Raw genomic sequence first — 232,249 nt, 5'->3', positions numbered from 1 at the left:
ATACCAAGATGTAAGTCTTCTTTCCTCTTTCCCTCATACCAGGCCAGCAAGGATATGTCTTAGGAGGTTTCCTTTGTTGCTTTGTGCATCCTTTGGTAAGGCAACAGGAAACTTGGAAGTTTATGGGGACCAGAGTGGATCCACATTTGGAGGAGACTGCAGCTTGGACAATTTGGAGATGGGATCCTCTTAAAATTATGCAGAAATAGCTTAATTTTTACAAAAACATATGACCACGTGCATTCATTGTCAGGCCGCCCTCAGGGTCATGGAAAGGGCCTGGGCAAGGGATGAGTCGTGAAGCTTGGGCCTTATCAGCTGCATGGTAAATCCTTTTGTCGTTGGAACTCTAGGTCTGTAGTCACACACCTTGCACTTGCTAGTCCAAAACATAAAGCTGACTTGAGATGGAGTCTTAGAAACAACGCAGCCCCGGGGTCCTGCGTTTGTGAGCTTGGTTTAAGAGCACAGCTTGTAAAGTCCCGGAGCTCCCTTGGCGAATGAGAAGGGGTGTTTTGGTTTGGGGGTAGTGAGCAGACAATGGCTACAATGGAAGAACTGCAAGTGGGGAGGAGACTCCTCACTCAGCCTCCCCTCAGCAGCAGAGAGCTCAGGGCCACAGAAACTAAACGAGTCCTTTTAATTCACAGGTACTTGGTGGCAGAGCCAGCCTCAGGAGGGACTCAAGTTTTCTAACTCTGACCGAGGTCTTTTCCCGTATCTCATGCTGCCCCATTTCTGTGACTTTGGTTTTGACCGTCAACCAACCAAACTCATAATTTTCCTCTTTGCATACAAGAAAATTGAAGTCCCTATAGATTACTCGAACGTATATCAACTTTTTTTCCTCAATGCTTCATAGTTAATGTTCTACCACTCATTTTTAAATTAACCGTATCCTTGGTGTGCTTATTGCATTTTTCTGTATTTTTATATTGTTTTTATTTGTTTATGCCATTGCCTCTCAATGCAAATTGCAAGCTCAGTGTGAGGACAAAATACCTTCTTTGTCTCTCACAGCATAGTTTAGCTTTTTGCATATGGTGCATTCATAATGAGTAGTTTTTGATCCTTAAAAACTCTCTATTTATGAATTTTCTAATAATTCTGTCACTTTATTGGCCAGAATATTGTGTTTAACTAGAATTGTGGTTAACTCTAGGTTAACATACTCCAACCAAATGATATCTCCCTCTGGTTATTTCAACCTTTTCTACAAAACCCCTACAGAATTCGACACACCTTCCTGTTTTCCCAAAGCACTTTGATTTCATTATTCGAAAGCCTTTTCATGTTAGATCACAGTTAGTTATGCATGTGTCTGCACCCCGAACAAGTGCGTTAGCTGTTTTGTGTCTTTGTTTCCTCAGCCCCTAAAACAATGCCTGTAAATTTGTACTGAACTGATTTAGTTTGAAGTATCCTGACTTCAAATGTAGACTGCGTTAACTAGGGCATCCTGAATATACCATGAGAAGACAACGTCTGGAAACCAGGCTCTGTGCTTTCCTTCCTTTTAATTACTCTGAACACACAGCAGGCAAAGTCAGCTGCACAGCCCAGAGTTGTGATGAATGGCCTCGGCTGTGTCCGCAGCTTCCCAATCCTCGAGGTACTTCTCTGAGTGTCTCGTATGTGGTAGGTGTTTAACAAATATTTGGGGGTTAAATGAGTTAATGCAGACAGTGGATATGATGATGATAATCAGTCACTTTATTTTCAGTCAATTGATTTCTGAATTTCTACTAACTGTACAGGATCCCACCAGCATGGTCGTACCATCCTCTCTAAGAGTCTGAGATTTACTGTCACCAGAAGCAATTTGGCAATGTGTCCTGTAAGGCTAATACCCTCTCTGGATTCTTGCAGCACCACTCAGTGGGAAAAGTCTATTTGACATTAAGTTTGGTTCAAATGGAAGGTGTATTCTACAGTGTAGCTGATTTCCAAGAGTGGCTATTCAAGATTCAACAAGTGATCCTTAGTTGCACTGAAAGAGCTGTGTATATCATCAGTTAGAGCTACCTAATTGCTGCAGCTATGCCTGTTTCAGTCTGAGAGGGGAAAAATAAGGAAAGAAAAAAAAGGACTTTCCAGGTGCTTGGAAAATTGTTCAATAAGTACGCTTGTCACGACTCTTCCTCTGTGACATACCACCCCTCACCCATCGCCGTTAGGGCTGGCACATTGAATCTGAGTAAGCGATTCTTACCATATGGTGAACTTGAACCACTACACCAGGCCGGCCCCGTTTCTTTTTTTTTTTAGGATTTGTTTTGGTAATTCAATCATTTTCACCCTTCACTTTTTACTAATATAAAAACATAAAGCTTAACATTTTCTTCTGATTATAACTTTAATTAGAGCCAATAATGTCTGATATGTAGTGCTGAATTCGTTTTTCAGAAATTCTTCAAATTAATTCCCTATTTCCTCTCTCTCCAATAAATGAGTAGTTTTGGGTTTTTGGTTGTTTTTCTTTTTTCACTTTTTATTACGATTATGATAGTTTACAATTTGTGAAATTTCAGTTGTACATTATTCTTTGTTAGCCATGTTGTAGGTGCACCCGTTCACACTTTGTGCCCACCCACCCAACCCCCTTTCCCCTGGTAAACACTAATCTGTTCTCTTTGTCTACATGTTTAACTTCCACATATGAGTGGAGTCATACAGAGATTGTCTTTCTATATCTGGCTTATTTTACTTAACATAGTACCCTGGAGGTCCATCCATGCTGTGGTGAATGGGATGATTTTATCCTTTTTTATGGCTGAGTAGTATTCCATTGTATATATATTTACCACATCTTCTTTATCCAATCATCAGTTGATGGGCACTTAGGTTGCTTCCACGTCTTGCCTATTGTAAATAACGCTGCAATGAATATAGGGGTGCATGGGACTTTTGGAATTGCTGATTTCAAGTTCTTTGGATAGATACCCAGTAGTGGGATGCTGGGTCATAAGGTATTTCTATTTTTAATTTTTTGAGAAATCTCCAAACTGTTTCCATAGTGGTTGCAGCAGTTTGCATTCCCACCAGCAGTGTATGAGGGTTCCTTTTTCTCCACACCTCTCCAACATTTCTCACTTTTTGTTTCGCTTATTTTTGCCATTCTAACAGGTGTAAGGTGATATCTTAGTGCAGTTTTGATCTGCATTTCCCTGATGATTAGTGATGATGAGCATCTTTTCATGTGTCTATTGGCCATCTGTATGTCTTCTTTGGAGGAATGTCTGTTCACATCTCCTGCCCATTTTTTGATCAGGTTGTTTGATTTTTTGTTGTTGAGTTGTGAGAGTTCTTTATATATTATGGATATTAAGCCTTTGTCAGATAGAGGACTTGCAAATATTTTTTCCCAGTTAGTAGCTTGTTCTTTCGTTTCAATCCTGTTTTCATTTGCCTTGAAGAAGCTCTTTAGTCTGATGAAGTCCCATTTGTTTATTCCTTCTATTGTTTCCCTTGTCTGAGAAGACATGGTGTCCGAAAAGATCCTTTTAATACTGATGTCAAAGAGTGTACTGCCTATGTTTTCTTCTAGAAGCCTTATGGTTTCAGGTCTCACCTTTAGGTCTTTGATCCATTTTGAGGTTATTTTGGTGAATGGTGAAAAACAATGGTCACTTTTCATTCTTTTACATATGGCTTTCCAGTTTCCCCAGCACCATTTGTTGAAAAGACGTTCTTTTCTCCATTGTATGCCCTTGGCTCCTTTGTTGAAGATAAGCTGTCCATAGATGTGTGGTTTTATTTCTGGGCTTTCAATTCTGTTCCGTTGATCTGTGCACCTGTTTTTGTACCCGTACCATGCTGTTTTGATTACTGTTGCTTTGTAGTATGTTTTGAAGTCAGGGATTGTGATGCCTCTCGTTTTGTTCTTTTTTCTCGGTATTGCTTTAGCAATTTGGGGTCTTTTGTTGCCCCATATGAATTTGAGGATTCTCTCTTCTAATTCTGTAAAGAATGTCATTGGGATTCTGATTGGGATAGCGTTGAATGTGTAGATTGCTTTGGGTAGAACGGACATTTTAACTATGTTTCTTCTTCCAATCTATGTACATGGAATGTCTTTCCATCTCCTTATGTTGTCGTCCGATTCTCTCAGAAAGGCCTTGTAATTTTCATTCTATAGGTCCTTCACTTCCGTAGTTAAATTTACCCCAAGGGATGTTATTCTTTTTTTGTGATTGTGAATGGTATTGTTTTCTTGAGTTCTTTTTCTGTTCATTATTAGAATATAAAGATGCTACTGATTTGTGTAGCCGCCCCTGATGCAGGAAGGGTTAATAATCACTGGAAAAAGCTTGCCAACAAACTGTGACCCAGTGGTGATAAGGCTGGTTAGGCAATGACGGGTAAGACCTCCATGGGGAGGCAACCAGGACAGGCATCGGTCGCCCAGGGGCACAGATGGAGAAACGATATCGATATCAGGAGCAGGAGGGGCCGTTGCCTAAGAAACCTTGCCTGCTCTGATATAAAAATATAGGAGCACAGCAATAACATGAAAATATCAAAACAGACGCCGAGGGAGGGCTCCTTGAGAAATCACTAAGAATTCTTGGCATTCGCTAATTATTTCATCCAGAACATCTGTGTATGTTTAACAGATGTAAGCTATGTGTATATTGAAACACTGGTTATAATAAACTCAGAGTGGCCATCAGCCCTCTCCGCATCTATCCTGGTGTGTACATTGGATCGTGACACCGACAATTTATGCAGGTTGATTTTATATCCTGCAACTTGGCTGTAGTTGTTGATTACTGCTAAGAGTTTTCTGATGGATTCTTTGGGGTTTTCTAGATATAAGATCATGTCGTCTGCAAACAGCAAGAGTTTCACTTCTTCCCTCCCTATTTGGATTCCTTTTATTCCTTTTTCTTGCCTGATTGCTCTGGCCAGGACCTCCAGTACTATGTTAAATAAGAGTGGTGATAGAGGGCATCCTTGTCTCGTACCTGTTTTCAGGGGGATGGCGCTCAGTTTTTGTCCATTGAATATGATGTTGGCTGTGGGTTTGTCATATATGGCCTTTGTTATGTTGAGGTAGTTCCCTTCTATGCCAATTTTGTTCAGAGTTTTTATCATTATTGGCTGTTGGATCTTGTCAAATGCTTTCTCTGCATCTATTGAGATGATCATGTGGTTTTTATTCCTCAGTTTGTTGATGTGGTGTATCACGTTGATTGATTTGCGGATGATGAACCATCCCTGTGCCCCTGGTATGAATCCCACCTGATCATGATGTATGATCCTTTTGATGAATTGCTGAATTCTCATTGCCAAAATTTTGTTGAAGATTTTTGCATCTATGTTCATCAGTGATATTGGCCTGTAGTTCTCTTTTTTCGTGGTGTCCTTGTCAGGCTTTGGTATCAGCGTGATGTTGGCCTCATAGAATGTGTTAGGAAGTGTTCCATCCTCCCTAATTTTTTGGAATAGCTTGGAAAGGATAGGTATTAAATCCTCTCTGAAAGTTTGGTAGAATTCCCCAGGAAAGCCATCTGGTCCTGGGGTTTTATTCTTTGGGATGTTTTTTTTTTTTTTAAGATTTTATTTTTCCTTTTTCTCCCCAAAGCCCCCCGGTACACAGTTGTATATTCTTCGTTGCGGGTCCTTCTAGTTGTGGCATGTGGGATGCCGCCTCAGCGTGGTTTGATGAGCAGTGCCATGTCCGTGCCCAGGATTCGAACCAACGAAACACTGGGCCACCTGCAGCAGAGCGCACGAACTTGACCACTCGGCCACGGGGCCAGCCCCTGGGATGTTTTTGATTGCTGTTTCAATCTCTTTCCTTGTGATTGGTCTGTTCAAATTGTCTGCTTCTTCTTGAGTGAGCTTTGGGAGATTGTAGGAGTCCAAGAATTTATCCATTTCCTCTAGGTTATCCATTCTGTTGGCATATAGCTTTTTGTAGTATTTTCTTACAATCTGTTGTATTTCTGCAGAGTCTGTTGTTATTGCTCCTCTTTCATTTCTGATTTTGTTTATTTGAGCTTTATCCCTTCTTTCCTATGTAAGTCTGGCTAGGGGTTTGTCAATTTTATTTATCTTCTCAAAAAACCAGCTCTTTGTTTCATTGAACCTTTCTACCGCCTTTTTCGTTTCAATAGTATTTATTTCTGCTCTGATTTTTATTATTTCTCTCCTTCTGCTGACTTTGGGCTTTATTTGTTCTTTCTCTAGTTCAGTTAGGTGTAGTTTAAGATTGCTTATTTGGGATTTTTCTTGTTTGTTAAGATGTGCCTGTATTGCGATGAATTTCCCTCTTAATACAGCTTTTTCTGTATCCCATATGAGTTAGTATGGCATGTTATCATTTTCATTAGTTTACAGGTATTTTTTGATTTCTTCTTTAATTTCTTCAGTGATCCATTGCTTGTTCAGTAGTGTGTTGTTTAGTCTCCACATCTTTGTGCCTTTCTCAGCTTTTTTCTTGTAATTAATTTCTAGCCTTACAGCATTATGATCAGAGAAGATGCTTGTTATTATTTCAATTTTTTTAAATTTGTAGACGCTTGCCTTGTTTCCCAACATATGGTCTATCCTCGAGAATGTTCCATGTGCACTTGAGAAGAACATGTATTCAGCTCTTTCAGGGTGAAGTGATCTATATATGTCTATTAAGTCCAACTGTTTTAGTTTTTTGTTTAGCTCCACTATTTCCTTGTTGATTTTCTGTCTGGATGATTTGTCCATTGATGTGAGTGGGGTGTTGAGGTCCCCTACTATTATTGTGTTGTTTTTAACATCTTCCTTTAGGTCTGTTAATAGTTGCTTTATGAACCTGGGGGCTCCTATGTTGGGTGCACAGATATTTATAAGCGTTATTTCTTCTTGATGAAGTGTCCCTTTGATCATTATATATTGTCCCTCTGTGTCTCTATTTACCTGTCTTATTTTGTAACCTGCTTTGTCTGATATAAGAATTGCAACACCTGCTTTTTTTTTGCTTGCTATTAGCTTGAAATATTGTCCTCCACCCCTTCATTCTGAGCCTGTGTTTGTCCTTGGGGCTGAGGTGTGTTTCCTGGAGGCAACAAATTGTTGGATCTTGTACTTTAATCCATTTTGCCACTCTGTATCTTTTTATTGGAGAGTTCAACCTGTTTACATTGAGAGTGATTACTGATGCATGTGGACTTAATGCTGTCAATCTGTCACTCATTATCTGGATTTCCTGCTTTTCTTTTCCTGTGTGCTTTAGCCTACCCATTTAATACTGCAATTTCTTATGCTGGGTTTCTTAGATTTTTCTTTATTTATGTTTTGTGGCTCTGTTCTGTTTTTCAGTTTAGTGGCTACCCTGAAGTTTGTGTTTAGAATCTCGTGTATAATATAGTCTATTCTCCGGTGGTCTCTTACTTACTTGACCTAGACTGATTTAGTCCCTTTGCTCTTCCCCTCCTAAATTATTATTTTCATTTCTTATTCCAACTCGTGTTATGAGTTTGTAGTTAGAGTGATAAGATCGTCTTTGCTTTGGTAGTTTCCTTCCCTTTATCCTAATGCTATAGTCGAAGATTTGCTATCCTATTCTGGTTCTATCTATCTGGTTCCCTACTCTGTGGTTTGTCACCCCTTTTTCCCTTTTTTCTTTTTTCAGGTATGAGAGCCTTCTTGAGGATTTCTTGTAGTGGAGGACTTTTGGTTACAAATTCCCTTAACTTTTGTTTGTCTGGAAAAGATTTAATTTCTCCCTCATATCTGAAGGATATTCTTGCTGGATAGAGTATTCTTGGCTGAAGATTTTTATCGTTTAAAGTTTTGAATATGTCACTCCATTCTCTCCTAGCTTGTAAGGTTTCTGTAGAGAAATCCACTGAAAGTCTGATAGGAGTTCCTTTGTAGGTTATTTTCTTCTGTCTTACTGCCCTGAATATTCTTTCTTTGTCTTTCATTTTTGCCATTTGTACTACTATACGCCTTGCAGTAGGTCTTTTTACATTGACAAATCTAGGAGATCTGAAAGCTTCCTCTACACACATTTCTCCCTCAATCCCTAGATTTGGGAAGTTCTCTTCTATAATTTCATTAAGCACACTTTCTGCTCCATTTTCCTTTTCCATGTCCTAGGGAATTCCTATGATCCTTAAATTCTTTCTCCTCATTGAATCCGCTATCTCTCAGAGATTTTCCTCATTCTTTTTAATTCTTAGTTCTCTTTCTTCCTCTGTCTGGAGCCATTCAGCCTGTCTATCTTTGATTATGCTAATTTGCTCTTCTATGGTGTCTACATGGGCATTCAGGGAATCCGTAGTCTGTTTTATCTCGTCCATTGTGTTTTTCATCTCTAGTAATTCTGTTTGATTCTTCTTTATGATTTCAATCTCTTTTGTGAAGTAAATCCATAACTCGTTGGCTTGTTTCTCTATCTTTCTCTCTACCTCATTGAGTTTTTTGATTATAGCTACTTTGAACACATTTGCACTTAGTTTACCTATTTCCAAGTCCTCAAGACTTAATTCTGTGTTTTTATTGTTTTCCTTCTGGTCTGGAGCTTTTATAAATTGCTGGATGGTAGAAGGGCGGTTTTTTGCATGGTGGTAGAATTCGGTTGCAGTTACAGCCTGTTGCCAATAGATAGGGGTCCAGAGCTGCACGTTCTGAGCTCTCCGCTGTCAGGCAAGATGGCGGCGCCCAGTGCGGTTTGCCAGGGGGAGGGGCAGTTTCTCTCACGCGCTGATCTGGATTCAGATCAGTTCGGTTCTCTGGCCTCCTGGGGCCCTGGGTTTATGGGGTCCCCATGCATGGAAGCTTTCCCCTGTCCACGGGTTTCCACTGTACAGGCAGCGGGAGTCCTGGATGATCTCCCGGTCACACGGCCCCTCCCTTGCTCCTTCCCGCACCCCCAACAGCAATCCCGGTCTCTAGGGGAGGGAGTGACGTTCTCTCCTCCCCTGTTCCAGCTCCTCTGAGGCCTGCCGCAAGGTCTCCGTCCTCCGTCTTTTTGGTACTGTAGGTCTCTGACATCTTGGCATTAGGTTTATTTGCTGAAATTCAGTTTTTCCAATCCTTTGTTGTACTTTGGAGGGGAGAGAGTCCTGGGTCAGCTCACCCCACCATTTTGCTCCGCCCACCTCTATATCGATTGGAAAATTTTATTGAAACGATGTGAGTAAATCATTTCTGCTCTAAGATTACGTCCATTAAAATATGATCATGAGGGGCTGGCCCAGTGACAGAGCGGTTAAGTTCGCACACTCTGCTTCAGTGGCCTGGAGTTCATGGGTTCGGATCCCAGGTGTGGACCTACACACTGCTCATCAAGCCATGCTGTGGTGGCATCCCACATACAAAATAGAGGAAGATTGGCACAGACGTTAGCTCATAGCTCAGGGCCAATCTTCCTCACCAAAACAAACAAACGAACAAAAATATATATATACATATATATATATGTCTACGATCATGAAAACAGGTCGGTCAGTAAAGAGCAAATTTGCAAACGGTCTCATATGTCAGGCCCAATATTAACATGGACTACCTCAATATCAATAAAAGACACTTTTAAATAAGAAAAGAAGTAAATCAAGTGGCCCAAATACATATATACTTTCGTTTCTGTGATTAACTACATGGGCATCTGCATTAGGATTGTTAGAATTCCAATAATCTCAGGAGTGTTAGAAGCAGCATGTGGAGGAAGAAATAAGGCACAAGACCTAGAAAAATTGCTCATAAGAAAAGGAGCAAAGCTAAGATTGCCTTTCAGAGAGTGGCCAGTCCTTCCTCCTGCTGGGGCAGGCCAAAGGGAGGACCAGTGTGCGCCTGGTCCTCACTGCATCCCACGAAGTGTACCTTGGGCTCCAGTGGGCAGAACAAATACCTGATACTCTGCTGGGTGTCTCTAGCACAAGTTTGATATGACAGCATCTGGAGAATATCTAACTCCTATTTTATTTTACCAATCTTTTTCTCATGGGCACACACACATGCACACATACACAGTCTTAGAGATAATTCTGAAAGGAAGGAAAAAAGACAATTATAGTTCATAGTTTACCACAAATGCACATCATCCAGCTCAATAGAAACCCATGTGCTCCGAAATGCACAGAAGGTCCACAACGTTTTAGAGTGTGTCATCCTTAGCTCTGGTCATCTGTTTTGTGAATGGTGACCCTAATGTGCTTTTCCAGTTCCAGTAACTTTTGGTAAAATTTTTCAGCAGTGTCTTCATCTAGGTCCATCTGGAAAAGAAGCAAAGATAGGGATGACCAGAAAGGAAAAATCAAATGAATAGTGTTTGTATAAAAGGAAGGCATTCAACACATGTAAGAAAACTGAAAAAAAAGAAAATGGCCAGTTGGAAAGGGCAGCAGTGGCAGCCACATGGGGAGTATTAGGAAACTCTGAGATCCTGAGGACCTATAATTCTCAGTCTAGACTCCCACAGTCACCAAACCTACTGATGCTTCCCTTAAATAGCAAGACAGAAAGATCTGTGTTTTGCTGTCTCCCCTAACTCCTATGTACCCAGTAATAGAAGACACCAACCAACTGTGATATAAGACAGGACAAAAGAGGAAAATCAAGGATTCTTTTTTTTTTTATTCCAACTGCTACCCAGCTCCTTCTTTAGTAAAAGAGCCCTGACTTTAGCTGGGCTCACTGCCTTCCAGATGAAAGACTACATGTCCAGCCTCCACTGAAGCTCGTGGGCACCATGTAACTATGTTCTGGCCAATGAGATCTAAGTGAAGTGTTGTGGGTACCACCCAGGAGTCTCTTTAAAAGGAATGGGGCATTCCCTTCTTTCTCCCTTATTCCATACTCCGCTCTTGAGCTGTAAGGATGAGGGCCACCCCTAGGGATGGCAGAGGGTGACGGAAGAAACCAGGGTAGCTGACAATTTGAGGAGCTGCCAAGCCAGCCCACGCCTGCCTCTCTCCAAACTGTTTTTACACGTGAGAAATCTAAGCTCCTATCTTGTTTAACCCACTGTTATTTAACAATCTTCTATTTTGTGTAGAAAATCTGACTTTAACTGATACACTGTATATAAAAGCAAATTTTCAGCCCCTATAGAATAAAGTGATATCTCTTTTCAAGTCATCACAGAGCCAAAACTTCAGAAAAAGGCTCGCTCTTCACAAAGCTAAAAGGCTAAAAATTAAAGAAAACTTCATAAACATTTTGGAAATTACATTTACAGTCATTCAATCACATTAGAGTCTTTCTATATTGGAACTGGAGGGGCTCTCTCTTTTCTATATTGGAACTGGATCTCCCCAGCATGAGAGATCTATTTAGTTCAACCCAACCTTTTAACAGAGGAGAAGCTGACTTCCCCAAATTAATCCAAGGTCAAAACACTTTCTTCAATGCATTTCCATAAAATGCGAATAAAATGCTTTGGCTACAGAATTAAACATTTTCTCCCCTTGGTAAACGAATCATTCCCTGGAGATTAACAGTAAGTTCAAACAAACTCTGAGGGCCTAAAAGCAAGCTTATTAATTACAATAGAGCTCCCAAAGTGTGTTCTTTGGGATGTTATTGTTATGTAAAACCTGAAGTTAAAAGAAAATGTCACATAGTCAAGAACAGTTTGGAACCACCAGGATGAAACATTTCACACGTACTTCTTAACTGTACCAACTTCTCAAAAAAGCGCTTACTGGGCTAACGTGCATTATACGCGTCTCTGAAAGAGGGGTATACCTAATATGAAGCACTTCTCAAATTTACTTGACTGACAGACTGCTTTTTGCAAATCTCCTCAAGGAACTAGTATCCCACAGAACATATTTTGAAAAACACTGGAGGGTACACAGGTTTGCTTCTAGTAAACAGACACCACAGGAAGCAGGGAGCATGGGTGCCCTCAGACCTCAAGCTACTGACATATAGACAAGAACACTGCCCATTATTTCACTTCCCTGAGATAACTTACTTGCCTCAATCTAGTTTTATTTTATGCCAATGACTCTTCACAATAAGCTAGGTAGTGAAAAATGGGAGGCTGAAATAAACCTTACTCATGACAAAAATACAACAAAATTAACTCATATAGGTTCAAAATAAATTCCTCATTTTCTAATATGTAACTCTATGATTGATATCTTCTTATAAGATTATACAGTCTAAAACACACAGCACTGATTTTTTTCCCATACCCCATCTCCTGCCTCTTTAAAACACCAATCTCTTAAAGCTAATAACGGTCACAAGTGGAACTGAATACTCAAAGGGAAGTTAGCTTCACTCAGAAAGACACTTTATATTTCATCCAATTTGCAATAGATTTATTTGGTACCTACCACGTGCAAGGCAACATGCTAGGAAAGAGGGGTACAATCCTCCTCCGCACAGAGCTTATATTTGGACAAGGGAGCCAGATGTTGACTGAATACTGCACACAACAGGTATAAGATGCTAAGGAAGCCAACAACGGAGGCATCTGACCCAGTCTAACGGGCCAGAGAATGCTGAGATACAAGCTGAGGTCTTAAGAATAAATAGTAGAAATCAATCAGTTGAAAGAAGAAAGGTAAGAGCAGTTCAGGTGGAGAGAAGACATGCAAAGGCTCAGAGGCAGAAGAACGCAGACAAAGATGAAAACAGGCCAGTGTGTTCCCAGCACACAGAGAGGGAAGACCCAGGAAAGAGACACCAGGAAGCTGGTGGGGCTGGTCAGGCACCAGGGGACTAGTTCATCATCCTAGCAGTAAACCTTTTCGATGTAACAATGTAAACAGATTTACCTTTTGGGTCATTACATAATTCCTTCCAAAGCCAGTGGTACTACTCAGGTATTTGGCCAAAGGATCAAGAGACTCTGGCTTTTGATGGAAAAGCCATACCTGGAAAGGAAGAGGGTGACAATGATTTTTTTGTTCTGCCCAAGGTGAGTGAGGCTGGTAGGGATTTACAATTAGTGCTTAACAGACCTACAAACAAATTCTAAAAATCCTCTTGAATATCATCAGCTAATTTTGATGTCTTCACAAACCACTACTGTAATTTGAAGGAAGAAAGTAAGGCAGCCTGCTTATTAGTACCCTTTGAGAATTTATGTAAAGCAAAATAACCCTCATATATTAGCTGTCTCTTCCCTTAATCCCAAAATTAAAGTTTACGGCATATAGACGAGCTTATTCTGAGTTGATACTAACCTGCCCAGTAAAGTGCAAGTCATTTATATAATATTTCATTCTATTACTAGATAAGCATGCATATGTACAACATTCAAAAGATATACGTGATAAAAAGTTAGTCCTCCTCTCTTCCCAATTGTCCAGCCACCTAGTTCTCTCTGGAAGCAAGCACTCTTACTAATACCTTAGGTATTCTTCCAAAGAAAAGCATTTGCTTAAAAACATACATATCCTTTTCTCATACTCAAATGGAAGCATATGTACTATTCGACACTTTGCATTTTTCACTTGAACAATAGGCTCTGGAGATATTTTCTAATCAGCATATGTAGGGCTGTTTCATCCTAAGCAGCACCGTATTCCATTTCATGGATGTACCATAATTTATACAATCAGTTTCCAATTGATGGACATATAGGTTGTTTACCATCTTTGCTATTACAAACCACACCGTGACAGATGATGAATACACCATTTCATATAAATTTGAGTACATCTATACGATAACTGCCAAAGATGGAATTTCTGGGTTAAGGGTATATGTATTTATTATTTTGAATGATCTTGCCAAAGAGTCCTTGATAGAGGCTATATAGATCTACTCTCCCCCAGGATTTATAAGAGTTCTCATTTCCCTATATCCTTGCCAATCAACGTACTATCAAACTTTCTAATCTTTGCTAATCAAGTTGAAAAACAATTTTTCATTGTTGTTTTAACTTGCATTTCTCTTAGTAGAAATACGTTTGGGCAGCTTTTCATACGACTAAAACAGTTTAAAAAGTGTTCATGTCCTTTGCCCCTTGTTCCAATAGGTTATTGTTTTCCTTGATTTGTTGAAGCTCCTAAACTATTAAGAAAACGAACTCTTTATTTACGATATGAATGGCAGGTACTTTTCTTCCACTTTGTGGTTAGTCTTTGTAGTACATTTATAGTGAGGATTTTAGTCATGCAAGCATCTTTACTTTTATTTAATCACAATTTTCAGTCTATTCTTTTATGGTAACTTGGAATAGCTAAGCCTCCACACTCAAACGATTTAAAAATTTCCCAATATTTCCTTCTAGTAATTATATATTTTAACTTTAATGTGTAAATCTCTTTTTTCTGTGTTTTAAAGATTGGCACCTGAGCTAACATCTGTTGCCAATCTTCTTTTTATTTTTTTTTCCTTCTTCTTCTCCCCGAAGCCCCCCAGTACATAGTTGTATATTCTAGTTGTGAGTGCCTCTGGTTGTACTTTGAGCTATGTGGGATGCTGTCTCAGAATGGCTTGATGAGCAGTGCTAGGTCCCTGCCCAGGATCGGAACCAGCGAAACCCTGGGCCACCGAAGTGGAGCACATGAACTTAACCACTCGGCCACGGCGTCGGCCCCTATAAATCTTTTAATTTACCTAGAATTTTATTTGAGTGTAAGGTAAAAGAAAAGAAGTTATTCGACTGTTTGGCAACATTTGTGGAATAACCCGTCTTTTCCCCACTGATTTGGAATGCTATCATTATCATACACTAAATCCCCGAATGCTATGGGTCTAGTCTAAACTTTCTACTCTATTCCACTCTTCTGTCAATTCGCAGGCCAGAACTTTACTGTTTTCATTAAGATAGTCTTCTTTAAAATCTTAAATACTGAAATATCCTGACTCCTTTACAAGAAGCCTTCTCTCATTTACTTCTAAAATTCCTATTTTACAGATAATAAAAGGCTTAGATGAGTGAAAAAATGTGCCCCAGGGTTCACAGGCAGGAACTGGAGAACTGGGATTCTAGCAGAATTCTAGAGCCCACACTCTTAACCACTGTGCTTTAGGCCGCTCAGGCTCAGCCAATTTAAGGAGATAAAACTGATCCAAAGATTGAAGAGACTTGTACACAAGTGGTATGCTCAAATCCTCATCCATAGGCACCAGCATCTACAACCATCACTAGGTGGCAATGAGAGGGATATTCTCCTACCCACCCACATTTTAGGAAATTACATCAGGGGCACAACAAAGTTTTTAAACAGAGACATGGGGTCATGCTGTCTGTCCTATCCAAATCCCACCCACCCTTTGGGGCTCCGATCAAGCCCTACCTAGTCAGCAACGTCTGCTCCATCCAACGGGGCCAGCCCCCCCTGGTCCCCCTTTCTAGTTGTTCCTAGAGGACTCACCATCTGATGACAGGATGCTTTATTTCTTGCCCATTTTCTGTATTCATTCTTTTTTCTAAACATGACTCTGAGATCCTTAATAACTGGAGATTTTTCTTCTAACTACTCCCCATACCACTGACACTCAATATATACGTGACCTCTATGCTTGATTTTCAGTGTTATAGATGTGCAGAATGAGTAATTCTGAAAGGAGTATTCATTATTTCTAATGGTTTGGCAAATATATCAAGAACTAATTAAAATTAGTTTAAAAGCACTTGCTTCTACAATCAACTTGTGTCCCTACAATAAATGCATTTATTTCTGCAATGTTTACCAAAACAGGAGTGTCAAGGTAATTTCCTCAATATTTTCCTTAGTTAATTTCAGTTCAGCCAAAATTTAAGAATCTACTAAATATAAACACTACAGTACTAGGCTCTCAAGTTTCCAAGATGGACAGCAAAAATCCTGAAGGAGCTAAATGGAGTGAGGAAGACAAACACACAAAGAACTGACTCTAATACAATGGGATCTCGACCAGATGGTGTAAAGAACAGAGGACGAATGAGTTCCATCTTGAATAACAATTCTAACCCATTAGTAGAGGATGCCTTTGGGGTCTTGGGTTGGAAATAGTCAAAGACATCATTTGTGTATAATAGCAAAGAGTACTATGATCCATTAGTAATATCTGCCGGTGATGAGGAAACACACAATCCACTTGCCATGTGATTCAAGGAAATGCAGTGGTTTTCTAATAAAATAACAACTTGATCCTCTAATATTGACAGAGGAAAGGGAATTTCCATATAAGGAAATGCAGCTGGACTTAATTGCCTCTACTCTTGACCCACAAGATGCACTTTCTCCATGGGAAATCTCACAGTGATTGCCCAGCCACCATCTTGTTTTGCCAGTAGTATTCCACTGCTCTACACTCCTCTAGCTGCTAGTGGATCTTGCTTCTAGAAAACTGCTATCCCTTCCACTATGGTATCCAGTGCCATGGTCGATATAAACTCTCAAACTTCACTCCGAATGCTCTGCTCTCAGCCTTATGGTCCACCTTAGTCTTAAATAGGACCCTGATTATTCACAGAGCTTGTTTTCTTATCTTTTTTGTTGAGATTGTTCCTACTACCAGTGAACTTACAATTTACACCTGTAAGTGATTGTACAAGCCATTGAAACTCTAGTAACATACCATGGCTTCTGTTCCATTGTACGGTGTTAAAGTGAAAGCACTTGCAAAAAAGCGAAGCTGAGGAGAAGAAAACAATAGTCATTTTCTGGGGGTTCAAGCATCACATCAAGAATAGAGTCACAAAAGCATTATTCATTTACATTTTTAAAAAAATAACCTGAATTTCTTATCATAGAACATTTTTTTTAAGTATCAAAAAATAAAGAAGTCTCAAAAAGAAGCATCGCTTAGGGGCCGGCTCCGTGGCCGAGTGGTTAAGTTCGCGCGCTCCGCTGCGGCGGCCCAGGGTTCGGATCCTGGGCACGGACATGGCACTGCTCGTCAGGCCACGTTGAGGCAGCGTCCTACATCCCACAACTAAAAGGACCTGCAACTAAGATATACAGCTATGTACCGGGGGGTTGGGAAATAAAGCAGAAAAAAAAAAAAAAAGAAGCATCACTTAATCTCCATCACTCCAAGTCAACCACTTTTAACATGAAGGCATATTTCCCTCTCATCTTTTTTCAACACCTGCCATAATGAAAGGACATTTTTTCCTGAACTCTAAAAGGGAGGGAGATTTCCTAACGTGTGCTGGAGGAACACTGGTCCTGCAAGATGCTCAAAACACAAAACCAAAATAAACAGGCAAAAACCTGGTTCTAGGGTCAGACAGTGCACAATCATCTCCTTCTTGGGAATTTCTGAAGCACATGACCACATTGAAAGCTCAGAGAAATCCAGTTTAATATCACTTAACACAGGTTTCCCAAAATTATATAATCAGAGAACTCTTGGGATCTATGGTGCATGATCAAAGAAACATTCCCTTAAAGAGAAGTGGACACTCGGGTGGTGGAGTGGTGGGCACATCAAGTAGGACGAAACAGAGGTTACATATTAACTAACTTCAAAAACCTTAAGTGAAATGGAATTCTGCCATGTTCAGGTTCAATTTCTTAAATCACTTCCCAACTCTTAAACACATCTTTCTGGTCTCAAATCGAACAGTGTAACTAAACTAAGACAAGAAGTGTTCTTCACTTACCAGCAATATGAACGGCATCAGCAGCGTCCATATAAAGGGAGGTAGAATTCCATACGTCAAATTGGTCAACATTGTACCTGGGCACAACACACTGGAATACAGACCCTGGGAACACAGAGAGGGGTAGCAATAAGATTTTAATGCAATGTATGTTGACTCAGTCCACCCATATGCTAGTCAATAAAGGAGATACACAAATAAGCAAGGGAGCATGAAGGATTTACACTCTGAGCTGTCCTTGAAGCTGGGTAGACCATTTCAGTTTAAGAATCACGTACTGAGAACTCACTATGAGAAGCCTTCAGGGTATAAAAATTAGTAAGACAAAGGCTTTATTCTGAAGAAACTTATAGTACAAAGAATAACCAAGCTTGAAGCTAGAGGAGAAAAGTAGGCCCTGGTTACCTGAGTTTTCCATGTGATTGGCTTAACTGAAGACCAGTTTATCAGCCATAATAAACACAAGATAAAAAAGACATATATGGTACAGTCTTTGCCTTTAGGAACTTTCTGATCTAGTAAATACAGACAGCTAAAGTATGTGTCTGCTGGGGCTGGCCTAGTTGCCTTGTGGTTAAGCTCGGCGCACTCTGCCTCTTCAGCAGCCTGGGTTTAGTTCCTGGGCACGGACCCTCACCACTCATCAGTGGTCATGCTGTGGCAGTGACCCACATACAAAATAGAGGAAGACTGGCAACAGATGCTAGCTCAGGGCAAATCTTCCTCAGCCAAAAAATAAACAAATGAATAAATAAAATAAAGTATGTATCCATTGCCCTGCAGGTACATAAGACCCATACCTCCAGCTCCTGGCAACAGAGAGGAACGAAAGGCTGTGTGTGGTTCCACAAACAGCCTCCAACTGAAGATCTCTAAAGCAAGGTCTTAGCCTAGGACTCATCATGTCAGAAAGATCTGTCTTATAAAGAGAGCCCCAATTACCACAGAGCGTATGTTAATAGAAATGGCCCTGCGTAGTCTTCAGTAATCCTCAGAGCACCAAGATTTGTTTTACAAGTTGATTTAGTTTAATTTTCACTGTATTTTACCTTGTTTTGATATTGACTATTTTAACTCATATTTTTATTACTTTTAATCTTCTTTTTTCTTTTAAATGAAAAATAAGAAGTGTCAGTGTAACACAGGCAGTTCAGCGGACAGACAGCACCCTGAGCAGAAGCTAGAAACTCTTCCTCCTTGACTCAGGGCTGCAGAGGCGTGGCGGCACCTGACACACATAATCCAGTCCTTGGGAGTCCCCTCGATTTACCGACAGGCCTCTGTTGGTCCTCTGACCAAATGTCAAGAGCCTGGACTCCTCATCCTGATAGACCAAAACTTCTTCCCAAGAAAGTAACATTTTGCTCCAAAGATAGCTAAGGAAAGTTTCTTATTCTGGTACCTAGCTAGGAACACTTGGAGACTATTCAGCCTTCAATGAAGACACCTGTGAACTAAAATCCAGGGTTTCCAACAGAATGACTTTCGGACATTGAGCAACAAAAGAAACAAACAAGGAGGCAGTCTTATCCAAGACTGCGGTTCCTGCACGCCCTCAATTACAGGGAATGAAGTGTGACCACCCTGAGGATTTCTGTATGACTTGTGGGAAGGGTCATGAGTGGATGGTTAAACTCTGTCAGGCAGCCTGTATGGACCTGACAACATTTCCAGCAATACAAGTCCTCAGAATGCTGTAGTTCCTTCTCAGCTGCTCTCTCTTCATAAAAGCCCAGGAGGAAAAGTCGTGGGCTGAGAACCAATCATACAGAGGTTCGGGGGCAGTAGCACTAGCTAAATCTCCCTTTTTTGTAAAAGAGGAAATCCCAAACCTTACCTGACAATTGAGACTTAAGTAAAATCCAGAACTTTTCATGAAAAAAAGAAGCTAATCCACTGTAACCTTGCCCCTAAAAGGGAGTGTCCAGGGGACAAGCAGTTGTGACAAGTTTTTAAATATCTCAAGAAACCTCAGAAGGAGGCTCACCACTGGACCAACACACTAAGGTCAAATATAATAATAATAATAATAATAACAACAACAGCCAACACACACACAAGCATGTGCACACACATGTACAGACCTCATGCCCACATGCACAAGCAGACATGCATATGCATACACACCACATATACAATCACATTCATACAGGCGCACACACCCACAAAACCCATATACGTGCATGGGGATGCACACCCACACATGGATGCATGCACACAAGCACATATGCCCCCACTCATTCATACCGCATGTACACACGTGTGCAGACACATGCACAAACACACACACATTCTGAACACAAAGCACTGCTGTGACTGCTTCATTCCAATCCCCTCATTTAATTCTCCCAACAAATCCGTGAGTTAGGCACTATTATTATCCCTATTTTACAGATGAGGAAACCAAGGCACAGGGAGATCAAACAATTTGTTCAAGGTTACAAAGCCAGTGACAAAGCCAGGATTCAAATCCAGTTCTAGAGAGTATGCTCTTAGCATCTTCTTATATACCGTCCTCTTCATGAAGAGGCATGATTCGAAGAGCCAGAACACACAAGTGAGAATTCCATCTGATAAAGAAAGGTCTCCATTCCAGAATAAATCATGTTGTTCAGACCATCACACAAGGCTTAGACTGCTGCGTCTAATGTATGATCAAAGAAGCTCCTTAAGGGCAGATACTTTTTGAGTCATCTTGTCATTTCTCCTTCCTCCTCACACCTAAGGCTGACTTACTGCCCTAAACATGATAGGTCTTCTTGTAAATATTAGTGGAATTAAATTTCTCCACAGTCCCACACTCAACCAACAGTCCAAGAAAACAAAGAAAAATGCCCATGGGACAGAATGGAGATTTTCAGTTAAGATTTTAGACCCAGGCAAGAGAGACATACAGAGAAGCAGTAAATTCCAGACCATGGAGGCCACAGGGAGCCGGCATGACTGAGAGGGGTTGCCCACTCTAAAGAAACAGCCTCTAAACCCAGGGTCCTCGCAGAGATAGCTCTCTGGAGTCTCACCAAAGATCACCACTATCCAGAGAGCTTTATAGGTACTGACCATCCTATAGCATCTGATATTGATAAACACTGGGAGGCAGAATAGTTTTGTGGGAAAAGTCCCAGCTATAAAGTCAGACAGCCTTGGGCTCAACTCTGAGCTTTATCATTTACTAGTTGTGTGTCTTCTGGGTAAATGACTTAACTTCCCAAACTTCAGTGTCCTCACATGGAAATGGGAATATTCAGACCCACCTCACTGTAATGGGAAAGGTATTAAATGACACACCCAGATACAGAGTACAGCACCTAAAACACAGCAAGGGCTTAACAGTAGGTATTAGTTTTGGAAGTAGTGTCATTCTGTTACAGAAGTTATAGCTCTTGAAGAACTACAAAATGGTGAATGAGCCCCCAGACACCTAAAAAGTCAGCAGCTAATTATCTCTGCCCTAAAACTTTCATATACACCAACTATCAATCTTATTCATGCCTGGTCTTGTCCTCACAGCAATCCTGATCAAGAAGCTATACTGCATGTTATAAACTACAATGGTTAATAGAGAGTCAACCATGTTACTAGGAAAGGAACTGTAGTTCAGAAACCACTGCCCTGCCACTTCCGTATCACTAAGATAGGCCTCACCCGCTGGTTGAAGTTCCTGTTCAAAGCTAGACTCAGAAGGTCAATAGCATATTTGGAAGAGCTGTAGGGCTCCTGGCCTTTGCTGTGCTGGAAGTCCTCAAGGCTGAAATTAGATTTCTTTGCATTGCGAGATGACGTCCAGATGAGCCGAGATGGACTGTCACTGTGACAGAGGAGAGGTTCCAGTTCCTCAATCTGAATGAGGAAAAAAAGAAACAAAAAATGTATCAAAATATACTGGGGGAATACAGGATAACAATTTTGAAACTACTATAAACGAATACTGGAATTGAACAGGTTTGTCACTGTTAGAGTGGGATATTACAGATAAACAAGGGAGGAGGCTGGAATGATCCATGTGATAATGGATTAGAGTTAGAGACATCAGTATGAGCTCATGTTTAGCTTAATAAAGACACAAATGATTACATATAAAAATATTTATAGATATTTATACATACTTGGATCAGTGTCCACATATATATCTCCTTGCTCGGCTAGCTGAGAGCGATTCAAAGCAATCGCTATCTCAACAGCAATGAGCACCCAGATCTTGGTTTCTAACACCATTTTCCAATCAAAGGAATCAGATCTCCTTAAAGAACGGCTGATTCTAGGACTGGAGCATGAAACACACAAGATGATCCTGAAGTATCTTGAAACATCAGAAAGGACGTGATCAAAACAGAAAACCATCGTGATGAGGGTTTGTTAAAGATATACAAGATCTGACTGAAAGAGCTCCCAATGGCCAAAACTGAAATAATCTGAGCAAAAAGATGAAGTAGTATTTATAAGACAAAGTAGAAAATATATATCCATAGTCCACAAGGATATAATAAAAGATTTTTTCAGCTTTATTGAGATATAATTGATCAATAAATAAATGATTGAATAAAAAATTAAATGGAGGAGAATACAAAAATCTCCCTTGCAGAAAAATTCCAAACAATTTATGTAGCTAATCCGCATTAAGGAGATTGAGCCTCCCTTAAGTGTGGGCTCTAATAGTAACTCCCTTCTAAAGAGTACAGTATGCAAAGGGAGAAAGAAAAAGAGTAACTTTACAATGGAAAAACCTGACAAACACCACTTGAAGCCAAGTGATCAAAGATAACATCAACATTGAGAAGTCACATTGATAGTATACACACTTGACATGATGTGATGAGAAAGGCACTTCACCTCTGCGGTCTTCCTCCCAAAAGCACATTACTCAAGTCTAACCCTGAGAAAAACATCAGACAAATCCCCATTGAGGGACTGTCTCCAAAGTACCTGAGCATTAATCCTCAAAACTGTCAAGGTCGTCAAAAACAAGGAAAGTCTGAGAAATTGTCACAACCAAGAGGAGACTTGACTACTAAATGTAATGTGGTATCCTAGCTGGGATACTAGACCTGAAAAAGGACATCAGACAAAAATTGAAGAAATCTGAATAAAGTGTGGACCTTCATTAATAATAATGTATCAATATTGGTTCACTAATTGTATACCATACCCATGTAAGATGTTAATAATAGAGGAAACTGGGTGTAGGGTATACAGGAACTCTCTGTACTATCTTGGCAATAATTTTGTAAATTTAAAACAAAAAGTTTATTAAACAAAAATCGAGGAAAGCTTCCGATGTGCTCCATATTTGCAATGAACAAATAAGTCAAATGCAATCAAAAGAAATCATAAACATGAGATTAAACCAGGTCATTGGTTCCTCAACTGTAATACCACACTATGCCTGGAACTTTACAGAAATTATCTCCACTCTTTATAACAACCCTAAAAGTCTGGTCATTTTATATATAATCAAACTGGGCGTGGATCCCTTTGTACAAAGCATTTATCCCGGAACCTAGAATCCTAGTATGTGTTTCATAAAAAGCGGTAAGATTCTTAAATTTAATTTGAAGAGCATGGAAGGCATTATAAGCCTTTCTATTATTTTATTTGATAAATCAGTTCCAAAACCCCTGCTGACATGCCTACCTCTACAAGGACACACAAGAATAAGTCATATCACCAGGACCCTGTAATAACTGTGCCTATGGTCACAACTCTCCTCTGCCACTCCCCCTACCCAGATTACCCAAATACTTGATTTTCTTAATTTAATTTTCTAAACACTAGATCTATCAAAAAATTAACACACTATTAATAACTTATCCTCTATCATTACCAATTAATTTAATAATTCAAAAAGAGGGCAAAGAAAGGGGAAAGGATTATTTAAAAAGATAAAGGAAATGTCAGACAATGGATCCCTGTAAAGTTATAAAAGAAATGACCAGATAAGAATTCAATCCCCTCCTGACTCTATATTTAAATTAACTTTTGTCATTGAAAAACTAATACCACATATCATTAAAAAAAATAGTACTAAAGGATATAGAATGAAACATGAATCTCCACTCATCTCCAATAGTCTGCCACCCTGGTTCATCAAAGGCAACCAGTGTTCCCAATTTCATTTGTATTATTCTAGAAATATTATATACATGTATAAATAATATGTAAAGAGAGATCTTTTTCTGTGTTTATACAAATGAGATCACACTATGCATACTGCACCCTGCTATTTCTTCTTAATAATAAAATACTGGAAGCCATCCCATATAAATGCAAAATATTTATCTCATTTCTTTCAATGGTTCCATGATATTCCAATGTTTGTATAGATCTTAATTTATTGCAAATATAGGCCAGTCCTCAAGGAGGTCCAATGTGGAAGGAAATTAGGCTTAAGATGAGAAAAGTGATCATGAATATAAAAGTGTCAGAGATACAGGATCTGTCCCAGCATCATAAGCAGTCTTTTCAGCACCCAGGAATTATAAGCATCTGGCAATAGAGTCAGGCATTACTTAATTGAGATATTAAAGCTCAACTATGAGATTAAACTTGAGGCAAGAACAGAGAACAGGCAAGACTTCTGCTTAACTTTATATGCATGCCTGGAATTGTAACACACAAGCACAGACGCTTCAAGAAAGAAATCAAGATAACGCAAGACTGACTATGAATTATTATTTAATAATGGCATGCCTACTACCCCAGCCTCTCTGATGCCAAGCTCAGTTTCAAAGACCATTTAGAACAGGACTGGTGCACTTTTTCTCAGTTCTGTACATTGTTTCTGAAAGCACTTGTGTTTTTCTTTCTCACTTTCTCTCTACTCTCTAGAGCTGATGTCAAAAGAAAAAATAGGGGGCCGGCTCCGTGGAGGAGTGGTTAAGTTCATGAACTCTGCTGCGGCAGCCCAGGGTTCAGATCCGGGGCGCGGACATGGCACCGCTCGTCAGGCCACGTTGAGGCAGTGTCCCACATCCCACAATTAGAAGGACCTGCAACTAAGATATACAACTATGTATGGGGGGAGGGGTTTGGGAAATAAAGCAGAAAAAAAAAAAAAGAAGATTGGCAACAGTTGTTAGCCTAGGTGTCAATCCTAAAAAAAGAAAAAATAATATATTGATAGGCTGCTTTAGGGAAGCAATGTTTCCAAAGAGTAGAGTGACCATCCTACTTAAATAGTAGATATTTAATGCTGGCTATAAACTAATGAGCTTAACAAAAGCACACTGTGATGCATCCATGCAAGCCTTTAGGATCACAGCACTAAACGTCGGCTTATTAAGCCCAAAGTCTTCTTACCAAGATAAAGTGGCCAAAGACGTTGGTTTCAAACACCTCCTGGAGCCCGTCGGCAGTGACCTTGTCATCCTGGGTCAGCAGTCCTTCAGCTGTGGAGAACATATGAATCACTTTTCTGAAACAGAAGACAATTGTATGATTCTTTTTTTTTAAAGATTTTATTTTTTCCTTTTTCTCCCCAAAGCCCCCCGGTACATAGCTGTATATTCTTCATTGTGGGTCCTTCCAGCTGTGGCATATGGGACGCCACCTCAGTGTGGCTCGATGAGCAGCGCCCTGTCCGTGCCCAGGATTCGAACCAATGAAACACTGGGCCGCCGGCAGCGGAGCGCGCAAACTTAACCACTTGGCCACGGGGCCAGCCCCAACAAGTGTATGATTTTTAAAAGCTTCTTTAATTGAGGATACTTAAGAGACACTCACGCTGCCCTTCGCTGTCCCCAAACCACATTTTCCTTGATTCTATAATAACAGGAATAAAAATACCTATTGCTCAGACTGGCTTATTGTATTAAACAAAGATGCAAAAATGCTTCCTTTCCCCCAATTCACGGAAGTACTTATATCCTTATAGCTCATACTACCAACAGGAACCCAAGTCTCTCTCAAAAACCTGCTACTAAAACTCTCTTCACTTCTTTCCAAATCGGGTTACAAGTAAAGTTCTCTGGGAGAATAATAGCTATGCCAAGGAGAAAAAGTCCTCCCCTGCACAAACGGATGTTTAACAAAGCTAAACAGGTGGTTTTCTTACTGGGAATTCTTGGAGCATTGAACATATTAATACAGTGATTTGCCGTGAGATCAGTTTCGTAGGTCAAGACCAGGGTGGGACTGCGTGTGGGTTTAATGGAAGGGAAGTAAAACGAAAGCAGCAGTGCCGCAAGTAGCATGCAGTCGGAGTAAGACCATCTGTTTACAAACAAGTACACCAGGCCATAAAAGAAGATCTATTTCTTACTGTAGGTTGCCGTCACACATTTTTGGAAGCCACTATTCTAACATGTATTGAGACTCTCCCAGGAAGGTACTTCGTTCTGTGCATTTCTCCAGCCTACTGATCAGAGCACCTGACATACATCTGGGAAATGCTTCCAGAGTGGCTTTCCTGGGTATTGGAGTCTCACTGACAACTCTGCCTGATTCTGAAATGTTCTTCCTAATAGACACGCTCAGGCAGACCAAAAATTGACCTTCCGAAACATCCAACCACTTGGAATGTCCTGGAGACCTAGAACCCCATCAGAATCATGACTTGAAGCACTCCCCACAAAAGATGAATGCTTTTCTTTCATAATGTGGTTGCCACACTTCCTTTCTGTCTTCATTCTTCTCAATACCTTCTCATCCCCCAACTTAACACACTGAGGGCAAAACTAGGCAGAAAAATAAACACCTTCTTTCTAACCAGTTCATTGAGAAAATGAAAATTACCTTGAAAAGAGGCCAGAGAAAAGTGCTTTGATATTCAGCTGTGGATTAGGCATGATCCCAGCATTTAGATATACATAGTCTAATCTCGGAAACCTGCAAGTAAAACATCAAGACAAGATTGTTAGTTACCCCTAGAGCAACTGGAATAAAGAAGGTCTAGGAAGGACAGAAAATACTCTCTGAACCAAAAAGGTGGCCACAGCAAGCTGAAAGGAATGTATGACACATCAGCGTTACACTACTTTCTTCTCTTTTTCTTTAGCCACAGTAAATATGTGTGTTCTTTTTCTGATGGGGGCTTCAGACAGAATTTGGGGAGCCATAACGGGCTTTGAAGTTAAAATTTCTCTGATCAATGCTCTTTCCAGGTTAGTCCTCCCAATTACGCACTGCAGCAACCCTCTGTCTATTAAAACCACTCCCCTTCTGGTCTTAGAAAGTTTTTTGCTTTTTTCTTTTAAGATTCACATCTTCCCTATTGATAAGTAAAAGTTATATAATAATCATATTCACCTAATCTGATCCATCCGTGCTGGAATCTGAATGCCAAGATATCTACCAAAGCAGAAGATCCATGTGGAAATCGTTCTTTGTTCATAGCCAGGTGCTCTCTATTGTAAAATGATGAAAGCTCACAAGAATACACTGAGATTATGGAAGCCGAATGGGAGCGAGGCACTCCTGGTGGGCTCTCTCCAGGACGCTTGTCATAGAGAGAATTTTGAAATGCTGACTTGAGAAAGCTTTCTCATTTTTAAACCTACATAAGCCTTAATCTAAGTACATTCCTTTTCAACCAGGTTCAAGACAAGCAGAGCCTGCTCTCATGATTCTCACAGACACCATGAACACTCAGAACATCTCCTAGAATTCTACGCACCACACTGATTCTGTGTCCTCCGTACAGCCCAGGGCAACGTGTGGCATAGCTACTAAAGCTAGGACCTTAACATACATACTGAATACTAATATTGATCACACACAAACATTTCTGGATCATCCTATAAGTAACTGACAGCCAAATGACTCTAATTGTTAAACTGACTTTAAAACGCTGATATTGATACCATCAAGTCATCCAGCTTACTGCTACAAAGACAGGGAGCGTCCATCTATTGCTGGTGGTTCCACTGTCTAATTTGCAAACTTTCATCTAAGTATATTAGCCAATTTTACTGGGAATGAAAAGGAAATGCTTAGAAAAGAGTATAAATTGCACCAGAACACCGAATTAAGGTCAGCTTCAGTAAAGTGGCATACTTACTACTTTCAAAGATTAAATGACACCATTGCTTTATTCTGGATAAAAGAGAGCCACTATCCCTTATTAGTTTTCATCTGCGTATATCTAATAGAAAAGAGGATTACAGATGCAAAGACCAGGGGTCAGGAGTGGTGCTGCTTTAGCCAACTGGAAGAGATCCTTCTCAAGCTCTCTTCGGTTCTAACTTACTTCAGATCTATAATCAAAGATAACCATTTGGGCCATTAAGTGCAGGAGATCCTTGACATAAGCAAGAGATCCATCTGGACACTGTCACATATTCCCAAATCTGTGAATATCACTACAACCATCATTTTCTAAATCCGGATGTATTGGAATGAGCTGTAACTAAGTTAGGATGAAGGTTCATTTCTGCTAAATAAGGAAATGAACTAAATCTATACAAAATACATAAGACAATCAGTTGGCTATGAAAGTTTGGGGAAAGAAGGCCTGCAAACATGATTTGAAACTCATAACTTCTGTCCTGACTCCAGGGTTTTTAACTCAGGAAGAACCTTTACTGTGCAGTTTTACAGATTTGGAGACTCTAAGTTATGGAGGAGTAGGGGATGTGGAACCAAGAAAACCTCCTCAGCTTTTTAGAAAGATGATATGGCAGAAAATCCTAGGAGCTCAGCAATAGAGGAGAGAGAAACCACATTCATAAAGGGCTAAGGCTGCACCGAGAAGAGCTGGGGTGAAGACAACTGGCTTTTGCTTTGTAACTCGTGCATCTGGAGCAGGGAAATGCAAATGGCTATCAATAAACATAAAGAAAATGCCAAGTTTTATTCTTCAGTAAATGCCTTTACCAAGAAGGCATTTTTTCTTTCTATTGCACTTCCTTTTACCGTCCAAGGAAATAAAGCAACTCTTGTTTCTTAAGGGCCTCAATTACAAAAATTTAAGCTATCCCTGGGGCTCAGCATGGACTAGTGCAGGGTTCTTGACTTTTTGATCATAAATTGCCCTTAGAATTAAAAAAACAAGCATGCCCTCTCTCTCCAGAAAAATGCATTGTGCACCTATATGTAATTTTTCGTATACTTTCTAGGGAGTTATATATCCAAGGACTCTATTCCTTCATATACTAAATATTTATCAAATGCCTATGACATGCCAATTACTGTGTAGGTGTGAACAAATCTTTACTGGCCTAGGGAAAAAAAAATACCTGAGGAAGCAGGGCAGAGACCTGGGTTCTAGGACCAAGCCAACCAATGTAAATATTACTCTTATTTCTGTCTCCGTTTCTCCACTTATTAAATGTCAGCACCTGCCCGATCTACTTAATGAAACTGTTTTGTGAAGGAAAGATACAAAAAATGCATTCAAATACCAAAGGAGTGATATTAATGGAAGGTATTACAATCAATCACATGTCAAGGTGTACTTAAAAATTAACCTTAGGGCCAGCCCAGTAGCATAGTGGTTATGCTCACATGCTCTGCTTCATCAGCCTGGGGTTTGCAGGCTGAGATCCTGGGCACAGACCTAGCACAGCTTGTCAAGCCACGCTGTGACGGCATCTCACATAAAAGAGAGGAAGACTGGCACAGATGTTAGCTCAGGGCCAATCTTCCTCACACAAAAAAAGAAAAATTAATCTTCATGAAGTAATCATGATTATGATTGAGAATGCAAAGGTGGTACTGAAACAACGGGTCACCCCATACAGATTTCCTCAGCATAGCTGCTTCTTACACTCACCTGTTTCTTTTAAGGTTTTCCTAGCCTTTCTTATTTTATTTTCTCTTCTGTTGAGCAACCACATGAGAGAAAGCCCGTCAACAAGAGGTTTACCTTTGCTTGAGCTCCTTGGAGGCCTGGAACACCGATGGCAGGTTGCTGACATCCACCTGCACGGTGGTGACCTCGGCGGTGGGGTAAGAGGCCAGCAGAGCAGTGCGAACAGCGTCAGCTTTGCTCATGTTCCTGCACGCCAAACACAGGTGAAGCCCATTGTCCTCCTCCAGTAACCGCTTGCAGAGGGCTAGGCCAACGCCACTGAAGGGGCAATTCAGACAGAGAATACGCAGGAATTGAGATGGTGCCAAATAGAGGCATTTCTCTCTGGTTAAGGAAACTGATTCTGCTCACTTGAGCTCCAATCAGGGGCCCAGGTGGACAGAAAAGACTCAAAAATTATTTAAAGAAGGGGGAACCCCCCAGTCTAATAGTCACTTGCTCAGGTCGCTGTCCGGTTTGTGTCTCTGCCAAAGCTCAATGACACAAATAACTGGACTGCAGATGAGAGCCGTCCTTCAGTATTTCTTCTAATACAGAGTTTATCCTGCCAGGGGTTTCATTTTGTACTTATTGTGCCACTCAGGAAAGGGAGTCAAAACATCACCAGCAGGTATTGAAAAGAGCATCTTATTAGTTGTCTCCTGTGCCCATGTTTTACTTTGCTGTCCAAGTTCCTCAAGGCAAGGGCTCTACTATCTGTTGGTATCATTGTCACTGTCGGAGGCACCAGAAATTCCTGATAAGGAATGGATGAATCTCTCAGGAAGAGGCATCAGTAACACAGCAGGAGGTACCAGCTGCACTCAACTACTATGATCAGATAACCAATAGGAAGAGAAAGAACTCAACATGATTAAGCAGGAGGTAGGAAGAAGAAATATAAGATGGGCACCGGGAAAGAGAAGCAGGGATGAACACACAATTCAAAGACAGATAAACTACTCCAAAAAGAGCATTGGGAAACTGCACAGTAGATGGAGACAGGAGTCAGACCAGTTTGGCTGATAGCAATGAAACCCTAGGTAAGTCAGTCCTCCTCCAAGACTTAAGCTGATTCCAGGCAAAGAATCGGAACACCAAAAAGTGCCTACCACCATCAGTAATGTTGGCCCTGCCAACAGAACATCAAGTATATTTATGTTAATTCATCCTCACTGAGAACAGTAGGCCTTTACTATAAATATACAATTGCACATATCACAATATATGTAAAAGAAACAAACATACAAAATCAATTCTGACTTAAGAAACTTCAACATAGGAGCACCAGATCAGTTGTTAAAGTCACTCAGGAGAGGACACTCCAAAAACCTACCAGTCACAGACACCTACCGAGCTGGCTTAGTTAATATGGATGTGGCTAGATAACTGGACTAATTTTAAATGACATTTCACATATCCTCTGTCTTAATCCCTCAAAAACTCCAAATGCAACCAGTAGAAAAATGGTTTGATTAGTTGCATCCTCCACACATTCTTCAGGGAAGTGCAAATAAGAGGCAAAACAGGCAACAGAAGAGGCTGAGTCGAAACCAGCAGCCCGGGAATAATTACGAAGTGGCAGTAATGGTTATTTGCACTCCACCCACGCCTTAACAGGAAAAGGTTACCTTTCTCCGAGTTTCTGAAGAGTGTATGGTAGGTGCATACGCACTGTGGTAGACGGAATGAAATTTTTTTCTCCCACTGTTCTAATGCTCATGGATGTTGAAATTTATAAGGGGGTGAAAGTCTTGCACAGATAAAACACCTGGAGTACAAGACATGGCCACATGGTCACGATTAAACTGCCAGGCATGGACGGTAAAAACTGGAGAAGGTCAAAGGTGAGAGGGAGAGCGGTCCGCGTGGCAAGCGCCCTTTTCTGGATATCAACAGGATCATCACTACTATTCTCCTCACTTACTGGGACTCTAGTTTTTCTTTCCATTGTCAGGTTTAATTCAAAACACCAGTTACCGAGTGAGTACCTCAAGGACCCGGCACGCCCGGTATCTCGCGCAGTGGGGGACCCAGGGAACAGCGCGACGGGGTCTGGCCCGAGTCCCCACCGAGGCAAAGTCACGGGCAGGCGTCTTGGGGGTCTGTCCGTGGCAAGTCGTCTTGGCCTTATTCTTCCTGCTCCCTCGGACCCCCGATCCGCCGCTGCCACGATCACGAGAGGTCTCACCTGCTCGCCCCAGTGATCAAAACCACCTTCCGCGCCATCGCTCACCTCCAAGCCGCGCTGTAGAGCGGGCACACGCTACAGCTTTCAGAATCCCTAAAAGCCGGACCCTCCCTCCGGCCGCGCCCACGAGCCCGCCCTCCAATCACGGCCCAGCGGGGCCCCGCCTCCCCTTGCGTCATCGACTCCGCGTCGGGCCCTCCAATCGCAGCCCGCCGTCCGGTCAACCCCGCCGGAGCCGGGGTGGGGTGAGATAGGCCGAGGGGCGGAGCCGCGTGACGCAGAGGCCCCAGCCAATCCGGGCTCTCCCCGCCCCCTCCGCGGCGCAAGTGTTGCGCCGGCTGAAGGACAGGCTGCCCTGGCGGCAGCCGTGTGGGCTGGTGGGGGTGTGCTAGTGGCCGAGTGCAGGGATCTGGGATAAGTGGCACAGGCAAGATGCAGGCCCAGGCGCCTCAGGTTGGCGCTTCATTGCAGGAAGGCATCGGGATATTTGCACCAGAGCTCTTTATTTTAGAGGATAGGTTTGGGTCTAGGAGCTGAAGTTTGGGGATTCTTTTCTACTTTGTTTTCCACTCCTTTTTGGATGCGTGGATCCAGGCGCTGCACTTTACAGACCAGCTTCTGGTCCCGGACTTCCTCGTCATCTAAAAGATCATCTTTGGGAAAATGAACATTGGTTTATTAAGAATTTTATATAGCATCATGCAGGAATTACCAACTTTGAGAAGTTAGAATAGTTTAGAATGGGAATGTGGAATCAGAGAATCTTAGAACTTCATAGGACGGAATGGGTCTTGTACTGTAACCTTGTACTTTTTACCACAAACTCTTTGTGGTAAAGGACCCGTTTTGTTATTTCCAAGCCCTCCCAGATGGGTATTTTTGGAAAATACAATAAAGATGAATTACTAGAAAAATGAAACAAAAAGCAAAAGGCATACAAAATGCAAGGCCCAATTGTTTATTATTAGATTCAACACATGTAACAGTGCTCTGCCAAACTTCTATAGAAGTTTCTAAGGCTTACTCTAGGTTTCTGTATTTATTGTGAACTGGTAACAATGCAACCATCACCAGTCCAAGTCCACACTAAGGAACCTATGCATCATGTATCAAACTCTACAGAACATACTTTACTTCATGGCCTCTTTCAAAATCTTAGTTTCTTGTGAAAGGCTATGAGACTGAGATAACCTATGTTGGCTTTTGAATATCCTAGAGGCTTTGATTAATTTGATACCAACTAGTTTATTAATCATTTGTGTTGTACCAGTAAAATTAGATCAGAAGAATAAATATGATTATTTGAACATTAAACTCCTAAATAATGAAAATATCTTGATTATTATTTGGGTGGAAATCAGCTTCTGCCCTTATCCCACCTTCAACTATTCTTAAGAGACCACAGTTTAACAATATTTTCTAGAAGTCCTGGAGTAAAGTTAACCCCAGTCTTTAGAGTTTAGACCCAAAGGCTCCTTTTAAAGTATCCTAGAGCTCAGAGGTGACGTGTAAAATGAATAAGAGAGGGGACATGGAGTTGTGTGGATATCCTATGAAAAACTCATTTCTGCAAAGAACAGGGAAAGTCCAGACTGGAGACCAAGCATCACCACAATCTTGGGATGACAGTCAGTGTAGGACTGACTGTGAGTTAAGCGAAGGGCAGAAGACTTCAGGGCAAGACCAGGAGTCTCTCCTTCCATCATGATGTCTATCCAAGCCCAGTGCAGAAACCTTGGTCTCCTCTTCCTTCTTTCAACTAAAGTTGCTGCTTTCAAGGTTCTGCAGCCTTCAAAGATGAGCTGAACTGTTAGAGGTGACAGAGAGACCAGGAGAATAGAACTCTCTTGACACAGATGTCATTTAATTTTGTGTTTTAAAAATATTTTATCACATGTAGGACACTGCTCAATAACAGTCATAACATTTTCATTGATAGGTGAGTGATTGAGTATGGCTTTTATCATCCCAAACGAGTCATCTTGAGTTTTTATTGCTCATGGGCTATATTCCTGGAAACCAGAAGAAAAACATGGTAAGCAATGAACTGATTTATCCCTGACAAACCTTGGCTGAACCTTTGACTATTTACTGCTTCGTATAATAAATTTGCCTCTACCCTAAACCCTGAAAACAGTCTCTGGTTCCCTTTATAGTGCCTGAAACAGCCCTTAGGTAGAAGAGTAAGAGTATCTTTACCCTCCATAACAGAGCTCTAGTCTGGATCCTAATAAACCTCTCCAGAACTTACTTGCCTCTGATTTGCAAACAGGGGCAAAAGAACAGCTGCCAATGAGGCCATGTAGCTTTCCTCGTGCGTATCTTTCATCCATCTTCTCTTCAAATCACTATACATCCAGCTTGGCCCAAAACTACCTTGAGAGTAGGATTTTACCCATTTCCTTAGATAGTAAGAGGTCATATGTTGCCCACGCAAGAAGTTATTGTTCTGTAGGACCTAAGGACCAGAAGATATTATAATTGTGTACACTTCTTTTTTGAATACAAAATAAAATTATAAATGGAGATAAATCAGTTTGTGAGTCCTCAACACTTAACAAAATATAGAGTCCTCCAAGTTGTTAGGTAAAACATAAAAGAGGAGACATAATCTCTGTCCTTATTAACAAATTATATATTCAGATATTTGCATAATATATACGTCTATGCTGTATCACCCATGGACACATCTATATCACTCATACCTACCTTTAAACCTTGGCAATAGGTGTTGACAGTGGAGTTGTACTTGTTGGAGCATCTCTGCTGTCCTTGTTTCTGTTTTTTTCTCCTTCATCCCCAACCCCACTCCCACCACACACTTACTTGAATCCCTGCACTTTGGTCCTGGAATCAAACCAGACCCTCTGGGGGACAGAGTGTGCATTCATGAGTGCACATTCATGAATGATTTAGATCCATTCCCTTATCTAACATGACCTCCAATGAAAAAATACGTTCATATTACTCAGAAAATTAAAAGTATAATGTATTCTTCAGGGGAAGTAAGAAACATGTTGTTTTGGATGGCATCATCCTAATCTCTATTATCAAGGCTGAGTCTGTATTCTGGTTGTTCATAGTGGGTTTTTTTGCTTTTTGAATGTGTGGGCAGTCTTGAGACAGGCCGTATTTTGATTTAGAAGAGATTTTTGTGTATCAAACAAGACAACTTTGTAACAACCACAATAAAGGATCCCCATTTAATTTTGGACTGGATTCCCTAGCACTGGACTAATGTGACTGAGAAAATCTCAATCTCTAGTGTGTTTGGTATGCTGGAGACCATGATGCTTTTCTTCCAATAAATAGTCAACTAATATGTGCGTGGCCCATGTAAATAACCCTTTGCTGGATATCCTCAACAAACTGGTGTCCATACCACACACCCTCAGCTCTGTCCCCACACCCCACCGCTTCTCTAAAAAGGATATAAGAGTGTAAGGAGTGAGGGTAACAAGTCCAGAACTGTGCTGTTTACACAGAAAGAAGGATCCATCAGTAGCATATTTCTTTAATCATTGTTATTTACAATTTATCATCTGACAGACTTACAGAGAATAAATAAAGAAAAGAAAATATACAATTGGTATCTCATTTCTTTTTCTAATACAGAGAACTTTTACGCATTCTATTTTGGAATGACTATGATAGTTTTAAGCAGAAATTAAATCAGTTTGCTATTTACCCCTTGACAAGACACATCATCCTCCCAAGCCTGCAGAATGAGGCCCAGATGTTTCCTCCTCATAGGAAGAATGCATCACATTGCTTCAGAAATCCAGTCCTCAGAAAGTTACCAGACAACAGGGCAGAAGAATAGCAATATCAATGAATAGCAAAGGACATAAAATGAATAGGCTAGATTACAAACTGTTGGTGTGTTTGCAGGAATTCTCCCATCTTTCAATTATTTCTAAGCCTCTTTTCAAGAGAACAATTTTTTATTCAAAGTGATTGCTTTATCCCATTGTGCTTTCCCTTGAGTCTCTCTGCAAATTCTTCCTTTACATGCAATTGTGGATGTGGGTAAGCATAGGATAGTCTGGGACTCCGATCCTCCTCCTCTAGAGGCCTGTGAACTTGTTGATAAGGTGTCCGGAGGAGAAACTAAAAAGCTTATTTCAAATGGGCTGGGTTTGAGGCCAGAGTCTGGTGCCTATTCTTGATGGGGTAGCCTTTAGAAAACTGCCTTGCATTGCTGTCCACATACCCCAAAGAATAAGGTATTTCCATAGCTCAATTTCACCCTCAGAAAATATATGAATGAAGGATGTACTTCCCAGGTACAAGCCTGGACACCTTTTCTCTTTCCTCATTCAAAAATAAACCTCCTCTACCTCACAGCAAAGCAATTTTCCCTAAATTCACCCCAGTTCTGGTGGAGGACAAGTTTCTGTGTCCATCTTTTATTCATCCAAAAAAGAACATTCAGCAAATATTTATTGAGTGCTCACTCTGTGCTAGGATATGGGGTATACAGTGTGAACACAGTTATAATCTTATGACCCTTAAGTAGGGCAGCTTAAAAATGCCATCACAAAACTCTAAATCGTGATTCAAGAAACCAGACTTTCTACTTCCCCCCAGGTTGCTGCTATGTTTGCATTGAATTTGGTCCCATGTGGTTGTTATTCCATTTAAGAACAGACATTTAGGCAAATGAAATTTCTCTACTATTCTGAAAATAGTGTTTTATCACACATTAGGGGTCTATGCCATGATACTCTATTCCTTCCACAAACTATCTTTGCTGCCATTAACTAAGTGCCACCTAGCTGTTGACCAAAATACTAGTTTTCCCTAAAGTCCTCTCCTTGCCATCATTACAAATCCTACTCATTTATAGGGACTCCAGGAATCATCTAGAATATCCTTCTATACCTGATTCTCTAGCCAGCAAGCTATGGGCAGGTCTTACTATCTTTTGTGTTGCTGAACACTTCTAAGCTGTTCTTGGCTTGTTCTAGATGCTAAGCAGCCAAACTAGTCAGGAAATGTGGATGCACTCTAGGCAGGATATTGTATATTGATAAAAGAACAGATTAATTTGTTATATTCTCTTTAGAATTTTGTAGTATTGTATCCAGATAGTGTCTTTCCCGCTGCGTCCAAGTAAGAACGGGTTACAAATCAGCATGGGTTCAAAGTATTCAGAAATGAAATAAATACGTGTGAACAACTGGTGAAATCTGAGTAAGGGCTGTAGTGTAGTTAATAGTATTAGACCAATGTCAATTTTCTGTTTTTGAAAACGGACACTGGTTATATAAGATATCAATGGGGAAAGCTCTGTGTTAGGGTAAGTCCATTCTGTACTGTTTTTGCAACTTCCTGTGAGTCTTAAACTGTTTCTAAATAACAAGTTTAAAAAAAAGGATAAGCCACTAAACAATGAGCCACCACATGTCTGCCGCCAAGCAATGCAGCTAATTGTAGCAGAGAACTCAAATGCCAGAAATCGAATCACCATTCCAGTCTCTTTCCCTAACAATTCAGCATTCCAAGACATTTACCAAGTGGAAAAGACATTAATCTGCCTCTATAAAAATGTTAAATTTCAATTCGGAAGGATTTCCTAGTGTAGATCGAGCTCTGCAACTTCCAGAAACATTTAGGGACCTACCATATGCACTGCCAGAGGTCAGAGGTCTTACTAAAAAGACAAAGATGGCAGTTCTATAAATTCAATTTAGGATCAAAGACTTAATAGCCATATATTGGGAGTAATCTAAGTATTAACTGTAATTTTCTTCATTTTTTGTAGTTTTGGGCAAAACAGATGCGGTTCTGTTTTAGAATATTTCCTTGGAACATCTTCATCTCTTTCCCTCTTTCAGACACTCCCCTTCTTGTCTCCTTTTACTCAAAACACATGGCTTAGCCCCACATCATGGCTTTCTTGTGGGAAGCCTGGATGAGACTAGAAAAACACATGGTTCCAACATGGCACATACCTCTTTGTGCAGATATCAAACAAGGTTTAGTCTAGTCTAACTTAAGCCTATTGTTTCAAAGTTTCCCTGTGGCCTTTCTGGGCACAGCAACGATGAGCATTATTTTAAATGGATTTCATTAACAGAAGCAAAAGACAGAAACACAGAGATCCGTGAACTACCATAAATTCCCCATCTCTAGGTCTTTATTTCCAAAGCAGCTCTTTGGAGTTTCCAAAAGCAGTTCAGGCAAAGAGTTGCTTTCTTCTGACCAGCATTAAACCCCAGCACTTGAAGTGGCCTATCTAGAATCCACAGGTGCTCGAACTGCCGCCGACCCTCACTCCCTCTGAAATGAAAAGGTCATTCCCTGATGGTTGCTGGTGTGTTTTTATGTTCATCATGGACATCCCTGTTCTTTAAACCCTGAAAAGCTCCTTTCCATTTCATACACTGCACCTGACTTTTCATTTTTTAATAAATATTTTTATAATCTCTATTACCTAGAATGCCTTCTTTCTCCATACATATTTATCTTTTATCTTCAAGACACTTACTTTTTCTGCCTTCTCTCAGATCTCTCTTCAGAGAGATTTGCTTTCATGCTTAGAATGTATTCTCTGCAGCACACCTGTTTCTACGTTGCTTGCCCTGACCTTCCCCCATCCCTTCTGGAGCATTCTCCATTACCTCTTTTATGTAGCCTTCTTTCGAGCCCCCAGTGGCCTCCCCGTTCAGTCACATGCACATTCGTTTATTCATTTTTGACTCCACTTCCATACAGTGCTTTTTGTTATACTGTCTTGTACACTTGCAAGGATTCTTTCCACAGCATTAAAATCACATTTCTCCCTCGGGTGCCTCTTTCCCCTCCAAATCTTTTTGAGTACATATGTGTCTGGACAGCACATCAAGATTTGGACCTAGCTATCAACACATTAACTAGCAAGAGTATAAATTCAGATCTGACAATGCAAAACCACAATCTGGATATAAAATATTTCACATACATCATGGAGGGGATAACTTACTACAGAGGTAACAAGGCCCCACAGTTTCTCATCCCTTTTCCTATCTCCTTTCCTAAGTAATTCCTAGCTTCATTCTTCTCATTTAGATTCGAGCTACTTTTAAATTCTATGTGCTAAACCTTCACCATGGACTCTGTCGCATCTCTTAGGTTTATGCTGCTAAGCTCTGTGGGTATGACAAGGCTGGAAGTTAAACCTGTGTCTGATATAAGTCTCAGTGCCAGAAAACAGAGCCTTCCTCATCCCAGAAAAGGATAACTCTACGTGATAATACAAATTTGCCAGCCACCTGAAACAGATTACTTCTCTGACTGAAGGCCAGGAAAATCCAGACACACTAAGTCAATTTTAAATATGACTTTTTTATATGGGATCATGAAATGCAACGAATTGAGGACAGAATTGTAGAAAGAAGTAAGTGCAGAGATGTTAGGCAAAGGAAAGGGAAATGATATTAATTTCTCTTGCCACATAAGAAGTCACAGCATGGTCTGGAAGGATCCCTACCAGAGACATGTGGATAAAGGGGAATAGGCTGCAGGCCCTGATTTCAAGTCCCTTTAGTTCTATTGAAGTGTGATGATTAATTTCCTGTGTCAACCTGACTGGGGTACAGAAGGCCCAGATTAAACATTATTTCTGGATGTGTTTATGAGGGGGGTTTTGGATGAAATTAGCATTTGAGTCAGTGGACTGATGAAAGCAGATTGGCCTCCAATGTGGGTGGGCATCATCAAATCCACTGAGGTCCTGAATAGAAGGAAAAAACAGAGGAAGGGGGAATTCGCTCTCTCTGCATGACTGCTTGAGCTAGAACATCAGTCTTCTCTTGCCCTTGACTGGGACATATGCCACTGGCCTCCGGTTCTCAGAACTGCACCGCCACCAGCTGTCCTGGACCTCCAGCTTGCAAATGGCAGATCGTGGGACTTCTTAGCTTCCGTAATTGTGTGAGCCAATTCCTTATAATAAATTATATGTATATATATGTATATATATATATAATAGGAGATATATATGTATCCTATTAGTTCTGTTTCTCTAGAGAACTTTGAATAATACATAAAGTTAGCACTGATTCTGAAAGCAGAGTGTGACACGTCCCAAGGCATAAGACAACATGTCTGGCTCTGCACCTACCTAATAGATAATGGATGTGGAAACTTGTGGTAAACTTTAAAGAACTGTACGATTAGCAGGTGTTACTGTTACTACTATTATAGTAACTTCCCCTCATGATCCCTTTTGCTGACCACAATTTTCAGGGCAGGAGATGACCAGGTAACGGAGTTCATGTCAATTGTACATCAAATTATCCAGGGAGCACTGAACATATCAGAACTGGAAGAGACTTCCAGACATCTAATCCAATTTCCTCATTTTACAGATAAGGAAACACAAGTACAGAGAGGCAAAGTGACTTGTCCAAGATGACACACTTGGCTTGGGGCAGGAATAAGATCAAAGCTCCCAAAACAATGCTCTCCTGACTCCCAAACCAACCATCCCTCCAAAGTTCGTCCTGGAAGAGACAAGACACCAGAGTCACAGAACAATGATGGGGAAAGGGTATTTGCTAGGAGAAGGAAGATGACCTGCAAAATGAATCTTGGGGATTTGGGATTTACGCTTCTGCTGTGGCCTGGAGCCGTGCTGAAGGCTGAAGCGGGGGAACACTCCAGTTCCTGAGGGACTGCGTAGAAGGTGGGCTGGGGGAGGGCAACAGAGCAGACCCAAGGGGCTAAGACTATTTCTTCTAAGCTTGGGAAGCTTACTCTGTAATCTGGTCTTGATTCTCCTCAGTGGGAATTGAGGATTCCCTTTTCCTTCTTCCCACTATATCTGAGCATTTGTGGAGTGTGAAAGCTCAGAATCTGCTCTGAGGGAACTCTTAGTTGACTGAGTATCAGTTTCCGTGAATTCTGAAACCAGAGCCTCGTGCCTTCTTTTCTGCTGGTCATACTACGTCCAAGGCAAGAGTGTGTATGCTAAGCAGTAGCACCTGATGACTTCTCGTTCATGCTCACCCTGCGCCTCTCAAGGACTTGGGGTAGAAGGACATGAAATATCATCTCACACAACCATTTATCTTGTGTTTGAAAGCCTACATGTTTCTTGCCTAGTTCTTCAGCCTAGATCTGAACCTCTTCAGTGACAAAGGACTCCCCACCTCTGGAGGCAGCCCACTCCTCCTTGTATGTTCTGCCTCTGGCTGTGTTTTCCCTAATGAGTGGAAATAATCTGCCTGTAACTTCCCCTCATTGGTCCTAGGTCAACCCTTCAGGAACACTCAGGACAGATCTATTCCTTATTGTACACAGCCTTCAGATATTAATGCCTGAGAAATTCAACCCCCAGCCCACAGGTCCCGTAGGTGATTCATCCATTAAAAGAGCTGGAAGATGTCTGAACAATGTCTGAACAAGATAAAGAGGAGGACCCACTGCAGAAAAGAATAGCACACTGGATACCTGTCCTCCATAGGCCTCTTTTCCCGTGCCCATTCTCTCTTCAAGAATCCTTCTGTTCATGAGGTACTTTTTCTTTGCAAATGACAATTCCCCTTCATACTGCCTTGCCGTAGACTTTCTTTCCTATGCACATCCTCCGTATTTCCCATGCATGTAGACCTCAACCCTGACCCCTGCCCATGAATGAACAAAACATCCATTCCGAGAAGCTGGGGTTTTCCAAGCATGGATCATCTCCTTTGACAGGAGAGGGAAATGCAGAGTATGGGACATGTCCAGAAGCCAAACTAAGAAACTAACCCATCTGTGATTAGTTACTCAATACCATTTCATCAGATTCTCCACACTTACCAAGGGTTTTCCCTAAGCCTAATCTCATGTTTCCCAAGAAAATAGTATTCTTCAAGTTTTTCTTTCTGAAAATATTTTTTAAAAGGTGACACAGAAAAAAAATATTGTAGAATCTGCACATTTATAAACACAAGCATATTTAACCTTTATAAATTATCTAAATTATCTAGCCTTCGTTATCCAACAATTTGGTATATCAAGTAAGATTCCTTTACTAGATTTTATCTGCCCTAGGCTTTTTTTTTTCTTTTTTAGTTCTTTAATGTAAAAAAAAAATGTATATATGGGTTGAGGGTAGACAGTGAGGGAGTGGAGTGGAGGGAGACAAGGGTCAGAGAGAGGGAAAAGCAAACAAGCCTCTCTCTCTCAGGCCCATTCAACGTCCAGATGGAGTGGCTTAGGCATGCATGAGTGGTAGGTCTTGCAAGGAGGACCTGGGCCATCAGAATGTCGCCAGGCATTGACAGCATCATTCATCCACTTGTTGAAGGAGCAGAAGGTGGATTTCCTGGAACGAGGGACGGTGCTTGGTGTCCCTTCTCCAGCAGCTGAGCATCAGCTTATACACAGAGTCAGGGCAGATGGCAGGCTGGGGGAGGTAAGTCTTTGGAAACAAAAATGAACAAAAAAAGAGAATATTAAGAAGAAGGAGAGAAAAGGAAGAGTATTTGCCCCACACTTTGACTGCCCACTCCCCAGTTTCTTGAACTTGATAACTGAAATGGGCATGGTGTCTATTCTTCCTACTCATGAGAATTCTAAATCAGATTGGTCCCCTGCCCATTTCCTTTGTCTTTTCCAGTTCTCTGGAGGAGGATTTCCTGATGGGCCATTCCATGGTGCCCACCATCATGTAAAAGATGAAACTGAAGCAAAATGATATCTCAGACTGGAAAGGACGTGGTTAGAACACAGATCCTCCATTCATGGCCCACTCATGTGGAGGTTTATCTTGGTTGAGCCAGCCACAGCAGGGGCAGAAAGTATGTTAGTTGCCTCAGCTTTTCCATTGGAGTAAAATCTTAGCCAGAAGAAGAAACTGGAATGTAGGGTGCATCCATGTAGCTCCTAACCATAATGTCCTCTGTGCTGACTCTCCCCTGTATTGGCCCCAGGTAGAGAAGATTGGATTTCTTCTTTACATTGTTCACCAACACCTGTGCATTTACCCTCTCTACAGCCCTGCATTCCACCCTATGGCTGTATTTGGCACTATTCCCAAAGCATCAGTTACTGACTACTTCCACCTGCAAGACGCCACTCTATTGACCCCCAGGCCATCTTCTGCTTGCCTGTAATCTATTGCTATCATCTCCTTACCTATGTTTTTGAATATCCTGGTATATTGACACATTCCTTAACCATACCTAAATTTCCCAAGCTCTTTGAACCATAGGTCCGTCTGCAGCTGGTTAATCATTAACCACTTCCTCCTGCCCTGCCTTCTCCCATATTATCCCAGCCTATATCATACATCACAGGAGCTCTTCTTTACCCAGAGTCTACTTATTCCCTCTGCCTATCAACTATTTTTTTTGTTGAAATATAATTGACATATAACATCATGTTAGTTTCAAGTGTGTAACACAATGATTTATTTGTATACATTGTGAAATGATCACCACAATAAGTCTAGTTAAAAGTCATAACCACACAAAAAAATTACAGAATTTTTTTCTTGTGATGAGAACTTTTAAGATGTACTCTCTTAGCACCTTTTAAACATACAAGATAGCATTATTAACTACAGTCAGCGTGTTGTACATTAGATCCCCTGGACTTACTTATTTTATAATTAGAAATTTGTACCTTTTGACCACCTTCACCCACTTTGCCCACTCCCCCACCCCCCACCCCACCTCTGGCAACCATTAACCTGTTCTATCTATGAGTTCTTTTCTTTTCAGATTCCACATATAAGTCAGATCATATGGTATTCGTCTTTCTCTATCTGACTTATTTCACTTAGCATAATGCCCTCAAGTTCCATCCATGCTGTCACAAATGGCAAGATTTCTTCCTTTATTATGGATGAATAATATTTCACTGTATATATGTGTATATATATATACACCACATTTATATGTATAATACATATATTATTTTTATATATATACCACTATATATATATATATATATATACACATACACATATCCACCACATTTTCTTTATCTATTCATCCACTGATGGACACTTAGGTTGCTTCCATGCCTTGGCTATTGTAAATAATGCTGCAATGAACACAGGGTGCATATATCTTTTTAAGTTAGTGTTTTCATTTCCTTCGGACAAATACCCAGGAGTAGAATTGCTGGATCATAGAGTAGTTCTATTTTTAAATTTTTTAAGGACCTTCATACTGTTTTCCATATTAGCTGCACCAATTTACGTTCCCACCAACAGTGCACAAGGGTTCCCTTTTCTCCACATCCTTACCAACACTTGTGATTTCTTGTCTTTTTGATAATAACCATTCTAATAGATGCGAAGTGATATCTCATTGCAGTTTTGATTTGTATTTCTCTAATGATTAGTGATATTGAGCACTTTTTGATGTACTTACTGCCATTTTAATTGGAAAAATGTCTATTCAGGTTCTCTGCACATTTTTAAATTGGATTATTTAGTTTTTTGCTATTGATTTTGTGAGTCCCTTATCAGATATATGATTTGCAAATATTTTCTCTCATTTGGTAGGTTGCCTTTTCATTTTGATGATGGTTTCCTTTGCTGTTTTAGTTTGATGTAGTCCCATTTGTTTCTTTTTGCTTTGGTTGCCTTTCCTTTTGGTCTCAAATCCAGAAAATCATCACCAAGACCAATGTCAAGGAGCTTTCTGCCATCGGCTCTTAATTAACAAATAAAAAGGCAAATAACTGCGACTCCTATTGGAATATTGGATGAGATCTGACAAGCCTAACTCAGTATGTTACAAATGACTATGGCTATAAAATCCCAAGCATTAAAAAATATATATCACTAATATTAATAAGGATACAGGATAACAGGCACTCTCATATACTACTGGTGAAACTTAAAACTGTTAAGCCTTTTCTGGGGTGTTAACACCCTAGAAAAGTTATTTTTCTAAATAACTTTAGAAAAAACATTATATCTGTTTTGAGCCAACAAATGTTAATAAAAATGACATAATAAATAATTTAAATTCTTAGGGTTTCCCTTTTCAAAATTGTATAAACTTAGCAAACAATCAAAGTTATGTTTCATAATAATTATCATATGTGTGAAATTTCATTACCTTTCTTAACATTCAAAACATAGACTTTTAAAACTGTATTTAACTTTTAATTATTTAATTCCATCTAGACCATGAACTTTGAAGAAAAGTACTATCTGGGAATTCTTCACAGTTTATAAAGATAAGTTGAAAACAAAAATGTCAACTATATTTTTTAATTATTGAAATTATTGTTATAGACTTCCAAGCACCAGTTTTAATTGGCCATAGGACTTCCCGTAGGTCCACCTGGTGCCCATGATGTATTAGTCCAGGAGAAAAAAATGACATTTTTCCTTGGTCCACTCATTTATCTCATGCACACAGGAGTAAGTTTGCCTTTTGCCATGGTAGAAAGCAATTACCTCACAACCAAGATAATTTAGATACCCTGATACCAAAATATCTACAGAGTATCCAGATAAAATTAAATTCCAGAACCCCTCCCTCTTGTTTTCAAACTGCGTATTGCATTATCCTTAGTCATTCCCTTATCTTTTGCTTGCTTGGATCTATTTAAGCCACAGAAGATCCACTTTTTACTTTCTGCAACAGCCTTCGCCCTCTCCCCAACTTTTATTTTCCTGCTTGAGATACCACACTCCCAGGATGTGCTGCAGCCAGGCCACTTTGCAGAAGTTCACTGCTCCAGCCACATCAGCAAGCCTCAAATCCCACATCTCAAAGGAACTTTAAAAACTGAGCCAGGGGCCGGCTCCGTGGCTGAGTGGTTAAGTTCGCCCACTCCGCTGCGGCAGCCCAGGGTTCAGATCCTGGGCGCGGACATGGCACCACTCGTCAGGCCACGTTGAGGCGGCGTCCCACATCCCACAACTAGAAGGACCTGCAACTAAGATATACAACTGTGTACGGGGGTTTGGGGAGATAAAACAGAAAACAAAAAAAGAAGATTGGCAACAGTTGTTAGCCTAGGTGCCAATCTTTAAAAAAAAAAAACAAACAAAAAAAACTGAGCCAGACAAAAAAATCTTAGAGTATCCTGGCTAGAAACTGGTGCCTTTGTCAGCTTGGAAATCCAGGTTTGCCTGAGCTCTGAGGGGCCACAACAGCTGGGCCCAGAGGTGCCTTCCAGGAGCAGTAAGTCCAGGATGCACCTGATCATCTCTGGGCATATAACTCTAGAAACATTGCTAAATTTTTAACCAATGCTAATAAATCTCTTATTCACTTTTAAACTTACGTTTTTGTTCTTATGTTTTTCAACCCAGACAACCCACACAGCCTAGATTAAGAAATGGATCAAACATGAGAGATAGGATTTTATTTCCTGGTATCTTTGAGTTGGTATCTGTGACGTGACCCCCTCATGCCCTCCAATGATCAGTGGGTTGACACATGGATAAAGCAGAGTATATGATGCCCGAGGAGGACCTTGGCCTTTCACATTATCTGGATAGTTAGCAACCAAAGACTCATCCAGGTAACCAATCTTCCAGCTCAGGCCTATCCTGCTAAGTCAAAACCTTCCTTTCTCTCTCCTCCAAAGGCATCCAAGTCCACATCCATCCATCCCCAACAGGTCTCACCTGCCTCCCTTGGTCTCGGAAGAACTCTCCAGTATTCTCGATGACCTGTTCATCTGACAGCTGGGAATAAGGCTGCTCCTGGCAAAAGGTGAAAGTCTCCCACAGAGTCACCCCAAAGGCCCAAACATCACTTGCTGTAGTGAATTTGCCCTGTTTAAGTAAGGAAAAGAAGAGAAAATCAGTATAACCTGTGCACAACAAGAGCAGGTTAGATTTTTTTTTTCTCCTTCTTCTGTCCAAAATCCCCCAGTACATAGCTGTATATTCTAGTTGCAGGTCCTTCCAGTTCTGCTATGTGGGATGCTACCTCAGCATGGCCTGATGAGCGATGCTAGGCCCGCACCCAGGATCCGAACCGGCAATACCCTGGGCTGAGGATGTGCAGCGTGCGAACTCAAGCACTCAGCCATGGGAACAGCCCCCAGGTTAGATTTTTATAATCTAGAGTTATCCCCATTCCCCTACACAGGGCAAGGAATGCTGACCCTACGTACCACGCACCCCTGCCTACATGTCAGTTGCTAGGGTAGGGCTTACAAACGCTGGGAACTCACCAGTAAGATGCTCTCCCAAGACATCCAGCGGATAGGGAGCACTGCCCGGCCCTGGATCCGGTAGTAGTCACCACTGTACAGGTTTCTGCTCATTCCGAAGTCAGCTATCTTGATGGTATAGTTCTTACCCACTAGGCAGTTTCGTGTAGCCAGGTCTCGGTGGACAAAATTAAGAGAGGAAAGGTACTTCATGCCAGAGGCAATCTGGGTAGCCATAAACTTCAGGTTGGCATAACTGAGGAAATATGAAACAAGAGGGAAAGTAACCTATGGAAAAAGGAAGCCATGAAAGGTACACATCTGAAGTTGATGCTAACGAACTGGGGTTTAAATCTCAACATCCCTTCTCTATTCTTCATGAATCCCTTTGTTTTCCCTCAAAGTGCAGTCACTCCATTATTCCCTGCACGCTATCCTCGCCCACCATCCCAGAACATTGATGAACCTTAAGCTTCACCACTCCCCATCTTCATCCCCCAGGTTAATCTCATGAACACAAGGAAGAGAAGGAACACCTGGCTTATTTACCTGACTGTGGGTACATTGCTGGAGGAAGAACTGGGAGGCTCATGGCGGGAAAGAAACTGATTGAGATCTCCATTCTCCATGTACTCAGTGATCATGCACAGAGGATCATCAGTGATGCACACAGCTAGAAGACGGATGATGTTTGGGTCCTTGAGCCGGGACATGATCTTTATCTCCTTAAGAAAATCATTCCTTTGGAGGACACAGACGTAGATAAACCCAGAGGTTGCAAGAATTAGAATCAAGAGGAGGAAGAAGACACAGCAAAGTCTAGTCCTACCCATGACACCAAGTCTTGTTTCCCTTTGGACAGGCTTTGAGAGGGTAGAGAATTGGCACTTGGAAACTGTCTCATTCTAGTCATCCTGGAATATGATGCACCCTTACTCAACTGCAATCTTTGAGAACGTGAACCATGGCTTATTCACGTTTGTATCCCTAGTATCCAGCAAAAGACCTGCCACATAGAAAATGATGACTATTTGCTGAATCAAATATATGCTGCTGAAAAGTACTCTGTGGAATGAAACTTTTCATTCTGGAAATCACACCTTAAGTGTGCTGGGGTATTTAACTTTTTAAAAAGCTGTGGAGTGATTCTCTTAAGAAAGTGAAGAAACTTTTGAGAAAGTGAATAATCACCCTCTGGTTTATTTGATAATTCTTTATTTTCTCATACTGGCTTTTTCTTTATACAGGGTACACCAGCAGCCAGTTGCAACATACATTTAGTAGCCTGTTCAAAGCAGAGCAGTTTAAAGGTCTTGGTGTCAGTGGGGGGTTATTTCAAAAGATGTACTCACTTGACCAAGACTAGTATCTGTTTGAGTAAATGGTGACAGGCACCCTTGAGTCACAAAGTGGGCTGTAACCTTCCCAGTAACATTATTTGAATTAGTGAGACCAGTAGCCCACATTCTCACAACTGTTGGAGCAGATCAGTTATAAGTCTTCTGTGAGCTTTCTAGGAATCCTGGACTGCAAGTCATAGCATGTCAATATAAAACCCTTGAAATCAGTGTAGTCCTGAGGCAACACCTCCCCTCTTTCATTCTCCCTTCTATCCCAAACCGGAGGTTTCCATGGCTTGGCAGGGCCCAGAGTCTAGGCCACCCACAACTGTTAAATGGAGTGGGCACAGGTGGAGGGACACCAAACCTCACCAACCAAAACAATGGGTAAAGACTCTGTCATATCCTGTGGTTCTTCTTTCTCCTTACCACTTTCTCCAATCATGTGCTAAAATCAATATTAGGAATACTCCAGCTCTCTAGGGGAACCAGAGGATGTCACTTTTCATTCATACTAGTATCCTTAAGATCGAAATTCTCAGTTAAAATTCCAAAACCTCCACAGTTCCATTCCCTTGTATTTCTGTCTTCTTCATTCCACATCCTGCCAGTTGCAAGACTTTTAATGGAACCCTACGACATTTCTTGAAATTTACAATAATTTCGGGAATAGGGATAACAAACTTTCTCTCACTTTGAATATCAATGAGACAAATCAGGCCAACACAAATGGGAACATGCATTTGTTACCCAGATGTGCAGATTTCTCTGAGACACATCCACCAGCTTGCAATCAGCATGCCTCTCTGGGTGAGGATTAACTCACCATTACTGTAATGAAAGGCTGTCAGACAACGAAGTATGGCTGGAAACTGCAATTTATGCAATTAGCCAGTTTGGAAAACTGCTAAAGGACTGTGGATCCTTTTGCTTTGAGGTCCATGGATACTTTTCCGAGTAGAGGTAGCTTCTCATTTTGGGGCTTGCTGGACACAGAAGAAAAGAAGCATAAAAGAGAAAAAAAGGGATGAGAAAGTAAACAGAAATGGGAAAAAAAGAAGAATGGAGGAGACTTAGCAAGAAAGATGTGCATGATTTTCAAAAGTTTGCCAAGAGGAGGTAATGACATTCAGGAGTATGTCTGTACATAATGATTGAAGTACACATTCAGACTGTTGTGTATGTTGGAAAGTACAGTGCTGTGAAAAGTGGGGTAGGAAGTAAATATGTAGCAAATACAGTGGGAAATGTACATTTGTGTTTGAGAAAGATGGAGAACAAAGATGACCCATCAGAAAAATAAAGCATAACAATGAAAATGCGAGGCAGCTCACAGACCTTCCGATCTCAAAAGAAAAAATTGCTCAGAAGTTTCCAGGAGTGTTCCTGATCCTGAGGATGAAATACATAAAGGAAAATTCAAAATGCAGACCACAGACCTGGCATTCTTGTTGGCATCTGCTCGGAGCATTTTCACGGCCACCAGGACAGGCTGGTTGGCACTGACATCTAGGGCAAAATCTTTGTCTTTGAATTTTTCCATTCCCTCCACTTCACAGAGATGAACCTAGACAAAAGTCATCTATCTCAGCATCATCATTGCTCCTGAAGATGTCTCAGTACTCTTGTTGGGCATTTCCTGGAGATAAACTAACTCTTACAACTCAAGAAAAATCATCAAAAGATCAGTAAGAAGATATGTGTAACATATCTTTGATTCAAATAATTGATTAGAAAACAATGGTAAAGTATCCAGCTAATATGATATGTTACTGCTTTATAAAAGAAATATACATTGACTGGCACATTAAATATGTGAATGAATGAATCTATTACATAATATTTTATTACAGCATGGCCCACTATAAAATGCCATTCAGTATAAATGTTGGAACTCTGATTCAAGGAAGTTTAGTTATTGGATCATACAACCCTAGGGGAATTTCCTTTCTAAGGTAATCCCTTGGTATAGGATGAGCATTAGAAGTAACCCCTATGTATTATAACAGTATAACGAGTTTGTGTTCTCAACCCTGGGGACAGAAGGAGTGCATAAAACACCACAACAGATACCACAGACCCTTCAACTCCACCAGCGCCAAACCTCCCCAAGGGTAAAGCATGCCACCCACCCTGAAAACCAATAAATCATTCTTATTAAACTTAAATCATTGCTTTGAGTTCTCAGAAGGTTCATGTAACTGACATAAGAGTGAAAAGTCCAATATTACATGCATCACTCTGAGGGCAATTAAGAAGCGTGCTCCTCCTTATCTTAGTTGGTGACTCAGTCCCTAGTGGCTGGTTCTGGGACCAAAGGCAGGAAGGAGGTTGTTTTTGACCATTTTACATGAAACTCCCATTAAAAAGAAAAAAACAAAGTGGCTATCAAATAGCAGGGTGTTCTTGGACAGTTTATAAAAGATGATCACATCTTTATGGGTCTCCACCCTCTGTAACCTATTGTAAAAATTTTTGAAAATATTGACTATTTTTCAGGATAACTGAAGTCTAGTGACTTGTCTGCTTTAAAAACTCCTATACAACAATCAGAAGACCCAGAAATTCCACAGCTATTTGAGAAAGATGAGGTTGATCCAATTCTAGTCTTCTAGAGGACAATGCAAGGAAAGACAAGTGGAGGAGACATTCAGGTGTGAATCCACTTTGAAAGGGACACTTTGCTCTACCAACCATTTTTATTCAGTCACTTCCTTTGAGCTACCAAGAACTGGAGGGCCCACTCAAAGATTCAACTCACCTCCCCAAACTGGCCTTCTCCCAGCTTCTCCTTGAAAGTTAAGAGTTTCCTGGGGAACTCTTCCACAGCCACGTCTTTTCCTGAGAGCAGGTCCATGGTAACAGCAGGCACTGAGTAGGTGTTGCCTCCAGTCACCCCCTGGAGGTTTACAATGTCAGCTTCTGCATAATGGGGCACCCCCTCAGGCCCATTGGGCTGGACAGGCTTCACAACGCCACTGCAGCCTGGGAAGACAATGGCAATGAGTCTCATTCCAAGGGGCATCTTTGGAGATATCTTCAAGGAAGAAAATCTGAGAGGAGGGCTAGAACATGCCCTTAAGACAGCTTAATCTACTCCATGACATTCTTATTTAGAGAATGGTTCCTCTAGACACCCTTGGGGCCTTCAGAATGCAGGGCATCAGTTTATCTTCTTATTCTCCTCATATTACATGGTCATTAACAATCTCCTTGACTAATCTTGCAGAGCTGTGGTGAAGCGATGAAAAGGTTCACGATATATAAGAGTGGGAATATTAAAAGTTGAAGATTTAATAGCATATTTTCTTAATTTTAAGACACTCTCACTGATTTAATAGCCTATTTTAGGGATTAAAAAACTTTCTGATTAAATTTATATGATCTAGTTTAACACGCATCTGACTTAAAATATGAGGGGAGAGGGATATTTTAGACTTCAGAAACTAGGCACATTACTTCAGTTCAGCCTAGGAAATAAATTAGTTTATATTTTTTTCTTGCTGTCTCTGTAAAATTTCCTGAGTTCAATCTCTTTCAAAGTTTGCTATCCATTGAGTGATGAATCCGTGTCAGTTTCCTTTCTTTCTTCAGAAAGACTCCTTGGAAAGTCTATGCTTTCACATTTAGTCCTGTCTCCTTCTCCACCTAACTCTCTCCTGAACACCACAAGTCTTCTTCTATTGACTTGGGCCACTTTCAGTTGCTAATCTCATGGAAAAGCTGATCTGAGCCTCAGTGATGACCCTAGAGTCCCTTCTGATGTCACTCTGCTCCACTTTTTAAAAACATTGGGATGTGAATCAATTGGCACTGTTTTACCAAAGCAATGCTTTTATGGAAAAGGCAAGAAATACCTACTCTCGTAACAAAATCTTGTGTTATTCCAATAAATTTTCACCAAAGAGAAATCAACAAAAATTAGATAATTCAATTATCCAGATGGCTAAGAAACTGGGAATCGCTGGATGTCTTTAGCTTCATTTATTATTATTTTTTCCAAGTGAAATTCTAGTCCTGAATTTACCCCAAATGATGTTTGGTATTGGGTGCATACTCTCTGGGGGCCTTCTCAATTTACTCTTACGTAAAAGGAGGAGACTGAACTAGTTGGGCTGTTTATGTTCTTCCGGTGTTAACACCTTAGTAACTCTTTTTATTTTCTTCCTCTTTTGACTGTGGGTCCTTCCAAACATCTGCTATTTACAGTAGCAAAGGAGAAGCCCTCAGATTAGGCTATGAGCAGCAGCAGACCAAGTCTAGAAAGAGAGGGTGAACTTCTCAGGAGAATGTAGACTTCTCTAGACTGAAACTAGATTTGGTTGAGTAGGAGCAATAGTGTCACACCTTCATAATGCTTATCAAAGCTTCTCCCTCAATTCTCTGCCCACTGTTTCATCCTCACCTGACTCTTCCTCCCCTGGAGCAAATTCCGGAAGTTTTCGTATCAGCCTGGATGGCTCCTGGTAGTCAGGGCGAAGGGGAAAGATGCGATCATAAGTGGAGTTGGATTCCTGCTCACTTGGTGATGAGGAACGGTTATTGTTGAACATGCTGGACTCGCTTGGCAGGGAAAGGCTGACTGTCATTTCATCATCCAGCATCCTCCGGGAAGCCTGAAGGAGAAGGATAAGGAGAAAGGCATGTTAGTACAAAGGGGATCATCACGTCCTCTTCTTAAACTCAGCTCTTCCACTCAGATGAAATAACTCATTAATACTCAAACTGCAGAAGCACTGAAAGTGACAGGAACGCCATCTGTTCTACAAATGCCTATGTTGTAGAAACTTAGAATAATCCTTCATTTCTTCAAGACAGAATTTGACCTCCAAATTTCTACACTGCCAACATTCATTAACTTTCATTGAAGCATTCATAAGCAGTATTTCCACGATGTTATAACAACCTATCAGGAGCCAATCAAAGGACTTCTCAATCTTACAGAGTTTTCAATGTCCTATTAAACAATGGATTTTGCTGACTTATCCTACAACTGCTTTGATTTTGTGTAGACATAAATTACTGATTTATTACTGATCACTCTGGCACTGTAGGTTAAGGTAATACCCCCTCGACCCTGCAGTTTTATGAACCAAAAGTAAAATGGCTACAAAATAGGAAAGGAAAGCCCTAAGCGTCTGGAAATATCAAGGTGAATTACACCTAATATAAGAATAAGAAGAATAAAACAGCTAATTGTTTCGGCATTCTATCTAATGTGACCTGCCTGCCTTCGAAAGGAAAATTCCAGAATCTGAATATATATAACTATTTGGATTTAACCATATCAAATGCTCCACTCCAGCAAATACACTTTAGATGCTCAATGAAGAAACTTAGATGTCTGCCTCATCCCCTAGACCGAAAGATTCTTTGTTACAGTAATATCCCCAACACTGAGCATGGAGCCCAGCACATAGAAGGTATTCAATAAATATGGGTAGAGTTTCTCAAAGAAAGAATGCTGAGGACACCATCAAAATTATCCTACAAATAATGCTATAATATAAAGCTGTTTGGAGGAATGTTTCTTGGAATTTATGTATATGCTTGAGGGTTTTCCACAGAAAATTCTGGCCCCAGGAAGAAATCCTTTGTCATTTCAGAGCATCTTGAGTTATCTTACTCAGGATGTACAGCTGTAGAAAGAATTTCTTGAAGGGCCAAGTTAAATATTCAAGGGCCAAATTTTTGCTTTCCCTTTTACCCAGAGAGTCTCCAATTGAACATTCCTCTTCAGCCCATGAATATATTCCAATGGGACCCAGAAGAAAAATCCAGACAGGTATGGTAAGTTCTGGCTCAAAGAGAAAAACAGCTCATAGAGTAGAGTACACAGACCCTCCCCCCTAACTAAAATTCAGTCATAACAGACTGTTCAATATGGACATACACCAGCTTCAAGCTTTCCAATGAACCTTCAGATCACCAGCTCCCAACGCTACCACTCTTAACTATTCCTCACCTTGGAATTTAGATACCCAGAGTGTTCCAGAATTCTGGAAAGGTTTTGATAAAAGAAGAAAGAAGAAAAGTTTGATACTGCCTCATCATGCCAGTGGTAAGCTCTCTATGGATTCGGCTTTTCAGTCTTCAGTCTCTGTTAATGGACTGAAAGCTTTGTATTAGGTAAAGTGTTTACGGACTGATGATAAGGTCCTTGTGGGAAGCAAAAAGACCCTCTCTTCTGTGAAATATTCCTGTCCAAAAGCCTTAAAATAAACCTCAACCATCTCCACTGAATGTGGAACAGATTAGAAGGAATTTCAGGCTACTTGCCTGGATCTTTCCCTCACTTCTCTGATTTGAGCCCCTTCCTTCCTTTCCTACACTCAAAGAGTTCTGGAGATTCATGTCCATCGTCATGGTGCTCTTGCCCCTCTTCTGGCATGTACTCCACATAGGCTCTACCCTCCCCCCTGTTCCCTACCTGTGATGGGCAGTTCAAAGCCTCACAGCCCAGAGTTTCTATGGCCTCTCACAGTCCAGGTCTATTTGAAGTCATTGAACAGGGAAGGGATCCATGGCCAAAGGTATAAACACTTAATCAGCAGCAGAACCCAAGAGCATCACATACTTAGTAACAGTGCCCAGAGAGCTGCTATTTGGCCTAAGAAACCAAGAAAAGTCATAGATATTCCTTCTTTGGTGGAATGCACATATTTTGGAAAAAAAGAAGTCAACATATTTCAATATTGACAATTGGAATGAGCATAGAAAACAGGATATTAGCTGAAGGACTTTGAGCATATCACATTTTCTCATCAGAAAAACAGTTAAATATAACTGCTATGCCTAACTCACCATTATTCAATGAGATTCGAGTAAAATGATACATGCGAAAAAAAGTCTTCGTAGATTGTAAAGTGTTAAACAAATGTAATAAAAATTTATTCAGATAATTTGGCCTGGATAAAAAGAATCTGAGGAGGGACTCAGGTGTGCATAGTCATAACTTTCAAGTACACAAAGAAGTAGGAATAGAATTGTGAGAAACTTGGCTTGGATATTAATGAGACTGGCTGTTTTTCTACATACACACACACACACACATACACATACTCAAACCAAACAAGCAAACAGAAAAGGAAGACAAGGAACAGCATTATCAGAAATTTTAGCTAGGTATTGGTTGTGCATCAGAATTACTTGTTAATTTTTTAAAAAATACAGATGCCTGCACTCTCTCCCAAATTCAGTGAATCTAAATCTTCAAGGGGGATGCCCAAGTTGAAATTCAATGTTTTGGGAAGAGTTTTCTGATCTAGCTAGGGAGGTTCCAAGATCTCCATTCTAAAAATAAGAAAATGGACTTAGCTTATTCTTTTCTGCCTACTCTCAGGAACAAGCTTCTCCATTCCTGTGCTTCTTGGTAGCCTCAGTTAACTCTGAGCATTGACAAATTTTTGTAATTTGCCAGTTACTCCCAGGATAACAGTGGCTTAGGAAAGGGAAGAGCAGCTTCCTAACCCATGATTGTTCTGCACCTCCTCACCTTCTCCAGCATTTTCTGCCAGAACTGCCTCCAGAGGATGATGACAATGATGGCCAGGAGGATAAATATAATGGCCACCAGGCAGCCAATCAGGATCCGAGTGTTGCTGTCATCAACTTTAAGCATTGGATCTGTGACCAGGAAGAAAAAGATGGAGAATATTATCATTTCATGGGACAAGGAAAAGTATGAGGGATTGGACCGGATACAAGGAGGTAAAACCTTTTCCTTCAGGATAATTCCACAAAATGCACTGTAACATTTCTGCTTCCTCTTGGTCTTGCTACTTTTGTATTACTTTGCTCCTATATCCTACAGACCTCCTCTATGGGACAGTAGCCTCTTCATCCTCATGTATCAGACTGGATAATGGAGAGGTTTTCCATTTGTCCCAAAATTTTGCTCCTTTATTATCACAGCCTAGGTCTACTGACTCCTAATCACACCTCGTGAAAAACAGATGAAGAACCAGTTTCACAATTTGCATTCTTTGAGACAAGCCAAGGTTCCTGAGTCCCCTTTGGAGACACTCGATCATACGTGTTTCCCAGATTGCTGCCTCATATGGCCAGTGACTGTCTGAAGCAATGGATATACTTTTTAAAAATTATTTTATTGAGGTCATATTGGCTTATAACATTGTGCAAATTTCAGGTGTACACAATAGCCAAGACGTGGAAACAACCCAAGTGCCCATCAACAGATGAAGTGATAAAGAGGATATGGTATATAGGTATATACATATATATATATATATATATAATGAAATACTACTCAGCCATAAAAAAGACAAAATCATCCCATTTGCCACAACATGGATGGACCTTGAGGGTATTATGTTAAGTGAAATAAGGCAGACAAAGACAAACACCATATGATTTCACTCATGTGTGGATATACTTTTGCATATGTCTCTCCAATTAGTGAGACTAGAATTTTGTTTCACAGACTTCCACTCTTTCATTGAGATCCCCACTATGAGTCTTACCTAGAAATGTCCCTTTCCCTGTTCTTGCCTCAAGCTTCCCAAACTTTCATGGAACAATTGGAACAATGCTAGACTCTGCCTGGGCTGAAGAATCACATGAACCAGCAGGAAAGAGAGTAAGTTTAGGCCCTTAACTTTGGAGGTGAACTGCCCTATCTTTCCAGGGCTACTCTTCACACAAACCTGCCTGGGACCGAGCCTCCTACACAGACAGTCAGGCCTTTGCAAATCTCCACCCTTCTCCATCCTCCAGGAGATCACTTCCACTTAGTTTTTATAACTAGGAATCACACGTACCGTAGGTGGTGGGTGCCACAGGCAAGGTGGGCAGGGCTCCAGAGTTGTTGTACATTGCAGCATCTGTTACAAAACAAGGGTAAGTCAGAGCTGGGAGAAGACAGCTATGCAGTGGTTTTTCTGAAGGCAGACTGTGAGCAAGCACATTGTGAAATCAGCTTAGTGGGTTGCCACTAGCCTTTCTTAAAAATGAAATCACGTAATATAGTAAATTAAAAAATACCACCATTCATCTATGTGGTAAGGGAAACTTTTCTTTTGTAAAATTTTTGTTTAACTTATCACGTACTAGGTGTCATGGTACAAAAAGTTTAAGAAACAGTGGTTGAGAAGAGTGTGACCACACATTATAATAAAGTGTGCATAGGAAATGAGACTCAAATTCAGCAAAACACAGAGAAAATACAGTGGCTAAGTGGGCATGGAATAGACATAGTGCTAAGATGCTCTTTCCTTCAAGGAAATTAAATTGTTTATAAAAGGGTTTTCACTATGCTTTATTGCCCTAGCCCTTTAATTTATAAATTAAGGCTTCATCCTTATAGATTATTGATATTACAATGCCCTTTGCTGTGATGTTGCAGCTTCTTAGACCCCAAAAGCGTATTTGCCAGATTGATGTTGGCAACTCATTTTGCCCTCTGATTTGTCTAATCAAGGAGGCCAAGAATTAGAATATGTATTTCCCTTCCAAGAAACATTTTCTCCAGAAATCCTAATTTTTCTTCTTCTCAGCACTATTATATAAATAGGGAGGTATTTGGCATCTACATGAATGGGTCCTCTGGCTCCACAGAAAATTAATATTGTCACGACATTGGATTTAAAGTTTAGGAGATTCCAGAAGCCAAAAACTATCATCCAAAGCTATAATTAGCTACGATAAGATAAGTGTACCAATTACTCTGCTGAGAGAATCCTTGAGCATGGATGGAAATCTATTGTCCCCCAGTTAACACTTACGATGTAAATGACACTGCCTTTGAACATCTAAATTTCTGCTCTTAATAAAAACTTCACATAAAATAATCAGTCATTTACTCTTAGATTAAATCATTATAACAGAAGGCATTGAGGCACCAAACCTGTTTTTCTAAGCATATGTTCTATATCCTTATCAGTACATCTTAATGAGCAAACCATCTCACAATTTTCTTCTTTTAAAAATCTAATCAGGAAGTATGCGATCTTCTGGCTTATCTTTAAATTAGTCTCTCCTCCTCTCTTCTGTTATTTTTTGCTTATATGTGCTTTTCTTCCACTCTTTTGACACTGTGCGTTACAAATTACTCTCTAGTGGCCTTTCTCCTTCTGACCACTTATCGTTGGTGCCACTTTGAGCATCTTTTGAAAAGTCATTGTATAGAGTTTGTATCCCCATCTAAATTATGGTGGTATAGACAATTTCCTAAATGCCTTTTAACTTTTCAAGACTAAGCACAGTCCCTATTGCCCAGTTTGTGGTCTCTAAATACCATTCCCCACTCAAAGGAACCAACACTGCTTGAGGAAGTAGTTGATTTCACATCTAGGGCAGTAAATGTTCAAAATGAGCTTGGGGCATCTTGCTATTTCAGAAACTAAGATAGTTATGAAAAGCTTATAGGGTCCAATCCAAAGAACACGGAGCCAGCTTAAAGGTGTGTGCACTGGTCAAACATAGGACAATTTGAGCATCAAAAAGAAGGATAATAGCAATTGACTAAACATATTGAATTTATAAAAAGAAATGAATGCATAATGATGCTGAAAAAAAACAAGGATGAAAATCAAAACTCAGTAGACACCATGGAAGGTTGCTAGGGCATCAACTCATTACTCAAAATTGATGAGGAGAAATAATTAATCATGTAATACTGCCCTTCCAAGGTGAACTGTACCTCAGGGTGAACAAGTACCTGAGGAATAGTTCTTCTATTCAGAAGAAATTCAGCTAATAAATGCAGAAGGAATAACAGAATTAGGAAATCACCATTTGGCAATCCCCAGTGAAATAAGTAATTCGAGCAGTGGTCATCAGTGGAGGGTAAAACCTAAGGTAGAAGTTTGTGGGGAAATTTCCCCTGAAGAGGTAACCACCTGAGCATCACTAATATCTCAGCGTCACTAAAAGTCAGAGAATCTAGCATCGCATCCCAGTGATGGGGCTCAACACCAAGTACACAGCACTATCTACGAAAAATCCTTGATAAAAATAAATACTGAGCTTGATTCAAATTAGCCTGTAGATATAATCTCCAGTCTACTGGATGACAGAAGGTAGAGGCTACAAATCAATGTTATTTATTTATAAATTTTCATTTAAACATTTTAGTAGTGCTCATTAGGTGTGCTTCCCCTTAACTGACTTAATTTATACAAAGTTTTTAACACATTGGACTCATTATTTTAAATCCTTTATCTTACACCTCTTTTAGGCAAATACGTGAGAGCCAAGTAAATATTCTGTCCACTTCCAGTCTCATCTCTGCCCTTCCACACTTAAAACTAGTTGCACAAAAGATTCCCTCTATCCACCAAGGAGAAGCCACCTGTACGAGCCTCCTCCTCCCAGAGACCTGCCCATGAGAAGCTCCAGACATGTGCCTGCCTCCCTCACTACCCTGCTCCCACTTCCCCTAGGGCCCCTGAGCTCCCAACCTGACTGGAAGGTGATCTCACTGAACATCATCCAGGTGTCAGCAAAATGGTATTGGCACTTGATGGCACTGGCCATGCGGTGATGGAGAGGCACAGTGACGAAGCGAGCACTGGGGTTGACGTCATCCAGGACAAGGGGAAAGGAGACCGCATTAGGTTCCCATTCATTGGCCTCAGAGCGGAAGTAGCACTGTACCTCCTTAAAGATCTTCACACCTTTAGCAAACATGTTGTTGCAGTGGACCTGGCAGAGAAAGAGGCATGTGAGTGACAGCTGACACTGCTAGGTGGCATGGGGACACAGTGCAAGCTAACCCAGTAACATACTAAACAGTTTCTGTAAGTACCACCCTTGGTGAAGAGTTGGTACTCTGCGTCTTTTGGATTTTCCCTTCCAGGAACTTCACAATGCCAGTGATACATTGGTCTAGCCTTATAAAGCCTGGGTGGCTATCTCAGTCCCTTCTAGGCAACTGTGTGCCTCTGGCCACCTCATTTCGTGTTGCTGGGTGTACTTTCCTCATCTGTTAAATGAGGTCTGGACCAACATGTTCCCAGGTACTTCCCTGCCCTTAACACTCTCAAGCCTATAAATCCTCTCAAACACAGTTGCCGTCTACCAGAATCAAGCTATTCTGAACTAGGGTAAGAGGAAGACCTCCATTGTCCTTCCTCCTACATATATTCCAAAGCCAGTCCATTCCTTCCAACAAGTTTAGTTGGGAAACCTGAAATAATACACAATCCAAAACAATTTCATCTTTCCCTTTAGAAATCTCTTTTCAAGTGCTGTGTATTAGCATTTTTCAGCCAGAGACACAAAACTTAATTCTCTCTCACTTAAATTCAGTTTAGGTAAAGCCCTTCTGACGAGGGCACCAAATCCTCCTCATAGATATTTCCTGAGATGAGAAAAGGTCTTTGGGAAGGTAGCTTGCGTCCTCTCGCCTGCTGTCATGACTCTCTCACCCAGATCTTTGTATGGCTTTTAAGGGTCATAAGGAAAAAAGATTTTGCAACACTTCCTCTGTAGCAGCTTGCTGTGTTTCATACCCTCAAAAACAGAACGTGCATATTTGTAACTAAGTCAAGTCTCTCACAGTAGTTCAGTAACATTTCCGCTGCCTCAGTCTTACATGGAAAATGGAGCTTTGCTGGTCACTATCACCTGAATTTAAAGACTTCATAGGTTGGCAAAGCATCATTGTCATTCTTGAAATAGATCTGCTGTTCCATTTTAATGTCTTGCTTAGGTCCTGAATTGTAATTTTTTAACTATCTTCAATATCTTCCTCTAGTCTCTAGATAGTCAATACAGGATTGCCATTCAGAATTTATTTAGCAGCAATGATTATAGAAATTCAATGACCAAAGAAACAGATCAGAGATTCTCTGAAAGAATAGAATCAGAGCATATTAGAGCAACCGGAAACTTTAAAAGTCATGTAGTCCAACTCTCTATTTACTAGTGAGGAAACTGGCGCTCAGAGAAGTTTGACTTGCCTGTGGTCAGTCAACAACAGAACTGAGGCTATAACCTTAGTCCAGTGCTCATTCCACACGCCATGCCACACGGAAAGGGAGCAAATTGCCTTAATTTTTTTCCATTTGGATTTTCCTCTAAATGTTTTGATGTTGAAAACATGTGTTAATACTTTACTTGGGATCAATTAGTCCCAGTTTATGGAACGCAAGTCAACGGAGCAAGGCTAAGAACAAAATCAAAGAAATACCATCTACAGCTTCAATAGAATTTTCAGATGTTTTGAAATCTGCAAAGTGTTGGATAAGTAGCCTGTGGGGAAGGGAATAATCTCTCCTACAGATGTTTTGGGAATTCTCCTGGAATGCAAATAAATAACATAGGATTTCATTCCCTTGTGGATTTACATATTTATTTAATAAATAGAATACATTTTTTGCGACTGGCCCCATGGCCACGTGGTTAAGTTCATGTGCTCTGCTTCAGCGGCCCAGGGTTTCGCCGGTTCAGATCCTGGGCGCCAACATGGCATAGCTCATCAGGCCATGCTGAGGTGGCGTCCCACATAGCACAACCAGAGGCACTCACAACTAGAATCTACAACTAGGTACTGAGGGGCTTTGGGGAGAAGAATGAAAAAAAAGAAGATGATTGGCAACAGTTGTTAGTTCAGGTGCCAATCTTAAAAAAAATAAAGAATACTTTTTCTAACATATTAATATATTTTAATGGTATATTTTAAGTATATTTCAGGGAGTGTGTTAAACGGGCAGTAATTTGCCTAGGAAAGAAAAACTACTCCTAGAAGACATCAGTGACATGAAAGTCATCTTTTACTTTTTATTTGTCTCAGAAAAATTAAAATGTGCTAGAAATGTGTTTGACCTTGAGAGGTTCTGGCATCTTCTCATTGCAGAATATGCTTTTGTTTTTTTTTAAAGATTTTATTTTCCTTCTTCTCCCCAAAGCCCCCTAGTACATAGTTGTGTATTTTTAGCTGTGGGTCCTTCTAGTTGTGGCATGTGGGATGCCGCCTCAGCATGGCCCGATGAGCAATGCCATGTCCATGCCCAGGATCCGAACTGGCAAAACCCTGGGCCACTGAAGCAGAGCGCGCGAACTTAACCACTCGAGCATGGGGCCGGCCCCCCTCAGAATATGCTTTTGAATAATTTTGACCTGTCATAAACTACTTAAACAGGAGCTGCTGGGGACTCAGGAAGATCAAAGCCTATAAACTAAATATTATACTTTTATGGAGAGTTTAAAATACATTTTATTATTTGTGGGGCTAGACATTCTCCCAATGGCATATAATAAATTGATACACATATTAATAGGTACATACGGATTTACACATTATTCAGAAATACAATAAATTTTCTCTTGAAGTATAGTTTTGTTACTATTCATATTTCCCTTCTCCTCCACAACAAATCTATGAAGGATAATATGTTACACACAATTGCACACACTTATGTTTTACAACTGCCAGAGAGCCATTCTTGAACAATATACTGGCAGACTGGGCATGCGTTGATCTTTCTGTTCTCATCTTACATATTTATTCATTAAACTAATAGCTATTAATTCTATTAGGAGATGTTATCATATTAACAAGTGGGAGTAATATTATAGACATGGATTTTCTTTTTGACTCTAAGTCTGTGCCAAGAATAACAACTTTTTGTCTACCAGGAATCCTTGATGATAAAGAGTTTTTCCTCTTCTAGGTCCCCATATCATCCTACATCCTACATATCTCCTTTTGAAAAATAAATAGTGTCTTCTCCCACTGAACTGGAAATTTTCGCAAGGTAGGGGCTACTTCTCATTCAACCGTTTACCCCCAGAACCTAGCCCAGCACTAGACACACTCCAAAGACTGTTGCTAAATTAGTAACAAAGATAGATAGAAGAATAAATGAATTTAGGAAACAAATACTGAAGCTGAGGGCTGCGTGTAAATAAAGGCAGAGTCAACAATTTGTTCGCCGTTAAAATTCTGTACCCAACTATTGATGGGGAAAAATAACAGATAAACAGAGATCCACATGTGAGGTCAAATTCACTTGCCCACCCTCTTTCTTGGGGCTTATACTGGAGTCCTCTCATGCTCCTGCAGAAATCTGTAAGTGTTACATGTGAACCACAAAAGCTCCTTGGGTCTCTTTCTCACATTCAGCAAAAGGACTTTCCTCTCTAACCTTAAGTCTCAGTGTTCCTCAAGCTTAGAACTCAGGTTTAGCACCCAATCTGGTCACTTTCTGTCAGGACTTTTCCTCTCTTCCATTCCTTCCTCTCTGAAACATACTTGGGATTGAGTAAGAGAAAAGGAAAATAGTCATTTGAGCTAAGTATCAGAAAACTCATCATTTTATTAAAAGAGATGTCCTCAACCCTTACAACAAAGTTGAGCTCTCCTGGGAGGGCCCACCTCAGAGAAAATGGAACTCCAGCCTTAAAGGCCCAGGCTCTTCTCAGTGTCTGCAGGTACCATGTTCCAGCACACACCCAGTCTGCACCTTCCCCAAGACTTCTGGCTTCTATCCAACCACTCAACAAAATTTACCTACTCTCTCGCAGCTGCTCTATGATAATAAATTGATAAAATAACTTCTACTTTGCACTTAAGACATTAATTATTTAACATCTTACTCTCCCCCAGGTGAAATACTTACATTATAATACAGACTTTTAGGTGATGGTATTTTAGCCACACCCATAAAAAAATCTAATAATTTACATTTTAGGCCTTACAGCAGACTTAGGCTAAACCCACCCTACCCTACTCTCAGCCTTGAGTCTCACCTATTGGGTACCAACTCCTCTAACTGCACAAAGAGTCACAGAGATCCCACAGAGAAGACAGACCCGAGTCCAGGGCCTGAGGTCTTGAATCCTGATGTTGGCCCGGCCAGGAGTAACAGCGAGTCCGCCTCCCTACCCTCAGCCTCGCCTTGAAGTTTCTGTTTACAGTTAAGAAAATACTATTTGCCAGTGTCCTATTCCTGTTCATCATTTCTCCTCTGCCTTCTACCCAAAGTGGCAGAGATATTTATAACGATAAGTGGTTAGAGTAGGCAATAAAGGATATCATTTGTTCCCTCACAAATGTTCCTTGAGCCAGCATATTTTCAACCACTCAAGTACAGAGATCAGAAAGCAGAGTCAAAGTCCTCCTACCTTAGAGGAGCTTGAAGTCTAGTAAGAGACTAGATACATACACAGACAAATGACAATCGATGTGCTGTTGCAATAGATACGGAAACAAAGAACTCTGGGAACAGAAGAGTATGGAATCTTCTAACACGATTTCTCAGTGCTGCAGTGGTAGAGGAAACTCTAGGGATGGGCAGAGGTTCAAAATACAGAGTCCCTTCATCTCCCACTGAGAATCAGAGTTGCAATGAGCTGCCTTTACTGAGAAGAGTAGGTCCTCTCCCTGGGGAATGTAGCGCAGGGCCATATAATGACTTCCTTGGGCCCTAGTCACTTTGCCTTTGTGGGGCCCTCCCTCCATAAAATATGTTAAAAATTATATTTTACAACTGTGTTGTTAAACAGATGAAAATAATTTTTGACCCTAAAAGTTCATTTTTCTTCTGACGTTAAAAGAAGTTAAAACATTTTCATGGGCCCTAGACACTGCCCTCTGTGCCTAATGTATACATCCACTCTGGTGCTGGAACAAGAAAAACAAACATGGAGAACCAGTGACCTAGTCTAACCCCCTTATTTACAAAGGAAGAAACAAACCCAGAAAGTGAAGTTACTTGTGAAACGCATGTAGCTAGTTAGTTACAGATTATGTATTTGAAGTCAGTTCTGCTGGTATTGCCGCAGGGTTCTCTCTCGCATGCCTTTTTTCTGCCACACCATGATTTTGGCCTCTTTGAAGTTCCACCACACCTCACTCCACTGACCTTCATAGTAGTGAAATTCCTGATGCGGTCAAATTCAAACATGATCTCGATGTAACCATTGGTGGCACTCTCGTTCCTCCAGCCCACGTAGTCATAGCCGGGCCACACATGGTACTCATGGGTCTGGGTGAAATCGTCCAGGCCAGACACCCCATCTGTCAACTGACCCAGCCCTTCAGTCATGCTGCTCAGACCAGGAGAGGAGAAGGCAAAGGGAGAGAGGAACCTGGAGTTAATTACACGTTCACAGAAAAGCTTTTACCCAGCTTCTTCTCCCCGGATTTTGTAAGGGCTGATAATCTTGGAAGTTGAAGGATTACCAAAAATCCAATATATTTTATAGTATCGACTCATTTATCCTGCATCAGTGGAGAGCTAAGAATTTCATATAAATGGATTTTACAGAATATTTGATGCTTACTCATTTAGTAGCAAAACTTTTAAACAGTATTTTATCATTTTATATGAAAAGCTTTCTATAATTCATTGTATCCTTGTCTATTCTTATATACAGAATATAATAATAACTCAGTATTATCAAATGCATTTGTTTAATTAGTCCACTAATGAGTAAATGAATGAATGAATGAATGAACACATAGAATGAACACTGGTAGCTAGTAGCACTTGCCCATCACTAAATAAAGGGTCCCGGAGCTCGTCGGAAATTTTCTGACTCTCCTTTGCTTGTTGTCTTTGTTCAGTGAATCAACTTCAGAGAAGTCAGGCATACCCTCTTTTATCCCACATCTCCAACAACCCAATCTGATAGCAAATTAATGTGCAAAAAAAATAAATAAGTAATCTTTGCCCAATTTAAATACTAATTTATATTTAATTTTAATTACATTTATAGAATACTGGACTCATGGAGTAAAATGCGTGGATTACATGAGGGTCAGAGGCATTGGCTTTCGTTTTGTTTTCTAGCTTGGCAGGCTTTCCACCTTGGAGTGTAAGCCTCTGTTTTGTGGCTGAGTTGGCCGGATTCCTGCCTGCTGGATGAGATGTACGCGTATTTATGTTAATTTGCCTGTTTGAAGAACAGAAAGAGGTCTTCCTTCTTTTTATGGAGGGACGGAGCAAGAACCTATCATGTGGAACTTCCCTCTCAAGCTCTGCATCTCAAGCTCTGGAAGATATGTCAGGAGTCTCCCAAATAAAGAGATGGGGCTACTCACCCTCAAGCAATAATGCATGTGACCCGTGAGGTTACAGCCAGACCAGTGATATAGAAAATTTGTGAATTACAAAAATGATTAAGAGTGATTATGCCAGCCTTACAGACACATTCTTAAATATATTTGTTCACTGAAAAATGTTTGGCAAATTATAAAATTTGACTGGCCTTATCCACAGTGACCAGAGCCTGGATCCCCCTTCCAAGGTTTTGTCATCTTTTCTTCTCTCTACAGATCAGAAGGCTAGGAGAACATAAGTTTACTTGCAATAAATATATTTCCCATTGTTCCCAGAAAAATTAAGCCCCATGAAAGTCTTATGAAAAGTAACACAAATTAAAAGGAATTTAATTTATTTTCTCCTTAATTTCAGAGAATTTCAGTTTTTCCGTAAGCAAAATTAAATCAAGGGGAAGGGATAAGGAAAGAAAATTTCTCTGTTACTTCATACACTTTAGAATTGTTAGAATTACTGCAACAAGCGGATATGACATTTGGAATTTTTTTAATTAAAAAAAATCGCTTTTGCTACTATGACTATTTCCTGAGACTCTGAATTAGGTAGCTTGTACCTCATCACTCAGCCACACCCCAACTCAATATTTCATTACCTCAATTATTGCATGGAAGCTGATTGCGTCTAAATCTCTCTAATTATTTTTTATCAGTCCTCTGGGGTTCAGAGCCATATTTCTAGCACCTGTCTTATTTCTCCATTTGAATGTCCTGTCAGTCCCTTAAACTTATATCCCAGGCTAGATCCATCATCATCTTTTTCTAAACTAAATCTTTCACCTGGATTTCCCATTTCTGTCAATTGCACTTCTCTTTCGTATTCACTGAAAGTACCTAGTGCACAGTAAGCAGTCAAAATATATTTGTTGAATGAATAAATGTCATCTCCACTGTTTCAGTCACCTAAACTATCATGTTTCATCTAGCCCCTACATCCAATCAGATTGCAAATGTTCCCTAAATGAATGTCTCCTTGTTCCCATTCCCCAGTCCCCACTATGGCCTTGGTCCTTAATTTGTTTCATCTGACAGAATTTGGAATTAGAAAATGTCCCTCATTACCTCCTCCTTCCACTCAAATCTAACCTTTACATGCTGCTTGATTAATCGGTCAAAAGCACAGTTCCAGTCACGTCCTTCCCCAGCTTTAAAACTCTTCAATGACTCATTATGTTGATGATTATGTTGATGAACAACAGCTCCTCCTCCTCCATCCCGTCCTTCTCCACTTCTTCCTGACCCTGACATTCAACTGCCTCCAAAATATGACATAATCTGCCTTGTGATGCCTCTCAACTAGTGCTTTGCTACATAAATATGGCCCATGGTTAGCTAAACTGTTGATCTCTCCTGGACATTCCTCTAAACTTTACAGTGTGATTCTTTTGTCCTCATGCTAGTGCCTCTGCCTAAAATGCCATCTCAAGATTCTTTGCCTGTGAAAGGTCTACCCATTCTTTGGGGTCCATTTCTGATTTCATCTATTTCATCACGTCTTACTGGTCCTCCAATTAGATCATAACTTACATGTATATAACATCTTACCTTTACAAAATGCTTTTCTTATGCATTTTATCACCTAAGTCACATGGCAAACAGAAGCAACTTTTATTACGTGAATCCAGCTGTTTCCACCCCCAATGCTGTGCTTTCCTACTGTGGCTTTCTCTTTCTTTGGAACCCCAGAGCACGCATATGATATCTCTTACTTGATGCTTATGTCACAGCAAATTATATCCTATTTTAGCCCCCACTGCTTAATCATAAGATCAATAATTTCATTCTATTTGAATACCTACCATGTCTAGCCAAATTCCTTGCACACAGTATAGCTAATTAGCAAAGATTTATCCACTCAACCTCTGATTTCCTCTATTCCTTGAGTATATGCCAGTTGGGGCGTGGCTGAGTGAAATAATGCCAAGACAGTTTAAGCAAATGGGGAAGAAGAGTGACTAAGGAGATGGAGAGGAAGTGACTAGGGATAGAATACTGGATGAGTCAGGTCATCACCAGGCGATGGCAGCTGGGGGGCAGTAGTTTGCTCTTCACACCTGAGCCCTTGCAAGTACTGTAATTCCACACTCCTATTCCTGAGACTCACTAATCTCTCTATCTCAACCACTAGCAACCTCCATCATCTAGTCTGGATTTCACTATGGTCTGACCTCTCTGCCAGGCTCAATCTTTGCAGACAAAGACCAAGCTAAGAGAGAGAAAAGTGTTGAAGTGGGTAGAAGAATGGCATGGCTTGGGGTAAAGTGGGATAAGTGGGAATATCTCTTATCCAATCCTAAATTCCTCCTGTATCTGAACATACTTCTCCATCATGGCCCTCCATTGGTCCATTTCAGGACTATCCATTGGTCCTTCTGCTGCTCCCAGCCCTACCTTCTTCTATAGTCAGGTCGTTCTTGTTCTCAGTCCTGCTTCCTTTCCTCTATTCCCTTCTACCTATCTCCTTTGCTCCAATTGTCATCTCATCCTAGAAACTTTCCTTGTCTATTATAAGCCTTACTAGTCTCATTTTCACAGTTTCTACAGCATTTATATTTATGGGGTTCATTCTTCCTGAACTTCTTGATCTGTCCAATTTATTATACTTATAACTTCAATTCTCTGGCCGTTTGTCTCCATAAGTAGGCCATTATTCGTGTCAGATGACATGTCCTGTTTTGAGGGCCAAAAAATATGGCTACCATACTTAGGTCCATAACATAAAGCTTAACCTTTGCTTTGCGTAATTTAGTGTTTTCCTTGTGATTACTTTGTCTTCCAAAACCAGCCTCTAAGTTTCTTGCAAATAAAGACTACATATTTTACTTTATTAAATTATCTCACAATGCATAGTAAAGGGTCTAAGTAATCACTAGTTGGTTGATTGATTGTTTACTGATCCCAAGCCATGATAAAATATTATTCTGTTCTAGTGGCCATTTCCCATTCTGATGACCAAAGTTTCCCAGAATTTACCTGTACCCAACGGCTCCATCATAGACAGAATCATTCAGATAAATGATGGAGCCTCCAGGGAGTACGAACTGCTGTCCAGCTGGAGCATTGTAAGACACCAAGCCATCTGTCAAAGGAAACACACATGTGTCAGCACCTTTGAGAAGGAGATGCGCCTGCTGCTCGGACCAACTATCCCAGAGAGCTACCTGAGGCTTCAGGGATGACACTTCATGCACTATGTCCACACGGGACTCAATCTGGGCACACAGGGAGCACTGCTGAGGAGCACTCCTCAGTGACAGTCTGCAGAGTGTCACTGAATGCATTATTCCAGGTACTGGGTGGATGAACAATATTGCTTTCTTTACTCTAACCAAGAGGGAATCCCTTCTTGGTGATCAGTAATCCCATCCCTTTCTGATTTGATTGCCTTTATTTCCCAGGGGTTGGAGTTTTTAATAAGCTCTATAAGTTCTCTCTCTTGAGACCTACCGAGCCAGACACAACCATAAAGCTCCACTCTCATGCACACATTCATGGAGTGGTCGGTGACCGGAATGAAGCGGACAAATCTGGCCACAATGGGTGGCTCCAAGTCCTTTAGGAAAATGTCATAAGGGTTACTATTTCCATCCAGCACCTGAGGAGAGAGAAGAGAGAGTGAGGAGATGCTATGGAGTCATGTTGACTCTTCTTCAACCCCTAAGTCATCACCCCTTTGATGGACCCTCTCTTTTTCATTCAAAGAGCAGAATACATCTACTCAGCTTTCTCGGCAGCCTTGATATTCCTCTCTATGCTCCCTCCCCACCCCCTCATCTTGGGTCACATATTTATAAGTTCATGCCAGGACTGTGGATATATGTATACCTTTTCTAGCCTAAGTCAAAATACAGTCCTGGACATCCCAGGGTCTGGATGTCTCTTCTGCCTACCTGTTTCCCATGCCGGTTCCGCCAAGAGATCCAGCGAGTGCCATCCCGACTGTAATTGATCTTGTACATGGGGGCAAACTCAATGCCATGGCCCCCTGCATGGCGCCCCTGGGTCCCCACCAGAGTGATAAAGTGCAGGGTGTGCAAGTCAATCTGCAGAAACTCTTTCAGGTCATCAGGTTCCACTGGAATCTCAGGACACCAGGCTCCATCCCCTTCTTCTGAATCCAGCCTTAAAAGATGAAGGTTGGGGAGAGAGGGAGCAATCATGAAACCACAGAGTTATTTACCAGTCCACAGCCAGCAGTTACCCTGACCTGAGGGGAGAGAGCAGGCTGGGAGTTCAGACCAGATGGACTCTTGGGGTTTTTTTCCACCAGTCTGACTGACACCACAGTACCCACTTGTGGTCAGTTCCCTCTCCCTGGAGCACTACGAAACCCAGAAAGACAGTCACCACCAGGGAGCTAGAGGCCTTCAGATGATATGTAGCCTTCATTTCCCATCCTAATTTTGAGATCTCAAGGGAGGTCCCACACAATGAAACCCTTTCTACCCTCTACTCCCACACTGAGTCATTTTACCATGCCCCTCCCACTTTCAATCTCAGTATGACAAGGTTAGCCACTCCTTGCCTGGATATCAAGTTATAGGAGTAGGGAGGGAGGTATAAGAAGATCTCCAGTGTGGGTTATGTAACATAGTGAATTTTAACCAGCAGGATGGGCATGGGAACCCAGCAAAAAGTTGCGGAAACCCATGGTGAGAGTGAGGGGTAAGAGTGTGTCAGGGGAATAGTAAATAATCCAGTTTCATTTTATTACCTCCAGGCTGAGCCACCAGTGAGGAAAATTGTGAAATCAGTATAAAATTTCTTTGACGAACCTCTTACCACTTTCCCTGTTCCCTGGAATGTGTCTTTTCTCACAGATGTCACCTACTAATTGCTGCTCCCTTCAAACCCCACCAACCATCACTCTAATCTTTTACACACTGAGATAGAAATTATGGAGGTTTACCAGGGTTGTTTTTCTTAAGGGTGATTCCATTTTAACAGAAATCAATACTTTATACTGAAAGAATTAGATTCCAGGAGGAGGATTAGGCCCTAACAAGCAGAGTAGTTTTTGACAAAGATATTTATTGCTTTAGGGGACCCCTTGTATTAGACCACAAGGAACCCACCATACTCTGTTTATGGATGAAGTTGGCCCTTTTGCGGGAGATATCCTTGAGAGAAGGGAAGAACTTGCTGGAGGCCTCAATGTCTGTTTAAGTCCTTGATGCTTTGCACTATGAGTGATGTTTCACAGACACTCACCGAGAAGAAGACCGAGTCTCCAACTCCCAGTGTCCTACACAATCCACCCCTTCTCATGCTACCACTGTAGTCCCCTTCCTGCAGCAGCTGACAGTGAGAAAGTGAAGTAAAGCAAATTCACTGCATATCAAAGAACCCATATGCTGTGAGTGGTGTAGTTCTAGGGCCTCTGTGGTTGGAATGAGGTTACTAGGCCACCACATGCTGCCGGACCCTGAAAACAGGCCCACTTGATGTCCTTGCATCATTCCCACAGGTGCCCACCAAGTACCCTTCTTTCCTAACCCCTTAAGTCAGGAAAACTGTTCAACACAGAACTCAGGCTTTCTTGGGGTAGCCATCCTTACCTTCCATATTTGGCAGCTGTGGATTCTGACCACTGACTGGAAGCTGTGATGTCCTCATCTGGAATATGGCCCCCTGACATTCCCAGAGGATAGCGGCATATGGCTAGACCAAGAGAAACCAATGAGTAAAGAGAGGAAATGCTTTTATTTTTATTTCCAGAGACCACCATGGAGAATGTAACTGATTATTGGTAGGAAAGAAGCGGCCTGAACCTTTCTAAGTCCCTCTATGACCCCAGTTTGATTAACCTCACTCTCTTTGCCTTTTCTTTCTATTTTTTGAGGAAGATTAGCCCTGAGCTAACTACTGCCAGTCCTCCTCTTTTTGCTGAGAAAGCCTGGCCCTGAGCTAACATCCATGCCCATCTTCCTCTACTTTATATGTGGGACGCCTACCACAGCATGGCATGCCAAGTAGTGCCATGTCCGCACCCGGGATCGAGGCGAGCGAACCCCGGGCCGCCGAGAAGTGGAATGTGCGCATTTAACCGCTGCACCACCAGGCCAGCCCCTTTGCCTTTTCTTCCTGGCCCTGTCTTCAAACTTATTACCAATCAATCATCCAAGCATTGATCCTCAGCCAAATCTATCTTTTGGACCAAATTCTGACACGTAATATAACATAATGTAAGGTGCTGATTTATCCTTTTATTTGGTAATAACCCCATGGCCCATCCCCATTCCCTTATTAGCAGGCACACACTTCTAATCAGTTTCCCAACAGTAGTCAGTCATCCTCATTATCAGCAGGTGCCCTCTATGATGTATAGCATTCTTTTCTTCTAGATAGCTGATTGCACAAAACTATGGAGAAAAGCCAGTAAAGTCTCCTACAAAGGAGTTGAACACAGCTTTGGCCCCCAAAAGCACCATGTTTTGGCCTCCAGCTAACAATAATAACCTCTGGAGATGGACTTCCACTTCCAACCAAGATAGAGTAATAGGGACTAACAGGGAACAGATTTACTCTCCTTGGTAAAACAACCAAAAAATGGACAAAGTACATGAAAAACTGAGTTTCAATAGAATGAATATCAGACAACAAAGGACAGCAATCCTTGAGAGAGGAAACAGAGAAGATGAGCCCTACAATGGTATCAGCTTACTGCCATGAGAGAGTATTCAGGCTGCAGTACAGTAAGTGAGAACTTAGGCAGAAGCTGGAGGATGCCCTGAGTTGAAGAGCCAAAGAGAAGGGTCTGGAGAGATCAAGGGGACTAGAGCTCTCAGGACATAGGGTTATCAGATAAAATACAGGATTCCTAGCTAAATTTAAATTTCAGATAAATACTGAATAATTTTTTCGTAGAAATATGTCCCACGCATTAAAAAAAAAAATGCTGGGCATGTAGACAAGCAGGGGAATAGAACCTACAATGAGAAAAAAATACCAATCAATTGAAACTGATTCTGAATTAATATAGAAGTTAGAACCGGAAAAAGAGAACATTAAAACAGTTATAACTGTATTACATGTGTTCAGAAATACAAGGAGAGCTATAGACAATGTAGAAAAGATGTAAATCAAATTTCTAAAGATAAAACTTGAACATGTGAGATAAAATACATTGGATGGAATCAAAGCAGGTTATACATTGAAGAAAAGATTCATGAACTTAAAGACAGCAGTAGAAATAATCTTTAATGAAACAATGACAGAAAAGAGAATCAATCAATTAATCAATCAATTAACAAAAAGCAGAACATCAGGAAGTTGTGAACAATTTCAAGCATCCTAATATATATGGAAATGGATTCTTTGAAGAAGAGGAGGGAGGAAGACAAAAAGTCATTTGAATAAAAAATGATGGAAATTTTTTCAAATTGGTGAAAACTGTAAACCCAAGTAGCTCAATGAACTGAAGCACAAAAAGCTTGGAGAAAACTATACTGCAGCATATCATAATCCAATTTTTTAAAGCAGGCGATAAAGAGAAAATTTTAAAAGCAGTCAGAGAAAAAGGACATACTATGAACAGAGGACCAAAGATAGAGATGAGAGCAAATTTCCCATTCAAAATGGCAATTACAAAGTAAATATATGTCGATTTTTCATGCTATTTCTGTCTCTTTAAGTGGTAATGGACTCTTTAAAGAAAAATAATAACAACATATTGTGGGGTTTACAATATATACGAAAGTAAAATGAATGACAACAATAGCATAAAGATTTGAAGGGAAACAAAGAAAGTTATCTTGTTGAAAGGTTGTTATACTCTATGTGAAGTGATACAATATCACTTGAAGATAGACTTTAGTTAAAGATGTACACTATAAATCCTAAAGCAAGCACTAAAATAATATTTTTTAAAAGACTTAATGCCAGTAATTCAAGAAGAGATAAAATGGAATCATAAAAAATTCAATCAATTGAAAAAAATGTCAGAAAAAAGGAAATAAAAAAGATAGGATAAACAGAAAACAAATGGCAAAAATATAGATTTTTTGATTAGCCATATAAATACTCCCATTAAATATAAATGGTCTAAATAGTCTAATTAGAAAGTAGAGATTGTCAGATTGGATTTTTTTTAAGTTTAAACTATATATTACCTATGAGAAACATGCTTTAAATATAAAAACCCACATAAGTTACAAGTAAAAGAATGGAAAAAGATATACCATGAAAACTTAATCCAAAGAAAGCAAGAGTGGTTATATCAGCACCAGACACAAAAGATTTCAAGACAAAGAACGAAGATGGTATTTCACAATGATGAAAAGTTTGGTAGGGAAACACAAATCAAAACCATGATGAGATAGCACCTCACACCTGTTAAAATGGCTATTATGAAAAAGACAAGAAATAAAAAGTGTTGGTAAGGATGTGGACAAAAGGGAATCCTTGTGCACTATTGGTGGGAAAGTAAATTGATGCAGCCACTATGGAAAACAGTATGGAGTGTCCTCAAAAAACTAAAAATAGACTGCCATGTGATCTTGCAATTCTACTTCTTGGATTTCTCCAAGGAAACAAAAACGCTAACTCAAAAAGATATATATACCTCCATGTTCATTGCAGCATTATTTACAACAGCCAAGATATGGAAACAATCTAAGTGTCCATCGATGGATGAATGGATAAAGAAAATGTCACACACATACACACACACACACATACACAGACACACACAGAGAGGAATATCATTTGGCCATAAAAAAGAATGAAATCTTGCCATTTGCGACAACATGGATGAACCTTGAGGGCATCATGCTAAGTGAAATAAGTCAGACAGAGAAAGATGAATACTGCATGATCTAACTTATATGTGGAATCTAAAAAACAGAAAAACCTAAATTTGTAGATACAGAGAACAGATTGATGGTTGTCAGAGGCAGGGGGTGGGGAATAGGTGAAATGCGTGAAGGGAGACAAAAGATATAAACTTCCAGTTATACAATAAATAAGTCATGAGGATGTAATGTACAACATGGTGATTATAGTTAATAATACGCTATTGCATATTTGAAAGCTGCTAAGAGAGTAGATCTTAAAGTTCTCATCACAAGAAAAAAAATCTTTTTCACTACGTATGGTGACAGATGTTAATTAGACTTATTATGGTGATCATTTAGCGATACATACAAATAAAGAATCATTATGTTGTAAACCTGAACCTAGTATAATATTATATGTCAATTATACCTCAATAAAAAAACCATTATATTACAACTTCCAGATAGAGCAATAAGGCAAGGGGAAAAAAAATAATAAAAAGCACCCATATTGGAAAGAAGTAAACTGTTTTTAATTGCAGATAATAAGATCAGTTATAGTAAAAAATCAGAGAGAATCTACAAAAAAGCTACTACCATAGCTAATAAATGAGTTAGTAATACACAACAATCGGTTGCATTTCCATATACTAGTAGTGAACAAATACAAGTTAGAGTAGCATCAAAAATTATAAAATACTTAGGGATAAACATGACAAAAGATGTGAAAGACTTATACAATGAAAACTACCCAACATTGTTGAGAGAAATTAAAGATCTAAATAAATGGAGATATATACAATGTTCAAGGGTCAAAAACTCAATACTATTAAGATGTCTATTCTACCCAAAGTCTTAACAGGCATTTTTGTTTAAATAAACAAAATGATTCTAATATTCACATAGAAATGCAAAGACCCAGAATAGCCAAAGCAATTTTGAAAAAGAAGATCAAAGAGGGAAGACTGACAATAGATTTTAAGGTTATTATAAAGCTACAGTTATCAAGACAGTGTGATATTGGTGTAAAGATAGACAAATATATCAATGAAAGAGGAAAAATCCAGAAATAGAACCACACATACATATACCTATCATATTATGTAGCCACTCCACTCCTAGGTATTTACCCAAGAGAAATAAAAGTGTCTGTCTATACAAAGACTCATGAGTATTTATAACAACTTTCTTCATAATAGACAACCCAAATTAGGAAACAATCATATGTCTATGAACAGGTAAATGGATAAACAAATTATGTAATATCCACACAATGGAATACTACGGAGCAGGACTGGGATTAGAAGGAAGCAAGTGAGGAACCTAGAGTGAAAAATGTAAGGAGGCGCTCACTCCCAGGGTCATGGAAATGCCAGCGCTGCCTTTGCAGGGTCCTGAGAGTGAGTGCCTCCTTGCATTTTGCACCCTAGGCTCCTCACTCCCATCTCTGTTACTCAGCGACAAAAAAGAATAATCTATTGATGCATGCTACAACACAGATAGATTTCAAAACAGTTACACTGAGTGAAAGAAGTTAGACAAAAAGAGTACATACTGTATGCTTCCATTTATATGTAACTCTAGAAAATGAAAACAAGTCAATCTATAGTGACAGAAAGCAGATCAGTGGTTTCCTGGGGAAGGGAGGAGTGGGCGGGAGGAATTACAAAGGGGCACAAAGAAAGTTTTGCTGGTGGTGGATATGGTCATTATCTTGATTAGAGTGATGATTTCACGGGTTTATACATATGTCAAAACAGACCAAATTGTGCAGTTTTAATGTGTGCAGTTTACTGTATGTCAATTACACATCAAATCATACTTTTTCAGAAAGTAACCTCTGAGGCAGAATAATATGTTGAGATTTTTATTTGTATGTCTTCACTCTCCTTTTCAAAGCAGGAAGCAAGGCCTTCATGTTACTTCACCCCATGGGAGGTTTATGTTTACCAGGCAGAAATAAGAAACTGCTTGACGACAAACGGCTTCCTGGAAAGCCCACCCTCGTTAAGAGACGGTAGGATGGAGTAGAGGTGGCAGGAAGAAAGGTGACTTCCCTAGGCTTGGAAGGGGACAGAGGTAGTCAAGTTAACAGCACTAACAGGACCAAGCCCCATTTCCAGAAGTGCCCTACGGAGGCAGCAAAACATCAAAGGGAAAATGGTTTCCTGTGAGCATAGTGCCCAAGCTTGGCACAGGAGCCCCAGAACTTCTGTCCTTAAGGCACGTCATGGACTTGGAGAATGAGGTTATCCACTGGCACTGTGACGAACTGAAGGCAAGAGGCCCTTCTGCCTGTATCATACCAAGAAAAGCTCCTGGATTCTTGTCTGACCCTAGGAAAGAGGATGGTCTGGGCCGAGGACCAGTGATACTTCCAGAAGCAGTGTGATTAAGCAAAACCATGTCCAGGCTGCTTTGGCAAGAAACGTGGCCATATACCCAACTAAAACACTTCTGTATTCCTGTCCACTACCTTTTCCAAGTCAGATTTGAATCAAGAGTTGGACGTGGGTATTTAGTATCATTTTGCTTAGTCTTGTCAAATGCACAATTTCTCCATCTGAGGTGATAGGTTTTGCAGATAATCATTATGCTTATATTTTAAGTGCAAATCTGGACTGTTCAGGAATGAAGCATCAAATTCTTAAATTCTAAACTCTCTGGAATGTGAAATGGAAGGGAGGAGTAAGGATGAGGACATAATAATATTGGTTGCCAATGAGGCCAAAATTACCAATGAGTGAGGTCAATGTACATTTCAAAAGTCATACACTGGGCGTGGCCCTCTCTTCTGCTCCATCTCATTATGCAGCGGAGGCCAAACCCTGACTGAAGGTCTGCTCTGGCCCCTCTCTCAGTGTTTATCCTACCTGTGGTTGGATGTGCTAAGTGTTTCAGTCTTCAGTACCAGTGACGTAATGGGCAAAGAGAGGTTCCTGGAGGCACTTAACCCACAATGCTACATGCCCCAGTCTGGTTTACCAGAGCACTTGTGTTGGCATTTGGGACACAAGCCAAGCTACTAATAAAGTAGAACTTTGCTTTCCCTTTGCAACTGTCCTCTATGTGTATATCTTCCTCAGGGACCTCCTGGGGATGGGGCCTGGCTGGCCAAGGCAGTCAATCCTGGTTTCTTTGGCTTTCATCCATGTCAGAGTGCCCCCATGTGCCGTCTTGATGCCTAAAATACAGCTGTTCATAATTCACAAAGTGCTGTCCCATTGCCTACCTTTTTTCATCTTTACAATAACCCTGTGTGGCAGGCAGGGCATGTACTCTTACTCACAAATTATATACGAGGAAACCAGTGGAAGTCCCACAGCTATTTAAATGGTAGGGGTTTGACTTAGCCCGCATTTCTGAGTCCTGATTCAAAGCTCATCCCAATATACCAGACTGCCCCTCCTCTGCTTGAACCAAAAGAGTGACCTGAGGCGGCTGTTTCTCCCAAGATTCCAGGCTGCTGACAGAACTGCCACAGGTTAGTAAGAGAGCTGCACTCTGGCACCTTCCCTCCTTTCTGAAACCAAAGCTTTTTTGATGAATCCAGTCCTGTCTCCAACCTCAGCCCAGCATGACAATTTACTTGTTTGCTTATTGCTTTCCAAATCCACGGACTTTTTAAATTCTTATTTTTATTAATTCATTCACTCAACGATTTTTTGAGCACTGCGAGGATACAGCAGTAAACAAAACAGACAAAGTGGCTTTTGTCACGAAGTTTATAATCTAGTGTGAGGAAAGAGATAATAAAGAAATAAATATATAATATAGGAGAAGATGGCAAATGCTGTGGAAAAAAATTAAATATGGGAAGGGAATAGGTGCACTTTTATGTAAAGCAATCAGGAAGGCCTTTCAGATAAAATGGCTTTGAGCAGAGGTCTGAGTGAAGGAAGATAGGAAGCCAAGTGACTGTCTGAGGGGAAGATGCTTCACATAAAGGGATAGTATCAATTCCAATAAATTTCTTGTTCCTCTGATTTCCAACATTTGTATTCTCTCTCTTGTAGCATTGGATACATACTGCTTTGTAATAGTTTTGTAATATAGCTATTTGTGTGTGTGAGTCCTATCTCCCTTACAGATGGCAAACCTTTTGAAAAAAAAGAGGGGGAGACTGTATCTCGTTCATTTTTATTTCTCAGTGCACATCTGGGGAGAGAATAGGTGCTCAAAAATATTTATTGAAAATAAATTTACTGAAAAAAGAAGGTAAATCTTAGAGATAGATATAGATTAGTTGTAACAATAAAGTTGATTAAAATATAGTCTCCCTCTAAATCTTATCCTCTAGTCTTTCCCACTTCAGCCAACTCCATTCTTCCAATCACTGAAGCCAAAAATCTTGAGGCTATCCTCGACTCCCGCAATATTTTATATCCAACCCATCGGCTGATAGAAAATCCTCTAAAAATATTCCAATATCCCACCAACTTCTCCCCACCTAGTCTGTTACCATTCTAGGCCAATTCACTGTCTTCTATCACCAGGACTAGAACAGTAATCTCCTAACTGGTCTCCCTTGGTCCACCTTGCTCCATGTATCTATTAAAATGTAAGTCAGATCATGTAACTCTTCCGCTCATAGACATCCAATAACTTCCCATCTCACTCATAATACAATTCCAAATCCTTACATGGTCTCCAGGGCCCCTCATAACATATTCCCGGGGGGTCTTGGACCTCATCTCCATCCCACTCTCCCCTCAGCCACACTGGCCTCCTTGCTGCTCCTCAAGCACACTAAGTATGCTTCTTTTTCAGGAATTTGCATTTACTTTAGTTTAAGTATTTAATTTAGTAATGTAACAATCTTCATAGGGTCAAGGAAAGAAAAGTGGAATACAGATGGTCCCCAACTTAATGATGGCTCGACTTCATGATGGTGCAAAAGCGATACGCATTCAGTAGAAACCACACTTCGAATTTTGGATTTTGATCTTTTCCTGGGCTAACTATATGTGGTATGGTACTTTCTCATCATGCTGGGCAGCAGCAGCGAGCCACAGCTCCCAGTCAGCCACAGGATCACAAGGGTAAACACTTACAACCATTCTGTACCCATACGACCATTCTGTTTTCCACTTTCAGTACACTGTTCAATAAGCTACCTGAGAAATTCAACACCTTATTATAAGATAGGCTTTGTGTAAGATGATTTTGTCCAACTGTAGGCTAACATAGTGTTCCGAGCACATTTAAGACAGGCTAGGCTCAGCTATGATGTTTGGTAGGTGCATTTTCAACTTACCATGGGTTTATTAGGACATAACTCCACTGTAAGTCAAGGAAGGTCTGTACTGTATTTCCCACTTTTTTTTCACACATTAAAGTATCTGAAATCTGATTGCATCTTACAAGCAAAGAGTGAGTCATAGTTTAACTGTTTTTTTCCTTAAAGTTACCTAAAGTCACGATACATCTTAGAGACAGCAGTTTCTTAAATTTGATGAAATAAATTTGATGCTTCATTTTGAAGCATTTAGCAAGTGTCAGGCAATGTGATAGGTATTTTCTTATTCATTATTTCATGGTTTCTACTAATCACCCATTCTCCAGAGTTTAAATGACTGCCCAAGGCCATTCATTGGGTAAATAATGACTCAGTTTAGAATCTGACTCTAAAGTCTGTGACCTCTCTAAGCTACACAACCTCTGAAAATCAGGAGATTTCAAATCCACTCCTGGCTCTAGCACTTATACCATGTGCCATCTGAGCAAACTCCACACTGTCTTTGGGTCTCAGTTTCCTCATGTGGAAAGCAAGAGAGCTGGATTTGACATTTTCAAAGACAGCGGTTCCCAAAAGCCAGTCCTTGGACCAATTGCTTTAGATTTTCTTGGGAAGGTTCTAGAATACACATTTATGAGCCCTCTCTTGGGAGAATTTTCTTTGATATATCTGAAGCTGAGCCCAGGAACCTGCATATTTTTAAAGTTTCCCAGGTGATTGTGCTATGCAGCCAGGCTTGGGAACCACTGCTCTCACGTCCCTTTAAGTCTAGACATGTGATGAATCTCTGGGGCCATGATGGACAGCCAGAGACATCCACACACACCGTCCCACAAGGCTTTCATTCCTGGCTATCATGCCTCTCTAGTCACTGGGCCATGAATGTAATGAGAACTTCTGCTTCTCGGAACATCTAAAGTAAACCAGAAATGGGGAAGGAGGGTCGCACAGGGTGAGTCATGATATTGTTGCAAATAACTTCCCCACCAAGGCACTGCTTATCCTGGGAACAGCAACCAAGACATTTTAACAGAGCTGCTGCAGCTGCAGCTGCCTTTATGAAACATTTCAGTTCAACTATATTTCCTGGGCTCAAGAATCCTTTCAATTTTGTGTTCTAACTAAACCCATACAGGAACTTTCCATAGTTAAGAGAGAGAGCAAGAGAGGAGAGAAAGACAGACATCTACCTAGAATACTCTGTTTGGTGTCAAAGGCTCTTTGCTCTCCTTGGCTGCCATTATGTTAGAGCGGCCATCCTCAAAGTGTCTTCCCAGGACCAGCAGCATCACCATTACCAGGGAAGTTGTTAGAAATGCAAACCCTCAGTCCCCACCCCAGACCTACTGAATCAGACTCTCTTGGGGTGGGGCCCAGCAAACAATGTTTTCACCAGCCCTCCAGGTGACTTTGATGCCCACTCAAGTTTGATAACTAGAGGAGCTGGAGGATGAGACGAGGCTTCAGTTCTCCACGTGACGAAAATGCTAAATGTGTGACAGCTCGCCTCCTGCTCATCCCCTCCAGTTCTTCCATTACACAAAAGGGTTTAAGCCAACTGTGTGTGGACAAAAGAGTGGCAACAACATTGATGAGGACTGGAGGAATCTCCCTGAGTCAAGATGGGTGGCTCTGAACATCTGCTTGGAGACCAATAAGGAAGTCTTGGAGAAGAGGAGTTCAGGAATGATAGGTGACATGTTATTCCTGCTAGGAGGCAATCAAGGGGTGAGAAATAAATCTGGCCTTTGAGAATCATTCAGTTCTTCAGCAAATGCTACAAATGCCATCTCCTGCAAATTTCTTGAGTCCAACTCTTTGTCTTCTCTACTCTTCCCATACAGGGCCCACCCTCCGCCACCTCCCATCTGGACCACTATGCCTTCAAGCTCTTCCTCTTGGTTCCTCCATCATCCCTTCTCCATACAGCAGCCCAAATGTGATTCCTAAAACATTGTTCTGACATGAACCTTCATGTTCATGAAGCTGTCCATTCTTCTTAGGACAATGTCAGGCCTCAGCTGACCTCTCCAGCCTCACCTTGGGCTATCCCCAGATCTTTGCAATCCATATCCCAGCACAGTGGTCTTACTTCAACTTCATAAATGCACAAAGTACCTTCCAGCCTCAGGGTCTCTCTGTATGTGATGCTCCCTTTACGGAAGTGTTCTTCCTCCCCTCTCCTTTACCTGCTGACTCTCACTCATCTTCCAGCTCTCGGACTAGCCCTCCCTCAGGGAATTCCTCTGAGCCCTTGGGTAAATTAGGAATCTCTGTTATATGCTTTTACAATGCATTGGTTTTCCTATATAGGCTTTTCCCACTTGTAATATAGATAATGTTTGTTTCATTTCAGTCTTTACAGTAAGCCTCATGAGGGCAGGAAATGTCTATCTTTCTCTCCGTTGTCTCCCCAGTTTCTAATCTGGCATTAACTGAGTGCTCAATAAACATCTGTTGGAAAAGTGAGAGAAGAAGAGTTTTCTGTTGTTCATTATTACAGGGCTCAAAACAAAGACCTGGGAAGTCAGTAAAGGGCAGCCCCTGTTAATGACGTTTAACCAGATACATGAGACTTTCTTGTAAGTCTGGGTTGTTACATAATTGATTGCGACCTATCTTTTTGTTCATGAATTTATTTAACAAATAAGTTCCTGCTACGTGTCAGGTACTACTCTCAGGACACAGTAGAGAACAAGACAGACAAAATGATTTATCTCATGGACCTTACATTCTGGTAGGGGAGACAGACAAAAGACAATAGATTTTCAATAATCAAATATGCAATCAAATTGTTTATTCAACAATAGCTACTACTAGCTATTACTATTTAAGGTAATGTGAGAAAACTATGGGAAACACTAAAACATGGTATGGGGACAAAAGTGACAGTGGGGGGTTCTTTTAGGTAACAACCTTCACCAGAGATGTTCCATTTCACCTGTGCTTGTTTACCTCCTTATTGAAATGGTAAGCAATTTTGAGAATAGTAATCATGTCAGATTCTTCCTTTCCCCCCTCAGCGACTACCAACACATAGCACGTATTAGATGCTCAACACACATTTAGCAAATAAGTAAACAAAAAGGTAGAGAGATGGGTAGATGGACGGATGAATGCAAGGATGCATGCATGGAGGCTGTGGACTTCACCATGTGTTGAACTCTTCAGGGCAGGTGTTGTAGATTCATTTCTCTGCTCAGAACCTCCAAAAGTGCCTGGCCATGGCAGATACTCGGCACATATTTGCTGAAGACATACCTTGCTCAACTGCACATCAGCAAGCAGTGCTCTCCCCAATAATGGTCAAGGTTTGTCAGCATGGGCACCATCTGGTTCCCAGTTCACGACCATCTCCAGAGGACAATGAGGAGTGGGGATGCTCTTTAAGAGCTTTGTGGGTATTTGCATGAAAGGAAGAGAAGTCCCGGCATGAATGTTAGTCAATGGACACTGGATAACTATCCAACAAGTTGTACTAAGGAGGGATCCCCAGCCTTTGGTGAGGAGAAGCACAGAGGAGAGAAAAAAGAGAAAACACAGGAAGCTCTGTGCCTTGATGAGGATCCCCAGCTCAATGCAAGAGGAAGGCCCTGGGCCACAAGTATTGCAAACCCCCTTCAGACAATGGGAGTGTGTCTGGAGGTCTAGAAGTGGGACCAAGAAATACAAGGGTAAAGATATGGAATTCAGAGATAAGAGCCAGCAAAGCAGCCATTATGCAAAGTTTCTTGGTGAATCAGTATTCCCAGGGGCCTCAGAGAAAGAGCACAGGAAATTAGACAAGCTGATCTTGGATGGCCTTTCTCATCCTAGTGGGTCTTTGGAACCAGGATAAGCCTTGGCCCAGGACAACCAACGTGGCACATCTCAGCAGTACCAGTGTGGTTTTTCTATTGAATATGCCTATTTTTGGTAAACTTCTTCTGTGGAAGGGATCCCAGCCAATAGCAAAGACTCAGAACTGCCAAATAGGCCCAAGTCCTAAATGTCAGGCCCCCTTGCTTTCCCCAAGCCCACTACATTGTTTATCGGATCCCACCAATCTGTCTTTGAATGCTGCATTATGAAATATAAAGAAGCATGGAAAGGCGGAGAACAGCAAAGGAAGCAAGAGACCCAGCAGCAAAGTATCTCCTGATTTTGCCTGCTGAGTTGTCTTGGTGGTTTCTTGACGATTCCGCTACCCACCAATCTCCTGGACAGAGAAGCCAATTCACTTTCCAGTTTCCCAGAGTGGAAAACTACCAGCACTGGCTGCTGCATGCCCAGCCCGGAGCTCAATCTGTCCCAAGCTCTGGTAGGGCCTGGCAGGGAGGCTAAGAGAAGCAGCTGCCACCAGGCCCCAGCTTCCCAAGAATTATTTTCATATTATGCTGCCAAGGTTGAGAGCCTGAAGGGCTGCTTGTTCCATGATGTTTACCATCTCACTGCTCGCTCCAGACCACAGGCTTACTCGTCAATGAATGTCCTATATGCAGCTTCCAGGAAAACACACACCTGGCACACGTGAGGCCTGAGGCACAGAGAGCTGACACCTGGGACTCTCTGGGCACAAGGAAGACAAGACTGACCAGGATGGGGATTATTGGGGTCAACCAGGGGACCCAAGATGGTCTATGGTCTAAAAGAACATCTGCAATCAAAAAACTTCAGAGCCAGGAAGGGACTTTAGGAAACCAACCCCTCCAATGGCTCCATGTTAAATATCAGAACCTCTGAGGCTCAGAAAGGTGAAGCGACTTACTCAAGGATGCACAGCTGACTAGTGTAACCAGGACTGGAATTCTGGTCTCCTGATCTTTGGTTCCTCTTTCTTTGACCCCAGGCTACCATAATCTAGCTCTTCCAGTTCCAGAAATGACAAGGTGGTCCAATTAAAGAAGCTGTCACATGGGCCCTTGCTCCCTACAAGCCCCACATTGCAGGCTAATTCAGAATGATTCGCTGTTTGGGTGAATGTCCACATGACGGGGCCCTGCTAGGGGCCAGGAAGATTGTTTGGATTCCTCTAGGTACAATGAGGCCATTTTACCAAGATCTCTTTTGCCCAAATTGAAATTCTCCTTAGAAGTAGCCTTTTAGAATTGTAGTTTTCCTAGAAGCCCAAAGTACTTTCCAGAAAGAATTATTGCAGAGTTCCAGAAGAGGGGTCCTCAAACTGTGTTGGATTTCAGGGTACTGAGGTGAGGGTCAGACAAGATACATTCTTTTTCCCGGTTAACCAAGTCAGTGAAGGCCTCATAGACAGTATGTCCTTTCCTCCAACAGGGAGGTAAGTTGAAGAGACAGCTGGTAGCCATGAAGGTCAGGAGTTGAGAAGAAAAGTGGGGCATGGTTTAGGATCATAATAAATCTATGCTTAAAACTTGATTCTCCCACTTCGAAATTATGAGACCCCAAGACAAGTTACTAAACCTCTCTGAACCTCAATTTCCTCATCTTCAATAGTCCTGCCAAGCAGGGTTGTTGTAGAGACTTAATATAATGTATACAAAGAACTTTGCGCTCTTCATGGAATGTAATAGGCCTCGATAAATGACGTCTAGGAGGAAGAGAGGGCATTCTTTGTTTTCAACATTACATTCACTCTTTCGCAAGCAGCTCAGAGGTTTGACAGCCTTGGGAAGGCTACTTAAGTTTACCCCCTCTCAGTTTAACCGTAATAATGGTGCTTGTTTACAGGAATGCTGTAAGGAAAGATGAGTCAATATATGTCAAGTATTTAGAGCAGCAATGTTTAATAAAGGTTAGGCTTTTAAAAATTGTTTTTACTCTGACTCAGTCTAAAAAAAAAAGATTGAAGTTGGCTTCCAAAGTTATATAAGATACAAAAATAAATAAATACTTGAAGAAATAATGGGTTAAGGGGAAAGAAAATAGGGACAATCCAATAAGCTAGAGCTAAGGTTGATATCCAAAACACATTACATTTGGTTCTATACCCTTTGTGAGTGACGGGCCTCAAATTTGGCTCTGAGCCAATTCAAAAGGTAAAACATAATCAGTTAACAGGAATCACAATGGCAAAGGGTAAAGTTAACTTTTTATTCCTATTTCCAGGTGGGATGGAGTAGCTTGCAGTAATCGGTGTTCCACCTGAGGATAACTAGAAGAGCTAGATAAAATTCATAAATTTTCTATTTGAAGGCATCTGACCGCTGCTGAGGAAGCGAGAACAGGGGAGCTAAAGCTTCAGAGAAGGGTGAATCTGAGAGATAAGATAACTTCTGCAGCCACTTTTAACCATTTGTCAGTGTGAGGCAGAGGCAAGAGGCTGACTTGGGGCTTTGCACTGTGGAGGGTCAGCACAGGACAAAGTCCCAGAGCTTTTGAAGGAGACCTGGGATCCCTCTAGCAGGCAGCATTTTTCTTGCTCAGTACACTTACCAAATATCGGGGCTGTATAAAAGGGGGATGTGTAAACCTAAGGAGAAATCCGAGCTGAGTCTTTGAGAGTCTGTTAAGACAAAGATTAAAGTTCAGGACCCAACAGGGAGAGAGGCTCCAGAGAACACACAGGAGTTTTTGAAAAGCACTGAATGACCAAGATTTCAAGCTTATACTCCACCAACTACCCTGAGTGTGGATATTCTACTCCAGCAACTAAAGGCAGATCCGCCTGTGATAACTGTTGGCCAGTCTGGGACTTTGTCCTGTGCTGACCCTCCACAGTGCAAAGCCCCAAGTCAGCCTCTTGCCTCTGCCTCACACTGACAAATGGTTAAAAGTGGCTGCAGAAGTTATCTTATCTCTCAGATTCACCCTTCTCTGAAGCTTTAGCTCCTCTGTTCTTGCTTCCTCAGCAGCAGTCAGATGCCTTCAAATAGAAGATTTATGAATTTTATCTAGCTCTTCTTTGGGTTCACATTCTCTTAAGAAAGCCGAAGATCCAAACATATTTCTAAAGAGAAGACCTCCCTAGATTCACAGGGAAGTGAGCCAAGCTAGTTTCTGCCCACAGGCAGGGCATTTTATGACTATAAATAAGGGAAAACGTGCTTAAATTTACCCAAATACGTGTAAAGCTCTTACTCTTAGCATTTCAAGGGAAGAATTCAGATTCCATTTTCAGGTGCTGTGGCCCATATTCAAGCTATAAGTTCTAACAGCAAAGCGTACCTTCGGTGGATCTGCAATGCTGACTTCAGAAACACTTCATCCTCTCAAGAGAAATTAGAGATCAATTTTATTTAATCAAGAAACACAGCCAGTAACCAAAGATATATCATGTTGTTGTTTTTATTATAATAGTAAGAGTAGTGGTAGTACAGCTATCCATCACTATTGAGCAAGTTTTTCAATAAGAAAAGCCATAACAAAGTCCTAAATATTGGTCTAACTTAAGAAAGACAAACAAACAAATTGAAATTATAACTTCCCCAAGGAGGACTTGCCCCATCTTCACAGCCAGGGCTCCTGCTATGCCAGGACGAATCATTTCTTAAGTTAGCAACGCTTGTATGTAGAAGATACACTTCATCGCTAGATCTTCTATCTTGACAGTAGGTTATAGCACCCAAAGATTGAATCTGAATTCCTCCCTTGAAATGCCAAGAGTAAGAGCTTGACACATATTTGGGTAAAATTAAGCACATTTTCCTTTATTCATAGCTACTAAAATGCTCTGTCAATAAGCCAAAGCAGGGAGACCTTAGATGTTTATGAATAAGCACAGACACTGCTCTCCCTCTGCAGGAAGAATGCTCTCCCGGCTCTTGGACACCAGAAGGCTGGAGCTCCAGTACTGCACGTTGGTAGCTGCAGTTCAGGAGACTTCAGTCTGTCCTCCACCTTCTGGTTTACTCACTCTGTACTTAGCATCCCCAGTGTTTAAAGGGATGCTATGCTTACATGCTCCTTCGCAACTTCCTACCATCTTTGTGAGATCAAGTGTCATATGGTGTAATTTAGATCCTTTTTTGCAGAAAAATACAGAGATGCCTGGGAGCTCCTTGACCTCCACCCTTCCTGCCTTCTCCTTATTCCTCAAACACTTAGTGATTATGTGTATAAGCCAAGCACCGTGCTAGGTGTCAGCCATGAGTGCATAAGAGATCATCACTGCACCAAATAAGACAAAGATTCAAGTCATAAACATCTGTGAATCAGGAAAAAAAAAGTTGCATATTTTTTTAACAACTCTTCACCTCCTACTTAAGCCAAAAAAAAAAACCCTCACTGTTTTGAATGTCTTAACTTTTACTTTACTTTACTGTGTATGTCTCCAAACCACTGAAAAATTCTGGGAGGCCTATCTTGCCACATTCATGCTCTTCAGAGGCCCGCTGGCTAAGATCAAGAGCTAAGTCAACAATCATAGTATTCTCCCCTGAGAAAATACAGTGTTATGGATATGCTCAGCCTGGGCACAGGACCCTGTGTCCCTTGGAGTTAGGATGGCCAGAGTTCATGGTTGTTCAAAGCCCCATTACCCAAAGGTAACTTGAGTCTCTCTTGGAGACCACAAGGGACCATAATGGTCACTAGTGAACTCTTTTTCTCTTTCCTCTTCCATCATCTGCTTGATAGGAACTATTGTCTTATGGAGTTTGGGTTATTTTAATTTTCTTCTCTTCCAAAAGTAACAAATCACAACCTTTAATGTTTGCGTATAACTTTCCAAAGCCCATTGCCTTCCACTATCTCATTTTGTCTCCCCACAGTAACCCTATGAAGTACAGAGAGCGGAGCTGATTCTTCCCATTTTATAAGTGAGCAAAGAGAGGTACAGAGATTTACCTAAAGTCACAAAGCCAGATAGTGACAGGGCTGGAACTAGAATCTAGATCTCTTGATTTCCATTGCCCTACCATACATGATTCACCACCCCATGTTGTCATCATACTCCACTGTCAGCACACACTCTCCACACTGTCCATAGTATGACCTTAAGATCAAGAAGAATCACCAGTTTGGGAAACAATCTGGAAAGAGGGCTCAGGAGGCTTATTGCCTGTCTAAATCTTGGAAGGTCCTGGTCCCAGATTTGTTGAAATCTTATAGCAAAAGGAACCTGCATACTGGGAGGGAGGACATGGCATAGCATCTTGTTATCACTGGGTGAAGACAAAGCCTTTGATCAGAAAGCACTTGTCACATACTGAGGATCCCAAAACTATGTGGTTCCTATTTTTGCTGCAACCCTAACCACACCTTTGCCCTCAGGACCCCTCAATGATGACAGTCTCCACTCTCTTGTTTTCTATTTGTGCCTCTGTGCCTTTTCTGAAGCTCAAATGCTCTCCCTTCCTCTTTTCACCTAGCCTGGCAAATCCTTCATCTCTAGCTCACTCTCATACCTTCAGTATCTTGGCCAACAGAGACTTGACCTGATTGGGCAGCACATGAACATTCTGTGTGTTTATTAACACTCCAGGAGGCAATAGCACAGTGGTCAAGAATGTGCTGGCTGGAGATGGATCGCATCCCAGCACGGTCACTTGGCTAGGTCTGTAACCTTGAGTGAGTGACCTAATGATGACCTGGGCCTCAATTTCTCCTTTCTGAAACAGGAATAGTAATACTACCTACTTCACAAGATCATCATGAAGGTTAAGTTTGTTGATATCACTTAGAATGGTAGCAGGAATATACTAAGCATTCATTGACTATTCGTTGGTACACTTCTTTAAACTCTGCATTCTCTTTTCCCCTATTTGGCACAACCTAGGGTGCTTAAGGGGCAGATGAGTTTCTGTTGTCCCCAGAGGAAGATCCATTTCCTGGCAGGAAGGATAGCAGAGGCCACCCTCAGGCCAGACTCAACAAACACACAAGCAAGACAGAGCCAATTCGAGCATCATGTAGCATTGCTCACTTAAGAGAAATTCACACAGGGAGGTCTCTTCCCAGCTTTTTTATCTCCCTCCTCAGGCCCTGCTCAGGCCATATAAAACAGGTACACACACACATACACAGCACTAGCACCTCAGGCCTGGTTTCAGAAACCACATTCTCATTAACAGATGAGGCTCCATGAACCCTATCCGCACATCTCTGGGGACATGAGTGACGAAAATTCAGGGAAACGAAAACGATTTTCCACTTTGGAGATGTATGAAGATAAAGCAACGTGTATCAGCCTTGGTGGGAGACAAGGGGGTGTGGAGAAGGGGATAACTCTATGCAGAAGGGACTGGAGTGTCTCTAGTGCTTCAGTGTCTGTCATGGTGGGTTGGTCCCAAAAGGCTTGTAGCTCTAGCCTTGCCTGCTGAGCATACTAACAGGACCAAGTTTCCAAGTGTGAGTTCCACATCATCCTGATAGTCTTGCTCCCAGTCCTTGGCCTGAGGCTGTCCCTCAAACCCCAATTACCTCTTGCTCCCATAAATGTACATTGGAAGTCCCAGAAAGGAAACCATGAGGCTGCACAGCTATACATGATTAATATGGAAAGCTCATTTCCTCAAATGGCTCCCTGAAGGGGCAGGTGGTCTCCTGGCATGAACTTGAGGCTGGGAGACAGGAGCCATGGGTTCTTGCTTTACTATTAGCCAGATGTATGATCATGGACAAATCACTCATCTCCTTTGACGCCCAGTTCCTTTATCTGTAAAATGAGGAAGAGGGACTTAGATATCTCTAAGGTTCATTGCAACATGAATAGCCTACGATTCTGGTTGCCTAAATCCTAAGAACTCCCTGGAATGTAGAATTGATGCTGGAAGGGACAAAACCACCATGATGAACCCAAAACACATTTGGAGCCAGTTAGGAAAGAAGAGCTCCTGTCAGAATCCCAAACCCCTAATGTCTTTGTCCTTCTTTTCAAAGTGGGAACATTCTAGACACCAAAGGAGGACACCTCCATCCCAGGACTCTGAATTGCCAGGAAGCTGACTGCTTTCTATGAAGTGAAAATTCGAAATGGAAATGGGAAGTCCCAGCACTGTCCCGCCCTGGCTCTGTACAATGGATCCTAAATGTCTTGGTTGCCTGCTGGGGAGAAGAGGTGTTTCTCCCTTTTCCAAGCACAAGCAGTTGTCACAGGCCAAGTCAGGAGAATAAGGCAAACTGCCCCTGTGCTCTTCACACACAGCAGTTATCTAGTTGGCTGGGGGAGTCCTCAGGACTTCAGACTCCCAGGCTAGGTTTTCAGGATAGTCAGGTTACTTCTAAGCATCCTCCTACTTGGAAATCCATAAGGTTCTGGGTCCCCACTGGCCATTGAAACACTGGTGGTATGCCTTCTTGAGGAGCCTGACCCTGGTGGCTGATCAAACAACTACTATCGCCCGGAGCATTCTTGTACTTCATTGTGGAGTCTAAAGACTTCCCCTTCTCATGGAGGTACTCTCATCTCTACTATTAAGTCCAGTAGCCCCAGTCCAAGTTGAGAAAGAGGGGACACTTGACCCAAACCCTACAGGAGGATGGAAAAGCTGCCCCCTTTGGGTCCCTCACTCATCACCCTCCAGCAGGGAGCACCACTGTATTTCTCCCTCTCTCCCAGCCACTGCATATGCTATTTCTCCTGCCTGAAATGCTCCTTCTTGGACCCATCTCTAGAGAGAAAGATGCCCTAGATCATGGTGGCTTCTAGTACCACGAATCTTCTTCAGGTTAGGCTAAACCAGATTTCTGTACCCAACCTGCCACTAGGGCATTTCAGGGTTTAAATTTTTAAAATATTTATCAGCCATCTCCTATGTGCTTAGCCTCATAGGAACTTCTCCCGAAGTTCAGAGTTCAGATCCCTGAGCCTGGAAAGTGGCAGGGAGTTGGGGACAAATGGTCTTTCTTACAACAAACAGCCATACAAGTTCAGGGACCCCGCTCCCAAGCCCAAAGCCCACCAATATCCTACAATGTGGACAGTAAAGCTCCCACACCATAAAATCATAGTAAGTTTGTGACAGAAGGAGTCTCATAAATTATCTAATCCAACATCATCTTACTATAGGTTAAAGGATTAAGGAAGTACAAAAAGGAATAAACAACTTGCCAATGTCACACAGCTAATTTAAGACCAAGCCAGGATTATAACTAGGGGTTGTTCTTCAAAATAATTTTCTAAATGACTTAAACATTATTTTCCAAATGAATTGTAAATCATTCATCAGCATGTTCTAATAACGTCCAAATCATTTACTGATTTGTAGAAATGCTTTCCAGAAATTGTTGGGATGATTTTTTGATGCAGATGCTAATAGATAAATGATACTCCTGAGCCACAATTGTGACAGAGGTAACTACCTCAAACTTTTCTAGTGATTTCCTCCATCAAATTGACAGTCAGGAGGTCCCAACCTCTGGTGCACTATTGCAGCTGGAAGATGGCTAGTAGACCTGCATAGCCTCCACTGCAACCCCCTGTGACAATGCCACCTTCAACACTGCCATTACTGGAAATGCCACTAACACCACCTGCCCCACCTGCTTTGCTGCCACTGTCAAAGTCCCACTGCCATTGTGCCTTGACCTACTACCTATATCACACAAGCCTTACTCTGCAGCCTCCACGTGGTGACACCTGTAGGAGACTTATGATCTCAAATAGTAGAATTTCTCTAAACATCAACATTATTTACACTTTGTTGGCTTCTGCAGATTTTTCTGGATTGATATTTTTAAATATTCAGTATCTCTATTATCAATAAGTCATGCTAAGTCAGAAGGTTCATTGACCAATAGTCATGGTGAAATCTTCAAAGTGAGCTTAAATTAATGTTTGGTTTAGACTTTATATTATTAATTGAATTTAATGCTTAGCTCAGTTACTATTTGCCAAAGAATATTTATAGACAATAATCCACTAAAACATATTTCAATATTTTAACAATTGGCTGTATATAAGATTTGTTTATAATCCGGTTCTCCTGATTTAAGTCCAACATTCCATCTATTTGTACCACATGCCCAGCCCATGGGGAAAATATAACGGGCTTAGTAGTTAGTAGCAGAATTTACTCTGTTACTTTCAGTCTTTCAGTAGACGCCAATAAAGAACTTCTGAAAAGTTATCCTTAAATCAACATGCATTTATTATATACCTACTCTATGTTCATCAGTGTGCAAGCCATAAGACTCCATGAGCCCCAGCTTTGCTTCTAGACTCACTGATGACAACTCTCAACTGCTTCTCTCCAGCTTACCTTGGTAAAATAGAAGAAATGGTAAAGAAAAAGATTATTCCTTCAATATACTGCAAATATTCCGTGTTCCTATAAAGATCTTTGCAATTCACAACTTTTATTTCTTTTTCTCAGGCAGAAAGAGCCAATAGAATAGCTAGCACCAGGAATAGGGGAAATAATGCTTCAAAGATAACTGTTTTCTGTCTTCAAACAGCCTTTTATCTGCTCCAGGGCTACCGCAGTGTTCTCTAACACAGACGGCTGGCTCTTCTGGCTTAGTCCTTTAAATGTCCTCATGCCATACCAATCTCAATGAGTGTGCCTAGCACCAAAACATCCTACCATTCTGTGCACTCACAGAGACCCTTCCTTGGAGACCAAAGCAGGGAGAAGGACTCTGGGCTTGTTATATGTAGTAGAAGGCAACCAAACTCCAACCGAGAGAGATGAATACAGACCAGAATAAGGAAAGAACAGTGTCCAAGTTTAGATCAGAGGTGCACCAACTAAGCTTGTTACAAGAAAGTAATAAGTCACTGGATATATTAAACCAATAAATCTGAGATTTTAAGGTGTTTTGACTATATTTTCTGTTAAGGTATAAAGAATATCCTATGGAAATGGAATTTTGGGGAGGGGAAAAAGGTGAGCATTTTCACAAATGTACCTTCATGCTAATATGAATAGGGCTAAGTGAAAATGCTTTCAGGAATCCAAATACAAAATGGAGCCACTGGAACTCTCATACGCTACCATGGAATGGTCACTTAGGAAAATCGCTTTGGAAAACTGTTTGGTAGTATGTAGAAAAACAGCATATGTAACACAGAACCCAGCAATTCCACTTCTAGGTATGTATCCAAAAGAGTCGAGTATACACGTCTACCAAAAGACCTTTACAAGAAAGATTATAGGAGCTTTACTCAAAATGGGCCCAAATTGGAAAAGATCCAAATTCCTGTCCACAGTAGACTAGATAAACAAAATATTCAAACAAAGCAATATTACACAACAGTGAGAAAAAGTCACCAACTGCATGCAACAATATGGACGAATGAAAAGCCAGACACAAAAGTGTATTTATGCATGTTCGACTCCATTTATACAAAGTACAAAAACAGGCAAAACCAATCTATGTTGTTAGAAAGCGGAATAATCATTACCCTTGGGTGAGGGTGAAGAGAAGTGACTGGAAGGAAGCAAGAGAAGGGCTTATGAAGTGCTGGTAAAGTTCTGTTCCTTAATCTGGATACTGCTTAGATGGATGTGCTTAATTTGTAAAATTCATCAAATTGAGCACTTACGCTAGGTATACTTTCCTATATTTATATTTGTGGCAAAATGGAAAAATATGACTTTGATCATTCACCCTTCCCTGTCTTCAGACCTTTCCCATGTAATATTTTTGTACCCTCCCACTCTGACTTTGGGCTTGGCCACATGACTTGCTTTGGCCAATGAGATCTCGACAAACATAACTCAAGCATTGGCTTGAAAAATGCTGCATGTTTCTGCTTCTGCTCTTGCTCCTGTGAAATTTCAATTAAAACATATCCATGTTAGTCTGCTGGAGCAGAACATAGCCAAGTTACCCCAGTCATCAGAACCAAGGCCATCCTAGATGAGCCAATAACCAGCTGACTCCCATATATATGCATGAACCTAGAGGAGACCAGTAGAATAACCCAACCAAGCCCAGACTAAATCACCAACTTTGCATGGGTTGTTAAACAGTATCACTGTGGTAATGGACAAGTGATAAAATTGTATACTTCAATTCAAAGTTAAAATATACATGTAATAAAAAAAATTGGGGGGAACGAAAAGATTCCTCTTAACACATCTATTTTCGAGCACGGTCACACCCTGTAGGAAAGAGAGACTGCCTCAGATCCCACAAGACCAGGGTCACCAAAGCATAACATGACATCCAAGTAAAATATAGGCCTAAGCCAGCCAAAAACAACTGGAAAACCAACCTGCAGAAGTTCTCCAAAGTATCTAAAAATTCTCTCTTTCTGTTTCCCAGAAGATGCAGAAGCAAATTGTTGCTTCTTCCACCTTCTATTTTTTAAAAATTCCCTTTTACTCCACCCTCCTCCATATCAGAAGCCCCCTAACAATACTCAATATGTCGTATAGAGAGAATATATTAGTTTCTGTTCCTACCATGGCCATGTTTCACTGTGGAAGTTAAAAAAGACCCTTTGGACCCCTTCTCAGGGCCTCTCCCAAGATGAGCTTTGATGGCTTGAGCATTCAGTCTTCTAGCATGTGGCTGAACAATGGCTGTGTTACCTGGATTAACCTGAGCTTTTGCAGAACTCAAGATAGGCAGCAGCAGGAGCAGCACCAAGGGCATTCTGGGAATCAGGATCATCTCAGAAGATGGTGTTGGAACTGGAGTCTACAGCCCACCAAAAATGCAAGAAAACAAGAAAGAGAAGGAGAGGAAATGAGTGAGGCAGATACTATCAACATGAATGAACACAATTTGCACGATTATCTCTGTGTTCTGGCCCTGTTTATTTCTACACTTAGGACTTCAAATCATAGACTTTGAGGGTGGAATGGGACATTCAATAGTCACATAATGTAAGAATTTTCAAACTCTATTAGATCATACACTCATAGAATTAAAATTAGCAAAACTATAGGCAGGTAACAGTTTTACTAAGATAAATACTTACCCAAATTGTGAATAGTGATAAAGTAAAACTTACTCTTACGATGTTTTCATAATTGATTCCAATATTAAACCAAGAAAAACATTCAAAGACGTTAATGTGATGGCCTTTCAAATTTTCAATATTTATTTTGATTTATTAGTTCTGGAGTGATACCTATTTTTAAGTTTCCCCAGAATGATCCATGTGGTGAAGAGTTAAAGTTGAGACATCAGTATGAACTCTTGTTGAGCTTAATAGAGATACAGATGGTTACATATGGAAATATTTATAGATACGTGTTTATATATGGGTTAGTATGCATACAAACATCTCCTTGCTATATCAGCTGAGAGGGCCTAGAAGCAATGACACCCCACTACAATGAGCAAACCTAGCACCCAGATCTTGGTTTCTAATACCATTCTCCAATAAAAGGAACCAGGGTTCTTTGGAGATATGGCTGATTCCAGGACTAGGGCAGGAAATACACAAGATGAGCATGATGCATTTTTTAGTGCCAGAAACTGAGAAAGTATACACACACAAAAATGATTCGGGTATGTCAAAAGGAGACACGAGCCAACTGAAAGAGTTCCCAATGGCCACAGCTGGAACAATTTGAGTAAGAAAACAAATAAAGTAGTATTGGATTATAACTCAAAGTATAAAATAAATATCTACAAGTCCATGTTGACATAAATAAATGATTGAATAAACAAATGGGGGAGAATAGACAAATTTCCCATGCAAAAGAATTCTAAATAATTTACGTAGATATTGTCTGCTCTTAAAGCACAGGAGGGAGCATAACCAACTTCCCTCCACTCCTTAAGTATGAGCTGCACATAGTGACTTTCTTCCAAAGAGTAGGGTATGCAATTGGACAAAGAAAAAGAGTAATTTTTCAGAGGAGGAACTTGACAAACAGTACCTCAAACCAGGTGATCAAGGTTAACATCAACTTTGATAAGTCAATATTGATAGTATGTATCCTTGATATAATTTGATGAGAATGACACTTTCCCTCTGTGGTCTTCCTCTTCCAATCATGAGAAAAACATCAGACAGACCCCAACTGAGGGACATTCTACAAAATTCCTGATGAGTAATCCTCTAAACCGTCAAAGTCAGCAGAGACAAGGAAGTCTGAGAAACTGTCACCTAAGTGAGCCTAGGGAGAGATGATGACAAAGTGTAATATGACATCCTGGATGGGATCCTAGAACAGAAAAAGGACCTTAGGGGAAAACTGAGGAAACCTGAATAAAATATAGACACTAGTCAATAATAATGTATCAATATTGATTCATTAACTGTGACAAGTGTACTATACTAATGCAAGGTGCTCGGTTTCAGGGGAAACTGAGTGTGGGGTATACAGGAATTCTATCTACTATCTTTGCAATAATTATATAAATATAAAACTGTTTGAAAATAAAAAAATTATTAAAAAAAAAAAGAAAGTTTTTTCCAGGTAACACTAATAATCAACCAAACATTGGATCCACTATTAGAAATAATATGTAATACAAAATTATAAAGAGCGACAAATCCCTTTAAGCTGGGGTGATCGGAAAATGCTTCGTGGAGAAATCAGCATCTGATCAAATTCTTGAAGGATGGGTAAGATTTTAACGGGCAATAACGAGGATGGAGTAAATAATAGGATGACATAGCTAAGACACTTTTTTGAGGAAGCAGAAGCTGCCTAGGACGTTTTCTAGGCAGTAGAACTCTGACACACATGTACACCCGCCCCCACCAAGGTGGTAAAAAATATCAGATATTCAGATGGTTCTGTTTGAGAAAGAAGAAGCCAAAATTAATTAAATACAAAAGATTAAAGCAGCCCCCTTGTTGGGGGCAGGGGTGGGTGAGCCACAGACCAGAAAAGGGCGATGAGCATGGTTTCATGGCACTGATTTGGATGGGATGAAATACGTGTCTCAGTGTGCCTAGTCACTGCCAGCAGCAAGAACACAGTGTTTCCATAAATGAGTCCCCAAGCAAACATGCCCAGAAAAGGAAACACACAGGCAGATCTTGGAGACATTGGTCTTGGCTGTAGTCTAGAACCAGCCCATGATCATGATCCAGGGCTGTCCTTCCACAGAGACCTGAGCTCCTTGTGAGCAGCCATTCAGCCTTGTGAGCAGGGCTGGGGCTAACCAGCCTCTCCCAGTCGCCTTTGATAGATGAGTCCTACAATTCCCTCTCTCCTGTGGCACCTTCCTCATGGGCTGCTGGCCATAACTTTCTCCCTTCCATAACCTTCCCCAGTGGTTCCTTCTACCAGGACTATCTCCTACACCTTATCCCCTTCACGAAAACACACACTGAATTTGCCTCTCTTACGTTCTCCATAAGATTGTCATTAAAGTATCCAGTTAATCATTAGCTTCAAAATGGCTCATTCGTTCTCTCCAAAGTAATATTTTATATCTTGTACAAAGTAGGTGCTCAAAGATGGTTTGGAACCGAGCTAAGTAGAACTTACTGGGAGCTCAAAAAACGTTAACTGAATTTCCTTTTGGAAGCTGTTAACTTGGTTTCAGGCGGCGAATCTCCAAAACCAGTGATTATTTCTGCTTTATTTGCTTAACAAACACAGAAGAGCCGTTAACAAGCCTAGAAGTACTATAACTATACCGTGAATATCTGACACATGCCAAGGACTATCTCAAGTAATATTCGCAGTAACCCAATGAGGTTTGTTTTCACCAATATGGTGACTGAGGAGGAAGAGGTCAAAACTGATCTGGTTACGCAGCTGAGAGGTGCCAAAACTCATGTGTGAACCCAGGGTTTGTGTTACTCCAAAATCCACACAGGTTTTTTCATTGTTTGCTTTGTTTGTGTTTTCATCATACTACACTCTCCTTTGATCTGGCCTCTGCCTACCCCCCCCAGAGCTACACTCCTGTTCCATCTTTCTCCTTCAGCCACATTGGGGCTTCTTTCTTTTCTTTCTTCCATTTTCTTCTGCCTCAGGACGTCTGCCAAAAAGTTTCATGTTCTCTTTGTCTAGCTCAAATCTCCATTCAAGGGTCACTTCCTCAGTGAAATATTCTCTGACTCTCAAGATTGTTACGTGCACTAAAAGCGTCTTACAATTTTTCTACAAAGAAATGATCGTAGTTTCTAATTATATATTCATTGCTGTATCATCTAATTAGCGTCTACTCCCCCATAAGCTCCGTGTTTATTTTACTCGCCATTCCATTCTCAACACCTACCAGAGCGCAGCATAAATATTTGCAGAATGAATTAATGATTGCCTTGAGCCACATATTCAGTGATTGCATCTGGCCCACTCTAAATTCCATACCCTAAAAGGAAGTATCCCCAAAGCTTATTATAAGCAGACATCACTCTTTTCTGCCCCTTTGAATGAGTCCTTCCAAGGGTGCAATATTTAAGCAATGTAACGTGAACAGAACCCATAAACACACATGAAAGAATTTCAAGGAGGTAGAAAGAGTCCTTCTCTATCCACTTCTTTGGTTAATAGTACAAATTCCTTTGACAGTTTATTCAAGCATTAAAAATAAAGCTCAAAATGCAAATACCCCTGGTCATGGCATATTCTTTCATTCATGCTTTTAGCAACTATTTTCTAAGTGTTGATTAGGTACTATTCTAGGTGTTAAAAAAAGGCAGAGAAGGAGCTTATAATATACAAGCAAATAAGTAACTAAATAAGAAATCTAAAGAAGTACATGTGCCGTGAAGAAAATAAAATGGAGTAATGTGATAGACAATAAGCGAGCCTATTTTAGGCAAGGTGGTCAGAGAAGGCCTCTCTGAGTGTGGGATTGGCACAGAAATAAATAAACAGAACAATGAAGACGAAAGGTAACTCAGAAAAGACTCAAATATAAATGGGAACTTTATGATAAAAGGGGCATTTAAAATCAGTGAAACAGTTTATTTGTTCTCAAAAAGAAATAAAAGCATATCCATACCTCATACAAAAAATAAAGAGCCCAAAATGTAAAAATAAAACCATAAAAGTATTTCAAGAAAATATAGGAGAATTTGCTATGAGCTAAAGATAAGGGAGGCCCAAATAAATAAGACATAGAAAACAGAATTTATAAATGGGAAGAATGATAAAGTTTTCCATCAAAATTCAAAATGTCTTTGAGACAAAAGACATCACAAACTTAACAGACAAGAAACAGGATAAGATAAATATTTGAAATATTATGACAAAATAATTTCTGGTATAAATAATCTCTATAAATCATTATTTAAAACTCCTGCAAAAATGGGCCAAGTAAATTAAACGCACTTAACAGTGGAGACAATAAAATGCCAGTAACTTCTAAAAGTACTCAACCTCACTAGTGATCACAAAGACACACATTAAAGCCATCACTGAATACCAGTTTTATTCATCAGATTGGCAAAATTTTTGTGTGATAGTATGAAATTTGGCAATAATGTGGGGAAATGGATACCCCCATACTCTGCCACTGGGTATATAAATTAGAAGATAATTTAAATTTAAAATGCATATACCCTATAATCCATATAGTTCACTTATTATTATTTACCCCCGAGAAAGACACGTATCTGCACAATGAAGTATGCACAAAGTACTTTACAATGTTTTTTAAATTTTATTTCATGTGGTAAGAACACTTAACATAAGATCTACCACCTTAACAAATTTTTAAGTGTACAATACGTTCTTGTTGACTGTAGGTACAATGTTGTACCTCAGATCTCTAGAATTTACTCATCTTGCTTAACGGAAACTTTATGCCTGAAGATTAGTAACTTGCCATTTTCCCCTCCCCTCAGCCCCTGGCAACCACTATTCCACTCTTTCATTCTACGAATTTGATTATTTTAGATATCTAGTATAATGGAATCATACAGTATTTGTCCTTGTGTGACTGACTTGTTTCACTTATGTCCTCAAGGTTCATCAATCTTGTTGCATATTGCAGGATTTACTTCTTTTCAAAGGCTGAATAATGTTTCATTGTATGTATACACAAGGTTTTCTTTATTCATTCATCTGTTGATAGATATTTAGTTTGTTTGCACATCTTGGTCATTGTGAACAGCACTGCAACAAACAAGGAAGTGCTACTATCTCTTCAAGATCCTGATTTAATTATTTTGGAAAAATATCCAGAAGTGGGATTGCTGGATTATATGGTGGTTCTGTTTTTAATCTTTTGAGGAACCTCCATAGTTTTTCCATAGTGGCTGTAGCCAACTTATCTTCAACAAGGGTACCAAGAATACCCAATGGAGAAAGGATAGTCTCTTCAACAAATAATGTTGAGAATACTGGATGCCTACATGCAAAAGAATGAAATTGGATCCTTGTCTTACACTACACACAAAAATCAACTCAAAACAGATTAAAGACTTAAATGTAAGACCTAAAACTTTAAAACTCCTAGAAGAAAACACAGAAGAAAATCTTCATGACGTTGCTCTTCACGATGACTTCATAGCTATGACACCAAAAGCACAGATGACAACAACAAAAATAAACAAATGGGACCACATCAAACTAAAAATCTTCTGCACAACAAAGGAAGCCATCAACAGAATGAAAAGACAACCTATACAATGCGAGAAAATATTTGCAAGCCATATATCTGATGAGAGATTAACATCCAAAATCTATAAGGAACTCCTATAGCTCAACAGCAAAAAACTAATAAGTTGATTTAAAAATGGGCTAGGGACTTGAATAGACATTTCCCCAAAGAAGATAAACAAATGGCCAACAGGTATATGAAAAAATGCTCAAGATTACTAGTCAGCAGAGAAATGCAAATCAAAATCACAATAAGATATCACCTCACACCTGTCAGGATGGCGATCATGAAAAAAGCAAAAGACAACAAGTGTTGGCAAGGATGTGGAGATATTGGAAACATTGAACACAGTTGGTGCAATATTTTTTTTAAATACTAAAAACTTGGAGAAATTTCTATCAATAGGGGAATGCTATAAACTATGGCATATTCCTGCTGTGAAATACTATGCAGTGGTTAAAACATATGAGTTAGAACCACATGTAGTTACATGGTTAGATGTCTATGACATATTTTTAGTGAACAGGCAGGTCACAAGATTTATGTAAAGCCCACTGTTTGTTTTTAGGATAGATACTCAGACTCACAAACATTTATATGTACATAAAAGAGCTGGAGGGTTAAACACCACACTGATAACAAGCTTCGCTCCAATGCTCACATAGCATGAGAAGTGGGGATAGAGCAAGGAATGCTGGGAGATGAGTGTTGATGACAGTAGTTCCCTCAGAGATTGGAGTATCTGGCAGGGGAGATTGGGAATGGTGATCAAAAGGACACGCCAGCTTTACTAGTAATGCTTTGATTTTTGACAAGAAAAATATGTTCTTTGTTAACATCTTTTATATTGCTTTTTCTGATAAAAAACAATTCCTGGGGACAGTCTATCAGAATCTCGAGGGTGCTTTCCAACCAACCATGCATACCCCAGAGGTTGGAGACATGGGGGGGAATTTATATCTTGAGAACTGCTTGTGGGATTGAGAGAGATTATTGATTCGTACATCTTGCACATGAATAAAACTGAAGCAAAAAACAGTTGAGAAATGCTGCTTATACCTTACTCTCTTTTTTTTGGAACACTTGCACTTTAATGGATGCTTACAATGCATGATCACTCAGCTATACAACAATCCTGAGGAGAGAGATTACCACTTCCCTTCACGGAGCAGAAAAGTAAGGCCCGAGGTCACTTCACCCACAACCTAGATAGATTCACCTAGTCTGGCTGTTGTTTCTGATTCATCGCACTAAATTATCCATAGTTTGTTTACCCGTCTGTCTCTCAAGCCACACCATGAATCATTTAAGGTCAGGGATCTCCCTTATCTCTGTATCAAAATCAGATTAATTTTTGACTTGCTTGGGTCACAAAACTAGAAAGAGACAGAGTTGACTCAATTCCAGTTCCTCCGACTCCAAGGGCAGTGTTTTCTCACTCACAGCCAAATATTTTCCACTCAAAGCCCAATATTTCCCAAGGAACATCCACTAATATATAGCTCAGCGAGAATATGTCCCTTGTAATGAAGAACCCACTTCCCTCTTCGCAGTCAAAATCCCCTCCCCTAGCCAAGCTGGATGAACATTCTAGATTGACTCCAAAGGGAGCCATAGCTCAAGACCTCCCCGATCTGACAGAAGATGTTTAACTTTCCATCTCAGGACTGCCCACAGCAGGATCTGGACAGGCCGTGGGTCAAAACCAACAGGGAAACCTGGAAGTAAATGGAAGGTCAGGAAGATGGGAGTGTGGCAAGAAATTAGCAAGAATGAAAAAAACCAGAATCTAGAAGGTAAACTTCTTATAAGTTATCCCGTACTTGGGTGAGCTTCCAAAAACCTCTTTCTGAAACATAGTGAGGGCCACATGATGGTGAAGGAGCAAGTCACCAGTCCATTTTGCCTGACATCATCCATTCTGTGGAAGAGTTCACACAAGAAGGGCTCATCCTGGTCAATCCTGTGCTTCCTGCAGCTCCAGATTATACACATCTGAGGACAGACCACACTCCTCTTTTCCAACTGCCTTGAAAAGTCAGACCATTTTCCCAGTAATAGGCTCTACTCTAGTGCTCAAATTGGATGATAAATGAGGATAGAGCATGGAAACTTAGGAGAGGAGAGCTGAAGTGACTCTTGAGCTGCTGAGTGAGAAGGGCCACCTCCCACTGCCGGGGATCTTGGAGGATGGAGCTCTCTGTGCTGGTGGAACAACACCCTTTCAGTGCTCCAAAACACAAGCCCTACTGCAATGTCTGTTTTTTACTAGAGAATACACATGGTAGATATAGACCAATAAATAGATAGATGGATAGATGATGGACAGATAGATGTACACTTAGACGATATTGATGTAGATATAAAGAGAAACACTTTTACAAATGTAGCTATAATAGTTGATTGTATTTATTTGGAAAAACAGCATCATCATTTCCACTCGGTGATAATATGGAAAGTAGGCAGAGCAGGCAACCTTTGGGATCTTTTGCCTTAACAAGGTGGAAACTTTGAGTATCTCTGGTCCTCCCAAGCCCCTTATGAGTGACCATAACTTACAGATAGTAGGGTTCTCTTTTTCCCCCAAGTCTGAATATTAGCAAAAACTGTCCTTTTTCTCTAAAACAGAATTAGAGGTATATCCCACTTTAAGAAATGTCTGAACTTGCCAAACTCATAAATCATGAAATGTTTATCCACGTTACAGAATAACTTTTTGCACAAGCCTTCAGTGCTGGGCACCTTTGAGTAACAAGTTTTCACACAGTACATTTAATACAACATTCAGTATACAAAAATGTTCCATTTACTTACCAAACTCATATATCATTGAGTGAGTCTCCACATGACAGAATACTTCTTCACTTAACAAAAGAATTCAGTGCTGGGTTCCTTTGAATAGCAAATCCTTCCGGTACACTCAAAACATGATTCAGTATACCTAAATCTAGTTTATAATCAACTTTTCAGGAATACAGCCTGTGGACAAAGCAGGGCACGTCTGATCTGGCAAATGGTCATTCTCCCCAGACAGTCCATCTTCCCAGATCCAAAAGCTAGAAACAATCTGAGGTGACCACCACTTCGGCAAAGAATGAAAATCACGGATTTCCTGCAGGAGTATTCACACTGAGCCTGTGATGGGGCCAGAGAGGAAGTGCCCACCCTCCTGGAAAATCAGCAGTGGCGGCTGGGGCCCCTCCACCGAAACACGAATAAACCTTCCCTGCAGGGAAGGGTGGGGCCCTGGAAAGGCTGGAGTGGGAAGCGGAAATGAAACAAAGGGACTTGAGTCAAGGTGGAGCAGAGACATGAGGTGTGGCGTGTGCACAAGTGTGAGTGGTCCTTGTGCTTGTAGCCAGCCCCAGGGGTCTAGTGGTTACGATTCAGTACTCTCAGCACCATCGCCAGGGTCTGTTTCCGGTCAGGGAACCACATCACCCATCTGTCGATTGTCATACTGTAGTGGCTGTGTTGCTGTGATGCTAAAAGCTATGACTCCCATATTTCAGATACCGGCAGGGTCATCCATGATTGACAGGTTTCAGGGGAGCTTCCAGACTAGATAGACAAGGAAGAAGGACATGGCCACCCATTTTCAAAAAAAATTGACCACGACAATCCTGTGAATGGCAGCGGAGCGTAGTCTGATATAGCACTGGAAGATGAGAGGATGGAGCAAAAAGAGCCGGCAGGGTTCCACGGTGCTGTACACAAGGTTGCTGAGTCAGAATCCACTCGACAGGACTAATAACAACAAATTTGTGCATGTGTGCCTTGTAGATTAGGGCTTGGTGGAGAGAAGAAAACCCACATGATTTAGGGCCATATATTTTCATTCGAGGGCCATTAAGGGCATTCAAGCCTTATTTTTCCTCCCTGCTGAGTCATTTTCATTTCAGATTCAACAAATAGAAGGAGCAATCTTTGGAGTATTTAATACTCAGCAAACAAGTATGCAGAAATGAGCTTGGTTTTGGCAAGAGATGGACCCAAACACACACACACACACACACACACACACACACACACACCGCCCCCCCCCCCCCCCCCACGGCCACCCCAAGCATCCTCATGTTTTATCTTGATTCCCAAGGATTTGTTGAAGTCTTTCTCATTCCCAACTTTCCTCTGGGAGTCCCGATCTCATCCTTCTCAAAATGTAACCCCTCTGTGCTGAGCAAAGGCCCAGAATGGCCCAATCTGTAAGTGTTTAAGCACACAGGACATGCCTCAGATGACCTGAGGCGACCCTCACTGCTCAGAGGGGGATAACAGCAAGCTCTGCTCCTGCCTTTGTTAGAAGTGCACTCTGCTTCCCTCTCCCTCACTCTTTCCATCTGTAGAATGGAGACAGCTAGAGTTTGGCTTAGAGGTGGAGGGGAGAAAGAGCCAGACAGCTATCTCATTCTCTCACTCCCCATCCAGGAAGAAGAAAGGATGCTGAATGAAATGATTGTCCACAGAAGACACTCCCCCTGCCAGGACCACAGAACATTGATGGTGTGACATAGTTTGCCTGTTATCTTTTCTGATTATAAACACTAGGGATGTCAGATCTAGCGTCTTCATGCAATTAGCGGGAGGAAGGCGGAGAGTAAATACAAAGTGAAGGCAGAGCATTTTCCAAACAGAAAATGATCTGTTAGAAGCTTTACAATTCAGTATCCCTGAGCCAGCTAAGACCTTGGGCAGGTCATTTAACCTCGCCGAGCGCTACAATACCTGGCTCTTCACAGGGATATTTTACTCCCATCCCTGACTTCCGTTATCCTGCACATGGCATCTTTCCCACTTAGCCTCTCTGATTTTCGTCCTCCATCTCGCTCTCTAACTCAGGTTCCTCCGACCCTGACGCATATGCTGGTGAGCAGAGGGCCACCTGCATGCCTTATTGGGCACAGGAGGTCAGCATGAGGGCCTATGGCCAGAGTGTCTTGGAGATTACGAAAGAACGATGCTAGTCTCCAAAATTATAGACCCACAACAGTGAAAACTTGAAGGAACCTGAGAGCTCATCTTTCTCAATTCTCTCAGGCTAAAGGTGAGGAAAGTAAGGCAGCCCAAAAAGCAGAGAGGCTTCCCCACAGGCAACAGCTGGTCAAAGGCAGGGCCAGGCCTCTGGTCATCCAGCCTAGCACTTGTTCTCTCATCACACTGCCTTTCTTGGCCCAACCTTCTGTTTTTCCTTCCTAAATCTCAGAGCACACACACCTTCTTTGGGCCCTGTCTGTCGCAGATAACTGATTTCTTTTTCTTTTTCTCCCCAAAGCCCCAATGCATGGTTGTGTATTCTAGTTGTGAGTCCTTCTAGTTCTTCTATGTGAGCCACCACCACAGCGTGGCTACTGACAGATGGGTGGTGTGGTTCCATGACCTGGAAGTGAACTTGGGGCACCTAAGTGGTGAGAGTGCCAAACTTTAACCACTAGACCATCAGGGCGGGCTCACAATAACTGATTTCTTTAAACTATAGTGAAGTTACTTGGAAAAATCTTTATGGTGGTTTTCAAATGTGACCACAAATTTTGTGACACTGTCCCCTTGAGAGCCAGTATTTAATTTCCCTCCTCTTGAATATAGGCTCTAACAAAATGAATACAGTAAAAAAAGCGATGGCTGTGAAACTTCAGAGCTAGTCCCAGGAGGTAATGTACTTCCTCTTGACACTCTCTCTCTTAGGATCGTTGCCCTGGAAACCCAGCTGCCATGGGGTGAGGGAGCCCAGGCCACATGGAGAGCCCACGTACATGTGTTCTGGCCAATGGTCCTAGCTGAGGTCCCAGCGGAAAGCAGCAGTAACTCTCACACTCGTGAGTGAGGAAGCCTCTCAGATGACTCCAGCCCCAGCTACCATCTGCAGCAACCACAGGAGAGGCCCTGAGCAAGAACAGTCTAGCTGGGTCCAGGCACCACAGAAACATGAGAGAGAATAGCAATAATGTGATCATTGTTGTTTTAAGCCACTAAGTTGTGAGATGATTTATTACACAGCAAGAAATAACTGGGACAACCTCCTTGAGTAAGGCATAGCCTCCCACAAGCATAAGTATTGGTTTTTGAACATTGCCTAGTTTTTTCTCATCACCATTCTGCCCATTGCCTCAAGGCCTAGAATGAAGACTTAGGCCATGAAGTGAATGGGTCAAATGGAAAACAATGGTAAGCAAGAGATGCATCTCTCTCCTTAATCCTAGAAGTGAATTTAAAGACAAATGGCGTCTACATAAAAGATGCCTTTCCCTTGAGGGCTCAGTGGTGAATCCAGAAGCAGCATCTGACTCAGTGAATCACCCCTTCCTGTGGCCTCTGGGACCCTGCAACCCATACTCTGCCTCCTACCTCCCCGGCTGCTCCTGCTCAGTCACCTTGTCCGAAACCTGACTTGCTGGATTTGAATCATGTCTCCTCCTCCACCAGATTTGTGGACCTGGCCATGCACTTGAACCTTGGCACCTCTCTTTCCTCATCTGTAAAGGGTAGTAAAATAGTCAAGAACAACAATACGAACTCTTTGTCTTTGACCAGCACACTGAACTATGCTGGGTACATCCTGTGAGTGATGCTGTCTCTGGAGAAAGTGACTGGTCGTGTATTCAGTCATTTGGAAGTCAAGAAAAACTCGTGCTTAACTATGCACCAGCACAGCAGAAACCAGCCTGAGGCTGAGGAGAGCCTGGCAGTGGCCACATCTATCGGGACAGTGATGTGATCACACAGCTTGCTCGAGTGCTGTTCTGTCCCTGCCTGCGAGAGGGCATGTGCCCCAACAATCTTCCAATCCAGCTATCCAAAGCTTGGAGGGCCAAGAGCTTATTATGGCCATGACATTTCCAACAGGGACACCCTACTCTTGGGGTCCAGGGCCCTGCTGGGCTCTTAAGAACCCATGGCTCTATCAGGCTGCTTACTTTTTGCACAATCCCAATCAACATGGGCTTGAAGCATCTCTGGGACATGAATAAATTCTCTCTCATCCAGCCATAGGAAACCCTCCTAAACCCCAGAGGGGATCAGTGTGATGCCAATGAACTCTGCTTTCTGTTCCCTGCAGGAGGAGCCATCCATGGAGAGAGACTTGGATCCACTTTCCCAGACTCCAGCCAGGGCCTGCCCTTTCAGCAGAGCAACAGATTCATGGCCTCTGGAAGATGAGGGCTAACCCAGGTGTTTTTGTCATAAAGAGACAGGAGATCCCTCAAATTCTCTGAGACCATCAGGTGAAGGAGGCAGCAAGGATTTCACCTCTTAGGGCTTGCCACCATATTCTATGGTGAAAACTTCAACAATAAGACAGGTCAGGCACTTCTAAAATAGCCAGACACTAATAAATCTCTGAGTTGAAGGATACTTTCTACAAAAAGTATAAAATAGTGTCACTATGTAAATTAAATGAGATGGTGCATAGAAAGGACTTATAGCACAGTGCTTGGGAGAGAGTAAGTGCTTATCAACATGTAGTTATCAGTGGTGGTATTATGAATAGAATGGTGCATAGGAAGGAAAAAAATGTCAGTAGTCTGGGTGACTGGGCATCTATTGTGAGCCCAGCACAGGTGGAAGCAGTACAACAAAAAAGCACTAATCTTAGTCCTTGCCAGGAAGATATTTACATGACTAAAATATGCGAACATTTGGAAAAACAAAGACAGCGGGCAAGCAAGTTCATGCCAGGCCATGGCTGCAAGGATGATGTGACGGAGGAGGAGATATACAAGTGGGCCTGGACAAATAATCAACTTTAGGAAAGACCAAGAAGGAAAAATGCTAAATAAGGAATCACAAAAACTTGCTAAGTTTGAACATCTTGGCCAATGGAAGAGGCAAAAGGCCCAGAAAGACCTTTAAGACTGAGAGAGAAAGCAAAAGAGAGAGAGGAATTCAGAGCTGACCAGCCTGTTCTCCATCCCCAGCAAGTCCTGACACTTTGGTGACCCTCTCAAGGATTTAGAACATCTTCTTAGACTCTAAAGTGTTAGGAAAAACAATCAGGGCAAGGACACGGAGCAGTAATTCTAAATTCATCTTCCCACTTCTCTCTGACCTTAGGGATGACAGAGCAAAGTGGAAGATGTGGTGTTATATGACAATTGGCCCAGGACATAGAGACACTAAGAGTGAAGGCTCGTGGGCCCCACCGCCTTGGACAATTATGGCTCGGGAGTTCCTGCCCAAATCCCAGAGCCTGAAAGCCACATTCAACAGTTGGGTTAGGACCAAGTGTGTGGGATCCCTTTCCTGGTCCCTACCCCTTCCTTCAAGCAAGTCACTCCCTCAGCACCTGCAGCTTCTGCAGTCCTTGTCAAAATAGTAACGTCACCGATCAAAAAGAAATTCAGCCTCTTACTCTTTCCATTTCATGCTTCCTTCACATGGCTGGCTGGACATTCCCTTCTATGTTACTTTCACTGGAAGCCTCTAAACCAAGCAATGCAGAAAATGTAAGTTTCTTTAAGGCTCTGAAACATCTGCAGATTCCATCTTCCTTCAGAAGATTCCACTTGAGTCATCAGTGCCTGGCATTTACTCTTGACGTGGAAAGAGCCTCCTCTCTCCAACCTGCCAGGCCTGCTCCTGTCAACTTCCTAGCCCAGCTCAAAGAGGCCACATTGCCGGGGCCAAGTGTGGGACCAAGGGCCTGCCCAAACCCAGCCTCAGGGCTTCCTCAACCTCAGTCTCAGAATGTTCTTGTTGGGAGCATCAACTCCACCTCTCCCACAGAAAGACTCAGGCCGACCAGCTCCTTCGGACACGAGCTCATACCTTTGCCTCTTGTCACCAAGTATAGACATGGTTTCCTTCAAACTCTTGTTCTGAGCTCCTCTCTGACTCTCCCCATCCCACCTTTTGGCTCAGATTGGTCTGGAGGTATAAATAGATATGAATACAGCATTTGTCAGTTGTAATATCTCTATGAACGCCCGCCTCTCTAGTTAGGCTGTCAAATCCTGGAGGGAGAGACCTTGTCATGCTCTTCTTTACCTTCTCAGTACAGAGCACAGAGTCTGGAGATAATCGTGTTGATTATCTGAACATCTTGAGTGAGCGAATGGCTGACCTGAAGGGTCTGCAGTGTCCAGGCATGGCTGTTGTCCTGTTCGTCTCACTGCTAGGAGTTGAGAAGGTGGAGTACACAGGTTTTTTTCTGCTGGGCTCTTACCTCTTTGGCATATCTTCAGGGCCATAATAATCTGTCTAGTCTCCCAACTCCATTGCACCTACCCCAAAACTTAGCAGATACCATATAGTGACATAGCTCCCTAATTGTGCTTGTGTATGCGTAGAAATCTTGTCTCCTAAACAAGTCTGTGAGCTCTTTAAGGGCAAGAATATTTTGCATCTCTCAGCACTTATGAGAGAGACGATAGAGCACTTACTATATACCAGGCAGTTTGCTAAGTTTCACATTAATTTTCTTATCTTGTCCTCATAACAACTCTATGAGGTTATTATCATTATTATCACCCTTATTTTGTAGATAAGACTGAGACCCAGCAAGTAGATCATTTGCCCAAGATTACACAGGTATAAACCACAATGGCATTCAACCTATGGTTGTTATGGGATGGTTAATATGGCTTCGGGTGTATGCCCTGCCATGTTTTCCCAACCTGCCTCTACCACCAGTCTAACAGGGCATTCTTATAGGGCACAAAGGTATGTGCAGCTCTACTCCACTTGCAAGATTTCTGTCACATGCCAGAGTGTGAATCTGACTTTAGGAGGGACTTCCCACCTGGCTCCATGGTGCTCATTGTTTCCCACTGGCTGAGCAGGAGACCCTCAGGTACCTGACCTCAGAGCTGGTTTTGGGAGCACAGCATCAGACAGCTCAACGTCCACACCTGCCCCTTCCCCTCACGCTCAAACTCACACACACAGGCAGTTCAGGGTGGTAGAACGATCTGGAAAGGGGCAGATGTTTCCATGGCACTTAAAGCTTAGACAATTTGAAGGGCCCCCTTTATTAAGAAATATAATATAAAATTACAAATACAAAATTAGGTTCAGGGCCTCGGGAGGATCTTGGACAAGTGAGGAAGGCAGAGGCAGAAGCTTCAGTCATGGACAGCAAATCCACCATGGGACCTGAGTTCCAGTCTCAGCTCTGCCACTAACCGCTCTACTGCCTGCGCAGCGATCTCTTTCCCTGAATGGGCTCAGCTCCCTCTTTATTCAAACGAGGGGGTTGAGATGAGTGGGAACAGAGGAGCTCTGAGGCCTCTCTCAGGCCTAGCACTCAAAATTCTGTCAGCCATGGTTCCGCTTTCCCAGGCTCACCGCAACATAACAGAGCTGCCCCCTGATCCGGGAGGCAATCTGCTCCTCCCTGGAGCCCAGGCACATACTGTATTACAGTAATGAGAGCTTTGGTTGCTTTAAATATCACAAAACAAAAACAACAGGCAGCCCTGCTTCATCATCACTCCTCATCCAGACCACAGAGGAGAGAGGCCAGACTGAGGCCAGGGCAGAGATGGCGAGAGAAGTCCACATAGTCCCTTCAGGAATCCATTGGCTTGTATCTGGAGAGAAAATCACCAATGGCAGGGGTTGTTAAGAGCCAGTCAGAGGGAGAGCCTGCGAGGTCACGCTGGGACAAAGAGGCCCTAGCCATAGGGAGATTGGAGATCTGGGCCCCGGATCCACCAGAGTTGAGCTGATGCCAAGCCTGAGGCTGCAGGAACCGCGGTCTTTCACCTCTGGGAGAGCCAGAGAAGTCCAGCCAAAGGTCTCCACAGAAAGGAGGCTGCTCTCCCCCTGGGTCCTGGGAGGCATCCGCAAAGCAGAACAACAAGCATCAATCAGAAAGGGAGAAGCCACAGGCAAAGTGGAGAGGACTGGAACGAGACGCTTTCTCCCTCAGGGCTATCCCCCAAAGCCAGAGGACAAATCTTCAGGGCAATGTGGCAGCCCCCACAAGGTGAACTCCCTGAAGCAAGAATCACGCTGCTCTGCTCACCACAGAAAGTCTCTAGCAAACTTATATTCTGTAAAATGGCCCATGGCTGTTCAGAGGCCTTATCGGATATTTGGTTGATGTCAGTACGCGTTAAATCAGGGTGAAGGGCGTGAATGTAAGCATCCTCGAAGTAGACAGCGAGAAAGGCCCATATGCATCCTCATCCTGCGAGTCTGGCTCTTCTGCCCCTTACAGCTCTCAGGTTGTTTGACTCCACTGCTCCAAGGCATTCCCCAGTCCTTAGGGAGTAGGGTGTTTATGTCAGGACAAACAGGGCTTAGGGACAGGGAAATGCCCTTTCTACACCACGGCCATCCCATGCCCTGAACCCTCCAATACATGGTGCCTCCACCAGAAAAGGAAGTTGAGGAGATTTGCCAATGATTTGGTATATTGGCAAATCTGACAGCAAATACTCATGGGTAACTCCCGAGCTTTAGTTCTTTGCAGGATGAAGCATCTCAATAACCATGTCAGTCAGACATTTTACAAGGGAAGTGGAAGCGCGAAGTCAAATGAAGGACTGAGTTCCTCTTGCCAGGATCCTGCCCAGCGGTAACTGCAGAAATGTGCATCAAGCAACAGGATCCAGTGGCAGGTGGTTTCACCAATCCCGTGGGGATGCCTGCATGCTCACAGAGGATAGAACCAGGCTTGAGAAAGACCAGGAGACTCAGGATAACGCTGGGGTTGACTGGAGGTGGAGAAGCTACTGCAAAATCCATTAAACGTGAAAACCAGGATCTGGAATACCTGGTTCCTAGCACACAGGCTGGCCTGCACTTGAATTTACACTCCATGAAGGCAGAGATATTATCTCTTTTGATCATTGCTGAATCCCCACCACCTAACATAGCGCCTGCCATGGAGCTGGTGCTCAGAAAATATTTGTTGAATTAATGTCCCGAACGTGATCAACAACCTCTTATTCCCTTCTTTACATTCTTAATCTCTTCTGTCTCAGGAACTTAAGCTGACAGTGGGTTTGGGGTCTGTTTGCCACCTGTGGCTGGTACTAAATGGACAATACTGTTCAGGAGCACACCTGTCTCTCATTTTCCACCTGGTCTCCCACCTCCACCTCCTGCCTCATACTCACCACCCTTCCAATGAGAACAACATAATAGCAACTTCTCCATTACCTTCCCTTCTCTGAGCTCCTCACTGATCTTGATTACATTCTCCCTTGGACTGGAAGTTAATTTTTTCATATGATTCAGTCTTGTCTCTATTTTTATCCCATTTATATAGTGCCAACTATATTTATCTCATTATAAACTCACCGAGATCAGAGACTGAGTTACACATTCATTGTAGGCCCCCTGTCACCCAACACCATGCTTTAACAGATCTCTGAACAAACCTTACAGACTCTCTTTCCCAAGATACGACTTCCCTACTGCTGCTTAATTCCTCATTACTCGATCTGAGCTTTTTCCCTTAAATATCTTCCCAACTTTCAAAAGGAAAAAAGGCTTTAAACACTAGTTAACCAGCATTTATTGAGAACTTATTACATACCAGACAATATGCTAAGTGATGAAAAAAGAAAAGATACACACACACACACACACACACACACACAATATAGATCAGAAATGCCACAGTTTGTCTCTTTCTCTACTAAAGCCAAGGGAGTTAGCTGGCTGAGTGGTTTAGCAGAAATAGTATCTGACCAGCCGCTCAACTAATGGTGTAGCCTTGGACAAAGAAAATATTCTCCCTGAGATTCTGTTTCTTAATCTGTAAAACAGAGAGGAGGACTGCCAAGGACATGCCCTCTCTCATATTCTGTTTCTGCTGGATAATGAGCAGTACCAAAGTCCATGTGATTAAATTCTGTGGTAGGGAGTAAAAGCACTACAGCTCTTGAAAGGAGAATGGGATCCATATGATTGAAATAGTTAGGAAGTATTTAGTACTGCATGTGGAAGCACCTATTCTCAAGCCCACATCCACAAACTGCATGCTCAGAGACTTTGGTAGTGACAGACATCCGACAGTCTATACTCAGAGTCACACGTATGAATCTAGTTGAGTGACAATCTTGACGCAATCGAGAGTGAATACGAGACTTTACATCATTCTCGGCCTTTTTTGTTTTTTTGAGGAAGATTAGCCCTGAGCTAACTACCGCCAATCCTCCTCTTTTTGCTGAGGATGACTGGCCCTGAGCTAACATCCATGCCCATCTTCCTCTCCTTTATATGTGGGATGCCTACCACAGCACGGCATGCCAAGCAGTGCCGTGTCCGCACCCGGGATCTGAACCGGCGAACCCGGGACCGCCGAGAAGCGGAGTGTGAGAACTTAACCGCTGCACCGCTGGGCCAGCCCCTCGGTCTTTTTGAACTCACCGGTTTCGTGGGCTGTAAATAGAATGTAGTTTTATAGCTGCAGGATAAAGAAAAGGACCTAAAGAGTGTCTCTCTTTGCTCCAGCTAATGGGAGAAGTCAAAACTTTTCAAAGGAGAATGGAAAAAATAATCCAAGAAGGAAGGCAGAATGATAATAGTTGCAAAGAAGCAAAGATAAGGAATACGATTTAGTACTTTATGCACAATAATGCCTGTGTGATGAGAATGCTGGGAAGGAAAATAAGACAGAGAGGAGAAAGAGAAGAACTCGAAATTGTACAACTGGGACTAACAAGTAGAAGGAGACTGCCCTCAGAGAGGGTGTGTTGGGCTTTGTGGCAAGGAGCAGAACCTCCAGGATCCACAGGTTCAAGGAGCTTAATACACTCCCAATGGGAAGAGGGGAGAAGTCGTTTCCCTACGAAGACAACAAGAAGATTCACTGAAGGACCTTGGGATGTTTCACCTGGCAAAAAGAAGACTCCACGAGGAGCTGATGGTCTCCAAATATGTGATGCACTGTCCTGAAGCAGAGGGATTCAGACCATACAAGAAAGCTCCACAATCATAACACCGGAAGTCACAGAGAGGCAGATTTCAACCAAAAATAAGATGGAACATCCTAAAACTCAGAGCCATTCAAAATTGGGGTATGCTTCTTTGTGAGGGTACAAGCTTCCCATTACTGGAAGTGTTCAAGTAGAGGCTACATAATCATATTGTTTAGGGGAGTGTAGGAAAGAGTCCTTTTCTATCCAGGAGACTGGGCTAGCTAACTTCTGAAATCCTTTCCAATTTTAATAATCTATGTGTCTGTTCGTCGGAGGGCAAAAACAACGTAACCTGACACAGAGGACAGAGAGGTACTGATGAATTGAAAGAACTACTTATTCATACTGCTACAAATTTGAAGCCTCACATAATGATAACTTATGGTTCAAGAGTCATGTGGCTTGTAGACACATTGACACTCTCACATGCTCACAATACATCCACGTGCAGATGCCAGAGCTGGTCATTGCTACTTTCTGTCTAATGCATATGCCATCTGGTTCCTATTCTGTGGCAAAAGGAGCATATCAGGACTATGCTCTAGCATAGCTAAATTGTTTAAAGCAACTTTGAGCTTCAGTCAGATTTGAGATCCGGAGGGCAAAACTGATCACTTTTCCAAGAAAATGTGGTCAGCCCATTTAATGCCACTTAATAGTCGTAAAGAATAATTACATCTACTGTGGTCAGTCATAAACTCCTAGCTATTCAAATGTTTTAATCTATGGACATCCGTTGGTAAATTACCTGTGTTTTTCAGCTCCTCCTCTCATGTCCTGGTCTCCCCAAATCCTAAATTATTTATCAGGGTCTTGAATACCATTGAAACATAAGCCAACACTGCTCAGTGTTTCTCCTATTTCATTTCACTACAACATACATAGAAGACAGAATATGGGAGAGAAAACACTGGTTTAATTACACAGCATATAGTTTCATTTTCTATCTCTACCCAGTAGCTGTAAGCAGTTTGAGAGCATGGACTCTGGCCTGTTCCCCAGAGTGCCCTGCAAGTGATTAGTGACTCTGAGTAACATTTCATAGCTGCATCTTCTCAAGAATATCTCCTCCAGTGGCTTGTCATCACCCCAAATTCCGATATTAGAGTCCCAAAGTTCCACTGCTGCTAAAATTTTGGTTAGAATGCACATTCTAACATGTTTAGTAAAAGAATGACCCAAGCCAGGCATGCGCATCCTTCTACACGACTACTTTCTCTTGTGTACAGGTTTGCTTGTGCACCAGGGTCCCAAGTTGAAAATCATATGTTAAAAATTCCAAAGGCTCAACACTATCCATGTAATCCTGAGTCCCAGAGTCTCAGGCTGCCCAGGAACAAAATATTCCCCTGGGTGTGAATCTTCAATATGGCACTCAAATGAGTCGCATGATATCCTTGACATAGCTTCCTGAAAAAGGATATGACACACAAAAGTATCTAGCCTGTTAGCCATAGGACTCACAAGCTCCTGAGCCTGGGGATAGGATCCAGGACTGATAAGAAGGGGCACATTTACCCAGAGAGGCAGAAGACATTGCTGTCAGTGGGTGCCAGGATGTTGCTGCTGCATGTCAAGTGAGGGGGGAGCTAAGGATGAAACAGGAAAGCAAATCATTAGGTTAGAATACTGTAATATTGGAAGCAAGAAATGTGGTGAGAGACAGGCTCAGGGCAAAGTCATTTTCACTGCAAATGTGCTGGATGCCACTTCTGTGTGGTCCACGGCAGTTTAACGAAGCTCTGTCATGAGTAACAACATTTGTCTGAAAATGCTTGTGATTATGGTCATGGCATACATAGATTTCACTTTCCTGACTAATTGAGTCACAAACCAACTGATATAACAGGACAAGGTGAAAACAGAAGCTAATTAGGAGGAAGAGCTTTCTGAGTGTTATTAAACTGTTTATTCACAAATCCAAAAAAAAATTGGCACTTATGTCTAGGAATTTTACCATAGAACTTTGGCTCTCGTTCTTATACCCATAGTATTATGAAATTAAAACTAGATTTTCAGGGGCCGGCCCCATGGCCGAGTGGTTAAGTTCGTGCGCTCCGCTTTGGCAGCCCAGGGTTCCGATCCTGGGCGCGGACATGGCACCGCTCATTAGGCCATGTTGAGGCGGCGTCCCACATGCCACAACTAGAAGGACCCACAACTGATATATACAACTATGTACTGGGGGGATTTGGGGAGAAAAAAGCAGGAGAAAAATAAATTGGCAACAGTTGTTAGCTCAGGTGTCAATCTTTAAAAAAATAAAACTAGGTTTTCACTTGTATAAAATTGATGGTATTCATAGAAATAATGGGTGGTTCTTAGAGAAAGAGAAGAAAAATGAACTTAAGAGAATTTGAATACACAGAAGTTACTCTACATTTTGCTTTTATTTTCTCAAGCTTCAAATGGACCAAGCAAGAATAGGAATGGCATAACGGTATCCAGCCACCAGATGGACAGTTTGTAGGAACCAGATCACATAATCACTTTTAGCCTCAAACTGTTCTCCAACAACACTCCATAGTCTTCAAAACCAATGTTCATAAAAGTAAACAATCCCAAAGGAGAGCAACTATGATAGTTTTTCACAGAAATTGAGTTTGCAGCGCAGGAAAGGGCAAGCACAATTTCTTAAATGAGGGATATTGGGGAAGTGGGAGAAGGGTCCAGAATTAATGTAGAATTGAAATGATGAATGCAAGCAGAATCAACGTAGATCTTATGAAGGCAATCATCAAATCAGTACACCACCCAGCAACACCAGTGTTTAGAATTATAATGCTGATGAGATATTTCAATGCGATTCAGCAAACAGTTTTTGAGAAGACATTGAGAAATCCAAATGCCTCTAGTCAGTTCTCAAAATCTCCTTGCCCTCTTCCCACATTCACAGGCATCATGGCACACTGACATAAGTCAGCAGTCAATGTTAACCTTCTCCTGCATATCCTGCCATGGGAGCATCCTGTTGCAGATAATCATGGTTAAATAAGGATCTGGAAAGCCCCAGAGAATATTGTCATAGTACCCAAAACTCCCAAAAGATTACAGATTAAAATCTCCTCACCCTATGAATCAGAGCAGTTTCAGGCTTGGGAGAACCTACTGATCTCTCCTCCTTTTCCTCTGAAAACCCCCAGGACAGGCTTCTAGGAATAAAGTACATTCTTAAGAGGCCATGACATGTGGAAGAAGCCCTCCAGATCCAGCAAAGGAAACAATTAGGGAGGAGCCCTCTAAACGGCTCCTCAGACTCCTCTGTAGTTTGAAAGGAGAGCTGTGAGTTGCAGGGTGCCTTCCAGCCTCCCAGCAGTCATCTTCTGCTGGTGGGAACATTCCTTACGGCCACCTTCTCCTGGCCCTGAAGATGCTTGAGCCATGCCCACACAGCAGGAGCTGGAGGAGAGGCAGGCAGAGGATAGCCCGACCCTAATCAGAGAGCTGGATCTCAACCCAGCTTGAGATAGGCACTGTTCCTCCCTCTCCCCTGAAAATTAATCACCATGGCACATGGAGAGTGAAAATAAAGGAGAAGGAAGGGGGAGTTAACTATATTCTCTGTGCTGGGCTGGCCTGAAGGGGCAGCAGGATTAGGCACCTTGAATGAGGCACACGTCATTCCCTCTCTGATGCTTTGAACAGCCTCAAGTGTGAACATGGGAAGGGGCGAATCCCCTCTGGTAAGCAGAGCATCTACCTGGACAGCTTCTGAAAGCTGAATCCCTGGGCTGCTCTGCTTGTACACAGCATCCCACAGAGCTTTGATATTTGTCTGATCTTTCTCCCTTCTCAACTATCCTACCTTCTCAGTTTCCCCCTCAGTCGGCTGACCCAGTGTTGAGTTTCATTCAGCAAAGCGTTCTAAGGGGACAGTTCTAATGCACAGAGACAAGAAGATAAATTGCAAATATCAGCCACCAACAAATTAATAGATTATATTTTCAGTCTCAAAGGGAATTTATTGGGTTGGTAGCTGCTATCTTTATGATCAATAAGTACAGATTCTCAGGAGTAGAAATGGATTCCTTTAGCCCATCTGATGCGACAAGCCCTCCTTCTACAACCAGAGCAGGCAGGAGAGCTCAGTGGGTGAGCCACAGGCTCTGGAACCAGGACGCTTGGCGTTAAGTCTCAGCTCTGACCTTTACAAGCTGTGTGATTTTAAGCAAGTTATGTAACACTCGTGCCTCAGTTTCCTCCTCTAAATAATGAGTTGCTAACAGCAGGACTCCCCAAAAGGACCATCAGGAGGAATAAATGAGTTAAAACTTAGAACAGTGCTTGGCCTTAAGCCTTAGCTGTTATTATTACAACTGGAGCTGTTTAAACAACTGGAGCTCGTCTCATTTCATAGTAAATATATTTTGATTACCCCTCCTATGCGGCTCGGGCTCATATGTATTAAATAATCATGACATTGCAACACCTTGGCAGCAAAAACAAACATACTAGAAACAAACAGAAAGCCCCACGTCCTTTGCTCTAACAAGAAGCAGTCCAGGTTAGCATGCAAAGCTGTCAGATTCTCTCCGTCCCTGGAATGTATTTCTCTGAGTAAAGCTAATGCTACATTCATTAGAATCTTATAGAGATATTTAAGCTTTCAGCAAATGACTGTGTGAGATTTTGCAGTTTCAATTACTTGCCAGGGGGTTCTCATGACTTGAATTTTATGACCTACCCAGGAGACCACTTTGGCTCCAATCGTTGAGCTCTCCTGGGAGGCAGCCCCTGGTTGTTCTTCAAAACTGTCTCTAATTCTATCTTTTCTAAGAAACACACACTCTCACCAGTAAGCCTAATCCATGAATTCTATGAAGTTCAACAAACAAAGGAACAGAGAAAGAGTTGCTCATAAATATGTTATTACTTCTCTACTGGGCTCTCTCCCGCTCAAGATGATGATCAGACTCCAGACGCATGTGTCCCCGTCAATTCCACCCCACCCCACCCAGAGTGGTGACGACGGGGGGATTCAGCAAAAGGAGGAGGGGTGGGACGAGGCGAGGGCTCTGCGACAGGGAAATCTCAGCAGGCCAGTGGAGATTCTGGGCAACGAAGGACAGGGACTCAAGATCCAGAAATTGGGAAGTAAATTCTGGAGCCTCAAGCAGAGGATTAATCCAGTTAGACAAGCGGGGGCTTTCCATTGCAGAGGAAACTAGTGGCTGGGTACAAAGCGTGGGCAGGGAAGAAGGCTGTGGGACACATGGCCTACCTCTGATTTCAGCAGGAAGAGCTGGGCAAGCTGCAAGTGTGTGGGTGAGGAGGGAGAGGAAAGGGGCCTCTCTTAATAAGGCAGCGGTTTGGGCCCCTACCAGGAGGGTGTAGCTGTCAGTTTCATTTTGGGCTGGGGATTGGTGAGGTGCTTCTCCAGCAATCGCCCCCACCAAACGTGCATCCAATCAGTGTCATTTTTCAAACCCTCACCCTGCTTTGGCCAAGGAGGAAGCGACTAAAGCCAGAGGCTCAGGCCGAAAACAGGCGGGGGAGCCTGGAGCTCCATGGCAGTCTCGCCCGGGCCCGGAGCTCATGAAATATGACACTGCGAGAGGGAAACTGAAGGAAGAGAGTCACAGCCAAACAAACACGCCCTCAGCCAGAGCACTGAGCCCAGAGGCCAGAGAGGGGGCTGCCGGCCCTTTGGGGAAAGAGGGCCGGCTGTTCCCTCTCCTTCTCTCTGGGATCACAGCTTCCTCAGCGGGCAGGAACTCTGTTTGCTCAGAAAGAATGCTCATCCACCCCACCCACAATTTAGAGATCTTCTTTTATGAACTCTTGCTTGGTGAAGCTTATTTTAGTGCTCTTTGGTGAAAAAGATATTATTTCAGTGTCTTCTATAGGTCAGATGCTCACATTTGCATAGAATCTGCCATCACTTGTCTCCTACCCTTTAACCAGGACTGGAGCATAATGGGTGAATGGTGACGTGGATAGTCCACTGCAATAGATTGCCTAAAGTAAGATGCATTTAGCTCTAGAACGAGTTGGTTGATTTATTTTTCTGTATGGGAGGCAGTAGAGCCTAGGGCTTAGGAGCCTTGCACATTTTGAGTCAGAGGGAATGGGTTCATAGCTCAGCACTACCACTGACCTGCTGTGTAACCTGGGGCAAATCACTCAACCTCTCTGAGCCTTATTTTCTCTTCCGTAAAATGGGGATATAATGGTATTGATCCTGTACAACTGAAAAAAAGAGAGAAGACTCCTCAAAGAGAAAGACAAAATGGATTCTGTGTGGCTAACCAGGACCTTAAAACAGAGTCAAGTGGCCATGCCAGGACCCAGGTGCAGTCACATACTCTGTTCTCAGAAAAACCCCAACTTGTGCCTGAAACTGAGCGTTCCTTCGTGACAGATGGCCAGGAGCCTGGTATAGCTGATTTTAGAACACAGTATCTATAGGGGAACCAATAAATCAGAAGGCTTTCAAAACAACCCCTGCGGTCCACGGTTTTTGCCTTTTAAAGCTCTGCTTTTTCACACCCTCCCCAGAGCGTACTTTTGATTTCTTTCCAAGGCTGCATCTCCCCAGTTTGCAAACTGTATGAGCAATAAAGCTTTCCTAGCTAAATTCTTGCATTCCAGATATCTATTGTTGACAATCCTATATGACTGGTATTGGAATTAAATAAGATTTAATCTCTCTTTTGGGAATTATGTTAAGTGAAATAAGCCAGTTAAAGAAGGACAATCTCTGTATGACTTTAGTCATATGAGGAATTTAAAAATGTAGACAAAGAGAACAGATTAGTGGCTACCAGGGCATATGTGGGGTGGGGGGTGGGCACAAAGGGTGAAGTGGTGCACCTACTATGCGACTGACAAACAATAATGTACAACTGAAATTTCACAAGATTATAACCTATCATTAACTCAATAATAATAATAAAAAAAAAAAGAATAAAAGACCTAGGAATAAACTTAACCAAAGGAGTGAAAGATCTGTACACCAAAAACTAAAAAACTAAAAAATAAAAAATAAATAAGATTGTCTTTCTTTCTTTCTTTTAAAAGATTTTAGTTTTCCTTTTTCTCCCCAAAGCCCCCCGGTACATAGTTGTATATTTTAGTTGTGGGTCCTTCTAGTTGTGGCATGTGGGACGCCACCTCAGCGTGGCTTGATGAGCGGTGCCATGTCCGCGCCCAGCATCGGAACCCGGGAAGCCCTGGGCTGCCGAAGAGGAGCGTGCGAACTTAACCACTCGGCCACGGGGCTGGTCCCCCATCCCCATTTTAAGACCCTGCTCCATGCCTCACACCTAGTGAGGATGTGGTGCCACTTCTCACCAGAGGCATAAACCCCGGGGGAAGAAGAGCTTTCTTTTTCTCTCTTGTCTCCCTCACTCTCTCATCATGTTAAAAGCTTTCATTTCCATATGAAGCGGCTGTGACAAATTGGAAAGAATGTCCACCTGGCATGCCAAAAACTTGACAAAACTCATAAAGTTTGACTCAGAATTTTTTTTCTAGAAATTACATCTCAACTCTAGAAATAAGTCACAATAATGATATTGTTCTGCAGTCAGAGCATGATATTTAGAGCTTGACATTTGAATTTTTTCACAGAGAGATTCAAAGTTCTATGAATTGACACTTTACATACGATTGAGTGAAATAAGGTAATATTAAAATTTGAAAGATCCTATTTACGAGATTGAGAAATTATGGAACACAAAAGTACCAGGAACCAGAACTTAAACACAAGGCTGGTCTGGCTTTTGTCAGTTAATGAATATCGTTTTGACTGTAAAATAGTTCTATTAATTATTAATAAAAATACTTCCAGACTCTTGTCATATCACAGGGATCTAGCTCAACATGCATTCGTTTAATATTTATTGTGCAATTTCTAAATGTCAGGAACTGAGCTAAGAACTGGGACACAAAATAGCAACAGTTACCTCCCACTTGTGTGTTAGAGTTTATTGAGAGGTTCAGAAAAATAAAAAGCAATTACAGAATGATGTGAGACAGCAATGATGGGGTGACACAGGGTGCAAGGAGGCCCCCTTAGAAGGACACCTGGCTGACATTTAAGAGGCAGGAAACAATTCCCAGAATAAACAACATCTAAGCTAAGCCCTGTTGGATGAGCAGTCTGAAATGGGTAGGTGGGGAGGGAGAGGATGCTGAAGGAGAAGCACCCTCGTGTAGAAAGGTCCAGACACAGAGGACTCAGGGGAATCTGGGGAAACGCAATCATTTTGGTGTCTACTCCAGCATGGAGTGCCAGGCACAGGCAGCAAGAAATGAGACCACGGAGGAAAGCAGAAGTCTTGTGGGGCATCTATTCTGAGCACAAAGGGGAGGCCCATCAGAGGACCAAAAAGATGGGAAGTGGGCAGGCAGAGTTCAGAAACTGTTGTCCTAGTAAGCAACTGTGCAGATGGAGAAAAAGTAGAAAAATTAAGGGATGTTAGATATGGAATCAAATGGATTGGTGATTTGGTTTGAAGACGAGGGTGAAGAAGACAGAGAGAAGCCAAGAAGGAGGCCCAAGTTTCTGGCTTGAGAAGCTGAGGCCCCATTCCAGGGCCTCTGCACTCACTGTTGACTCTGCCTGGAATGCTGTTCCCCCACGTACCTCCTAGGCTCACTCTGTCTCCCCTCATTCGGGTGCTGCCTTATCACAGAGTCTCCTCCACGACCCTCTGTACAATAACTTCAAATCAGTGCCCAAATCCTTACCCCAGCTCCATCACTCTCCATCCTTTACCCGCTAATGTTACCTCAGAGAATTTATCACCACTTGCCATTTTATGTATCTGTTTGTTCAATTGCCTTTCTGTCGCCATATGAGTTCCATGAGAGCTGCAATTTTTTTCTATTTTGTTCCCTGTTTTATCCTCAGTATTTAAAATAGCTCCTGGCATATGGTCACTCTCCATATATCTTTGTTTAATGACTAAATCCATTAAGATAGGAAACGATGAAAGAGAAAACACAAAAGTGGTCTAGAAAAACATACACTCATGTCATTCAGAAGCTCCTTTGTTTTTTCAGTTAAGGAAAATACAAGACACACAGAAAGGTACACAAACCATACACATATAGCTCAACGAATTATAACAGAATGAACATACCCACATCATCACTGCTCAGGGCAAGGAGGAAAGCATCATCAGAGTCTGCACACGACCCTCCCAATCCCTACCAGCTTTGCTCCTCCCCAAAGGTAACAAGTAAACTGACTTCTAACCCCATAGATAGTTTTCCCTGCTTTCGAACTTTACATAAATGGAATAATTCCATCTGTATTCTTTTGTGTCTGGCCCACCTCATTAAACACTAGATTTGTGAGATTCATCCATGTTGTTATATAGAGTAACACTTCATTCTTTTTCATAGCCGCATAGGATTCTGCTTTATGAGTGGTCCATAACTTATTTTCTACTATTGAGGAACGTCTGGATGTTTCCAATTTGGAGTCATTACTACTGATGCTGCTATGAACACTCCAGTACGTAACTTTAGGTGAGCATATGTATGTATTTTGGTGGGGGAAGGAGCTGTATATCTAAGACAATAATTGCTGAGACATAGAGTATGTATGTGTCCAATTTTACCAAATACTTCCGAAATGATTGCGTCCATTTCCACTCTCAACAGCAATGTATGCTATTTTCCATTGCTCCCAATCCTCGACAAACTTGGTAGTGCAAGTCTATTTAATTTTAGCCATTTTGGTGAGTGAATAGTAGTATCTAATTTTCATTTCCCCAATGACTAGTGAAGATAAGCATTTTTTCATATATACCACTTGGATATCCACTCTTGTGATGTTCTCATTCAAGCCTCTTTCCCCCTTTTGCCTTTTTCTTAGTGATTTGCGAGGGTTCTTTATATGTTCTGAATGCAAGCCCTTTGTTGGTTATAAGTGCTGCAAATATTTTTTTCTGACTCTGCTGTTTGCCTTTCACTTTCTTAACAATGACTTTTGATGAACACAAATTCTTAACTTTGATGTAATCCACTTTATCAGTGTTCGTGCTTTCTGTGACTTGGAAGAGTTCCTGAAGGGGATGAGGAAAGCAGAGAAATGGAGATGAGGGGAAAGTGCTTTCCAAATGGGGAGAGTGGTGTGAGCCAAGGCAAGAATATGTTCCCAAGACTGGGCTGGACTGGCCAGAGTGGAGAGTTGGTGTCGGTTAGTGTGGGAGAAAAGGTTAGCCAGGTAAGGTGAGGCTAGACTGCAAGGGACCTTAAAGTCAGGCCAAGGTGTCTCTCCTCGAGCTGAAGACAATGGGGATGCTCTGAAAGTCCCTGTCTCCACCTACCTACAGGCTTTCCTTACACATCTTTACTCTCCCTGCAGCTCCCCATGTGGATGTGCCCACCATGGAACTGAATCACTGTCCTCCATGACACCTTGCCCCCTTGTCCATCCTTCTATCTCTGCCCTTATCATACTGCATTGCAATTTATCTATGTCCTAGTTTAAACTGACAACTTTTTGAAAGCAGACATTGGCAGTAGAGTACAGGACCAGCTTGCATAGGCTATGAGAGCTGACTAGAAAATTTTCAAGACTTCTGCAAGCAGGTTGACACCATGTTGGTAGCTTGAAATCAACCACGGTAAGAGTATTCTTACACTATGGAAATCAGCAAATGCCACAAATCAGGGTTCCCCCTGCCCCCACAGAGCCCATTGTTAAACATTTGCCAGGATGTCGCTAGACACTGGTCTTATTCATCTCTATATGCCTGCCACTAAGCACAGCGCCTGCACCAACATTTGTTGAATTAAATTACATTTTTTCACAACACCTATCACTCCTTTAAAAACCCAAGCAAATAAATTCTTCCAATAATAATTAGACATTATCCTAAGTGAAATAAACCAGACACAGAAAGATAAGTACCGCAGGATTCCACTTATATGAGGTATTTAAAATAGTCAGATTCATAAAATCAAAGACTGGGATGGTGGTTACCAGGGGCTGGGAGAAAAGGGAAGTGGGGAGCTATTAATCAACAGGCAAAAAGTTGCAGTTAGGGAAGATGATTATGCTCTAGAGATCTGCCGTCCGACACCGCGCCTACAGTCAACAATAACGCATTGTGCATTCAAATTTGTTAAAAAGATAGATCTCATGTTAAGTGTTCTTGTCAAAATAAAAAAAATTTAGAGAATCCTGCTCTCTACTCCTTCAGCACAACCAGCAGGTACGTCGTGCTCATTTACTCTGTACGGTGACACCATCGCTGAGAGTTTCTAAATGAGTCCCTGAAGCATTTAGAGGACATGAGGGTAACGCATAACCAAGTTCAAGGCACTGTGTTGGAGAAACCAGTCCTTCCAGAGCCCCGTCTTCAGGGAGCACTTATACGCCAGTTGGTGTTCCTAAGAGGTCTGTGAAGCATCATTCCCCATGCAAATCTCAAAGTAAAAACAGCCCAGACCTTTCCTAGAGCCAAAAGCTCAGGTAACTCATAAAGCCACCAAATGAGGAGGAGCCTGTGGGCCTGCTGTGCCAGACACACGGACAAGTCCCTCGGTGTTCCTCCATAAACAGGACGGGAAAATGTCAGAGGATGAGAGAGCTCGTGACTCACAACAATGCCCTGGTGGGGGAAAGAGGTTTTCAGTAAAAGGAATGAGTAAAGTTTTGTTTGCCATACAAACCCAAGAGCTAAAACCTGGTGAAAGAATGAACACAAATTAAATAGACGCAACCCCAGTGTTTTAAAGCAATTAAAATTTAACTGTAGATCCCTTTGTTGTTAGAGTGAGAATACCATCCCAATGATTCTTAACCGAAAGAATACCCGGTCTTATGGGGGCAGTGTATCGGAATCCCCCTAGGGGTAGGAACGAGGGCCTGTGTGATTTAAACAAAAATTACTCACTATTATAATTGCTTTAATTTATTTTTAGTCATGGCATTTCACTCACTTAAAAATTTCAAAGAACATTAGGGAAGGCGTAATGTTTTGTGTTTATAAAAAGAGACATGGGCTTTCAAAAGGATGAGAAATTTGTTTTTTGTTTTGTTTTTCGGTGAGGAAGATTGGCCCTGAGCTAACATCTGTTGCCAATCTTCATCTTTTTGCTTGAGGAAGATTGTCCCTGACGTAACATTTGTGCCAGTCTTCCTCTGTTTTGTATGTGAGATGCCGCCACAGCACAGCCTGATGAGCAGCGGTGTGTATGTCTAAATTTGGGATCCAAACCCTCAAACCCGGGCCACCAAAGCAGAGCACATGAACTTAACTACTACACCACTGGGCCGAGCCAAAGAAATGTTTTTAATATATTTTAGTTCTCCTCTTTTATAGATGACGAAACTGACAATTCCACTGTAAACTATACGAGCACGACCAAGTCTGTCTTATCAACCAGTATGTGCCCAGAGCTAACAATGCCTGGCTCATGGTAGGTATGCTATAAATAGTTGTTGAATGAATGAATGAGAAGCAGAGAAATGGTGAGACTTGGCCAGCATTACTCATGTTGACATTCTGGCAGAGCCGGCATGAGTGTCCTAACCCCAAGTCCAACTGTCTTTCGACGCTGGAGTGGTGGTTAATTAAGAACATGAACTCTGGAGCCAGACTGCCTCGGTTCCTATGCCAGCCCCACCACTTACTAGCAGTGTGACTGCGAGCTGGTTATATAACAGCCCCGAACCTCAACTTCCTCTTCTATAAAATGGGGTTAATTATAGTCCACACCCAGAGAGGAGTTATGAGCATAAAGTGAAGAAACACATGGAAGGTGTTTAGAAAATGCCCGGGGGCCGGCCCCGTGGCCGAGTGGTTAAGTTCGCGTGCTCCGCTGCTGTGGCCCAGGGTTTCACTGGTTCAGATTCTGGGCGCAGACATGGCACCGCTCATCAGGCCACAGTGAGGTGGCATCCCACATGGCACAACTAGAGGGACCCACAACTAAAATACGCAACTATGTATTGGGGGGCTTTGGGGAAAAGAAGGAAAAATTTTTAAAAAAATAAAATCTTTAAAAAAAAAGAAAGTGCCCAGCTCACAGGATGTGCTCAATATACAATGGCCATTTTGATACCACAAATGATCACATGGGACTAAATGATTTTAGTCCCTAATGGCTCAGCGTTGTCTTCTGTGTTCTTGAAAAGCTCTTTGAAAAATGAACTTGAGACAAAACATTGAAGCATTACTTATAAACGACACTTTACATTTTCCAGAAGACCATCAACTTCAAGTAAACCCAAAGACTACCAAAAACCTAAATAATTGACACCAGTGAGACAGTCTTTGAGGGAAGTCCCATGTTTATCCCCTATAAATTCTAGCAGAGGAGAGGAGGCACGGGTGGCCAAGGGCACAGATGCTGGGCCTTAACTGTCTAGGTTCAAATCCTAATTCCTCCATTTGTTTACTGAATGACCTGGAGCAAATTATTTGCCCTCTCTGTGCCTATGCTTCTTCAATTGTAAAATGGGTTCAATAACTGCACCCATCAATTTGGTCACGGTGAGGGCTAAACAGTGACAGGCACTTTGAAAGCGCTACAAGTATTAGCTGTCACCACACACAATAGACACCCACATGAATTAATATCAGTCACTATGATTTCGGCTACACAGCAGAGTGTGTTGCTGTCCTGCCATTGGCTATCCTTGCAGCAGTTGGTCACATTGCAACTGGCACCTGAGCCCTGGTCCCAACCCATAGCGCAGCCCTGACACCAGCTGGAAGAGATGCACAGAACAATACACAAAGCCAACACTGGTTACTGGAACAAAGTCCAGCCAACCAGACTGAATTAAGCAACTCGGGTCACACAACAAAAGTGTGGGCAATTTCCTGGCAGAATATTGGGACAGGATCACATGGGCCTGGAACTTCATCATCAGTGGAGACAAAGCCATGAGATACTCACTCATTGACAAGAGTCTGACAGGACATGGTAGTTAAGTTTGCGTCCTCGGCTTCAGTGGCCCGGGGTTCACAGGTTCAGATTTCGGGCACAGATATACACACCACTCATCAAGCCAGGCTGTGGCAGCGTCTCACATACAAAGTGGAAGAAGACTGGCACAGATGTTAACCCAGGGACAATCTTCCTCGAGCAAAAAAGAGGAGGATTGGCAACAGATGTTAGCTCAGGGCCAATCTTCCTCACCAAAAAAAAAAAAAAAAAAAAAGAGCCAGAGCTAGCGTCACAGCCAGAACCAGCCAAGCTACACTCATCAGGTTCTGAGGGACACACTGGGAGCTAAGCACTCTCAGGTTACCTTACCACCGCTCTGTACTTTCCTGAACCTTCTCCAGCCAGTGTTCTGGCCACCACTGTAACAACTCAGTTCAACCCAGGACAGCTTTGGGATTATCATGTCTAGTGACGCACCCTGGACACCCCTCCTCCGTGAGTCACAGCAGAGTCTTTCTTACAGACAGATTCATAACCCACACACAGCTCAGATTTTTAATAGAGAGAGTGTATAAATGCTTTTCAACTAACAGAGCTTAAAATCAATACCCTTGTAGATTTTATAGAGCCAGTGGAGTGTTGTGGTTAAAAGCTTAGGCTCTAAAACCAGGCATTGCCTCAGTTCAAATCTTGGGCAAACTACTTATTTGTCTCGGGTGAGATACTTCACCTCTTTGTGCCTCAGTTGCCTTATCGACAAAGTATAACAATTATGTCTACCTCACATGGCTTCCGTGAGGCTAAATGAGGTGACGTGTAAAATACTCAGAAGCATCTGACAAATGGTAAGCACTATACACATGCCAGCTTTGATTAGCATACTCCTGGCGCTGAGTGGTACAGGTATCTGTGCAAACGAAGGGAAAGGAGACACAAAGAAGAAGTCACACGCTGAACAGAACAAAAGATGGTGCCCATTTGTGTGTGCCGGCACATGCCTGGAGAAATACGTGTCTCACTTGTTTCACTCTGAACCCTTGCTCAACTATTCCTATTGGTCAAAGTCACTTAGAACCTATCCAATACAAAGTTCCTTCAACTGCCTCCATCCTTCACTTGCATAACACTACAGTCGCGAATCAATCTCATTCAAACTTTCCAAAACAATCACCTTTGTAGTGAGTCAGCCTGGAAACTTTCAGAAGATTGGGTTGCAGTTTCAAAAAGCTGTGAGTGAAAACACCAGATGCTCACCTACATCATGTCTCACTTCTCTGATTGCACCGACAGATGAAAGGGCACCCACAAAACGATCTCCCCATTAGCCCATTAATGCTTAGTGTGTGTACCCTAAATACTCATTATTAATTGCCGGATTGGGTACGTAACTGCATTAGGGCCAGAATTGATGAGGTGGAGGTCTTAGAATTCAACGTCTCTCCTGTCCCCAGTCTGACCCAAGCAATATGACCTGTGCATCAGGCGTTTCCTCCATCCCCTCCAGAAACCCGGGTCATAAGACAGCACAGGTCAGAGTGTCATTAACAGTATCATGGTCAGTTAAAAGCAAAACTAAGACTACAACATCCAGGGCTACTGGCTGCAAGATCAGAGCTCTTCTCCTAGGACAGCTGGGAAAACCTCTAAAGATGATAATATATAGAACTGAAAATAATATTAAATTAAAATTAAATATTAATTAAATATTAAAACTAAATATTAAAATTAAATAAAACAAAATTTTTTAAAACCTCAAAACAAAGCAATATTGCTAATCTACCACGGTCATTTCTGGAAATAAGGCGTGAGCTCTCAACATCGCTAGGGAGAGTCTGATAATTGGCACCGAACTTACAGAGGCTGGCAAAGCAAGCTGACCAGTGGTGCCATTTTGTGGTCATTGTGGCCACACTTGTTCCTAAGCTTACAAAGAGGCTACTGGGCACACAGGAAAGAGCAAGCCTTTGTCAGTATTCCTGGTCCAGGCAGTGACTTGCCTCCTTTTCCTTCTACCCCGTCTAGGGTACCTTTGAGGGACATCAGAGAGTGCAACTCGCCTCATAGGAACATAGTAAGACCACTTTACCAGACGTGAAATGAACACAGCAGCAGGAGGAGAAGAGACGAGAACAGCCCGAACCTGGCAGCTTCATTGTCTTCTCCTTGCTGTATATCTTCCCACTTTCTACCCTGTCAGGAGGCCTCCTGTGCCCCCAACCGGAACTTTCACCTTATGTGGATAACATTAACAACAGAAAATGAGCTGAATGTGGTCAGCTTCCGAAATATGGCCAGGAGGCTGAAATCAACTTAATCCAACAAATTTGTGTCATCATCAACAATAACAAGAATGATAAATGTTTATTGAGGACCTATAGGAAGCTCCAGGTACTCTTACTGGTCTGTCGGGGAAACAAGATGAATAGAACACAGTCCCTCTTTAGTTACTATTTGCCTACACCATCTGGTGCTGAACAGAATGCCTGGTGTGTGTACTCTACATCATCTGGATACAAATCCTAGCTCTGCCATTTAACAGCCACGTGACCTTCAGCAAATCACTTAGCCTCTCTCTGCTTCAGTTTCCAGCTCTATAAAATGGGGATAATGATAAAGCCTTCTTCATAGGATGGCTGCAAGGGTTGACTAGATCAAAGTGCTTAGAAAAGTGGCTGCTACAGAAGAAGTGTTCAATAAATACTATTATTAAGCTTCCATAGTATTTACGTCAATAAAAGCAGTCTCTTCATTTATGCAGCATCTTGTCTCTTCAGATATTAGATCTGGAAGGACACCAGCCATCATACAGTTCAGCCTCCTCTGTGCACAGATAAGAATGAGGTTCAGGGACACCAGTTGACTTGTCCACAATTATATACCTTGTCAACAGGGGCCCTGGGATTAGACCCAGGCCCCTCACCCAGGTCTTCAAACTGCCTCTCAGTCTAATAAACTACTTTATAAATCACTCTGCTGACTCTCCTCGAAACATATTTGTATTTTAGTGCCTCAAATAAAGAAATGAATAATGGTAAGAGTATTGTGGCAACAGCACCATGACCGATATATGGAGAAATTACTTTAAGGCAGAGGGCCCCTGAGTGTCTCAGTCCATTGGTACATTAGATGAAAGAACACAATTATTTCTGATTTACTCTGTTCTAAATGTATTTCATGCATAAAAGCTCAGCATAAATTATTTCTTCAAATCTTCACAGCAGTCCTATGAGATAGGTATTCTTCTAATTATCCTGAAGAGAAAACCAAGGCACGAAGCAGTTAAACAATATGTCCACCATCACATTTAATAAATGGTGAGGTTGTGATTTCAATCCAGGCAATCTGCCTTTAGAATTTGTACTTCTAACCACTAGCTGAACTGCCTCACTAGCTTGAGAGGGAAAAGTTCTTGTGGCCCAGTTCAAGTCTGGGTGTTATCGACATCTATATATTTTAAATTTTCTTGCTTGCTTTTAACCATGAGAAGTTATGGTAGTAATCAAATAAGGTGGCATTGGTGCTAAGAGTGCTGTTAGTCTGTATGTGTGTGCGTGTGTGTGTGTGTGAGTGAGTGTGTGCACGCATGTGTATCTGTGCATCTGTGTTCCACGTATATGGCTTTCAAAGCTCCCAGTATCCACACAACATGAATTTACGTATAATCCTCTTCGGGTGGTTGGTTGTTGGTTGAATCATTTCAAGATCTTTCTGCCCACACAAGCAGAAGTGTTCTATTGGGAAACAAAGCGTCTATCTTTGAACATTTCTTAAATTACTATAAAATCTCTTATTCAGAGACATTCTCAGAAGATCACATAGCCAGAACTTTGGGCCTTAGAGAACTCTAAAAACAGCTCCCCAAAAATGAGCCCCACTCCTCATGCCCCTTAAGGAGTCCAAATGAAGAACTGACGGTGTTAGTCGGGAAAAAAGAAACCAAATTACAAACAAATAAATTATACTAAAGCTCTTGAAATTTGACTTTGAGTGCACACAGTTGAGTTCTCATGATGTTGAGGTCTATTATTAACATCAATCAATGTAGTCACTCTTTTAGCTTGTAGAATTCTTCATGCAAAAGAAAAGGAAGGCATTTTGTCATCCCTTGTCAAACAGAGAGTTGCAAGGAAGAGAGGCCAGGGTTTCCCCATTAAATAGAAGTGGAAACTGAGATGGGAAAAGGTAAGTGATTTAGACCCAGAGAACCAAAGACTTTTAGAATGGAACAAGTCACTTGTCCACGGCCACATAGCAAGTGAATAGTAGTCTTGGGACCTAAACTTGGGCCTCCTGACTCTGAGTCTAGAGCTGTTTTGCAGAATAAAGCCACACGGAGGCATAATTATGTAGGTCTATTTCTGGATTCTCCGTTGTCTTCCTTTGATCTATGTGTCTATTCTTTTTATCTAAAGAACCACACAGTCTTGATTTCTGTAGCAATACAAGTCTTCAAATAGGGTAGACTGATTCCTCACTCTTTATTGTTCCTTTTCAAAATTGTTCTAGTTATTATAGTTCCTTGACCTGTCCAACTAAATTTTAAAATAATTTGGCCTATTTTCACAAAAAGAATTTTTTGCTAAGATTTCAATAGGAATTGTGTTAAACCTGTGTATTAATTTGGGGAGAATTGGTATCTTTGCTATATTGAACCTTCCAATCCACGAACATAGTATGTCTCTCCATTTATTTAGCTCTTCTTTTGATTTCTTTCCTCAGGTTTTAAAATTTTCAGCATACAAGTTCTGTGCATGTTTTACTAAATTTACACAAATATTTTTGAGTGATAAATGGCATTGTGTTTTTAATTTTGGTGTCTGCATGTTCATTGCTAGTATACAAAGCTACAACTGATTTTTGTACCCTATGAGCTTGTTGAGCTTGTATCCTGTGACTTTGCTGGACCCGTTTATTGGTTCTAGGAGGGGTTCTTGTGTAGATTTTTGAGATTGTGTATGTAGGCAATCATGTCAACTTCAAATTTAGTTTTACTTCTTCCTTTCCAATCTGTATACCTTTATTTCTTTTTTTGCAATGGCTAGACTTCCAGTACTATGTTGAATAAGAGTGTCACAAGCAGACATCCTTGCCTTGATCCCAGTCTTAAGGAGAAAGTCTTCAGTATTTCATCATTAAGTATGCTGTTAGCTGTAAATTTTTTTAGATGCTCTTACAGAGTTCAGGTAATTCCCCTCTATTCCTACCTCCTGAGAGTTTTTATCATGAGTGGGTGTTGGATTTTGTGAAATTCTTTTTCTGCATCAATTAATACGATCATCTGATTTTTCATATTGAACCGCCCTTGCATACCTGAAATAAATCCTACCTAGCTGTAGTGTACAATTCTTATTGTTATAGTCTATTTGCTAATATTTTGTTGAGAATTTTCACATCTATTATTATAGCCACTCTTACTCTCTATTGGTTAATATTTGCATAATATACCTTTCTTCATCCTTTTTCTTTCAACATGTCTGTATCATTATATTTGAAGTGACTTTCTTTTTTTTTTTTCACAGCTGGTGTCCTGTGGACACAAGTTCATTAGAGGGAGCCCTGGTCTGAGTGGGGACAACTTGCAGGTTGGGAGAAGGGGGAGGAGGCATGGGCAGTACTGCCAGCCTGAGGCCTGTATGACAGGAGGCCAGGGGGGCCACAGCCAGTAGAGCAATGGGTCAGTGGGCAAGCCAGCAGGCTGCCCTTCAGCCTGCAAGCGAGTGTCAGTGCCCAGAGCACTGTGAAGGCTTTGGGAAAATGTGGAGGGTGTAGGTGCCTGGCTCCAGTTGCAGCTGCAGGGGCAGGATGATGAGGAAGCCCCCACTCTAGGGGTCTTCAGGCACTGAGAGACAGGCTTAGGAGGGAGAGTAATGCCACTCAGGGTCTGGGGAAGGGCAAGGGGTGGGGGTGGTGGCAGCAGCGGCTGCGGTGAGGGAGCAAGGCAGAGAGGGAACAGTGGGGTGGTGAGAGGCCAAGGCCTTGGGGGAGGAGAACCTGAGCCTTTGGACTGCTCCTCTGAGCTCTGCCATGGTGGGGGCACTGCTCCCAAGTCCAGGCTCAGTGGGACGGCTCCTTGGCCATGACCTCCTCCCAGCACTGGCGGTTCACAACAGCCTGGAAGCCCATCCATGCCCACAGCTTGTCCCTCTGGTGCAGGAAGTCTGACATGCAATGACACCAATCTTTGCCCAGGGACCACGGGAAAATCACACATTTGGAGTCCTCCAGGCCCTCCTCCATGTCATTTGCAAGGTACAGTACCAAGAACAGGTTGCTGTGGATATAGTTACTGAGCTTCAGGTTGGCGCGCTGGAAGTAGACCAGCACCACGGCAGGAGATACCTATGCAAAATCTGGAAACAGGGAGCTTTGGAGAGGAATTCCTGGAGGAAACTGTGCTCCAGAAGGCTGAGGGAGGCCTGGAGCTCCTGGTGCTGGCGGGAACGGAGAGACCCCCTGCCCATGCCTTGACAGCTCCAGCCCCCATCTTCACCTGGGTGGCAACCACAGGGACACTGGCAGGGTCTTGGGTGTCACTCATCTCATAGGGGGTGGGGGCAGGAGGGGTGAAAACTATGGAGCACTTCACTAATTTGTGTGTCATCCTTGCTCAAGGGCCATGCTAATCTTCTCTGTATTGTTCCAATTTTAGTATATGTGCTGCCCAAGTGAGCACTGAAGCGAGTTTCTTATAGACAGCATATTAGACAGTTGGGTCGTGTTTTTAAAGCACTCTGCTAATCTTTGTTATGTTTATAGGTTCAAAATAGTTAAAATATCAGCAATTACATGTCTTTCAATCTAATGTGTTAGCTCTTTGAATCTTCAATACAATATCGTCAAAAACCCCCAAATATACCCATTTTACAGATTAGGAAACCAAAACACATTTGCCTAAGTTAACACATCCAGATGGTAGTGGAGTCAGAATTTGAACCCAGTCTGACTCCCGCATGCCTGCTTGCACCCGCTATGCTTCACCAGCCTGAGCTAGCCAGCAAGCACGTTGCCTAGTTCCTACCCCTGGTGTTGTTTGGCACACGCTGTACAAATTCTGACAGGTCCACCTACTCAGGGAGCTTCAGTCCCACTAGGGAGAGAACCTCCAGTTCACCAGCTAGTCCTTTGGCGTGATACCGTTCGCAGCCATGAATGCCAGTTCGTAACTGGCTGCTGCTGGTTTGGGCAGGCAGGGGGAAATAGCGCTCTCCTTATGATCCCAGAGGGCCTGAGCAGAAGAGGCCAAAATCATTGGTAGGCCAAGTGCCCGGGGGAGAGTCTCCGGCCAATTAAAAAAGAAGAGGCATACTTCAGCCTGAGCCAACAAAGCAGCAGTGTCCAGCTCCAGGGAGGCCCACCAAGATAAACACTGACCCCGACCCTCACCCTCACCATGAATAGGGCACAGGGCAGCGCCTTGGGTCTGGTCCAAAGCAGACACAGAGACACATCCAGGGGCCTCATGGGGTTATAGCTCAAGGCTATCCTGGATTTGGCAAGAGTCCCCTGAATGTTCCAAGGGGGACCCAAAATTAACCTTCCTTCCTTGAAACGAAGCAGCTAATAAGATGACTCAGGGCAGAAGAGTGGAGTTTCACACTCTTGGCTCTCTTCAGCTGTGAACACCCCTATGCTGGGACCATTCACTCTCCTACCACCCCCCTCATCTATGCAGGGTCTCCTGGGATCTAGGTGGGCTTGAGTGACTTAGTTAATGAAAATAGGAGGACAAAATGATCTGGTAAATGACCCCTGTCACCACAGAGAGGACAGGACCTGGGGAACCAGCATAAAGAAAAATAGTTAGCAAAGAGTCTCAATCAATCCACGATTGTAAATTGTATAAATCAGTCAACCAAATTCCAATCAAAGACCCCATAGAGGAGATTTCACCCTGAGTCCCTGGAACGCTTTTGCCCATGTCAAGGCTGAACACAGTACATGTTAAACAAGCTGATGCTGTCACCGTGTGACGGTAATCTCTCTTACAAAAGCTAGAAAACAAAGCCGGAAAGGTTAAGACACTTTCTCAAGGTCATCCAGCAAACAGGGAAGCAGGATTCAGGCTTAAAGTCTGGTTTCTACCACTCTCCATAACAGAAACAGACTCCAATGATCACATTCGTAGGATGCAACACTCTCCTCCCAAAAACGAAGCCAGACTGACTTCCCTGAGGATAGTCAGCAAGTCTTTGACTGAACCAAGAGCAGCACTTGAGTTTTCTTAAAAATGTCTAGCTCTGTAATTTTTATTTTATAAAATTTTGTCTTTATAGAAAAAGACTGGAATATGCTCATCTGACAGGATTATGAGTAAAGTCCTCTTCTCCAAAAAAGAAACCTTCTCCAAGATTGGGTTGTACTATTTTTACACTTTTTTTTTTTTTTTTTTTTGTTGGGGAGAATTCCCCCCGGGCTAACACTTTTGTCAATTTTCCTCTATTTTGTATGTGGGTCACCACCACAGCATGGTTGATGAGTAGTGTATGTCTGTGCCCGGGATCCGAACCCATGAACCCGGGCTGCCGAAGCAGAGTGTGCCAAACCCAACCACTAGGCCATGGGGCCGGCCCCTACACTTTTTTTAAAGGGAGTCTGTTTTCCCCAGTGTTGTTCTAAATATGTCTGAGGCCTTCAACAAGGAAACACTAGCTGGGGAGCATCGCTCTTCTTAAGAACATGCCTCGGCAATGCAGGAACCATCACAACAAAAATTTACCCAAGTCCTTGACGTAAAAAATAAAACATTGATCTGCATCTTTGAGAATTTTCATGTTCCTCCTTCCATATCGAATTCCCTCAAGGCCTCCCCTTTCCTCCCAGGTCTCCAGGACTCTCAGACTCCGCTGAGCTCCCCTGACCGAGTCCAACCAGGAGATTAGTGGCTGGGGCAGTTTCTCCACCTCACTGGTCTTTGAACACAACCTGCTTTGTCACCTGAGGGACTCCTATAGAAACTGTGGCGCTGTTCAAGGGGACATGGCTTGACAGGGAGATATGAAGTCACGCCTGGCTCCATCCATCCTCCGGGCCAATGATGAGCAGCTTTGAGAGAAGAAATGTGTTCTGGGCAACAGGCTGGACACTGTTTTCTGATGCCTCAGTGACTCACTCTGTGACTTTGGACCTACCTTTCCTCATCCTCAAAAGAGGCGTTTGGTTTAGATCATCTCTAAGGTTCCTCCCAGCCCTAACTTTCTGACAGCTGACATCTCTAATGCTAAATCCCAGAGGATTTACTTGAGAGAGTTTGATAAACCAGGTAGGACAGAACTTTAGAACCAAATATTAATAGTAGTTCATTTTAGTGAGTGCTTTACTTTGTGTCATGTACCATTCTTAGTTTTCTACATATATTGCTTCATTTAATCCTCACAGCAACCCTATAAGGTAGGAATTATTACCATCACTAATTTACACAGGAGTAAACTAAGGCTCAGAGAAGTTAGCTAACCTGCCCAAGGTCACACAGCCAGTAGGTAAGAGAGTCAACACTTGAATTCAGCCAGTTTGGCTTTAGGACCATGTTCTTAACTGCTGGTAGATGTTGAAGGATCTGTCTGCAGGACTCAGTGTCTCCCCAGTGAGTGACATTTAGTGACTTTAGATTTCACCAAATTCACTCTCTCCTTCCCTACAAGTTGCATAAAACCTGCAGTTTCCCTTCTATAAGTTTTTTTGTTGTTAAAACTTGCCCAAGCCCCAACACATAGGTGTAAATAATACGAAATGGGAGAGGTGATGAAGAGTATATCTAAAGTAGAGATCTAAGCCTAAAGCTTAGGGAATGATGCTAAGATCCAGCAGACAGGGGCAGTGGTTTCGGAAGTAGGGTACCCTCCCGGAGCCCTGAAATCACTGACTTCCCCAAAATCCATAACCCCCCATCTTTATTTCTGCCTAATTTCCAGAGCTGAGGGCTGCCTGGGAGTTGCTGTTCAGTCCCAAAATGCTAAATAAAAAGACTGTGGATGAGTCCTCCAAATTAAAAAGCGTAGAAAAGTCAGGCAGGAAGAAAACAAGCTCAAAGACCTCCCTTGGATACCCCAGTCGTCCATGTAGGAGAGGCTCCTCTGAGCTGCTTCTTTCTCCCTGGGTTACCCATGACAATGAGAAACCCAAGGGAAAAGAGCTGAGGAGCCTGGAAAGATCAGCTGTGATTTATCTGTGAATGGAGCCCTGCAAAGAGTCAACAGCCAATTGGGGTGCATCAGCAAATAAAATATTAATAGAATACCAACCATGTGCAAGGCAATCTAGAGATAGAAATTCCTTGCCTCTTTGTTTAAATCTGCCATAGTAACTATCACAGAGTTGGAAATAGTTCAAACTCTCAATGAGTTTGAAGTTTTCAACCGAGTAACAGAGCAGAATTTGGAAGTGGCTCCCCCTGGGGTAGAAAGCATCCTGCCTGGATCCTTGGGGATGAAAAGAAGGCAGCAAACATTTGAGGAAAGGGAGAGCTCTATCGTCAATCTGCCATGTGCTTGAATCTCAACTGAACGATTATCGTTCCTCCTGTGCTCCTGGGAACCAGCTCACAGGATCCAGAGCTGGAGCGAACCCAAACTGGATGCATCTCTGGGATAATATTGTTTTTGGTTCCCTCCCTGTGATTGGCCAAATCCCCTTGAGCCCAGAGGAAACACTGTTTCCTTTTGACCAGATTAAACCCTTTTATTTCTCACAGGAAGGGCAGTGCCTTTTCCTGTAGTTCAGGAAAGAGAGAGCTGGGGATGGGGCGCGACAGGGAATGGCAAGCTGCAGAGGGCAGGAGTTCAGAGCACAGGCTTTGGTTCCGATTGTAGCTCTCTACTTTCCAGCTGTGTGATGTGGCAAGTTACTTGACCTTAGTGAGACCTCTGTCATCTGTAGAAGGCAGTTGATGATATTTACCTCCTAGGATTTTTGAAACTCTAGGGACTTTTAAAAACATTGTACATAATGTACCTGGAATGGTACCTAACACATAGTAGGTTCTTAATAAATGGTAACTGTTATTACCATTGTTTCCAAGAGGTACAGGAAGCAAAAAGGAGACTTTGCTTTGGACACTTTATGTTTTGGTAAGCTACAAAATTGCTACTTTTCCTTTAGTTTATTCAGCAAACATCAGCTGAGTGCCTACTGTGTGCCTGAATAAATTAGACTCTGGGGATAGAAAGATAAAGGATGCGCTTTCTCATCCTTATGGATTTCACAGCCTAGCAAAGGGAAAGTACTATATAGACTAAAAAGGACAGCGGTGTGACAAGTGTTAGAAAGGAAAGTGCTGTGTGAGCATAAGGAGGAGCAATTAATAAACTTGGCTGGAAATGGCCTAGTGTGAGTCAGGATGGAATTACCGGGCTGAGCTGTTCTGCCCATTTCTGCGTGTGACTTGGAGCATGTGATCAGGAGTGAGGCAGAAGGAGGACTTTACTAGCCTTTAGGCCAAATAGACAAGTATTAGTGGAAATCATTCATGACTGCTCACTTGCACCCAGTGTGCCCACACACACATAGCAATGCACTAATACTTATAACATTCCAATATGCACGTACTCCAAATCACTTGCACACAGACACTCTCCAACTCATTCACAAAAACATACACATACACATCCCAGCTCAAGTGCACACACACACACTTTTACACTCACTTGCCTAAATACACACACATTTCAATTTGTACAGGTGGACACATACACACATTCCAACTCTTTCTCTCTCTCACACACAGATTCAACTGAACTGTGCTCTCACACTCCAGTCAGTGCCCAGATTGTGACATTCCACCTGCCTGTCTCTATCGCTCTATACTGCAAGGCCAGGCCCAGGACTTCTCCCCAGATTACACAACCATCTCTGAATGCGCTTCCTGTCTACACTTCCAGCTCCCACCAAATGCTCAGTTACCCTTCCTGTCTGTGCTTCTGACTTCAGTCTCATTCTGTCCAATCCATCCTCTGTTCTGCTGCCAAAGGAATTTTTCTAAAATTCAGACTGATCAGGTCTCTTCCCTGCTTAAAGAAAACTCCATTGGCAACTTCCCCACTCTCATCACTGATCCTAGCTTGCATACAAGGCCCTCTCTAATCGTGCTTTTCCCAATGTATCTATCCTCCCCTCTGCCACTTTTATCTACTCGTTCACTTACTAAATATTAACTAAGTGCCTACTATGTGCAAGTCTTCAGGCCAGGCACACTCTCTTCGAAACATCTGCTTCAGCAGACCAGACAAGTGTGGTTCCTTAAAAGCCCCAGGCTATCTCCAGCCTCTAGGCCTCTCTTATCTGTTCCTTTTGACTGGTAAACTCACCACCAACAATGATATGATCACCAGCCTTCCCTTTCTCACCATAATCACCCACACAGAACTGACCCCATGTCCTCTGTGGTCGCATCTACGCTGTGCAAATGCTACACCAGCACCAGCATCCCTTTCTTCCCCTCATTGTTTACACGCCTATCCCCTCACGAGCCTGTGATCTCCGTATGATTCACTTCCATTTCCCCAGCATCCAGCATAGTCCCTGGACCTCAGGAGACTCTTAGGAAGTGCTTGCTAAGTGGAGCAGTGTTTCTCCTCTTAGTAGTGCTCTATTTATTCCTCCCAGTTAAAGTGCTTCTAGAGAGGAAACTCTATATGGGATTTTCCAACATCAATATTACCTTTATTAATAATAATTACATGTGATTAGCAAATGATAAATAAGTTTCTTAAAGCGCTCTGCACCAGTTGACCTTCGTACTGGTAAGAAACAGAAGTAGGGTTCAAACTCAGACTTCTGACTGAATCATGTGTCCAAAAGAACTGGTGAAAACAAAAGGGGGATCATAGAGACAGAAAGTAGAAAGATGGTGGGCAGGGGCCAGGGGAAGGGAGAATGGGGAGTTATTGTTTAAGGGGTATAAGAGTTTCAGTTTTACAAGAAGAAAAGAGTTATGGAGATGGACGGTGGTAATGGCTGCACATTATGAATATATTTAATGTCACTGAACTCTGTACCTAAAAATGGTTAAGACAGTATTTTTATGTTATGTGTATTTTAACACAGCAAAAAAATTGGGGGGGGAAGGGAGCTCTGTTGGTGAAATGATAAAGTAAAAGGGGCGGTCTACTCAAGCTGAAAGATAAATGTAACACTTCATCCTGTTCATTGATTACCTATGAAAGTGGGTTAATCCTACTCTGAGTTATTAATTCCTGGGAGGCAGAGTCTCTGTTATTCATTCACTCATTCCTCAATATATATTATTGAGTATCAAATATGTTCCAGGTTCTATGTTAAATGCTGGATAACCTATCAGTGAATTAAGAACGCATAAATTGCTGTCCTAGTAGAATTTACAACATGTTGGGGGAAATAACTACAAGATATGCTGAGTCCTGTGAAAGAAACAACCAGCACACAATGATTGAGAATAACAACCTGCAGATAGGGGAGCCTTCCCTGAGATGGTGAAAGCTCAGATCTGAAGGATGAAATGGAGTCACCAGGAGAAAGGTAGGAGGAGGGGTGAAGTTGGTTGTTTCAGGCAACAAAATAGCTTGCATGAAGGTCCTGAAGCAGAAAAGAGTTTGGTCTGTTCAAGGAACCCAAAAGAGTCCAGAGTGGCTAGAGTGGAGATGAGCGGTGCAAGTGGTGGGGACCACACCACATAAAGCTTCATGGCCATGTGCTATGGACTGAATTGTGTTCCCCTCAAAGCCACATGTTGAATCTCTAATCCCTAATGTGACTGTATTTGAAGATAGGGAAGTAATTAAGGTTAAATGAGATCATAAGGGTTTGGGCCTGATCCAATAGGATTACTGTTCTTCTAAGAAGAGACACCAGAGAGCTCACTTTCTCTCTTTCTCTGCCATGTGAGAAAACAGCAAAAAGGCAGCCATCTGCAAACCAGGAGGGGAGCTCTCACCAGAAACTGAACCCTGCCAGATCTTGATCTTGGACTTTCCAGACTCTAGAACCATGAGGAAATAAATTTCAGTTGTTTAAGCCACACAGTCTGTGGCATTTTGTTATGGCACCCTGAGGTGACTAACACATCAAGTAAGAGGTTTGAATTTATACAAAGGAAATCAATGAAAATTTTTAAGCAAGGGAGTGACATGAACTAATTAATCTTTTCAACAATTGCTCTTGTTAGCATTTGGAAGAAAGATGAGAATTATATGCACAGAAGAGGATAAAACAAGATGCTACTACAGTTAGCTAGGTGAGCAATGATGGTGGCCCCGCACTGGGACAATAGCACTGGAGAAAGAGGGAATTGGACAGGTTTAAGAAACATTATGGAGGGCAAAACAATTTTTGCTGATGGCTCCTATATGGAAAGAGGAACCATCAAGGATGACTTTGAGTGTCCTGGCTTGAATAGCTGAGTGTATGGTGTTGCCATTTATCAAGTTTTTGGAAATAGACAAGCAATGACTTGGAAGAAAAGTAAATTCAGTTTTGGACACATCAAGCTTAAAACACCTATGAGTCATCCAAGTAGAAATATCAAGAGTTCTGATAGTTATCTGAATCTGGAGCTCAGAGAAGAGGTCAGGACTCTCCTAGAGACAGCATTTAAAACATGAGACAAGTGAGCTCACGTAGAGAGGGTGTATATGTGCAGAAGGAGAAGACAAAAGGGCCCAGACCCTTACCAAGGCTCTTCCTACTCTTAACACACCGCCTCTTTTTACTTAGATTTATAAATGGGGGCAAATAGATAAATATGTATAATCTGTAGGATAAAATGGACATAGCAGAGTCACAGGGAAAAACCCAGAAAAAAAAAGCTTTTTTAAAAAAAATAGAGTGCTATAAAGAGAGATCTGAATTATTGAGAGTACCTATAAAATTGTTGAGTTTAATCAAAGTCTGGGCTTGTTAAAAATGTAAAGCAGTCTCTCTCTCTTTCTTTCCCTCTGTCTATTTCTCTCTCTCATAGATGATAGGTAGATAGATAGATAGATATGTAGATAGATAGATAGATAGATAGATAGATAGATAGATAGATAGATATGTAGATAGATAGATAGATAGATAGATAGATAGATAGATAGATAGATAGATGATCAACTGTTCATACACAAATAAAAAGTACAAACTCTATGAATCTAAAATATTTCATCTTTTCCTCTTTTAATGTCACACAAGAAACAAAAAGCCAGAGTTGATCCAATATTAGTTCTTTCCTCTCCCGTGATTCATTAAGAATTGATGTCAACTTCAAATTTTCCAGTCAAGACAAATTGGTTCTATATGAATTAAAGGAGTCCTTCACTGCCCTAGACCCAGCAAGGTCTCTGACATGCAGCAGAGTGGTCTCTGGGGAGTACAGGAAGGGGAACATTCCCATATCATTCCTGAACCAGGGTTCCCAAAAGCTGCCCTCTGAGAGGCTCCTTCTGTGCACAAACTTTTAATGATGCATTGATTTTCTTTGAAAGGTACGGTAGGGGAAAGAATCTGGTACATTTGAACTGATTGTAATATCTACAAAATTAACATTTTTCTATCTAATTACAGAACTTAAATGGGCAATTAGAACCCATAATTAAAGGATGTATGTAACAGTGAAATTACAGTGTGCAGTGAGTCGGGGAAAATCCCAATTATACTCTGTGAACCTGAAATCCCTGGCACCACCTCACATTGCTATTTTCATCACAGAAACCATTTACATGAGCTCATCTCAGAGAAGGTTTTCCATGTCTCTGAGTGGGTCCATTTCATAGGGTCAGAGAATCCCTGAGAACATGCCCGCTGGTAACATTTATGAAGACCAGTCAGCACAGGCCATCCTTATCAGAATAACTGGTACATTGGAGAAAAAATTATATGGCATGTGTGGTGTGATAGAAAGCTATTCTCTGGACAGCTTTGAAAAATTAATCTTTTGCCATCACATAATGGGTAGTAATTTGCCTAAATAAATCTTTTTCACTTAGAAGCATCATCAAAATATTGAGTCAGGTGCAGCGTCAGCGTTGTGGCAGAGTGAGCTCTTCCCTTAGACTCTCCTCCCTAAGATACAATGAAAAGGACACTCATAAACCAACAGAGGACATTCACTCAACACAATTGACGCAGCCATATGTCTGAAGGTGGAGGTTCTGGACTCCCCGAGAGGCAGTGGAAGGAGGTAAGGGGATCTCCTCTCCCTCCCTGAATGGCAGTGATCTAGGGCACAGAACTGCACACAGCTCTGGCAGGGGGCAGCCGTTCTGTGTGAACACCTTCACTCTCAGAGTTGCCTCCCAACCTGTAGGAAAGCTCCACACTGAGGAGGCTAAGCAATTGTGGGAGTGTATTCACCAAGCTAAGCAGCCCAGGAGGGCAGAGAGCAAGTGCAGAGCAGGAACATCCTCAGGACACATATGCAAAACAAAGCGCCCCTCTCCCCACCTGGCACACCCTCTTGGCCAGTCAGCCACAGCAGGGGACTCCTGCCAGAGTACTTGAGCATATGTGTGAAAAGCAGTGGTGGGGAAGCAGCAAACACAGATGGGCCCTGTCAGCATAGCTCCCAAAGGAAGCTCAGAATACATGGCCCATGCCCCACCTCATGGCAGCAGGTGGAATCTGCAACCAGATATACTACCACTATGCAATGGCACAAATCCACCCCATCAAATAGTATGCAGAGGTATATTAACACTCCAGACCAGAAGGAAAATGACACTCACCCAGAAATCAATCCAGAAGGCACAGAGATTTACAATCTAAATGACAGAGAATTGAAAATAGCTATTATAAAAAAAATTCAATGAGTTACAAGAAAACTCAGAAAGACAGTTCAACGAAATCAGGAATAAAATTAATGAACAGAGGGAATTCTTCACAAAAGAGATTGAAACTTTAAAAAGAACCAATCAGGAATGTTGGAGATGAAAAACACAATGAATGAGATAAAGAAAAATCTGGAGTCCTTAAATAACAGAGCTGATATTATGGAGGAAACAATTAGCAATTTAGAGGATACAAATATAGAAATGTTTCAGATAGGGGAGGAAAGAGAACTAAGACCAAAAAGAAATGAAGAAGTTCTCAGAGAAATATTTGACTCAATTAGAAAATGCAACATAAGGATTATAGGTATTCTAGAGGGAGAAGAGAGGGAGAAAGGAGCAGAGAGCTTGTTCAAATAAATAATAGCTGAGAACTTCTCAAACCTGGGGAAGGATCTGGAATTACAAGTAAAAGAAGCTAATAGAATTCCTAATTACTTCAATGTAAAAAGACCTTCTCCAAGGCATATATTAGTAAGAATGGCAAAAGTAAATTACAAAGAAAAAATATTAAGGGCAGCAAGGCAGAAGAAAACAACCTACAATGGGACCCCTATCAGTCTTTCAGCAAATTTCTTAGGAGAAACCTTACAGGCTAGGAGAGAGTGGAATGATATATTCAAAATTCTGAAAGATAAAAACTTCTAACCAAGAATACTCTACGCAGTGAAAATATCCTTCAGAAATGATGGAGAAATGAAAACTTTTCCAGATAAACAAAAGCTGAGGGAATTCATCACAAGACCCCCCACACACAAGAAATGATCAAGAAGGCCCTCATATCTGAAAAAAAGAAAGGGTTTACAAAGCCTTGAGCAAAGAGATACATAGGTAGACAAAAATCAGAAAAATGCAGGTCTCTATCAGAACAGGTTAGCAAACATTTAATTATAAAATTAAAGATTAAAGAAAGGAAAATGTCAAAAATAACTATAATCACTTCATTTTAACCACAAACTCACAACACAAAACAGAATAAGTTGTGACAGCAATGACTTAGACAGAGAAGAGGAAAGGGATGGAACCTGCTTAGACTAAGGAAATAAGAGCCTATCAGAAAATAGATCAGAAAATAGACCCATCTACGAGACCTTTTGTACAAATCTCATGGTAATCAGTAAACAAAAACTCAGAACAGAGACACAAATGATAAATAAAGAGAAAAGCATCATAGAGAATCATCAAACTGAATTTGCAGTCAGAAATACACAGAACAAGAAACAAATACAGAACGAACTGGAAAACAAATGATAAAATGACAGCATTAAGCCCTTATATGTCACTAATCACTCTAAATGTAAATGGATTAAATTCTCCAATCAAAAAACACAGAGTGTTATGATGGATTAAAAAACAAGACTCAACAACATGTTGCCTCCAGGAAACACATTTCAGCTCTAAAGACAAACAGAGGCTCAGAGTGAAGAGATGGAAGACGATACTCCAAGCTAATGGCAAACAAAAGAAAGCAGTCATTGCCATATGTATATCAGACAAAGTAGACTTCAAGATAAAAAAAGGAAATGAGAGACAAGGAGGGGCAGTATATAATGATAAAAGGGACACTCCATGACGAGGACATAACACATAAATATTTATGCACCTAACACAAGAGCACCAAAGTATGTAAAGCAACTATCAACAGACATAAAATGAGATATTAACAGCAACACAGTAATAGTGGGGGACCTTAACATCCCACTTACATCAATGGATAGATCATCCAGACAGAAAGTCAACAAGGAAATAGTGGAATTAAATGAAAAACTAGATCAGAGGGACTGAATAGATATATAGAGAGCACTCCATCCAAAAACAGCACAATACACATTCTTCTCAAGTGCACATGGAACATTCTCAAAGATAGACCATATAGGAAACAAGGAAAGCCTCAATAAATTTAAGAAGATTAAAATCACATGAAGCATCTTTTCTGACTGTAATGCTATGAAACCAGAAATCAACTATAAGAAAAAAACTGGGAAAATGACAAATATGTGGAGATTAAACAACATGCTACTGAACAACCAATGGATCATTGAAGAAATTAAAAGAGAAGTAAAAAAAATCTGGAGACAAATGAAAATGAAAACACACCATACCAGGTCATATGGGATACAGCAATTGCGGTCCTAAGAGGGATATTCATAGCAATACAGGCCCACCTTAATAAACAAGAGAAATTTCAAATAAACAATCCTAAATTACACATAACGTAACTAGAAAAAAAAAAGAACAAACAAAACCCAAAGTCAGCAGGAGGAGGGAAATAAAAATTAGAGCAGAAATTAATGAAACAAACAAACAAAAAATGTAGAAAGGATCAATGAAACTAAGAGTTGTTTCTATGAGAAGATAAACAAAATTGACAAACCCTTAGCCAGAATCACTAAGAAACAAAGAGAGAAGACTCAAAAAAATAAAATTATAAATGAAAGAGGAGAAATTACAATGGATACCAAAGAAATACAAAATACTATAGGGGGATACTGTGAAAAACTACAAGCCAACAAACTGAACAATCTACAAGAAATGGATAAATTCTTTAGACACACACAACCTTCCAAAAGTGAATCAAGAAGAAATAGAGAATCTGAATAGACCAATCACAAGTAAAGAGACTGAAATAGTAACCAAAAACCTCCCAAAAAATAAAAGTCCAGGACCAGATGGCTTCTCAGGAGAATTCTACCAAACATTCAAAGAATATTTAATACTTATCCTTCTCAACTATTCCAAAAATTGAAGAGGAAACACTTTCTAACACATTTTAAGAGGCCAACATCACCCTGACCTCAAAGCCAGACAAGGACAACATAAAGAAGGAAAATTACAGGCCAATATCACTGATGAACATAGATGCAAAAATCCTCAGCAAAATATTGGCAAACAAAATACAGCAATACATTAAAAGGATCACACACTGTGATCACGTGGGATGTATATCAGGGATGCAGGGATAGTTCAACATCCACAAATCAATCAATGTGATACACAACATTAACAAAATGAGGAACAAAACCACATGATCATCTCAACAGATGCAGAGAAAGCATTTGACAAGATCCAACATCCATTTATGATTAAAAACTCTCAATAAAATGGGTATAGAAGGAAAATACCTCAAAGTAATAAAGCCCATATATGACAAACACACAGCCAACATCATACTCAATGGGGAAAAACTGAAAGCCATCCCCCTGACAACAGGGACAAGACGAAGGTGCCCACACTTACCACTTTTATTCACCACAGTACTGGAGGTTTTGGCCACAGCAATTAGGTAAGAAAGAGAAATAAAAGGTATCCAAATTGGTGAGGAAGAAGTGAAACTCTCACTCTTTGCAGACAACGTAACTTTAAATATAGAAAATATAAAGAATCCATCAGAAAACTATTAGAAATAATCAACAACTACAGAAAAATGGCAGGGTACAAAATCAACTTACAAAAGTCAGTTGCATTTCTATACTCTAATAATGGACTAACAGAAATAGAAGTCAAGAATACAATCCCATTTACAATCACAACAAAAAGAATAAAATATCTAGGAATAAATTTAACTAAGGAGGTAAAAGACTTCTACAATGAAAACTATAAGACATTATTGAAAGAAATCAGTGATGACATAAAGAAATGGAAAGATATTCCATGCAGATGGAGTGGAAGAACAAACATAGTTAAAATATCCATACTACCTAGAGCAATCTAAAGATTCAATGCAGTCCTAATCAGAATCCCAATAACATTATTCACAGAAATAGAACAAAGAATCCTAAAATTCAAATGGGACAACAAAAGACCCCAAATAGCTAAAGCAATCCTGAGAAAAAAAGAACAAAGTTGGAGGCATCACAATCTCTGACTTCAAAATATACTACAAAGCCACAGTAATCAAAACAACATGGTACTGGTATAAAAACAGACACACAGATCAGTGGAACAGGATTGAAAGCCCCAGAAATAAAACCACACATCTATGAACAGCTAATCTTCAACAAAGGAGCCAAGAACATACAATGGAGAAAGGAAAGTCTCTTCAATAAATGGTGTTGAGAAAACTGGACAGCCACATGCAAAAGAATGAAAGTAGACCATTATCATACACCATACACAAAAATTAGCTCAAAATGGATTACAGATTTGAAGGGCAGACGTGAAACCATAAAACTCCTAGAAGAAAATACAGGCAGTATACTCTTTGACATCAGGCTTAGAAGGATTTTTTCAAATACCACATCTACTCAGGCAAGGGAAACAAAGGGAAAAAATAAATAAATGGGACTTCACCAGATTAAAGAGCTTCTGCAAGGCATAGGAAATCAGGAACAAAATGAAAGGAAAACCCATCAACTGGGAGAAAATATTTGCAAATCATATATCCAACAAGGGATTAATCTCAAAAATACATAAAGAATTCAAGCAACTCAACGACAAGAAAACAAACAACCCGATCAAAAGATGAGCAGAGGATATGAACAGACATTTTTCCAGAGAAGATATACAGATGGCCAACAGGCACATGAAAAGATGCTCAACATCACTAATTGTTAGGGAAATGCAAATCAAACCTACAATGAGATATCACCTTATACCCGTTAGAATGCCTATAATTACCAAGACAAAAACAACAAATATTGGAGAGGATGTGGAGAAAAGAACCTTCATACACTGCTGATGGGAACGAAAACTGGTGCAGCCACTATTGAAAACAGCGAGATTTCTCAAAAAATTAAAAATAGAAATACTATATGACCCAGCTATCCCACTTCTGGGTATTTATCCAAAGAACTTGAAATCAATAATTCAAAGAGACTTATGCACCCCTATGTTCATTACAGCATTATTCACAATAGCCAAGACATGGAAACAACCCAAGTGCCCATTGACTGATGAATGGATAAAGAAGATGTGGTATATATATATACAAGGGAATATTACTTGGCCATAAAAAATGACAAAATCGTCCCCCTTGCAACAACATGGATAGACCTTGAGGGTATTATGTTAAGTGAAATAAGCCAGACAAAGAAAGACAAACACCATACGATTTCACTCATATGTGGAAGATAAACAAACACATGGACAAAGAGAACAGACTAGTAGTTACCAGAGGATAAGGGGGTTGGCGGTGGGCATAAGGGGTAAAGGGGCACATATATATGGTCACTGATAAATAATAATGTACAACTTAAATTTCACAATGTTATAAACTATTATGATCTCAATAGCATAAAAAAATTGAGTCAATTAATTAAGCAACAAAGAAGAGACTATACATGAATCCATATGTATATGTGTGTGTATAGTTTAGCACATATATGCATATGTGTGTATATAGTTTAGTGTATATATGCATGTGTGTCTATATTTGTGCATATAGTTTAGTGTACAAATACCTATGTGTATATATGCATACCATGTATCATGTAGTTCATGTAGGTCCAGCCCCTAGTCTATGGACTTCTTTGCAAACAACAATTCAGAAACATAACAGACAATGAGAGTTAGAAAAGCTAAAAGTCCAGGTACAAGAGGGATAACATGGAGAAACAAGGGGCCAGAGAATCTGCCTGGATGGAATGCTGACAGTATGTCAGGCACTTTTATAAGCATTGCACATGCACTGACTAATTTAATTCTCATCACAACCCCGTTTTATAGATGAAATAATGGCAGCACAGAGTGGTTAATCACTTGCCCAAGGGTATCCAGCTGGAAAGGGGCAGAGTCGGGTTCAGAACCCAGGCACCAGGCTGCAGAGCCCAGCGGTGATCCACTGAAGGCTGCTGAGCCACAGAGTGACACCACAAGATCTGTGAAGAACATGTGTTTCCTGTCTGAAGAGGGCAGACTAACGACAAGGAAAAACTACAAGTAGGGAGGCTGTCAGGAAGCCAAAGCAATTGCCCAGAACAGTGGCCAACACAGTCTGATGAGGCTCTGGGAGTGGCAAATAAATGGAGGGGAGAGATAAGTGACATAATAAGGATATAAAGGGAAGGGCTAAGTGACTGGCAGGTGTGATAGAGAGGGTAGGTCAAGGATGACTACGTTTTTTGATCTAAAAGAAAAAAAGAACTGGGATAAAATTATCGGAGACAGAAAAGGGAAGGAAGACTATAATGGAAATGTTGAGTTCTTCCACAGATGTTGTGCCTTTGAAATGCCGGAGGGTTTCCATGAGTTGTCCATCAGGCAGCTGGAGATTCAAGATGAGAGCTTGGGCCAGAGGTCAGGTAGAGAGGCTGATCAGAGAGAAGTCTCGGAAGAGAGGAGAACCCAGCCAGGGGCCACCCTGAGTTGGCCAAGAGAGAGGACGCAGAGAAGAAAAGAGAGTCAGAGAATGGACACGACTCCAAAGGAGAAAAGAAATTAATAATTATTCATCTTTGAGAGACTTCCCTAACCCTAACCTAGGCTCACCCCCTGGTTCCTCTATCATAACCCACACGCACATGGTAACCCTCAGTCAATACTAATGATACGATCATTATCACTCATTGAAATTGCTTGACGTAAGCTCTAAAAGAACAGGGAAAGCATCTGTCTTGTTCACTACCGATCCTAAAAACCTACTGGCATGAAATAAGTATGTCCTGACTAATGAAGGAACGAACAGAGGGTTGAAGAAACTGTGTAGATGAGAAGTTGGTAATAGTTAGTTAGCAGCAAGAAGTCATTTCCAGTCCAGTGCTATTTCCACCAAGCCCTTCTGCCTCCCCCTCCCCCAGACCACTGCCCACAGTTTCTCAGGGCAGCCGCCACAGGAGGCATTCACATGTCACAGAACATGTGTGTATGCTGACAGGGTGTGGAGATGCCAAGCCACAGCCACTTTCCCCTAACAGACCACACCCCTCATTTACTGCGAACCTCCTGGCTCATAAGTAAAAGATCCAATCCAGCATTTCAACCACCATAACAAGCACAAAATGTTTACCAGGGCCAAAGGAAAAAGCATCCTCCCACCCTCTGGCCCCACAGAACTTGTACCAGCGTCAAATCACTGAAATGAGTGTTCCTCCTCCAAAGTTAACATAACCACTTGCTTCTGGCAAATCAGAGAGGAGCCACCTACCCTTCCAGACCACGTGAGCCTTAGAGTATCAACCGACGACAGAAGCAGCTCGGGGGTTTGCACGTGGTTAACACAACTGAAGTCAGAGGCAGCAGCAAAGCTAACTTCAGTCAATGTCATCAAAAGTATTCAGGTTGATATTAGCTCTATTATCAATGTCCAAGAGGAAACCAGAGGGCAACAGTTTCTTTAATCATTGTGTCAACTTGGCTAGGCTCCAGTCCCCAGCTGTTACTCAAACGCTAATCTAGATGTTACTGTGAAGGTGTTTTGCAGATGCGATTAAAATCCATAATGAGTTGACTTTATGTAAGACATTATCCTAGATAATCTGGATGGACCTGATTCAATCAATTGAAAGCCCTTAAAAGCGGAACTGGAACTTCCCTGAAGAAGACTTCTGCTGTGGACCGCAGCTTCAGCTGGTACCCAAGAGTTCCAGCCTGCCCTTCTTGACAGCCTTCCCCAAGGATATTGGACTTGCCTCAGGGCAGCACCCACAGTCACCTAAGCCAAGTCCTCATGATAAACCTCTTGATATATATCTCTTAGTGGTTCTACTTCTCTGGTTGAATCCGGAATGATACAATCCAGCATAGCCTCTGAATAGATGCACCCAGTCAGTAAATATTTATTGACTGTTTCTAGGTGTCATGCCCTCTTCTAGATGACAGAGATGCAACAGAACAGAATAAAGGCAGGTGAAAGGCTGGCTGTCTGCACCTTGTGATGGGTGAGCACCAGAATGCCCACCTCACCAGGGGTGCCTCCCACACCAGCCTGAAACCCCTGCCTTTAGGTACTGGTGGTTGCCACAAATCCCCTTAAATGCATATACGGGACCTTGAATGGCCCTCTCCCAGTTGTCTTATAGATGTGGACTCTGAAAGGAAGAAGGAAATGGGATTCATTTTACAGAAGTACAATCTTCACAGTTTTTCCTAAGAAAAGGGAGCAGTCTACAAGAACAGCAAGCTTCTAAACAGTGAAGTCAGGAGGGGTGGCCGAGAGCAGCCCTCAAGCACAGGCGCAGGGAAGTAGATCAGAAGCCACAGAAGGATGAGGTGCCCAAAGGGAAAACGGGGCACCTAGCACGATCTCTCTCTCTTCCACCACCAAGCTGAACTCAGGCTTTTGATACCTTGACCTTGGCCATACCCCACATCTTCACATGTTCTTTTCACAGCTAGAGGTTATAAGTTTGAGGGTACCCACTTGAATCCTTAAAACTCAGGCAAATTAGGAAGAACAGAAGAACAATAATTCTAATTTATGTCTAGTAATTCTGGATCTCCCATGGATTTTCCATATGAAACCAGAAGTCCAGCTGGGATTCCATACTGCAGACGTGCAGCATCAAGCCTATGTGGAGATCACCGCAGGATTCAGACATGTCCTAGCCTGCGTGGAAGAATTTTGAGATGAAATTTTCTAGAAGTCTGTCTGATGACAGACTGAGGTGTCACCAGGGAAATTACTTGTTCTAAGGAAGAGAGAAGAAAGACTACAAGTTTGGGCCAATTAAGTCACCTTTGTGTTGATGGAGTAGGTGGCAAAGAGTTCGGCACAGTGTTTCTCCCTCGTGCCAGCCCCTGCTGATATACCTGGAGTGTCAGCACCTGGGAGAGGGGTCCTGAAGTAAGACTGAAAAAACACGTTTTCACTAAAAATACGCATACCCTCTATGAGGCATTGAAAACACCAGACAGTAGACAGCAAAACTGTATTATAAACATTAAACTTGCTAAGAGACTAGAGCTTAACTGTTCCCAACACTAGAAGAAATGACAATGATGTTACCTGTGATCATATGGCATATAAATGCATCAAGACAATATATTGCACACCTTAAATTTACACAACATCATATGTCCAATGTATCTCAACTAAAAAAAACAAACAAACAAACAAAAAATGAAAACCCCAGACAGAACTGGATCATAGCATAAAAGTGGGATCGAAACGATACCTCCTTTTCACTGAAAAACCCAGACGGTGGCATCAAGAGGATCAGGGTTTGGCAAGACTTGCCAGCTCTGGTATAGCAGAGCTGTCCCAGTGTGGCTTTCGGGCAGCTGCCTGAGGTGGACTTTCATGGGTAATACCCTGGGTGGGGTGGGGGTGGGAGGTGTAGCCACCATAGAGACAGTGGTGGTGGTGGTGGTGGGTACAGTAGGCACCTTCCCCACTGGGCAGGCATCAGAGACCTCAGTGGCAGGCAGCAGCACATGGCAGAGCTGGAGCCAGGGAAGAAGAGGAGAAAAATAGAGCTGCCTCAGGGTGGACAAGAGGACAGTGCTCCTGAGTCACATGAGAGACATCCCCCCAAGAACCCCTGGAGCTGTTGGAAGGGATCTTCAGGACCTAAAAGAGAAAGAACTGGAGGTTCACTAATTAAGGACGCAGATGAAATCAGAGATACTCTTTTTTGCTATCATAGTAACTCAGTGTTTATCTACACCAGGCTAAACCAACAGGGGTAAACAAGAGACAAGCATTAAACTACCACAGTTACAAACTTTGAGGTAGTACCAGCAGTGTGGCAAGAAGGTCCCTGCACAGGCCAGTAGCACTCTGCTACATGGGGACACTTGGTGGCCCTGTATTGTTTTTCTATTGCTGCTGTACCAAATTATCAGAAACTTTGTGGCTTAGAACAAAATGAATTTATTATCTAGAGGTTGGAAGTCCTAAAATTAAGGTGTTGGCAGGGCTTTTTTCTTTCTGTAGTCTCCAGGAGATAATCTATTCTCTTGCCTTTTCCAGGTTCTAGCAGCTGCTGACACTCCTTAGCCATGGTCACCAGCATAGCATCTTCTCTCCTCTCTAACCTCTGCTTCCATCCTTACATTTTCTCTCTCTGACTCTGATCCTCTTGATGCCCTCTTTTAAGGACCCTTGTGATTATATCAGGCCCACCTAGATAATCCAGAATAATCTCTCCATCTCAAGGTCCTTAACCTTAATCACATCTGCAGAGTCCCTTTTACCAGGGAAAGTAACATATTCCCAGGTTCCAGGGGTTAGGACATGGACATCTTTGGGGGGCCGTCATCCAGCCTACCACAAGCTCCTCGCCCACTCCCACTAAATTACCTCTGCTCTCAGCCATCCCAGGCCAAAAAGCTTCCAGGCATTGTTGCCCCCTCTTCCTTCTGCCTGTCTCAGAGTGCTGGGTGGCAGGGTCAAACTAGATCAGTGTCCAGAACACCTTTCTGCCAACAGGATTCTCTTAGGCTTGTAAAGCACATCAGAGATTATGGGAGATTTCCATTCTCTCTCTCACTTCATCACTACTAGACATCAGTCACATGGGACAAGAGGAGAAATTCCATTCATCTCACCTTACCAATGAGACACAGAGGGGTTGACTGTCAAGATAAGGCCACAGATTCAGAAAGCAGCAAAGTGGAGATCAGATGCTGTCCCCTCTGGCTCCAAGTGCATTACATTCTGATGTCTGCACGCTACCCTTGGGGAAGGTGGCCAGCAAAGTGTCATCGTCAGTAAGGAGTCATGCAATGGAAAAATTTACATCTATTTCACTTCATCCCTCTTGACCCATCAGCCATTTGTTTATAATGTCACGCCCTGCTGTCATACACACATTCCTAACACAGCATCACACCCACGCCCTCATGCGCTCACAGATAGAATCAAAGACTGAGAAGGACTCGACAGGGTTCCTCCAATCCTGAAGTTCTTAGCTTTTTTTGTGCCATGGACGCATTTTTGTAGTCTGATGAAGCTTCTGAACTTTTTCTAGGAATAATGTTGCTAAATGCATAAAATAAAGAACATGGGATTATAACAAAAACCCATGATATTGAAATATGGTTATCAAAATGTTTAAAAATATGTATGGTACAGTAAATATATTTGCACCTTATAATCCATTAAATAACAAGATCTTGTCAGGAGTATAATACTACTATGGGTTCAAAGTGGCAATGACTATACACAATATTCTGAGATAGCTCCTACAATTATAATGTGATATAAAAATACCTTTGATTTCTACTAATTGGAGGAAATGCTAAATTTTTGTTAGGGTGTAGAAAAATAAATACATAATTTTTTTCCATCCAAGGTTTTAGACCCTCCCCACCCCCCACCCCCGCCACCAAATTCTATTCTCCAACCTATTTCATGAACCTCAGACTTAAGAATTCTTATTCTAGTCCATTCTTTTCCTCTAGACAAGTTCATACTCAAAGTAATTAGACAAATGTTGGGTATTTAAACAAATTTAAATTTTTAGCAGGAATGGAAAATCCACATGTTCCTTTAGCTGTTCAATTCAAATTCTAAAATTTTGTTTTTTAGACACGTTTGTAAAATTATCTAGTTCATTTATTTAGTTTGTACTCATTTTTAGTTTATAATAAGGGATAAATTGAATTAAACTAAAATAAATTCAATTTTACCTTTCTACTATAAAAATGTTTACAAAGCAAATCATTTATGTAAATAAGATGGCAGGGAGAACTTTAGGCTTTTTGAGAAAACAAACTATTTTCAAGCTCTTAACAAATGTGTTAGCAATTTAATGTATGTATCAACAATCGTAATGTTCCTGACAACTGGTTTCTCCCTCTTTGTTAAAGCAGGACCCCCTCACTAGGTGCCAGCTGCCCCTGCTGGCCACGCTTCCTACCTGCTCATGTTCACGTCCTCATGCAGAAAGCAACCCACGGACAGACAGAAAGAAGCAAACGTCTTTAAAAGGGCTGGTGACCTCTGACCAAAAGCAGAAAAAATATGTAGGGCATTTCAAGCCCAAGTAAACAGAATATCATCCTTAAGAAAGAATGATTGGGTTAGTAAAAAAATAATGCACATAAAAGGGTCAATCCTATACCTGGCACAAAATAAGCCCTCAGTAAATATTAGCTCTTATTGTTGAATTAACTTAATAATGATACATTTATTGATTATATAGTAATTATGGATTAGTGATATAATAATTAAAATAACTAATATATTATTATTGCTGATCTAATTGTACCTACACTTAAACTAATTGTACCTACACTTTTTTTCCATTTACTTAAAGTTTTCGTTTTTTTTAAAGATTGGCACCTGAGCTAACAACCGTTGCCAATCTTCTTTTTTTTTCTGCTTTTTCTCCCCAAATCGCCCCAATACATAGTTGTATGTTTTAGTTGTGCGTTCTTCTAGTTGTGGTATGTGGGACGCCACCTCAGCATGGCCTGATGAGCGGTGCCATGTCCAAGCCCAGGATCCGAACCCTGGGCCACCAAAGCGGAGCGTGCGAACTTAACCACTAGGCCACGGGGCCAGCCACCTGTACCTACATTTTTAAGTAAGCGTGTTTATAAACAGTGTTTACTAAAAGACTACAATACATTCATGTTTTGGAACTTGGCTGTGATGTATCTGAAAAATGGGAGAAAACAGACTTGGTTCCCATCTCCATCTCAACTCACTTAAAATTCAAATGGTATCCAGGAATCCCCGTTGTTCCACCGCCCTGAGCAGCCCTCAGAGGCATAACAGCCATATTTCATCAACTAAAAGTCAGGATGCCAGGATGCCTGACAAATGGTCTGACAAAGGACATTTTTCCCCCTAGTTTGTGAATTTATGTGAAACGTCTCTAAAAGTATCACGTTCAGTTATGGTAGTAATAATACAGTAGTAAATTGCTTTTACTGAGAATAATAAAATGTGAACAAAAGAAACATGAAATTTAGCCAAAATATCTTCCAGTCACTATCATTTGAATATTTGAAATCAGGACCACCCTTAAAAATCCTGCGCCTATTTGTCAACGTGTCCATTAACAGAGGTTATAACATAGAAACTAAACTGTATTTCCTTGAATATTTCTTTAGGTACTTAAATCATGGCAATGGTTGGCCCCTGACTCTGCTGCCAGATTCCTGCAAACAGATAAGATGTTTCTGCTGCATAGAAGTTAAATACCCTGTTTAATCAGTGTCGTGGGTTGAACTGTGTTCCCCCAGGAAGATATGGTGAAGTCCTAACCTCTGGTACCTGAATGTGACCTTATTTGGAAATAGAGTCTTCATTGATGTTATCAAGTTAAGATGAGGTCATACCAGATTAGAGTGTCATCCAACGAGTGGTATCTTTATAAGAGAAAAGGGAGGGAAATTTACACAGAGACAGAGACAGGCACACATGGAAGAAGGCTCTGCGACTCTGGAGGCAGGGTTTGGAGAGACTGCAGGAGCCACCAGATGCTAGAAGAGGCAAGGAAGGATGCTTCCTTAGGGCCTTCAGAAGGAGCCTGGCCCTGCTGACACCTTGATTTTGGACTTCTGGCCTCCAGAACTGCGAGACAATCAATTTCTGTTCTTAAGCCACCCAGTTTATTGTATTTTGTTAAGGCGGCCCTAGGAAACTAAGAGAAACAGTTAAATCTATTTCATTCCTTTTCTTCAAAAGTATTTTTCCCATAAATCACAAGTTGAAGTCTGATATATCTAACATTCACATGCTTAACCAGGATTTTTACACGTCAAAGAATTAGCTTGGAGCTCCCCTGCTGCTGCACCTCCACTTTCAGTGGCTTTCCAATAAAACTTCATTTACAAACAGCCGGCCAGACCATAGGTTGTAGACTGCCAATTTGATTATTTTAATACTACATTAAAATATAGTTTATCTTGATCATAGAGTTTTTGGTGCCCCTCTAAAGTTTTTACCAAAGGTGAATGCCTCACTCTCTCATCCCAGGTCCAGCCCTGTTCCCACAGGGCTTTTCCCACTATATTCATTAGTTTGCATTTTCCCAGGCTGACTTGTTCTTCCTGCCAGGCTCTCTCCAACGTTCTTGATGCCTGTGAAGTAATTCTTAGTCTCCAGTGACTCCAACAATTGATTGCATCTGTGAATTTTAATAACATAGCTGATATTTGCTGCAGATATTTGAGGAAGAACAATGAAAGCCAATCCTAATCAGATACCTACCGGCCCTTTCTAGACATTTCCCCAGGGTGGGAATTGCGGGGGGCACTGTCATTGTTGGGACTGTTGGGGTGTCCTTTGTAATTCCCCTGCCACATTTATGCAACCTAAGCCATCCTTACTACTTGGATATCATATTGAGAATATTGCAAAAGAAGTGGTAGCTATATAATAAGAACAATTCACCTCATGCTGGTCCCTCACTCGCTACTAGTGTATTTCTTCCAAACGATATCTTTTAAATGTGTTTGGCTTTGAGTTTTTTGCACTTTTGTGTGTGTGTGTGTGTTAAATGCAATTTAATGCAGCTGCCTGCTGACTGATGCCCTCTTCTCTGCCTGGGTGTGCCTGTTCCCTCTTGACTCGTGCTTTATTTGAAGGCTTTATCACACTGGACTAGTGTGATAAGAGGAGCTCTGGACTAGAAGTCAAGGCAATTGGGAAATGCTGGCTCTGTTACTTCCGGCTTGCTCCATCTCTGGCAAGTTGCTGGTTCCATTTTAGCCTCTGTTTCTTCATTTGTGAAACAGAGTAACTTCTCATAGTGTTTATGAGTCAAGAGAATAGTAAATGCTTGAGTGTCTCGTTGCTAAAGTAAGTGTACACAAAAGCTTACAAATATGTATGTACAAGGAAGTTCATTGCAGTATTGTTCGTAATCACAAAACAGTGGAACAGGGGGCTGCGGGTAAATTATGGTCTATTCAAACTGAATAATTCTGCTAGCATTCAAAAAATAATTGACTTAGAGATGATGATGATAGATAATTGACAAATAGATATGAATATTTCCATTTTGAAAATGTGAGTCTGTGTGCATATAGATATGCCTGTGCAACTTTGGAAAAATATCAGGAAGAAGAAGCATCAAATCTTAAATGTTAAGGAAAGTAGTTATCTCTGGGGAATTTAAAGAGAGAGCTGGCAAGGGAAATTTCACTTCCTATTTTATGTCATTCTTCAATGATGGGATTATGGGTTTTGTTTACTTAGTGATTTGGGGGTTTATTAATTTTTAAAAGTTTAAGGAAGAAGAGTGTTCCATAAATGCCTACTCCTTGGCTGCCACCATGTGCCACGTGATTTTGCACACATTCTCCTTAAGCTAAACATTTTCAATCACTAACTGCCTCACACACACACACACACACACATTCAACCGCTGGGGGAACTAATCCCACAGTGATAAAGGGGCTTGCCCAAAGTTACATAACCAGTAAGTCAGAGCCACGACCTACCACCCACTCTGGCTGTAACCCGCACTCCTCCCGTAGTTCACACTGTTCCTGTTGTGATCAGAGTATGCCTGTCCTTCATTTGTTCATTCTCTTGTCCCATTAATAGTTACTAATGCCTGCCCTGTGTTTAGCGCTGTATTTGGTTCCAGAAAAAGTTGCAAAGATGAACAAGGCAAGATTTCTGCCTTAAGCAGTTCACAGTCTCTTGTGCTATTAATAAGAAACAGAAGGGAAAAGAATGCTCTATAGGCAGAGAGAGAGTAAACAGTTGGGAACTGTCCACCTGCCCCGGCTACTCTCGAAGTGTGCTGGAACATGGTAAAGGTGCTCTTGACATTTTGGCACATCCTCAGTTTTCCCAACCAACTTCATTCATTATTTTGTCCAATGTGGAAATATGGGTAGTGGTGACAAAGGAGGTGACCAATGTATTTGTAGAAATTTGAATGTAGAGAAGGACTCTGGTCATAGTAAGAGTTATACATGAACTGAGGGTTGAGCGGACAGTTGGTAGAAAGGCAACTACTCTGATGGATCCTGTAAAGTTCACATTCATATGCTGGGGAAGAAAGAAAAAATTCCTCTGACAAAGTAAAGAAACACAGATTTACTGTGGGCCGATGTGTGATTTTTCTGAGGAATTTTGGGAATATTGTAAATAGTCTATACCCCCCTCTCCCCTTATGTATTTGGGAACCACAGGTTGGACACTGTTGGACCATAAACAAAGGATTTAGAGAAGTGTACACTTTCACCTCTGAATTTGACTTAATTTGGCTTTTTTGCATGGAGTTGAATTTTTATTCAAATTAGAGTCTCTCTTAAATCCTTGGCATGCAGCATGGTTTTGATTAAGAGGCAGTACCTATGAGTGACCAAAGGATGATAACACACAGTCACTGTTACTTGGAACTGCTGGGGATACATCATGAAGGAAAAGGAACATGAGCTAGGACTTGGAGAATTTGACAGGCGGAGAGGAGGGGAGAGGCACGTACGGCAGCGGTCACAACTTGAGACAAAGTACAGACAGATGAATGAGCATACCTAGGACAGTGAGAGAACAGGGCTCACCAAGCTTTAGAGCTGCAAGGAAACTTGGCAACCATTACCCTCCTTGTGCCACAGGTGTGCCATCTGAGATCCCGAGAGGGGAATAACTTGCAAAGACCACACAGTAGTATCAACCTGGTCATGTTGAACCTGGTCTGGTCTGCTTGACTGTGTTTAACACACAATCTGTGAACCTGCTGTGTCTAGGAACAGGTAGAGATTCAGAAATGGGAAGTTGGGGACATGTACAAGAAATAGCAAGTCTAAGGGGAGTTTTGATTTGAGTAGAAAATACATGTAGGGAATTGATGGGAAGCGAAGTTGGAAAGACCAGTTGGGATTTGATTCTGAAAGATCTTGCAGAGCAGACCAAGGGGTTTGGAACTTTTCTCTACTACATGTGTTGGATCACAGCTCAAATAGCAAACTTGCTATTTTTGTGCCCCAGGAATAGATTCACATGTGAAGATAATTTAACCAGGAGCAAGGAAATATCTTCTTGAGAGTAAAAAAAGCTCAGAATCCCAGGGAAGGAAAGAGCTTACCTAGATTTCCATACATTCTCTCTGAAAACAGCAAATATTCCTCTATAATATCTTCCCTTTTAAAAAAATACATACTTTTATTTATTTTTCTGACACAAAAGTAATGCATGCTCATCTATGAACTTCCAGCTGTATGAAGAACCACAAATATTCCCATATTCTACTCACCTAAAATCAAGCATGGTAAATATTTTGGCATATTTTCATTTGTTTTTCTCTGTGCATTTTTACATAACGATTTCATACCTTTATATAACTTTGTGACTTCTAATTTCACTTAATATAAAACCATAAATGCCTTCCTGTGTTATCTAAAATTATCAAAATCATCATTTCAAAGGCTTATAACCTATCTATATACTTAAACTATATCCTCAGTGTTGGCCATTTAGATTCTTTTGTTTAATTATCTTTTTTTTCATTGAAGTAAAGTTGACATGCGATATTATGTTAGTTTCAGGTGCTAGATTATTTTTTTTCACCTAATGCTACATATTTTTGTATAAATTTTGTCCCTTTCAAGATATTTCCTCAGACTAGAGTCATAAAAGTGAAATTCCTACATCAAATAGTATGGACATTTTTTTCATATTTTTTTTCTGCTTTATCTCCCCAAACCCCCCCGTACACAGTTGTATATCTTAGTTGCAGGTCCCTCTAGTTGTGGGATGTGGGACACCATCTCAACGTGGCCTGACAAGCGGTGCCATGTCCACGCGCAGCATCCGAACCCTGGGCCACCGCACTGGAGCGCGTGAACCTAACCACTCGGCCACAGAGCCAGCCCCAGTATTGACATTTTTTAAGGTCATTCATGTATCTTGTTGAATTGATTTACAATTCTTGGGGATTTATTATAGAGAGAGAGTTACTAAAATGTTTATTGAGTGAAAGTAGTTTCTCCTTTTTAATGGTTTTTCTTTAATTACAAAAATATTTTGTATTTGAAGAACAGAATATTCTCCATAAAATTAGATTGTGAGGGGAAAAATACCAAAAACATGAATTACATGAAATTTAATGTCTACTCACCCTTGACCACTTTTTGCTTTGTTCCTTTCTCATGTGTTCTGATCAGTGCTATGTTCCCCTCCCTTTCCTCACAACCTACCCCACCCCGTCCTCTCTTAGCCTCTCAGATTCTTGGATTCATCATTACTGGTTCTGTGACTTATTAAGGGGGATTCCACCTTCTAGTTCCTAGTAAAGGGCCCAAGTTCACACACTAAGGCTTCTGCACCCTTGCCCAGGGCTTTGGAAAGCAAAGTTTTGCAACAAAAAGATTAATGGTACTTTCCTGATCTTCATGGCCTGTGTGTTTCTCATTATCTCCCTTTGGATGCAATTACTGGCTTTCGTTCCAAAGTCACACGAGACTGAACATCGTTCCTCCCAAAGCAAGGAGACTTTGCTAGGGCTGATGCTATGGAGAAAGCCGAGTCATCAAACTCTTGTATAGTCCAAGTCCGTTCCCTCTTCCTCCTGGCCTCGCTCTGCTTCTGACTCCTTCACTGCCCACCTGCTCTTTTGCTAGGGCTTCTAACAAGTCTTCCCACTCCCACCTCCCCTCCCTTCTGATCTTTCTTACACACTGCAGCAAGATCAGGTCTTCCCGGGACAAAATCCATAGCATCTTCTAACTTTGCTCAAACATCTGCAGCAGATCTTTGTTACCTACATGGGAAGCAAGGGCCGATATTCTGCAATGGATCAATAAATATTTACTATGTGCTTTTTAACAGTGAGTGTTAGGACTGTAGACACTGTACCACGAGCTCTATGTGTAGTTCTAGGAGGTAAAAAAGACACGTGAAAAGTTAAATAACAAGGCTCCAGCTCCCAGCTCCTTCCACTCCTCCAGTCCTGCATATTTGACGGTCAGACCTCACAGTCAACATGTTTCAAACTGAACTTACTCTCTTCTCCCAAAATCTGTGTTTTCTGTATAATGGTTCCACTCTCTAGGTTCTCAAGACAAGACAGAATCAAGCCAGGAATATGGGGAGATTTGGGGGGCAGGAGAGGGCCTTGTAGTGTCCATCAGAATCCAATTATCTACTGATTCACTTTTTCAGCTGTGCTTAGGAACATAAGGGAACACAATAAATACAGAAGTAGAGAAATAAATGACGTGTCCCACTGTCATGAGCATATAATCTAGTGGGGGAACATAGAGCCTCGCATCCAGCGTCAGCTCGTACACCCAAGCTGGGCCTCACAAGCGTAAGTTTTCCAATCCACCCCCATTCGATCATCTGGTTTAGGAAAAGTAGACTAAGACACCTCCACATATTTTTATGATTCTCTTGTACTTGTCTTCTACCAAATCCCAATCAATCCAGATATTAGAACAACCATCATATGTGTGAGCACTGTACATTTACAGAATACTCTTCCAAACATTATCTGATTTGACCCTCACCACAACATCACAAGGTATGTGTTTTTGTTTTTGGGGGTGTTTTTGAGGAAGATTAGCCCTGAGCTAACTTCTGCTGCCAATTCTCCTCTTTTTTGCTGAGGAAGATTGGCTCTGAGCTAACATCTGTGCCCATCTTCCTCTACTTTATAGGTGGGATGCCTGCCACAGTATGGCTTGACAAATGGTACGTAGGTCCACACCCAGGATCTGAACCGGGGAACCCTGGGCCGCCAAAGCAGAAGGTGCAAACTTAACTGCTGCGCCACCAGGTCAGCCCCACAAGGTATGTTTTTATCACCTTCATTTTATAGATGAGAAAACCACACTTTAGGGAAGTTAAGTCACACAACCAGTTCCTTTCAGCACAACAGACATATGTTTAATTTCTAATGTGTGTCACACACTCAGGGTAAAATAGTATTAAACAAAGATTTCTGCCATCAAAGACTTTACAATCTAGGGAGAGAGACACACACTGAAATGGATAATTTCCACATAACATGGTATGGGGACAGACTATGCAGACGTTTCAGCAAAAGCAGAGAGGTTCAGGGAAGGTGGGATGAGGAGGGAAGAAACATGTCAACTGAACTGGAGCTTGAATGAGGAGTAGTTAGCTCATAGATGAGGAAACTAGAATTTCAACTCAGGTTTGTCTGACTCTCAAATTCGTGTTTTTCCCACCATCCTATTACACGGCAGGTTTATCAATGGATCCTCATTGAATGGAAATGAATGAATGAATGAATGAATGAATGATACTTCTTCCAATGGAGAGAATGGCTGAAATGTCAGCCCAAACAATAACTTTGGCTTTAAAGCCCCTATATTCTGACCAGCTGAGTTAATCAGCTAATGCACCTTAGGGAATTCTAGGAGCATCTCCCTGGCAGCAGGGCAGGTGGTTCTCAAAATATGGGGCCCTAATTCATTCCTACAGTCTCTCAGAATTGATTGGAGATAAGATAGAGTCTAGAATTGAGGGGAGGACCCCCACTTTTGTCTACTCCACCTCCTCGAGAAACCCTTTTAGTGTCCGGGGTTCTGGAGACAGAAGGAAAAGAAACTAAGACTAAAGCTCCTAGAGTTACAGCAAAGATTCTGCTAGATTCCCACGTGAAACCCCTTCGGCTCCAAATAACTCAGGATAAGGAAAAAAGATCCTAATGCTCCTACACCCACCTCCTCTGAAATTTGGTTCTGGAAGGAGGAGAGCCCGGATCTCCAAGACTTGAAGATCAGAGCAACGCGCCCACATCCTCCAGCGATTACATGAGCCGCCTCTCTCCTCCCACTACCTTCCGCCCCACTGTGTTTATGGAGCACATGCCTCTCTGCCAGCAGCCCCCCTTCTGCACTTCCTGCTCCTCGGCCTGAGTCGCTGCCTTCCATCTCCGTACACTTGGCATACACATGCAGCAAGCTTGGAGCTTGCGTGTGCCATCATTTCACAATTCGAAAACCTCAAATAAGAGACAGGTGGTGGGATTCTCCCCAGGAATTAAAAAAGGGACTCCAAGCCCACACCCTCTGAGTCTGGCTGCCCAGTGAACAGCCCAGGGGTGGGCTGGCTGAGGCTACCGTTTCAGGAGTAAAACATGGTTTCCACGCAACCCGTACAAGGCTGTTTTTATCCCTTGGTCCTGGATGTGTCTACTCAGAATTTCTACTTGGAATTTCCTCTTGGCCCTTTACAATTCTTGAGGAAAGTCAAACTTCTTTTGAACAATTAATAGAATCAACTTGTGGAGGAAGGAGTCAGCTCAATAAAATTATGATCATTTCTTTAAGGAGGGAGGTATGAAATGGGCCTTGGAAAAATCACAGACTCTTTGGTACCGTTATCTGGACCAATTTGGGGCTGAAAACCCTTCATTGCCTGCTTGGGAATTATGATTTATGATTCAGCTTCTGTATGATAGATTAAGATGGGCTTGCAAATTTTTTTGCTGAGACAAAAGATCGTAGCTATTTCTTTTACCTCAAGGAAATATTTAGGGTTCATCTCATAAGTCAGGGATCAGGAAACTTTTTTCTGTAAAGGCTCAGATAGTAAATATTTTAGGCTTTGCAGGCCATAAGGTCTCAGTCGCAACTATTCAAGTTGGCCCACATAGCACAAAAGAAGCCAAAGACAATGTGCAAGTAAATGAGCATAGCTGTGTTCTAATAAAACTTTATTTATAAAAACAGGCAGCAGCCTGGATTTGGAGTACATGACATAATTTGCCAAGCTCTGACATAAATCATTTGTTGTGTGCAGGAGTGTCAGTTTCAGGAAGGAATGATGTTCAATGACACCCTTAGGAAGGAAGTTTCTGCTTTGGCGCAAGAAAACTTTCAGGCGTATTGTTCTACCATTACCTAAGTAACCTTGAATTAATACCTTGAATTATTTCCTCAAATAAATTAGCTCAAGTAACACCAGAATCTGCACTTAACATAATTACCAGGTTATTTTAAGATAGTACATCTACAGACCAATATGTCTCAAACGCTAATCAAATTACAGATTCTGAGGTCTGAGGCCTGAGATTTTGTATTTTCAATCAGCTCCTGGGTGATACTCATGCTGATCAGTGGATGATACTTCAATTAGCAAAGATCTGTTTTAGACCCTCCTCTACAAAACCCAATACTGGAGTGGAACCTTGGAGCAGGCGGGTTCCAGCAGCCCACCACCGCCTACTCAGTTCCTCTACCCCCAAACAGAACAACACGCATGTAATATTATGCATTGTAAAGGTTATGCGAAAGCAAAAATAGCTGCCAGAGACTCAGACCTTGACTAAGAGGGTCTCACAATCTTTTGAGGGGGCAAAAGCTCATGCACAATAAAAAATTAACCAATACAAGAGGTTGTATAAATGTCTCCTATAAGACAATGAGACATCAGTAAGAAATCCTGACAATGCTACGAATGTCTAGAAGGGAGACCCCAACCCCTCTCATTCATCATAAAAGGAGGAGGAACCAGGAGCTCCATGCCCCAGGAAGCAGGAACTTTGAGCAGGTTCAAGCTGGGGAGGAAATTCAGTGAACATCGCCAGCCAGCAACACTTAACATCATTCCTGCAGCCTACAATCTCAGGCTAAAAATAGCTAATGTAATATGAGAAATTATAAGGCAATGAAAATTGAAACAATGGAAATAAGATTCTTGCTAGCAGCCCTAAATCTACTCTGAGGGCAATACAGTTTGTTGCTGACCCTTAAATCGACTCTTCTAGGCCACGAAGATCAAAGCAAAAGCAAGAGATTGAGACCTTAGAAAACACTGGCTCAAAGTGTCCTGTGCATATATATTTTAGGCTGTCAAATATTTCCCCTGGATAGCTTATTGCTATGATGCCTTAAATCTGGTTCAGGACTGCTCCCATATTCAGCAAGATGGGCATCGGAAATGAGCAAATCCGAAAGCAAAGTCATCTCTCCCTCCTAGAGCATGTACCATGCAGATGCTGAATCTCTAAGATGGTGTCCAGATGTCTCAGCCCAGCCAGCAGTCAGAGCTCTCCACGATCTGGCAGCCACTCTCTTTTCCAGCTTTATCTTCCACTACTCCTCTACCCTGACCCTCTGCTCCTCATAGATTGCTATTTCCTCCTTCCTCTCCACCCGCATGTCCAGTGTGGTCCTTGCTCCCTGGTCACTCTGAGTCATTGTTGACTAGGTCAGCTCCACTGATAGGGACTGACCCACACTTCTCTCTATATGTTGAACTCCTGCCTAGCCTCTGAGGTTTGGCCCAAGTCCACCCCCTCAGCAGTCAAGGCATTTGTCTGCTGACCATCCCAGCTACAAGCGCTCTCTCCTTCCTTCAAACATTCATCACCATCTTGACACATCCTTACCTCCCTTGAGCATAGTTTTTTGTTCCTTCCCTCTCCTATTAGCCATGAGCAACTTAGGCTGGGATTATCTCATATTTATATTTGTACCCCTTCAAGTCACTTCCAGAGTCTCTGACACATCTCAGGTGCTCAGTAAACATGTTATTATTTTAGTAAGTAAAAATATCCCCCAAAGCCCTTGGATCCTGTGAGCAAATAAGAGCATAGTGTTCTCCAGTCCAACATATCTTTTTCATATTACCATAGTCTGCTCTCAGCTTATGCTCTTCAGAACCTTTTGGAGCCCTGTTCATCCAGAAATGTCTAAGTCAACTTTTGGCACACCTGACCTTCCTTGCTTTTTGAAGGGCTTCTTTCCTGTTTCTAATAGATCTCTCCTCTCCTGCAGTGGCATACCCACAATAGCCATGGCTCTCTGATTCGTTAGACACTGATCCTGATCTTGCCATTTCTAAAATTATCCTGGCAGAACCAACGTTCAAAATCTCAGACAATAAGATTTGTGCAGCAACATGATCAGAGCGTCTCATTTATCTCAACCATAAACCATTCTGTAACAAGCAGACATCTCCTAGGTTTGTTCCTGTCACAGCCCTAACTTCCACCCATCCCCACTGTCACCCCCACCTCCTACACCACAGGCTATGCTGTCTTCACGCTCTAGAAAATGTGTTCTCCAGGACACACGAAACCAGAACCTCTCATCAAAGAGACTCATGAGAAACAGACCACTTGCAATGGGAAAAAGATAGCTTCTCACTCACGAAGGAAAACCAAGTTATAGTTGGAAATACAAGCTTTTCCTTTAAAGGAGAAATTAATGTTGGCAGCATTGGTGTTTTGAGCTGCCCTCCAACAATGTTGAAAGAGCCATTTTGGGAGAGAGAAGGAAAGGAAGAAAGTGTGAGTGATAAATGGAGAGAAGGAAACAGAGAATGGGAGGGAGACAAAAAGGGAAAAGGGGAGAGAAAACAGAACAACAGGAGGGAACGAAAGGGAGGAGGAGGTGGAAGGCAGAGAAAGAGAATGAGAGCGAAAAGGATCAGGGAGCAGAGTGGGGAGGTGAAAGAGGAGGGGGAGAAGGGGCAGGAAAGGCAGAGGAAGACAGCTGGCTGCACTGCTGGTCTCACAAACATGGGCCACCAGTTCCGCGGCAATCTTGACATCTCCACTGGGAGCTCTAATATTCACAAAGGGACAGACTCTCTGTTTACTTATTAAGAACACTCTATGCTTTGAAATCTATGCCAGAGTCCCCTAGGCCCGAAACAGACAACTGAACAGAATTTGGGGAATTTATCTCCAAAGGTTATTGTTAACCTTTTGCTCTCAGTATTCATTAAAGATGAAAGATCTTTGGAAAGTAGGTGACCATACATACAGATTAAACCTCATGTTCCAGAGTGTATTAATAACTCCCCCTTTCCCTCACAAGTGTTCCAGTTTAGATGCTAAATTACTTCGTCTTCCTATTAATAAGAAACAGAGGAAACTGAGACCCATTAAGTCTCTAAACAGACTGAAATACTTGCTCTCCTCATTCTCAGAAAAGGAGGAAGCCAAATTGGTGACCAGAAGAAACCAGAAGAGACCAGAGGGACTCTTTTCTGAGGGAACCAAAGTCCTTGGGATAGTTCTAGGCATAATACCATGGTGGGGGGGTAGGAAGGGACACCCAGTTTAGGCTTCACAAGCCAAAGCTATATATAGCGCATGCCTTGGATATTGAAATAATAATTTCTGGAAATAGTAATTTAAGTTTGGGTGGCAGGGGAAGAAAAGACCAGAATGATAGATTTTGAAAGGTAAAGCAGAATGATTCACGGGTAAATAATGTTTGAGGAATCTCATGTAATAGAGAAAAGCTGCAATAGCTTCTAGTTAGTGGTTAAATGTAGCAATGAATTATTCATTCTGAAAAGTACACCATGAAGACTCAAGTTAAGACCTCATAGATCTCCAGGATCAAAAGTCTATTGAAGGGAGAGAAGGAAGGGAAGGGAGGAGGAAGGGAGGATAGGAAGGCAAAGGAAATTAGTTTCAAGGCAATCTGTGGGAGGAAGGAGATCCAAGATATTTTATCACCACAAAGAAGCTAGGGGAAAATTGGGGGTCGGGGTAGGTCCCTAGATAATAAACAGAAAGGAGTGTGTAATCCAGTGAGCACGTTGACAGTGAGAAGAATTCTCCTGGGGAATCTGAGAAAACACTACTTTACCCTCCTGCCCGCATCCTTCACTCCCAAGAACTCACAGGTCCACATTATTTACCCCCTCATCCATTTATTCAGCAAGTTGTACAGAAGCTGTGAGGGATATAAGTCTGTCAGGTCAGTGGCTTCTCCCTGAGCATCTTCCACGTGCCAGACCCTGCATTAGATGCTGGAGGTGCAGGCATGAAGGAGATACAATTTCTGCCTTCCATGAGCTCCAGGCTGAGGAGGCCTCAGACTCACTGAATTGCTTCAGCTCTAGATTTGTTGGTGGGATTTGAGCTGTTGAAGGATGAACTGAGAAGTCCCCTTGAGACCAAAATTCCCCTACAGCAGACCACCTTGACGTGTGCAAGCGCTTCCTAGTTTCCTCATGAAAGCTATGCAGTGTGTCATGCTTCCTTTCTTGCCTTGAATCTCAGAACTAAATGTTGCACTTATCTGCAATAAGCATCCTTGGGCTAGGTTTTCGTGTACATTTAGCTCTCCCAAAACTTATTACAGGACTCTGGTTCTATTACCCTGGTTTTCGTAGTCCTATTAAGTATTATTTTTCTCTAAGCCACCTCAAATTATTGCCGGAAGAAGGCAACTCATAAAAAAATTAATAAATGAAGTTGCAATATTAGAAGAGACCCAGATTGATCCAGGAACCCCAGAGATTCTGATGGCTCCTACAGGGATAGGGCAGGCCTAGACATCCTGGGTCACTCAGAGAAGACACCCTTAGCCAAGACACCCCAAGACTGGTCTCTAATCTGGGTGGCCATAACTGGATCAGTGAAGTGTGCAAAATAAGCTGACATTCAACATCAGGTTTCCAATACAATCAAATACAGGATCTTCTCATTTGACATCAACTTTGGACACAGAATGCACATGTTCAACTCTCCCTGTGACACCAGCCAGGGTAAGTGAGGGACTCCAGGGGAGCGACATGGGGAGCAGGTTGTTCCCCCTCCTGCCATCACCCCCAATCTCATGTGCTGACAGAGCTTCAATGACTGGTCCTACTTACATCAACGGCTGCAGAACATTCTCTGAGGAACGAGATCCTCAAGAACAGCTGGGCTCTGTTTCTCTTCAATTATTGTAGCGTCTTTGCTTCAGGCCACAAGCCTTGGAACTTTCTAGAGCATTGAACTCCAGACCAGTTGTAGATCTCCCTTTATGGAGGGGAAAAAGGGAAAAGCAATATTTCATTACAAACTTTTGCTTCATTCACATTTTCTTTCCCACTTGACATTCCTGTGCACAATTCTCAAACAGAAGTCTCTCAAGTACCCCAGGCACTGAAGGAGTTTGAGAAATCCCGGAGGACCTCAAAGAGATTTTGTTTACTGGGGAGTACCTGTTGATATTTATTGATTTAGAAATTAAAATGGAGAATTTTAAATTTATTAATTCTTTGAAACAATAGTTGCATGTTAACAAATAATATTTCTTTATAAAAATAACTACTTTCAAAAAATACTTAGAAGAGTGACATTGTTTCACATTTTTAAAAACCTCTTTGATATCTGGCTTAATCAAACACAGACTCTCAAATCTGCTTCTGGATTCAATTTGTTGCAACGTGACATGTATCTAACCTCCAGCAAACTCCACCATACTTTCATTCGAGAATGAGAGTCAAAAAAGCAAAAATATCTTGGTACTAGTAGGACAAGAGTTTTGATCTTGTGGGTCCCCTGAAAGGGTCTCAAGAACTCTCAGGGATCTCCAGACAACACTGGAACCACTGCTCCACACGACCAAAAGTTAGGTTCTCTTCCACCTCAGACTGTCATTCCCTTCTTCAGACGCAACTAGTTATCAGATACCTGAGTAGTCTTCTAGAACCATCCTACACATCTATAAAAGCATATGGATGTATAGTTTTTTTTAATTAAAAAGAATCAAGTATTAGCACACTATACATTTCACCTTGGGTTTTCTGTTATAGAGTCATGCATCGCTTAACAACAGGGATATGTTCGGAGACATGGGTCGTAAGGCAATTTTGTTGTTGTGCGAACATTACAGTGTGTACTTACACAAACCTAGAGGGTATAGCCCACTACACACATAGGCTATGTGGTCCTAATCTTATGGGACCACTGTTGTACATGCGGTCTGTCACTGGCTGAAACGTCATTATGCGGTGCATGGCTGTACGTGCTGGGGTAGCTGCATTTTAGCACGTGTAGTTATGTCATTCCTTCCCACAGATCTGCTGCATTTCGCTGAATGGATGTAGCGACTTACAACTCTATCTAGTGCCACAGTGTTCACGCGGGTTGCTGAACAGCTACTGTAAATTGCCAGTTTCTTCAGGGAAGGATACAGAACTTAAAGGGAATAAAGTGGCCACACAGAGCAAGAACAGACGTCACCTATACTAGTACAGCTTTCCCTTGGCTTCTAGGTTCCTAACAAGGCATGCAACTGAAGTCTTCACATTTGGGAAAATATTCAGACTTGCGCTATACTACGGCCCTTTTATACTTGGGACTCACCTCACCATTCCAGACAAACTTATATTAACAATCTCTCGGCCTATTTTTACAGGAATGTTTACCAACATCAGCCTCTCTTGAAACACTTGCTATCATGAGTGTCACCTCACTGTGGAAGAAGAAAGGAGGATCAGGGTCCAAGTGTCCCCAAACTGTATTTCTGCAAATTATTTGCCTGTAGGACTAAGATGGCAAAGGTTAACCCTGTTAGATCACAATTTCCCTGACATAGAAAACCCCTCACCAAAAGGAAACCTTCACCTCATACGGCTAATTTGGTCCAATTACATTGCAGGCTTCAAATGCTAAAATGTATGCAGACCATCTGGGTTCACTTTCTCACTCGGAGATTTACTAGCTGTTTAATCTTGGGAGTTACTTGGCTTCTACTTCCTTGTAAAACAGAGATAATAACACCTACCTCACAACGTTATTAAGAAGAATAATTGTAACTACATATAAAACGTGCCTACCACATAGTGGGTGCTCAATGCTCAGTAATTCTTAGCTACTTCTCTTTATTGCTCTATGAATGGAAATAAGATATGAGACTGGTATGTCCCGGACTGAGCTGGCTTTTCAGGGGACCCCCGTGGTCTAGTCTTTTAGGAAGTCTGGAGATGTAGAAGACTGGGGAGGGGCCGGCTCCGTGGCCGAGTGGTTAAGTTCGCGTGCTCCACTGTGGCGGCCCAGGGTTCGGATCCACGGGCGGACATGGCACCACTCATCAGGCCACATTGAGGTGGAGTCCCACATCCCACAACTAGAGGGACCTGCAACTAAGATATATAACTATGTATGGGGAGGGGTTTGGGGAGATAAAGGAGAAAAAAAAAAAGACTGGGGCAGAGAAGATGGTAGAAGATTTTTTTTTCCAACAAAAAGGAGTTTCTTGAGATGTTTTTCGTCTGTCCAATTCAAAATTAGAGGCACAGGTCTACTTTCTTCCTTTCTTCCTCATCAGGCCAGGAAAATGGGCACCAACAGTCCCTGCATTTCTGTTTCAACTTTCTATCTGCCTCTGAAATTACATAGGCCAGTGTGGTTTGCATTTGTTGGTCCACAGAACCTAGAGAAAATCCACCAGGTTTGGGGGAGCCCCCCAGGAGAGGATGAGGACAGAGAGATATCCTTCTGAGTAATTCCTAGCAGTAGAACCTGCATCTACAACAATTACGGGACAGATGTATTATGACCTCCATTTGCAGATGAGGAAACTAAGGTTTGGAGACATTAAGTAAATTCCCCCAAGGTACCAGGGCTAACAAGGACAGGGTCAGAATTCAAAACCAGGTCTGCCTTACTCCAAAGCCCAGGTTTTCAACCATGTCGTCATCTGATGCTCCAGCTGGAAAGGATACCAGCCCTGTCATGACTTAGCAAGGCCAGCCGGCTTCACAGAGATGGTCTCATAAGAGAGACAAATTATCCTCAGCTCTCAGCTAATTAGTTCACTAACACAATATTATAACTAAAATCAAAATTCTTCAGAAAATCATCCCTAAACTAGACATAAAAGTAGAATGGAAGGACACTAAAACCCAGATTTTCTTAGTTTTGGATTTGTAGATCATCTATTTTATCAGTATTTGATTAGATTAAGATTAGTAGATTGTTTCATTTTATGGATTATTATTTTCAATACCAGATTAATAATTCAATACTAATTTATCCAATGAAGTTTCTAGCTTCCAGAAGATATCAGGTGCTATAGGTGCTAAAGATGAAGAAAACATGTTCCTTGGGCTCAAAAAAGATATAATGAATATAACTATTCACTTGCGTTGGTGGGATAATAAGATAGAAAAGACTAACGTGCTAAAAGAAGGAGAAATCTAGCCAGTGGAGTGCTCAGGGAAGACCTGTTGAAGGAGGAAGGAGGCATCATCTGAGCTGACTCTGGAAATACAACTGGAATTTTTGTCAGGTAGAAAAAATGAACACGAAAGTGTAAGAAAAGGGTACAATTTGAATAGGCAAGTTATGGAATGAGGAGATCAATAAATAGTGGCTGGAGGACAGGAACATCTCAGTAACTGAAGATAAAGCTGGAAGATCGTTGAGGCTATGGGCACTGGCAAGGAGTGAGCAGAAGTGACTCAGGAAAAGCTTTGGAAGGGAGGGCTGGCAGGTTCAGAGAGGCCCTATAAGGCTTACCCTGGGATGTGGAATGCTTTAGAGGAGAGACAGAGCAGAGTGACCAGTTACAGCCTGACCTAGAAAAACGACATCGGGAACGGAAAAGAAATAACGTGGAGGTGTAAGAATAGCATGGAGAGCATTGAGGGTTGACCAGTGACTGGCTAGAGCAAGGCAGAAGGAGGAGTCACAGAGCCTGAGTTTCCAGCCTGCACGTGCCCAGGACCACATTATTATTAATGAGTTCCAAGAAAACTAGAAGAGGAATTGGTTTGTAAGGGAAGATGGTGAGCTGGGTTTTGAACACAAGGAATTTGCTTTCCCTACAATCGGAACAGGTAAACACATTGAGCAGAGACGTAGAAATTTGTGTCTGGCACTCAAGAGAGAGTTTGGTGTGAGAGATACGTATCTGAATATCAAATACACAAAGGCGGTAACTGAAGGCTGAAGCAATTGAGATGATCTGGGAAGAAGGAAGAGAGGGAAACTGAAGACAGGACCTTGGAGCTCACCTGCATTGAGTGGGTAGAAGAAGAAAGGATCTGGGTAGGACCCAGGAAAACAAAAATGGTTCCTCCACGCAAAATATTGGGAGTCCCTGATCTAATCTTAACTCCCTTATTTCACAGATGAGGAAAACCCAGACTTAGAGGCTTAACTGATTTATCTAAGGCTTCACACTGCTTAGTAGCAAAACTAAGACTAGATGGATTAAGTGACCAGTGGGAATTGGTATTGCCTTAGCAACTGGGAGAGTTGCATGTGCACCGTAGGACACAGCTGGATTCAGAGAAGCCTGAGAGCAAACTAGAAACTTCATTTATTTCTGTGACATCAGTCCAGCACTGTCACTGTGCCCAACCATATAATCAGCTCAAGGGTTCAAACCACATCTTATTCGTCTTGTTGTCACTGTCTCTCTGCCCTCACTTTCCCCACCACTGTCTCAACCACCAGTGTTATTACAGAATAGAAAAATCACAGATTATTTTCCTTGTCTGAATACGCACATGATCACAGCCTTTTGGAGTTGAAAGAACTTAAGAATTCATCTAGTATTAGTGTAATGTCTGTGAAAACAGACCCAGGGAAGTTCAATGAGCAGATGACCAGTTAGAAGTAGAACTCTGGGGCTGGCCCTGTGGCTGAGTGGTTAAGTTCCCACGCTCTGCTTTGGCAGCCCAGTGTTTCGCAGGTTCAGATCCTGGGCACGGACCTAGCACTGCTCATCAAACCATGCTGAGGCGGCATCCCACATAGCACAACCAGAAGGTCCTACAACTAGAACATACAACAATGTTCTGGGGGGGCTTTGGGGAGAAGAAGAAAGAAAAAAAAACAAAATGAAGAAGATTGGCAATAGATGTTAGCTCAGGTGCCAATCTGTAAAAAAAAAAAAAAAAAAAAGTAGAACCCTCACCAAAATTCCAACCTCTTGTTTCTTCCCATTATACTACCAACCTTTAGTGCAAGAGACTTATTTTTAAGCCAAACTCTCTAGTCTCTAATTTCTCAGAATCTATGCCATGCAACCCTCTCCCCTCAAGATGCTTCTTTTAAAAAGAGCTCCATGGTCCAAAATGTTTGTGGAGTACTATAAGTTACCCCGCTCTTGGACAGTCAAAGACCTTAGGAAGTCCCGCAATGAAGAAACCTGTTTAATTCTCTAAGAATTTTTCCCAAACTTATTTGATCACAGAATTCCGGCCCTTGCCCTGTCTCTGTTGTTATCTATTTAAAAACCCACAGGTTTCCAGGGATTGTTCTTTGCGAGACACCACTTTCATCTAATTAGAAAGATTTTCCTTGTGAGTCCCAAGCAGAAGTGTCAATACGGAGAGGTCCTCACTGTGAGAACCGGGTGGGGAAAGTGACGAGAGACAGAGGAGGAAAGAGAAACAACAAATAGTCCTAGTCTCTTCCAGAGCCATTTGCTCTTCCAACAACAAACGGTGAAACAGCTGTCTGAGAACTTTTGACTTGGGATCCTGGTTATAAGCTTAAGTCACTAGTCTGCAACTGAGAGTTCTTGCGGGAAAATGGGTTTCCACGTACTCACACACTCCATGTCAGCTAGCATGTGAGTTTCACTGTGCTTCTGCCCCACCATTAGCAGCAATAGTATCCCGTCAGTGTCCTACAAGTTACTCCCACAGCCTCTCCAGTCTTGTCCTTGCTCACTCCACACCCTGGTCCAAACCTGATCACTTCACATCTGGATGACCGAGAGCACCTTCTAATGCGTCTCCCTGACTTACCTCCTTCTCTCCTGCAGTTTACCTTACATGCTGCAGTCACATGAATCTCCTTAAAACAACACTTCACCTGCTTTAACATAAAGGAAAGCGTTCACAACTCCACAACATCCAAAGTGCTCCTTAATGTAATAAAACACATCTGTTCCATGCTATTTCTCTGGGCTCCCCAGTGGAAATTTCCCACCACCCCAGGCTCATGTCCTCCCTGGTAACTGAGCCGGCCGGTCATAAGCAGGCTGACTGCCAAGCCTCTGCTCTTCCTGCTCCTTGCTTCCTGCCTATCCAATTCCATCCCATTCTTACTCAGCTTCTAGCATCCAGCCCCTCTCCCCTGACTGTGCAAACCCTTCTGTGCTCTCTCCACTTGCACACTGAGCAACTAGCCCCACATTCACTCCTATTGCTCCTTTACTGTTTCCTGAATTTTCTAACTGATGGTAAACTCAGGAAGAGAAAAGATTGTGCCTTATCACATTCAAGGCACTAATAAGTACTCAAAAACACTCTTGCTGAATAAAGGAATGAATCCACATTGACCTCAGAACTACGAATTAAGCAGAAAATGCCACATCTACAAAACGCTAGGAAACTAACCCCTTTCTGGGCCTCAAAGGCATTTAAGACTTTCTAGTTCAATTGACTTTAGTTTTAGAAAAAGGGAAGAAGATTGATTCTATCACATCCTGGAGTTTTCATTTTTTTTCTTATGGACAGAGCTGTGCTTTCTGCCACCTTTGTAGGCTCCTTGCCATACTTGGCCTCCAGGAAAGAGAGTCTAGACTAAGTATATTAAATGATATTTAAACATGTATCTCTAAATTTTCCAAGGGTCTGGCCAAAAAAGTGTTCTTCCCAAGAACATATTCTCTATTGACAATTGTTCCCTCCTTCATTCATTCTTTGAATTATTTGACAAACATTTAGTGAGCAAGTCCTAGAGATATGAAGGCGGATAAAAAACAGTCACTGTCCTTGGGGCTGGCCCACGTAGTAGTAGTTAAGTTTGCGTACTCCACTTCAGTGGCCCAGGATTCACAGGTTCAGACCCCGGGTGTGGACCTAGTACTGCTTGTCAAGCCATGCTGTGGTGGTGTCCCACATAAAATAGAGGAAAATTGGTACAGATGTTAACTCAGGGCCAATCTTCCTCACCCAAAAAAAAAAAAAACCATCCTTGAGGCATCCACAGTCAAATGCAGTTTTACTGAAAACAGGATCAGAGAAACTACTGAAAAAGAATCACCGGAGGGAGATTGTTAAAAAAAATACAGGTTCCCCGCACATTGCACAGAAAATTTCTTATTTACCAAGACTTGAGTGGAGCCTGGGATCTGCATTGTTAAAAAGCGCTGGAGGTGATTCTGATGCATGCTAAAGTTTGAGACCCACTCGCCTAATGGAAGAGGCAGGCATATAAGGAGATAACTATAAAACAGTGGTGCCTGCTTGCGATAAAAGAGATATTCACAAGGTATCATGGAGGCACAAGGAGAGTAACAAAGCAGCGGTAAAAAGTTAGGTGTTGCAATGTGAAAGACCTAGGTTCAAATTCCAGTTCTTGCCACTTTCTTGCTATATGATTGACCCTCTTTTAGTATCATGTGACCTCATATAGAAAATATGAAAAATTCCCACTTTACACAATTATTATAAGGTTTCATTGAGATAATATATATAAATTGCTTAACATAAATTTTGGTACAATGAACACTCATCACTCTGAAGTCATCCTGATTGTTACTTTTAATTGTTAATGAAATTTAAAAGAAAAAGGGCAGATTAGAAAAATTTTCCTGAAAAAAATGGCATCTGAATTTAGTTTTAAAGCAGCGTGTCTCCAAGTGTAAATGTATTCCTGTGGTCCACAACATATTTCCAGAATTTTTAAAATTTTATATCTTCAGTTCTCTAATTTGAAACTGTTAATCCTAGTGGTAACCAAGTGCTATCACAGAATTTCAGTGCCTGCCTTTTCATTTGTGCTTACAATTGTACAAATGCCAAATGAAAGCCAGATCGAGTCAAGAACAAATCTAGAAAGAGAGAAAACGGTGGGAGAGCTGAGTCATCACCCGGCATCGGGCAGTGGGATCTGCTCAGCCAGAGGTCAATGCCACGTTCATGCTGGTGCCGGCTCTGTCTCTTTACACAACCAACACCTACCAGTTTATAAGCCGAAACCGAGGCATAAACACACAAAGCAGAATGATTCTATCCCCAGATCTATTAGTAATTGGATTAGATACCCGTTTAGTAGCAATTTCAACCCCACCACAATGCTAACCTTATCTTCAAGTGAATAGACAGTTTAACAAATGATTAAATGATACCTCATTAAACTCACATTTGACCATTGCCTGCTAGCAGAGGTTTGATTAAGTGTAAGATCTGATTTTCCTAAACTTGTAAACCCTTGAGGCGATGAATAACACTTTGTTTAGCATACTTACACCAATAGACATTTTCTGTGTGAGTGTTAATTACCTTTAAATAACAGACCCAGATTAAACATAGACCAGGTCCTGAGGCAGCATGGGTCCACTCTGTCTATCGTTAACCTCCACACTACTGATTAGTTTCAACAAACCACATCATCTGACATATTAATGTTTTTAGTTTTCTTATTGAGTTTATAGTTATGTTTAATTTCATTTATAAATTTGTTTTGGCTTTATATTGCAGAAGAACTAAAGCATAAGAAGTGTTGCAATACTGTGATTTATAAAGAAGGATATATTTGATCATTCAGATGACCGAAATATATTTTTCATATATATTTGGTCTTTGTACACAGGTCCCAGCTCACAGAGCTCCCAAAAGCCTTGGAATTTCCTGTGAGAGCCATAAAGTTGCCTCCTGTTAGGTTAATGAGGTGACTTCTGGACCCCACCTAAGCATGGGGGCTGGTTGCCAGGGGAAACCAATCATGTGATTAGAGGGCTAGAATTTTCAGTCCCAGCCCACACCTCTGGGGAGAGGAAAGGGGCTGAAGGTTGAATCAATCACCAATGGCCAGTGATTTAATCAGTCATGTCTGTGTAATGAAGTCTCCATAAAAACCCAAAAGGATAGGGTTCAGAGAGCTCCTGGGTTGATGAATGCACAGAGGCCCTAAGAGAGACGCACCTGGAGAGGGCATGGAAACTCCGTACCCTTTCCCCATACCTTGCCCTATTCGTCTCTTCCTTCTGGCTGTTCCTGAGTCACATCCTTTTATAATAAACCAATGATCTAGTAAGTAAAATGTTTCTCTGAGTTCTGTGAGCTAATCAAGCAAATTAATTGAGCCCAAGAAGGGGGTCATGGGAACCTCTGATCTATGGCCAGCTGGTCAGAAATACAGCTAACAACCTGGAATTTCAACCAGCATCTGAAGTCCAAGAGGGAGTTGTGGGAACCTCCAGGCTGTAGGTTGTTGGTCAGAAGCACAGGTAACAGCCTGGACTTGCAGCTGGTGGCTGCAGGGGACAGGGGGGTTGGAGGAGGACACTATTGTAGGACTGAACCCTTGATCTGTGGAATCTGATGCTATCTCTGGGTATGTAGTGTCAGAATTGAGTTGAATTGTAGGACACCCAGCTGATGTTCCAAGAACTGCTTGGTGTTATGTGGGAAACTCCCCCCAACACACACACAGACACACACACACACACACAGACACACACACATGTGAAAACTGGATCCTGGATCCTAATTTAAGTGTATACCTAATTTTATGTGTACATGTTTTAATAATGTCCAGATAATCAATCATCCTAAGGAACTGAAAAAATTTTCCCTATAAAATAGGTCCATATATTGTTTTGGTTGGAGTAACATCAAATTAGATAACCCTGAGGGAAGTTGAGTCTTTTCTGTCTCCCTTGGAAAAGCCCGCCCCTGCCTTTTCACCAAGGCCAGGCAGCAGAGAATCTGCGCAGCCCTTCAGAAACCCATAACTGAAGCCACCCCCGCAGCATGTCTATTCTACACGGCCTCCACAGCCGCTTCAGTAGCTTCCCAAGGCGCCCTACCTCTCAGCCTTAGCAAAGCTATTATTCGAGGGAGAGTCAAGGGAGTACTTCTTTGAATGTGGAAAGCCATTTGCCTTACCCTTGAAGCCATTTACCTGGCCTTAAGAAGTGTTGTTAATGGTGACGGCAGGAATTATTGAGTTCTGATAAAAGGAAATGACGTGTTTTGTCATTTACTTTTTGTCATTACACGCGTTTACTTCAGTGTTTTGTCGTCACTTTCGTCTAACCCTCATTTGTACACAAGAAGGTGTTTTAACACCCCGTGATCAGTGGGGTGTATATTTTTCCCTAATGCCTATTGCCGAGTCATGCAATGGTAACTATAATAACCTCTTCATCCAAAGGATGGATTTGAACGTATTTTTGAATAGCATCATAGTACTCCTCCCACTAGCTCTAGGGAACTGTGGCTGAGTAAATTCAGGAAAAGTTGTGGGCGACAATAGCTTATGTTCCTACAAAGGGCTGGATTAGGACCTTTAGAGGTTCCAAACACCTTCCCACCCCCACCACAGACTTTGTTATAAAAAACAATCACAAAATCTAGCATTAAGTGTAAGAACATTCAATAAAGTTCCTGTATTTTTTCATTATGACTATTTCAATACTTTCATGGAACCAAATATCACCTTATTTGCAAACGATATTAGAGGTACCCCTGCTAGTGCCTTAAACACTTTTAGGTAAAGCAACGCTGTAAGTGTGTCCAGGGTTTTCACATGCATCATTTCACTTGAAACCAGGACTCATTTGTTACATACGGCCTGCAGGTAACAAATATGGAGCCATTTTTAAGGTGTCAAGCTCTTTGTTTCCTATTTAACCGGCGAAGACCTTTGCCAGACTTCTCTTTGCCCTAACCCTGCCCAACTCAAATGAGAGCTTAGACCAGTGATTTAAGACTTAGCTGTGAAAGTGGATATGTGGATATGAAGGTGCTGGTATGGACAGTGATTAGCATAATTCAACTGGCAAATGTAGAAATTTTACATTGCCCTTTACAGATGAGAAAATAGAAGTGCTGATAGGTTAAAATTATAGTTGCACAAAGTTCAACTACTAGTAGGTGGCAAAGTTAAAATTAAAATCTCACCCTATTCACCCTTGGCCCATCACTCTTTCTACCATACTGTGATTTTAAGTGAGAACGGTTATATGTTGCATTAGTTAAAAGGACTTAAACGACTATTCTCTTAAGTGACAGTTATTATAATTTGAATAATACAGCAGAGTTCCCAAGTATCTGCTATTAATCTATTGAATTAGATTTTCTCAACAATTTTAAAAGTTTCTGCTTCCATTAGCTTTGTTAAATAAAATGATATTATTAAAGCCATACTTATCTGAAAAACAAAATTAGTAATTTTTAAATATAAATGCCCATTATTATAGCTATATTACAAAGTCTACCTTCAAATAAGAAAGAAATAGCCAAGACGAAATCAGAGTGTTGGGAATTTTGGATTTGGGGATTTTACTTTTTAGAGCAGCTTTCGTTTAACAGCAAAATTGAGCTGAAAGTAGGGAGTTCCGATACGCCCCCACACACGTGCTCACAACCTCCCTCGCTATCGACATCCCACGCTGCGGTGTTACATTTGTTACAAGTGGAGAACTTACAGTGACATCATTATCACCCAGAGTGCATAGTTCACATTAGGGTTCACTCTTGGTGTTGTACATTCTACGGATTTGGACAAATTTATGATGACATGTATCCACCGATACAGTATCATACAGAATAGTTTCATCACTGCCTTAAAAATCCTCTCTGCTCTGCCTATTCAGCCTTCGCCGCTCCCCAACCCCCGGCAACCACTGATATTTTACTGTCTCCATAGTTTTGCCTTTTCCAGAATGTCGTTTGGTTGGAATCGTACAGTATGTAGCCTTTTCGGATTGGCTTCTATCACTTGGTAATATACATTTACGTTTCCTCCATGTCTTTCTATGGCTCGATAGCTAATTTTAGTGCTGAATCATACTCCATTATCTGGATGTACCAATTTATTTATGCATTCGCCTACTGAAGGACGTCTTGGTAGCTTCAAAGTTTTGACAGGTATGAATAAAGCTTCCATAAACATCATAGACATCTGTGTGCAAGTTTTTGTGTGGACATAAGTTTTCAATTCATTTGGGTAAATACTGTGGAGCATGACTTCTGGATCATATGGTTAGAGCATGTTCAGTTTTGTAGAAAACTGCCAAACTATCTTCCAAAGTAGCTATACCATTTTGCATTCCCACCAGCAATGAATGAGTCTTGTTGCCCCATATCAGCACCAGCATTTGGTCCTGTCAGTGTTCTGGATTTTGAGCATTCTAATAGGTGTATGGCGTTGACTCATTGTTTTAGTTTGCAATTCCCTAATGACATATATTGTTGAACATCATTTCATATGTTTACTTGCCATCTGTATATCATATTTGGTCAGCTCTCTGTTTTGCCGAATTTTTAATCAGTTGTTCATTTTCTTATTGTTGAATTTTAAGAGTTCTTTGCATATTGTAGATAACAGTCCTTTATCAGATGTGTCTTTTGCAAATATTTTCTCCCCATCTATGGCTTCTACTCTCATTGTCTTGATACTGTTTTACACAGTAGAAGTTTTTAATTCTAATGAAGCCCAGCTTATCAATTTTTTTCTTTCAAGGATCATGGCTTTGGTGTTGAAAAGGCATCTCCATACTCACAGTCATGTAGACTTTCTTCTGTATTATCTCCCAGGAGTTTAATTTAGTTTCGCGTTTTGCATTTAGGTTCATGACTCATTTTGATTTAATTCTTATGAAGGACATAAAGTCCACTTATTTTTTTAGATTTTTTTTTCATGTGAATGTCCAGTTGTTCCAGCACCATTTGCTGAAAAGACTATCTTTGCCCCATTGCATCGCCTTTGCTCCTTTGTCTACGATCGGTTGACTATTTTTATATGGATCTGTTTCTGGGCTCTCGATTCTGTTCCATTGATCTGTTTGTCTATTCTTTCACTGATACCACATTGTCTTGATTACTGTAACTTTATAGTAAGTCTTGAAATTGGGTAATATCAGTTCTCTAACTTTGTTCTTCTCCTTCAATATTGAGCTGGCGACTCTGGATCTTTCGTCTCTCCATATAAACTTTAGAATCAGTTTGTCAGTAGCCACAAAATAACTTACTGGAATTTTTATTGGGATCAGAATTTATTTCTAATTTCCTTTTATGTTATTTTAACCTTATAATCTCAATTTTAAAACTCTATATAATGTACATGTTCTAAAATTCGAACTTCTACCTGAGGAACAATTAGCTGCTCTGGAATGAATTTAACTCCCACCACCCTCTTCTTTAGATCAAATTGTTCCCCAGAATCTCAAGAGTGTACATCCTGAAGGACAAGTCCCGGCAGCCTTTGTAACCCTCACCCCTCCTCTAAGTTATTTGTATCTCCGGGAAATTACAGTCCTACAAGGCATTTTGCTGGTATGGCTCCCATGAGGACTTCCAAGTTGTGATCTTGTTTTCCATGGAGCCCACGGAGCAATTTGTTCTACTCCCAGTGAGCAGTGTAACTGGCATGCATCGGTGTGGTGGCACTTGAAAACTACCAAAATCACACACACACATATGCGCGCATGCAACCATCATGAGGATGGGGGAGTTCATTTTTTAGTGCCTGGATTTAGACATAGAATGATAGCCATAGTTAAGATGATAATGCAAAGACCACAGCAACAAAGACAATGCTGATGATAAAGTCAGGAATACAAGCCCAGTGAGGAAAATGGGTCTGTCAGTGATTGCTTTTTTCCCTTATTTGCCTATACCACTGTCTCCTTTTTCAGGGATCCAATAACATTTTATCTATTTTTGAAATTTTCTTTAATCACTGTCATATGTGTCTGTTGTTTCTCAAGCTCTTAAGGACAGGGATTATGTCCTCTAATTCGCAATCCTTCATTTTCATTTGTTCATATAATTAACAGGTATTTATTGAATGTCTACTCTGTCCAGAACCAGCTCTGGTGGTCTAGTGGTTAAGATTCAGTGTTCTCACCACCACAGCCTGGGTTGGTTTCCTGGTCAGGGAACCACACCAACCCTCTGTCGGTTGTCATATTGTGGTGGCTGCTTGTTACTGTGATGCTGAAAGTTATACCAACAGTATTTCAAACATCAGCAAAGTCACCCATGGTGGGCAGGTTTCAGCAGAGCTTCTAGACTAAGATTGACTAGGAAGAAGGACCTGGCCACCTACTTCCAAAACAAATTGGCCACGAAAACCCTATGAATAGCAGCAGAGCATTGTCTGATACAGCAGCAGAAGGTGAGAGGATGGTGCAAAAAGACCAGGCAGGGTTCTGCTCTGCTGTACACAGGGTCAGTAGGAGTCAGTATTGACTCAATGGCGTAACAGCAACAAGCTATGTCCAGGCATTGTGCTAACCTTACCACCAAGTTAGGCAGGCGCTAACTGCACAACAAATTTTTTTAACGAGTAAGAGGCTCCAAACTGTAGATATGCAACATTACAAACAATTTGAGAGGCAGAAATATGATTTATTCTTTCTTACTCCCATAGTTAGTAGAGAACATACAATGGATGTTTAATAAATACATATTGAGTAATTGATAAAAAAATAAAATATAATGCTAATACAAGATGCTAATAGGGAAACTATAGGCAAAAAGGAGAAGAGGTGCATGGGACCTCTCTGTACTTTCTGCTCTATTTTTCTGTAAAGCTAAAGCTGCTCTAAAATATAAAGTCTATTAATTTGAAAAAAGAAATTATGAAAAATAAAATAGTAAACTTTGGGTCTTATTTTTTGTACAATGACTGGCTCTGCTGACAACCATCATACAGGAACTTTTTTGAATTACACTTAAAATTTAAAAAGCAAAACCTTATTAACCCAATCCTGGTTACCGATTTTCCAAAGTGAGTTTTGTCCAGCCAATTTCATATTATGCTCTCCAGAACCTAAAGTAATGACTGTCTAAAGTGATGAATGATCATAAACATCTATAATCTTGCTGGTTTTCTTGATCACTAAAACCTATAATAGTTACCTGGCAGAGAGCAGGCACCCGATAACCATTTGCTGAGAAATGAAGAAATGAGTTCAGCAAAAACAAAATTATGACAGAGTTTACCAAGATGTCATGAAATTCATAGTGGAAAAAAACATGCCTTGCGATTAAAAAAAAAAATCAGGACCTTTGGAGTGAAAAAATAAAATCAGTGAGAAACTGCTTATCTTAGACATGAGAGTTCACTGATATTTTAATTGTTTCATGTTTTCTGAATTCATAGTGTTCAAAACTTAAAATGAAAAAATGCAGAAAAGACACTGGACTATTTGTCCTCCTTTTTAATCCATCTCCCATCTCAATTTATTTTTGGCTGTCTAAGCCATTAAGACCCTACAGACAATCTTGTGCACAGTGAATTTTGCTGGATTAGCTACCTATGAAATGTCCCATCTTCATCGGCACAGAGCTTCACAGTTTACAGTTTCCTGCACATTATCTTATCTGAACCCAAAAGGAGGGCACAGAAACTCATGAGGGAGACAGGAAACTGAGACCCAATGAAGAAAGACTTCTCCGAGGTCCAAAATCTAGAAAATGATGGTGCTGGGACCAAAATCTTACTACTTGTTCTTCTCACTACCGTTTGCACACAAGGCTCTATTCTTCACACGCTGTCTCCCTCACACCCACTCCATGGAGCATGGAGCATGGAGCATTAACCTCTGAGCAGTAGGTAGAAGGGTGTCCTCAAACATTTCTTTGGGGTCTCTCTAGCCACAAAACACAAGCCACAAGACAGTTGAATGAGTGAATCCATCATAGACAATGCCCAATTCCCAGCGGAAGCCCAGCTGAACCCAGGAGCTTGGGGGTAAGTCTAAACCCATTTTAGAACTTCTCTGTCTTTTCATTGCTCTTCCAGGCCCCAGTGATACTTGGGCTGGCTCAAATCTAACCTTTTTAGTGCTTCAAGGCCAAAATGAGATTCCAGCTAATAAGTAGATGACCTGCCAAATTCTGGGATCTCCATTGCTTGGAGAATTACCGAAACTTGGAAATATCAAATAGTTCTATGCAAAACAGGAAGGACAGAAAGCAAAAATAAGAAAGGAAATCAAAATAAGAATAGAATTATTTTCAGCCAAATCATATCTGAGTAACACAGGCTCAATCATAACATATCCAAATGTGTGCAAATAAAATTAAAAGAGATGGAGAAAGTTTAGAGACCATCACTTTAGCCATTAGGTGATTGGTGTCCTGGTGAATATCCCCAGACAAGGCATCTGGTCATCTCAGTTCCTTTATTAAGCTATTGTTATTAGAAAATGTTAAGCAGAATGTCTTAACACTAGTTGGCAGTCAATAAATGCTTGCTAAATAGAATTAAGCCAAATAAAATAAAGGAGAATTGTCAAGGAATCCCAGAACAACCAGGGAGAGAAACAGGTTAAAAACTCCTGAGAAATGTAGCAGAATGGCGAAAACAGGGAGAGACTTGGATATTTAGACAATAAAGTATCAAAGATTCCATCAGAAAAAAGTAAGAGAGTTAAGATTTACTGGGAACTCACTTATTCAGACCACATTTATGTATGAGGCTTTATGCTGGCTCCTTTGCATATCTAATAGTACCTATTTTTTGTCACAAACCTATGAGATGAGAAAAATGAGACTTGGAGAGGTTAAATATCTTGTCCAAGGTTACAGGGCTAGTAATTGATGGCAGAGCCAGAATTTAAACCCATGTCCTTTCCACTGTGAAAGCACTTTGGGGAGTATTCTTGGCAGAAGTGGACTTTGGTGGGTGAATGTTGTTGGCGAGGAAGAATGTTGTTGGACTGAGGAATGGGCTATGGGAAAATACTTGGGCTGGTGCTATGCGGTTGAACAAGGGTAGCCAAAGCAACAGTGCTGAACTAGTAATAACAATAATCATCATCAGGCCAGCCCCGGTGGCCTTAAGTTCAACGCACTCCGCTTCTGCAGCCTAGGTTCAGTTCCTGGGCTTGGACCTACACTGCTCTGTTAGCAGCCATGTTGTGCTGGTGGCCCACATACTGAAAAAATAGAAGAGGATTGGCACAGCTGTTAGCTTGGGATGAGTCTTCCTCAGCAAAAAAAAAAAAATCATTATCGACATCATTTATTAACTACATGCTAAAAATACACTAAGTACTCACAAGTTGCATCTGTAATAACTATTAGATGGGAATTATAATCCTTATTTTACAAAGTAGGAAACTGAGACTTAGAGAGCTTAAGCAGTTGCCCAAGGTCACATGGCCAGTGAGTATAAAGCAAGGATTGGAAGCCAGGTCAGTCTGACTTCATATTGGAAAGAGTCTGAGGCCTGGACAAGCTGTCACTTAAGGGCGAAAGGGAGGTTGTGTACATCGTGAGGAGGTCTCAACCATGCTCAGAGAAGCCAGCCAGAAAAGGGAGGTAAGCCAACCAGAGGAGGGGAGCGCTGACAGTTAAATTCTCTGCAAGACAATGGGGGAGGCGATGTGACCATGGTTGGTTTCTCTCCCAAGCCTGCCCTTACTCCATGCTAAAGAATGGCTGAGGCAACAAACGTGGAGATTTATCAGTGGAGGTTCACATTAGAATCACATGGGGAACGCTTCAAAGGACTGATTCCCACCCCCCCCCACCTGAAGACATCCTTGTGTAACTGATCTGGAGATCCTCAAGTCCTACCCAAGCTTTCTAATTTACTGGTGACAGCCTTCGTGGATGGTTGCTGAATTCAGAGAAGCTCCGGATGCCTGGGGATGGTGGACATCTATCTGGACTGAGTGGTCATTGTTGGGAGAGAGTTGCTTCGTATGTTACACAGCTTCAAACAGGTCAAGGGGCACAAAGAGTCCAGTGTGTCTGCGCTGCAGACAGGTCAGCACTTATGTCAGCTGGCACAAGACCTCAGCATGTCTGTGGAGGTCTGTTTTTAGACGGGTGTTAGCTTTCTGGATGCCTGTGAGATGTGCGTTTGGGCGGTGTGTTTGAGGGGTGGGTGAAGTAAAGTGCCTGAAAGTGGATCTTACAAAGGAACTTGGGAAGAGTGTCTGAGAGTTAACGCTAATTTAAAATGGTGTGACATTAATATATGGGGCGAGGCCACTAATTTTTTAGTGTGTCTATTAAAAATGCAGTCACATGGAAAGGTCTGACTAGATTCATTACATGTGATAGATAATTCATCTGACAAAGTCTGCAAAGTGACTATATAAAAAGGGAAGAAAGCAGTGAGTTAACAGAGAAGCTAGGGGAAAGTGGGGAGACGGTGAGGCTCCTTCAGACGACACTCCCACTCTGTGCTTGGACGTTGTCTAGGAAAAACTCAGTTTTATTCTACTCACACGCTCACAATATTTCTGACAACAGATGTGTGGGTTTTCCACACCAAGCAATTCTGACACTAACTGCCCAGAGTTGGGGCAGACCCCACCCACAGGTTAACAGCTCAGTGCCACAAAACTGTCCCTTTAGTGCAGACACCAACCACAAGTAGTGAGTTTCCAGGTTACCCACAACTTTTGTCTGACTTGGATACAAATCAGAGGTTCCCACAACCCCTTCCTTGGATTCACCCATTTTCTAGAACAGCTCACAGAACTCAGGGAAACACGTAGATTTACTGGTTTATTATATAATAAAGGATACAGATGGACAGCCAGATGAGGAGACACATAGGGCAAGGTCTGGAAGGGTCCCAAGTGCAGGAGCTTCTGTCCCTGTGGAGTTGGGGGTGTGCCACCCTCCCAGCTCATAGATGTGTTCACCAACCTGGAAACTCCCCAAGTCCCATACTTTTGGAATTTTCATAGAAGCTTCATCACCTAGGCGTGATCAATCATTAGGTCAGTCCCCAAACCCCTTCCCCTTCCTGGAAGATGGGAGGTGGGGCTGAAAATTCCAAGCTTCTAATCATGGTTTGGTCTTTCTGGTGACGAGCCCCCATCTGGGAGTCCACCCAGAGTGACCTTATTAAAACAAAAGACACTGCTATCACCCAGGAAATTTTGAGGGATTTAAGAGCTCTCTGTCAGGAACTGGAGTCAAAGACCAGAGATTAGAAGAAAAGATGCTCCTACTGCTCTTATCACTTAGGAAATTACGAGGATTTTAGAATCTCTGTCCTGTGACCTGGGGGCAGAGACCAATATATATATTTTCTATAGTCTCACAGACATGGATACTGTTGGGAGTTTCAATTTGAGTATTCTAAGTAAAAGATTCTGGAAACACCTTTCAAACTTCCCCTACCTTTAGTGTTTATAAAGTAGACAGATCTTAGCCAGCAGCAGAGGCAGGGGCCTCCCCACTGCCTGCTGGCCCCCCACCCCTGCCCCCCAGGAACAGCTGCATTCCTTCTAACTACAAGCACAGAAGAGGACACATGAGGTAAAGGACAGGGTGAAATGTGCCTGCTGGTGACCAGGAGGTCCTGGGTCAAGGATCCATCCTCAGCTAGATATGAAGCTCCTCCACAGCCAGTCTCCTTTGAGGAGAAACCAGTGGACTGATCCTGACTAAACCCTTCTTGTTCAGAGATGAAGAAGACCCAAGCAGAGGATGCTTGAACAACATGATGTCGTACAGCCTCCGCTGCTTTCTTGAGACAAGGAATCATAGCCCCGCTAGGCCACCAGAGGCAAGTTTCAGATAGAAAACCCAGGAATATTCTCTGTGACGAGGAATTGCTTCCATTCAAAAGAGATGGGCACTGAGGCTGAAGCTACCCATTTCAGAGTTTCACACACAGCCAAACACAATGGCCCTCCTGCCGGCATCAGCACTGCTTGCCAGACCCCACATAGCAGAGGCCGCCTCACGTTACACTCCAGCGTTCAGTGATCGTCATCAGACAAACTGATGTGGTTAAGCCCTTCATAGCCTTCAGGACACATTCATGCACAATGTCTCTTAAAGCCATAATACCAAAGAGTATTGCTGTTATCCCTGCGTTATCAATACAGAGGTCGAGGTGCAGAAAGGTAAAGCAACTTTGCCAAGTAGTAAAAGGTAGAGCCAGAACTCGAACCTGGATCTTCTGACTCTAAATCCCAGGCTCTTTGCATAACAAAGGGAAGGCTATACCAAGCACTCAGAATTAGCGCATGGAGATGCCCTCGTTCTCAGCCCCTTTCTGACATCGTCCAAGCACAGAAGCAGACTCCAAGAGAGACTCCCGGCGGCTCCTCTCGCCTGACACCTTCGCCTCCTGGTCACCGAGGGAAACGTGGAATCTGACTCGAAAAGTAATCAAATGTGTGTGTGTTGGGGGGGAGTATTATTGCAGAGTGATTCACAGCACAGCTTTTCAAATCAGACATACGTGAGTTTCAGACTTACTAGGGGCATTTCCTTGAACAACTCCTTTCCCTTCTCGAAGTCTTAAAATTCTTATCTATAAAATAGGAAGAATGCCTTAAGAACTTTGAGGATTCAATCAAATAATGTACGTAAAGTTCTGAGCATGGAGCTTGGTGCATAGTAAATACTCAGATGATAGCTTTTTTTATTTCCATACACACAACCGAACATAACCATAGGTACCCTTAGCTGGTGAACCACCATTAGCATCATCCTCTCTTGCTGATAACCAACTTCCTCCTGGTTACTTGTTAATTAAACAGCCTCTATTATCTCAGCCGTGAAATGAACATGAAAGTAGATATATGGCCTTAAGAGGGACCATGAGCGCAAGGTATGGAGTGGAAAGAGCACTGGATGAGCAGTAAACAGAACCTCAATTTCACTGTCAGCCCCACTACTAACTCACTGTGTGACCCTGAACATGTCAGTCCCCCTTCTATCATTCCCAACCTCTGTGAAATGAGCGGATCAGACAAGATCTCCAAGGCTCTTTCAGAACTCTCCCTCTGTGTTCCCCCAGGGAAAGGATGCAGAAGGCAAGCAGTCAGCAAAATGGTGCTGAACCCCTACTGGCTTGAACAGTGCGAACTCTCGCCTCAAATGGCTGGCCTGGGAGTTTCAGCCACTTGGAAAAATTCTCTTTCCCCTTGGATGGGACTCTCGAACCTTGGCCAGGGCTGAGAGGTCCCAACTGCAAACAGTCCCAAGTCATTCGGCAACAAAGGGAGAGGCGCCCCAGGCCAGCGAGGCGGGGAGGATGAGGCTGGGCAGCTGTATTTCCTCGTCTCCAACTGAAAAATGCTCGACCCACCCAGCCCCCTGCCTGGCCACCCCAAACCTCATCCAAAGTTGCCCTTCTCACAATGAAGTCAGGAACTCCCCTGAAAAAACCAAAATGTAAAAAGTTGCCCTCTCCAAAACTCAGGACGCTCAAACACCACTGCTAAATGCCCCAAAACTTAGCTCCCTGCTCTAGTTTCTCCATCCCAAAATCAGCTCTGCAATCGGCCTGTCTGGCCTGCCAACGATTTCAACTCTGCTAACGCTGTTTACCATATCTTGCAGCTGCGAGGACTCCTTTACTTTGCTTCAGTCTTCTTTGGTTCTTAATGCTCTTTATTCTCCCTCCGTAACATAAATCCAGCCCCCCAAAAATATGAGATCTTGGATTTCTCGAGTCTATGGTGCCCCAATCCCTTCCCTTCCTCTCCTGACTTGAAATTCCCTTCTGCCTCCTTTTTAAAACTTTTCCTGAGACACCAGGAAAAGTATATTCAGAGCTTTCATTTTCGGAAAAGAAAAAAAAATTGAAGGAAGAAAAACACATAACTTACGTTCATCCAGGAGTGCACAGTTTTGAAGGAAGAAAACAGAGCTATAATCCACTGCGTTCCCCCAACCCAAAAGGAAGAATTTGTTGTGAAACGCTTCTTTTTCCACTTTGCCGGTGAAGGAGCCCGGTGGTAGGCATACATCCACAGGCTGATGCAAGATGCCTTTGAGAGAAACCTCACATTCTGAGGATTCCTGGGAAAGCGCCAGGGATCCCAGCATCCAATATATTGCACATTTGGTTTCAATTAGGAAGGGGGTTGGGGAGGGAAGAAGGAAAGTCACCAATCAGAGCTGTTTTCTGTTTAGAATCTATTTCTTTTGACCCAAGGGACCACGAGCAAAGCTATAATTTACAGCAAAACCCATTCATAGAAGAAAAAAATATGTATAACCATAGGACAGACTTAAAGACATAGCTCTCTTCCGCCTTATTCCCCAGTGTATCCATCCCCAAGTCCTCCCGCTCCATCTAAGACTTGGTCCCCACCCTGAGACCCCCCCCCCACCTCATTTTTCTTACTTGAGCTAAAGCTATAAGCGCAACTTAAGGTTTGGATTCTCTTCCAATTGAAGCTTTAGTGTTTTATCCATGAAAGCCCAGAGCTGAGCCCTCCCCACAAAGATTTGATTTAATCCCTTCCTCCTCTCTACCTCCCCCACCAAAAAGCTGGACACTTGGAGAGTCTAGGATTTCTATTTTTTTTCCACTCAATTCCCTGTTGGTTGCTGCCTCTCAAGGTCTGTTGCTGTCCTGGATTCATGCTGCTAAATGAAAACACAAGCGTTTACAAGAACTTTCTAAATTACTTTGAAAACTTTTTTTCCTTTTTCTTCTGCTTTTTTTTTTTTAAGATTGGCACCTGAGCTAAGATCTGTTGCCAATCTTCTTCTTTTTTCTTCTTCTTCTTCTTCTCCCCAAAGCCCCCCAGTACATAGTTATATATTCTAATTGTAGGTCCTTCTGGTTGTGCTATGTGGGATGCTACCTCAGCATGGCGTGAGGTGCGGTGTCATGTCTGCGCCCAAGATCCAAACCGGTGAAACTCTGGGCCACTGAAGCGGAATGCACGAACTTAACCACTCGGCCATGGGGCCAGCCCACTCTTTTTATTTTTTTTCCTATCCACGGCCATGGCCAGAGATCCTATGAAAAAGGAGTGTAGGAAACAGGGAGGAACCCTTCCTTGGCCCTCTAAATGGTAACTAATAATCCTCTCCATCCATCAAGGCTCCCGACCTTAACCCTTTGGAGCCTGGATCATTTCTGACCAAGGACAGGCTCAGGTTGCCCTGGAGGTCCTGATCCTCTGTGAGTACAGAGAATGTAAGGCAAGCAGAGACTCAAGGTTTAGAGGATCCACGGAGGAAGGGAGAGAGCAAAAGAGAGGTGAAGAAGACCTAACGCACCTTTGAGAGACAGCCTCCTCGTAAAGAGCCTTCCTTCCTCCGGGCTCCTTAGCCATCACCATCGTTTCTCTGCTTGCACTTTGGCAGGCAATCTGGGATTGCACAGCCTTCAAGATGAGCAAGAAGAGAGGTGGAGCAAACAGGAAAAGGAGAGTGGAAAGGGCTCATGGAGGGACGCTTTCAGAGCAAGTTTGGATCAGGAGATACTTCAAAAGAGGACCAGGGAGGCGAGGAAACCTCCAATTTGGACAGCCGTGAAGAGCCAAGCTGTCAGGGTTAGGTCCCTAAAGGCCCTTCAGCTCAGTCAGAAAGTGGCCTTTGGAATCTGTGCTTCACACCTCAAAGTGGACACAGAGAACTTGGAGACTGTCCAGAGGGCAGCCGTGGAGATGATTAAAGGTAGAAAATAAGACCTAAGAGAAAAAACTAGAACCAGGGTTATTTTACAAAGAGAAGAGACAGTACAGAGATAAACCTATTAACAAGACTCTTTAAATAACTCAGAAACTCTGAAGTCAGGTCTGAGGCTGACTAAGGCTAAAACACTCAGCCAACTCAATAAATATATATCGAGCATTTGTCAGGCATGTTACTGGATGCTTGCCTGAGACAACTACGGACATCTGGTTATAGAGAGAGTCCTAGAATCCTCCCCAAATGTCCAGGTCTGTAGGATTTTACCTCGTTGGCATTACCATAAAGAATGTACTAAAGGGGCTGGCCCTGTGGCGTAGTGGTTGAGTTCTGTGCTCCACTTCAGCATCTTGGGTTCATGGGTTCGGATCTTAAGCACAGACCTACACTACTCATCAGCTGGGCTGAGGCCGTGACCCACATACAAAATAGAGGAAGATTGGCACAGATGTTAGCTCAGGGGGAATCTTCCTCATCAAAAAAAAAAAAAAAAAAAAGAATGCACTAATAGTATGACCTGTAATTTCATAGATTTGGTGAGACTACAGGTCAAAAGACTATTTAAAAAAAAAGACTACACTGTGGAAAAAAGTGTAATAACTTCATAAGGCCAGAATCTAATAAAGAACAGGTACCTATAAGTATAAGTATGTGTCCTCGAACACCAGTATTGAAGTGGTTCTACTCCGTGGGCAGGATTGTTTGTTTGTGCGCGTGTGTAACTCGGATTCCAGCTTGAGCCAGTGACGTTGCCTCCAAAACTCAGGCACACCAGGGTCTGTCTGAGGAAGTATGGGCAGGCCTGTCAAGAATCTATTGGTATGCAGACCGAAGAGACTCCTGGGAAGAACTTGTTGAGTGAAGAGAGAACCAAGGGACTAAAGATGGTCCCAAATGCACCTGAGGTGTGTCAAAGGCAAGAAGAAGCTCTAAGAAAAATACCAGGTCTATCACTCAGGTTATTCTCAGGCAAATTTGGGGTCTAACCTTGAACTCTAAGAGGAAGATGTCACCAAAAAAGAGCAAGCAAAGCAGTATTGTACTGAAATATATGAGGGATATTTAAAGCTTTAGGAGGAATCATCAGCTTTGAGCCTCCATTTTGGAAGACAGCTCTGGTTGGGGGAGGGGGTGTGCTCCTTCAGCCTTGTCAACAGCCATTGCTGCAGGAAGCCACAGCTGAAAAGAAAGAAAATGGCAAATGCCACTTCAAAGCTGAGAGAAGTAATTCATGGAATACACAGGAAAAATTTCCTGGAGACTCTCATAACTATTTGACAGTTTTGAGTAAGACTGGAATTCCTGAAATTGTGGGAACAGATGTGCAGAAACACCATTTTGTTACTCTTTTGCAAACAGATTTGGCCCCCTGGTTTGGCTTGGAAAACATGAGTCACCGAAATCAGAATTATTTATGTTCCATGGAGGTAATACATCCTAGTTATGAGGACTGTTTTACACCAAAAATGAATTACTGACAGTATAGAATTCCATTACCTGGACCTTACTGAAAATAGGAGAGATCGATCTGGAATGGTTAAGATACGGTATTAATTAGAAGTAAGGAAACGTGCAAGATTACTTTTCAAGATCTTTTCTAGTCTGTAAACCAAAGTTCAAGTAAATACAAGTGTTAAGCACTGAAATAACTATAGTATTTCTGTCTCCAAATGGCCAAGGGTTGGACACCTTTCTGATGCCTTAGAAAGTAAAATAAAAGATGGAAGTAAAAGAAATGTAACTAACTTAGTTTAAGAACTAGACACACACACATCTTAAAAGGCTATGTAGGTATTTACAGAAACCAAACCTAGTTGGTACATTTAAGCTTCACAAGGAATTAAAACCAGAAATTAGCCACCAGTAACCTCGTGCTTGGTTAACTGTCCTCTCTCTCTCTTACTCTCTCTCTCATTGATTCATTCATTTCTTATCTGTTTCTCTCCTTTGTTTATCTCTACACATCTTGCTTTAACTCATTCTTTTTCATCAAACCAGCTTTCTCTGCTTCTTTTCACACATTATTGAAGGTGGTTACCCTAAAATAATGCCTTAGCTCTCAAATGGATATTCCCTCCCTTCAAGAGAACAGGAGAGAATGAAGAGATCTATTGAAGCCCACCGCCAGCATCCTGAGATTAAATATTGATTGATCAGGTGTGTTTCCTGTATTTATCCTCTATCTCTAAACTATGGAGGACAATGGGTCGTGTAATATAAATATGGCTCCATTATGCTCACAGGCGAGTCAATTCTCAGAAAAGGGGTGTCATACATTGAAAGACAGGTCAAAATCATCTGCTACATCAATAATTAACGAAGCTTGACAATCCCTGGATTTTAAAGAAATTACACCTCACCAAACAAAAATAGAGAACACTGTATATGGTGGAGTCATACTGTGCACATATTTAACCTAAGTACCAATTTGAGAACCTAATGCTTCAAATAAGATGCCTTGTTACTGGTTAATCTATTTATAACATTTTAAGTCACAAAGGCCTAATATTTTTTTAAAGTCAATATGGAGAAAATCTTCTAGGCAATAGAAATACTTTGGTTTTCCTGAAGCAGAATGGTCTGAATGTCCAAACAGCTGCATTTGGCTTTCCCTTGGTTTCGTTCTGCAGTTAGTTCGTGATTCAAGAACCTCAGTGTGCTTAAGAATTATCCCATGGAGTTGTACCCGCAAAAGCATGAATACTATCTTTATGAGTGATTTAAAGGTCTCTCAAAGATAATCTTAATCCTAAGAGATTTTTCCCTTTCTGGGCTGGGTCCTAATCCTACATGCTACTGGATGCTGTTCTTCTCTGATGGACTTTAGATGAAGATGATCCAAGTTCAAACCCCTAGTGAGCAGAGTCTCCTTGAACAAGTCATTAACTTTTCTATCTATAAAATGGGGGGTGATGTGAACTGATAACTCACAGGGTTGTGAGGAAAAAATCAGATCAGGAAAGAATAATTTATGGAGGGCTTACTGTATGCCAGGCACTCTTCTAAGAACTTTACGTTTATTGTTTCATTTCTCACAGAGCCTTTATTGGGTGGGTGCTATTATTTCCCCAATGTCCATAGGAGGAAACTAAGGCACAAAAAAGTTAACTTGCCCAAGTTCGTACCCACTGGAGCTAGAATACATGTATGTGTATATGTGCTTTGTTGACGAGAAAGCGTATGCTTATGTGGTGAACAGAAAAGATGCAGCGTAGGGGGAAAAGTCGAATCTTAGTTTTACAGGGATTGAAGTCTTGTTATCCATGTGGAGAATTGTATATGTCATTTTCCTTCTCATCCTTTTTCCTCTGAAGTCTGTCTTTGTGTCACTGCTTCTTAGCACTTCCACCAGAGAAAGAAATGAGAAATTAAAAAAAAAATTAAAATCATTCTGTCTTTGACTCTTTCATGGATGAGCTGAAAAGTCGAGTAAAGAGAAAGTTGAGGTTAATGGCCCAAATAAGGTTCCTATTGGCGTGTGTTTTTAACAATGCCACATATAATATTTCACAGGGTAAGAAGTGCTTCCACAGACATGACTTCATCTGATCCTCAGACAGCCCCAATATGTACTCAGTGTGGATATTAATATCCTCATTTTACGAATAAGGAAAACGAAGCTTGGGGAAGCAGTAACTTACATGAGGGCTTTCACTGGCAAATGGCAGAACCTGAGTTTGAATCCACTTCTGATTCTCGGTGCTCTTTCTGCCCATTTGGCATCAACAACAAACTTTCCCAGAGCCTCTAGACTCTCGATTTACACCCAGTTCTAGAGAACTAGGTTATCTGGTTTCCCTGCCTGCATCGCTGGCCTTCCATTTCCTTTTTCGCCGTGAAGCAAGAATAACAAATCCTCACCTCGGCAGAAATTCTGAGATGGGGTGAAAAAACAGGCCCAGAAAACTCAGAAGTGTAGCTCAGTGTTAGATTCCCTGAGGAGAGTGAGGGCTACAAAAAAGAATTTTTTAAACAATTTATTTCACATCATCAGCTTAGAAATGTAATTCTTCTCCGGGCTGAAGTCTGGAAACATGAACCGTTCTTGTCAGATAAGAAAGCAACCTACTTTTAAAGATCTCCAAGGAACAGGATCTCTCAGCAGCCTGAGTGTTTATCAACACTGTGTCAGAAGTTCTGCTTTATATCTACCCTGAATCTCCCTGCTACCATTCGTACCTTATCCTTGTCTGCACTCAGTGAAAACAACCGTCAGCTAGTTAAACTCTCTCCCAGCTCCTTAAACACATATTTCAGAGCAGAGTGGAGTGCAAGCAGCAGTATTACTTTTCCATGCTTTTAGGCCCAGTTTGGAGCAATCATCTTATACATAATGATAACCCTCCTTATGAAATTTGAGGACCCTCAGCTGCCTCACTTCCGGGCTGGGGTTTTTCCGGCGTCTGGGAGAGAAACAACATAATCCCCACTGACTGTCCTGTTAGGGATCCAAGAAGCTTGGAAAAATCAAAGGACTTTTAGCTATTTGAGTCCTGCTTTTAGGGGTTCATCCTCCTTTCCTCATGTACCTCTGGGGAGCATTGAGAAGTCTGAGGGATTATTATCTATGAGTTTCTCTTGGGAGGGAGCCTCTACGTAATAATTAAATATTATTTTATCCTCTAAAACAGCTCACTTGAGAGACTTTGTTTGCTTAATGCCCTATCATTCAGCTCTCAATGCATAACTCCATCCCACTCGCCCTGAGTTACATCATAAACACCACCTCTCTGTTTCTAATACACAACATATTTCAAAGCAGAAAGGAATTTATAGCGCCAATGTTATTTTTCCATGTACAATTCCAGTTTGGAATGTCCAGCAGCACTCAAATTGCCTTTCAAGATAAAGACCAGATTCTGATTCTATGTAATCCTTGTGTGCTTCTGGGAAGGCTCAGATGTTAGTCTTATGGATGGAATCTGCATTCTCCAGGGCCCTTCATGTCCCAGAGAGGAACCATTTATACCAAGCCGGGCTCCATTCGAATTCCGCGGGGGCCTTTCGCCAGAGTTCTCATAACTAGCAAGGCAAGTTTCTGTTCTGTACAACATAAAGCAAGGGCAAGTTCTTCTCCCAGACCTCGGGTGCAGTGTAAGCTGGAAGGAGCCTCAGAGGTCCACCACCAGCCTAGCCCCCTTGTTTTACAGCTGAGTCTCAGCACAGTTGAGCGACTTGTCTGAGGTCACACAATAGAGGAGGGGAAAGCACAGCGTCAAACCCACATCTCTTGAGTCCTCATCCATTACTCTTTCCAAAACATCATGCAATTGCACAAAATGCTTTTACTCTAACCATTTAAGGGGTTTGAGACCAACAAAGTAAATAGGAAAAAATAGGTAAAGCATCCGTAGACAAATTGAGGGTTAAAGGAGTGGCCAGATGGGAACGGAGTCTGAAGAAGATCACCCCGTGGGATGTCAGCAGTCTCTGAGAACACAGAGGAAGTCCTGCCATCTCTTGTTCTTTGCTCTGCCTAGGGGCAGCCCCAATTTCTTGAAAAGCGTGAAGGTTAGAGGTAAAATTATTTTTTTCATGAGAAATCTGGTATATACTTCACAGAGATCTGGCAGAGGTGGAATGGAGAGATGGGTCCCGAGTCTGTACCCCTCCCACTACCTACAAAGGAGGCTCCTGGATCCTCACCTGCAGACTCAGCCTCGTCCACTCTCCCCTATCTTGTCAGCGTCAATCTGAGCCTGACATGGGAGGATCTGCGCAGTTATGACTAGTCTGTCTTGGATTAAAAACTGACATCTGGTCATGGTTCCCATTGCAAGTTTTATCAACATTCCTGAGGCCCAGGATAGTAAATATTTGTAGATCTGCTCAATCCACAGTGACCTCAGTACTGCCCTCTCCCCTGTAGGGGTGGATTACCAGAATCCATGCTTGTATTACATAACCTCCACTTCCTTGTCCGTAATTGAAGGGATCAGTAATAGACAGTTGATCCAAGCTATTTTTTTTATTTTATTTCATAGAATGCAAGAAACTCTTTCATAAAATTTGAAAATGGATCAAGGAGTTGCATGTCCAGTCTGGACTAGTTTCTTGGAAAGAGGAGATATCGACTCTGAAACCAGAGGTGGTAATATTCTCTGCATAACACGGACTGTGAAAGCAGAGAAAGCTTGTCTGCAGAGAGAAAACATTGAAGTCAACATGCAGAAAAACGCAAAGGCAAGTGAGAATCCTGACAGTTTTCTAGTTCCCCGTCCCAGGCTCTTCCCACGGTCAAATGCATTTCCTGCTCTTTGATCCCATAAGACACTCTGTATCCTTATACAACATTCACCTGTGTTGCTTAGACTGTGTCAAGTGAGCTTCTGTAGCTTTCAATCACACTTCTTTCAGGTCTCTGTAGGCATCTCTTCTGGTAAATTAACTGATACTTCAACAAGAATAGAAGGTGGGTACCCGTATTCTAATTACAACAGACAAAGAAACCCATTCAGAGACTCACATAGGCATTCCAAGTAACTCTTTGGCTACCTATTGACCAACTACATACTTACTTTCCTGGATTCCTGAGTAATACGCGCCTCTTGAGTTCTGTGCTCTGAGCTCAACTCCTATATGAGTCAGGATCCAGTGAGGAAAACAGACACCACACTAGCTACTTCAACAGAAGGGATCCAATATAAGGAATTGGCCACAAGTGTGTTGGAGGACTGACTGATCAGAAATAAGAACTGTAGAAAGCAGGTACCACCCTAAGGCTGGGGGAATAAAAGGAGAGGGGTCAGGACTACGAAAACTTAGGAGCTGCAAGGAGAGGGTACTACGAAACCACAGATCAGATCTCTAAGGTGCTAAAAACATGGTTTCTGGGGCTGGCCCCGTGGCCGAGTGGTTAACTTCGCGCGCTCCGCTGCAGGCGGCCCAGTGTTTCGTTGGTTCGAATCCTGGGCGCGGACATGGCACTGCTCATCAGCGTCCCACATGCCACAACTAGAAGGACCCACAACGAAGAATATACAACTATGTACTGGGGGGCTTTGGGGAGAAAAAGGAAAAAAATAAAATCTTTAAAAAAAAAAAAAACATGGTTTCTACTGGTACCATTGAGGAGACATGTTGATGCTGGTTCTGGGAGTGTGGAAGGAGCTGGAAGCTGGAACAAACTGCCATGGTGGTATAAAAATGCCACTGCTGGGACTAAGTGCCACTACTGGATCAATAACACTGATATCAAGAAACAGGAAATGACTCTCTTCTCTCCTCCTCCTGTCATTCAATCCTCATCTCCTGCCTCCTATTGGCAGAATCTAAGAGGTCTGTTGGCAAAGGAATCTCTGAATGTAGTTTGCAGAGACCCAGTTCCAGCATCACAGAACAGAGCATAGAAAAATGAATTTAGAGCTGAGAGACAATAGGCAAATCACCATGACTATTTCTATCCACTTCTTGGACACATTCTCTCCACCCGTTACCAATCTCTTGTCTGGTTGCCCATCCACATATGTCTTCCTTCCTTAGATGCCAGTCTTTGCTGTGCCATCTAAACCTTCTTTCAATTGCAGCACATGGTGCAGTGTACCAGGCACCATTCCCCTCCACAGGGTGTTTCTAATCCTACACCATGGTCTTTCTCCAACTTGCTCCAACTAATCCAATATGCCAATATGCCTCCTCACATCAGATAACCAACCCCAGGCCCTTTGCACTTGTTATTCCCTTTGCATGGAATACTCTTCCCCACATATTAACCTGGATTTCTCCCTAACTTCCTAAAGGGCTTTACTCAAATGCCACTTTTCAGTGAACTCTGACCACCTTTTCTAATATTTTAACCTCACTACCACTTCCTATCTGCCTTTCCCATTTCTTTTTCATTTTAGAGCTGATTAACACTCTGTATATTTACTTCTTTATACCCACTAGAACACAAGCACTATTTATGTTGTTTACTACCATATTTCCAAGTGTCTATCACTGTTGTTGGCGTATGGTAGGAACACATAAAATATTTGTTGAATGTTGAATGAACGAATGAATGAATGCCTGCAATAAGAGCTGAGGAGCCGGAAATGCGTGTTTCCTAAACAAAGAAGACAGAAAGAGACAAGAGAGACTATCCCTTGTGTGTCTTAGAAGTCTCCTCTGGAAGTCAGCCGGGGAGAAATGAACACCAAAGCTCCTAGACCCATCAGGGCTATTCTGGAATGAGAACTAAAAAGGACAAGGTGGTAAAAAATGCAGGGGTCAAGAGCTTCCGGCTCCTTCAGCAGCTCTTACTCTAATAAGCCAAAGGAGCTGTAGCTAGTGCAGCATGAGGTGTCTAAACCTCATAGTGGAGAAAGGCAAACTGTTGAAAGATAAAGATGAAGCAAGGGCATGCATGTGGCAGGATGGGAACAGTGGACATCAGGAGGTGGATAGGACGGAGACTTTGGGGTTTGGCAGGCAACAGGGCCATTCATCCCTTCAAAAAATCCCAATTTGGGCCCAGGCTAGCAATGAGCTTTGATCCTTGCCCTCAAAACAAGTTGTGCTTGCATCAATGGAGACACTATGACTTTCACATTGAGAAATGAAGAATTCCCCCTCATTCACCCTGCTACGCCTCCAGCACAGGAGGCTGAGTCATGATGGCTTGAGGAAAAACATGGGGCTAATGGGTCCTGAAATCCTGGCAGTGCCCTCCTTATGCCAGTAACTGAGACTCCTGGTGATGGAGAAACCCAAACTAGGGGCCAGGCTGATCCTAATACTTGCTTAAGGGGGCTCTCCCTGAACCCTGTTTCTCCTTTCTCTGCCTCCCAAAACTCCACCTCTCTCTCCCACCTGCTCATGCATTCTGACCAGGGAGGAATAAAAGCTGGTGTCTATGTGGCACTGGAAAGTCCCCATACTTCACCAGCAGCAGGAAAAATCCAAAACAATATGAAGTGAGCAGTATGGCAGTACGGTAAGGAGCAGGGGCTCTAGGGTGAGAATTATAGGGCTTATTTTTTCCAGCTTTATTGAAATATAATTGACAAATAAAAATCATGTATATTTAAGATATACAACATGACGTTTTGAAATACATATACATCACCACAATGAATCTAATTAACACTTACTTCACCTTACCTTTTTACAGTTACCTTTTGTGTGTGTGAGAACACCTAAGATCTACTCTCTTAGCAAATTTCAAGTGTATAATACAGTATTATTAACTATAGTCACCATGCTGTACATTAGATCCCCAGAAGCTGCTCATCCTGTGTAACTGAAACTTTTCAGCTTTTGAACAATATCTCCCCGTCCGTCCCACATTCTAGTCTCTGGAAACCACCATTCTACTCTCTGCTTCTATGAGTTCAACTTTTTGAATTCCGCATATAAGTGAGATCATGAAATATTTGTGTTTCTCTGTCTGGGTTTATTTCACTTATCATAATGTCCTCCAGGTTCATCCATGTTTTTGCAAATAGCAGAATTTCCTTCTCCTTAAATGCTGAATAATATCTCACTATGTGGATATGTGTGTGTGTGTATATCACATTTATATATCTCACATTTCTTTATTGATTCATATATTCATTCACATATATATATCATATTTTCTTCATTCATTTATCAGTCAATGGTCACTTAGGTTAGTTTCTGTATCTTGGCTATTGTGAATAATGCCATGATGAACATGGGAGTGCAGATATCTCTTTGAGATACTGTTTTCATTTCCTTTGGATATAAAGCCAGAAGTGGGATTGCCGGATCCTATGTTAGCTCTATTTTTAATTTTTTGAGGAACCTACATACTGTTTTCAATTATGGTTGTACCACTTTACCATACTGTTGTATGTTGTACCACCAACAGTATTTAAGGGTTTCCTTTTCTCCACATCCTGGCTGACATTTGTTACCTCTTGGCTTTTTGTTAAAAGCCATTCTAACAGGTGTGAGCTGACATCTCATCGTTTTGATTTGAATGTTTCCCTTATTATTAGTGACATTGAGCACTGTTTAATATAACTATTGGCCATTAATATGTCTTCTTTTGAGAAATGTCTATTCAGATCCCTTATTCATTTTTTAATCAGGTTGTTTCGTTTTTTGCTATTGAGTTGTTCGAGTTTCTTATATATATTGAATATTAATCCCTTGTCAAATGAATGTGTTGCAAATATTTTCTCCCATTCCATAGGCTGTCCCTTCACTCCACTGATTGGTCCCTCTACTGTGCAGAAGGTTTTTGGAGTGATACAATCCCACTCATCTATTTTTGCTTTTGTTGCCCATGCTTTTAGGATTATATCCAAAAAAAATCACTGTCCATACCAATGCCAAATAGCTTTTTCCCTATGTTTTCTTTCATTGATTTTATGTCTCAAATCTTATGTTTAAGTCTTTAATCCATTTTGAGTTGATTTTTGTATATGGTATACATATATATGGATAGGGATCCAGTTTTATTGTTTTGTATATGGCTGTCCAGTTTTCCCAGCACCCTTTTGTTGAAGAGAGTATCGTTTCCTCATTGTATATTCTTGGCTCCTTTGTCAAAAATTAATTGACCACATGTCATGAGTTTATTTCTGGGCTCTCTATTCTGTTCCATTGATCTATGTATCTGTCCTTATGCCAATACCATACTGTTTTGATTATTATAGCTTAGAAATATAGTTTGAAATCAGGAATTGTGACGCCTCCAGCTTTGTTCTTCCTGCTCAAGATTGCTTTGGCTATTCAGGGTCTTTTGTGGTTCCATATAAATTTTAAAATTGTCTTTTCTATTTCTGTGAAATATGCCATTGAAATTTTGACATGGATTGCATTGAATCTGTAGATTGCTTTGCATTGTATGGACATTTTAAAAATATTAATTCTTCCAATCGGTGAACATGGAATATCTTTCCATTTGTTTCTGTCTTTTTCCATTTTTTTCATCAATGTTTTGTAGTTTTCAGTATACAGATCTTTCACTTCCTTGGTTAAATATATTCCTAAGTATTCTATTCTTTTTGATGCTGTTGTAAAAGGGATTGTTTTCTTAATTTCTTTTTTGCATAGTTTGCTGTTAGTATATAGAAATACAACTGATTTTTGTATGTTGTGTATCCTGCAACTTCACTGAATTTGCTTATTAGTTCTAATAGTTTTTTGGTGGAGTCTTTAGGGTTTTTTTGGAGTTTTTTTAGCGATTGGTCCTGAGCTAACATGGGTTGCCAATCTTCCTCTTTATTTCTTCTTCTCCCCAAAGCCCCCAGTACACAATTTTATCTTCTAGTTGTAGGTTCTTCTAGTTGAGCTATGCGGGACGCTGCCTCAGCATTGCTTGATGAGCGGTGCTAGGTCCACACCCAGGATCTGAACCAGTGAAATCCTGGGCGGCCAAAGCAGAGCATGCAAACTTAACCACTAAGCCATGGGGCCAGCACCAGGGTTTTCTCTATACAGGATCATGTTATCTGCAAACACTGACAATTTTACTTCTTTTTTTCCAATTTGGATGTCTCTTATTCCTTTTTCTTGCCAAATTGCTCTTACTAGAACTTCCAGTACTATACTGAGTAGAAGTGGCAAGACTGGACATCCTTATCTTATTCCTGGTCTCAAAGGAAAAATTTTCAGCTTTTCACTGTTGAGTGTGATGTGAGGTGTGGGTTTGTCTTAAATGACCTTCTTTATGTTGAGATACATTCCTTCTATACCTAATGTTTTGAGAGTTTTTATCATGAGAGGATGTCAAATTTTGTCAAATGTTTTTCCTGCATCTATTGAGATGATTATATGGCTTTTATCCTTCACTCTGTTAATGTGATGCCTCACATTTATTGATTCGCAGATGTTGAACCATCCTTGCATCCCAGGGATAAATTCCACTTGATCATTGTGTATAATTATTTTAATGTGCTATTGAATTGGTTTGCTAGTATTTTGTTGAGGATTTTTGCACTGTGTTCATCAGGGCTACTGTCCTGTAATTTTCTTTTCTTGTAGGGTCCTTGTTTGGCTTTGATATCAGGGTAATGCTGGCCTCATGAAATGCATTTGGAAGTTTTCCTTCCTCTTGTATTTTTTGGAGGAATTTGAGAGGGATTGGTGTTAATTCTTCTTTAAATGTTTGGTAGACTTCATCAGTGAAGCCACCTGGTCCTGAGCTTTTCTCTGTTGGCAGGTTCTTGATTACTAATTCAATCTCCTTACTCATTACTGATCTATTCAAATTTTCTATTTCTTCATGATTCAGTCTTTGTAGGTTGCATTTTTCTAGGAATTTATCCATTTCTTCCAGGTTATACAATTTGTTGGCATATAATTGTTCACAGTAGTCTCTTACTTCCGTCTTTATATTTCTGTGGCATCAGTTGTAACGTCAGCTCTTTGATTTACAATTTTATTTGAGTCTTTTCTTATTCTAGCTAAAGGTTTGTCAATTTTTTTTCTCTGTTTAAGAAATCAACTCAGTTTTGTTGAACTTCTTTATTGTTTTCCTATTCTCAATTTGATTTATTTCTGTTCTGATCTCTGTTATCTCATTCTTTTTGCTAACTCTAGGCTTACTTTGTTCTTCTTTCTCTAATTCTTTGAAGTGTAAAGTTAGGTTGTTTATTTGAGATCTTTCTTTTTTCTCAATATAGACATTTTTGCTATAAACTTTCCTTTTAGAACTGCTTTTGCTACATCCCATAAATTTTGGTGTGTTGTATTTCCCTTTTTATTTGTCTCAAGATATATTTTTATTTCCTTTTTGATTTGTTTTTCAAGAATGTTAATTTCCACATGTCTGTGAATTTTACAATTTTTCTTCTGTTCTTGACTTCCAGTTTCTTGTATTACTGTCAGAAAAGATACTTGATATGAGTTCAATTCTTCTTAAATTTGTTAAGATTTGTATTGTGGCCGAACATATGATCTATCCTGGAGAATGATTTGTGTGAGTTTGAGAAGAATGTGTATTCTGCTGCTGTTGTATGGAATGTCCTGTATACATCTATTAGGTCCATTTTATCTATGCTGTTGTTCAAACGTTCTCTTTCCTAATTGATTTGCTGCCTGGATAATTGACCCATTGTTAAAAGTGGAGTATTGAAGTCTCCTACTATTATTGCATTCTTATCTATTTCTCCCTTCAGTTCTGTTAATATTTGCTTAATGTAATTAGGTACTCTGATGTTGAGTGCATATATATTTATGATTGTTATAGCTTCTGGATGTATTGACCCTATTATTTTTCTTTGACCATCTTCATCTCTTGTGACAGTTTTTTATTTAAAGTCTGCTTTGTCTGATATAAGTATAGACACCCAGGTTCTTTTGGTTACCATTTGCATGAAATATCCATTCCTTCACTTTCAGCCTCTGTGTCCTGAAATCTAAAGTGAGTCTCTTGTAGGCAACATATAGTTGGGTCTTGTTTTTTTTAATCCATCGATCACTCTATGTCTTTTGATTTGAGAATTTAATTCATTTACAATTAAAGTCATTACTAATAGATAAGGAGTTACTATTGTATTTCGTTCATTGTATTTTGACTCTTTTGTAATTTCTTTGTTTCTTTCTTCCTCTCTTGCTATCTTCCTTTGTGATTTGGTGATATTTTGTAGTGATATACTTTGATTCCTTTCTGTTTATCTTTTGTGTATCTACTACAGGTTTTTTTTCTTTGTGATTACCATGAGGCTTACACAAAACACCTTATATTTATAACAGTCTATTTTAAGGTGATACCAACTTAATTTCAACAGCATACAAAAACTCTATACTTTTGCTTCTTCCACCTCCATATTTTGTGTTATTTATGTCACAACTTACATCTTTTTATATTGTATATCCATTAACAAATTATGTAGCTATAATTATTTTAAAACTTTTGTCTTTTAACCTTTATAAGAGAGTTAAAAAATGATTTATGCACCACCGTTACAGTACTCTGAATTTGACTATATACTTACTTTTACCAGTGAGTTTTATACTTTCGTATGTTTTCATGTTGCTAATTAATTTCCTTTCATTCCTACTTTAAGAACTCCCGTTAGCATTTCTTGTAAGGCAAGTCTAGAGGTGATGAACTTCCCTAGCTTTTGTTTGTCTGGGAAAGTCTTTATTTCTCCTTCATTTCTGAAAGACAGCTTTGCCAGGTTTAATATTCTTGGTGGGAGTTTTTTTCCTTTCAGCACTTTGAATATATCATCTACTGTCTCCTGGCCTGCAAAGTTTCTGCTGAGAAATCTTTTGGTAGTCTTATGGGGGTTCCCTTCTATGTGATGAGTCATTTTTCTCTTGCCACTGTCAAAATCTTCTGCTTGTCTTTAACTTTTGACAATTTAATTATAATATGTCTCAATGAAAACCTCTTGATGTCCAGTCTATTTGAGGTCCTTTGGGCATCATGAATCTGGATGTTCATTTTCCTCTGCAAATTAAGGAAGTTTTCTGACATTATTTATTTAAATAAGATTTCTGCCCCTTTCTCATTCTCTACCCCTTCTGGGAATCCCAGAATGCGTATATTAGTTCTTTTGCTATCCCATATGTCATGTAGGCTTTCTCTTCTCTTTTTCATTCTTTTTTCTTTTTGTTCCTCTAACTGGATAATTTCAAACTATTTGTCTTCAAGTTTGCTGATTCTTTCTTCTGCATGATCAAGTCTGTTGATGAAGCTCTCTGTTGAATTTTTTGATTCAGTCATTGCATTCTTCAGCTCCAGGATTTCTGTTTGGTTCTTTTTTATGGTTTCCATTTTTTTGTTAAACTTCTCATTTTATTCATGCATCATTTTTCTGATTTTGTCTAGTTGTCTGTCTTCTCTTGTAGCTCATTGACCTTCTTTCAGATGAATATTTTGAATTCTTTGTTAGCAGTCCATGGCTCTCCATTTCTTTAGGTTTGATTACTGGAGCTTTATTAGTCTCCTTTGATGGTGTCTTGTTTGCCTAATTCTTCATGATCCATGTAGTCATGCATTGGTGTCTGTGCATTTGAAAGAACAAACATCTCTTCCAGCTTTACCAACTGGTTTTGGCAGATATTTGCCTGCTGGGTCCTGGGACTGATGGAACTGTCCCCAGAATTATGGTCATCAGGGTTAGAGCAAAGTCCCATGGCTGTTGTTTGGACTGCAGTCAGGTCTGAGGTTGGCAGGCCTTTTACCAGGAGTGCAGTTGGGTGTGGCTCCCTCCAGGTCCCTGAGCATGCTCCCATCAGGTGGCTGGGCTGGTCCCTGAGAGTCACAGGTTTAAATACAAGTTCTGCCACTTTTTCCCCATCTTTATTGAGGTATAATTGGCAAATAAAAATCTATATATTTAAGGCATATGATTTGATATTGTGCTATACATACAATCATTCCTCAGTATCCATGGGAGATTGGTTCCAGGAACCCCTGCAGATACCAAAATCCACAGATACTCAAATCCTTCATATAAAATGGCATAGTACAGTGAATACAGTTGGTTCTCTGTATCCATAGGTTTTGGAAACATAGATTCAACCAACCAGGAATTGGTCTGCAGTTGGTTGAATCTGCAGATGCAAAACCTGCAGATATGGAGGGCCAACTGTATACATTGTGAAATAGTCACCACCATCAAGCTAATTAACATATCTATTACCTCAATAGGTACTTTTTGTGTTTTTGGTAAGAACACATAAGACATAGCAAATTTCAAGTATACAATACAGTATTGTTAACTATATTTACATTGCTGTACTTAGCTCTCCAGAACTTATACAACTTGTGTAACTAAAACTTTGCTCCCCTTGACCCATTTCCTCCTCCCAACTCTGCCACTTATTAACCATGAGAATTTGGGCAAGATTTTTACCAAAATTCACATAATGAGCAAGGCAAGTTTTCATTCTAGGATCTCATGCAACATAATTTAAGAGGAAGCCATTCCACTCCTGACCTAAACTTTCTGTGCCTCAGTTTTCTCATCTGTAACATCAAGATGTTAATAGTATCTATCCTGTGGAAATGTTAATGGGTATAAATGAGTCAGTACACTTCAAGTATTTATAATGGCACTGACATTCCTCAGTTAGTATTAGCCCTTATTACCGTTATAATTATACCATCATATATTCTTCATAATTATTATTCTTAAATTCAAGCCTGACTAATTCCCTTAATGGTCTTTCTTCTCACTCCTGGCTCCCTTCTACCATTTCCTTCAATCCTATCCAGATCTAAGTTCATTAGAGTATCCTAATTCCCTCTCATGTGTTAAGTGGTCCAACTTGGAAACTATGAAGTTACTTTCCTAAACGATTATAAGCTTTGAGTATCTCTGCCAGAAATTTTCCCAAAGAAAGAAAAGAAGCGTCCTCTACACAGTTACAGAGCATGATGATTAACTGGGATCCATTAGTCTCCCACTGCACATTTGCAGTGAAGCTTCAGTTTCAGTACCCTTAACTGGCATAGTTCCTTCTCGCTCTCCTCTCACATCTTCATGCTGAATATTCAAGTGAATGTCTCTTCCATCAGCCTCAAAACCTCTTGAAAGTTGATATTATGCCTTAGTCATCTGTGTATCCCAAGTATCTCCAGTTCATAGTAGGAATTCAATCCATGCCAGCAGAATTATAACATGTGGTAGAAAATAAATGTCATTAGTGAGTTCTAGGTCAAATGGAATAAGATTTTAGAAGAGAGGACTTCTTGTTGGATGGATCACAAAGTCTTCACAAGGAGAAAATAGCATGGAGAATAAATACATTTTGCAATTCCAGGCAGATAGAACCAAGCCAGCAAAGATATTAAGGCCAGAAAGTACAGATCACATTCTAGAGGCAAAAAAAAAAATGGTGACAAAGTCCTAAATGTTGGCAGCTGTGTGCATCTGAAGTAGAGAAGAGAGGAAGGCATTTATGGTTGATAAAGTAGAGCAAAAGTAAGAACCGGGTATCTACCTGTCGTCAGAGAAGATAACAGCAGAATGTGGAAGAGAGAGATACTAAACTAGGTGCTACAATCCTTAAAGATGGGAATGAAGAGTCAGCTTGCAAGGTGTTGAGGAATGAGTATGTGAAGGCAAGGAAGAACAGTGAATGAGGAATAATATTTTATACAATTTTATAGTGAAAGCAAAGAATAAAAAGATAGTAGATTAAAGCTATATTAAGGTGAAACAGGATTCTTACACAAAAAGTGGTATAGTGTGGTTAAGAACATGATTCTAACACCTGGCTACTTAAGCTTAAATCTTAGTTCAGATTTTGCTATCAGACTGATCTTGAACAACTTATTTAAACTCTCTGTGCCCTATTTCCCTGATATATGGCTTGGATGTGAGGAATAAATGAGCTAATAAATGTAAAACAGTTACAACAGTATCTGCCTCCTAGCAACCACTCAATAAATGTTATTTAGAATATAGAAGACAGAAAATGTGTATATATGGAAATATGTAGAAAGAAGATGACTATCAAGGAAATTAGAAAAAGTCAAAAGCACTGTAAAATTAAGGCTTATATTGCAAAACAAGAAATATTTCTCTTTTGAGTCAGAAAAATATACTTGAAGCTCATTGAGCCCAACTCCTTTCCCCACACACACTCTGATCTATTCTATAAATGAGGAAACTTGAGGCCCAGAAAAAATAAGTAACACAGTCCCAGGTCACTCTGGTTAATAACAAGGTAGGATAAGGGCCCACGTATGTTGATTCCCAATCCAGTGTAGAGCAACCATCCCATAGAAAACGCTATGAAGGTGACCCAGTTGATCAAAATCTGAAGTGATTTACCAAAAGAATAAGAGGGAGACCCAGAGAAGCTAAGGGGTGGAGGTTATTGAGTACCAACTGCACTGAACTGGCTTCCTATCTCTAAATCTCAATTCTCCAGCATTTTTATTACTATTTGAAATTAGTTTAAAAGAGTTTCTCTAGAAACAACCCACAAAATATCCAAATCTGAAACATAGTATTATATAATCATAATCATATCCCCAAATATACATTTGAGAATAATGTCTCAAAGAAAACGAAAAAAGTAGGAAAAGCAACCACCAAAAAAACTTTCTGTGGAATGATAAAAATAAAAATAAAATATTGGTTAAACTTTTATTCTTCCATTTTCGAATTTTATCAAATGATATAATTTTAGTGTGTCTTGTTTTGCACTAAAAAGTTTCTGTTGTCTGTGGAAAGCTGGATGATAATGTCTCAGTCAGAGATGGAGATATATTATTCTCAGATATATTAAACAAAATTTGGTTACCCAATTGGCCAGATTATGTTTCTGATTAAACAACTTGCTGGTTAAATATAGGACTTAAACCAGCAACAGACTACCAGTGGTTTCCTATTGTTCGGTTCTTCACAAAGGAGCAATTATTTGAGAAACCAGGGAAGGAGAAAAGAATGGAAGCTTGTTTTTGGAATAATATAAAGGGACTTAATTTGTAGTTTTCAGAGAAAATGAGAATCAAATGAAAATAAATTGGCATTCTGGGTTTGGGGACCTAAACAGTCCCAACATAAAAAAAGAAAGAAAGAGATTACAGAAATGTGAAACTATCATCATAATTTCAGTTGCATACTTGAAAAAAAATAAGGAAAAAATGTCTAAAATAGAACTTTTATTTGGCCTGCCAACTGAAAATTGATATTTTAATTATGCTTTCAGTCAAGGGCTGATTTGTAAATACTAGGTAGAGTTTTGCTCCATAAGTTAAACAGCTTTTTCCTATAAAGAATCTTCTGGAGAGTATGGGAAGTAAAAAAAAGAATATATTAGGAGATTTTTTAAATGATGGCAGAGATATGGGCCTCCGAGTCTCCTCTCTTGCATTCCTTTAAGGGTGTGGCAAAGTTCTGGGTCCAGGTTTACTGCTCATTAAATCCTCTTTGGTTCATTCACCTTAATCAAATAAGATGAACAAATGTTCAAAGGATCATGGTCCTTAGTTAACCATTGGTTATAAATTATTCGTGTCTGAAGCATGAAATTTGATGCTTCAGTTTGTCCACCAATAAAAATAAAACCCTCTAAGGACAATGCTTATATATATATTTAAGGGAACTGTCAAGGGAGAAAATTATTTGTATCCTCTAAATGGTATGCTTTAAAAATAAGGCATATGGATGCATCATCATCCACAGTTTGTATTCTCTCTAACTGTCAGAGTCACTGGATCAATCATGAGATGTGTTCTTTTTCAAGTTAAAACTCCAAGTTTTGAGGTTATGTCCACAAACTTTGAGACATGATTATAGAATAATTTGCCTGTGTGAGATGTGTTGTGGTCAATATCTCACAGAAGGAATAGTAACAGAGAGATTCAGTTTTTAAAAAAGTCAATTTAGCCATTTCAAGATGACATATTTACATGCATTCATACCTCCTTCCACCTCAGTTTGCATCCAAATGTTAGCAAAAGGAGAAGCACCTCCAGAATGGTGTAGTGAGCACCTCCAAGAATCTACTCCTCCATAAAAGCAACAAAAACACTGGAAAAATTGAAAAAATCAACTTTTTCAAAACTCTGGAAATTAACCAAAGGTTTTCAACAATCCAGGGAGCACTTGTTGAGGAAAACTGGCTGAAACTAGGTAAGAATAGTGAGCTTTGTGGTGCTTTAACTTGCTCTATTCTCATCTCCTTCTGCCCAACTCTGTGGTAGCCTTTAAAACCAGCAGCCTCAAAACCATGGTAGCTGTAAAAAAAGAGCAGCCTGGTAGCCACTAGAAGGGACAGGGGTTTAGAGCTCCCTGAAAAGCAATACCCCCAGAAAATTTTTGCTATTTTGCCTATCTGGTAACTCTCTGGAAAAGCTACATTCAAGGGGCTTGATCTGACTCAGATCTCATTCAGCAAAACACTGTATCCCCAGGACATTTGTCAAAAACAATCAGTGACAATGGTTTAACATTGCAGTGATGTGAAGCAGCAGTACCAGTTAGGGCAAACAAGAGGCTGGCCAAAAAACTTAAAAGGAAAGATCCAGATATGCTATGTCCATAGGGGAGTTTGAAAAGCCCCAACGTATTCCTGGAAGGCCACACAAACATATAAGTCTATAAGCATGCCCAGGAAAGATCTGAGAAAGACCTAAGCTCTCTCCTCTGGCCAGCCTTGAGGCTCTGTGCAAGTAGGAAGTGAAGACTAAGGAAGAACTGTCAACTGCTGGCCAATGCATTGAAGGTGTGTCTCAAGACAGAGAGCCTCAGCAAGGAACGGGAGACTTTTTGGTTCAAAGCATTTAAGGAAATCTTTGTCCAATCTATAACTGACCTCAAAGTTATCATAGTGGAGATTCCAGTGGCCATACATGCAAAGAATGCAGACTGCAGAATTAGTCAAGAAAAGTCAGTAAATAAACAGCAACAACAATGACAAGCAATGGGGAGTGAAGGGAACCTGATTTCTAAGTTGCCACATTATTTTACTTGAATTGTCCAATTAAAAAAAAAAAGACACATGCACACAACCAGGAAAGTATGGCCCACACAAGGCAAAAAAGCAGTCTATAAAAACTATCCCTGAGGAATACCAGATGTTAAACTTACTGCTCAAAGACCTGAAATCAACTACTATAAATATTTTCTAAGAACTAAAGAAAAACAGACCCAGAGAATTAAAAGTATGAGAACAATGTCTTACCAAATAGATAATATAAATAAAGAGAAAGAAGTTATAAGAAACATCTAAGTAGAAATTTGGGAGTTGAAAAGTACCATAACCAAAACCAAAAATTCACTAGAGGGACTCAACAGAAGATTTGACCTGGCAGAAGTAAGAATCAGAAAACATGAAGCTAGATCAATTGTGGTAACCCAGTCTGAGAAATATATAAACAAAAATAATAAAGAAAAAGGAACCAAGCCTCAGAGAGTTGTGAGATGATGTCAAGCTACCAACACATTCATAATGGGAGTCCTGGAAGAAAAGGAGGGAGCAAGGGGCAAGAAGAATATATGAACAAATAATGCCAAAGAACATACCAAATTTGATGACAAACATTAAATTATATGCCCAAGATCAATGAATTCAAAAAAGAATAAATGTAAAAGATCTATACCTAGACCCATTATAGTCAAACTATTGAATGCTGAAGACTAAAACAGAATCTTGAAAGCACCAAGAGAAAAATGACTCAGCATAACATGAGGTCCAAATTAAGATTAAACACTGACTTCTCAATAGAGGCCATGGAGGTCAGAAGGCAGAGGGATAACATATCTAAAGTGCTGAAACAAAAAGAATGCCAACCAAGAATTTTAGGTCCTGCAAAGCTATCCTTCAAAACTGAAGGAGAAATTAAAATATCACTAGAAACCTGAAAGAATTCTTTGCCAGAACTTCCTGCAAGAAATACTAAAGAGAGTCCTTCAGGCTCAAATGAAAGGACCCTAGACAGAAACTCGCATCTGTATGAAGAAATAAAAAACACTGGTAAAGTAACTACATAAGTACATGTGAAAACAGTATAAATGTGGTTTTGTTTTTAACACTTTTCTCCTAATTGACTTGAAGGCAACTAGATAAAACAAAAATTATAAAATTGTGTTGATGGGCTTATAATGTATAAAGATATAATTTGTTTAGATAATAATAGCAGAAAAGGAGTAGGCCAAGAGGAGAGCTATATTGGATACTAATTTTTTTGTACTATTAAAATTAAGTAAGTATTAATTCAAACTAGGTTGTTTAAAGTTAACATGTTAATTGTAACCCCTAGGGAAAGTACTTAAAGAAAAAACAAAAAAAAAATATAGTAAAAGAAAAAGCAAAGGAATTAAAGTGGTACACTAGAAAATATCTATTTAAAACACAAAAGCAGATATTAATGTAGGAATAGAGGGGAAAAAGACATAAGGCAAATAGAAAACAATGACAAAATGGCAGATGTAAATCTTACATTATTAGTAATTACATTAAATGTAAATGGATTAATCATCCGATCAAAAGCTGAGATTGGAAGAACAGACTGAAAAATATATGTATATTTGTGTGTGTGTGTGTGTATGTATATAATATATATAAACTATGTGCTATCTACAAGAGACCCACTTTAGATACACACACAAATAGATTAAAGGTAAACAACATGAAATGATATACCTTGCAAACAGTAACAAAAACAGAGCTGGAGTGGCTATACTAATATCAGACAAAATAGAATTTGAAACAAAAAATGTTGCCAAAGATGAAGTCCATTTTATAATGATAAAAAGATCAATCCATCAGGAAGACATACAATTATAAACAAATATACACCTAACAATAGAGCCTCAAAATACATGAAGCAAAAACTGACAGAATTGAAAGGAGAGATAGGCAATAAATAATAATAGTTGGAGACTTCAGTTTTCCACTTCTAACAATGGGTAGAAAAACTAGGCAGAAGATCACCAAGGAAAGAGAAGACTTGAACAATGACCTAAACTAAGTAGATCTAACAGATGTCTATAGAGCACTACACCCAACAACAGCAGGATGTACATTCGTCTCAAGTGCGCATAGAACATTCTCCAAGGTAGACTGTCTGTTAGGCTATAAAACAAGCTTTACTAAATTTAAAAAGTTTGAAATAACTCAAAATATATTATCTGGCCACAGTGGAATTATATTAGAAATCAATAGCAGGAGGAAATTTGGGGAAGGTCATATAGTGTGAAAATTAAACACCACATTCCTAAGCAATCCATGGGTCAAACAAGAAATCACAAGAAAAGGCAAAATACAAAGTGATTAACAAAATGAAAACATAATATGCCAAAAACTTAGGTGATTCAGCCAGGGCAGTGATTCAAGGGAAATTTGTAGCTATAGATGTGTAGAATTAAAAAGAAATATTGCAAATAAATAACCTAACTTCCAGCTTAACATATTACAAAAATAAGAGAAAATTAAACCTGAAACAAACAAAAGTAATTAAATAATAAAGATTAGGGAAAATATAAATAGAGAATAGAAAAATAATAGAGAAAATCAACAAAACCAAGAGTTGGTCTTTGAAAAGATCAACAAAGTTGACAAAACTTTAGCTAGACTAACCAAGAAAAAAGAGAGATGACTCACATTACTAAAATCAGAAATGAAAGAAGAGACATTATTATCAACCTTACAAAAATAATTTTCAGAAAGACTATAAGAGAATACTATAAACAATTGTATGCTGACAAAATGAATAGTCTAGATGAAATTGACTTGTTCTAGAAAAAGACGAAGTACAAGAACTGACTGAAGAAGAAATAGAAAATCTGAATAGACCTATAATAATAAAAGATGCTGAATTAATAATCAAAAAACTATCCACAGGGCCAGCCCCCTGGCCTAGTGATTAAGTTCATTGTGCTCCCCTTTGGTGGCCTGGGTTTGGGTCCCAGCCACGGACCTACACCGCTTAATGGTGGCCATGCTGTGGCAGTGACCCACATACAAAATAGAGGAATATTGTCAAGGATGTTAGCTCAGGGCCAATTTTCTTCAAGCAAAAAGAGGAAGATTGGGGGCCAGGCCCATGGTTGAGTGGTTAGGTTTGTGTGTTCCACTTTGGTGGCCCAGGGTTTTGCCAGTTTGGGTCCGGCGTGGACCCAGCACTGCTCATCGGGCCATGCTGAAGCAGCATCCCACATGGCATAGCCAGAAGGACCTACAACTATGTGCTGGAGGGCTTTCAGGAGAAGAAGGAAAAAAATAAAATACAGAATGGCAACAGATGTTAGCTCAGGGCAAATTTTCTTCAGGAAAAAAAAAAAAACTACCCACAAAGAAAAGCCTAGGCCTATATGGCTTCACTGGTGAATTCTACCAAACATTTAAAAAAGAATTTACGTCAATTCTTGTGAAATATAGAAGAGAAGGGACCACTTCATAACTCATTTGATGGGGCCAGCATTACCCTGATAGTAAAGCTAGATAACAACATCATGGAAAAGAAAACTACAGAAAAGTACACATTATGAATACAGACACAAAAATCCTCAATAAAATACTAAAACGAAAGCAGTACATTAAAAGGATTTTACACATGACCAAGTGGCATTTTTACCAAAAATGAAAAAGTGATTCAACATGTAAAAATCACTCAATGTAATACACCATATTGATAGAATGAAGGGGAGAAACATGATCATCTAAATTGATGAAGAAAAAGCACTTGACAAAATCCAACACTCTCTCATGATGAAAACATTCAACAATCTAGGAATAAAAGGAAATTTCCTTAATCTGACTAAAGGAATTTATGAAAATTCACAGCTAACATCATACTCAATGGTGAAAAACTGAAAGTGTACCCCTTAAGATCAGGAGCAAGACAAGGATGTTCACTCTTTCTGTTTCAATTCTTCATCACACTGGGAGCTCCAGAGCAATTAGAAAAGAAAGAGAAATAAAAGGAATCTAGCTTGGTATTGAAGAAGAAAAAGTATGTCTATTCTCATATGACATAACCACGTATATAGAAAATAGTAAGGAATACACACACACATACACAAAAGAAAACTGTTAGAAGTAAGAAACAAGTTGAGCAAAGTTGCAGAATACAAGATCAATACACAAAAATCAATTTTAGTTCTAAACATTAGCTATCAACACGCTGAAAATGAAGTCAAGAAAACAATTCCGTTTATGATCATATCAAGAGGAATAAAATATTTAGGAATAAATTTAACAAAAGAAGTGCAAGCCTTGGACACAGCAAACTGCAAAACATTGTTGAAAAAAAATGACCTAATGAAAGACAGTCCGCGTATTGTATAAAAGCAAGAGACCAGGTGGCCAGCCCTGTGGCCTAATGGTTAAGGTCAGAACATTCCACTCCGGCAGACCAGGGTTCCTGGCTGCAGACCTACATTGCTAGTCAGCCCTGCTGTGGTGGCGACCCACATACAAAATAGAGGAAGATAAGCACAGGCGTCAGCTCAGGGACAACCTTCAAGAAAAAAGAGGAAGATTGGCAACAGATGTTAGCTGGGGGCAAATCTTCTTCAGGGGGGAAAAAAAAAGCAAGAGACCAGAATAGCCAAAACAATCTTGAAAAAGAAGAACAAAATTGGAAGACTTGCACTTCTCAATTTCAAAACTTACTACACAGCTACAGTAATCAAAATAGCCCTCACATTATTACAGTTGTAATAGCTTGCTCCTTGCCCATCCATACTAAAATGAAGACTACCAGGAGAAAGAAATGATCACAGAGCTCCCTGACAGCTGTCTTTTGCCTCCAGTTAAATATAAATCAACATCTGAGGACCACCAGAAGGTGAGGAATATCTGCAGCGTGAAAGAAAATGATCAAGTTTAAAAAAATAGAAAAAAGAGACAACCAGATATTATGTACCTTCTGGCAGATATCACCTATGACATATTCTGGCCCAAAACATCAAATGTGAATGTAATCAAGCCTCTCCATCTCACTCGAATTCACAGAAAATACAGGAGCTTTTTACATAGCATTGCAATCAATAAGGTCCAAACTGTGGGAGGCTCTTCCCCATGTTCTTAAAAAAATAAATTACATAGGGAGTAAAGAGAGAGAGAGAGAGAGGAAATTACTAGCTTAAATGAGACTTAAGAGACATATAATTTAATTGCAATATGTAGACTTTACTTGAATCCTGATCAGGACAATCTTGAAAAACCACACACACATGCACACACACACACACAAAAGGAGCAAATCATGGAAGTGTTTTTTTTTTTTTCCTTTTTCTCCCCAAAGCCCCCTGGTACATAGTTGTATATTCTTCGTTGTGGGTCCTTCTAGTTGTGGCATGTGGGACGCTGCCTCAGCGTGGTTTGACAAGCAGTGCCATGTCCGCGCCTGGGATTCGAACCAACGAAACACTGGGCTGCCTGCAGCGAAGCAGCGAACTTAACCACTCGGCCATAGGGCCAGCCCCTCACGGAAGTTTTTAACATACACTGGATATATGATGATGTGAAGGAATTTTTATTACTGTGGTTTATGAATTTCTTAATTCCTTATCTTTTAAAGGAATAATGAATTATTTATGGATAAAATGATATGATGTATTTAATTTTCTTCAAAATAATTCACTTGGGGGGATAATAAAGGATTCAAATGATACAAGATTGGCAGTAAACTGATCATTGTTGAGACTGGGTGAGGGGTACCTAATACATGTAGGTTCATTATATGACTTTTTTCTACTTTTACATATGTTTGGATTTTTCCATAATAAAAAAGTTTATCAATTAAATTAAGATGGTATACCAGAAAAAAAGGGGACACATATCCTCTGTTAGGCACATCACTGTGGAATTTCACATCTCCCAAGATTCAGAGAAGATTCTTAAATCTTGCAGAGAAAGAAAAAATAGTTTGCCCATAAATAAACAAGAATCAGACTGGCAGCAGACTTTTCAAGAACAATAATGGATGTTTGAAGACGATGAAGCAAGACTGCCAAAGTTCTGAAGGAAAATTCATTTTAACTTAGAATTTTCTACTCTGCTAAAATATCTATCAAATGCAAGACGAAAGTTTGCAAGAACTCAGGAAGTTTAGTTCTCATTCATACTTTCTGGGGATGTTGCCTCAGCACCCTTGGAGCAAATTGAAAACGAAAACCAAGAAAGACACAGGTGTGATTTCGAGAAGAATGTGGCAGAAGGACGCAGATGTGTCTTCAAGAAGAAAAATGTAATAAATTCCAAGCAATAGGAAGAACTGGTAGGGATATTCTAGAAAAGATACATAGAATATATCATATATAATATAGATAATATACATATAGATATATAATATAGATATAGATATATCTCCACCACGAAGCAGACTTAGAGAATAAGCAGTTCAGGTGGGAGGGTAGAGGGAAGTGGAAGGGATGTCTGACGTGTTTGAGCATTTTGAAAATACCATTGCTTTCTCATTTAACAGATTTTTTGGAGCACTTGGACAAAACAGCAGTAGGTAAATAGAAAACAAAGCAAATGGAAAATATTAGAGAATGATTAACTCTAGGTAAAGCAAAAAGTTGTACATAAAAGAAAGCATAATCATAGCATACTACTTGGAGCAATTGTGGAACATATTTATAGACTCATAATACTGTAAATGCTAATATTGATTTGCCCAAATATTGTGATATAATCATATTGGGAGGATATTAGGAGGAAGAAAGGGAGCTGATTAGTAAGAGAAGGTATTAGCAAGCTAAGCCATCATCTACCATATCAGAAAGTTAATATATGCCACCTAAAATCGATACCTTAATAAATTGTAGTATATACATACACAAATACATATAAAAACATGGAAGTGAAGTCTAGAAGAAAACTCTGTAAGAATTTGAAGCGTTACTTCTAGGGAGCAGGACTGGGGCAGGTTGAGTAGGGGTGAGGCAGAGGATTGGTACTAATTTAATAATCCTTTTACTATTGTTTAATGTCCAAAATACATCAAAAGAGTTAACAAATAAAATCTGTCAAGTAACATTTTATTGTTAATGAATTTATCAGACCCTTTTTTCAAAAGGACTTTTATTGGAGTGAAATCTGGAGAGACCATATAAAAAACAAGAAAATTTCACTAATTTCTTTAATCCACACTCTTGGTACTATTTCTGGGACTCAGTCCTGGGCCCCGGCCTAGCCTGCCCGTTCTTATCTTACTCCATAGTGTTTACGATTTTATCCACAGCTAGACTTTCAGTTACTCTCCATAAACTGATGACCCTGACATTCTAACTCTAGCCTGGACCCAGGACTAGAATCTAGTCTGAACTTTCTCACTAACCAGCCGTGCAAATTTGAGGGAGTCACCTCTTGTTGGCCCTCAATTGCCTGGGCTGTAAAATGAACTACTCAGATGAAGTGATCTCTTGGGCCTTGTGCAGAGGGGAGTGGTGACAACAGAGACACATTTGTATGGGCCGAGTTGTGGTAGGACCCCTCCTGAAATGTTGATCTGGAGGGAGAAGTGGGCTCATGGGGCATTAGTGCTGGCATTCTGGGATAAACATACATATCCCAACATCCTGGAACCTCTAGTTCCCGGTTTTCTCCTAATGCCTGAGAATTTGAAACTGCTGCCCTCTACTGCACTGAAATAACCCTACCGGGAAGGCGTCAAAGGCCTCCAGCAACCACAGGCAGCCAGGACCAGGCCTCCAGGAAGGCAGCTGACTCACAGGAACTAGCCTATGATGCACCCAGAAAATAAGTGAAAGATCAAGCCATAAAAATCTGCTTAGGCAAATACATTCTGCTGCAGGGCTTCAGATATGACCTCCTCATTATCCTCAAGTTTTGCTTACTCCAGGGCCCCGGACAGCAGGGCAGACTGAGGTAGGACAAGCAGTGGTGCCACTCTAGACGGCTCCAGAAACAAGCCCCCTGGGGTGTCATTGTTGGAGGGTCAGTGAACTATAGGTACAAAGATAGAAGGGTGAGGCAAAAACAGCTCTTTACTAATAGATGTTAGTCTAAAGAGTACTGTGGGCCTTTAATTTGATCACCATTTGCATGTTCTCATCTGTCTGATTGAGAATAGGCTAATAAGCAGAGCAGTTAGTCATACAATTTTGTTCTCTGCCGGGGTAGAGTTTTCAACTTCCCCCTGCAACCCAAAGCATAGATTGTAGATTGTGGTTTTTTCCTTCTCACTCCCCAGAAGCAAGTTATCGAGATTCCCATCCCATTTCCCAACAGCTCAATAAGTGGAATTGGATAGAATTTAGCGTCCTCAGGCCCTTTTCTCTGCTAAGACAGGCTGACCAGTGCCAAATTCAGCCTGCCAAATGCACTGCCCCTCAGTGTGTCTTTTATGAGCAGCGGACAGATGTGTGCTGAGACTATAATAAAGGGAGGGGAAAGAGTATGAGAAAAACTTTTCCACTGAAACAACTACGCTTATCTAAATATAGCCCAATTCTACTCTCAAAGTCGATTAGACATTCCCGGAACTGGTCTTTGCTATTCCCTGCAACTAGACACACATGCACGTGCGCGCACACACACACACACACTTTCCTGTAAATAAAGAGGAAATGTAGTGAGGCTCAAGAACCGTAACTGGCTTTGGGGCTGGTGTTGCATAATCTTGTCCTGATTCCCCTTATTCTCACACTAACTTGAACGAGGCCCTGGTGACAGCCATCTGGTCCTGATCATCAACTGGTTTCTCTCTTGTTGTGCTTATGACCCTTCCTCCTTTGACAGTGCAGGCAGAACCCGTCTCTTCCCAAATGGCCTTTCACTTGGACTGCTAATCATGAAGTTCACTGAAAAATAATTGTTCTCCCTTTTGTTATTCGTTTTTTCTGTTCCTGCTCGAACTCGATAGCTTAAGAATTGAAATGCACAACTGTTTCATTCCTTTTCTCCTTCAAAAGCTATAGTTGGTGCATGCATAGAGCGCTTTTCAGAAAGCTGTTGGGATTAGGAGAAGGCATGGCAGGAAGCAGATAGTATAGTATTAAATCAGGGGTTTTAGAGTCACGTGGACTTAGGTTTTAATCCCACTGTATCACCTACTAAACTATAGAATCTTACGTAAGTTATTTAAATTTTCTCTTTGACCAATGAATTATTTTAAACTTGAAAAGCATACGGGAGTAAGATATCTATTTTTCTTCTTAATTGAGGTATATCTTCAAAAGTAAAATGAACAAATCTTAAATGTTCAGCTTGATGAATTTCTAAAAATGTAAACACATCTGTAACCACTGCTGGTCATTTTACGGAATATTTCCAGCACACAGGAGGCTCCCTTCTGCTCCTCGCTCAGTAGCTCCCCTTTCCATAGATATTACTATTCCGACTTTTTTCACCATAGATTAGTTTTGCTAATTCTTGATCATGATATAAATGCATTAGCATAGTGTGTATTCTTTTGTGTCTGACTTCTTTCTCCCAACATTATTGCTAGGCAATATGCTTAGTTTAGGTTTAACTTTTTAAGAAACTGCCAAACTATTTTCCAACATGACGGCACCATTTTATATTGCTACCAGCAACAACATATAAGAGTTCCACATCTTTGTCAACTTTTGGTATGATCAGTCCTTGTAATTCCAATATATGTGTCATGGTACCTCATCATTATGGTTTTAATTTCCATTTCACTAATAACAAATGAGGTTCAGCATCTTTTCATGTGTTGATTTGCTATCAATATATCTTCCCTAGTGAAGTATCTGTTCAATTCATTTGTCTATTTTTAAAATTAGTTGTTTTCTGGGGCCAGCCTGGTGGCGCAGCAGTTAAGTTCGCACGTTCCACTTCTCAGTGGCCCAGGGTTCGCTGGTTCAGATCCCGGGTGCGGACATGGCACTACTTGGCAAGCCATGCTGTGGTAGGCATCCCACATATAAAGTAGAGGAAGACGGGCACAGATGTCAGCTCAGGGCCAGTCTTCCTCAGCAAAAAGAGGAGGATTGGCAGTAGTTAGCTCAGGGCTAATCTTCCTCAAAAAAAAATTAGTCATTTTCTTACTGAGTTTTGAGAGTTCTTTATGTATTCTGCCTATAAGTGCTTTATCAGCTATGATTTGCAAATATTCTCTAACAACCTATGGCTTATCTTTTCATTCTCTTAACAGTGTCTGTCAAAGAACAGAAGTTCTTAATTTTGATAAATTTCTATTTATCGTTTTTTCCTTTTATGGATTGTGCTTTTGGTGTTATAGCTAAGAAATCTTGGTCTAAACTCAGGTCACAAAGATTTTCTCCTATGTTTTCTTCTAGAAGTTTTATGGTTTTAGGTTTTACATTTAGGTCTAGGATCCATTTTGAGTTAATTTTTACATATGGGGCAAGGTATGGATAAAAGTTCCCTTTTTTGCATACAGATATCTAATTATTCCATGATCATTTGTTTAAAAGACTATTCTTTCTACACTGAAATGCCTTTGTACTTTTGTTGAAAATCAACTGATCATATATGTGAGGGTCGATTTCTAGACTTTCTACTCTATTCCATTCATCTATCTGTCTACTTGTCGTCATTACCACACTATCTTCATTACTGCAGCTTTATGAGAAGTCTTGAAGTACGATGTAAGTTCTCCAACTTTGTTCTTCCTTTTCAAGGTTGTTGTGGCTTTACATTTCCATATCCACTTTAGGATCTCCTTGTTAATTTCTACAAAAAAGGCTACTGAGATGCTGAGATTAAGTTGAATCTATAGATCAGTTTGTGGAGAATTGACATCTTAACAACACTGAATCTTCTGATTTCTGTAATTTCACTCAGCAGTGTTTTGTAGTTTTCAGTATACAGGTCTTTCATAAATTGGTCATATTTATCCATAAGCATTTCATGTATTTTGATGTTATTATAAATGATATTGATTTTTTACATTTCAGTGTCTGTTGCTAGGATATAGAAATACAATTCATTTTTGTATATTGATCTTGTGTCCTACAACCTTGCTAAACCAACTTAATAGTTCTAATAACTTTTACATAGCTCCCATAGGATTTTCTAGGTGGGTGATCATGTCATCGGCAAATAAAGACAAGGGGTTGCCTTTGCAGATCTCCAGAGTTTTCTTTGTGCAGCTCTCTCTTCTCCAGTACTCTGCCCTATGAACTCTAGCCATCTTGGCTTCCCCAGTTCCTAGCTCCATCTCAACTCAAGGAGACTACTAGATTTTTCTTGGTACCTCCTTCCTGTGCTATGGACTAAAAATTCTCTCTAGACAGCAAGCTGGGACAATCATCGGGCTAACTTGACTTGTGGCCCATATCCCAGGGAGCACTGACCTTCACTGCCTGATGTCCAATGTCTTCAGTGCCATTGTTTCATTTATTTTACCTGGTTTTTTAGTTGATTCAGGTGAGAGGGCAAATCTAGTCTCTGTTTATTACACCTTCATTAGAAGTGGAAGTTCCAACAAGTCTCTCTTAAGGTCCAGAGAAACAAACCAATAGTATGCATAGATACATAGAGATTTATTTTAAGGAATTAGCTCATGTAATTGTGGAGACTGGCAAGTCCAAAATCCATAGCATAGGCCAGCAGGCTGGAGACCCAGGGAAGAGCCAATGTTGCAATTCAAGTTTGTACAGAGTTCATTGACCTCCCTGCCTTCCAAGGACACTGGGCCTGGGCCCTACACGAAGGAATATGTCTGGGCTTGGGGCCAAAGATGGACACTTCGGCCCTCACTCTAAGGCACAAGTTACAAAGAATATGTCCTGCATCATGTTCCTTGTCTGGGCTGGCCAACCCGACAGGCACCTGACTGGACTATAGAAACATCCCATCCGTGGGAACAAGAAGAAATAACTCAAAGTATCCAAATTTCTGAAACCCTGAGTCAGAACCCAGATAACCTTAGGATAAAAGGGAGTCACAGGCATATAACAATTGGAAGTCTTGCTGAGGAAAGGACGCTTTGCCTCAGACCTGGACAATCGCCACTCCCACCTGCCATACAAACTATTGGGACTTCCCCGGCTGATTGTGGTGTGGATGTTGTAAGTACCGATTTGTTGTTCCCCTTTATCCCTGCTCCTCGTTCTGTTTCCCTTTATCAATAAACTTTGATTGCTTAAACAACCAAGTAGCCTTGGCGGTACCTGTCATTCCTTGCCCTTTGCAGCTGCGGGCAACAAAGTTCAAAGGTCGTCTGCTGGCAGAATTCCTTCTTGCCCAGGAGAGGTCAGTCTTTGTTCCATTAAGGCCTTCAAATGATTGGATGAGGCCCACCTACATTATGAAAGGCAATCTGCTTTACTCAAGGTCCAACAATTTAATTGTTAATGTTACCCCAAAACACTCTCACAGAAATATCCAGAATAATGTTTGACCTGATCTGATCTGAGCACCATGTTCCAGCCAAGTTGATGCAAATTAACCATCACAGTAATGTAAAGAAAATAAATCATTACATTAATTGTTACAAACCAAGATTTTTAGCTTAAGATAAAAAGAGACACAAATATAAAATCAAAGAAGTAACTGATTTTTAAAAATTGAAATTATCAGTATAAACTTACATCATATTTTTCTTTTTCAAAACAATTTATTTTCTAGTTCAGTCCTCTAAGAGTGTAGAACCTCTAGCAATAAATACTTCTAGTGCCCAGATTGTAGTACCTAAGTACCATTTCCTACTAAAAGGAAACAAGGCTTTTTGGAGAAGTGGCTTTCTTTGGCAAGTGGAACTTCTATCCCAGTGCTAGGCACCACTGGGTACCTCTCTCTTTAAAAGACTCGCAACTTCATTTGAAGGTGACCTCATTGAAATTTATAGGAATTATCCAGATTTAACTTGCCCTGGGTGAGACACAGACTCTGGGAGCATACAGAGAGGAGTGTGGGTGCCACAGTTCCTAGAAACTGACTCCTGGCACACCCCCTGACTACAGTCATTATTTACACTCTCATCCCAGAGAGGACTGGATCTTTCTAGAATGTAGTCTCAGCCCTTTGGTCTAAGAGTGCAAGCTTGATTCCACAAGTAAATTTAGATTTACGAACCTAAATCTTCATTGCAAGGATATCCCCTAAATAAAGTCAGAAAAGTAAATATGTCCCAATAAGTGAGTTAATAAATATATTTTATAAAAAATCTAAACTCATTTAAAAACAAAACAAAACAAACTCTGTCCAGGGTAGGGCTGGAAATGTTTAAGTTGGTCCTGAGACATCTTGTCATACTAGAAAGCAAAGAAGCTACAAAAGAATACTGGCGTTCTGTCAGAAGGACACGGGAGCCGGTTCAAAGGGGCTCACTGGCCAAAACTAATAATGACTGTAATGGATGGAAACATATCAAATATGTTTTTAAAAATCCATGAGTTCGTAATGATATTCAGGATGGGGGAGGACCCCACTGATCACCTGCGGACAGTGCTAGGATATAACTCGTTATTCTGGAAACTGAGAAAGGGAAAGAAGCAAGCATTTATGCTGACCTTGTTGTATTAAGTAATCAAATAGTGGATAAAAGTTTTTCTTTATAGGGGCCGGCCCCGTGGCCGAGCAGCTAAGTTCGCACGCTCTGCTTCAGCTGCCCAGGGTTTCGCCGGTTGGGATCCTGGGTGTGGACATGGTACCGCTCATCAGGCCATGCTGAGGCGGCGTCCCACATAGCTCAACCAGAGGCACTCACAACTAGAATATACAATTATGTACTGGGGGGCTTGGGGAAGAAAAAAAAAAGTTTGGCAACAGTTGTAAGCTCAGGTACCAATCTTTTAAAAAAGTTTTTCTTAATAAAGAAATCTTGCTAATAAATACAAAAGAAATGATAGGAAAATATCCATTTTTCAGCCCTTAATGAAATAATGGATCTAGGAAACACCGATCACTTGCTGTTAAGATATTAAATGAAAGGTTGATATGGAACTTTATAAGGGCTGGATCAGGATGAAACACCTAAATTAAAAACACTGATGAATCTTACATCACAAAAAGAAAGACAACTATGTGCCTTATAATTAGATTCAGTAGGAAACATGCAGAACCATCTATGAAGTATTTTTTATTTAAAAAAAAAGAAAGCCTGAATCTGATGAAGCCTCAGATACAACTACGATTTTCAAGAAATATGGAAGATAGAGGGAAATATTAAAAGACACCATGGAAATGAAATCCAAAATCTACAAAATGACACTGGAAAAATAGCCAGGTTTTCCAACCAATAAATATCAAGAAAAAAAAAAATTGAGAGGACCTGCATAGGTTAAAAAAACTTAAGAGATATAACAGTCAAAGGCAATAAATGGACTTTAGAACCTGACTCAAATAAATCAATATTAAAAAGACATATATGTGACACTTGGAGAAATCAGAACAATGGCTGTATATTAGCTGATGTCTTAGTCTGTTCAGGCTGCTACAACAAAAATACCATAGACTGGGTGACTAGAAACAGAAATTGATTTCTCCTAGTTCTGGAGGCTGGGAAGTCCAAGATCAGGGTGCCAGCAGATTTGGTGTCTGGTGAGTTTCCACTTCCTGGTTCATAGATGGATGGCCATCTTCTCGCTGTGTCCTCACATGTGGAAGGGGCAAGGGAGCTCTCTGGGGTCTCTTTTATAAGGGCACTGATCCCATTCATGAGGGCTCACCTTTATGACCTTATCACCTCCCAAATGTCCCATCTCCTAACATCGTCACATTGAGGGTTAGCTTTCAACATATGAATTTGGGGAGATGCAAGCATTCAGTCTATAGCAGATAATATTAAAGAATTATTATTCATTTTTAAGGTTTTTAAGGTGTGTGGCTATATATATAAAAAATAGAATTCTCTCTCTTAGATATATACTCAAGTATTATACAACATATAGAATTGATTTTAAAGTAATTCAGTGGAGGTGTAGGGGGGTGGGAATTAAATGAAACAAGATTAGCCAACACTAATTGTTAGAAACTAAGTAACAGAGGGTCATTATTCTGTTCACTACTATTGTGTATGCTTGAAAATTTTAAATTCAAAAATAAACAAAAAGAGTAGGTCTCTGGATTCAGACTCTAGGTTCAATTTTCAGCTTTACTCCTTACCAGCTATATAATCTTAAACAATTTACTTAGCCTCTAAGGCTGTTTCCTTATGGAATGGACAATAAAAGTTCTCACTTCATAGGAAAGTAATAAGGATTAAATGAGACAGTCCAGTGCTTGACGCAATGCCTGGCTCAGGGTGAAGTGCCCTAAGATGCTGTTGGCCATAGATATCATTACTTGATACTCACTCGGTATGTTCATGAGATTTAATCTCTCCTCTGTCAAATTTTAGACCTTTTAGAAGTATATAAACTAGGAGAAATTTTAAGCTTAAAGGAAACCTATCAAGTCTCATTTCAATCTTATTCGTATCACCTATGATATATATTTTACTGTATAAAATATATGTTATGCGTTCTACAAATCATTTTGTAAAAAAAAAAAAAAAACTTTGTCCACTAGAAGAAAATCTGAGAAGAAAAATTTCCTGAGAAGCACTGAGATAGAAATAAAAGAACTGATGTGGAAACAATGAGTCATGAAGATATAATGACAGACTTTTTGCTCTTACGTTATCCTTCTTTGCTCAGAACTTTGAAAACACTGTCTATATAAACATATTTGGTGTCACCACTGACTCATTGAGCTTCTGGCAAGCCTTTTGGGCCTCCTGTCTTTATGAGGGCCTAATATAATATTGAATTCACGTATTACACCAGGGGGTGCATATTAAGCCTCCTGCAGAAAGGCTTTATCTCAAAGTGCATTACCTCAAATTCATACAATATATTTGCTTCATACATCCTTCTGAATTAAGACAAATATTTCACAAATAAGGCAGCTCCAAGTAATGCCACAGTCAGAGATAATGGCATATGAAGACCATTCTGCCTTACACTACACACTACAATGGTGCACTGTCAACATTCCATCATCCGAAGGTATGTTCACATTCCCCCAACTTCACCAGTCAGTTTTACCTCCAAGTTCTCTCACAGCTGTACCTAACTGGTTACTGTGCATACCCTTAGTTTAGTTATCCTTCAAGCCTTTATAAAAGGTAAAACTTTTTATCATGAAATTACTAAGAATGCATCATTCAAAAATTTATGAGAGAAAAACCCCACCCATGACGCCATCGCCTTAACACGTTTTTTTTTTTTTACTTCTCATTCAGCCTGAAACTCATAGTATTTTAAAACCAAATTATTCACTAACATTCTCTTCTCCCCTACCACCCTCACCCTTGTTTTAGGACATGCTGTGAGTCAGAGAGGAATAACACTTAGAAAGAGCCCTAGCTGGGGTGGTTCTTTCTAGCAGCCTAAGATATTTGCACAACGGAATCATCCCCAGAGTGCCTGTTTCCTGGCCCCATCTGC

At 41.2% G+C, this 232,249-nt stretch overlaps 2 protein-coding genes, 1 non-coding gene and 1 pseudogene across 6 annotated transcripts; all 4 read right to left on the bottom strand.

Moving 5' to 3' along the window:
* Positions 1-9,997: 9,997 nt before the first annotated feature.
* Positions 9,998-31,511, bottom strand: HSD17B7 (hydroxysteroid 17-beta dehydrogenase 7). 2 transcript variants are annotated; one of them, XM_046684194.1, is made up of 9 exons: positions 31,408-31,511; positions 29,292-29,495; positions 26,222-26,314; positions 24,788-24,902; positions 21,137-21,331; positions 17,492-17,596; positions 16,462-16,518; positions 12,720-12,818; positions 9,998-10,202 (listed from the first exon to the last, which is right to left on the bottom strand). In XM_046684194.1, exons 1-9 carry the CDS (start codon positions 31,443-31,445, stop codon positions 10,101-10,103), a joined length of 1,008 nt encoding a protein of 335 aa, XP_046540150.1. In that variant the 5' UTR covers positions 31,446-31,511; the 3' UTR covers positions 9,998-10,100. The 2 variants fall into 2 exon arrangements, with proteins under 2 accessions (XP_046540150.1, XP_046540151.1); XM_046684195.1 differs by lacking the exon at positions 16,462-16,518.
* Positions 31,512-34,905: 3,394 nt separating this feature from the next.
* On the bottom strand, positions 34,906-193,892 carry DDR2 (discoidin domain receptor tyrosine kinase 2). 3 transcript variants are annotated; one of them, XM_046681098.1, is made up of 18 exons: positions 193,724-193,892; positions 172,089-172,236; positions 95,271-95,379; positions 71,439-71,541; positions 69,771-70,002; positions 69,328-69,475; positions 68,854-68,959; positions 64,685-64,868; positions 59,276-59,519; positions 56,636-56,698; positions 55,351-55,481; positions 52,261-52,471; positions 50,617-50,840; positions 49,295-49,422; positions 47,065-47,256; positions 46,537-46,771; positions 45,983-46,132; positions 34,906-41,800 (listed from the first exon to the last, which is right to left on the bottom strand). In XM_046681098.1, exons 3-18 carry the CDS (start codon positions 95,350-95,352, stop codon positions 41,666-41,668), a joined length of 2,568 nt encoding a protein of 855 aa, XP_046537054.1. In that variant the 5' UTR covers positions 95,353-95,379; positions 172,089-172,236; positions 193,724-193,892; the 3' UTR covers positions 34,906-41,665. The 3 variants fall into 3 exon arrangements, with proteins under 3 accessions (XP_046537054.1, XP_046537055.1, XP_046537053.1); XM_046681099.1 differs by lacking the exons at positions 172,089-172,236; positions 193,724-193,892 and adding an exon at positions 120,301-120,370; XM_046681097.1 differs by lacking the exons at positions 172,089-172,236; positions 193,724-193,892 and adding an exon at positions 104,023-104,212.
* Positions 134,660-135,477, bottom strand: LOC124249717 (speedy protein C-like; annotated as a pseudogene).
* On the bottom strand, positions 135,506-135,612 carry LOC124251604 (U6 spliceosomal RNA). Its single transcript, XR_006891797.1, has one exon. It is a non-coding gene; the product is annotated as a U6 spliceosomal RNA (small nuclear RNA).
* Positions 193,893-232,249: the final 38,357 nt, after the last annotated feature.

Source organism: Equus quagga, chromosome 13 (genome assembly GCF_021613505.1).
Source record: "Equus quagga isolate Etosha38 chromosome 13, UCLA_HA_Equagga_1.0, whole genome shotgun sequence".
In the NCBI taxonomy this organism is placed as follows: domain Eukaryota; kingdom Metazoa; phylum Chordata; class Mammalia; order Perissodactyla; family Equidae; genus Equus; species Equus quagga.
This window is presented reverse-complemented; position numbering and strand designations above follow the sequence as displayed.

Coding starts and splice junctions, on each gene's coding strand:
- DDR2 (XM_046681097.1), bottom strand. Junction 71,542..95,270: donor AAAAGCTCAGGTTAATCCAG/GTAACACAGCCA, acceptor CTCTTGGTCTAG/CCATATGCCGCTATCCTCTG. Junction 47,257..49,294: donor GATGCCAACAAGAATGCCAG/GTCTGTGGTCTG, acceptor TGTCCTCCAAAG/GAATGATTTTCTTAAGGAGA.
- HSD17B7 (XM_046684194.1), bottom strand. CDS start 31,445: ATGGCGCGGAAGGTGGTTTTGATCACTGGGGCGAGCAG. Junction 24,903..26,221: donor TTCTCTGGCCTCTTTTCAAG/GTAATTTTCATT, acceptor CTTCTGTTTCAG/AAAAGTGATTCATATGTTCT. Junction 17,597..21,136: donor ACAGGAACTTCAACCAGCGG/GTGAGGCCTATC, acceptor CTGTGTTCCCAG/GGTCTGTATTCCAGTGTGTT.